Raw genomic sequence first — 288,358 nt, 5'->3', positions numbered from 1 at the left:
ACACACGTCCATGACCGAGGCAGGATTCGAACCTGCGACCGCGACCGCAGACTAGAACCGCTCGGGAACACCGGCCGGCTCCAAGGATGTCCTCTGTCCAGTCACAAATATTGTCCGATACTCGTTCACTGAACGACAGTGCGTATCGAGCGCCGTCCAAAAATCAAGGAACACGGTATATACGCTGGTGCCTGATGGCCGTCACAGGTTGAGAACAAAATGTAGGGAACATGTTGAAACTGAGGTGTCGGAATCAAAGCTAATTTCAGTGCCCCATTGGGAGCTATTTTTAGGCCGCTACTTTAAACAGAAGAGAGATCTGATAGGTGGAAAGAGTACGCTGTGATCCTCTATGAGGGGGAGTATTTGTCTGGTGACATGTTAGAAGAAGAAGTAATAGAATCAGAATTTAAAAGACTTTGAAAGACTGGATATCAAATGAGTCAGAAGAGATAGATAACATTCCATCGAAATTTCCAAAATCATTGAGGGAAGTGGCAACCAAATTACTATTCGGTTGGTGTGTAGAATATATGAGACTGGCGACGCACTGTTAGACTTTCGGGAAAATATCATCCACACAATTCCGGAAATAATTAGGGCAGATATGTACGAAAACTATCCCATAATCAGATTTACAGCTGATACATGCAAGCTGCTGACTATAATAATATACAGAGGAACGGAAAGGAAAGCTGAGTATGATTTACATGACCATCATTTTGCTTTTAGGAAAGCTAAAGGCACGTGAGCGGCAGTTCCCTTTCCACTTGATGATGGAAGCAAGACTGAAGAAAAATGAAGGCATGCTCAAAGCATTCGTCGACCTAGAAAAAGTGTTCGACAGTGTAAAATGGTACAAGATATTCGAAATTCTGAGAAAAAATGGAGTGAACCAGAGTTAATTTTTTTAAAATTTGTGGGAAGTTCCAATGGGACCAAAAAGCTGAGGTGATTGGTCCCTAGGCTTACCCACTACTTAAGTTAAACTAAATTACTCTAAGGACAACACACACTCTCATGTCCGAGGGATGACTCCAACCTCCACCGGGGAGATCCGCGAGAACCGTGTCAGGACACCCACAGACCGCGCGGTTACTTCGCGCTGCACTGAGGGAATGACGGGTAATATACAACACGTATAGGAAGCTAGAGAAAACAATAGTACTGGAAGACTAAGAACGAAGTGCTCTGTACGAGAACATCCAAGAAGCAGTGGGGAAGTGAAAGAAAGTTCCAGAACGGCATTAAAATTCAGGGTGAATGAATATCAATGAAAAGATTCGCTAATGACACTGCTATCATCAGTGAAGAAGAATTGCAACATGTGTTGAATGGAATGAAAAGTCTGCTGAGTTCAGAATATGGATTGAGAGTAAACCGAAAAAGACAAAATTAATTAGCTGTAGCAGAACATAGAATAGTGAGAAACTTAACATTAGAATTGATGATCACGTAGTGAATGACTTTAAGGAATTTTGTTACCTTGGAAGCAAAGTAACGCATGACGGACGAAGCAAGGGGAACATAAAAAGCAGACTGCCACAGACAAAGAAGGCAGACTCGGCCAAGAGAAGTCTACTGGTAAACAGTGGCCTTAATTTGAGGAAGATATTTTTGGGACTATACGACTGAAGCACAGCATTGTATGGTAGTGTAACAAGGACTGTGCGAAATCCGGAACAGAAGAAAATTGAAGCTTTTGGCATGTGGTGCTACAGAATGTTGAAAATGAAGTGGACTGATAAGGAATGAGGAGGTTCTCCACAAAATCGTCGAAAGAACGAAAAGATGGGAAACAATGATAAGAAGAGGGTAGGGTGATAGGACATATGTTAATGCATCAGGGAGTAACCTCCGTGGTATTAGACAGAACTGGAGAGGGTAAAAACTGCAAGGAAAGACAGAGATTTGAATACATCTGACAAGCAATTGAGAACGAAGGGTACAAGTAATACTCTGAGATGAAGGGGTTAGCGCAGGAGAGGAAGTGGTGGCGGGCAGCGTCAAATCCAGTCAGTTGACTGATTAATAATAGTAATAATAAAAACTGCAAGCTGTTGACGTTCCTACGATCAATGATGATCCCTTGAGTGCATTCTGATGTATAGCTACACATGCAAGCGGAGAATAAAGATAATGTGTGAAAGAACGGATGTTGCTGTGAGGGCTGGGCTTGCTGGGTAAGGTGTAGGCGGCCGGAAAACGTGTGGTGGCTGCGTCCACGCAGCATCTCGGCTAGACTATAACTGACTGCAGCCGTAGATTGGTAGTTTGCGAGCAGTAGTGCAGGATCTACACAGATGCTCCCTTCGTTTTCAATTTGTTCATTTTGGCCTACAAGTTTCCGACCCAACTACTGCGTTTGACACAGGATCAAAAGAAGCAGTGGTCATACGGCAATCGGAACAGCCGATATGAGATATGATAGTATGGGAGGCTCCTTTCATCCTGGAGATTGTTTCGAGTGTAAAGGTTGTAGCTGCTGAATTCACGGATCCCTACAAATTCCAGTGTATAGAGCTACCGTATTTAAGCGAATCTAGTGCGCCGTCGAATGTAATGCGCACGCAAATTTTAAAAATTAAATTAATAAAAAAAGGACTTTTGACACATCGCTGGTAGGGATTTTTTGCATTGTTCAAATTTATTTTACAATGTTAACTTTATTTCAAACAATAGTGAATGTATGCACGGACTATAAAAGACAACAATAATTTATTTTTAAGTTACTCGTTACAGTAATAAGTGACATTTTCATTATTAAAAAAGAAAGCCTAACTTGAATACCTGCTTGACATACAAAGAAACATACTGTAAAATATAGGCATTATTCATCATTATTCACTAATGTCACCATTAATGTAATCATCGGAAGAGTCCACATCAGAAATAGATTCATTTCGTCCTTCCCCTCCATCCTCGGTGTCGTTCCAATCACTTCATCTTCTCTGCCATCCAGAGTGTTTGAAATACAGCATTTCTTGAATGATTTTACCAGCACTGTTGCTTCGATGTGTTTCCAGGCAGCCGAAACCCAGTGTGCAATAATGTAGGGTCCAAGACGTTTAATTTTTCCTGTCGGAGTACTGTTCCAGAACGTAACTTTTGAAAGGTTTATGTATACTTAAGTCCAGGAATTGTAATACAGACGTCATTCCTCCAGGAAAAACAACAAGATCACGTTATCAGGGAACAGCTTTCCATTTTTTGGAGTCTTGGGGCTTGTTTTCCCCTTGAAGATGAAAAGAAAGGGGAAAGCTTGTTCCCATCTGCTGTGATTGCCAGCATTACTGTTACGCGCTGTTTTTCACTCCCGGATGCTTTGAAGGCAGCTGCTTTTGTACCCTTCTCGTCAATCGTGTAATTGCGTGGCACATCAAACAAAACTGGAGTCTCATCGGCAAGCTTGTTCCCATCTGCTGTGATTGCCAGCATTACTGTTACGCGCTGTTTTTCACTCCCGGATGCTTTGAAGGCAGCTGCTTTTGTACCCTTCTCGTCAATCGTGTAATTGCGTGGCACATCAAACAAAACTGGAGTCTCATCGGCGCTGCCTATTTGATCCATCGAAAAATTCTTATTATTCCGAAGTGTGATAACATACTGCCGAAATCGTTGAAGTTTCTTCTGAAAATCCTGTGGAAGCTTTTGGCATGTTGTTGCACGGGCGTCCCAGAGGTAAGTCCGCCATCAGCCCATCCCCGGCCAGCCTTGAACTCTTGTTTCGGTGTATTAAGAGCTGCAGTCTCGTGCTTTGCTTTTTTTAGTATGGTGTCACTGGGCACAGGTTGCCCATTCTTCCTCCTTTTTCGGAAGAATCCAAACCATTTGCTCAACGTCAGGATGACTTCCTCTGCAAGGTCCAGTGAATTTCTTTCTAGTAGCGCTAGTTGCGAATGATCCCAATTTCTGTTTCTTCCATGAGCGAACTTTACTTCGCTATCTTCCTGCCCTTCTGTTACCATATTTTTCAGCATAAAGAATTACTTTACACTTGAAAGTAGCTTCATACGATATTCTTCTCTGAGTGCCTTCCATTTCGTGACTACCTAATTCAAACACAATGCGAAGTACATTATTAGGCCAACAATAATGACACGAGGTTAAGAAGTACAACAATGCGTTGTGATGTACGGAACAGTACCTAAATTTCTAAGAGCAAATAAAAAAACACACGTTCTATTTGAACCGACGACTAAAGAAAATTTCCTCTCGTGGAAGTAATGAATTTGTTCTGATGCCTGTGAGCAGACTTCAGAACTGGAAATTCATAGCAGCTCTTTTAATTCAAAAACCTCTTACCCGATTTACGTCTTCCTTTCTTTAATTCACAGATACCGTACATATATTTTCTTGCTAAAGTTTGATAAATGTTTTGCTACTTCAGGTATACCAGTGAAGTTTGTAGTCGAATCTAATGCCCCATCGAATTTCATGCGCACCCCAGTTTCGAGTACTTCACATGATAAATAAAAGGGCGCACTAGATTCGCGTAAATACGGTGTTTACTGGGTCAACATTGTTGACGCACAAGAACAACACTGAGGTTATATCATGTTGTTCTGTCTACGGGGAAAATTATTGACTTGCCCTCATAGATAGTGTTTACAACAATCGATTCAAGAGCTATCACGACGGATCACTTTAGGAGCACGTGTGTACAATAGGACAGATGACGGTAACGAATTATGACACATGCTGAAAAAAATTGGCGTTTCTGAAATTAATATGGGATGAATTGTGGATTACTGAAGATACGGGTGGCGCCATCATTACCAAATATCTGGGTAAGTTGAAGATCTTTTCCCGATTCATGATGCAAAAATTGAGTAAGGAGTAGAAGGTAAAGTGGATTGACATGTGACCTAAGATACACCTTTTCTACAATATATATTCGCAGGAAACAAAACCATTTTTTAGCAGAGTAAACCATAATGATCGTGGCTCACAGCTATCTGCATCACAGGCTTACGAACATCAAAGTACACTGGTGTGCATGTCCGCCCCTGGTAGCTGAATGGTCAGTGGGACGGAATGTCATACCTAACGACCCTGGTTCGATTCCCGGCTGGGTCGGAGATTTTCTCCGCCCAGGAACTGGGTGCTGTGTTGTCCTTATCATCATCATTTCATCCCCATCGACACTCAAGTCGCCGAAGTGGCGTCAACTCGAAAGACTTGCACCAGGCGACCGGTCTACCCGACTGGAGGCCCTTGCCACACGGCATTTCCATTTACTGATATGCATAACTAAATGAAAAAAGTAACTTTCGCATGAAGTGTCACTTCCCTACACCTGCGTGGAAAGAGGTGCCAACACGTAGTGCAACCAGGAAAATGGTCGTCTTGGTGGTCTAGGTATTGTGTTGTTGGGAGAGGTGTACTGACCTCCAGATCTTTGAATACTTTACACTCACCGGTGAACGTTATTTTGATACTATAACCTTCGCCCATGTGCCCCTTTTAGTGGGTGCATTCAACCCTGACTTGATTATTATGGACGACAGTGCGCTAGCGCATCGAAGTGCGCAGGTGGACGAGTTCTTTCAACAGGACATTCTGCGAATGCACTGGCCTGCCCGTTCTCCCAACTTAAATCCCATCTATCACGTGTGGGAGGCGTAGGGAGATGTACTGCAATATATCTACATCTACTAAAGACCATCCAGCAGCTGTAAAACAACGTTCGTGGAGGAATGGTACGCCCTACCGCAAGAACTCCTTACCAACCCTGTACTCAGAATGGGGGCACGTTGTAGGGCATGTGCTCCCATTCGTGGTGATCACAAACCATGTTAAGAACCATTGCCCGCTTTCTGTAATGTTCAGAAGACCATCATCAATCTCGGCGACTACAGTGTATTTATTGCCTTTGAATAAAAGGGTCATTTTCACAAGCGTAGCAGCGGATTTGTTTCAGTACTACAGCAGCTTTGTATTATACAAGGTGGTGCATTGATAGTGACCGGGCCAAATATCTCACGAAATACAGGTAAGCATCAAACGAAAAAACTACACAGAACGAAACTCGTCTATCTTGAAGGGGGAAACCAGATGGCGCCTTGGTGGACTCGCTAGATGGCGGTCCCATAGGTTCAAAAATGGTTCAAATAGCTCTGAGCACTATGGGACTTAACTTATGAGGTCATCAGTCCCCTAGAATTTAGAACTACTTAAACCTAACTAAACGAAGGACATCACACACATCCATGCCCGAGGCACTATGGGACTTAACTTATGAGGTCATCAGTCCCCTAGAATTTAGAACTACTTAAACGTAACTAAACGAAGGACATCACACACATCCATGCCCGAGGCAGGATTCGAACCTGCGGTCGTAGCGGTCGCGCGGTTTAAGACTGTAGCGCCTAGAACCGCTCGGCCACCCCGGCCGACTGCTGCCATAGGTCAAATGGATATCAACTGCGTTTTTTCTAAATAGAAAGCCCCATTTTTATTACATATTCGCGTAGTACGTAAAGAAATATGAATGTTTTAGTTGTACCACATGTTTCGCTTTGTGATAGATGGCGCTGTAACAGTCACAAACGTATAAGTAAGTGGAATCACGTAACATTCCGCCACTTCGTGAAACATTACCCGTGTTAAAATGGACCGTTTACCAATTGCGGAAAAGGTCGATATCGTGTTGATGTATGGCTATTGTGATCAAAATGCCCAACGGGCGTGTGCTATGTATCCTGCTTGGTATCCTGGACGACATCATCCAAGTGTCCGGACCGTTCACCGGATAGTTACGTTATTTAAGGAAACAGGAAGTGTTCAACCATGTGTGAAACATCAACCACTACCTGCAACAAATGATGACGCCCAGGTAGGTGTTTTAGCTGCTGTCGCGGCTAATCCGCACATCAGTAGCAGACAAATTGCAGGAGGATCGGGAATCTCAAAAACGCCGGTGTTGAGAATGCTACATCAACATCGATTGCACCCGTACCATATTTCTTGCACCAGGAATTGCACGGCGACGACTTTGAACGTCGTGTACAGTTCTTCCACTGGGCACAAGATAAATTACGGGACGATGACAGATTTTTTGCACGCGTTCTATTTAGCAACGAAGCGTCATTCACCAACAGCGGTAACGTAAACCGGCATAATATGTACTATTGGGCAACGGAAAATCCACAATAGCTGCGACAAGTGGAACATCAGCGACCTTGGGGGGTTAATGTATGGTGCGGCATTATGGGAGGAAGGCTAATTGGCCTCCTTTTTATCGATGGAAATCTAAATGGTGCAATGTATGCTGAGTTCCTACGTAATGTTCTACCGATCTTACTACAAGATGCTTCAATGCATGACAGAATGGCGATGTACTTCCAACATGATGGATGTCCGGCACATAGCTCGCGTGCGGTTGAAGCGATATTGAGTAGCACATTTCATGACAGGTGGATTGGTCGTCGAAGCACCATACTATGGCTCGCAAGTACACCAGATCTGACGTCCCCGAATTTCTTTCTGTGGGGAAAGTTGAAGGATATTTGCTATCGTGATTCATCGACAACGCCTGAAAACATGCGTCAGCGCATTGTCAATACATGTGCGAACATTACGAAAGGCGAACTACTCGCTGTTGAGAGGAATGTCGTTACACGTATTGCCAAATGCATTGAGGTTGACGGACATCATTTTGAGCATTTATTGTATTAATGTGGTATTTACAAGTAATCACGCTGTAACAGCATGCGTCCCCAGAAATGATAAGTTCATAAAGGTACATGTATCACATTGGAACAACCGAAATAAAATGTTCAAACGTACCTACGTTCTGTATTTTAATTTAAAAAACCTACCTATTACCAACTGTTCGTCTAAAATTGTGAGCCATATGTTTGTGACTATTACAATGCCATCTATCAGAAAGCTAAAAAAGTGGTCCAACTAAAACATTCATATTTCTTTTCGTACTACACGAATATGTAATAAAAATGGGGATTCCTATTTTTAAAAAAACCACAGTTGATATCCATTTGACTTATGGCAGCAGCCCCATCTAGCGGGCCAACCATAGCGCCATCTGGTTTCCCCCTTCAAGCTAGACGAGTTACGTTCTTTGTAGTTTTTTTCGTTTGACGCTTATTTCGTGAGGTAGTAGCCCGGTCATGATCAATGTACCACCCTGTATACAGTCCAAGTTCCATCGAGCTATGTTTCTTGACAGTGACACGTCATGCGCGACTTACTTTCGTCGTTACGTTTTGCACACTGATGTCTTGGTGACTCCAATGCTACTGTCGACTCGAGAAGAAGCATTCGCACATAGTTTAGAGCAGTTTCGTAAATGGTGCCAAGGGAGCTTTAAGATCTACTGAGATTGTTTCAAACGCGAATAAAGAAATACATTTGTGGGTTTTATTTTCTGACTCCACTTATAGAAATTTGATAATATGAAATGGGCTAAAAGAGAAATTTTTTTGTTACATAACTGTATGATACATGGAACTGATGAAACACCAGTCGCCTCTTATTTATTTGTTTGTTAATGGAATGGACGCTGAAATACCAAATGCCTCAATTCCTCTTTTTTCTTATTTTTAAGTGGACCTTGAATACCACGTGGTCGATGAAGACGGACGTACAATAACGGACAGCAGTACTCAAACTTTCGTGTGGTCATGCTGACTTCGTGAATTAATACGACAGAGCCGGATTCATGATTATACTGCTACAATCACCGTCGGGGATGACTGTGTTTTTTCTTCTTTGTTTGTAGTGTTGCTGTCAGGTTCATACTATCAAAGCTCGAGTAATGCTAAGCGAAACGTGATACCAATGTATCTCCTCACAGACTGGGATGAATTTACCAGTGTTCTCAGTCTTGCCAACAATTAGAAGAACATGTTGAAAGAGGGTGTTGCTGTCAACAACAGCCGTACTTAAGGAAGTAATAATTGCAGTGTCACGAACAAAGTGAAACCTGTATCGCGAGACACTTGTGATAACGCTATATTTGACGCCCCACACTCACAGCTAAGGCAGGAAGCAAACCTGCGACTGATTAGGCAGCAACACTACACCGAGGCAATGGATGCTAGCAGGTATTGGGTTTCAACAGGAGAAACTCAGAACAGCACAGTGAGAGATCGATACATTTGAATTAAAAACTCTTTTTTATGTACTTGTTTTTCGTCTGTGTGACTCATGGTTAGTTACAACAGTTTCTGGAAATTACATCACATTTATAATCTATAGAGACTTGTAGCTCATCGCCATTGTCAGTTAAACAACATCAATACTTTCATTCTGGTTATCATGGTCCTATAGATTATTATATTATGTTGTTAGCAAATATCTTTAGCATGTTTTAATAAACTGTATACATAAGATGGCTCTGAAAACGGAAATCTGCCCGATACTAGTCCGGGAATAAAATAATAAAATATAAAAGGTATACTCTACTGGACCGTTTACTCCATTACACGTAAAACAACACATATTTTCAGTATTTGCAAGCTGCAGAATACCATAAGGGAAATCAGGGCAAATTATCTTCATGTCACAGGTTCTCACTCCATCAAAAAATGTGTGCAGATCTGGAAAAAATTCTGGTATGCACGAACTGAACTGTGTCACCCCCTCTCTTCCCGATGAGAGCCAAATACTTCTGATGAAAATTTCTTCGACCGGTATGTTTCAAACTGATTACCATTAAGTCGAGAGCTACCATTCTAATACTAGCGAAAGATCCAGGCTACCGATGTAGGTAAGGAATAAATAAACGAAACTGGATCGATGAAAAACAGCTGAAATCCGTATTGGAGGAAAATCTTCTACACCAAGTATATAGAATTTACCATCAACAACTTGCAGATCGCCACATACTGTACTTAAGTTGTTCGTTTACTACGACTAAACGTTGATACAGTGTCTGAACATTATTACGGTCAAATGAAACTATTTATTTTATTTTCATTATTTTTTATTTCCAACAAGCAGCACGTACTGCTTTTCACTAGTTTGCAATCGAGTTCGAAACACAAACTTTTTCTCAGTCTCATAGCGTGGTAATCGATGTATCATGGGAGATTGTTGTACCTTGGTACACTATTTTCAGTTTTCGCCTCTGGTCAAACCTTTAATGGGCTTTATTTTATTATACCATTCTGAAATTATGGCATTCACATTTTATGTGCTGTTTTTCCAAATGCGAAGACAAGTCCAGATGTGCAGAATGATCATTTATCTAGTAACAAAACATTCGACTGAAATTTAATATCAATCGAGAAAATCTTGTCAATGTTGTATTTAAGAGACTACCAGGTACTTTATTAGTCCACTACACACCAACAGGAAGTGAAATCAAACTAAGTAGTAGTATTATCAAAAACCAATTATAAGTGAAATAAATTTTGAAATTCAAGCTATATGTAACCAAACAAATTTTCATTTCAAAGACAGGTGTAATCGTTAAGATATTAAAGAAACTCAGTTATCAATTCATTTTCTAGACTCATATACTGCATGGTAAAAGACCTTCTGATTAAAGGTACAAGATAATGCAAGCTCGAATCCTGCCTCGGGCATGGATGTGTGTGCTGTCCTTAGGTTTAAGTAGTTCCAAGTCTAGAGGTCTGATGACCTCAGGTGTTAAGTCCCATAGTGCTCAGAGCCATTTTTTAAATCAAGGTGATGCACTACCAACGGGATACGCCTTATTTGTCGAGATATTACATAAATAGTTCTAAAAAGGTGTAGCACTTTGCGCAACACAAAATTCTGTACCTGAAGAATTAAAGATACATCCGAAACAGCTTTAATATATTATACAGCACTCAAATGTATACAAAGCGAAATACTTACAAATGCTGCGCAAAACACAGCCTCACGTCTAACACCAACAAAAACTGTATGAAATGGTGTAAAATTCTTATGGCGATCTCTAGTGCGCATACCTTCATGTGTTTTTATAATCAGTCACTAGGCTATAGTGCCGACCAAACAAACATTACGTGTTCCCTGGCTTGCTATACTCTGGGTACAACGCTGTCCCCTACACATCGCTAATTCTTTTCTTTGATTTTATTTCGATTTCCCCGTGGGGGAAGGGGACAAAAATGCTCTTCAGCAAAAGGTTTTACATTTTTAACAAAGGTTTTAATTTTATAAAACAGATAAAATTAATTCTGTTTCTAAAATATTCATTGCTGAAAATTTTCGTGATGTTGGGAGTTTGGTGGTGATGCATGAAAATGATCCGTGGACTTCTTCTGGGTAAGAGTCACAGAACTGATAAATTCAAAAAATTCAATAAACGGTCGCACTCTCTCCTCTGTTTCATGATAATACAAAAAAAAAATGGTTCAAATGGCTCTGAGCACTATGGGACTTAACATCTATGGTCATCAGTCCCCTAGAACCTAGAACTACTTAAACCTAAGTAACCTAAGGACAACACACAACACCCAGCCATCACGAGGCAGAGAAAATCCCTGACCCCGCCGGGAATCGAACCCGGGAACCCGGGCGCGGGAAGCGAGGACGCTACCACACGACCACAAGATGCGGGCGTGGTAATACAAAACGAGCTGTCCTCCTTGGAACTTTTTCGTTGTCTTCCGTCAATCCCGTGTGATGCGGGTTCCACACCGCACAGCAGTACTCCAAAAGAGGGTGCACAGGCGTAGTGTAAGCAGACTCATTAGTAGGCATATTTATTTTTCTTCCAATAGTTTAAAAGAGAACTTTATTAAGCTGCACTGGCCAGTGTCTTGAGTGTGTACTCATCTTCTAGTGCATAATTGTATGTGGACACATGGCCTTCGTAGGTTTGTAGCATAAATCACGTCACCCACTGATATAGTCACTTGCGTACCTGAATTTTCAGCGCGGCTGACCGCCATGCGGGGGATCCGAGTCCGATTCTTGGCACTTCCAGGGATTTTTCCTCGGCGGGAGGACCGGAAGGGGGTCCATTCAGCCTCTTGATGCCCATTGAGGAGCTACGTGGTCGACCGGTAATGGCTCCATGTCCCGAAAACTGACAAAAAAAGGCCTTGTTAATACATAACCAACACGGATTCAGAAAATATCGTTCTTGTGCAAGGCAGCTAGCTCTTTATTCCCATGAAGTATTGTGTGCTGTCGACTAGGGATTCAGATCGATTCCATATTCCTAGATTTCCAGAAGGCTTTTGCTACCGTTCCTCACAAGCGAAAATCAAATGGCTCTGAGAACTATGGGACTTAACATCTGAGGTCATCATTACCCTAAAACTTACAACTACGTAAACCTAACTAACCTAAGGGCATCACACACGTCCATGTCCGAGACTGGATTCGAACCTGCGACCGCAGCGGTGCATATGGAGTACCTGCGTGCATATGGAGCATCTTCTCAGTTGTGTGACGGGATTCGTGATTTCCTCTCAGAGAGGTCACAGTTCGTAGTGACAGGCGGTAAATAATCGAGCAGAACAGAAGCTATATCTGGCGTTCCGCAAGGTAGTGTCATTGCCCCTCTGTTGTTCCTGATTTACATAAAATGATCTAGGTGCTAATCTGAGCAGCCCACTTAGATTGTTTTGCAGATGACGCTGTAATTTACGTCTAGTAAACTCATCAGACGATCAATTGGTTCAAATGGCTCTGAGCACTATGGGACTTAACATCTGAGGTCATCAGTCCCATAGAACTTAGAACTATTTAAACCTAGCTAACCTAAGAACATCACACACATCCATGCCCGAGGCAAGATTCGAACTTGCGACCGTAGCGTTCGCGCAGTTCCAGACAGAAGCGCCTAGAACCGCTCGACCACACCGTCCGGTTAGACGATCAATTCCAATTACAAAATGATCTAGAGAGAACTTATTTATGGTGCGAAAAGTGGCAACTGGCACTAAACAAAGAAAAATGCGGGTTCATCTACATGAGTACTAAAAAAAAAAATCCGATAAAGTTTGGGTATACGATAAATCGCAGAAGTCCTAGAGCTGTCAATTCGACTAAATATCTAGGAATTACAATTACGAGCAACTTCAATTGGAAAGACCACATAGATAATATTGTAAGGAAGGCGAAACAAAGACTGCGCTTTGTTGGCAGAACACTTAGAAGATGCGAAAAACCTACTAAAGATACAGCCTACACTACACTTGTCCGTCCTCTGCTAGAATACTGCTGCTTGGTATGGGATCCTTACCAGGTAGGATTGACGGAGGACATCGAAAAAGTGCAAAGAAGGGCAGCTCGTTTCGTGTTATCGCGTAATATGGGTGAGTTTGTCACTGACATGATACGCGAGTTGGGATGGCAGTTACTGAAACAAATGCGGTTTTCTTTGCGGCGAGATTTATTTACGAAATTTCAATCACCAACTTTCTCTTCCGAATCCTAAAATATTTTGTTGAGACCCATCTACGTAGGGGGAAAGTATCATCATAATAAAATAAGAGAAACCAGAGTTCTAACGGAAAGATTTAGGTATTCCTTTTTCCCACGCGCCATACGAGAATGGAATGGTGGAGAGGTAGTATGAGAATGGTTCGATGAACCCTCTGCCAGGCACGTAAGTGTGAATTGCACGGAAATCATGTAATGTAGATGCTGACCACATGCTCTGCATATCTCATCGAACGACACCTTTGGCGGGAGGCTACACAGTAGACGGTCGATACCAATGGGGCCGCCAGTGGCTGTGGAACTAATTTAGGTTACCCACTAACATGCATGGCAACGCCGTCTTTGGGCACAACCTCGAAAAAGTACACAGAAACCACGCATACCCAACTGTTTACAGTCCAGGTACCCACAGGAGACTGTAACAGGACATCGCGTTGCGTTTATAGAGACAACTGTGAAGGCTGTGTTTTCGACTCAGTCTGCACACCATCAAATTGGCCACACTACGAAAAACAGTGCAAAAGCCGGAGTACCACACTGAGGGAAGACCGTGCACAAGAGGATATCTGGTTGTAAATTGTTTGAATAGAGGGGCCCCCTTCAGCGACACTATAGCACAGCTTGTCCGATGCTTAGTGATAATCGTAGAAAAGTACCGAAGCGTCCAGGTACCAGTGCATGTGTCAGGCAAGTAGGGTCGTACGCTCATCAGGGATGGGGGTCAGTCATGTTTAGTGCTGGTATTCTCTGCGGGCGTCGGGGACCTCTCATCGCTACAGATGGTAATTTGAGAGATGTGCAACATCGAGGCAGCATCTACCAATATTTCGTCCAGCCTTACAGACAATTTTCTGAATCTTTCTAGACGATACTCCATGAGCACACACTGCCCACCCCGGGAACCAATTTTTCCAGACTGCAGGAAACAACCGGATGGAATGGCTTTCAGTATCTGCTTAAACGCGCCCAAATGAGCATACTTGCGATTCGTTGAAACTTTAGTAATTCTCCTCTCTCACTGTATGACGTTAGGAGAACCAGTCACGACAAGTGGGACACGACTGAGAAGCAACAGCTCTTTCACCTTGGTAACAGTATGCCAAAGGGGATCCATACAGCTTACCATACGAAGGGTAGAAGCAACATGGTACTGATAATAATCGACAACAGATGCCACATTCGAAGAGACTGTCTTCTTCTGTTTATAGTTTCGTTTGTACTCTAAATTAAAGCTATTTTTAGCTGCATAAGTTTTATTCATTTATTCCATTCTTCCTAAACCATTCGCAGATACATAGCAAACCATTCGCATGTACATCGGTGGTATAAAACTTTTTTTGTCGGCAATTTAGTACTAAGCGAATGAATAAGTTCACAGGACATATCCGGAGGCACACGAATAATTGAGTTTGTAATGGAGGGAAGGGTGGGACATAAAAGTTGTCGAGGGAGACCAGTGCTTGACTACAGTACGCAATTTCAAGTGGATTAAGTTGAAATAGTTATGCGGAGACGAAGACGCGTGCACAAGTTGCACCAGCATGGAGAGCTCCAGCATACTATTATGCAGACTTTCCAACAAAACATCCTGACAATGAAAATTTTAAAAATTCCAATAATTTTCAAATGCGAAGCGATAATTGGAAATAAAATAAGTTACTGTAAATTCTAGTAACAAATAATGAAATAAAACGCTTATGAAGACACTAAAATCTGAGTAATTTATACATGAGTATAGTTTTACTTGAAAGGGCAGTCCTGTTGGAAAATTTCAATTTTTTATTATATTTGTTTTCTTTTTCTGTTCATATATTCTCTGGGACGTCTACTTCGTTCTAGTAGTGCCCATCCCAAGTTCTCCAGAAACTCAGTTACAGAGTTACAAGGCGATTTGTCAAAAAGTATCTCGAAAAAACATTCCCAGCAGGAACAAAATATGTGATTTCAATGAAATTATGAAAGTGACCAGCCTGCTACAACTTCTGGACAAATGGAGGCGAAAATAGTGTCGAACGAGCGGAGCAGCGAATGACAGAAGCTGCCAAGGAGGCATGCAGGATCAGCATGGTGACGAATGAGATGTAGGAGCACTTCCTTTTGGATCTCGAAGAATTTCTGTATCATCCAGGGATGGAGGTATGTTTAACTTACCTACAAAAACTATAACCCAAAATTTTAAATGCGTTTTTTTCGAAATATGTTTTTCAAATTGGCGGGAAACATAACTTAAGAACTTTACATACGACTTTGACTGGAATTTGATGGCGGCGTTCTAAATTTAATTGTCTGTCAACGTACATAGATGTTTTGCGATATCTTCAAAAGTCTATTTTCGGTGCGCACTTTTGTCTCCATTTTGTTTCAACACGTCGCCACTTTGTTGCAATTTAATAATTTTCAATTACGTTGTGTATGCTGACAGAAAATATATAGAAAAAAGACTCCCACAAAATTATTTTAGTACATGTCTAATAGAAAGCCTTCGTGAATTCCTAACAGTGACATGTTCCGGCTACAAGATGACTTTCCACCTGGCGCAGACGTTATAGGAAGCGTCTAATGTGAACACCAAAAAGATAAAAGTGGAAGGAATAAAACTATATTATTAGATATTGTATTACTTTTTATTTCACTTTTTAAAAAATCACAAAAATCGCCTATTTTTCATGCTTTCTGAGAGGGCTGCCACCTTAAGTTCTGATGTATGACGCAATTGTCAATATTTGCGAAAAAACAAGTAACGAACAGAGTTGTCATTCATCCAATGTGACACAGCTTCTAAAAGTATATAAAACCCAATGGTGCCAGTAGTATTACACATTTTCTGCCTTGGTAGTAGTTACATGTGTCCTAATGTGTTGCACGGATAGTTTAAAGTGAAATTTGAATTATATTAATACATCCAGGTGCTGACGGGCGTTGATATGTATCAACGGCGACAGGTGAATATGTGTGCTCCCAGCGGTACCCGAACCCGGGACCTACTGCTTACATGGAAAACGCTCGATACAGCTGAGCCGCCGAGGGCACAGAGGAAAGCGCGACTGCAGGGACTATCTCACGCACTCTTCCCGCGAGACGCACATTCTCACCTTGTATGTCCACACACATCAGTAGTGTCCCACCCCAACAGAGTCATTACTCGTGGAAGACATTCTTACGAAGTCCCGTAAGAGTTCGGGGAATATGTGTGCATCCGCACAGAAGAAGAAGGTCATGGCCGGTATTGCCAGAACTATATACTTACATGGATATGGTGTCTGTTCTTTCGGACGTGTCCGAAAGAACAGACACCATATCCATATAAGTAGATAGTTTAAAGTGTTACCTCTAAACAAATCAAGCAGCGAATATGAAACTTGCTGGTGGTCAGTTTTTACGCCGACCAGTGGGGTGTATTCCCACGTCTGGAACTTCTAAATAAAGGCGTCCTGAACTCCCAATCAAAATTTTCAGATCATCCCACATTGCAAGACAGAGAACTTCTCAATCGGTGTGAAGTGGTGTTCAGCTGTCACACTTCTTCCCCACAAGGGCAGAAAGAAGAAACATATAACAGTAAACAGCCGCCGAGCTTACCACGAGAAAGCGGAGATGAATATTTCCCAACTAGCCAAGCACCCTCTGGTCTTCTAGCAAGAGCATTACTGGCTAGAAACAATATACTAGCAAGCTGGTTTTTGAGCAACTTGTAAAAATAATTTATTTTGCATTGGCTGAGCGCGAGACTTGGCTCATTATATTGGCCCTTTTAAGCCAGAGTCTGGGACTGCGTTGCGCATGGCTGCAATCTTTGGAGTGTTGACTTTTCGCGCCCCATCGAAACCAGACACTACGGGGACTCCTAAACGACATCGTCAGTGTCCGGCTCAGTGTCCCTGATCCAGGCGACACAGCACTTAGAAACCAACTATTCTCCCGAGGGGCCGGCAAGAGTGGCCGAACGGTTCTAGGCGCTACAGTTTGGAACCGCGCGACCGCTACGGTCGCAGTTTCGAATCCTGCCTCGGGCATGGATGTGTGTGATGTCCTTAGGTTAGTTAGGTTTAAGTAGTTCTAAGTTATAGGGGACTGATGACCTCAGAAGTTAAGTCCCATAGTGCTCCGAGCCATTTGAACAATCTCCCGAGGGAACCCTGGGCGTTGAGCACCATTGGCACCTGCCCTCTCCTACCATGAGACCCATCCAAGACTCTATCAGATTCACACCACAACAAATACATTACGTGCAAATAAACTACAGAGATAGAGGGAAATAAAGTCATGTTTTAGCGGCTCGATCTTTGCAATCACCGATATCATCTGTATTATCAACGTCAGATATTCATCAATCAGTAGAGACATGATGCAAATAACGATAAAGTGAGTCTATAGCAATGTGTGAGTGCATCATTTCACTGAGGGATTTCAATTGGGGCAATTCGTTGGTTGTACATGTCTGCATATTGGCTGGTCAGCAAATATTCCACGTCGAAAATCAGTTAGTCGTCATTCAGAGAGTGTGTGCCTCACAATGGAAGCAGTCACCGGCAAGAGAATACAGGAATGTGACAAAATGTTATGACACGAAGAACCATTCTTGTGCAGAATGAGTTGGACCATTGTCGTGAGGCAAAATCACCTCCTTTGACAGCGTCGCGTATGGCATGTCTTGACAGCCTCCCGTAGTCTCTTCATGATGTTTTGATACTATCATCTAATGACAGTTTTCTCTTACGAGCGTAACCTGTAAGTACCAAACCAGGCACGTTGCCCGCTGATGGTTGGGTTGCTGTTTCTTTGGGTGGTGATGAGTCCACATGTTTCCACTGTTTGCTTTCTTCTCTAGTCTCCAGGTTATAGTTGTACATCTAACATTCGTCCATGATAATCAGATGGCTAGGGAAGTCATCTGGATTGGACTGACGCAGCCGCAACATTTCGGCAGCTGCCTCGGATCAATGGCCTTTCAGATTTGTTTTGAGGTTCATGTTCAAAATGTCGTGGAAGATTTTGAAAACTGATCGATGAATGATCTCCAATTTCCCAACTATCGTCTCGACTGTGATACATCTGTCTTCAAGCACAAGTGTCGCCACTTCTCTCGTGATTCCAGATTCTTCAGAGAGAGATGATCTATCGTCATTCAAGTTTCAGCGCCACCTGTCCTCTGTACCATACACCGCCCAGTCATATTAATGTGACCCTACTGTCAAAAGCCTGAATAACCACCTTTTGCAGCGCGGACACAATGAGACACGCAGGAAAAGCTTGAGTGAGGACCCGGAAGGTACCGACAGAGATGTGAAACCCCGCCACCTCCAATGCCGTGGCCAGCTGGGCCAGGTTTCTCGACTGAAGATTGATGGCCCGAACAGCTCGAGCGAAGTGGTCCCACAGACTCTCTATTCGGTTTAAATCTGGAGAGCTTGATAGCCAGAGGAGTACAGTAAACTCGTCCTTCATCCTGATGCACTTCGAATCACACACGTACGCTGCGAACTGTGTGAAACGTTACATTGTCCTGCAAGTAGATGCCAACGTGCCCAAAAGAAACAGATCGCATGTAGGGGTGGATGTGGTACCCAAGGATAGATGCATACTTGTGTCGATCTATTGTGCCCTCCAGAGTGACGAAATCACCCAGGGAATGCCGCAAATGCATTCTCCAGACTATAACACTCTCGCCTCCGTGTGGCACCCCTTTGGTTTCAGACGTTACACGTCGTACATGCCAGCAGACATCCGTACGATGCAGCATAAAATGTGGGCCATCTGAAAAGACCATCTGCCGCCACTCAGGGGACGTCCAATTGCGGCACTGTACGACAAGAAAAAGCAATATAAGTGAGATAGTGTTAATACTGTCATCCTTCTTTACCTCCTCCGCATTACTGCAGATGACGTGTCACTGGGCACATTTGTACTGTGCAAGCAGTACACGTGAGGTGCCTTGTTTCCACTGCCCTGTGCGTAATACATAAGTTCTTGTACACTTCACTAACCTGCTGTCTTCATGATGATCATGTGCCCAGCATAGGAAAAAGCACGCAGGTCGTGGATTCTTTTTCTTGAGGCTGAAATAAACTTCGCAAGGAACTGCTGCTACGAATAAAGCATAACTCATTTGGGATGCCACTCGCGTTTTTATTGATATAGACTCGAGAAACTATTCTTGATCACAAAGTATTGAACATATCTTTCCACAGTTATTACATCTGGCTAAAATAACATGAAATACATCCTGCCACCGACAACATGTCTGTCTACTGGAACCGTCAGAACTGGAGAATAAAATTACATGAATCAAATACTACTATTGCAGACAACATGTCTGTACCTGGCGACGGTCGGAATTATAGTAAATAAAATTGCATGAAACAAATACTGCTATAACAGACAACATGTCTGTCTACTCGAACAGTCAGAACTGGAGAGCCGGACTGCCCGAGACACTTCGCGCGCCGAGCCAGCAAGGCGTGACCCGAACGCCACCGAAGTGCATCGACAGTAATATCGTCAGTCTTTTGTTTTAGTAATACTTTGATTTTAATAATTTTGAAATGACTGATTGATAGCTGGCTGTTGCGAGATGTTTATTTTTTTTTAAATGAAGTAATTTGGATGACAAGTTTAATTAATAATAGCAACTAAAGTTTAACGTTTTGGCGCCCTACCGCCGAACACAGCAGCCAATCACAGAGCAGCAGCATCATTCAGGCGGTCTTTCTCACGGGAATGGTACGGAATCTAACATTGTCACCGGTACCTCATCCCACATTGCGTCATCTCTATGCTTCTTGCATCTCCACTGCCCTAGGAATAGCTTACTGGAGCCTAATATGATGGCTGAATAAGACAGAAATTTTACAACTGCAGTGCAAATTCCAGCCTTCGTCTCCCATGAGCAGTAGTCAACATGGGTGCATGAACCAGGCGCCTGCCGTGAAGGCTCATGCGCAGCGACGTTCTCTGAGGAGCCCATTGCTTCCTCTGGTAGGTCAGTTATTCAACAGTTGCAGGTCTGTTCGCATGCGTCGTTCACATCTGTCATCTATGGCCCATGCTGCACCTCAGTTCCCTCGGCTGCCGATTTTGGATAGCATCATTACACCGTGCACGTAACTCTTTAACCACGGCAGCAAGTGAACAGTTTACAAACTTAGCCGTTTCGGAAATGCTTCCATCCTTGGTCCGAAAGCCAATGATCATGCCCTATCTGGACGTCAGATAAATCACTCTGTTTCTGCATTACTGTTTTTCTGCATTGTTTTTCGCGTCTCCCCAACATGCTTTATGTATCCTCCACTGCTGGTTCTGCCACCTGTCGTCTGTGAGTGGTTATTGCACGTCGACGTGGAACATAGGCTGTGGTGATATTACTCGTAACGTGAGCGGGGCATTTTATGGCGGTAAACCGTTACCGTGCACTTCCACCAATTCATTGTGGTACGTTGCACCGTATTTTTTTTTATTTTTTTTATTTGGCCTTTGAGTGTGTACTCAATTTAGCCATCGGCAACACATATTGACAATGTACACATAATTGAATAAACAAATACAGAAATGCATATTTACAAGAATAAAAAGATTAACTGTTACAGGTTTGTACATACTGTTTTAAAAAATGAATTGAATTGACTTGGAAAATAATTAAAAGTGCCTTGGCTTACAATTCACATTAATTCTGAAATATCTTCATCAGCAAGACATATTTATAATTTACGTACACCATTAAAACCTACAGATTGTGGCCAGTACTCCTGCAGAAAACTAATTACTGCACGATCTGCAATTTATCGGTGGGCTGTGCTATTTGTTACAGCTCCCCTAGCGGCGTGCTAAGGTAATGTGGTGTATGGATTTTAGTGTGTTCCAGGCCCGCAGACGTATACTTGTAAATGTACTAAAAATTAATAACGAACCTTTACTTATTCGAGGCGAGAATCAAAACTGTATGACTACGACTCGTAATGTACAGATTAGTGTGTTGAGGCGTTTGACATGACGTGAAGTGCCGTGACACAAACGATCGTCTAGTCGCGTCAAGGGTGTTTGCTAATCAACACACTGCGTGACTACTCCCCACTGGTGACGCTGGTGCATCTGCGTAAATTGACTGTAGGACTGCGAAGACGTCAGGCGTCGGCCCCGTTCTGTTGTTTGCCGGAAACTTTCCACCGTTCCCCAACCGTCTGCGGCCTTCATCTTGTGTACCTGGGTTCGGCCTCTCAGGAGCGACGGAACATGTAGGACCAACATGAATATACTGCTTCCCCCTACTTATACCTCCCGTGGAAATCACGAATGTAAAATTAGAGAGATTCGAGCGCGCACGGAGGCTTTCAGACAGTCCTTCTTCCTGCGAACCATACGCGACTGGAACAGAAAAGGGAGGTAATGACAGTGGCACGTAAAGTGCCCTCCGCCACACACAGTTGGGTAGCTTGCGGAGTATGAATGTAGATGTAGATGTAGAACACACTACAGTAATTTATGGTACAAATCTGCGAAGCACCAACTTCAGGGAAAATAGTTAAGATGTGCGATACAACCGGTTCAATTTCTCTTTGCTCAGCAACAAGTACCGTTACGACAGTCCATTTGAAGAGAAGAGGATGTTTCAAAAAGATGAATCCGTAACAGTTTGAGTAAATTTTAACTTACGCACAGTACTATTTTTTTTAATTTCAGAGGAACAATTTGTTTTTACAAGAGTAATTCCAAACTCTTTGAATAGAATGTCTGGATAAGCAGTACTAGATGGCCCCTACCTCGGAAAAAGAAACTCGGTAACTCGGAGAAATATTATGTATTGTGATTCACTCGATACATCGAAGATGCTGTCATAACAGACGGCCCGCAAACACTTTATAATTCTAAGTCAGCAGCTATCTAACGCTCGATAGTTGGAATTCTTTCGTCAGTTGTTTTGAAACCTGTTTTATCATTCAATACCTCGTGTCACTTTTTTTGTTTACTGAACAATGCGTGACGTACTACATCGGATAACTCACCTGTAAAAATCACATCAAATAAGTAAAAGAACAGCACAAACACGTGTATAGAAACAGAACAGTGGAATGACTGCCTATTGACCGTGTAAAAAAATATGAAAAAAGAGAAGCAAAAAATTCTGCTTTGTCTGGCCAACTGCTCAGTTCACGCTAACCCATAACCTGTAGACAATGTGTAAATCCATTTTCCCCAGCGGAGCTTCGAGCCCTCGGGCTGGGTGTGTGTGTTTGTCCTTAGGATAATTTAGGTTAAATAGTGTGTAAGCTTAGGGACTGATGACCTTAGCAGTTAAGTTCCATAAGATTTCACATACATTTGAACTTTTTTTTCTGACATGAGAATAATTAAGATTTCTAAAACTTCGGACCGGAAAGAAATTGTGTCGATGGTATTGGACAACATAGTAGATGGCCAATTGCCCGACATAATAGTTATGCCCGTGTTAACTGCGCTGGTGAATCTACAGAGACGATGATCTCGAATCATTCCAGGAAAAGCGGATTCGTCAAGAAAACACAGAAAAGGGAGAAATGGATTTGGGTTTCCCGGGTAGCTGGAGCTTTCTTCCTGGCCGGCCGCTGTGGACGAACGGTTCTAGGCGCTTCAATACGGAACCGCGCTGCTGTTACGGTTGCAGGTTCGAACACTACCTCGGGCACGGATGTGTGTGATGTCCTTAGGTTAGTTAGGTTTAAGTAGTTCTAAGCCTAGGGTACTGATGACCTCAGGTCGCAGGTTCGAAACCTGCCTCGGGCATGGATGTGTGTGATGTCCTTAGGTTAGTTAGGTTTAAGTAGTTCTAAGCCTAGGGGACTGATGACCTCAGGTCGCAGGTTCGAAACCTGCCTCGGGCATGAATGTGTGTGATGTCCTTAGGTTAGTTAGGTTTAAGTAGTTCCAAGTTTAGAGGACTGATGACCTCAGATGTTAAGTCCCATTGTGCTTAGAGCCATCTGAACCTTTCTCCCTGACTTAGGGGAAAATGTGACATCTAACGATTTCGTACATTTCGCCGACGTGGAAGACTGCGTGCCCTTACTTCACAACTCTGGCTCTCTCGAGTGACAAGAACGAAAATTATACGAATCAGAAGAAAAAGAAGAAGAAGAACAACGAGAAGACTAAGAAAAAGGAAAAGAAAAGGGGAACCAGAGCCCATTCCGTCTGTGATTATTAAAGAGGCGTGGACGGAATTAGAAATGTTGTGCACGTACATTCCTAGAGTAGAAATACAAGATGAAGTATTTTCGGTTTTGATTTCTATAGCAAATATGTTACACCAAGAAAACTGGAGGTTTCTGACGTAACAAAAGATCCCTGACATCTTATCATAATAAAACTGAAGTTTCCTTGTGTATTTTCCAAGATTTGAACGTGGCTTTCGCTTGAAACGTTAATAACCGTGCCTTAGCTTCAAATATTAATGTAATGTAAAATTAGTAAAAAAATAGCTTTATCTTAATTTGAGCTCCAGCAATTACTTTCTGTTTCCCTTTGTAGGGAAAATGAATGTAATTATGGCAACAGTATTACTTCCTAATTTTATTCACTTACTCTGAGTTTTTCTTCATTATACCTTTTTCAGTCAAACTTTCGTCAAACAGAGCTCTCAATTGTTCGAATTTTTGCTGGGATCCCTTGAAAATCGAATTATCGCGAGCCAGCTGTATCTGTTACATACGTGCACATACAACGTACGGGTGATTTTCCTTTCCAATACTTCCATAAATTCTTTTTCCTTCTGTTCATGGATCACACATGAACGTTCCGTTTTAAATGAGATAGTCATCTCAGGGCACCCTAGCCATTTTGATTTTCTGTCAGAAAATTCTGCTGGATACGTCAAAATAAATGGAGACCTGTTAAAATACATGTCACAATATGTAATAGGTGGTCCATTAATAAATGCTATTTCTTCTCTTCCTGCTCTTATTCCATGTCGCGACAGAGTTGGCACGTTATTCTGTACTCGGCATCGTTAATGGTAGAAGATGTCTGAAGTCCTTCCTGTAACCGTCCTTCTCTCCCCTCCCCCATTTCCCGACGACATAGTTTGTGTGCCTCATCTGTTTGCGTCAAACGTTCTCGATTCAAAAGCACGAGAACGTTTTCAAAATGTTTGCAAATAGTATAACAGAGGTAGGAGGTGGGTACCAGTCCGGTATTCACCTAGTCGAATGTGGGAAACCGGTTAAACACCATATCCAGGCTGTACGGCACAAAGGCTCTCGTCGCGTCACACGGAATATCCGAGTTCAGCGTGCCTCCCTTAATCACGGAACTGGCATGTTAACGCCTGCGGCTATCCAGCCGGGTTGTTCATTAATAGATTTGCAAAAAGAATCTATACTATTGAAATGGGAACACAGTATTATATTTCCTACAAATAAAAATTAAAAAAAAATTATATGTCTGTGATAACTGTAGAGAAATTAGCCTGTTGAGTCACGGCTACAAACATACTCAAAAATTATGACATAAAAGCTTGTTGAGATAACTCAAGTCTTTATGTACATGTAGGTGTTAATAATATTTATATGTACATCTATATCCATACTATGCAAACCGCTGCGAAATTCGCGCTAGAGTGTACTTCCCAGCCTGCCTTCGTGGCCGAGCGGTTCTAGGCGCTACAGTCTGGAACCTCGCGACCACTACGGTCGCAGGTTCGAGTCCTACCTCGGGCATGGGTGTGTGTGATGTCCTTAGGTTGGTTAGGTTTAAGTAGTTCTAAGTCATAGGGAACTGATGACCTCAGATATTCAGTCTCATAGTGCTCATTGCCATTTGGACCATTTTTGTACTTACCATTGTCACAGGTTCTAGAGCTTCTTCCCGTTTCATCACGTATGGGGCGTGACCAGAACACGTGTTTAAACGTCTCTGTCCTCATCGTCATTCATGTAATCTCGTAATCGTGAGACCTACGGGAGCGATATGTAGGAGATTCTAGTATATTCCTGGATTCGTCATTTAAAGCCAGTTATTGAAACTTTGTAAGTAGGCTTCCTGTGGACAGGTTGCCTCAATCTTCAAGTAACTTCCAGTTTCAGGGACTCCCTGGCACTCTTCCGTGGGTGAAACAAACCTGTGACCATTCGTGCTGTCCTTCTCTGTATCCATTCGATACACACTGTTTGCCCTATTTGGTACTTGTTTCACACACTTGAGCAATATTCTACGATGGGTCGCATTAGTGTTTTCTAAGCAATTTTCTTTGCAGACTAACTGTATTTACCTGGAGGTTTGCCACCTACTTTCTCTGCCACCTTCTTTTTTTACGACGTTCCGTTTCATATGCCTACAAACAGTTACATACAGGTGTTTATATGAATTAACGGATTCCAGTCGTAACCCTGATGTTGTAGCCACAGGAGTCTACTTTTTTAAGTCTTCTGAAATGGAGATTTTTACATTTCTGGAAATTCAAAGAAAGTTTCCGATATTCGCAGTACTTTGAAATCTTATCAATATTGGATTGATTTTTTGCGCAGATTTTATCAAACTATATTTCATTACACATAATTGCTTCATCTGCGAAAAGTCTGAGGTTAATATTAATATTTTCTCCAAGGTCATTAATATACAATACGAACGTCTAGGGTTCCAATACACCTCTCTGGGGTAACACCTCTTTAGGGAATACCTGAAGTTCTTTTTACATCTGTCGATTACTCTCGATCCAAGAGAATATGCTGAATCTTCCGTACAAGGGAGTCCTCAATCCACTCACAAATTTTGCTTGACACCCCATACCATCACACTTTCGATAATACGTGTAGGTATGATACTGAGACAAATGATTTTCGGAAATCAAGAAATACTACATCTACCTGACTGTCTTCATGTAAGAAAAATCATGTACAAAAAGCTAGGAAGTTTCCGGAGAGGAAGGAGTTGCGTAGATAATACGTGCAGCGGCCGAAAGTAATGGTAAGACGAAGGGACACGATTAGGTGGTCGGCGGCGGAAGCCTGTAAGGTGCATTTGTCTCCGTACACTCGTTGTTCGGTTGGTTGGATGATTTGGGGGAGGGGACCAGACAGCGAGGTCATCGGTTCCATCGTACTAGGGAGGGAAGCGGAAGGAAGTCGACCGTGCCCTTTCGAAGGAACCATCCCGGCATTTGCCTGAAGCGATTTAGGGAAATCATGGAAAAGCCTAAATCAGGATGGACGGACGCCGGTTTGAGCCAGCGTACTCCCGAATGCGAGTCCAATGTGCTAAATACTGCGTCAGCTCGCTCCGTTACAGTAGTGCTTGATGAACTTGTGACACAAGGTCGCGCAGGAGGTCTGCTACCAGTGAACGATTAACAGAGCACATTCTTAACACTGCCTGAGAACACTAAATAACAAGAACGCACTTGTTATAAGAGCTTTATTGGCATGCTTCGAGAATGGTTCATCAACAGAGTATCAGAAACGAACTTGATATAAAGTATCGTGCAAAGTTTGTTCTCATGCCCATGTCTGAAATGCATGAAATTTTTTTTAATAACAAGTGGATTCTTCTCAAATATAACGACAAGGACCAATGTTAATGGCGTATGTCAACGACTGTAAGCAGCTAAGGGTGTTCATTTCATTGTAATATATATAGTACTTCAGTGCATGCCAATGAATTGTTCAATTAGAATAAAATAGACTAACAGTTTTAATATAATAATAACAATTATTATTACTTGTTTACATCAGTGCTCGGCAGACTTCCAAGCATTAGTCATCCAGAGACACCCAGCATTTGAAAAGAATTTCTCAGCAAATTTGAGAAATGCAAGTGTCATGTAACTGATTTAAAAAACAATAATATGAAAAACATCTCCAATCTTTGAAACAACATGACATACACAACGTAGAAGCATATGTACTGTCACCATAATGAGTATTTCACTTAGCCCTAGGAATGCGAACACAGGCCTGCAGATTATGATTGTTCAAGCGTGTAAACTAGAAGAATACTGTTTGTTTCTGGCGTTGCCACCTACGTTTGGGAAGTCAAGCTTCGTCTTATTTTGTTCATAGTGGAGAGATCTTTCGCTTTAAGTCTTCCTTTAGTCAACTTTTTCTGGTTTGCCGGATTAATGCTGGTATATGGTGAAACAACGCTTTGGTGGGCAGTTTGCGGGTTTAAATCATCTCAGGGTGTCATGCGGTCACATGCGGTGCATTTGACCTGTGGTCGTCGCACGGTGGCGCTGGCAGCAGTTCGCAATCGCAGAGGTGTCTTGGTGCATGTCGGAGTACGGTGCAGAGAGCAAGTGTGCAAACGTTTACAGACGTGCTAATGGTGACTGTGTGTTGAAAATGGCACAAACAACACATACTAATGACATCATGAGGGGTAGAATACTAGGGCGACTGGAGGCTGGTCCAACACAGCGCGCAGTAGCACGGGCCCTCCGTGTGCCACAAAATGTGATATCAAGATTATGGCAAAGATTCCTGCAGACAGGAAACGTGTCCAGGCGCTACAGTACTGGACGTCCACAGTGTACAACACCACAAGAAGACCGATATCTCACCATCAGTGCCCGCAGACGTCCATGGAGTACTGCAGGTAGCCTTTCCCGGGACCCTACCGCAACCACTGGAACAGTTGTCTCCAGACACACAGTCTACAGACGACTGAACAGACATGGTTTATTCGCCCTGAGACCTGCAAGGTGCATTCCACTGACTCCTGGCCACAGGAGATCCCGTAAAGCCTGGTGTCAAGAACACAGTACATGGTCATTGGATCAGTGGTCGCAAGTTATGTTCACGGACAAGTCCAGGTATAGTCTGAGCAGTGATTCTCACCGGGTTTTCAACTGCCGTGAACCAGGAGACAGATACCAAACCCTTAATGTCCTTGCCGGCCGGAGTGTCCGTGCAGTTCAAAGCGCTACAGTCTGAAGAAGAGCGACCGCTACGGTCGCAGGTTCGAATTCTGCCTTGGGAATGGATGTGTGTGATATACTTAGGTTAGTTAGGTTTAATTAGTTCTAAGTTCTAGGCGACTGATGACCTCAGACGCTAAGTCGCATAGTGCTCAGAGACATTTGAACCATTTGAACCTTAATGTCCTTGAAAGGGACATGTCTGGAGGTCGTGGTTTGATGGGTGGGATTATGAATGGTGCACGTACACCCCTGCATGTCTTTGGCAGAGGAACTGTAACAGGTCAGGTGTATAGAGACGTCATTTTGCACCAGTATGTCCGCCTTTTCAGGGGTGCAGTGGGTCCCACCTTCCTAATGATGGATGATAACGCACGGCCCCACCAAGGTGCCATCGCGGAGGAGTGCATTGAAACAGAAGATATTAGGCGGATGGAGTGGCCTGCCTGTTCTCCAGACCTAAACCCCATCGAGCACGTCTGGGATGCTCTCGGTCGACGTATCGGTGCACGTCTTCACACCCCTAGGACACTTCAGGAGCTCCGACAGGCACTGGTGCAAGAATGGGAGGTTATACCCCAGCACCTGATCCAGAGTATGCCAACCCGTTGTGCGGCCTGTGTACGTGTGCATGGTGATCAATCCCATATTGATGTCGGGGTACATGCGCAGAAAACAGTGGCGTTTTGTAGCACATGTGTTTCGGGACAGTTTCATCAAATTATCACCAATACCGTGGACTTACATTTCTGTGTCGTGTGTGTTCCTTTGTGCCGACGCTATTAGCGCGTTTTGTGTAGTGCCACTTTGTGTGGCACCGCATTCTGCAATTATCCTTAATTTCTGAGCATGAGTGTAGATAACAACAGATCCGTCTGTTGTAACTGTATGATTTATTTCATTCAAAAGGAAAATCACTGATGATACCTAGTATGAATAAATGCTACATAATTGTTGAAAGCAAAATAAACGTCAATTTGAAAAGACTGTTTTGTACTTTACCTGCTTGATAAGCGTATTTAAATAAACACTTCGTTAAAATCGCATATCGTGGCACTGAAGATCCACACTAGACACTGTTGAATTCAGGAACTACTGCTATTGCTAGTACTAGCATTCGACATGCGCCTAGCTTCGATTCGATTACGTCATCCCAGGTTCAAAGTCTGCTGACTCATTACGGTGCGCCATGTTCACTACACAATTTGTCTGAAGCAGACTGCTCAGATATCAGGTCTACAGTCGCGCCATAAGCTCTGAGCGTCATACATATCACATATTCGAGTGGGACAACTCTTCACGTGAGTTCTGGCGTCTTTGCATACAGGGTGAGTCACCTAACATTACCGCTGGATATATTTCGTAAACCACATCAAATACTGACGAATCGATTCCACAGACCGAACGTGAGGAGAGGGGCTAGTGTAATTGGTTAAAACAAACCATAAAAAAACGCACGGAAGTATGTTTTTTTTACACAAACCTACGTTTTTTTTTAAAAATGGAACCCCGTTAGTTTTGTTAGCACATATGAACATATAAACAAATACGTAATCAGTGACGTTTGTTGCATTGTGAAATGTTAATTACATCCGGAGATATTGTAACCTAAAGTTGACGCTTGAGCACCACTCCTCCGCTGTTCGATCGTGTGTATCGGAGAGCACCGAATTACGTAGGGATCCAAAGGGAACGGTGATGGACCTTAGGTACAGAAGAGACTGGAACAGCACATTACGTCCACATGCTAACACCTTTTTATTGGTCTTCACTGACACACATGTACATTACCATGAGGGGTGAGGTACACGTACACACGTGGTTTCCGTTTTCAATTACGGAGTGGAATAGAGTGTGTCCCGACATGTCACGCCAATAGATTTTCAATGTGGTGGACATCATTTGCTGCACACAATTGCAATCTCTGGCGTGATGAATGTCGTACACGCCGCAGTACATCTGATGTAATGTCGCCGCAGGCTGCCACAATACGTTGTTTCGTATCCTCTGGGGTTGTAGGCACATCACGGTACACATTCTCCTTTAACGTACCCCCCGGAAAGAAGCCCAGTGGTGTAAGATCAGGAGAACGGGCTGGCCAATTTATGCGTCCTCCACGTCCTATGAAACGCCCGTCGAACATCCTGTCAAGGGTCAGCCTAGTGTTAATTGCGGAATGTGCAGGTGCACCATCATGCTGATACCACATACGTGGACGCGTTTCCAGTGGGACATTTTCGAGCAACGTTGGCAGATCATTCTGTAGAAACGCGATGTATGTTGCAGCTGTATGGGCATGTCCCTGCAGATGCTGATGGCCGCCCGTGGCCCGTGTTTGTTACAACGCGCAACTGAACGTCGGAGGTTTCAAACGTCAACTGTAGGTTACAATATCTCCGGATGTAATTAACATTTTACAATGTAACAAACGGCACTGATTACGTATTTGTTTATATGTTCAGGTGTGCTAACAAAACTAACGTTGTTCCATTTGTGTTAAAAAACATACTTACGTGCATTTTTGTATGGTTTGTATTAAACAATTACACTAGCCCCTCTCCTCACGTTCGGTCTGAGGAATCGGTTCGTCAGTATTTGATGTGGTTTATGAAATATATCCAGCGGTAACGTTAGGTGACTCACTCCGTATAACGCTCCTGACGTTACTTTTTATTCATATACTGCGCAAAATATGTGAAGGTGCAACTTATATTGGCCGCCCATGCGCTATTTTTATTTCTGCTAATTATAAGTGACGATAAGACAGCTTCCTTGCGAAGACCGTACACTCAAGAATCGGTAAGCCCATCAGGCAAATTCGTCGTAAGTATTTCGGTGATAATCTCATCGATGCATCAGGTTGAAGATACTCATTATGTAAGACACCATGTCGTGAACTGCAGAAAAAACAAACTAAATTCAGGAGTATAGTAGAACATAAATGCTTGGCCATAGCAGCAGAGGCGCGTACGTGACCGGACGCAGCCACTATTTATTACACACATCAAAAAAAGTTTTGCATCACCATGGTTCCGAGAGCTCCGAGACCTGTACAGAAAATTGGAATAGAGATCAACATAAACATCCTTTCCACCATTTTTATTGCTTATGGAAACCTCAAATTGCTTATTGTACCATTATACAGCGATGTCTTCAGAGGTTGTGGTCCAAATTGCTGCACACGCCGGTACCTCTAATACCCAGTAGCACGTCCTCTTGCATTGATGCATGCCTATATTCGTCGTGGCATACTATCCACAATTTCATCAAGGCACTGTTGGTCCAGAGTGTCCCACTCCTCAACGACGATTGGTGGGTCACGTCGTCCATAAACAGCTCTTTTCAACCTATCACAGGCACGTGCGATAGGGTTCATTTCTGGAGAACATGCTGGCCACTCGATTCGAGTGACGTTGTTATCCTGAAGGAAATCATTCATAAGATGTGTACGATAGGGGAACGAATTGTTGTCCTTGAAAACAAATGCCTCGCCCATAAGCTGTCGGTATGGTTGCACTGTCGGTCGGAGGATGGCATTTACTATCGTACAGCCGCTGTGGCGCCTTCCAAGACCACCAGCGGCGTACGTCGGCCCCACTTAATGCCATCCCAAAACACAAGGGAACCTCCACCTTGCTGCGCTCGCTGGACAGTGTGTCTAAGGCGTTCATCCTGAACGGGTTACCCACAAACACGTCGCCGACGATTGCCTGGTTGAAGGCATATGCGACACTCATCGGTGAAGAGAACGTGATGCCAGTCCTGAGCGGTCCGTTCGGCATGTTGTTGGGCCCATCTGTACCGCGCTGCATGGTGTTGTATTTGCAAAAATGGACATCGCCATGGACTTCGGGAGTGAAGTTGCGCATCATGCAGCCTATTGTGCACAGTTTGAGTCGTAACATGACGTCCTGTGGCTGCACAAAAAGCATTATTCAACATGGTGGCGTTGATGTCGCAGTTCCTCTGAGCCATCCACTGCAGCAGTAGCCCTTGGGCCGCCTGAGCGAGGCATGTCATCGATAGTTGCTGTCTCTCTGTATCTCCTCCATGTCCGAACAACATCGCTTTGGTTCACTCCGAGAAGCCTGGACACTTCCGTCGTTGAGAGGCCTTCCTGGCACGAAGTAACAATGCGAACGCAATCGAACCGCGGTATTGACCGTCTGGGCGTGGTTGAACTACAGACAACACGAGCCGTGTACCTCCTTCCTGGTGGAATGACTGCTACTGATAGGCTGTCGGACCCACTCCGTCTAATAGGTGCTGCTCATGCATGGTTGTTAACATCTTTGGGCGGGTTTAGTGCCATCTCTGAACAGTCAAAGTAACTGTGTCTGTGATACAATATCCACAGTCAACGTCTATCTTCAAGAGTTGTGGGAAACGGGGTGATGGAAAACTTTTTTGATATGTGTATTTGTTCTGCCAACAAGGGCGGACTCTGTAACATCACGAGACTCGGAGTAAGCGAGGAAAAGTGACCTTTGAACACACATGATTGTACGCTATGCGTGTGTCACGCGCTCACGAGTGATCAGCCCCACCCGTATACGTAAGGGTAGAAACTTCCATGAAGATGGGGCCGTGCGCAAAGGCGCCAATAAAAGGGCTACCCAGCCTACTGGTAAGGTGTTTTGTTGCAAAGTCGTCGGGGGCAGGATTGCGAGTGTCACTGTGTGGCAGGGGCTAGACTTAGAAGAATCCAATGTAGCCGATACTTAGGCTGGTACGCTCGCCTCTGCACCATGAGACTTAGGCTCAGGGAAGAATAGGCAGTATTATAACCAAATGAAGACACTTTGTAGACAGACTTGTACATAGGGAATGTGCCAGGGGGTGCTTCCAGTAATAGTAACCTCCCGCTTTATGATCTCCTCCTCGGTCCCCAGAGATTCCTGCCGAGTTCCGTGCCCTAATCCACTCAGTAGCCTACTTTTCAGTCAAGCAGGTGAAGAGCAGGCGGCCCACTAGTAGAAGTAATTATCGACGTACCTTGTCTGTGAGTGCCATGACGCGCATTCGTGCAGATCTTTCTACTCTCTCTCAGGACTCGTCAGTAGCGCGCGACAACCATAACTACTTGCTGTACATCCTCGTCCGACAGGAGCAGGAATCGTCGAGCCTTCAAATCCTTTTATAAGGACTCGAATTCGTGATAATCGCATTGTAAGAGATCAGGACTATGGGGCGAGTGCTCCAGTGGAGTGCTCACAGTGGAGTTGTCCGAATTGTATGAGGCTAGTCTCGCAGACCGACCGGCGGCTTGTGTCGAATCGCGACTAGAAAGGAATTCGGCAAACCATTCCACAACGATGGTTTTCAACAGATATGATGCACATAGATAGTCTTCATTCTCCAATGGATGTCTACCGATGGTTTGCCCTACGGCAGCCAAGGAATAATAACAGCACGTTGCTCCTGTTTTGACGCATTTGGTAATGACGTCTCCATATGTACTTTGAGCAAGCAGTAAAGGAAACAAAAGAAAAATTCGGGGCAGGGACTAAAATCTGTGGAGAAGAAATAAGAACTTTGCGGTTCACCGATGACACTGTAATTCGATCAGAGACAGCAAAGGTCCTGGAAGAGCAGCTGAACGGAATGGACATTGTCTTGAAAGGAGGATATAAGGTGAACATCAACAAAAGCAAAACGAGGATCATGGAATGTAGTCGAATTACATCAAGTGACGCTGAGGGAATTAGATTAGGAAATGAGACGCTTAAAGCAGTAAACGTGTTTTGCTATTTGGGGAGCAAAGTAACTGATGATGGTCGGCCGGAGTGGCCGAGCGTTTCTAGGCGCTACAGTCTGGAACCGCACGACCGCTACGGTTGCAGGTTCGAATCATGCCTCGGTCATGGATGTGTGTGATATCCTTAGGTTAGTTAGGTTTAAGTAGTTCTAAGTTCTAGGGGACTGATGACCACAGCAGTCCCATAGTGCTCAGAGCCATTTGAACCATGTGAGGGATAGAATAAAGCTGCAAGTGGGGGATAGACCTGGAATTAATTAAAAAAACTCGTAGTAAAACGCCGTCTCGCTGGGGATGCAGCACCTCGCATTATCAGTGTGCGTGACGAGTACAGTGAACCTGCCGGCAAGAAACCGTCCGAGGCCAGCACCGTCTATTGAAGACCTCAGAGTGACTGTGAACCGCTATGTCTTAGTTTTGTATAAGTACCACGCTTGTGATTGATGTTACGCCAGTCCGGAATGATTAATGAACCGAATGTAAATATTGATTAAATTACTTAAAACGATAGACTGGGATTTACAGCATGCAGTGCTTGTAATATTATGTTCGTCTATAAGATCAAAAATGGTTCTGAGCACTATGGGACTTAACATCTTAGGTCATCAGTCCCCTAGAACTTAGAACTACTTAAACATAACTAACCTAAGGACATCACACACATCCATGTCCGAGGCAGGAATCTAACCTGCGACCGTAGCAGTCGCGCGGTTCCGGACTGAGCCCCTAGAACCGCTAGACCACCGTGGCCGGCGTCTATAAGTTCGTAACGTTTTGTTTTGCATTGCTATGCATTTACTTACCGATTTTCTTTTTTTATTTGTAGTTCACTGTTGCTATTTGAGTTTATACACTCCTGGAAATTGAAATAAGAACACCTTGAATTCATTGTCCCAGGAAGGGGAAACTTTATTGACACATTCCTGGGGTCAGATACATCACATGATCACACTGACAGAACCACAGGCACATAGACACAGGCAACAGAGCATGCACAATGTCGGCACTAGTACCTTTCGCAGCAATGCAGGCTGTTGTTCTCCCATGGAGACGATCGTAGATATGCTGGATGTAGTCCTGTGGAACGGCTTGCCATGCCATTTCCACCTGGCGCCTCAGTTGGACCAGCGTTAGTGCTGGACGTGCAGACCGCGTGAGACGACGCTTCATCCAGTCCCAAACATGCTCAATGGAGGACAGATCCGGAGATCTTGCTGGCCAGGGTAGTTGACTTACACCTTCTAGAGCACGTTGGGTGGCACGGGATACATGCAGACGTGCATTGTCCTGTTGGAACAGCAAGTTCCCTTGCCGGTCTAGGAATGGTAGAACGATGGGTTCGATGACGGTTTGGATGTACCGTGCACTATTCAGTGTCCCCTCGACGATCACCAGAGGTGTACGGCCAGTGTAGGAGATCGCTCCCCACACCATGATGCCGGGTGTTGGCCCTGTGTGCCTCGGTCGTATGTAGTCCTGATTTTGGCGCTCACCTGCACGGCGCCAAACACGCATACGACCATCATTGGCACCAAGGCAGAAGCGACTCTCATCGCTGAAGACGACACGTCCCCATTCGTCCCTCCATTCACGCCTGTCGCGACACCACTGGAGGCGGGCTGCACGATGTTGGCGCGTGAGCGGAAGACGGCCTAACGGTGTGCGGGACCGTAGCCCAGCTTCATGGAGACGGTTGCGAATGGTCCTCGCCGATACCCCAGGAGCAACAGTGTCCCTAATTTGCTGGGAAGTGGCGGTGCGGTCCCCTACGGCACTGCGTAGGATCCTACGGTCTTGGCGTGCATCCGTGCGTCGCTGCGGTCCGGTCCCAGGTCGACGGGCACGTGCACCTTCCGCCGACCACTGGCGACAACATCGATGTACTGTGGAGACGTCACGCCCCACGTGTTGAGCAATTCGGCGGTACGTCTACCCGGCCTCCCGCATGCCCACTATACGCCCTCGCTCAAAGTCCGTCAACTGCACATACGGTTCACGTCCACGCTGTCGCGGCATGCTACCAGTGTTAAAGACTGCGATGGAGCTCCGTATGCCACGGCAAACTGGCTGACACTGACGGCGGCGGTGCACAAATGCTGCGCAGCTAGCGCAATTCGACGGCCAACACCGCGGTTCCTGGTGTGTCCGCTGTGCCGTGCGTGTGATCATTGCTTGTACAGCCCTCTCGCAGTGTCCGGAGCAAGTATGATGGGTCTGACACACCGGTGTCAATGTGTTCTTTTTTCCATTTCCAGGAGTGTATATTGTGGTTTTGTCATTCGGAGATAGGGGTGGAGCTGTTCACGCTTGAAAATGGAGTGCCAAGTGGAGAAATCGGTGACCCGTTATGTATATGTGAGGGTTCGAATATCAGGCTCCTGGTGGAGAACGTTTACTTGAGTCAGAACTGAATTATTCTTCGATTGTTCATGAACGAGAGTATGGGCAGAGATAGAGTTAATTTTTAATTTTTCCATATCCCCCTCCCTTCCCTCTCCCCCCCCCCCCCCCCCCCCACCCCAAAGGGCAACAAAAGTCAGACTTTTGTGCAGGCAGAACTTGTTTGAATACGTAATTGGCTGCAAATTTAAGGCCATAACTATACAATTTAACCATTACTCGTTGCTCACATAGGGGATTTGTTTGTTCGGATTCTGTTGGCGGACGTTTTACCTCAGCCAGAACTTTATATATAAGTCAAGCGCTCAAGAACTGGAGGCTGAAACACACAGTAGTTAGACGAAAGTTGTAGCTACTCTTCCACAAAATAAGAGAAAAATCACCAACATTCGAGTGAATAAAGAGAAGAAAACATGTAAAAAATTTTGTTCACTGAGATGGAACTGTTGTTACTACGCTAGATTCAGATTTGGAAGGAACAGGGTTTAAATCTCTGGCAAATCAGATTTATGTTTCCGTAGTTTCCCTAAATCCTGTAAGTCAAACACCAGAATGATTCTTTTCAGGAAATGACAGCCGATTTCCGTCCCCACTCTCGCCCTCTGCAAGCTTGGGCTTTCTCTCCATTGAACACCAACACCAACTGATTCATTACTGCTTGGGTCACTGTACTCTTCATTGCATCTGCTTCGACGGTTCGTGGCTGTGGAGTTCTTGGTGAAACACATCAATCATTACTATTAACACACATCGTCTAAAAAATTACCGTCGGTTATTATACAGGCAGATACTGGATTAACAAAACGGCACTGCCTCTCGTCTTATATCAGTTTGATTTTTCAGATGTCCAAAATTATACTTTGCTGGGAGTATAAACTTGACCGAATGTTTGGGTGTTACTCAACAATGTAACAACACATGGGATTATGTTAACTGAGAGTTATAGTTCCTGTTATAAGCAGCTCCTCATTAAACGATACACAGTGCGACCCAAAGTAATGTATACACTCGTTGAAACTTAAATTTTTATTTATTTATTTTATTTTACTCGTCTAGTTTCGTAGGACCAAATTGAGGAGCAAATCTCCATGGCCATGGAGCGTGCCAGTACACGAAATTACGGTAGAAGAGTGATGCATAAAAGAAAATGTTCATGAATCCTGAAAAGACGAGAAGCTATAAATTTATATAAACATAATCAACAACATAACATAGGAAGTAGCTCTGTTTCTCAAGGAACTCTTTGGCAGAATTGAAGGACTAACGCATGGATTACTGCTAAGATTTTTGGACTCTTGTGTTAGCTTATTGAAAATGAATGCAGCATAATACTGCACGCCTGTCTGCACAAGCGTCGAGGAGGTGCGATCCAAATGCAGATTGGATTTCTTCCTAGTATTAACTGAGTGATAGCTGCTAATTCTTGGGAATAAGCTGATATTGTTAACGAAAAAAGACATTACAGAATATACATTCTGAGAGGCCTATGTCAGAATACCAAAACTAATGAACAGAAGTCGACAAGAGCTTCGCCACGTTTCCTCGACCTTTTCCTTTTCCTTGTACCATGTGTTTCATATGTGTATGTTTATATTCCTCATTGTTACCATAATCATGCTGTAAATAAAATAATAATACTTATTTGAATCGAAGCCCACGAAATGTATTCATAATCTCGTGCCATTGTTTAGAAATTCCATTATTTTCATGTCATTGCGTGCACTTTGCAATCCCACAGTGTAACCCGAATGTTTGCGTGGTAGAGTAATGATGGTGTACGCGTACGTGGAAACGGTGTTTGTTCAGCAACTGCCGAGACAGTGTAACTGAGGCGGAATAAGGCGAACCACCCCGAATTCGCCGAGGTAGGTGGAAAACCACCTGAAAAAGGATCCACAGGCTGGCCGGACACCGGACCTCGACACTAATCCGCCGGGCGGATTCGTGCGGGGACCGACACGCCTTCCCGCTCAGGAAGCAGCGCGTTTGACTTTTATTTTCATTAAATTATTTTGATCACGCGGTAAGCCTCTGAACGACAACTGGAACATAGTTTCTGAAGTAAGTATATTACATATAGTGGTGATATGAGACATCCCAAGCAGACTTCGAGAGAGCTAAGATATTTAGTTCTTTTTTTTTAAGTGCGTTTAAAATGCATCGTGTAATGCTGCTGAGTATGAGCGTAGCCCGATGTTAAGCCTGAAAACTAATAATAACAGATGGAATATTATTTACGAGTGATGGGATGAATCTTCCGATACGGGACGTTGGCTTTGACCAATGACGTAATTGACCAATGACGTAATGATGTGGCGTTTGCAAACAGAGATAGACAACAAAACTGACAATATTTGTTTAGGTTTCATGTTATTATTTGTAACGTTTGTTCTGGTGACATCGTGATCTGTAGCCAGGCGTATTCGTGCCGGGGACCGGCACGCCTTTCCTCCCGGAAAGCCGTAAGTGAGACCCTGCACGGCTAGCCGGGCGGGCTAGGCGGTGGTACATTAATGTGACAGAACAGTGTACATTCCGCGTTTCGTGACTTCCGTAAACCATATGACACAGGCTAACGAGGAAAATAAGAGCGTAGGGAATATCATACCAACTGTATGACTGAACTGAAGAGTTTCTAAGAAATAGAACACAACATGTCCATCTCAACCTAGAGGAGTCTTCAGACGTAACAGTAACTTCAGGCATACCCCAAGGGATTGTGTCACAACTACTGCTTTTTTGCAATATACGACTATAAATGACATGAAGACAACGTCAGAAGCTCTATGACGCCTTCGCGGTTGATGCTGTTGTGTACAGATAAATCACAACGAAAAAAAAAAATGTAGCTAATGGAGAAAGACCTGCATAAGATTGACACTTGGTGCGGGAAGTGGAAGTTAGCTCTCAACGTAAGCAAATTTAACGTACATCGCACAAGTAGGCAGAAAGATTTATTACTGTATGATTACACGACTCAAGAACACTCACTGAAAGCTGTTACTTTCGTAAAATATCTAGATGAATGCGTACAGAGCGATTTAAAGTGGAACTACCACATAAAACTAATCGCCCGAAAGGTAGATGCCAGACTGAGATTCATTGGAACAATCGCCAGAAAATGTAGTCCGTCAACAAAGGAGCTATCTTACAAAACACTTGTTCGACTACTACTTGAATATTGCTCATTGGTAGGGAGCCTGTACCAGACAGGATTGGTAAAGTAAATAGCTAATATCCAAAGAAGAGCAGCGTGTTTCCTTAGAGGTTCATTTAGTAATCACGAAAGCATCTCGGAGATAATCAACTATAATGGTAGCAACTGAAAGAGACGCAGGTCACCATATGGGCTACTGTTAATGTTCTGAGAGCGTATCTTCCTATAAATGTCAACCAATGTATTGCTTCCTCCTGCACATATCTTGCAAAAAATCATGAAGATAAAATGAGAGGCAATCGAGCCCACGCGGACGCTTACCGGCAGTCGCAACTGGAACGAGAGAGGGGAGAAGGGACAGTGGTACACAAAATGCCCTCCGCCACATACCGCAAGCTATCATGCGGAGAATAAATGTAGAAGTATATGTAGAAATATACATCGTAGAGTGTATGCAAAGAAGAGCAATGTCGGTGATCACAGGCTTTTTATATACGGCGAAGACTGTAACGGAGATGCTGAATAGAGACGTCATATCTCCCCCAAATGTCAACTTATAAAAGATGCAAAATCGCGTTTACGTTGAGCATTACATAAAAACCTTAAAGATAAAACAAGAGAGAACTTCTCAAAGAAGAACAAAAACAGTCGTTCTTCACACGCTCACTGAATCGGCTTTGTAGACTAAATTATGTGTGTTCACGAGATACGGAGGCATATGTGAGTCAGACAGTAAATGATGGAAAATTGTTTCTTTTTTTAAATATTGAGGACTGGTACAGACATTACGCAGCACATCTGCCCGTCTTTGAGCGCTACGGTGTTCGGTCAACGTAGTTAGCTGTAATGCAGTGGTGAAGGATGACTGAATTACTGCCTTCTCCGAAGCGCCGTTCATTGCATTCTCTGCAATTGGGGCCAGCTGCCAATCATTACACTGCAGTCTTGTCAAGGTGGCACTTTATGATTTCTTACGATTACCTCATCGTAGCAGGTGCATTCTGTACAGCCAGGTAACCTCGTATACTGAGGTTTCTGATGCTGACGTCACGCTACCTGTGACCCAACTTCTGCCTTTACTTTATGATTTCTTACGATTACCTCATCGTAGCAGGTGCATTCTGTACAGCCAGGTAACCTCGTATACTGAGGTTTCTGATGCTGACGTCACGCTACCTGTGACCCAACTTCTGCCTTTACTGATGCCTTCTCCCATCTCTCTGGTGTATTATCTTGTGCGTCATTGTTTCACTTCAGTACATGCAATGAGACGTCGGCTCGTTAACGGTGTTTCACGCCGATATTCAATGGTCAACTCAGCGAAAGGAAAAGGAGGGCAATTGCCGAACGCGCACCGCCCAACCATCCCAGCTCATCCAACCACATTCCTCATGCGTAACACCACCAGCACTGCACCACCCCAGTAGATAAAATAATATTATCTTTAAAAACCGAAATATCATCCTGCTCAACCCCACAATCAGAACTATTATTTCAGGAACAGTTAGAATAAAACCATAACAAGTAATTGATAGTGACTAGTAGCAAGTGACCCAGACACATTTGTCGTGAAAGAGCAAAACAATTTAAAAAACTTTATTGATACAATACAATGATAGTTATACAAAATAACCCACTACCTAAACTAATTAGTGGGCCTTAAATTAATACATAACAACAATTGCAGCTTATACTTTAGTTTGTGGCTATTACTGGTTCCTATGCACAAGGTTGACTCAAATATGTTAATCTACTCTACAAAATATTAAGTCTATTCTGCAACGTTACAGGTGTGCCAGAAATAACTAAAAACGTACTATTTCTGGCCTGCTCACCGAGTTAATTCCAATGGGCGTGCCCCTGGCACTGGGCTGGCCCAAATTACTCTAAGTCGCTGCAGTCGCTAATCATGTTAGTGTTGTTAGTTTATATCTACGTTCTAATTTAAACTACTTATACCTAATATCTAATTGGAAGTGCTGTATCGGTACTGGGCAGACGCACCTCGGTCTTAATCGGGTTTTTTTATCATTGACGATCATGGTCCCTAATGTATTCCCTCGGATCTTTTTGTGATACCTCGTTTTCCAAGGTGTTGAAGATGTGACAGGTATCAGCACGTCGTAGCAAGGAACATGTGTCTTGGCTTGGCGGCTGATGTCTCAGTTCAGTTGCCACGTCGTCTTATATTGGACATTCATAAATTACGTGGTCTAGTGTGCTGTCTTGAGCGCCACAGTCACATGCGGGTGTAACTCGTTTCCCAAATCGACATAAGTATGTCGGATATGGTCCATGCCTTTAAGAAAGTGCAGCGCTCAGATGGTGGGCTGGTCACCCAGTCGTTTGGGGGTCTGGACCCATCTAACCTAACCCGAGCTGTGTTACCACCTCCTGCACTCGGCGGAACACGCCTCGGAGACCAGAGGCGCGGCGAGGCACACTTGCCGACTTGGGACAAGATCCCATGACGGTAAACCAGGCCACCGGCAGCAGAGACACAGATGGTGGCGTGTCTCTGCGTTCTGAGGAGCAGCAGTGTCAGGCAGGCTCAGCATGTCGCAGCCGAGGCCAGCAACACGCCGCACCCACCCTACCTCCGCCGCTTGACCCAGAAAGGACAGATGTTGTGTCCCTTTTGCGCAGCTCCCCTGCTCCACGCACCCTTTGCTTTCGACTTGGGTTGGGAGACTTTTAACGTAGTCCAGGACATGAGAAGCGGCAGCTGCCAGACTGCAGGAGCCCAGGCTCGTCGTTAGACTTTCCCTCACCTCCCTGCTTAACCGCCACCGCTCAACTCAGGAGAGACAAGTGGTGTGTCTCTCGTAACGCAGCTTCCCCTGCGCCATGCACCCTTTGCTTTCGCCTCGGGTTGGGGGCGTTTAGCGTCCTACGATGATGGGAGTTTAACGTCCTTCCTTGACACACGACAACCCTCACCGTTCAAAGCAGACCCGAGATGAAGAAGGACGTTGGCTCGGGTCTTATATTGCGGAGTTTGACATCGACGAGACAGGGTGCGGCACTCAAATTCGAGTTACGTTCCTCGGAGGGCCTCCATACTTACTGGGGGATCATTACCGACCATGTATCACCCAACGCTTTTGATAATTCATGGTGGGCCAGTGCATACCAGTGATGATTGCACCCAGTTAAGGGCTAGCCTTTTAACGTGATGCATGGATGGCCCTTCCTGTGTTAGCTTCACCCAAACCAAGGGAGCTTTCGAGCGCCAGGTCCACGTCAAGGTCACCCCACTCAGGTTCCTCTGAGCCACAAGAGCATTTCGGGATAAGTCCGAAGATTTCCGGGAATCAGAGGGTTTCCTGGCGGTTTTAACCGAGTTACGGAAGGCAACACACCTCCCCCCGGTGGCGTAACGCAGACTGCAGCAAAACAGTTTGTCATTGTTCTACACGCCGTTGAAAATGGCAACTCTGTCTTTGGTGTGAATCGTAAAAGATTTTAGTAGCGTTGCGCCTTCAATTCGCAGTGGTTTTTTTCCTAGTGTTACAGTCAATAGCAAAAATTACCAAAAATGTGAATATTAGTTAGTTGTTTATTCATCTGTAGATCATTAACAAAATGGTATAAGACTGCCATCTTAACACAGAAAGGAGACATATTTTAAAAAATTTTCAGTCGGCATCTCACAACAATGAATGAGATGTTGAGTTCAAGAGGCCGGAAAGAGGTTAGAACTTTCCATCGAAGACCCTCAGTACAGGATTTTACGGTAAGAATCATTAAATGATGATATGGTACTGTAGTATGAAAGTTGCTTATTATTAATGTCATTTTTTACCATACCATATTCTGTGTTATCTAAACAATCCTTGACTACCTCGTATGAATTACGTAAGAGGAATGCCGTAACTGACTTTTTAAATATTTAGATTTTAGCTGTCTATTTCATCTCCTTTGACAATTTATTGTACAGCTTTATTCTCTTGTGGCAAATGCTTATTGTGTTTTATGATTGTGTACTCTTGGCAAATGTAAATTTTGTGTGGCTCTTCTTCCATGATGCTGAATCCTGCTGCTTGTGAGATAACAGCTGATGTTGTTCTTGACATGCACAATAGATTGGTACATGTACTCACATGGTGCAGTCGGATTCCTCAACTGTTTTAACAGACCATTACGGAGAGCTTGGTAACTATTTCTAGTTATTATTCTAATAGCCGTTTCTGTGGTTTGAAGTCTTTTTCCATGTTTTGTATATGGTACCCAAAAGAATGGTTGCATAGGTAAAGATGGAGTGTAACTTTCGACAGTATCTAACTATAAAGCATTGTCGATCACACAGTAATCACAAGACTCTAAGGGCTGATGCTTTTTCTTTGCTAATGCAATTGTGTTCATACCACTTCAAGTTGGAAATTAACACCAATTCATAAAAAAATTGTTAGTTTTGCAATGTACGAAGTTCTGATACACATTTGAATATGTAGAATCATTTTCCCTCTTTAAGTTGAAATTTATGCCGTTTGTTTGTTTTATGTTCAGTGCAGTTGCTTGATGACCAATTTCAAACATCCATTAGGATCTCATTTGCTTTCTTAATTGAGAGTTCAGCTGTTTTGCCTGTCATTACAATGTTACTTCCGCATTTCTAACATTGTCTGGAAAGTCATTGATATAGGAAGTAAATGCATGTATCTGACAGCAAACTAAAACGCACAAGTCTCCACACTTTGTCAGTTGCGTGCACTGTAGTTAGTAGGTACCTATTGTAAAGTTATGGCATTAGTATGTTGGGCGATTATTAAGCAAAGTTTTTCAATAGTCGCAGGTTCGAATCCTGCCTCGGGCATGGATGTGTGTGATTTCCTTAGGTTAGTTATGTTTAAGTAGTTCTAAGTTCTAGGGACTGATGACCTCAGATGTTAACTCCCATGGTGCTCACAGCCATTTGAACCCCTTTTCCAATCTGGAACAGCACGCAGAAAACACGACACCTATATTTTTGAGTGCGAGCTTTGCTTTCCCTTATTTTATTATGATCATCGTTTCTCCCTATGTAGGTCGGCGTCAATAAAATATTTTCACATTCCGTGGAGAAAGTTCGTGATTGAAATTTCGTGAGAAGATTTTGCCGCAACGAAAAACGCCTTTGTGTTAATGACGTCCACCCCAAATCGTATATCATGTCAGTGACATTCTCTCCCCTATTTCTCGATAATAAAAAGCGAGCTACTCTTCTTTGAGATTTCTGGATGTCCTCCGTTAATCCTATCTGGTAACGAACCATCGCTGCGTGTCGGTACTCCAAAAGAGGACGGATATGCGTAGTGTAGGTAGTTTCTATAGTGCATATGATGCATCTTCTAAAGTGTTCTGTCAATAAATTTCAGTCTTTGGTTTGCCTTCACCATAACATTTTCTATGTGTTCTTTCCAATTTAAGTTTTTCGTAATTGTAATTCCTAGCATGTAGCTGATTTTAGGGCTTTTAGATTTGACTGATTTATCGTGTCGCCCAAGTTTACCGGACTCCTTTTAGCATTCAAGTGGATGACCTCACACTTATTTAGGAGCAATTGCCAATTTTCGCACCATACAGATATCTTTACTAAATCGTTTTGCAATTTGCTTTAATATTCTGATGCCTTTACTAGACGATAAACGACAGCGTTATCTACCTAACCTACCTAAGATGGCTGCTCAGATTATCTCCTATATCGTTCACATAGATAATTAGCAGCAGAAGACCTAAATCGCTACCTTTGGGAAAGCCAGAAATCACTTCTGTTTTACTCGATGACTTCCTAGGAATGTGAACTCTCTGACAGGAAATCACGAGTCCAGTCACATAACTGGGTCGCTAGCCTACAAAGGGAGAAATAATGATCGTAATAAAATAAGACGAATCAGAACTCGTAAGGAAGACTGAAGCGTTCATTTTTCCCAGGTGCTATTAGAGAGTGGAACCATAGAGAAACAGTCTGAAGCTGGCTGTGTAGATGTAGGCAGATGTAGATCAGCAGTAGTTGGATTGCACCTAGCAACTGATTGAGTCACTGTTATAGCACTTGTTGTAGAGATGAACTAAGGTTAACGGTGACCAAGAACTGGGCCTATTGTGTATGGATACAGAGGGGCTGGCTGTGTAGATGTAGGCAGATGTAGATCAGCAGTAGTTGGATTGCATCTAGCAACTGATTGAGTCACTGTTATAGCACTTGTTGTAGAGATGAACTAAGGTTAACGGTGAGCAAGAACTGGGCCTATTGTGTATGGATACAGAGGGGCTGGCTGTGTAGATGTAGGCAGATGTAGATCAGCAGTAGTTGGATTGCATCTAGCAACTGATTGAGTCACTGTTATAGCACTTGTTGTAGAGATGAACTAAGGTTAACGGTGAGCAAGAACTGGGCCTATTGTGTATGGATACAGAGGGGCTGGCTGTGTAGATGTAGGCAGATGTAGATCAGCAGTAGTTGGATTGCATCTAGCAACTGATTGAGTCACTGTTATAGCACTTGTTGTAGAGATGAACTAAGGTTAACGGTGACCAAGAACTGGGACTATTGTGTATGGATACAGAGGGGCTGGCTGTGTAGATGTAGGCAGATGTAGATCAGCAGTAGTTGGATTGCATCTAGCAACTGATTGAGTCACTGTTATAGCACTTGTTGTAGAGATGAACTAAGGTTAAAGGTGAGCAAGAACTGGGCCTATTGTGTATGGATACAGAGGGGCTGGCTGTGTAGATGTAGGCAGATGTAGATCAGCAGTAGTTGGATTGCATCTAGCAACTGCTTGAGTCACTGTTATAGCACTTGTTGTAGAGATGAACTAAGGTTAAAGGTGAGCAAGAACTGGGCCTATTGTGTATGGATACAGAGGGGCTGGCTGTGTAGATGTAGGCAGATGTAGATCAGCAGTAGTTGGATTGCATCTAGCAACTGCTTGAGTCACTGTTATAGCACTTGTTGTAGAGATGAACTAAGGTTAAAGGTGAGCAAGAACTGGGCCTATTGTGTATGGATACAGAGGAGCTGGCTGTGTAGATGTAGGCAGATGTAGATCAGCAGTAGTTGGATTGCATCTAGCAACTGCTTGAGTCACTGTTATAGCACTTGTTGTAGAGACGAACTAAGGTTAAAGGTGAGCAAGAACTGGGCCTATTGTGTATGGATACAGAGGGAAATGGTCACTGTCCGGAACCAGTTGGGAGCCGCATTGGCACGGTCGATGGGTTTTAGGCTGCTGTACTTGACTGCGTTGGCGTTGAGGCACCTGAGACGAATGCCTTTTCACCTTTGGTCCCACAGCCTCGCCTGGGATCCCTGACGTCACATCGTATTCCGATTTGTCGTTCAACCTTTTCCTGAAGCTGAATTGCAAGCAGTAAAGGGGTCACGAATCTCAGGAGGTAGGCGACAGTGGGTACTGGTCGCACAGTTGTTTCCTTATATCTTAACACGAATAGCTGAGGAATTTCCAACTGTTTGAAGTGCATCAGACTCAGGACTGGACGCTTCGTTAGTTGGAACTGGAGCCGATCTTCCTAAAAGATTGGGAGAAGAGCAAAGGGCGCGTTTGGTTGTCACTGGAAGCCTCAGCGTTTGGGGGTTATGCGGGTTACGGCGGGAAGACGGGGAAGGAAAGCCAGTATCCATTCTGTTTGCTTCCGGTGAGTCTTGTGCAACATATGAAGGAGTCTCTGCCGGCGGCCAATGAGCGCACTGGGTGCACCCGGCTGCAAATCATGGCTCATGGCGGCACGAATGGCGCGTGCTACCTGGGTTCAGCGGCTCTTCTCCGTTCCTACAGGGGGCCGGCTGCTTTCCTGAAGACAGCTAGCCTCGCCCACAGTACAGAAGCAGAGTTGGCGTTTACCAGTATCTTCAGCAGAACTAATCGTGGTCGTCCTCAAGCTGAGTGGAACAATTCAACCAGAGGCTAAGACATTCTGTGATGATCTTGAGTGAGGGGTTTTTAGACCTCCGCTATCGGGTGAATAATTACAGAACCCCTAAAACTGGTAAGTCCTTCACTAAACTCAGGAAGTGGCTACTAGGGTAGCAGTGTGCGTCCATATGCGGGTCTTGTAACATAGAGAAATCCCTCCACGGGCCCGATAATATACATTCCATCAATCCTGTTAACCAAAGAGACTAGCATTTATCATGACAGAAGGGAGAAAGGAAATTCCAATATAGAAATTAGCTATCTACATGAACGCCCTCTAAAAAGTTCCACAACCCCTCTCACAAACAGTAATACTGCCTACATAGTACTGGGGAGAGATAGCAGGTTCAAATGCCTCTAAGCACTATGCGACTTAACATCTGAGGTCATTAGTCCCCTAGACTTAGAACTACTTAAACCTACCTAACCTAAGGACATCACACACATCCATGCCCGAGACAGGATTCGAACCTGCGACCGTAGCAGCAGCGTGGTTTCAGATTGAAGCGTCTAGAGCCGCTCGGCCACCGCGACCGGCGAGAAAGCATGTTGAATCAGGTGTTAACAGCAACGACGGTCTAAGTTCTGACTGGAATGTCTACGGCAAAGATACGCTGAAAGCCGGTGGTGTAAATTTGTTTATAGGCGCAAATAATACCACAATTTTTAGTAAGGTTAGTATAGATTTCGAATGCGGAATAATTTGTAAGAAGTGTTAAAGATGGATCAAGCATGGTGCTTTTATAGACTCCGAGCCTGAGGAGCAGTAGTGGTCGAACACAAGGGAAAACTTTGAGAAGGTTATGTGTACACTTCCTGGTCATTTTATAGTAACAAGTGGAGATCATTGTACAAGCTACAGATTATGGGACTCAAGCGATTATGTCGTGTAGCAGAGGCAGTGAATCGCGTGAAATTGTTCTTTATACCTTATTCGACAACTACATTGAGCAGTTGATTTGAGAACCAGCTCGTGACGGTAACATCTTAGATTTTCTGGTTACAAAGAGGCTCGAGCGTTTCGACTCAAATAACGTAGAACAGGGAATCAGTGATTTCATGGCCAAAATAGCATCTCTGAATGCGGCTGTAAATAGGGATCTTAAGAGAAAAAAAGGTTCAAATGGCTCTGAGCTCTATGGGACTTAACTTCTGAGGTTATCAGTCCCCTAGAACTTAGAACTACTTAAACGTAAGTAACCTAAGGACATCACAAACATCCATGCCCAAGGCAGGATTCGAACCTGCGACCGTAGCGGTCGCGCGGTTCCAGACTGAAGCGCTTAGAACCGTTCGGCCACCAGCAGCCGGCGATCTTAAGAAAGGTAAGAAAATATTTCTGTTTAGCAAATCTCACAAGAAATAGATTTCAAAATACCTGAGCGGTCAACGTGGAACATTCGTCTCTGAGATTGAAAATTTTGTGCCAAAATACACGGCGCCTTAGACAAATAAGTGCCGAGCAAAATTGCGAAATTAGGGAAAGATACGTCGAGGTCCGACAATAATGTTAGAAAGCTACCCCGAAAGCAAAGAGAGCTTCACTGCAAATTTCAACCTAGCCAAAGCTATAATGAAAAATAAAAAATGAACGAGTCCATAAGGACAACCATGTATGAAATGTTCAAGGAGTTTGGAAGTTAAATTGTATCCACCGATTTGACAGGAAATATTAAGATGTTGGATCTTATTTCTAATCAATAATTGGGTCAAAGTCAGCTGTATACACACTCTGTGACCATAATGGCATCCAAACGGAGTATGACAGAGGGAAGGCTGAAATATTGAATTTCTTTTTCCAAGAAAGAACGTATTGTGCTCGATCACACGTGTAAATGGCAGTTATGAAAACATCTGAAACCACTCAACAAACGGAAGGGGAATAAAGCTGACGGGAAACCTATGCGATTCTACATAGAGTATATGAAAGAACTTGATCCTCCACTAGCAACAATGCAACGCAGGTAGCTGGAAAAGCGAAGCGTTCCCAGTGATTAGAAGGAGATGCGCGAATCATTCACGTTTCTCAGAAGGATCGTCGAAGGAACGCTCAAAACCATAGGCCTCCTGCAGCAGGAAACGTGCTAGGCAGCGTTGTGTGTTTACCCGTCCAGTATCCCTTGCAAAAGTGCCAAGTTATATTCTGTTTAAAGAATAACTTATGTTACAAATGCCCAATAACTAACATACAGTGCACAAAGTACAATCGCAAAATCATGGGCAGTAAGGGTATTACATTTAAGTTGATGTAAAAATCTTTAAATAACTGTATAACCAGTTGGATAAATTTCTGTGGGGGAAGAAAGGTCACTGGCTCAAAGAGAGACGGAGATAGCAACAGGCTAGACAAAATGGCTGTAATCTCTGGTCTTTGTTTTGAGAAGAGAGAAGAATGTATTACTTTCGTACAAATAACTGGCAGTGAATGAAGTGATTGTTATGCTAAATACTTATATCGCCGTGTTGGCCTAAAGCAAAAGACACAATGGAAGTATCACGAAGGGGAAAGTTGCTGAGTTCACGCCGTGTTGTCACGGCTTCGATGACAAAGAATAGAGTCGAGGCTGTCAGCACAGCGATATATTAGAGGAGGAATAGCAGTGAATCAACGCTGGAAGGTAAGCACGGTCGTTCGAACACAAAAAAGAATACTGACCTGGCTGTTAATTCGTGTACACGTTCTCAGTATTGTCAGTTCTCTGCCATTAGCTGCTTCTGGATTGTAAAATCATCCATGGCATCAAATTCCAAGACTAATTCGTGTTCCATATCGCAAAAAATTAAACTGTGTGGAATGTATTTTTGCTCTCACATTTTATGTTGTTCTGACTTCTTTGTTTCATATGGTTCATTTTAGCGAGAGGAAAATTTTTCCTTAATGTGTACTGCTAACCGTCCTGAGGAGGGGGTAGGTAGTATCATAGGATTCCGTTCCATCAGCTGCAGTCACTATCGTTAGTGTTCCAAATTGTAGCGAAAGCACACTCCATTCTTGAATTGTTTCCCTGAACGCCAGCCCAAGATTCAATCCGCTCTTTTGTGTCTGTTCATTCTGTCCGTGAGTGTCAATCACACAGCCACCAAAAGAGCTAACGATATCATAGGCACGTGCCGCATCGGACAGCTAATTCGATTGAGACAACAGGGACACCATCTCTCTAACATGGTGGGTATCTCTACTTCAGTTACAGTTATGCCTAGATTCGATTAATCTGTTTTGTCGACTTTAACCTGCAAGTGTCCGACTGACTTATATTAGAGCACTGTTGCGACCTGGAGAACTGGGATCGAGTTGTGAGCAGGAGGCCGGACTCGGGATGACGGTGAGTTGTCCAGTTTACATCTGGACGCATCAGTGAGACAGGGGTATCTGTAATAACTATTATTTCTCGCGGTGAGTTTTACAGAGTTAAAAAGCGTCTTCAAGACGGCGTTCGGCGTCCAGACATAAGCGTGTGGCAAAAGAATTGCTGACGCCTCGGTAGTGGGAGGTTAGTGAGGCAGGCCGCGTGCTGTACTGGTGGAAGCAGGGGAACGAGAAGTCATCTTCTACCCAGATGTTCTACAATATAGTGTAACTCCCATCTCAGCACACTAGTAGACAGTCCATCGCACGTTCGAATGTCACTGTCATGATGACTAGGCCACGGTAATACATCATGGCTCGACCACGTCTGCAACAGATTCTCACGAGTTGAAAAGTGGGCTCCGCAAACGTATCAGGTCTGGTTGGTGCGGAGTTAACAATTTTCATATCATCTGCGATGACCAGTAGCAGAGAAGGGCTGGCCGCACACCTGTCTTTTCAACCGCACTGTCCCAGTGGACAACGATAGCAATGGTTGTGGTATGCCTCAGTTTCACTGCGTCCTGGTATTGATGTCAGCAAGCAGGTAGCAGGCAGAACACCATCGATCAGTTCGTCGTGGTTCCTCTGAATCTCACAAGACTATCGTTCTTTCTGGTGATAGTGACAAGGACAGAACAACACCACTACTGAATGTGACTTTGAGCTCCTAAAGCACGTTATTTAAAGGACTGAGCCTCCGCCTAGGACATGGTGGCTCTGGGTGTAAGACCGCACTTGTCCTCGTATATCGTCTCGTCAGCGCTCCTTGCCTCGCTGTGGTGATTCAGTAATTGTTCTGGGCCGCCGAGCTTGGGTCTTCCCTCCTGCTTTTGACTTTTCAGTGACGTTCTTGTGCTGAAGTTAGAAAATGTTACTTCACACTACCTCGTTCTGTAGCAATGGCGCAGAGCTAGCCTCCTCTGTTCTGAGCTCGCCTGGTACAACTTTAAAAATTTAAACGTGTTCAATAAAATAATCCTGCTGCACAGCAATATTACATCTCCAAAGTTAAAGAAAATCATAAAGTAACAATATAGGGATACAGGAAAAACTATTTATTATTTTCAAAAAGGATAATTGCAGATTAAAATTTAACGTTATCCCTCATTCATCCACATCACTGAAAACCATACTGATCTATCTTCAAAACAAATAGGAGGAATCTGCAGTAAGAAATATTTTAAAAAGTAAGAAAGAAGCGCAAAGAGCGATGAGCCATGCATATATCTACAGCTATATGAAATGCATGAAGCATGGCATCAACAAATCCTACAGAATCTGCTACAAGACATTTACACGAAGCATAGTTATAAAGGGCTGTTCTCCTACTCGTTGCTCAGCACCTGTGTTACAATAACTCAATGAAATCTACCGGACTTGCATCAGTCACACAGGTATTGACGGACGACCACCAACATCATATGACGTTTGTCCAGTAGATTGTTGTTTGGGACATTGGAAGAAAGAGGGAAGAAATATTAAGGCTAGGGCCAGTTGACAAGAAGGTCAATGGAGACATAGCACTAGCTCAGATTGGATGCGGAGGGAAATTGTTTTTCGAAACAACACTGTCAAAATTCGCGCTAAACTATTTAGAAAAGCCACACAAAACCTAACGCTGAATGGTGAGACGGGAATTTGAAATAGGGTCCTCTAAATGGCGAGAGTAGTGAATTATCCAAAGAGCCATAGAACTTTAGTGGTAACAGTTTAAATCTAAGAGCATTACCTTACATAAAAATTATTCATAAGTGCTAACAGTATCGTTTTCTGTTGAAGATCCCTTCGGAGCGCATTTCGTTGTCACTTTTTTTTTTCAGGTAAAGGTGCGTGTTTTGGAATCTTTCATAAATGTTCGTTGTCTGTTCGATCGTTGAAGTCTCCCATTATGTCAATGAAATTATATTTGATCATTCAGCTATTGGCCCGCCTTCTTCCCAACAGAACGTGATTTTATTACTGTAACATACCCTGATGATTCAAAACATTATGCTCCCGGCGTAGGTTCGAGTCCTCCCTCGCGCATGGGTGTGTGTTCAAAATGGTTCAAATGGCTTTGAGCACTATGGGACTTAACTTCTGAAGTCATCAGTCCCCTAGAACTTAGAACTACTTAAACCTACCTAACCTAAGGACATCACACACATCCATGCCCGAGGCAGGAGTCGAAGCTGCGACCGTAGCGGTCGCGCGGTTCCAGACTGTAGCGCCTAGAACCGCATGGGTGTGTGTGTTTGTCCTTAGGATAATTTAGGTTAAGTAGTGTGTAAGCTTAGGGACTGATGACCTCAGCAGTTGAGTCCCACAAGATTTCACTCACGTTTGAACATTTTTTCCCAAAACATTAGGACCACCGAGCACTGGGTCTTCACGATCAGTCACTAGAACGAGATGTGTAAGTCAAATACCTCCAGCAATAGTTTCAGTGTGATTTAAAGTGAAACGACAACAGAAATGTTACGCACTTATAAGGAAGACAGATTTATTTTTATTTAATCGTATGGTGATTTTATACACTATACAATTGATATATGGCAAATGATTTTATACAATATACATATGATATTAGACAAGATTAAACCTTGAACTCCGTGGTTTTCAACCAGTTAATTAAGCTCAGTGAACAAGTCATCGGGAATTCCAGGGTATGAATGAAGAGGACAGCCTTGGACTATATGTTCAATTGTCTACTCTTCTTGATTAAATTCACACATTGGAGAACTGATCCAGCCCCATTTGTACCTGAAGTAACTACAACAACGATGTCCAGTCCTTAACCTGTTGAGGCGGCACCGAAAGTGCCGCGGTAGGTCAAAACCTTCTGGCTTCTTTGTGGGATCAAGGTGATGGGCTCTTGTTCCCAATGTTTTTGTTGACCATTCATGCTTCCAGCTTTCGTTTAGATCAAAACCATCCGCGATGAATTGTCCTGCAGTAACACTTGCTGGTCTTCTTGATCGCAATCCTTGCTGTGGCGGATGACAGAATTCCTGGTGCAGTGGTAGAGAGGGTGATGCAGAGATTTCCTTGGTCTCCCTCAGTAGAGATTTTTTCCGCCTTAAGTGAGGTGGAGGGATGTGACTCAGTACAGGTAACCAGTGGCATGGGATTGATTTGATGGAACCAGATATGCAGCGCATTGTGTCATCAAGTTTTGTGTCTACCTTCTTCACATATACACTTACCAACCAGACAGGTACACAGTACTCGGCAGCAGAGTACACAAGACTGATGCCAGTTAAACGCAGACAGTCAGCAGGGGTTCCCCAGGTGGTACCACTGAGCTTATGTAGTATGTTGTTCCTTGCAGAAACTTTATGAGAGAGCTTGGTGATGTGCAGTTTGTAGCTCAGTGTTCTATCTAGAGTGTTCCGAGATATTTTGGGAAAGGATTGTACCTCAACGTCTTTTCATTGATCAGAACTCTTGGTTTGTAGTTCACAGCACGATTCGCTAGATGGAAACAGGAGACAGTTTTTGATGTGTTTGGGATCAATCTCTAGGTCTTAAAGAAAGTTGACATCTTCTCCAGATCCTCAGTAAGATTTCGTTCACCTTCTTCGAAATTACTGCTCTGTGCTACCTGTGCTATGTCATCAGCATAGATAACAGACTGGGATTTATTCGAAAAATCCTAGGAAAAATTAATGCGCACAAGAATGTTGTAACTGTAAGAAAAGTAGATGTCAGACTGAGATCCATTCGAAGACTACTAAAGAAATTTTATTCGCACGCGAATGCTGTAATTGTAAGGAAGATAGATATCAGAATGAGATTAATTATAAGAATCGTGAAAGAAGAAATGAGTACACGAATGATGCTGTGTACAAAAACCTCCATCTGATTGATTCTTGAGGGCTTGAGTCTGAAGCTCCTATTACCAAACTGCTTTAAGGAAGATCCAGAGAAGACCTCTGCGATATATCATGGCCTTGCTCAGTGCGAAATGTATTAGAAATGTTCAGAATATTCCAGAAGCTGACGGCAAGGGGCAGACATTTTCGACGAATGAAAGACTTTTTGTTTAAATTCTGACTGCGCGTTTCTAGTCCCTGATTCTCGTTGTGCTGCATAGTGTTGCATCCATTGCTTGGTTGGTTTTCCGAAGTTTCTTTTCCTTGCAGGCCGATGTTTGGAACTACGCTGGGGAGTCTGCTAGCGTTCATTCTCTGTACGTCGTTTTCCCAATTATTTCAATACATTTCAACTGTCTCCGGAATACATCTACGTCTACATGATCATTCGCCAAATCACAATCAGTTCCTGTGCAGGGGGTTCATCGAACCACCTTCCGACTATTTCTCTACAGTTCAACTCTCTAACAGCTCGCAGGAGAAACGAACACTAAATTTTACGATCTCTCATTTCTCTTATTTTATTACGATGATCATTCCTTCCTATTCTCCCTATATAGGAGGATGCCAAAAAACGTATTCGCATCCAGAAGAGAAGAAATGATAATAAGATGAAATACGATGCACTTTATAATTGTCTCTAACCCTTTCTTGCCTAGAGTACTTCCACCTTTTTTACCCCACTGGATACACACACAAACTCTTCTTTACGCTCATGATAGTCGATTACTTCTATGGAATGTTCGGAGCGAAGTTCATACTGATGCAGAAATCGTTTACAAACAGTGCAAGCCGGGAGATTTCACCCGTGAGTTGCAATCCGTTACATTTCAGAACGAATGCTAAGATAATCGTAAGCAGTAAACGTACTGTCCCAATCGCTTCCAGATCGAAATCCAAGTTCAGAGGAAAGTAGTCAACACAGAAATGGCGCTTGAAGCAGTGCTTCATGTGGGCAGGCAGACTGCTTTCCGGCAGCGGTGGGCACCGAAAACCAAAGAGTTTGCCTCTACTGCCGCGCGGCATAGTGACTATATTCTACTCAGTACCGAGGTGACTAATGGATAGTACTTCCACGTCACTGCCGCTATAGGACTTTCATCGTCGTTACCTGGCAGAGGTGCAATAGCACTTTTCTGATAAATCACTGTTCGGCTGTTTGAAGTCTTCCTCTGTCACGGACGATTTTTCGGTTCCACAGAGACCAGCTGATATTGCAGCGGTTTTGTAAAATTTTGTTTGTGTCTCCAAAACTATTCGTTATACAGATTACATCCTCTCACACACGTATAGCATATTGGTAATGATTTCAACAAATTGAGGTTCCTACCGACAGTCGTTCTGAGGAGTATCCTATGTGAGTGTAAGGGCGATGGTGAAATGGTATTAATAGTAGGCCGTCCACCGCACTTTGTGCGGCCAAATTTTCCGTGTGCTGAAGTGAGGCAGCCAAAGGATACAACATTCACCGGTTTTTAATTGCACAAACCTGTTTCATCTGTTTGTTTACATCCAGTGCTCATTTACCTACATTGCCTGACAGAGAAAGGGAAGCACTCACAAGGCATAGTCGGACGTCTACCAACCCTAGTACACGTCCGACGTCGGTGGGTATGAAAATGATTAAAGTCGCAGTTCTCTGTGACTGGTAGAACAGACGCCAGAGTGCACTAGTGGTGTTCGTGTTTAGCGTTGTTATCAGGTATGTCGGTATATATGAGGGGTGTGACCAGCGTCAGATGATGTAGATGACACGAAGATGCCGCATACTGTTGTGAAGTTTCACCTGGCAGAGTTTGAAGGCGGCCACATTCTGTGTCTCCGCAATACCGGCTGGTCGAATCATGTAATGCCCAGATTTGAGAGGCATTCGGATGTGACAGTAGCCAGATGACAGACTCCATGGGAACGTGAGGGTAAACATATTCGTCGACAAGTTTCCAGTCGATTATGATTGACTACGGCAACGATGAATCGACGTATTGTGTGAAAGGTCCTGAGTACCTGTATTGCAATAACTCAATGAAATGCACCAGAGTGTTGCATTACTGCATTGGTCTTACTGGACGACCCCAAAGCCCACATGACGTTTCTCCAGTAGATTATTCTTTCTGATGTCGGAAGAAAGAAGGATGGAAGATTAAGGATAGGTCGCCTCAAAGAGTTCATTGGAGAAAGAAAACAAGCTCACTTTGGATGTGTAAGGAAACTGCTTTTCAATAAACATTCTAAAATTAACGGTGAGTTATTTAGAAAAGCGACAGAAAACCTAAAGCTGAATGAGGAGACGGGAATTTGAAATCTAGTCCTCCGAAAGTCGAGTGTAGTTCATTAACCACAGAACCATAGATGTTTAGTAATAATAGTCTAAACCTAATATCATTACCGTATATAAAAATCAGTCATATGTGCTACAAAGTTTCGTGTTCTGATGAAGATTCCTTCAGCGGACTGCGTTTTTATTTTTATCTTGCATAGGAGTGTGTTTTCCAGTCGTTCATAAATGTTCGCTGTCTGTTCGCTCGTTGAAGTCTCCCGTTATGTCAGAATCGGTAAGTCTGCGATAGCAAGCGCTACTTACAGGGTGTTTCAAAAATGACCGGTATATTTGAAACGGCAATAAAAACTAAACGAGCAGCGATAGATATACACCGTTTGTTGCAATATGCTTGGGACAACAGTACATTTTCAGGCGGACAAACTTTCGAAATTACAGTAGTTACAATTTTCAACAACAGATGGCTCTGCAAGTGATGTGAAAGATATAGAAGTCTGTGGGTGCGCCATTCTGTACGTCGTCTTTCTGCTCTAAGCGTGTGCTGTTCACAATGTGCAAGTGTGCTGTGGACAACATGGTTTATTCCTTTCCATGGTTTATGGTTTATTCTGGTGTTGGAATTCCACCGCCTAGAACACAGTGTTGTTGCAACAAAAATGGTTCAAATGGCTCTGAGCACTATGGGACTCAACTGCTGTGGTCATTAGTCCCCTAGAACTTAGAACTACTTAAACCTAACTAACCTAAGGACAACACACACATCCATGCCCGAGGCAGGATTCGAACCTGCGACCGTAGCAGTCGCACGGTTCCGGACTGCGCGCCTAGAACCGCGAGACCACCGCGGCCGGCTGTTGCAACAAGACGAAGTTTTCAACGGAGGTTTAATGTAACCAAAGGACCGAAAACCTATACAATAAAAGATCTGTTTGAAAAATTTCAACGGACTGGGAACGTGACGGATGAACGTGCTGGATAGGTAGGGCGACCGCGTACGGCAACCACAGAGGGCAACGCGCAGCTGGTGCAGCAGGTGATCCAACAGCGGCCTCGGGTTTCCGTTCGCCGTGTTGCAGCTGCGGTCCAAATGACGCCAACGTCCACGTATCGTCTCATGCGCCAGAGTTTACACCTCTATCCATACAAAATTCAAACGCGGCAACCCCTCAGCGCCGCTTCCATTGCTGCACGAGAGACATTCGCTAACGATATAGTGCACAGGATTGATGACGGCGATATGCATGTGGGCAGCATTTGGTTTACTGACGAAGCTTATTTTTACCTGGACGGTTTCGTCAATAAACAGAACTGGCGCATATGGGGAACCGAAAAGCCCCGTGTTGCAGTCCCATCGTCCCTGAATCCTCAAAAAGTACTGGTCTGGGCCGCCATTTTTTCCAAAGGAATCATTGGCCCATTTTTCAGATCCGAAACGATTACTGCATCACGCTATCTGGACATTCTTCGTGAATTTGTGGCGGTACAAACTGCCTTAGACGACACTGCGAACACCTCGTGGTTTATGCAAGATGGTTCCCTGCCACATCGCACGGCCGACGTCTTTAATTTCCTGAATGAATATTTCGATGATCGTGTGATTGCTTTGGGCTATCCGAAACATACAGGAGGCGGCGTGGATTGGCCTCCCTATTCGCCAGACATGAACCCCTGTGACTTCTTTCTGTGGGGACACTTGAAAGACCAGGTGTACCGCCAGAATCCAGAAACAATTGAACAACTGAAGCAGTACATCTCATCTGCAAGTGAAGCCATTCCGCCAGACACGTTGTCAAAGGTTTCGGGTAATTTCATTCAGAGACTACGCCATATTATTGCTACGCATGGTGGATATGTGGAAAATATCGTGCTATAGAGTTTCCCAGACCGCAGCGCCATCTGTTGTTGACAATTATAACTACTGTAATTTCGAAAGTTTGTCTGCCTGAAAATGTACTGTTGTCCCAAGCATATTGCAACAAACGGTGTATTTCTATCGCTGCTCGTTTAGTTTTTATTGCCGTTTCAAATATACTGGTCATTTTTGAAACACCCACTGGGTTTTTATTTTTATCTTGCATAGGAGTGTGTTTTCCAGTCGTTCATAAATGTTCGCTGTCTGTTCGCTCGTTGAAGTCTCCCGTTATGTCAGAATCGGTAAGTCTGCGATAGCAAGCGCTACTTATGTTCTAGAACGCCGCACATAAAAACAGGATTCTTCTGGATCTCATACCTCCGGTTCTGTTGGTGTCAGTAAGGTAGTGTCAAGTGTTTTGGATAGCCCTTGAGCTTGGAACCATTTGTATACCCAGCAGAAGGATCGTCTTAATGTCACTATCACACAATACAGGGTCAAAGTGTGAATGTTATACAGTTCCTCCTGCTTAGAAAATGGGGCAAATCGGTTGGTTTTTTCTGCAGTTCATTTGGTCTACTGTGGGCGTTAAGGGGCTTATGAAGGCAGCATTAATTCATAGTCGGGTCCATAGAATCATTTTTTCGTGCCAAATTTTTTACGTTATATTCCTAAGATCTGGATGTCCAGCAGTCTTGAACATTTTCTTGGCATCTTTACCTGTTTCCGAGTTATAGAGATTCACCGTTAACCTACCTGTACACATAAAATACCCACGTAAAATCTGCTGTGAGGCGAACGCGTAGTCTATAATGTGATACAGCACGAAAAAATATGCTGTACACTGTCTCCGTTATCATCATAAGAATTCTAGGAACCCCCATCTTGTTGCAGTATTTAAGCACATGCAAAATTTTTGTGCATTTAAAATTCGGTCTGCGCTGTAAAAGTAGTTTTTCGTTATTTCAGTTTCACATAAGTGAACTATCAAAATTTTACTGACACACGAAGTTCATTTCATGTGAGTGGCATGATCTGCTGTAGCAGGGAAAAGAAAGGAACCAGTGGAAAAATACTCCTATCGGAGCACAAAACCGGTGGGTATGCTTCTGCGTAGAAGTCTCTGACTGTACCTGCCATCCGAGAGCAAGTAATGGACACTCTGTGCCGTCCCACACCATCGTTCGGAGACTAGTAGCAACCGGACTACATAATTACCGTCCCATTTTAGCCTGCAGTTAACGCTACAACACAAACAGCTGCGTCTGGAGTTGCTGTGACAGGGAATCATCGATTGTTGATGAATTGCTTCGCTTAGTGTTAACCGACAAATCGCGCATTTGTGGCACCTGAAGATAGCGAAACGAAATCTGAAGTTTTAAATTTCGCGTTCAAGAAATCGCTCACACAAGAGAATCGTGCAAACATACCTTCATTTAAACATCTGACAGACTCCCATGTGGGTGACATAGTAATATGCATGCCTGGCGTATAGAGACACATGAAAGATTTGACAGTAAATAAATCATCAGATCCGAATGGAATCCCAATTCGGTTTTACAAAGAGTGCTCTACAGTATTGGCCCCTTATCTAGCCTGGATTTGTCGTGAACCTCTCGCCCAGCACAAAGTGCAAAGCGCTTGGAAAAAAGGGCTGGCGACTCCAGTATACAAGAAGGGTAAAAGAGCGGACCCGCAAAATTACAGACCGATATGCTTAACTTGCTGCAGAAACCTTGAACATAGTCTCAGTTCGAATGTATTACATTTTCTTAAGACTGAGGAGCTTATGTCCACGAATCACCATGGTTTTAGAATGCAGCGCTCGTGCGAAACTTACCTTGCCCTTTTCTCGCGTGATATACTGCGAACTATGGACGAAGGGCAACGGGTAGATTCCACATTTCTAGATTTCCCGAAAGCATTCGACACTATGCCCCATTGCAGGCTGTTAACGAATGTATGAGCATATGGAATAAGTTCAAAGATATGTCAGTGGCTCTAAGACTTGTTAAGTATTAGAAGCCAGCATATTGTCCTTGACAACGACTGTTCATCAGAGACAAGGGTGTTGTCAGACGTGCCCCAGAGAAGTGTGATAGGAACGCTGTTGTTCTCTATATACACAACTAATCTGACAGACCGTTCCGCCTGCTTAGCTGAGTGGAAACATGTTTGCCTACCACGCAACAGGCCAGGGTTCAGTTCCTCGCCGTGTTGGAGATTTTCTCCGCTCGTGGACCGGGTGTTGTGTCGCCCTCATCCCCATTTCATCATCGTCGACACGCAATTAGCCCAATAAGGCGTCGCCTGAAATAAGACTTACAACTCATGTCATTTGGCGAACAGGGTAGGCAGCGATCTGCACCTGTTTGCTGATGATACTGTGGTGTACGGTAATGTGTTGAAGTTGAGTGGCTCTAGAAAGATACAAGATGACTTAGACAAAATTTGCAGTTGATCTGATGGATGGCAGTTAGCTCTAAATGTGGAAAAAATATAAGTGAATGCGGATGAATAGGAAGAACAAACCTTCAATGTTCGGACACAGCATTACTAGTGGCCTGCTTGACACAGCCAAATCGTTTCAATATCTGGGCGTAACTTTTCAAAGCGATAAGAAATGGAACAAGCATGTGAGAACTGTGATAGGGAAGGTGAATGGTAGAGTTCGATTTACTGGAGAATTTTAGGAAAGAGTAGTTCACCTGTAAACGAGACCGCATATAGGACGCTGATGCAACTTATTATTGAGTACTGTTCGAGTGTTTGGGATCCGTACCAGGTCAGATGGAAGGAAGACGTCGAAACCATTCAGAGACGGCCTGCTATATTTGTTTCCAGTAGATTCGAACAATACGTAAGTGATATGGGGACGTTTAGTAGGTTCAAATGGGAATCCCTGGAGAAAAGACGACGTTCCTTTCCAGAAACACTATAGAGAAAATTTACGAACCCGGAATTTGAAGGTGATTGCCACACGATTCTACTGGCGCGAACAAATATTGCCCCTAAGGACCACGAATATAGCATACGAGAAATCAGGGCTTATGCGGAGGCATATAGACTGCAAGTGGAACAGGAAAGGAAATGACTTTTCAGTGTACCCTTCGCCACGCGGCATACGGTGGCTTGTGGAGTATCTCTGTAGATGTAGATGTAGATGACACTCGTCGGCTAGTATGGCGGCAACCTAGGGAGAGATTCGATTCTTCCAATGTTTTGAAGAGGCGCAACAGCCTTACTCCTGGCTTCATTGTGTCTTAATACATTGAATAAGAATTCAGATTACGGCTGTTAGTGATCGAGGAAACTCTAGCAGCACAACGGTACGTCGCAGACTTCCTGCGTCCTCGTGTGTTACCCCTCATGCGACAGTATCGTGGTGCCATTTTACAAGAGGACAATCCTCGTCAAAATATTGCCTTTTTGTTTATGAACCGTCAGTGTGATGTTAAGGTACTCTCGTGGCCAGAAAGATCCCCAGAGTTGTGTCTGACAGGTCATGAGTAGACCAGCTCGGACGTCAACTTCGTCGCAGCACCAATATACAGTATATCAATCACATGTTACAACAGTTGGCACTCTTCCGAACCGAATCAGTGCATACATCCAAGCCAGAGGGAGTGCAACGACTCTGAAATGACGTCACACTCTCTCACAAACCTCAGTTATCACTTCGTTAACTCCTTCAGTTCTCGGACGTAAACTTATAAAGAGAATGAATGGGACGTATCATATTGATGGACATAACTTTTGCTACGTTTTTGTATAGCCAGTTTTTGTACTTCAGATTTGTTATTTGTATGTCGACAATTCTTGTTGACCACCTTGGATAGTACTCTTTCAAACTCCACAGTACTCCACCATATCATGGACGAACTAGTATTCAAAGTTTCATTCTGTTCTAAAAAGTTTAATTCGATCGTATATCCTACTACAAAGTAAAAGAATCACTATGGAAGCATCTCAATACAAATTATTTCTGGCGTTCCCCAAGGTAGTGTTGTAGGCCAACAGCTGTTCCCTATCTATATAAACGATTTAAGAGACAATCTGAGGAGCCGTGCCGGCCGTTGTGGCCGGGCGGTTCTAGGCGCTTCAGTCCGGAACCGCGCTGCTGCTACGGTCACAGGTTTGAATCCTGCCTCTCAGAAAGTATTTGAACTACGAAGTTGAAATTTTTACAGGTTATTTATCGGAGTATTGTCTACAAGTTTTCAAAGCGATTTTTAAAAACTTGAGTTCAGTTGTTAGAGATTAATTTTTTCTATTGTAATGAAAATTCACTACTTTTTGTGTCGTTTTTGTTTATAAATTCAATAATACACCGGTATTTTTAAATGGTATGTTACGTTACGCAGAACGGATTGTGTGACATTTCCTGAAAATTTTAAGCAAATTGGTTTGGTAGACCCTGAGAAACATGTAATTGTATAAAAAAATAAAACTTTTGGGTATCGAGCGACAAAGTTTATACTACCTTTTTAGTGTATTTCAGGCCTATAGGACCGATTATCTTCATCTTCCGCAAACTCCTCCTCCTGCTTCCTCTTTATTCTTCTCCTGTTTACTCTGGCTTGTATTACTAGGCTATTTACAGCCCTTCCAGCAGCCCGAAAACGTTCCTTGTCTAAAGCAAACATCGTTCATAGCATGTGAAACCTGCCTTCATTCCCACATTTCTAAATACTTTGCACCTTACAACGTTGCCATCATTAATAGTGTCAACAGCATCATACACATCAAAGTATCAGAGTGAAGTCTTTCTATACCAACAAACACAGTCTTAAGGTTTCTTAACCGTGTAACACTATTTACACTTTCAATAGGGTTTTGACTTTTTCCGTGTACACACTTTTTTAACAATTCAGGTGCTCCTAAGTCTCTGAAAATAGGTTTTATTACCTAAATTACAGCATCAGCCGAACTATGTTGTGATGGCGCAAAACATAGGTAGTTGAGTAAAATAATGGCAATCTTTCATCAGTATGGCCAGGCAACAGAAGAAGATTATGTAGGACGACCAGACAGTCCTCCTGCTGTGGCATTCAATACTGAAAACTACATGGGCATCCAGAGAGCTGTCGAACACTCCATAGTGAGCATACTCAGGACAAACACCGGCAAAGAAAACAATTCCTTTCAGTTTTCAGAAGAATAGGGCTTGCATACTCTCTGAACATTGTTTAAAAAACAGCCCATCCCATTTTATACTCAAGAACTAAATCCGGCAAAATACTCGTGTTGTCATCAAGAAACTTTTTAATTTGCGTAAATCCTTGAGTCATCAAAGAAAGCCTACTAATGCTACAGTTGTGAGTTGATAAAGTTGTGCAAATTCCACAATCTGGGGAAGATAGCTTTGAAAAGAAATTCCTAGAAAAAATTTCTCGCATAAAGTGCCCTCCGCCACACACCGTTGGGTGGTTTGCGGAGTATAAATGTAGGAGTAGGTGTAGATGAACTCCAACAGCCAGCTGAGGCCGAAACCAACCGGAGTACCTCAGGACTCAATTACGGAAGGAAAGCTCCGCTGTTCTGGTCACAGAAGAGCCAGTCGGAACCACCGGAAATCTGTATCTACATCAACACTCCGCAATACTCGTGTCATCATCAGCCAATGGCATCATCTGAATGCAGCATGGAGGGAGGGACATAAAGACAGCACAGCGCTCTCCCGACCGTTGTCCGGTTCGCAGACCTTGGAACGACTACTTCTCATTGACGTAGCTCCTCAGTTGGCATGACGAGGCTGTGTGGACTCCGATCCAGTCCTCCCACAAAGAAAAAATCCCTGGCAGTAGTGATAAGTGAACCCGACCCTCTGCATGGCAGTCAGCAGCGTGATCATATTTTTTTCCTTCCTATTTCTTCGTCGTTTTTCTTCTGCAGTTCTGTGCGGATGTCACATGAAATTCCTCAAAGTCCTTCGATGAACACTTAACTCAGTTCATTTTTTAAAAGAAATCATAGATGGTGCCCAATCCCTTGACAGAATACGCTGAGTTATGATGCCGGCACGTTTTGGGGTTGTTCCGTCTTTGTTTGCATCTGGCTTGCTGCGTCAGTTTGTGAACGCAGCATGATGCTCGGCTCGACGCTTCATCGGGGGCGAGGTCGTCGCTGGGAATGTCGGCGTCGGCGCCCGCAGTGACGCGTCGAGCCGAACACCACCCTGCGCTTGCGAGCTGATGCAGCACCATCGCTCAGCTTCGGTAGCGGACTTCCGTTTTGAACACCACCCTAGATTCTCTTGATAGAAACGACATCCCCTCGCGACATGGAGAGCAACTCTCGTTGTAGACGACACTGCTATAGGAGCAGGTCAAATCTCAAATTCAAGGCCCGCAAATTACAAAATAGCCTTGAAGAAATTCGGAACTGTGCTTGTTTGGAAAGTTACCAATGAAATCACTAAAACTTAAACCATCATATTTACAAACAGACACTTCAGGATAATTCAGTTATTACAAATGGAATAATCGTGCCGTGAAAGACCACTATCGACAAATCTTTTTTTCTCGCTATGGACACTTGTGGCTCTGAAGAATAGTCCTTCGAAGCTAATACCACATTGGAGAAAGTACAAGTTACGCAGATAAAATAACTAGGCGTAATCATCTATTGCAAGTTAGCATTTAAAAATCATTTCGACTACATATTCAACAAAGGAAATCACATCTTCTATCAGCTGCATCCGCTGATCGAAGGTAATTCATTCACCATCAGGACTAAATTACAAATGTTTTCTTCCCGCTATGAAGGCTTATGGCTCTGAAATATGATACTTAGAAAGAAAACTCCCCTTCGCACTCACCTCAGATTTAGTAGTAAGGTTTCCCATTGGATATCCCGTCAAAAACTGAACACAGATCAAGTATTAAAACGGGAAGAAGGTGTACTGAACTGTGGAAAAAAGAAGAAATACAGAGAGAGTGAACGGGCGAACTTATATATGTGCAATATCGAGGGATAGTAATGTGAGTCGTGTCGTGGTCAAGGTTTTAAGCTGCGATGGAACAGATCCGGGTTCGAATCTCCCTCGTGAACATTTTCAGTTATTTCACAAAATTACAAGCTATCCGTCCGGTCATTGACGTGTCTGTTCGCTGTGTTCAAATTTGCGAATGTGTCGTAGTGTTATGTCCGTTTGCATCAGCACGTGTAACGACGGGACCTCCAGAGGTACGTACCTCCCATTTATTCTACAGAGGTACCAGATATTATGCCTCTTTTGTTCCGTTTGGGAAGTTTTCACTCGTGAATGCTTTCGTTAAAACGTAGTTTATACTTGTTTATTTGTTGTTTTCATATCTGTGAGAAGTCTTTGCGGTATCTCGCCTGCTGTCACTAGTCATCACATTTACTTGTGACGGTAATACGCTTAAAGGCCAAAGAAACTGGTACGCCTCCCTAATACTGTGTATGGCCCCCGCGAGCATGCATACGTGCCGGAACATGACGTAATGTGGACTCGACTAATGTCTGAAGTAGTGCTGGAGGAAATTGACACCATGAATCCTGCAGGGATGTCCATAAATCCATAAGAGTACGAGGGGGTGGAGATCTCTTCTGAACAGCACTTTACAAGGCATCCCAGATATGCTCAATAATGTTCTTCTCTGGGGAGTTTGGTGGCCAGCCCAGCAGATGTGTTGAAACACAGAAAAGTATTCCTGGCGCTATTGTGTAGCAGTTCTGGGCGTTTAGGGAGTCCTGCTGGGATTGCCCAAGTCAATTGTAATGCACAATGGGCGTGAATGAATGCAGGTGATCAGACAGGATGCTTACGAACGTGTCACCTGTCAGAGTCGTATCTAGACGTATCACGGGTCCCATATCACTCCAACTGCACACGCCCCACACCATTACGCTGCCTCCACCAGCTAGAACAGTGCCCCGTTGACTTGCAGGGTCCATGGATTCATGAGGATGTCTCCGTACCCATACACGTCCATCCACTCGATACAATCTGAAACGAGATTCATATGACTAGAAAACATGTTTCTAGTCATTAACAGTCTAGTGACGGTGTTGGCGGGTCCAGGCGAGGCGTAAAGCTTTGTGTCGTGCAGTCATCAAGGGTACACGAGTGAGCCTTCGACACCGAAAGCCCATATCGATGATGTTTCGTTGAATGTTTCGCACGGTGGCAGTTCTTGATGGTCCAGCATTGAAATCTGTAGCACTATGCGGTAGGGTAGCACTTTTGTCACATTGAACGATTCTCTTCAATCGTCGTTGGTCCCGTTCTTGCAGGATTTTTTTCTGGCCACAGTGACGTCGGAGTTTTGATGTTTCATCGGATTCCTCATATTCACGACACACTCGTAAAATGGTTGTACGGGAAAATCCCCACTTCATCGCTACTTCGGAGATGCTGTGTTCCATCGCTCGTGCGCCGACTATAACACCACGTTCAAACTCACTTGATTCTTGATAACCCGTAACCAGTAACCGATCTAACAACTGCGCCATACACTTGTCTTATACAGGCGTTGCCGACCGCAGCACCTTATTCTACCTGATTACATACCACTCCATTTGAATACGCATGCTTCAGCGTACATTCTTACCACATGACTCATATTCTGTCATGAATAATGAGAGCAAGAAAGGTATCACACAGACTTCTCACGGAAATGGAAACAACAAATAAACAGGCGTGAACTTTATTACAAGGAAGGAATTCAAGAGTCTTAACATGTGGTAACTCTGCAGAACAAATGGGAGGTACGCATGTCTGGAGGTCCCTTCGTTACACGTCGCTGTTGCAAACGGACTTTACACCACGGCACATACAAAAATTTCAATACAGCGAACAGGCACGTCAACGACCGGGTGGATAGTTCGTAATTTTGTGGAAAAAAAAGTTTTGTTCAGGAGAGAGATTCCAACCTGGGTCTTCTCCATTGCAGAAGGACACCAAGACCACATGACGACGGCACGACTCACGCTAATCTCGCTCGATGCTGCAGACATTAAATCTGGGCCGTTTACTGTTTCTATTTTCCCTCTTTTTTCCGCAGTTCAGTACACATTCCTCCTGTTTTCATATTTGATCTGGGTTCAGTTTTTGACTGGTTATCCAATGGCCCAACTTACCACTAAATCTAAAGGGGTGCGGTGGGAAGTATCCTTTGGTAGAAGGCAATACTGAGATGGGGGAAGTACAAAATATGCAGATCAAATTCCTACGAATAACAATAGATGCACTCCGTTACTTACCAAACACATTCATACCGGGCTCAAAATCCCGAAAATTCATATATCAGTTCAGCAGCAAACCCAAAAGTTTTGCGCACATGACAAACTTAGCCCCATCTATTCCATAGGATAAATCCTTTCTGATCCCAGAAACAAATTCCAAAGACTGAGTCCTGAGCGTCAGTTCAACTTTTAAATTTCCATCAATCGCACACCGACATAAAAACAATAAAAACGCTTTAAAAACAACTCCGCACTCGTGATCACTTATAAATCCCCATTTTCGTAACGTTACGCTCAGATACAAGGAATGAGATCTTGCTGTCCCAGACCTTTGAAGAAACTGATCTTGAACACACTACCGTAGCCACCCCAGCGCTGCGTTTCTCACATCTGAATTGGAATATGATTATTTGTGAATGCCGTTACACTTAACATTCAACAAGCAGAATTGGTACTTTTCGCAGGCGATATTAATGTTATAAATATAGTTAGAGTGAAAGCAGCGGAAGAGATTGTCAATAATGTTTTTCAAAGAATTACTTAGTGGTTCTCTGATGATTAATTCTACCTAAATTTTGAGAAAACATACTATACTACGATAAACAAGGTCATACAAAACTTGAGGTAGCACATGAACCAGATTCAGTAAATAGGGTAGAATGCTATAAATTGTCGGATGTACTTGAACTAGAAGAAGCATATTATTAAGCTTTTCAAACAATTAAGTTCACCTGCTTTCGCTGTTCATGTAATTGCTAGCATTATAAACAAACGAACTAACTGCCTGACGTATTGTGTATATTTCCACTGAATAATGTGTAATGGAATCATTTTCTCGAGTAATTAACCACTTAGAAAGACAGTAATGATTGTACAAAGGCCAACAGTCGGAATAATATGTGGCGTTCACCCGCGGTCCTGATGTATACAGGGTGGTCCATTGATCGTGACCGGGCCAAATATCTCACGAAATAAGCGTCAAACGAAAAAACTGCAAAGAACGAAACTCGTCTAACTTGGAGGGGGAAACCAGATGGCTCTATGGTTGGCCCGCTAGATGGCGCTGCCATAGGTCAAACGTATATCAACTGCGTTTTTTTTTTAAAATAGGAACCCTCATTTTTATTACATATGCGTGTAGTATTTGAATGTTTTAGTTGGACCGCTCTTTTCGCTTTGTGTTAGATGGCTCTGTAATAGTCACAAACATATGGCTCACAATTTTAGACGAACTGTTGGTAACAGGTAGGTTTTTTAAATTAAAGTACAGAACCTAGGTACGTTTGAACATTTTATTTCGGTTGTTCCAATGTGATACATTTACGTTTGTAAACCTATCATTTCTGAGAACGCATGCTGTTACAGCGAGAATACCTGTAAATACCACATTAATGCAATAAATGCTCAAAACGATGACCGTCAACCTCAATGCATTTGGCAATACGTGTAACGACATTCCTCTCAACAGCGAGTAGTTCGCCTTCCGTTATGTTCGCTCATGAATTGACAATGCGCTGACGTATATTGTCAGACGTTGTCGGTGGATCACGATAGCAAATATCCTTCAACTTTCCTCACAGAAGGGGATCCGGGGACGTCAGATTCGGTGAACGTGCGGGCCATGGTATGGTGCTTTGACTACCAATCCACCTGTCATGAAATATGCTGTTCAATACCGCTTCAACCGCACGCGAGCTATGTGCCGGACATCCATCATGTTGGAAGTACATCGCCATTCTATCATGCAGTGAAACATCTTGTAGTAACTTCGGTGAAACATTACGTAGGAAATCAGCATACATTGCACCATTTAGACTGTCATCGATAAAATGGGGGCCAATTATTCTTCCTCCCATAATGCCGCACCATACATTAACCCTCGAAGGTCGCTGATGTTCCACTTGTCGCAGCCATCGTGGATTTTCCGTTGCCCAATAGCGCATATTATGCCGGTTTACGTTACCGCTGTTGGTGAATGACACTTAGTCGCTAAATAGAACGCGTGCAAAAAATCTGTCAACGTCCCGTAATTTCTCTTTTGATCAGTGGCAGAACTGTACACGACTTTCAAAGTCGTCGCCATGCTATTCCTGGTGCACAAAAATATGATACGGGTGCAATCGATGTTGATGAAGAATTCTCAACACCGACGTTTTCGAGATTCCCGATTCTCGCGGAATTTGTCCGCTACTGATGTGCGGATTAGCCTCGACAGCCGCTAAAACACCTATTTGGGCATCATAATTTGTTGCGGCGCCGGCCGCGGTGGTCTCGCGGTTCTAGGCGCGCAGTCCGGAACCGTGCGACTGCTACGGTCGCAGGTTCGAATCCTGCCTCGGGCATGGATGTGTGTGATGTCCTTAGGTTAGTTAGGTTTAAGTAGTTCTAAGTTCTAGGGGACTAATGACCACAGCAGTTGAGTCCCATAGTGCTCAGAGCCATTTTTTTTGTTGCAGTTCGTGGTTGACGTTTCACATGTGGTTGAACACTTCCTGTTTCCTTAAATAACGTAACTATCCGACGAACGGTCCGGACATTTGGATGATGTCGTCCAGGATACTGAGCAGCATACATAGCACACAGCACACGCCCCTTGGGAATTTTGATCACAATAGCCATACATCAAACACTGTCCGCACTGACGGAATTTTACGTGATACCACGTACTTATACGTTTGTGACTATCACAAAGCGAAAAAAGTGGTCCAACCAAAACACTCATATTTCTTTACGTACTACACAAATATGTAATAAAAATGGGGTTCCTATTTAAAAAAACGCAGTTGATATCCGTTTGACCTATGGGAGCGCCACCTAGCAGGCCCACCATAGCGCCGTCTGGTTTCCCGCTTCAAGCTAGACGAGTTTCGTTTTTTGTAGTTTTTTCGTTTGATGCTTATTTCGTGAGATATTTGGCCCGGCCACTATCAATGGACCACCCTGTATAGGCACCTCTTCAAGTTGGACATTTTAATTACACCATCACAATACATGTATTCGCTAATGAAATCCATCACAATTTGAGAAAAATAGCGATACCTATACTTACAACACTGGAGGAAAAATGGCGTTTATACCCCTTATCAAAGTCGTCAATGGCTGAGGTAGGAGTTCAATTATCAGCAACAAAAATTTTTGATCATTTCCCCAAGAACCTAAAATGTCTCATAGGTAGCAAAATAAGTTTCGAATCTAATCTAAGATCATTTCTCCTGGACAGTTCCTTCTACTCCATGGACGAATTTCTATTTAACGAAATGGTAGCCTATAAAATAAATTAAATTATTGAATAAAATAAATTAGTTTCAAGAGTGGATACATGAGTTGGGCTAAAAATTATATCCTCTAAACTGACTCGTTCCATTTCATTTCAAAGAAAGAATCGTTCAAGAAGCTAAGTACCTTTTGCAACATCGCATCACATTCAGATTTCGTCGAATGGTTTTGAATGGTCCCTAGCTGTTACAAGCTATGTTCTAGAGCAAAAACTGCGGTCACGCTGTCCTCTGAGGGGGTGCGATCACGTTCAACGGGGTTGGAGTCCCACAATGTATTGAAGGAAGAGTAGAAACGTCCGACGGTGTCAGCAGTGTCAAAGGTTGACTAGAATATCTTCCTGCGGCTCATAGCACTGCACAGTCTGTAGGAATCAACGCCCCAGGTAAAGGAGTGGTTTTATTGACGCCCTTTATGCCCTTGAGGCCTATTGGCGTCTATTCTGATAGGCCGTGTGTAAAATGTTTTCGTCGCCCACGCATAAGAAAACCACGTGATTTCAACGCTGGGTGTCGCCGTTCTGACCTCCATCACAGAGATGTCAAAAGAAGGAGTGAAACGTGGGTACGTGGTGCTGTGACTACCTTCTTATCCAGCTGGCCGCAGTCACCGAGCGGGTCTAGGCGCTTCAGTCTGGGACTGCGCGACCGCTACGGTCGCAGGTTCGAATCCTGCCTCGGGCATGGATGTGTGTGATGTCCTTAGGTTAGTTAGGTTTAAGTAGTTCTAAGTCTAGGGGATTGATGACCTCAGATGTTAAGTCCAATAGTGCTAAGAGCATTTGAACTATACCTTATACACATAAGGAGTGAAATTTCGTTATTTGGTATCCTTCCCTGTGTTATACGAGGGCTATTCGGAAAGTAAGATCCGATCGTTCACGAAATGTAAATCACTGTGAAAATCAAAAAGTGGTTCAAATGGCTCTGAGCACTATGGGACTTAACTGCTGAGGTCATCAGTTCCCTAGAACTTAGAACTACTTAAACCTAACTAACCTAAGGACATCACACACATCCATGCCCGAGGCAGGATTCGAACCTGCGACCATAGCGATCGCACGGTTCCAGACTGTAGCGCCTAGAACTCCTCGGCCACTCCGACCGGCGTGAAAATCAAAATGGCTTCTTTTGCAGTAGTTAGTTGCACCGTCCAGCTACTTCTCTGCATAGTCGCCGCTACAACTTAGACATTTGTAGTACCGTAGTACCAACTTTGCAGTACCTTCGTCATAGAAGGCAGCCACTGTGCTTGCCATCAATTCTCTACGCTGATCGACAGCTCATTCTCTGTGCCAAAATGTTGACTTCATAGCCAGCGGTTCAAGTAATCAGAAATGAAGCTCAGGGAGGGGGGGGGGCGGGGGGGGGGGGGCAGTTATGGGCTGTATTGTGAATGATCAAACATTTCCCATCGATCCCATCGAAAATACTGAAGGAGTGTCTTCATTGCCCCTGCAGCGCGCGGCAGAGATCTGCCATGAAGAAGGAAGCACGTGACAGCTATGTTATGTGGGCTGCATGACATCAGGCGCTCATACTTGGCGGGAGACGGTATTTATCTAGGCATCTTTACAAGCTCACTGTGCCCTCATAACTGAAAAGAGCAACGTAATGCGATCGACCGGCATACTAAAGACACCACCCAGCACACCTGTGCAAATGGTCATCGGATTGCCACTGTGGATGCCATTTCGCTCCCGACCGGACCTTGCTTTCGGAATATTCCTCACAATATTAATAGCCAGCAGCACAGCTTCCTACACACTAGCGCCTCGTTTGCAACAACCATCACAGCACCGCATCGAGCACAGGCACTGACTTCCGTAATACAGGTGTCTCCCCTGTTGATAGTGTACATTTTCCACGAAAGCACAGAAACACCAGCGGAGGCTCGTCTTCTGGACGCGAGGCACCTCTCGCCAAAAGACCGGGCTCGTTCATGGCAGGAGGCAGTGTACAGTCTGCGGCCGCGCGTTCGAGTCGTGTAGGCCTCGCGCCTGTGTGAAGAACTCTCGGGCTTCGAGATGACGCGCGGACAGACGGAGGCTGGAGTCTAGGTGTTGGAGGGGGGACTAGGAGGGGGAGGGGGAGAGAGGGGCGGCGTTATATAGTGGCAGCGCGCGTGGGCGGCCGCAGCCAGCATGAGGACCCCGGCGGAGACAGCGTCAGCAGCGGCAGCCCTTCTGGTGGCGGCGTGCGCGGTCGCAGCAGCGGCGGCACCCAACGAGCTCCGTGAGTACTCCAGCCGAGCAGCCGTCTAGAGGCTGCACCGCTACTATGTAGTTAGCCGTGTGGGGTGCTTCTGGCAGTGCGAGAAAGGTTAAACACATGTGCGTGCGAGCCCCTGAATCGACTATCAAAGTCAGAAACTGGACTTTTACATCGATACTCTGCAATCTATTTTACTGTGAGTGCTGGAGGGTATTTTTATAATCACTGCCTTTTCCTTCCTGTCCTGTCCCATACGCGCATCGCACGTGAGAAGAATGTCGGTATCAGGGCTGTTGCTACGCATTTTGCCGCACTAGTAGAGAATTTAAAAATGCGCCCCTCCCTTCTTTACTACCAACGGTCTCCCCAATATACCCCTCCCCCCCCACCACCACCACCACCGTCACCACCATCATCCAACGGCACAACAATGCAAATGTTCTATTATATTTTTAATCATTAAACTAAGGTGATCTGACGTTCTCATTTTCCGTGGAAATTTCTCAGTATTCACGCTTTGTCCTCATTTCCTTTAAACCGAGTGAGGAAATAAATGTCCTCAACTTCTTATTATTTTTCGTCCTCAGTTTTTGAGGTGTCTCAATTTCTCATCTTTTTCATTAGTTGTAGTCGTTTGCTCAGTTTTTTCGCTTTTTGATTTTAAATCAATTTTTTTCGCCCTTAGCCACCTAGTCTTGACTATTGAGGAAATAAATGTCCTCAATTTCTTATTATTTTTTGTCCTCAGCTTTTGAAGTCTGTTTATTTCTCCTCTTTTTCATTAGTTGTAGTCGTTCGCTCAGTTTTTTCGCTTTTTGATTTTAAATCAATTTTTTTCGCCCTTAGCCACCTAGTCTTGACTATTGAGGAAATAAATGTCCTCAATTTCTTATTATTTTTTGTCCTCAGCTTTTGAGGTGTGTTTATTTCTCCTCTTTTTCATTAGTTGTAGTCGTTCGCTCAGTTTTTTCCCTTTTTGATTTTAAATCAATTTTTTTCGCCCTTAGCCACCTAGTCTTGACTATTGAGGAAATAAATGTCCTCAATTTCTTCTTATTTTTTGTCCTCAGCTTTTGAGGTGTGTTTGTTTCCCCGCTTTTTCATTAGTTGTAGTCGTCTGCTCAGTTTTTTCGCTTTTTTATTTTAAATCAATTCTTTTCGCCCTTAGCCACCTAGTCTTGACTAGTGTTAGAAACGGCTCTGGTCGGCTATCTTCGTATCTACAAGGGGTGGAAATTTAATAGTGACAGTTATTTATTTACAATTTGTACATAATCGATACAAGATTCAAAGTTTTACTGACCTTCAAAATAGTCACCATCATCGGGTATATAACCCATTGTCAGCGGCGTTGAAGTCGTAGGTCACTCTTAGCAGCGACAGTTGTCTTGATGTTTCGAATGGATCTGTCTACTGCCCCACGAATCTGTGTAACAGTTCTGAAGCGAATGCTATGAAGTACTTCCTTAATCTTGGGAATCAAGTCCAAGTCACAAGGGTTCAAGTCCTAGTACTGTGGTGAGAAGTACAGCGACGATTTCTCCAGGACCTCTTCATCATTTCCCAGAACAATGCTTGGACTCATATGGCGCAAGATGTGACTGATTTGTTGGATCTATGAGGTTAGGAAGTGCTGTACCAGCCACCATACTACCCAGAATTGAGCTCTTGTGACTTAAACTTGATTCCTAAACTATCAACACAACTGGCGCTCCTAAGGATGTCCTACGATTTCCATATCGCTGACAACGCGCTATAAGTACTCTAATGCTGGTGAATATTTTGAAGGATAGTAAAACAATGAAACATGTATCCATTTTGTGTGAGCTGTAGATAAATAATTACCACTACTACAATTAACAACCCTTGTAAATTACTAAACGGCTTAGCAGGTCAATAGGACCCGTTTCAAGTTGTAGGCTGACAACTGTTGGCCTCCAGGAGGAACAAAAATTTGATTTTCAGTATTTTGTATTATAGTTATTGACCGATTTAAAAAATTTAAAATGTTGTAATTTAGAGGTAGGACGTAATGTTGAAGGTTAAACACGGTAAGGCAAGTATTACGGTTTAAAATGTGTATATGTTTGAGGCAGCATAACTCAAGGCGTGCAAATACTCAGATTATACCCATCTAGTATTTGAGGATGAGAGCACTTAGTGACTATCAGCAAACTTTACGACACTTTTCACTTTTTATGGTTGACCCTCCCCCTCCCCCCCCCTCCCCCGAAACAATGATTAAAGGGAAAAAGTTTATCTGCTTACTACATTGTAGCTTTTATTGCAGTAATACTTCAGTATTAGGTATGACGTTATAGTTTTTTCCTTCTTTATTACCGAGGCAGGATTCGAACCTGCGACAGTAGCGATCGCGTGGTTCTAGACTTTTATATATATATATATATATATATATATATATATATATATATATATATATATATATATATATATATAAGGATAAATCTCTCTATTATTCACTCACTACTCTTGTTTCCTTCTGTGAATTACTCTCCTAATCATTTATACACTCCTGGAAATTGAAATAAGAACACCGTGAATTCATTGTCCCAGGAAGAGGAAACTTTATTGACACATTCCTGGGGTCAGATACATCACATGATCACACTGACAGAACCACAGGCACATAGACACAGGCAACAGAGCATGCGCAATGTCGGCACTAGTACAGTGTATATCCACCTTTCGCAGCAATGCAGGCTGCTATTCTCCCATGGAGACGATCGTAGAGATACTGGATGTAGTCCTGTGGATCGGCTTGCCATGCCATTTCCACCTGGCGCCTCAGTTGGACCAGCGTTCGTGCTGGACGTGCAGACCGCGTGAGACGACGCTTCATCCAGTCCCAAACATGCTCAATGGGGGACAGATCCGGAGATCTTGCTGGCTAGGGTAGTTGACTTACACCTTCTAGAGCACGTTGGGTGGCACGGGATACATGCGGACGTGCATTGTCCTGTTGGAACAGCAAGTTCCCTTGCCGGTCTAGGAATGGTAGAACGATGGGTTCGATGATGGTTTGGATGTACCGTGCAGTATTCAGTGTCCCCTCGACGATCACCTGAGGTGTACGGACAGTGTAGGAGATCGCTCCCCACACCATAATGCCGGGTGTTGGCCCTATGTGCCTCGGTCGAATGCAGTCCTGATTGTGGCGCTTACCTGCACGGCGCCAAACACGCATACGACCATCATTGGCACCAAGGCAGAAGCGGCTCTCATCGCTGAAGACGACACGTCTCCATTCGTCCCTCCATTCACGCCTGTCGCGACACCACTGGAGGCGGGCTGCACAATGTTGGGGCGTGAGCGGAAGACGGCCTAACGCTGTGCGGGACCGTAGCCCAGCTTCATGGAGACGGTTGCGAATGTTCCTCTCCGATACCCCAGGAGCAACAGTGTCCCTAATTTTCTGGGAAGTGGCGGTGCGGTCCCCTACGGCACTGCGTAGGATTCTACGGTCTTGGCGTGCATCCGTGCGTCGCTGCGGTCCGGTCCCAGGTCGACGGGCACGTGTACCTTCCGCCGACCACTGGCGACAACATCGATGTACTGTGGAGACCTCACGGCCCACGTGTTGAGCAATTCGGCGGTACGTCCACCCGGCCTCCCGCATGCCCACTATACACCCTCGCTCAAAGTCCGTCAACTGCACATACGGTTCACGTCCACGCTGTCACGGCATGCTATCAGTGTTAAAGACTGCGATGGAGCTCCGTATGCCACGGCAGACTGGCTGACACTGACGGCGGCGGTGCACAAATGCTGCGCAGCTAGCGCCATTCGACGGCCAACACCGCGGTTCCTGGTGTGTCCGCTGTGCCGTGCGTGTGATCATTGCTTGTACAGCCCTCTCGCAGTGTCCGGAGCAAGTATGGTGGGTCTGACACACCGGTGTCAATGTGTTCTTTTTTCCATTTCCAGGAGTGTATTTGTCTAACTCTTTGACGCATCGAAACTAGGTAATCAAATAATGACTGATTCGAATATTTTAAATACTTAGGACAGATTAAAACCTGCCTTGGAAGTATCACATTCATAACTTTGTTAATGAACTCATTAGTGTTGTTTTACTAATGACACTAGTCTACCGTGCGTGTGTTGCTGAAACGCGAAGGCTTGCTCACTTCCAGTCTGTTACGTCTTAAGGTATCATATTTTGGAGCAAATCTGTATATTCAGAAAGAACATTCTTAACTCAGAAAAGTGCGGTCTGAACTACCTGATATATCAATTTGTAACTTCGTGGAGAATATTTCTCAATCGCTTCGAAGTCAAAATTTGGCCACCGCTTCAGATACGTTCCGTCACGCGATTTTTGATTAGTAATATGGATGTGATACCATGCTAACTGGCCCTTACCATGCACTTCTCAGTAGTTTGTAGAGTATGTGCGTAAACCTTGACGTAAACAAAGAATAATACAAAAGTAAGTGCCACAGTCACTGAGTGAACGCTGTACGGAAAAAAGATTTAAAGTCGGATGATATTTCATTAATCATCGTTCAGGAATATTTCTACACGTTTCACAATCAGCTGGATTCAAACTGAACTGAAAAGTCCGAGTGATAAATCCCAGATTTTCAGATCAAACTTGGAAACGTTTCTTGTGCCACACTCATTTTGCTCAGCAGAGGAGTTCCTCTCAATCATTGGCTGCAACGTGTTGTCAGGCAGTAGTAAGATGCCGCAGGGAAGACGGCAGTTTAAAACCCCGGCCGTCAACCCAGATTTAGATTTTCTGTGGATTCCCTAAATCGCTTATGGCGAATGCTGGCATGGTTGCTTCGAAAATGATACAACCTTTCTAGTTCGCCGTCCTTCCCTAACTTGAGCTTTTGCAACATCTCTAATCGCCTTTCTATCGACGGGACATTAAATCTTAATATTACAGTTTTCAACACCACCGTCAGCTGTAGTTCCATAATCAGTTTACTGGCAACCAGTTTCGACGATACAGTTCGTCATTATCAGGCCCGCTAAATACTCTACATAATGGTTGAATTTTCGCGAAAGACATCAGTCAAAAAGTACCACGGGAAAATAACCGGTTTCCGCGTCAGCTCTTGTAGCAAGCAACCACACTGGTGAGATCGCAAATAGGTTATTGGCAATAACGCCCACTAAATATATAGTGGCTGAACTTTCCCGAATGACGTCAGTCAGAAAGTCCCAAGTGAAAATAACAGGTATCCACGTCAGCTATACTTCTGTCTGCGGTCTCGCCGTGTGTGGTTGCTCACTACAAAAGCTAATGCGGATACTGGCTATTTTCACGCGGGGCTTTCTGATTAGAGTCTTCGGGGAAAATCAGCTACTATATATTTAGTCAGCCTGTTGATGACGGAGTGTATTGTCGAAATCGGTTGCCAATATATTGATAATGAAATTACAGCCGACGGTAGTGTTGAAAATTGTAATATTCCTACTGCTGTTGTCCTCTTCACCTACTTAACAAGGATGTATGTGCGGAAATTAAACGTTGATCTTTCTTCTTTCCGTTTGTGGGGTGTGACACCAGTCTGCATGATATCATATAATTGGGAATAAATATGTGGTTCTTACATAAGTTTTTAAGGTCATTACAAGAATGTTGTTAGTTTTCTTATTTCAGCGCAAATGGAATAAAGTTTATTTTATTTTTGTTTAAAAAAATTTTATCGTGACAGCAAGATGGATAGACGAAAATGATCTGCCTCTTCATTTGAATAGGGTAGTCGCTCAAAGCAAACGCGTTGGTGTGCAAAGGTGTGGCCAAATCGGAGAATTTTGTCTAGATATGAAAACACCTTGTATGAAACGCTTATAGATCACAAAAAAATATTGTTACCACAATCATATACCAAGCTGGGGTTGGTGTAAGACTTTGTAAGAGCACTTCCACAAGATGGGTGCCGCTCTAAGCACCTTTCTATGATCATTCTCCTCAACAGCCAAAAATTCACAAGTCAATGAAGGACCACGAATTTCAGAATAGAATGAAAGTTAGAGAAAAAGATGCAAAGCCGGGTAGAGGTGCACGGGCTGCCTCCAGGTATGTAATCGAAAAATATCTATGGAATAAAAATACATCCAAATAAAAAGAACATTGTCAAAAGCATGTTGGGACATTTAAAGAAATTGTCGTTACGACATGAATGAACAAGTCGGTTTCCTGCGCTCCCAAATTGACGGATTTACTGAAAATCTGAGACATTATAGTGAACATCAAGGAAACGCTTTCACCAATATACCAAAGTTATGTAGAAGAGGTACCAATGAAAACGGAATGAGAGTGTTACAGACTATTGTTTGATGTTGAAAGAGTAAAGCAAAAGTGAAGTTCCAGTGAGCAAATAAAAAAAGGGTTTGAAAATTGCATGTAACTGAATACTCACAATGTCCTTAAGAAAACTGTTTGCAGTGCTTTTGGTTCGTGCCAAAAAATTAGACAGTAAATATAAAAATACAGATCGCCAGGAGGAATGGTCAATGTTCAGAGATATGACAGGAATGATCACTAGAAGCAAATAAGTCCATTAAACGTCGGTCCTAAAACGCATATCTTAAAAGTTATGAGCACCTCTTCATCTTCCACACGGTGAAACAAATCTCTTCTACTGCAAGCTCTTTGACTTCCCTGTTTTGCAAGAAGTGGCCGTATGGACCAAGACAAGAAAGAAACGTTCTGTACACATGGACTCTTATAGCCGTAAGAGCTATGTGCTCTTGTTCAGTAGGAGAAATGTGTTTTACAGCAGCGAAGATGAACAAGTGCTCATAGCTCTTAAGGAATGCATTTTGAGCCCATGTATATTCAACTTTTTTTTCTTGTCTTCGTCCATACTACCTCTTTTCAAAGTAGGGAAAGCAAAGGACTTACTTAAGAAGAGATTTGTTCCACAATATCAAAGAAGGGGGACACCCTCTTAACTCTTAAGGTGTGCATTTTAGAGCCCATCCTCACTATACTTTTTTGCTTCAACTGTTCGTTCCTGTCACAACCCTGAATATAGCCGTCCCTCTTGAGACGCCCTGTATAGATCCAGTGTAGTTGAGGGGATACAGCTTTAAAATATGAGATCACATTCTGCGAAAAATCAAATTAAATTAATTTTCTAATAAGCATTATAAATATACTCTAGAATATCTATTTTTGGAAAATTAGGTGACAAAAATTTTAAAAATGCTGGCTTGTGTTGTTTTGCCTGCTGTCCGAAGGACCCGGTGTTGATTCCCGGTACTGCCTGGGGTTTTTCCTTCGTGGGAAGACTGGACTGTAGTGCACTCAACCTTCTGAGGCCAATTGAGGAACTTCTTGAGTACGCAGTAGCAGTTCCAACGTTAAGAAGCCCAACAACGCGACAACGGCAGGGAGAACGGTGTGACAACCCCACGCCCCTCCGTACCTCCGTACAACATCCAACGACGCCATTGGCAGAGGGTGACATGCCGGTCGATCGGTCCTGATTGGCTAGGGCCAGAACGCGGGGCTTTTCTTTGCTTTTTATTTATTGTATATGCTATTTATAATTTTTCTTTTGTGTTTTTAGTTTTCACATTCCTCTTTTTAAAATTTCTTATTGCCCTTCTGTGAATTATTTTGTGACACACTCGCTGAGTAACATGGTCCCACGGAGCTTGACGCATTAATTTTAACTGGAATTAAATAGTCTCTCCACAGCGTTCATTAGTGTTAATTGCAAGAAATTTCACTTTTTGTGTCACCCGCCTATGTAGCCGACGGCTACCAAAGCTACCTTGTTCCATGTCACTCGTCTTGGAAGTTATCGCTTCAAATCTTGCTGACCGAATTTTTTTTTTCTGAGTGTTTCTTGTTAGCCAATGACGAGTGATGGCCTATTAGTTGTGATCACCAGACGTCATACCAGTCTCCTAGCATAAATGATAAACACAGAGGTATGACACTGTTGATGATGATCCGAATATGTTACTGGGACGTTAAATTCGATCTTTTTTGTTGCTGTTCTACAACAGTAAACTGTGTGACAACGCGAGTTTTCACCTTCTCCCTTCTCCGGCGTCATTGCCAAAGCAAGCACAAGCACTACACTATATCCTCACAGACCTAGTGACGAGCGGGTGTGCCTTTTGTGTTCCTTGCACCTGATATCCACTGTTCTTATCGTCTGGCTAATAAGGACGTGCCACGCTGATAAGGTGTATTGTAAATGGCTGGAAGCAGATAAAGACAGATGACGAAATCAGCCATTGCAGAACACTGTCTAGAACTAGATCATGCCATGAATTATGATGAAACCAAGATTCTAGCACAAATACCCAGATGTTGGGAAATTGTTATAAGGGAATCGATATAAAAGTAACTGACAATCTCATGAACCGCGACATGGGGTACCAGCTAAGCAGAGCCTGGGATCTTGCTCTGAAATCGTTAAAGGAGCAGCGGGCCAGCTGCAGCACTCCATGAATAGGAGAACTGAAGGCGTGGATATAGAAAATGATGTCCAGACAAAATGCCAGGCTCTTCTGACCGAAGATGGAACGTTCGGGAGCGGGTCCGACGGGCGCGGACCGCAGAGGAAACGCCCAGTACAGGAGTGGACGGAAAACGGAACGACAGCGCTGCAGCAAGTCGCGGCGAGCAGGCACGTACCGCTGAGGGAACGCCTGCAACCGCCGGTGGAGGAGGAAGGCCACAGACATAAATACTGGACCAGGTCCACTCTATGAGCAGTCTCAGGTCGCACCTGAGGAAGGTTAAGAACTACGTTACCGAAATATCGCGCAAGAACGACGCTGATATCCGAGAACACCCGACAACCGAACATGTCGATGCATTTGATGTTATTCTGTAGGTTTGAGGCTGCTTTGATCCAAATCCATGTTCGAGTTTTTCCTGCTGCTAATCAGTTTCTGGCGACACGTCTGTCACAGAAAAAGTTACTGGGCTGTGTCTTGTTGGAATGTGGCGTCTGTTGTGTGTTCAAGGACGAGTACAGCTTTGGCGTCCACAGTCTCCAAGTAATGGCCCTTGGAATGATCCCTATTTCGAAGACCTCTTGTCATTATGACCCATGCTGACTCATGCGATGATGCCTGTGAGTCGAGCGTCGTAACGCATGAAACCTCTCGCTGTAATGCAACCATTAACCTTCGACAATTCATGCTACAAGGACACTTGTGAGTGTGCAACATGTGGTATTTTGAGAAAAGTCTCTTATAATTGACAAAAAAATAACGCTTGTCCAGGCGTTAGGTGACCACTATGATGCCACATTCTTTTTCGGAGAGTCAGGCAAATGGAGTGGCATAATGTCTACAGGAATCGTCATTTATGAAAAACTCACAAATTATGAGAGTTCCCAGGCCTGGCACCAAGACCTGGAATGCTGCAGACGACAGAGGGAGTCCCTTCCAGCAGAGCAGCCTGGGCAACAAGTCGAAGCTCCGTCAAATATTGTCAGTATTTTGGAAGACATTCTCATATCACAAGATACACTGTGCCTTTTCTTGCCTGTCTGTTCAACTCATATGTCAAGTATTGAAAACAAATGGTAGTGTGTGTGGTAGGTAAAAGACACGTAAATAGTTGATAATGTTCCGAGATTGTAGCCATTCGTCGTCAACTACAGCACTCTTTCTTCAGGCCACAAGTGCCCCATTGGGACCATCCGACTGCCGTGTCATCCTCAGGTGAGGAAGCAGGTAGGAGGGGCGTGTGGTCAGCATGCCGATCTCCCGGTCGTTATGATGGTTTTCTTTGACCGGAACCGCTACTATTCGGTCGAGTAGCTCAATTGGCATCACGAGGCTGAGTGCACCCAGAAAAATGGGAACAGCGTATTTCGGCCCAGACGGTCACCCATCCAAGAGCCGGCCACGCCCGACAGCGCTTAACTTAGTTGATCTGACGGGAACTGGCGTATCCACTGCGGCAAAGCCGTTGGCTTTTATGAAATCCAGCCTTCCGCAATAATAAATCGTGCTTCAAGTATATAAAAATGTCTGTTGTCTTGGTGGGCTGCACGGGGTAGCCATACTGTCTAGGGCGTCTTATCAGGGTACGCGCGGCTCCCCCCGTCGAAGGTTCGAGTTCAAATGGTTCAAATGGCTCTGAGCACTATGCGACTTAACATCTGTGGTCATCAGTCGCCTAGAACTTAGAACTAATTAAACATAACTAACCTAAGGACATCACACACATCCATGCCCGAGGCAGGATTCGAACCTGCGACCGTAGCAGTCGCACGGCTCCGGACTGAGCGCCTAGAACCGCGAGACCACCGCGTCCGGCGAAGGTTCGAGTGCTCTCTCGGGCATGGGTGGGTGTGTATTGTCCTTAGTGTAAGTTAGTTTAAGTTAGATTAATATATAAGAAACTATCAGCCTCGATTGCGGTAATGAAACCAACCTTCACCTAGATTTCAGCCCAAATAATTGAGCCTTCTTCAGAAGATATACCAGAATCTATAATTTTTCTAACAGGGCATGGTCTAGAAATAAGACTAAAACAGCCTAAATAGGCTTATTCACATTTTAAAACTGCGGCACATAAGTACTAAGTCAACACTAAGACTTAGATCTACCTGTCTTTAACTAAATGTTGTCATTGGCTCACCTGCAGATGCCTGACAAGTGCCTAGATGAACATCATGCGTGATAGTGAACGACTGGCTGCCATCATAGGATGTCGTCAAGTATTCAGTTCACAGGGAAAGGCACACAAAAAACAAATGTATTTCGTGAGTTAGTAACAACGAAATGTAAACAGGAAACCAAACTGCATGGCAAATAGAGCCTCAGCAGCTCACCGAGCATCTCTCTCATATGTCGTCATGCGTAAGTAAGGTTTCAGACGTGTGCCTTGCTACGGGTAGACGTTATAAGGTGCTAGTTTGCGTGTGCTTTTATTTTCTCAGTAATGTAGCTGCGTTGTTCAGAGCCTTTACCACTTATTTGCATCAACATTACTAACATACGGCATATATTAAACGATTTTCCTGTGATTCCCTCGTAATGATAGCAATGTTTTTTGATGTGTTATTCCTGTACAGACGGAGGGGCTGCTTATGCAACAATAGTGGTGTGGAAAACTTAAAGATAAATATAACATTCCCATGATTTACCACTGTCAAGTAACACAGCTCGATGAAACTGGGACTATACATAAAATGCAATGCTGCAGTATAGCACAGAAGGTAACAGACAGAAATACATAATAAGACGAATCTGAGTGACAGTTTTACTGAAAGACAATAATTTCAATGAATTCACCGCGGTTTATGATATTATAATCGGTGGGACATTGTTCATAACAGAGTGCGTGATCACTACAGACGGCAGCGTATGATATCCAACGCGCTCTCATGCTGGCCACAAGGTTGTTAATGAGTTCTTGTGCTAGGGCGTCCCATTTCTCCACCAGCGGTGTTGGCAACTGTTGGATGACGTATGGCCAGCTCACCTCTCTCCCGGTCGTTATGATGGTTTTCTTTGACCAGAGCCTCTACAATTAAGTCGAGTAGTTCCTCAATTGGCATCACGAGGCTGAGTGCAAGACGAAAAATGGCGACAGTGCATTTCGGCCCAGACGGTCACCCATCTAAGTGCGAGCCACGTCCGGCAGCGTTTAACTTCGGTGATGTGACCAACGGGTGCGTGTGGACGCACTGCAGTATGTCTGCCCAGCGCCTCCCACACATCCTCGGTGGGAATTAAGTCGAGGAAACGGGCAGGCCAATCCATTTGCCCAATACCCTCTCGTTCCAAGAACCAGCCCACCTGCGCTGTTCTATGCGGTCCATAAAAATGAAGTCAGGACTGAACTCAGCCGTAAAAAGACGCACGTTGGTAAGGAGTACAATGTCACAGTAACTTTGACCGGTTAGTGTACCGTGTTCAAAGATTTGGAGGTCAGTACACCCACATTATAACATCTGGATCACGAAAAAGATCGTGTTCGACAATGTCCGAATCGGTCTTCCGCCCTTCAGGTGCGAATGGAACGGGAAGTAGCCCTGACGACTGTTACACTGGGAATTACCCTTTGCCAAGCACTTCAGAGTGCTTTGCAGAGTGTAGGTGTAGATGTAGATGTACCGTTTCCATATTAACTCCACCCGGGCAACGCATTTCGTAAATCACAGTCTTTTTCGGCCAAAAGTGCTCTAAGCGACACGTGGAAATGGTGTGCGTGCTATCCGGAAATACGAAGTTTCGCAGAAAAACGTACCAGAGGGGTCAAAATGGTAGCAGTCTCAAAAAAAAGCAGATTTTATCGTCTGCCTTGTGCCTACGATGTAAGCTACGACGCCTGCGGAGCTCACTCTGACGGGGCCGCACCGCGTGACGTAATACGGGCGGTGGGGCGCGTAATAACTGAAAGCGACAAGGAACACCTACAGGCAGACTAGACTGGTGCAACAACGGGGTCACGGCGCCTGAGCGTTCCACAAAGACTAGCAGCCGCTTCTTCCAGCCGGCTCTCCTAACCTGCCACCTCTGAGACATGTACGGTGAAACCAAACCCATCGACAGAATTTCGAAGGTTTATCGTGGATATGTCCTGATTATTTCGCTATAAGGAGCCCATGGTCTCTGGTGTCTCGTTACAGAGTAATAATAGAAAGTTTTATTCCGATTTTTATTCTAGTTAGCTTTGTTTCCGTGAAAACACATCGACAACAGCGAGAAAGCCTATAAATGCAAAATACAGAGTAATATGAAGGCCGCCAGACGAAAAGGTACTATGATATGTGTGCGGCAGGAACGCTGCAGAACGGCATCGCCGTGCCCTCTTCCACAGCGTTCAGTAAACGCAAACACATCGGCCAACTCCTTATCAGTAAACCTATCCGTTCTGCCGTGTATCATAGCCAATGAGAAACTTACCCCCGGAAAAAATAAACCCGGGACAGAACTGAGCAGTCCTGATTGCAAGCTTGGGAGCTAAGAGTAAAGTGAACATTACTGTCGGCAACAGCAACTGAATGAAACACGTTGGTTTCCAAACAAGGCCAAGGCGCATACCGTCGATAACTGCACTGCTGTGGGGAAGGAGACCAAATAGCGAAGCCATCCATCTCACTGGATTAGGGAAGAAAGTCGGCCGTGTTCTTTTCAAAGGAACCATCCCGGCATTTGCCTGAAGAGATTTAGGAAAATCACGGAATACCTAAATCAGGATGGCCGGACGCGGGATTGAACCGTCGTCCTCCCGAATGCGAGTCCAGTGTGCTAACCTCGCTCGGTACAGCTGTGCAGGTGTTTTCACTGCAGTACAGGTACAAAGGTAAATGAGGACAAGAAATGAAACGAAAAGCAATGAATCTGTAACGAGCCACCAACGCGACGGACACGAATGTGTGTCATATTTGTTGAATGCTGAGCCAAAGCAAAAGCGAAAACAAACTTCTCAATAACGTTTGGATCGTTTTTAAATGCATCGAACAGATTGTGTGTGCCGCTTTATAACTGTAGATGAGACAGGGGTCAGTCACTTCATTCCAGATATGAAACAGTCCTCAAAACATTGGAGAGCACTAAAACAAGCGAAGCAATATTACAGCAGTTGAGATAAACGCCCCGTCGACGATGAATTCATTGAAGATGGAGCACAAGATCGTATTGGGAAAATACGAGTATATCGGCCATGCACTTTCAAATGAACGACTGTGACGTTCACCTTAAGTGATATAAGGATATCACGGCAAACCGATCTCTACGTGGCGGGTTGGGATTTAGAAACACTTTCCTCCCGAAAGTGAGACAATTGCCTTAGCTCTGAGCCACCTCGCTCGCTCAAAACAGGCGAAATCAACTTCATCAGGCAGAAAATTACGGACAATGTTCTTTTGGGATTCAAAAATTATCGACTACATTCAAAAAGACAAAAACTGAAGACTAGTGCTCATTTATAGTCCAACTGAATGAGAGAATCGTGAAACGATATTTGGAATGGAAAAGAAAATTCGCAGTGGCACCCCACCTGCCTGCAAAAGAGCATTGTAAATAATAAAACTGACCAATTCTAAATACAATTCGTTGCAATATCCGCCCTGTTCGCCACATTTTGCTCCCAAAACAAAATAAAATTTGTGAACGTAAAACATTTTGAGGTTAGGCATGAGGTTACATCAACTGTAGCTGGATAGCTCGCAGATCTCCCGAATTCACTCTTCATGGTTTAACCTGTTCACCACAGAAAGTCAGACGAAATGCATTTACCTGAAATAGGAAAGATTAAATAGGTAAGCGCATTTTTTACCCAATAGACCGGACCTCTCGTAACCAGACCCTAGAAGCGACCACCTAGGCGTCACGCCGTCCGTCTAATCGGAGTTTGTGAACGATTTCATGTTTACAACAGTGATTTTCGCCACGCGCACTATGTCGGCAATCAGCCGATCCAGGCGGCACACGGTGCGACTGTACGAACGCACTGTTCTTTCCTCTGTGGATTATTTTCCTCGCTTCCTCTGCAAATTCGAAGCGGTGCGTCAACGGTAATTGCGCTTTTGCAGCGCTCTACAGGTTTCTATCGATATCATATACGAAAATGTAACTGAGAAAGAAGTTCATAAAAATGTAAGTCCGGGGCACAGCATTGGATGAAAGTGGAATGTGTATCTTCTGAAATGTCAGATGTGGTGCTAAATAAGAATGTTAAAAGTGCAAGAAAGAATAGGTGAAGATAATAGTCCGTGGAATACATTTATCAGAAGAAAAGACAGATCAGCGAGGCGTCTGCTCCGGCGCAAAGGAACTTAGAACTTGGCGATGGTAGGACAGTATCAAACAAGTCCAAAGACTGATGATTTTAAAAAAATACCATCCTCTTTGTCTGTTGTGAATGAAAATTCTTCGTGCTCAGCTATTGCTTTCCAAAGAATTGCATTGATGAAATGATAATTAAATCGACACCCTAGCGGCGGCAACAGGCGTTAATATACATCATTGGGGACATGATGAAAATGTGTGCCCCGACCGGGACCCGAAGCCGAGATCTCCTGCTCACATGGCAGACGCTCTATCCATCTTCTTTTTTTCGATATTGTTCGTTGCATTTGTTCGGTGCGGATGTCCCATGACACCTGTTCTACATCTACATCTACATACATACTCCGCAATACACCATACGGTGCGTGGCGGAGGGTACCTCGTACCACAACTAGCATCTTCTCTCCCTGTTCCACTCCCAAACAGAACGAGGGAAAAATGACTGCCTATATGCCTCTGTACGAGCCCTAATCTGTCTTATCTTATCTTTGTGGTCTTTCCGCGAAATGTAAGTTGGCGGCAGTAAAATTGTTCTCCAGTAAGTCTCAAATGCTGGTTCTCTAGATTTTCTCAGTAGCGATTCACGAAAACAACGCCTCCTTTCCTCTAGAGACTCCCACCCGACTTCCTGAAGCATTTCCGTAACACGTGCGTGATGATCAAACCTACCAGTAACAAACCCAGCAGCCCGCCTCTGAATTGCTTCTATGTCCTACCTCAATCCGACCCAATAGGGATCCCAAACGCTCGATCAGTACTCAAGAATAGGTCGTATTAGTGTTTTATAAGCGGTCTCCTTTACAGATGAACCACATCTTCCCAAAATTCTACCAATGAATTGAAGACGACTATCCGCCTTCACAAGTGCCATTACATGCTTGTCCCACTTCATATAGGTCTGCAATGTTACGCCCAAATACACTCCTGGAAATGGAAAAAAGAACACATTGACACCGGTGCATCAGACCCACCATACTTGCTCCGGACACTGCGAGAGGGCTGTACAAGCAATGATCACACGCACGGCACAGCGGACACACCACGAACCGCAGTGTTGGCCGTCGAATGGCGCTAGCTGCGCAGCATTTGTGCACCGCCGCGGTCAGTGTCAGCCAGTTTGCCGTGGCATACGGAGCTCCATCGCAGTCTTTAACACTGGTAGCATGCCGCGACAGCGTGGACGTGAACCATATGTGCAGATGACGGACTTTGAGCGAGGGCGTATAGTGGGCATGCGGGATCCTACGTAGTGCCGTAGGGGACCGCACCGCCACTTCCCAGCAAATTAGAGACACTGTTGCTCCTGGGGTATCGGCGAGGACCATTCGCAACCGTCTCCATGAAGCTGGGCTACGGTCCCGCACACCGTTAGGCCGTCTTCCGCTCACGCCCCAACATCGTGCAGCCCGCCTCCAGTGTTGTCGCGACAGGCGTGAATGGAGGGACGAATGGAGACGTGTCGTCTTCAGCGATGAGAGTCGCTTCTGCCTTGGTGCCAATGATGGTCGTATGCGTGTTTGGCACCGTGCAGGTGAGCGCCACAATCAGGACTGCATACGACCGAGGCACACAGGGTCAACACCCGTCATCATGGTGTGGGGAGCGATCTCCTACACTGGCCGTACACCTCTGGTGATCGTCGAGGGGACACTGAATAGTGCACGGTACATCCAAACCGTCATCGAACCCATCGTTCTACCATTCCTAGACCGGCAAGGGAACTTGCTGTTCCAACAGGACAATGCACGTTCGCATGTATCCCGTGCCACCCAACGTGCTCTAGAAGGTTTAAGTCAACTACCCTGGCCAGCAAGATCTCCGGATCTGTCCTCCATTGAGCATGTTTGGGACTGGATGAAGCGTCATCTCACGCGGTCTGCACGTCCAGCACGAACGCTGGTCCAACTGAGGCGCCAGGTGGAAATGGCATGGCAAGCCGTTCCACAGGACTACATCCAGCGTCTCTACGATCGTCTCCATGGGAGAATAGCAGCCTGCATTGCTGCGAAAGGTGGATATACACTGTACTAGTGCCGACATTGTGCATGCTCTGTTGCCTGTGTCTATGTGCCTGTGGTTCTGTCAGTTTGATCATGGACCCCCAGGAATGTGTCAATAAAGTTTCCCCTTCCTGCCACAATGAATTCACGGTGTTCTTATTTCAATTTCCAGGAGTGTATTTAATCGACGTGACTGTGTCAAGCGCTACACTACTAATGGAGTATTCAAACATTACAGGATTCTTTTTCCTATTCATCTGCATTAATTTGCATTGATCTATATTTAGAGTTAGCTGCCATTCCTTACACCAATCACTTCATATAGGTCTGCAATGTTACGCCCAAGTATTTAATCGACGTGACTGTGTCAAGCGCTACACTACTAATGGAGTATTCAAACATTACAGGATTCTTTTTCCTATTCATCTGCATTAATTTGCATTGATCTATATTTAGAGTTAGCTGCCATTCTTTACACCAGTCACGAATCGACGGATATGTAAATTATTTAGAGTTGCAATTCTCTGCGACAGATGGAACGGTCACCTGAGGACGTTTGTGTTGTCCGTGTTTAGTATTGCGCCCAGGTTTAAATAGGGTCTATAAGAAGCGCAAACAGCGCCCGATATTGAGTGATCACTATGAACGAACGGTAATAGTGCGTATTTCTGTGAGAAAGCGTCATCAGCACCTGAGTTTGAAACGGGTCTCGTTGTTGTCCTCCATTTGACAGGCTCGTCGAATCGCGCAATATTCAAATCTGTGGGACGTTCGGATGTGACAATAGCCCGATGCTGGACTGCATCGCAACTTGGCAGATATACTCATCTACAAGGTTCCGGTCGACCACCACAAGGGAGGACCGCCGTACTGTGGACCAATCATACCGTAACTACACTCATGCTCATAAATTAAGGATAATGTTGATACATGGTGAAACAACGGTCTGGTGGGCAGTCTGCGGGTTTAAATCACCTCGGGGTAGGACCATGCGGTGCATATGACCTGCAGTCGTTGCACTATGGTACTGGCAGCAGTCCACAGACGCAGAGGTGTGTTGGTGCATGTCAGAGTACGGTGCAGCGAGTAAGTGTGCAGACGTTCATACATGCTAAAGGTGACTGTGTGTTGAAAATGGCTCAAATAACATAAATTGATGACGTTATGAGGGGTAGAATACTAGGGCGGCTGGAGGCTGGTCAAGCACAGCAGGTCGTAGCATGAGCCCCCCGTGCGACACAAAGTGTGATCTCAAGATTATGGCAACGATTCCAGCATACAGGAAGCGTGTCCAGGCGCTACAGTACGGGACGTACACAGAGTACAACACAACAAGAAGACCGATATCTCACCATCAGTGCCCACAGGCGGCCACGGAGTACTGCAGGTAGCCTTGCTCGGGACCTTAACGCAACCACTGGAACAGTTGTCTCCAGATGCACAGTCTACAGGCGACTGAACAGACATGGTTTATTCGCCTGGAGACCTGCAAGGTGCATTCCACTGACCCCTGGTCACAGGAGAGCCCGTAAAGCCTGGTGTCAAGAATACAGTATTTGGTCATTGGAACAGTGGGCCCAGGGTTCACGGACGAGTCCAGGTATAGTCTGAACAGTTATTTCAGGGGTGCAATGGTTCCCACCTTCCTCCTGATGGAAGATAACGCACGGCCCCACCGAGCTGCCTTCGTGGAGGGGTACCTTGAAACAGAAGATAGCAGACGAATGGAGTGGCCTGCCGCTTCTCCAGACCTAAACCCCATCGAACACGTCTGGGATGCTCTCGATCGACGTATCGCTGCACGTCTTCAAACCCCTACGACACTTCAAGAGCTCCGATAGGCAGTGGTGTAAGAATGGGAGGCTATACCCCAGCAGCTGCTCGACAACCTGATCCAGAGTATGCCAACCCGTTGTGCGGCCTGTGTATGTGCGCATGGTGATCATATCCCATACTATTGTCGGGGTACATGCGCAGGAAACGGTGGCGTTATACCGTGGAGTTACAGATCTGTGTCGTTTGCGTTTCCTATGTGCCAATGCTATTAGCCCCAGTTTTGTGTGGTACCACGTTGTGTGGCACCACATTCTGCAGTTATCCTTAATTTATGAGCATGAGTGTACTTCACAACTGCGCCTATCATCACAGAAAAAGTAACGCACGCCCTGCAACGTTCTGCGTCAACCTGAGTCACTGGTCCGAGGGCAGTAGCAGCCGGACTAGTGAATTACCGTCCTCTGTGTGGCCTGCCGTTAACACCAGAAAAACGGCCGCCTTTGGAGTGGTGCCGTGACCGCAGCGCACGGATTGTTGATGTATGGCGATGCACTGTGTTCAGGGATGAAAATCCGGCGGTGACCGGGGGAGAGATCTCACTCAACCAGTGTTTGGGAGAGGCACAGCGGCGTTCTTCCTGGCGTCATGATATGGGGAACCTTTGGGTATGACTTCCGATGATGACTGTTAGCGACTGAGGGAAGACTGACAGCACAACGGTACGTCACGAGCATCCTGCGCCTTCATGTGGTATCTCTCATTAGACAGTATAGTGGTGCCATTTTTCAACAGGGCAATGCTCGTTTCTCAGTGAACCGTCCGCGTGATGTTCAGTTACTCCCGTGGCCAGAAAGGGCCCCTATAACAAATGCGTCGGACCAGCTCGGATGTTAACTCCGCCCCAGTGCCAATGATCAGGACATTAAAGACCAGTTACAACAGCTGTGGATCCAGTTGCTTCAGGAGAGGATACACCGGCTTTATGACAAAAATCAGGAATCTGGTAAAACATCACATCTCTGACATCGCTGCAGCCGGAAATAGATCTACGGGACCAACGACGACTGAAAAGAATCGTTCGACGTGACAGAAGTGCCAGTTTCCGCAGATTTCAATGCTGGGCCACCAACAAGTGTCACTATGCGAACCACTCAAGGAAACATCATCGATATGGGCTTTCGAAATCGAAGGCCCACTCATGTACCCTTGATGACTGCCCGACACGAAGCTTTACGCCTCGCCTGGGCCGGTCAAGATCGATATTGGACTGTTGATGACTGGAAGCATATTGCCTGATCGGACCAATCTCGTTTTAAATTGTATCGAGCGGCTGGACGAGTACGGGTATGGAGACAACCTCATTAATCCATGGACCCTGCACGTCAGCAGGGGACTGTTCAAGCTAATGGAAGCTCTGTAATGGTGTGGGGCTTGTGCAGTTGGAGTGATATGGGACCCCTGATACCTCTAGGTACGACTCTACCAGGTAACACGTGCGTAAGCATCTTGTCTGGTCAGCTGCATCCATTCATGTCGGTTGCGCATTCCAACGGACTTGGACAATTCCAGCAGGACAATGCGACACCTCACACGTGCAGAGTCGCTTCAGAATGGCTCCCGGAACACTCTTCTGAGGTTAAACACTTCGGTTGGCCACCAAACTCCCCACACATGAATATTATTGAGCGTATCTGGAATGCCTTGCAACGTGCTGTTCGGAAGAGATCTACACCCGCTGGTATTTATGGACAGCCCTGCAGCATTCATGGTGTCAGTTCTCCCCACTACTACTTCAGACATTAGTAGAGTCCATGTCACGTCTTGTCTCGGTACTTCTGCGTGCTCGTTGGGAGACCTACATGATATCAAGCAGATGTACCAGTTTCTCTGGCTCTTTTGTGTATATGTTACTGCACATCAGATAAGCTCACTGGAGAAATAATAAGTCGCTTACCCCCTGATAAAGTGTAAAAGCAGTTAGCAGAGATAATGAACGGAGTCTATGTTCTAACAGAAAAATTATCCAACTCGGACGACTAAAACCGGATAAAAACGACTGTGAATTACGATGATGTGCGTTCCACCGCCCCAATGAGGTCATCAACCTGTAAAACTCTGCATTTTTTCCACCAATATTTTAAGACTAACAAATTTAAAAACTACAGAGCCAGAATTCACCGAATAAACAATACCGGCAACAGGTATTTAAAGTTATGAAGCATCAAAAGTGCCAGTGGTCAGGTTATCCAGATCTTTGCTACAGACTGTTCCATTCTACTCTGAAAACACCGGTAATATAAAGCCTTTTCCCAACCTGGACTTCATGTTAGAAAATGCACACCTCGAATAAGAATGCTGCACATAAAGATTTAATGGCACTATTTTAGTCCAAATACATGTCCATTATTCAGGAGCGACCATTTTCAGTAACTTGCCAGCTATCATACGAAATTCGTCTGGTAACAAAATACAGTTTAAGAGATACCAGGAGGACTTATTGATGGCCTACTTCTCCTACTCTATCGTAGAGATTCGTAGTAGGTGCCCGTATCATTACTTTAAGGAGTCTGTGGTCAAGGAGGGAGAGTAAGAAATATCCTTACGTAATTCAAAGCTGCAGTGTAGAAAATGTCGATATTTATAAAAATATAAGGGATACTACTTGATAATTAGTAATTAGGTAATTAGTACCATAGTGTATAATGTGCTAGTTACTTCAAAACTCAAACTTTTGCAATATTCGACTTCCTTATTCAGATAAGATACAAAAAAGAACAAATGCTGTGGCAGATAATAAGCACTGATTTTGAAATTTAGTATTGAATGTTAGACGCTGCACAAAAGCTACACTCGGAATTAATTAACATTTTGTGACAAATTTCTTTGGTAATGCGGTAATGCTGATGCATCAACTGAACGATAAAATTAAAAGTGCCGCCAAAGTTTGTACAGTTCCGTAATGAGAAATTATAAGTACACCAACACAGCTAGTACTCTTTACGAAAAGAAAACTGAATCTTCTGCTTGTTTTTATAAAACTTAACAGTTGTCAAATCTTCCAAATTCATCTCTCATCTTTTCTCTCCGTTCACACAAACGCACACAACCAAACAAGATAGACAGATAGAGGTGGGCGGAGGGCAACTGAAACAAGGTAGTCAGAGAAGCTAAGATTGGAAGCGAAGATTGTTAGCGATTGGAAACAAATGAATATCAGTCAGCAACCATACACAAAAACTTCTGTCAATCACTGTCCTGAGGGTCTTCTCAGAGTGAGTGATTAATACTTGTCCTGTTAGATGGATGGAGGCGGGGGGACATGGGGGTGAAGGGGTGGGGGGGGGGGGGGGGAAGAGAGTTACAGACCACGGCGTAAGAGGTCATGTACGAGTGATGTCACTGCTACAAATTACCTTTCACCGAAATGAAGCACTGCATTAAACAATGATGACAATTTCGGGTCTATTGGGCATAGTATCATTTGATCGCCAATGTTGGCAGCGAAAAGAATCAACATACTACCAGTTCGAATTCCAGCGATCTTTACCGAATCGGTTCTATAGTTACGAGAGGCCAGAAAAATGTGGGCGCACTGTACTGGGATTGAGGACACGGACTGCGCTAACACAAAGACGAGGTATATGACCCACCTTATTTAACCAAGCAGAAACAAAGACTTCTACTCACTTTTTATTCGGTTTATAAGATACCTACGATTTTAAATTCAAATTAGTTTTCTGGCAAAAGTACAGCTCAGTGTTTTAAAATCGTCTATAATCGTTACAAATTCTTAAAAAAATGTATAATTTTTTATGATACGTGCATAGAAAACGTGTGTTTCAAGACATCACGGTGACACACAAGACTTGTCAAACAATGTCTATACAAGAGAAATCTTGCACGAGAACGTGTAATTTGTAGTATGCCGATTTTCTTGTAATTGCAGGATTTATAATATGCGTGCTAGTCCAAGACAAACAGCGACAGAAAAATCTTGTTAAACAGTCTGGATGACTGGTTCGCAAAATTGGGTTACTCTGTATATGACTAGAGATTCATTAAATATGCATCTCTCAGAAAATTTGTTATGCATCCGCGAAGAGGTGCATTCGATTTGGTGTCTGTGCTTTGGGTGTCACGGATTGGCAGAACTCAGACGTTTGTTGATCGCTTACCTTCTAATTGTTATCGCTGCTCCATTCTCTTACATCATTTCACGATTTTCTTATGATTTTGCTGGTCGGGGACGCGTAATCCATGTCGCGTGTCAATGACCTCGTCTCAAACTACTGCCAAGCAACGGCGAGAGCCGCTGCTGAGACCCCCCTGTGTTGTTGAGAACTGCATCACGTCGCGATATGTTGTTTAAGAAGATTGCGGCAAACAATCACCGTTCAGTTAAAGAAACTGGCCAGCTACAAAAGCGGACGCGTAACTACGTTGAAACGACAAGAGCCATGAAACCTAGGATGCCGAGCTTCTGGGTTCAAAAATAAATAGGAAAAAATGTGAGAAACTTAAAATGGGAAGGAAACTGGGAAAATTTAATAAACTCGCAGTGTCAAAATAATGACTGATTGTTTCGGAAATCATTCTGACATGCGATTCATTTATCTCCTGCCAAAGATCAGTCTGCATTAGGATACGAACATCAGTTAATTGTATGTATAGAACGGAAGGGACAATATGTGAGCAACTATCTCGTCCAAAGTCATTACAGAGCAGCTGTTATGAGTGGTGTATACAACAGAATGCAAAAAAAGCCACAATTTAAATTTATTCCTTAAATGGATAGTCCTCTTTGTACATACGAGAATTAGGTGAATTTTCAAGTAAAACTAAAAGTAACTGTAGATCTGATGATATAGTTTTATTCTTTACACTTTTGTCTTTAACAATTCATTTATTAAGTTCACAACGGACGTTGCCTGTAACCGCTGCACAAGGTAGAAGGACCCCTTGCAAATAGAACAATGGTTACAATGAAATGAACACCCTTAGCTAGTCACAGGCGTTGACATACGTCAACGGGGACAGGTGAAAATGTGTGCCCCGAACAGTTCTCGTACCCGGGAACTCCTGCTTACATGGCAGACGCTCTACCCAACTGAGCCACCGAGGACACAGAGGATAGCGCGACTGCAGGGATTTATCTCTGGCACGCCTCCCGCGAAACCCACATCCTCAACGTTTTGTCCCGCACTACATTTTTAGTGCCCCTGCCCATTATACTCATTACTCGCGGCGCGTTGTCGATTCCCGTAAGAGTTCGGGCACTGTTTGTGCATTCGGACAGAAGAAGATAGTCAAGTAGCCGGTGAGCCTTAACTGTATATCAGAACAGATACCATCTTAGTATAGATATGGAACAATGGTTATCGGTGGGAATTTCCGAAGCCCTGCTATTAGACCTGTAACAAAATAATTTTGTATACGTCATTTTCAATATATTTTCTACAAGATAACACAGACAAATTGATAAATATTTAAGTTCTAATAAAATGACGACTTGATGAACAAAATGTCATTTTCTTCGCCCAAAAAAATCGAGTCAAAAGGGTGTTCCGAAAATAGACTTTTGAAGATATAGCAAATCGGCTACGTATTCTGATATAGAATTCAGTTCAGCATGTCGGCATCAAATTCCGATCAAAATTGTATGTACCGTTCCCAAGTTATTTTTCCCAATAATTTGAAAAATACAGCTCCGAGGAAGACGTGTTTATGGTTTGGGTTGCATTTTTTGCAATTAAACGTATCTCCAGTCAGCGATGCCTGTACCATACAGCAATACTTCCCGAACCAAAAGAATGTTCTCCTCCATCTTCTTCGTCGCCATGGTGGCCTCTTTGACAGCATCTGGTCTCCGCCACTCTGCTCGCTCGATACCCTTTTCGTCCTCTTTTGTGAAGAATTTGTAACAGGCTGTTCCGATCTCGATAATTTCCGCAATGCGTGTAAGGCCACCGTTGAAATTACGTACTGTAAAAATGGCCGCATTATAGACTTTTTCTTTCGTTGTGAATGGTTTTCGGGTGCCCGTTATCACTAATTGCCCTGCAACTCTATAACAGAATTTCTGGCGAATGTGGGATGCACACGACAAAAAGATGAGATCGCAGAGAACATTTTAAGCTAAACTAAAATGATTTTTTTGAAATTTTCAGAGAGTACTGCCCCCTTACAGGCGTTGTAGAGACTAAAAGACTAAACAAGAAATAATCCTGTATTTCGAAACAACTGAAAATGCCTGCAGATTTTCAAGCCACAGCATGCTACGGAGGTAGGAGGTATAAACTCAGTGAGCTGTTCCAAGGCAAAAAGTACTAAATACAACGCGTTAGGTTTGCTTATAAGAAACCATATATACAGTTAGAGATTCATTGACATTCTTAAGACTCTGCTACACAATTCGTAAGAATGGAAAATGTAACGAACGAGGTGTATCAGTAAATCTTTAAAACGTAATCTTTCACTTTTCAGATTCAGTTATCCACTAGAAGATATTATTATACTACTTAAGCCTTGCTGTTTGAGAGTGTCGACATTACAGCTGCATATGACTTCTTAGGAACGGTGCCGTCAGAAACGACTATGGAAGATTAGGATTTAACGTCCCGTCGGCGGGGAGGTCATCAGAGATGGAGTGCAAAACCAGGAAGGGTGGTTAAGGAAATCGGCCATAGAGTTTTCAAATGAACCATCCTGAGACTTATCTCAAGCAATTTTGAGGGAAATCACGGGAAAGCATAATCTAAATTGGCGGATGTGGATCTGAACTGCTGTTCTCCTGAATGCAAGGCCAGTACCCTACACTGCGACACGCTACATGGTTCTCAGAAAGAGCTACCATCAAGTATCATGCGACAAATTACTTCACGAAGCTTTTAACTTCTGTGTAAGATGCCTAACAAACAGTAGGGAAGCACTTTGACGAGCTTTGTAGGAACGAGAGCCTGAAGGAACCCGTAATTGGGTTGAAAGTAACACATTTTTATCCAGTGAGTGGCAACATTTATTCGCAACTAAATTCATGGTTTTAAGGAATGAGGTATATTATAGACGCATGCGTAGCATTACAACATTTTACTATATACCCACTGTTTTTCTTAGGTTATATTCAACAGAATATTTTCAGTGTCTCACTTTGGGCTCCAGTTATGTTCTGTAAGCTCTTCACAATGACACCTGAACCAATGTCCGAGCCAAACACTTTTCCACGCTACACTATTTTGTAACTTTATGACGTCACAGGCAAAACAATTACTGTCCGACAAATACGTAGAGACATACTCTTATCTGTTGTGGCCTCAACCATTGTTAATGCACTGTTAGTTTCATAGCTATTAGCGATTCAAATCTGACAGTATTTTGCAACACAAGAAAGTTCAGCCAACGAGCAAAAGGACGTTTTCAAGCCAAAAAATATTTACATTTTACGATGCTGTAAGTCTGTATCATCGACTTGGAAACAGTGCCGAAATTTCAATACACCATACTATTCCCCACTCTTTTGGCTAGAAAACTCTATTTTGCAACGCAATCACCGTTCAATGCGTCGTCTTTATGCCGCCTTACTGGTAAGGGCCTGTATGGTACCACTCTACTGGTCGACGTCGGAGCAAACGGGTTCCTATATCAGTAATCTCGTCATCATCCAGATACTGTGTCCCAAGGAGTGCATCCTTCTTTGAGCCAAAGAGATGGAAGTTCGCCGGTGTGAGAGCCGGGTACACAACTTTGAGTACTCTCACTGGCGGACGAGTGTGTCAGCACTACCAACAGTTGAGCAACGAGGTGCTTGATTGTCATCTGTCGATCTCTTCGAATGACAGTGTCTGCACGTTCCAACAGTACTGGAGTCACAGCTTGTGCACCCGACTAAAACGCAGGAGATCGGATAGGTTTGGGCGACCTTGTCACAATGATGGCAAATACCTCGTCCAATGACTCTCCATGCTTTAGTTCACTGGCAGGTGTCCGTAGACATTCTCAAGCACCTACGAATATCCACGATACTCTGGTTTTGCGCCAAAAGAAACTCAATGAGAGCTCTCTGCTTGGAAAGCACCTGTCTGTTACAGGCGCCATTTATGAACGCTACACATAGAGCCGCTACCTATCAGAACTTTAAACTATACGGGCTGTAGCGGGAATTTCACGTCCCACGACAAATTCCGCAATTTTTGAACCGAATTTCGCCAAGAAAACATTATTTATTGAACGCCGCACAGAGATGCAGAAGCATTCTGTTTGCTCACATTCCATCCGCTAATGGAAGAGGGACAGAATTTAAAATATGGACCAATAAAGAATTATCTTCTGCCACGCAGTTTACAGTGGTTTGCAGAGTCCAGATAAAATTCTGTGCTCGTAAGTTGTGTAGAAAATGAAACTACACGAAATACCGAATTTTCTAATATAATAGACCGTTTTTGATTTACAAGAATGAGGAAAACCTCACTTACGTAAGACAAGAATTTAGATCACTAAGCCATTACTTTCACAGTTCATTTTTACGTCAATATTCAAAGTAATGTACAACTTTGAAATTATCTATTTGTTCTTGTTTTGTTTTGCAGTTAAGTATCAGATATTATTTCACTTTTTGTGACAGTCTTCTTACGTTCAGAATAAAACCATAAAAATTGATTCATTAAGAAACGGAATAATGTCAATTCTTTATTTAATTGGGAGGAGAGCGACCAGGGTAGAGATGTGATACAGTGTGTGTATGTGAAGGGAAAAAGGAGGTGGGCTGGCTGTGAAAGATTATGTATGGCAGCATTCCCTGTGTGTGGGCAACATTTTGTTGATTAGGGAATGAGGTGGGGTTGAGGGTAGCCATTTAGGAGAGGAAAGGCCCCCACATTACGTAATTTCTCTATGTTTAAGACCCTAGTGTAATGGATGTGTGTATAGAGTGTTGTATGATGAGAAGAGGGAGCGGGTAAAAGCCAGTGCTAAAACATAATTTACTCCTCTCACGTAGTACCAAATGGATGGCGAATAGAAATGTCTTTCACCACCAGGATTCGAACTAGATGCCAATGCATTCTGTCCTATGTTTATGTGATGTATTGCACATCTATGAGGCTCTCTCTATTATGGATGCATTAAAAGAATAATTTATATAAGCTAAGAGAAGTGATTTTTTGCCATGTATTGAGAATATGCCTGGCTTTCCAGTCTGTCATGACCACCCTTTGGTCTAATTGTGACATGATTTTCCTGTCGCCAGGGACAATATTCTCATGCACCTGTACAATAACTTTGTACACATTAAGTCTTAAGACAATGAATACTTGGATGGAGCTAATATCATCTATGCTGTTAAACTGCGCTGTTTTCCTTTGCAAATTTCTTCTTACACAATTGATGTTTTGACCCTTCTACTGATACCTTCTGTAGGATTTCCTGATTTTCCCAATTAGTTGAACATTATAAATAAAACAGCATCTTGTTCATGTATTGTAGGAAGTTTCGTTCTGTGCCAGTGGGACAACTGGGTGACGTTTTCTGGCTACTACAACATTGGTGTGCCTTCATCACTGGATAAGTGACGAAAACAGTAAAGAAAGAAACGGGGAATATTTACCGAAATATTGTTGACGCGGTATAGAGATGGCTTCCTGTTAGTTGTTTGTATTCCTCTGTGCCTGGATATTTACTTCCTCGATTGTGGGAACCCACAAAGCTCGAAGATGTGATAACTCTAGAAATTATTTTCATTCTTAGAAATCTCAATTACTCCTCAGACTTTCTTTCTACAAATGTTGCATTCTTTGCGAGCACTTGTTGTTGAAATCTATATCTTGGTTCTCCTGATGTTCCACCACTGCAAATTTAAAACTTTGTTTCAAATGTGAATGCCAACACTTTGACAGTAAACCTAGGGTAAGTGATACTTACTTTTTCGTTATTAAAGTTATACTCTGCCTGACAAAAAAAAGTGAAGCACCCTGCAGACATGGTCAGAAGTCAATGTAACTTCATAAACATGTAGCCTACAGCCCTACACCCTAGGTGAGTGAGGGAACAGTTAGAGTTGCAACTCCCTGCAACAGGTAGAATGGCCAACAGAGTGCATTAGTGTTGTTTGTGTTTTAGTGTTGCTACCATGTCTGAAAGAATAAACAAGAGTTGTAAATAGTGTCAGATGTTGAGTGATCACTATTAAGAACAAGGAGAGTCCATGTCCTGATAGGAGACTATGTTACCAGTACCTGACAGATTTGGAAAGGGGCCTCACTGTGGTTCTCCATTTGGGCGGCTGGTCAAATTGTGCAACATCCAGTTTTTTGAGCCTTTGGATATGACACTGGTCTTATTTTGGATTGCATGGGAACATGAGGGAGACATACCAGTTGTCAAGGTTCTGGTCAACCATATCTAACTACTGTAATGGGGATCAATCATGTCATAACTCCTTCACAGTTATGCTTGCCATCAGAGAACAAGTAATGAACTTCCTGCATTGTACTGCGTCATCCCACAAGATTGATCAGAGGGCAGTAGCAGCAGCCAGACAAGAGAATTACTGTTCCATGTATAGGCAACCAGTAACACAATAATACAAACAGCTGCATTTGGAGTGATGCCATCACTGGGAAGCATTGACTGCTGATGAATGGTGTCATATTTTGTTCGGCGATGAATTATAATTCCACATTACCCTGGATGAATCCTGTCAGTAAGTATGGTGGCTACCTGTGGGGGGTTCCATTCTTCCAGTGTTTTGAAGAGGCACAAGGGTAATACTCCTGGCATCATGGTGTGGGGAGCTGTCAGGTATGACTTCAGGTCACAATTGGTACTAATTGAAGGAACCCTAATGACACAACAGTGTGCCACAGGCATTCTGAATGCACTCATGCAACAATATTGTGATGCAATTTTTAAACAGGCGATGCTCAATGACATACATCACGTCTATCTATAAACCACATGCACAGTGTTTCGGTAATCCTTTGACCAGCATGATCCTCAGATCTGTTCCTGATGTTGGATGTTGGATGTCAACTTCATCCCATTGTCAGTATACATGATATCAAGGACCATTTGCAATAGTTGCAGGCCTGCTTGCCTCAGGAGAGGCTTAATGACACCCTTCCCAACTGAGTCAGTGCACGCATCCAGAGAAGAGAGGGTGCAGCAGCATCCGGATAAGTAGACTCATACTGCCAAGTTCTTTGTAAATTTGTGTTGATTTCATAATCACTTAAATAACATGACATACCCTCTCAACCCATGAAGTTTCAATTCATTTCCTACTCCTGAGTGCTTGGTTTCTTTGTCAGGCTATCTCTATTGCTATCATTAGAGTGGACTTTTTGAGTTCTGATCCATTGTAGAATCAGCCTTTTCAAATAGCAGGTGATAGTTACTGGGGCAGAGAGAGACTCATTTGGTAGTATTTGGGAGAATATTTCCAGGCCAGCTTTGCTCTTACACCCAAGAAAACCATTTGAAAATCTTAGTCATAACCATGAAATTGGGGACAGAAACTGCTTTTAATTTAATTCTGGGACAATATGTTCCAGACAAAAATTAAAAAGCATACTGTATGTGTAGCTGTGTATACAGAGTAAACTCTATGACTTGCTCAGTATGTACAGTGCTGGTTTGTCGGTGATGCAACCTAACGTGACTCGTGTGCTAAATGTTAGCCCTCTTTTGGAAATAACTAAGTAAGATGGCTCTGTTGTCAGCAGAATAAACTCACATCAGAAGGAAGAGGCTTAAAAGCATTGCTCAGCCATCCAAATTTACCTAACTTGCTCAAGACAAATGCTGGGATAGTTCCCTTGAAATGGGTACAGCTGATTTCCTTCCCTAGCAATCCATAATCTGAGCTCGTGCTCTGTCTCTGATGACCTCATTGTTGACAGGACATTAAAGTCTAACCTCCTTCCCTTCTACTGGAAATAAATATATACCAGTAATGCAGTAGGTGGATTGACCAGTTTGTACCTCATTACTGAAGTGCTTGTTACACCAACTCTTGAATACAATTACAATATCAGCATACGGACCAAAACTTTGATTTTAGAATTCTGTTGAGCTGCATGTTGTGGAAGATTATTGAGGACTTTGACCATTAGGTACTGATTCAGTTTCAAATAACTTTTAATCATAAAATTCTCAATGCATTTTTGCCTATAAGCATAGTGTCAGTCTTAGTTTCCACATACTGTGCAGTTCGCAAAGTGAGTTGCTTGGTTTAGTGTCACATAACACCAAACTTTCATCAGACCATATATTGCAATAAGAACAGAAGCATCTGATTGATGAGGACTAGGCACACTGGTGCTGCACATGCAAGGGACTGAAAATAATCACAAAAAATGGTTTTAAAATAAACCTACGAGATCAGAGCAGGTAGCCGGGGAAAAAAATGTAGGGATGTGTGAAATCAGTAGAGCGAGCAGTAAAAGATTGCTGCAGGTGTTTCTATCATCTCTTTCCACATCACTACCTGAGCTCAGTTTGGGGCCAAAATATTCAACCAGTTCAACAACAACAACATTCTGCAAAGAACCTGACAGATCATTTTTCACTTTGTATTGCCCAATCTGGCAGCCGAACTTGCCTCCTACCCATTACACTGGACAAATTAATGCAGTGTTAAACTAATTAATGGAAAATCTCATATAAAGATGTGAAACAATTACTACAAAGAGATAGAGGGGCTGGCCAGTACTTACCTCAGCTCAGTACAGCCGATAGAGACACAAAAAACAACCGAAAATTTAAGCTCCTAGCTTTCGGAATAAATGTTCCTTCATCAGGGAGGAGAGAGGGGAAAGAAAGGGAAGAAGGGAAAGTGGATTTAGTTACTCACAACCCAGGTTATGAAGCAACAGGGAAAGGAAAACAGGGAAGGTAGCAAGGATGGAGGCATGGTTGTCAGAGGGAAGCCAAAGATATTCTACTGCAGGTACTGTGCCAGCTTCAAACCAAAGAGGATGCATACAGAAGTAAAGAGGTGTATAGTATAAAGATGTAGGATGGAAAGATGCATGAATGGCTAAAGAGGAAAGGGAAAGAGGAGAAGACTGAAAAGTAAATGGGAGTGAGGTTGTTTAACGTAGGTTTAGTCCAGGGGGATGGCGGGATGAAAGGATGTGCTGGAGTGCAAGTTCCCATCTCCGCAGTTCAGAGGGACTGGTGTTGGGTGGGAGAAGCCAAATGGCACGTACAGTGTAGCAGGTTCCTAGGTCCCTAGAATTATGCTGGAGGGCATGCTCCGCTACTGGGTATTGGACATCTCCTAGGCGGACAGTTCGTCTGTGTCCGTTCATGCGCTCAGCCAGTTTAGTTGTTGTCATACCGATGTAAAAGGCTGTGCAGTGCAGGCATGTCAGCTGATAAATGACATGTGTAGTCTCACACGTGGCCCTTCCTTGAATTGTGTATGTTTTCCTAGTAGCGGGGCTGGAGTAGGTGGTTGTGGGGGGATGCATGGTTCAAAACCATGATCAGCCATTTGGGCATGCCTTTCATGATTTTCCTGCATCAAATTCAAGGACGGTCCCTAACACTACAATGAAAAAAATTTTTTTTTTACTATTTTACGTATTATTGTCTTATTTTATGGCAACACTCTACATTTACATACAATATTGTCAGACCATAAAAGGGCAATCAGAATGATGTGCACTGTCAAGCAGTTATTTAAGCATCTAACTTGCCATTTATGTATATATACATTCTGTTGGGATTTGTTATTACTAATGTGGCTCATTCAAAAGGAATTTCAGCAGTCGTTCAGCAAATAATAGCCATAAAAACAATGTTCAATTGGGTGAAACCTACTTGATTATGGACAAAAAATTAATGGAAACTCCTGTTTTAGTAACTGTTCTGCAGTTCAGAAAGTTTGAGTGGTTAACTCATTTCAAAATCTAAACTGCAATGGCTCCTAGGGACATACTTCTTTTATTCTTGATAGGAGGTCCTCAAAGTAATTTCTCTGTATTGTATTACTTGTTTGTGTATACCATCATAAATCTCATGGTTTTAAGAAAATATTTCTATCAGAATTATGTGAATTATATTAGTAGTGGCTAATTTCAAAGTCAAGAGGCAGCAAAGTAAATAAATAGGCCACAATTATTTTACTTTTCCACCTTTATCCAACTGATCAAATTCTTCATCTCTAGTGATGTTCCATTTCTTCCCTTCCAGTTACCAATGTGTCCTGTGGCTGGGTGTACTAACTGAGAGCAGATTGGAGTATTATACTGAATGATATAGATTAAGTGTTTTCTTGGAAATCTTGCAGTATTATATCTTGTAGTACACTTCATTAGTGGAGAATTCATTTCTCACAAGGACACACTTACAGCATGTTGGCTGTTGCTTGCATGTAAAGCACTTAGAAATCCACATTAACTCAGAGCCCTTAGTTCAACACAACAAGAAAAGACTGAAAGTAATGGGCACAGTCAGTTGCTGTACACAAATTTAGTGGCTACTTACAGTCATTTTATGTTTGTATAGAAAAACAAGGAACTTGTCCAGATGTCATTTTTGCTGGTAATGTCAATAAAGGGAAGCTGTGACAGTGTTGTGGATGACAAAGTGCAGTTACAATGTCGAATTATCCACTCTGAAACCACAATGAAGTCCTGGCAGAAGAAGTTTACTGTTTGTTGCGTATCCTGAGCTGTATGTAGTGAGTTCAGTAAATTTAGTAATCATGAACTTCAATTTGTGCTGCTTTGGAAAGTGATCAGAATGGAAGTAAGTGTATACTGAAACATGGTATCAGTGCATGCTGAGCTGTGTCACAGTCATTGCTTATCAACTTATATATTCAACACATTCATTTATCATCCCTCATTTTCACAAAAACATGACCTTAAAGTTTCAGTCAGCTAAGCTAGCACTTTCATAAATTGTCCAAATTGATTCACTGAGTAGAGCTTTATTTATTTTTATTTAGAAACATTTTAATTTGGTAACAGTTCATAGCTTGTCCATTACTTCTTTCAAAGTGTTGGCACCCTTACTTTACATGGAGCCGTCCTTAATCTAGTTCCTTACGAGTGTATTTATGTATTTATTTGTCCACATAAATCTCTTTTTCAGTATGTATACCATACACAGGATATCGGACAGAGAACCTTTTTAGCTATTGGTTTTATAAACATCAGATATACATGATTTAAATTTTTATAACAAATTGGATCTGTACAGTTACAGTAATAATTGCAAATTTTATTAAGTACTGTCTTGGATAGTAAACTGTGAGACTGAATAATAACAGTTTTTGAGAAAGTAGGCTGTCACAAACTTTTTAAAGCTCTGTAGTTCAAGAAGAGAATTTATATTTCTTGGTAATCTGCTGTATAGTTTTGTTCCTGCATGATATACACCTTTTTGGCCTAATGTGCCGTTACAATGATTAACATGAATGTCAATCTTACCAGGAACTGCAATCAGGGACACTTTTGTTTTGAGGAAAACTTTTTTTTTCTTAGAGTACTTTTTTTGATGCGCATGACCACATCCAGAACATAAATGCAGGAAAGGGGTAAGATCTCTAGATCTTTAAAGAAAGATTTGCATGGTTTTCTGTTGGTCCCATGATTCATTATTCTTATTGTTTCCTCAAAACTGTTATGGTCTGGTGTACATTTCCCCAAAAAATAGTACTGTACTTCAGTATTGAATGTACATGAGCAAAGTATATAGCCCTAACTGTTTCTGCACTAGTACTGTTGCAAATAATTCTTACTACATAGCTCATTTTTGCTAGTTTTGAATTTAGAGATGTGATATGAGAGCTCCATTTAAGATTTTCCTGAATATGAATCCCAAGAAATTTAGTTTCAGTGGTAGCATTAGTGTTTTGGTTATCTGTACCTATTACTGGTTGGGTTGCTTTTTTGTTTTGATCTGTGTGGAAATTCATGAATACTGTTTTTTGGGTATTAACTTTTAGCCTGTTTCTGGTAAACCATTCAGACACTTCTTTCATAATATATTTTGCAGATGAAGTAAGATTTTCTTCTTTATTTCCTTCAATCAATAGACTGGTGTCATCTGTAAACAGTACTGGTTCAGAATCCCTGACATGTAATGGGACATCATTAATGTATACCAAAAAATGAAAGGGACCTAAAATAGAGCCCTGTGGAGCACAATGACTTAGTCCACATGGTTTTGAAAGGTGTATCTGGAGTTCATTGACGTCCATGTGCTCAATTTCAGTTACCTGAGAGTGATATTCCAAATATGATTTAATCTACCGATTTGGCATATCCCTTACACCGTACCGTTCAAGCTTTCTCAGAAGCACAGAATGATCAATCACGTCAAAAGCTTTTGTTAGGTCCAAGAATAAACCTGAGATTTTGCTGTGGTTGTCCACTACATTTAACAGATTGTTTATCATGTTGAAAGTGGCTGTTTCAGTTGACTGCTAAGGTATGAAGTCACACTGACATCCAGAAATAATATTATTCTTGTTGAAGAATGCAGTTAGTTGTGAAAGTAACACTTTTTCCATAATTTCTGAAAACCTTGACAATAGTGACACAGGTCTATAGTTACCTGTGCATTGCTGATCACCTTTTTTATATAGGGGTATTACTTTTGCCATTTTCAATTGATGTGGGAAGAAACCATATGACAAGGATGAGTTTCATATATGTAATAAAGGAGAGAATATGGGTCTTGCTGTTATTTTTATAATATAATCTGGAATATCATCACTGCCAGATGAATAATTACTCTTCAGTGAATTAATGGTATTTAGGAGTTCTGTTGGGCCTGTGGGACTGAGGAACATGAATATATTATTTGTTTCAACACATGAAAATTCTTTCTATGCTGTATTGGCCATTACCGAATTTTCCTTCACTAATTTTCCAGCAACAGTTGCACAATAAGAATTGAAGTTGTTTGCAAATGCCCAAGGGTCAGTGACATTCTTGCCATCATGCAACATCACTATATTTTTGTGAGTTGCCTTCTTCCCTGTAAGGTCCTGCACAGGTTTCCACATGGACCTAGTGTTATTGGATGACTTGATAATATATTTGTCATTTTTCTTAGATTTTGCCTCTTATATTTAAAGGCTATGCAGCACATCAAGTTACCTATGTATATTGCGATATATTCCATGTTAACTTTACAGTCCTATGTCTACATCTAAATACATACGTTACAAGCCACCATATGGTGCATGATGGACTGTACCTTGTATCACTACTAGCCATTCCCTTTCCTGTTGACTCACATATGGAGTGAGAGAAAAACAACCATCTGCATGCCTCCATGCAAGCCCTGATTTATCTTGTCTATATGGCCCTTACACAGTATGTATGTTGGTGGCAGTAGAATCATTCTCTAGTCTGTAGCAACTGCTGTTTCTCTAAAGTTTCTTAACAGTGTTCCACTAAAAGAATGCCTCCTTCCCTCCAAGAATTTCCTTCCGTGGACACACAGCATTTTTGTAATACTTGCTTGTTGTTCAAACCTATCAGCACAGAACCTAGCAGCAATTCTCTGAATTGTTTCCAAGTCTTCCTTTAATCTGACTTTCCCAAAAATTTGAACAGCACACAAGAATGAATCACAAATTGTTTTGTACATTGTCTCCCTTTTAAAAGAAGTACACTTCCCTAGAATTCCTCCAGTAAACCAAATTCAAGCACTCATCTTTCCTATAACAGACCTTATGTACTTCTTCCTCTTCATATCACTTTGCAGAGTTCCACCAGATACAGTTTTCAATTGATATGAATGTGTCAAGCACCACGTCACTAATGTGTATTTGAACATTACGGAATTGTTTTTCTTACTCATACGTATTAAACATTTTTTTTTTTCATATTTACAGTAAGTGTATGGAGAACACGCATGGCAACAGCACAGTTTGACTCCACGTACATTCTTAAAATGGGAACTTTGCTATGAAGTGAGCATTCTATGTGGAAGTATGATCATGAACTTTGATTTGGGAGGAAGAGGAGTGAAATCTACATTCTGGCATACAAATTTAAGTCTTCTTTTGTTTCTCTGCAGAGCATAAGGAGAAAGCTGAATTGTTTTCCAGAAAGAGGAATATTACTATTTCTGTCCCTCCCCCCCCCCCCCCCCCCCCCCACACACACACACACCGTCTACATTTATTTGGTTGAAATATCACTCTATTTCTAATAACCTAAAGCATCTCACTATAGAAATCTCTTGAAGTCTAGAAAGACAGTCTTGGTTATTTTCTAATGTCTTACAAGTCTGTTCTATCAGTCAATATCAATGTGATTTTGCAAGGTCAATCACATTCATGCAAAACTGGTACGGCATTAGGATACCCTTTTGAACAAATTACCCAAAAATGTGCTCAGTTTACTTAAATCAAACACCACCACAAGTAAAACAAATGAAAATACACTCCTGGAAATGGAAAAAAGAACACATTGACACCGGTGTGTCAGACCCACCATACTTGCTCCGGACACTGCAAGAAGGCTGTACAAGCAATGATCACACGCACAGCACAGCGGACACACCAGGAACGGTGGTGTTGGCCGTCGAATGGCACTAGCTGCGCAGCATTTGTGCACCGCCACCGTCAGTGTCAGCCAGTTAGCCGTGGCATACGGAGCTCCATCGCAGTCTTTAACACTGGTAGCATGCCGCAACAGCGTGGACATGAACCGTATGTGCAGTCGACGGACTTTGAGCGAGGGTGTATAGTGGGCATGCGGGAGGCCGGGTGGACGTACCGCTGAATTGCTCAACACGTGGGGCATGAGGTCTCCACAGTACATCTATGTTGTCGCCAGTGGTCGGCGGAAGGTGCGCGTGCTCGTCGACCTGGGACCGGACCGCAGCGACGCACGGATGCACGCCAAGACCGTAGGATCCTACGCAGTGCTGTAGGAGACCGCACTGCCACTTCCCAGCAAATTAGGGACACTGTTGCTCCTGGGGTATCGGCGAGGACCATTCGCAACCGTCTCCATGAAGCTGGGCTACGGTCCCGCACACCGTTAGGCCGTCTTCCGCTCACGCCCCAACATCGTGCAGCCCGCATCCAGTGGTGTCACGACAGACGTGAATGGAGGGACGAATGGAGACGTGTCATCTTCAGCGATGAGAGTCGCTTCTGCCTTGGTGCCAATAATGGTCGTATGCGTGTTTGGCACCGTGCAGGTGAGCGCCACAATCAGGACTGCATACGACCGAGGCACACAGGGCCAACACCCGTCATCATGGTGTGGGGAGCGATCTCCTACACTGGCCGTACACCTCTGGTGATCGTCGAGGGGACACTGAATAGTGCACGGTACATCCAAACCGTCATCGAACCCATCGTTCTACCATTCCTAGACCGGCAAGGGAACTTGCTGTTCCAACAGGACAATGCATGTCCGCATGTATCCCGTGCCACCCAACGTGCTCTAGAAGGTGTAAGTCAACTACCCTGGCCAGCAAGATCTCCGGACCTGTCCCCCATTGAGCATGTTTGGGACTGGATGAAGCGTCGTCTCACGCGGTCTGCACGTCCAGCACGAACGCTGGTCCAACTGAGGCGCCAGGTGGAAATGGCATGGCAAGCCGTTCCACAGGACTACATCCAGCATCTCTATGATCGTCTCCATGGGAGAATAGCAGCCTGCATTGCTGCGAAAGGTGGATATACACCGTACTAGTGCCGACATTGTGCATGCTCTGTTGCCTGTGTCTATGTGCCTGTGGTTCTGTCAGTGTGATCATGTGATGTATCTGACCCCAGGAATGTGTCAATAAAGTTTCCCCTTCCTGGGACAATGAATTCACGGCGTTCTTATTTCAATTTCCAGGAGTGTAGCAAAATTTGTTGATGAACATAAAAAATGTACACTTTCATTATCATATAGGTGGTTTCGAGTTGTATGGTCTGCTTTATTAATTTTCCTCCACATTCGATATATTTGAGGGGTGTTAGTTAGCTGTTCTTTTTGAACTGTTATTTTTGTTGACATATTATTGGATTTTCTCAGATGTTCTACATTTTTTTTCAGTGTAAATACAACATTATTGGCTTGTGAATAAACATATTCTGGTTCAGTTTTCTAAGTTTTTGAACATTTTTTTGCTTATGTGCTGGATTTAACAAAGAGCATATAATTTTAGATAACTAAGATAAAAATGTCATCTATAATCATTTCATAACATAGAATTATGTACTTAGTAAATACTTATAAAATTAAGCTGACTGTTTGGCTATGAGTGTAATCTGCCAACAGCAAATATTTAGTAGATACCTATTACTCTTTTGGGATTTTGTGTGATCTTATGTCATTTATTTTGAACCATGATTAGGCAAATGGGACTGTTTATAATATAAAAGGCAAATTAAAACAATTAAATATATTAGTCGCTGATGGTTGTCCTAACGCGTCTTTTGCACATTTTGTGTGTTCCCTGTATAAGTTATGTCTTAGGACATGATGCAGCTTCAGACTCAAAGTCGGAGTTACATTAAAACTCTCCCACAAATCAAACGGACTTGTGACCATTTCTTCTGCTCTTCTTTATACAGATCAATGTCTCATGTCAGTCACATATGGTACAAGCCCCACACAGTTGAGTAATATTCTAAGATAGGACGCACAAGTGATTTTTAAGTAAACTCCTTTGCAGATTGACAGCATTTTCCCAACATGCTGCTGATGCACTGCATGATTGTTTAAAGATTTGAAGGGGTTTTAAAACATAATGTACTGTTCTATACAATTTCTTTATTGTTCGATATGGCAAACATATACATCTTACAATAACAGCAATCATAGTGCAATGTTGAACAGCCGTTGAGTTTAACAGAAATGGTTATTTTGCAAATACCACATAACACGCATGGTGCCACAGTAATTAGTACACTAGATTTCCAACTGTGTGGATCAAGTTTTCAGATCCTTGTTAGGACTTCTTGATTAAGTTTTTCTGTTTTTCTGTTAAGTCATGGGGAAAAATCCAGTCTGTAAAGGATAACAGCTGATGTATGTTCAAATCATATGGCCAAAAATTAAGAAGCAGCTCACTGTACTGCAAGAATACTGGAAGGAAGCAGCATGTGAAATTTTACATGAGGTAGCTTAGAGAGTAAGAAGTAATTTAAAATAAAAAAACTGCTAATAATTTTATTAATTAAACAAACAACGAAACAGTATCAGTTCTTGTATCTAGAAACTACCAATCAGTACTGTGTAACATATTTGTTATAAAGCTAGTAACATAAAAGAAAAATAATTCACAATGTTATGTTTTCAGCAAGCACTTTCAAATTGTGCCACCGAAGCCAGCCAGATATTGCTCAGTGCATTACAGATGCATTCCAATCAGCTATACCAGAACTTAAGAAAGGTAAGGCATTTTAATCTGTGTGTTTACATGAGATCCATCCTCAACTTTACTTAAGAGAAAATCCATTCTATATGTTACATTTGTGATGTGTCCTATGCCGTAGTACACACTCAATAACTGGCTGTCCCACATCTTATGTAATCAACATTTATTTCTTCATCCAAAATGCAGGATACAACTAAGTTGTGTCACACAACTACAAACATACTTTAGCAATAGTTAATGTTTGATAAAAAATAATATTATTTAGTCTTTGTCCATACAAAATAACTTGAAAGATAATATCTTCCACAGAAGGAATCCCAACAACTAGAGTCACTGAACCCATTTCCGACCAGAAAAATAAATCCTAAGTTCATTTAGTACTGACACTTATTTATGAATAGTCAAAGTCCTTTCAGTCATATGATGACAGTGATTACGGGGCACAGTTGATAGTCTAGGTCCACACAAGAATACCAATCTTGGAACACTGGTCCCACTGAAGGCCAGTTCAGACAAGGAGAAATTCCCTTGATAATGTCTGGCTGCTTGTAGTGGCTGTGGTGAGGTATCTTCCAGACTGGATGGCTGCTGGAACCATGAGGTGTAGATCTTGGTGGTCATTCTGTGTCATAACCACTTCCACTGACTCAGTAAACTGAAATGGCAGACAGCGACAAAGGCACTGTCCTAACTACAAGGCTGGCAGAGTAATACCTACTTGTTGCTGGGATAGCAAGTGATTTATGGAAGTGAAGTAGGGCTCCTGACTGGCGCACTGTTGCCAGGGATGCATCCCGCAATGGTTCTGTGGCTGATGCTTTTTGTGGTGAAGCTAGTGCTGCATGTTTCTGGCCTTCGAACCAGACCAGTTTATTCTTGACACAGTCCAGCTGCTTGTGATTGACACACTGAGCCTGCAGTACTGTTGACATCTAGGTCTGCCAAGGGAATGGGTAATTGGAGCATAGGCAACTGGTCGACCATGTCTATAATGCGGGGAGGCCTTGGTTGTAGGTAACTGCAGTTTGTGCTACAGTTACATGGATGAATACAACATAATGCATCATGGATTTTATGACAATTGATACAATTTCCTACATTATTCTGTTTTGCCACAAAATATGGGACAACTGGCTTTATCCCACCAATGAAAACAAGTTACTAGATAATATTGGAAGAGGAAACACTCAAGACCATGTACAACGCACAACAAAAATTTAAGTAGTAAAGCAAAACCACGCTGAAGCATTGTTAAACAATAAAGAAATAAAAACAGCAAGTAAATGAAATTTAATTCTCAGATAATTGTTGTGACAGAAATAGTCATGTGTTTAAATTCTTGGGCACTAATTTCAATCATTACTTCCACACTTTGGTAGCAAAAACAGAAACAGGATCTACAGAACATGATAGATGAAGTAATAAATGAATTTCAAATATCATATGTTTCATGAAAAGTATTTGCACTAAAGAAAGCCAAAAATTATGCTGCCAAAATATCTGTTAGTATAAACAACTTTATTGTGAAGGAATTTTCTTAGATTAAACTGTACACTCAATGGGGACTCAAATCTCAGTCCTTGACTTTTGTGGGTAATTCTATTACTGACTGAGCTTAGCAGGGATGAATCATGAACCCTACTCACATCTTCAGTTCTACCAATTTCTCTCCTCATTTTTCAAACCTCACAGGCCATTTCTCCATGAAAATCCAAACTTCCAGGAGTTGTTATACAGGAACAGTTCTATGAAGTTTCAATAGTATGAGAGAAGTGTGAGCAGAATTGAAGTTGTGACAGTTGTTTGTTGGTTGTACTTGGATGGCTCAGTCAGTTAAGTGCACAGCCTGTGAAAGGTATGCCTCTAGGATGAAACCATATGACTGAACTATGAAAACATTTTGAGATTGTAGCAGTTGATACTAAATTCAATAAGCCTTTAGTTATATGCCACTACTGGTCACCTAATGGTAGCATACCAAAATTCATTTTTAAATTAGATACAGTACTACAACTCTAGAGCTCAAAGTACCCTAATATTTTGTTATGTGGTAACCTTAACATAAATGTTTTTAAAGAGTTTTCAGCTTGGCAAAAACTAGTGAATGTGTTAACATGCTGCAACATGGAAAAAATGAACCACAGACGCACAACAATAACAGCCACTAGCTCCTCTGCTAAAGACATATTGATTGTTAATGCCAATAATGCACATACAACAGTTTTAATGGTATATCTAATTGTAACTGATTGATATTGAATATAGTTATGTCCAATGCTGACAAGCAGACAGAAACATCCCAACACATATACAAATGAGCATCAGTGGGCAACAGTAAGGGAGTAGCAACTTTCACACATTTACTCCACAAAGCTAACTGTAAGGGTGTTTATAGCACCTATGATGTTGTCAGTAAAGTAGATGAATGGATAAGTACTCTGTAGTACTGTTATGATGTAGCATTTCCAATGAATTTAGATGTGCACTGCACCATTGTAAAACATCTAGTAAGAAAGATTAACTTTACGAATATAAATCATTTGCAAAAACCAAAACAAGTTGCTGAAATATTGCAGAACTAAAAACAATAATTTATATGACTATTTCAGACATAATAGAAAAAAATTCTCAAAAAGGTTATTCATGAATGCAAGAAACCACACAACCAGCCATTTATAGACAACTCAAGAAATAAATCTAAAGCTATTGGGCATTAACAATGATACAATTGGTAATTAAAACAAGGGCTGATCAATAACATAGTGGTACATTAAGAATAAAGACAGATTATCTCTGGCTCTAGAGAAATATCTAAAGTATTCAAATATCTACAGTATTCGACAACCGCTTCATAAACATTGGATACAACCTTTCCCTTCAAATTACTACTTTTTTGCCCTTTCTCTGTTCAAACCTAGACTTATTCTCCCAAACTTATTCCCCATACAGGTGAAATCTGCTGTTTTATAAAACAGAAACCTACCTCACACGCACAGGGTTTTGACGGCAAATCTGATTTACCTGATTTGCCTTATCCCCTATCAGATTCAATAATCTGCACCTTGCTCTCATATCATTTCTGTAAAATGTCCAAGGCAGAAAAAGTGGTTTCTCTCTTTAAAGAAGATGAAAAGACTGGTCATCGGCCTATATAAAATATACAAGGTCCTTGGAAAAGCAGTATATGAGCATGTTATTAAGTTCCTGGAAGGCAAGTATTTATTGGGCCCTCATTAGTCTGATTTTTGAAAAGGGGGATCAATAATGGGGCTCTATATTCATTTCTAAGTAAAGTTTATGGGGCATTCAGTGACAGAAAGCATATGACAGGATTATTGCCTGATCACATGAAAGTCAGTCGTGAATAAGAATAAACTGCTGTAGTATGGAACAACAGGAAAATGCATGAATTCTTTAGATTGTATCTCTGAGACAGAAAACAAAAAGTCACAATTACTTAAAATATATGGAAGCACACCAACAAAGAAGCAAGACATAAGACAAGATATTCCTCAAGGTTCAACACTTGGTCCAGTTATATTTATCAGTGATCTGCTCTGAAGCATTCAAACAAGCCAACAAGTAATGACACCAAAATACTGTATTCAAACCACTGTCCTTATGAAATCTGTAACACGATTTCTGATAACAAGCTGAAACTAGCAGATTGGTTAAACTAAAACAAATTGTTACTAAATAAGACAAAACTGTGCATATACATTTTCGCCCTAACATATAGGTTTACCAATTGCATATAATGTCATATTTGGAAATGTACCTACAAAGTAAGAGGTAATCAGTAAATTCCTTGGAATATGAATAGGTGACATTCTATGGTGAGATGTATATTTAAAAAAAAAAAAATTGTAGGTAGACTGAGCAATTTTTGCTACCCATTTAATGTCCTGAGTAAAGTTTGTGACACTGAAACACAGGAATGTGCACATTTTGCATTTGTACACTCAGTGCTCATATATTGTATTCAATTTCAGGGCAGTCACAGAAGAGATGTTTATTATGCAGAAGAGAATAATTACGTTCATCACATAAGTGCCTCTCTCCTCCACCAGTAAACATTTCTGGGGCTCAAGATCCTACCTGTGTCTTGTGTCTATATTCATGATAAAGTGTGTTTTATTCATAAAAAATTGCATGTTTACATCTGCCAACACCAGACCCATCATTCCAAAGATATATCTACAGTTAGCCAACAGAACACTGTAGTCCAAGGTACATGTGAGTTGTTCTATACAAATGGCTACCTAAAACCTTTAAGTTAGATAGAAAAGGATTCAAAACAAAACTAAAGTGTTACTTCAGAAGAACTGCAACTATGCAGTAGAATTTATGAATGTCTCTCTAAAATAACCAAGTTAAATATTTTCTTATGGTTTTGACCAACTAGGATCACATTAACAACTTCTGTTCCTCTTCTTCCTTTGTTGTTGTTTCCTATTTTTCCAGTTTTCCCTCATTTTCTCCCCATGAAGTCTCTTCCTTTCTTCTGTCCATGTTGTTCCCGATTTTTTATTTCTTCTGCTTTGAAAGCCTTCCATATTTAGTATTTTGTTTTTAAAATGGTTTCTTTCTTCTATTTCTGATTCTTTGATGTTGTTTCTTTCAAGATCTTTTCTTACTTCTGTAATCCATGCTATTGTCGATTTCTTTTTCCAGAAATATAGGAGTATTTGTTCTGTTAGTCTACTTCCATCCATTCGGTAGAGATGTCCAAAAAAGATTAATCTTCGTTTGGCCATTACTTCAGATATTTTCTCCGTATTTTTGTAGATCTTCTCATTACTTCTTATTTTCCAACCATCTGCAGTTTTCATTGCACCCATTATTTTTCTAATAATCCTTCTTTCCAGTATCTCTAGTTTGTCCATCTTATAGTTCATCGTTAGGCAATCAGATCCCTATAAACATTCTGGTCATACCACTGTGGTGTAGTGTTTTAGTATTGTTTTTCTAGATATACATTTCTTGTTGTAAATATTTTTGGTCAAACCATATGCTCTTTCCATTTTATTAATTCTTACATCTATTGCAGATTTTTCTAGTCCATTCTGTTGTATAGTTTCTCCAAGCTATTTAAATTTATTTACTCACTCTATTTTACCTATTTGTGTTTCTGTGTATTTTGGTGCATTTTTTTTATATTTGTCATGAATTTTGTTTTTTCAGCTGAAATTTGAGACCAGTTCCATTTGCTAATGTTTCCAGAATGTTTATCTGAGTAACTGCTTCTGTCAGGTTTTCTGAAAGTATTATGAAATCATCTGTAAAAGCCAAGCAGTTTAGCTTAATTCCATTTGTTTTCCTTCCCAGAGTTATTGGTTCAATTTTGTGATTTTTTAGCTCCGAATTCCCGATCCCTACAATTTTTTCTAGAACACAGTTAAACAGTAAAGGTGATAAACCATCACCTTGTCTAACACCAGTTTTTATTTCAAAAGGCTGAGATACTTCTCCCATAAATTTGACCTTAGATTCTATACCTGTTAGTGTTTCACGAATTATGTTTGCTAGTTTTGATTTAACACCAAATTCTCAATTGACCTTATCTATTGTTTCTCTGTCTATACAATCAAATGATTTCTTGAAATCTATAAATGACACTAGTATTGGTTTGCTGGTTAGCATTCTATGGCCAATTATTGACTTTAAGTTAAAAATTTGTTCTGCACAGGATCTTCCCTTTCGAAAACCACCCTGATATTCTCCTAGTTGTTTGTCTAAAGTATCTACCACTCTGTTGAGGAGAATTTTTGGTAATATTTTGTATGCTACTGGCAGAAGTGACACTCCTCTGTAATTATTCTCATTTTGTTTGTCTCCCTTTTTATGTAGTGGGTGGATTAATGCTGTTTTCCATACCACTGGAATCTTTTCAGTTTTCCAAATGTTCTCAAAAAGCAGCTGTAGATCCTTTATAATTTTTGGTTCTGACCACTTCAATAATTCTGCTGTAATGTAATCTTCACCACTTGCTTTATTGTTTTTGAGTGTTTTGATGGCTTCATGAATTTCTAGCACTGTTGGTGGGAAATCTTCCTCTAGATTTTGAGGTGTCACTGGAAATTCTAATTTATCTGTTGGAACTGGACAGTTTAACAACTTTTCAAAAAAATTTGCTAAAATTTCACCTTTTTCTTTATTATTTAATCCTATTTTGCCATTCTCATATTTAAAACAAATACCTGGTGCCTCATTTCCTTTAAGTATGTGTTTGAAGGTTTGGTAAAAATTTCTAGAACTATTTTTGGTGAAATTTTCTTCTATTTTAATAAGCTGACAATTTCCACAGTTCCTTTTGATTTTCTGGATTATTTTTGATGTTTCTTTTCTTTGTTGTCTGAATTGTTCAAGGTCTTCCTCTTTTGTTTTTGAACATCTCCATTTTTCAGCTCTTTGTATTAGTGCTTCATTCCACCATGTCTTCTTTCTATTCTTGGTTGATCGTAAAGTTTCCTCTGCTGCTTGAGTTATTTTCATCTGGAGTTCATGCCAATCACCTTCTTTACTTGTCTCAGTTTCTTCTCTAAATTTTTCTATATTTTCTTTTGTAATATTAGCTGTAGTGATGTTGTATCTGATCACTTTCTTGGTCGCCTTTTTTGGTTTATATGGGAGAAATTTTATTTTAATCTTAGAGAGACAATGATCGGAATCGAATTCCCCATTTCTGATTATTTTAATATTCATAATTTCCGTTATGTACCTTTTAGATATGGCTACGCGATCCAGTTGAAATTCGCCTAGGTTTGGATTTGGATGTCTCCAGCTTTTTGGCTTTTCTTGGTAGTTTGCGGAAATGTGTGGACATGAGTTTTAATTGGAACATCTTACACATGTTGATCAGTCTTTCACCATTTCTGTTTGTTCTTGAGTGTGCTGGATATTCACCTACAATAGTTCTAAATTTCTTTTCTCTCCCAATTTGTGCATATAAGTCACGAAGAAGTATTTTAACGTTCTTTTTAGGTATGATAGACATTTAAGATCCTAAAAGATCCCAGAATTTATTTACTATCTCCAGATTTCTTCTGTTGTCAGCATTTATAGGTGCATGACAGTTTATGAGGGTGTAACTTTTATTCTTGCACTTCGTTGTTAACATGGATATCTTTTCTCAATTTGATATAAATTCTGTTACACTATCTACGATATTTTTGTTTACATAAAATGCTGTTCCAAACATAGGCATGTTCTGTGTTATTCTCACTGCTGGTTTCCCTTTATAAATTCTATAATGTTGTGTATCAACTACATCCTCATCTAAGAATCGTGTTTTCTGAACTGCTATAATCTATATATCGTTCTTCTGCTGAAATAATTCTAATTCCTTTTCTTTCCCAGTTTTCAATAGAGAATTTACATTTAATATTCCAAAGTAGTACTTCTTCTTGAACTGAAACTTGGAAGGCTTTTCTATATATTTCATCTTTTCTTCACAGCAAATGTTGGGACTCCCCAGAATCCTAGGTCCCATTGCATTACATGATGTAATGGTGTATTCCTCATAAGAGTTACCACCTGGGGTAGAGCATCCATTGTGCAAACTTTCCATATTGCGACTTGAAGCTGTAAATTGTAAAGAATAAGGAATCCAAGGTCATCCCTGAATTCCCAAAGTAAGACCAGGTTGTTAGTCTGGAATATTATTTATTCAGCCGCCACTAATATGTGGAACAGACGCTGTCGGGGTGCCGCCGCTAACATGTGGAACTGTTGTGCCCTCTGTCCATTTGGCCTTGGTTATGGTTTATAGCTTATTAGTTCATTGTACAAATGTTACTGTTATTTTTCTTGATATAAGTCTAAAATAACTGATATAAATATTATCTTAATTACCCTAGGTTTTTACCTGATTTACTTCATTATATAAATGTAATTGTTAATTTTTCTCATTGTGAGTTAATTATAACAATACCAGGGAGGGAAATTTGCTATTCACCATATAGCAGAGATGCTGAGTTGCAATAGGCACTACAAAGAGATTCACACAATAAAACCTTTTGGCCATTAAGGCCTTTGTCAGCAGTAGACACACATACATACACGCACACACATACACACACACGCACACACTCACGTAAATGCAACTTGCTGACATATCTGCAGTCTCAGAGAGCTAAAACCACACTGGGAACAGCAGTACCAATGCATGATGGGAGTGGCGACTGGGTGGGGGTAAGGAGTAGGTGAGGGCAGGTATGGGGAGGGATAGTATGGTTGGAGTGGCGGACAGTGAAGTGTTGCAGTTTAGACTGAGGGCAGGAGAGAAGGTGCAGAGGGGGGAGAGGGTAAGTAGTGGAAAGGAGAGAAATAAAAAGAAATTAAAAGACTGGGTGTGGCGGTGAAATGACGGCTGTGTAGTGTTGGAATGGGAACAGAGAGGGGGCTGGATGGGTGAAGACAGTGACTAATGAAGGTTGAGACCAGGAGGGTTACAGGAATGTAAGATGTATTGCAGGGAAAGCGCACACCTGCACAATTCAGAAAAGCTGGTGTTGGTGGGAAGGATCCATATGGCACAGGCTGTGAATCAGTCATTGAGATGAGGGATATCATGTTTGGCAGCGTGTTCAGCAATAGGATGGTCCACTTGTTTTTTGCCACATTTTGTCAGTGGCTGTTCATGCGAACAGACACCTTGTTTGTTGTCATGCCTACATAGAATGCAGCATAATGGTTGCATATTAGCTTGTAAATCACGACTGGTTTCACAAGTAGCAACTGAATTACATTCTCCGACAGGGTTTTGATCACCTCTCGTTGCGCCCTGAAATGAGAAATGTCCTGCCCACTATCCTTCCCACCCCTCCTACCATGGTATTCTGTCGTCCACTGAACCTACATAACATACTCGTCTATCCTTACGCAACCCCTGCTTCCAATCCCTTACCTCATGGCTCATACCCTGCAATAGACCTAGATGCAAGACCTGTCCCATACATCCTCCTGCCACCACCAAAGGCAGGGCTACCTGTGAAACCAGTCATGTGATTTACAAGCTAAGCTGCAACCACTGTGATGCATTCTATATAGGCATGACAACGAGCAAGCTGTCTGTCCACATGAATGGCCACCGACAAACTGTGGCAAAAAAACAAGTGGACCACCCTATTGCTGAACATGCTGTCAAACATTATATCCCTCATATCAATGACTGCTTCACAGCCTATGCCATATGGATCCTTCCCACCAACACCAGATTTTCTGAATTGTGCAGGTGGGAGCTTTCCCTGTAATACATCCTACATTCTTGTAACACTCCTGGTCTCAACCTTCATTAGTCACTGTCCTTACCCATCCAGCCCACTCCCTGTTTCCATTCCAACACTACACAGCTGTTATTTCGCCACCACACCCAGTCTTTTAATTTCTTTTTATTTCTCTCCTTTCCACTACTTACCCCCTCCTCCCTCCGCACCTTCTCTCCTGCCCTCCGTCTAAACTGCAACACTTCACTGTCCGCCACTCCCACCATACTATCCCTCCCCATAGCCACCCTCACCTCCTCCTTACCCCCACCGAGTTGCCCCTCCCATCATGCATTGGTGCTGCTATTTGCAATGTGGTTTCAGCTCTCTGAGACTGCAGACGTGTGTGCAGGTTGAGCTCACACGAGTGCGTGCGTGTGTATATGTGTGTCTACTGCTGACAAAGGCCTTAATGGCCGGAAGATGTAATTGTGTGAATTTTTGTGTTGTGCCTATTGTGACTCAGCATCTCCACTATATAGTGAGTAACAACTTTCCTACTCTGGTATTGTTACATTCCATACTAGATTTTCCTCTGTTTGAGTTAATTATAACATTTACACAAAATGCAATTGCAATTTGTTCCACACCCATTGGTTTTTCTTGTTATGAATTAATTATGATATTCATACAAATTGCAACTGTGAATTGCCTTATATCCCTGTGTAATAACACACAACAGAATTTCTGGAATCAATAAAAATCAGATCAAATACTAGTTTGGCACACTGTTTTATTACATAAGGAAGTTATGATATAATTCTTATATCTTATTTATTTAACTTAAAGGACAACACTGCTACTTTATATACAAAAAGTTATTTAAAATATTAGTGAGCAACTAATATTCTCAGTTTCAACCCTCTCATAAAGTTCTCAGCTTGACAGCTGTCCATCTAATATTAATTTAACCATTATTCTAATTTATTTATTTATTTATTGAAGAATCATTTTAGTACATTGTTTTACACATGAAATAGGACAGTGGTAAATCTAGTTAATTTACAATACAGTAATCATTTTGACTAAATTGTTGACATAATCAAAATGCATAATAATGTAGGTTGGTATACTACATTGCATCTATATATGATAATAGCAGTTATTAAGTGAGATGACATAAGAATAATAACAATGTAAACTATATCATGAATTGACAATTAATAAAATTAGGTAAATGAATTTCACTTATTACGATGTTCCATAAATTCAGACAGAGAATAGAAGCAGTGGTCAAGCAATAACTGTTTTAACTTTATTTTAAATGCATTTAATGTTGGTATGCATTTTAGGTAAGAAGATGAATGATTATATAACATAGCTCCAGTAAGATACACTCCTCCTGTGCGTAAGTTTGTATTTACTGTGTTCATGTGTAGGCTCATCTTCTGCCTAGTTTCATACTTGTGTATATCATAGTTGTGTCTTAAGAGATTTTCCTTTTTTAAGATGCTCCCTTTTGTAAAAATTTGTATTTCATGTTTATACAAGCAATGCAGCAGCAATATTTTGAGGGTTTTAAAAAGGAGTCTACAGGAATCCTTGCATTAAGCTTTTTTTATCACCCTGATAATCCTTTACTGTATTTTAAATGTTTTTGTAGGAATTCCCCCCAAAAATTACTCCATACATAAGTAGCTACTGAATACTGCAATGTTACACTGTCACCACTGATAAGCAACGTGTATTCTGAGCGAGGATCCTAATGGCATATGCTGGTGAATTCCCTCTCTTATTTAAATTGTTTAGGAGCACCTCCCACTTCAGATCTGTCTGAACATGAATACCTAGAAATTGTGTTTGGCTGACCTTCAACACATTTTTTTTCCCTTTGATAGTGAAAACAGGGTTTGCAGGATGGAGGTTTTGTGTGGTTTGGAAGTTCACTGCCGCAGTTTTTTCAGAATTTATGATGAGCTTACTGGTCCTGAGCCAGCGCATTAAGGAATGCATAAATGATGTTGCAGGCTCCTGCAGATTTTTCTCATTCTGTGATTTAATTAGAATATTAGTGTCATCTGCAAAGAGCACAGTGGTTCCACCATGTATTGTACTAGCCAAGTCATTTATATACAGCAGAAATAGGGCAGGCCTCGTAACTGGTCCGTGAGGGAGTCCATACTTGATTTTTTCCTCATCACTGTAAGAATTAGAATTTTTTGTGTTTCATTATATTTGTGTTTTATTTCTGTAGTCTGCTGACAATTAGTGAAGTACAACTGGAGCCACATTTCAGACTGGCCTCTAGATCCATAATTACTTAATTTATGCAAGAGAATTCCATGATCAATAACATCAAAGGCTTTACTTAGATACAGAAATATCCCAGATAAATGTTGCTTACTATCCATTGCTTTTAATGCTTTATTTAAGAAGACAAAATTTGCTCTCTGAGTTGACTTTCCATCTCTGAACCCATGTTGGGAGTCACTTATCAGCCTCTCTTTATTTAAGAAAACTGTTAACCTTCTAAGGAACATTTTTTTCCATAATTTTGCTTTGGCCTGACAATATTGAAACCAGCCTATAATTATCAATATCACTTTTTGCACCCTTCTTATGCAAAGGTGTAAATTTTGCATTTTTTAGATTATTTGGAAATACACCACTCTCTAGAGATGAATTTACTATGTCTGTTAATGGTTCCACAATAAATGTTGCGCTAATTTTGCTAATAGCATCTGGTAACTTATCAACAACCGCTGAATATTTATTAGGAAATTCCTTTAGGATTCTTGACAAATCCTCAGGTGTTGCTGGATACATGAATAATGTGTTTGGATGAATTTTTTGATCTGAGTGACTGGCTGGCTGTTTGACAAGGCTTTTATTTATTAACTGCTGTGCTAGATTAGAGAAATAATTGTTGAAAGCACTTGCCACATATTTGGGGGCAGTTAGTTTCTTTTTATTCAAAATCTGCTTTATATTACTGTGATTAACTGGCCTGGTGCCCATTTCTTTTTTTATAACTTGCCAGGTTGCTTCAGTTTTATTTTGTCATTTTTTTAAATAACTCAGTATTCTTATGTATCTTTTGAAATATGTAATAAAGTTAGAATTAGTATTTTGCTTGGAGTACTCATGCAAACACCTTTTATTTTGACATCCCTTTTGTAATCCACTTGTTTGTTTCTTGAGTAGAATTAAAGTTATTTTCTTGGGTAAAGCCATTTAAAAAAATGTTTGAATGTAGCCATAAACTTACCAATTTCTCACTTGTGTCATTACAGTCATATACATCTTTCCAATTTCCACCTTTAAGGAGAGAACAGAAATATTCCACAGTTTTTGTATTGAAATTCCTTACAGTGTGTTGTATTATACTGGGAATTGAGTGTCCTGAAATATTCATGGCAAGAATTTGAGCATTGTGATCGCTAAACCCCATGTTTACAACTTGTATGTTACAGGCATATTTGTATGTATTTATCAAGATCTGTCCAATAACAGATGCAGAAGTTGGTGTTTCTCGAGTTGGTTCAGTTACCATTGCACTGACATTGAACGAAAGTAGTAGATTTATAATGTCATCTCTGAATTTATTGGATTTCAAGAAATCAATATTAAAGTCACCACATATAATTATATTTTTCTTGGGAGAGTGAATTTCTTCCAAGAGGTCCTCCATGCAACTGTAAAACACTTTTTTGTCCCAATCTGGTGACTTGTATACACAAATAATAACTGTATTTTGCCTTAGTAGTTCAGCTATAAAGAGTTCTGTATCTTTTTCACAGGACAGTTAATGGTGTGTAGTTACACTTTTGAATTCAATATTTTCTCTAACATATACACTGGTACCACCAGACTCGATATTTTCCTACAAAACATGCTTGCAAGTTTGAACTGAAGAATGTACATTTGCTCTAACGTATCTTGTTTGAGCCTGTGTTCTGTAAAGTGTAGTACAGAAATATCATTTAGTCATTTAACATTATTTCTATTTCATTTAGTTTATTTGAGAGTGATTGAAATTTTGATGCAGTAATTTAAAATTAGGTACAGGGAGTAAATCATTTCTTGCTTGACCACTTACCTCACTATTTGAGCAAGTGTGCTTAGTAGGAAAAAATCCTCATGTTTTTCAGGAATGGCAGCCATGGTGTTTGATGTATGGCTTTCTGGTTCACAATATGTGGGTTCCTGCCTTTCTTCTATTTAAATGTTCCCAATTTCCACTTTTTTTTCGTCCTTTTTTCACCCATCTGCCCATTAATGACTACCTTGTTGTTGCATTTGATGGCTTGAAATTTAACCTATGATATGTTTTAGGGCTTCCAGCATTTGGAGTCTACTCAATAGATCCACTGAAGGTAACACAAATGTTGATTGATCAGGGAGATGGACCAGTTAATATCAAATTGGATTTCACTGATCAGACATTCACAGGATTTGGAGACATCACTGTGAAAGATATAAAGTAAGTGAACACTGAGAAAGTAAGACTTTTTACAGCTCAACAAAGTGTCATATAATTATGTTTATAATGTTTCAATCTGTGTGTGGGTGGAGGGGGGGGGGGGGGGGGGGAAGCATGAGGGGGTTACACACTTGTATGTATGGACATACATACATTGTCAGTGTTGTACAGCTTGAATTGTTACATAAAATAATTCTAAATCTTTTTTCTCCCCAGGGTTAATCTGGACCCAGACAACTTCCATATTGATGCTAAGGTATCAATTCCCAATTTGGACCTAAAAGGAAAATATCAAATTGATGGGAAAGTCCTTGTGCTACCAATACAAGGGAAAGGAAACAGTGACCTCACATTAAGTAAGTTTGGATATTTATCAGTCACAAAGCCAATTCAAAAGCATCAGTGATTTCATCACACATTTTTTCTAAAGAATTCACATTCTTATAATATTAGTATTAGAGCTTTCAATGTTCTCTGTGGTTTCATTCTTCCATTACATATTTCTACACAAAAATACATTAGCTAACAATAATGATAACACACATAATAAGTGCACCTGATATGCTACATAACATACTGCCCTCATTTTAAGTTCAAGAATGTAGACACATGATGATGGCTTTGAAACAGAGGATGACACGCGTAAAGCTGAAATACTAAACACCTTTTTTGAAAGCTGTTTCACAGAGGAAGACCGCACTGCAGTTCCTTCTCTAAATCGTCGCTCAAATCAAAAAATGGCTGACATTGAAATAAGTGTCCAAGGAATAGAAAAGCAACTGAAATCACTCAACAGAGGAAAGTCCACTGGACCTGACGGAATACCAGTTCGATTCTAGACAGAGTACGCGAAAGAACTTGACCCCCTTCTAACAGCCATGTACCACAAGTCTCTAGAGGAACGGAAGGTTCCAAATGATTGGAAAAGAGCACAGGTAGTCCCAGTCTTCAAAAAGGGTCGTCGAGCAGATGCGCAAAACTATAGACCTATATCTCTGACGACGATCTGTTGTAGAATTTTAGAACATGTTTTTTGCTCAAGTATCATGTCGTTTTTGGAAACCCAGAATCTACTCTGTAGGAATCAACATGGATTCCGGAAACAGCGAACGTGTGAGACCCAACTCGCTTTATTTGTTCATGAGACCCAGAAATTATTAGATACAGGCTCCCAGGTAGATGCTATTTTCCTAGACTTCCAGAAGGTGTTCGATACAGTTCCGCACTGTCGCCTGATAAACAAAGTAAGAGCTTACGGAATATCAGACCAGCTGTGTGGCTGGATTGAAAAGTTTTTAGCAAACAGAACACAGCATGTTGTTATCAATGGAGAGACGTCTACAGACGTTAAAGTAACCTCTGGCGTGCCACAGGGGAGTGTTATGGGACCATTGCTTTTCACAATATATATAAATGACCTAGTAGATAGTGTCGGAAGTTCCATGCGGCTTTTCGCGGATGATGCTGTAGTATACAGAGAAGTTGCAGCATTAGAAAATTGTAGTGAAATGCAGGAAGATCTGCAGTGGATAGGCACTTGGTGTAGGGAGTGGCAACTGACCCTTAACATAGACAAATGTAATTATTGCAAATACATAGAAAGAAGGATCCTTTATTGTATGATTATATGATAGCAGAACAAACACTGGTAGCAGTTACTTCTGTTAAATATCTGGGAGTATGCGTGTGGAATGATTTGAAATGGAATGATCATATAAAATTAGTGGTTGGTAAGGCGGGTACCAGGTTGAGATTCATTGGGAGAGTCCTTAGAAAATGTAGTTCATCAACAAAGGAGGTGGTTTATGAAACACTCGTCCGACCTATACTTGAGTATTGCTCATCAGTGTGGGATCCGTACCAGATCGGGTTGACTCAGGAGATAGAGAAGATACAAAGAAGAGCGGCGCATTTCGTCACAGGGTTATTTGGTAACCGTGATAGCATTACGGAGATGTTTAGCAAACTCAAGTGGCAGACTCTGCAAGAGAGGTGCTCTGCATTGCGGTGTAGCTTGCTTGCCAGGTTTCGAGATGGTGCATTTCTGGATGAGGTATCGAATATATTGCTTCCCCCTACTTACCCCTCCCGAGGAGATCACGAATGTAAAATTAGAGAGATTCGAGCGCGCATGGAGGCTTTCAGACAGTCGTTCTTCCCACGAACCATACGCGACTGGAACAGAAAAGGGAGGTAATGACAGTGGCACGTAAAGTGCCCTCCGCCACACACCGTTGGGTGGCTTGCGGAGTATGAATGTAGATGTAGATGTGTTCATCCTGGCAATCTGGGCACATCTCATCAGCCATGAGTCATGCAAAAATGTCTGGGGTTCTAGTATTTGACTAGCAAGGGCTTTTTTTTTTTTTTTTTTTTTAACCTGGCAGGTGTGGCTAACAGTCCTGCCACAACTTTTCACCTAAACATTTGGCAACATAAAAGGGATACTGCATTATGTTGTTATCCTGTATGAAGTAAATCATGCACAGGTTCTTGATTATTTTGTCTCTATTCATTTTTTGTCTTACTGTTTAGAAATGGTCAAAAGAAAGTGTTTGTTTAATGTTGACCTGCAACAAGAATACAAATTTTTGAAACCGTGTAATCACAGTAACAATGAAGGACTTTATTGCACACTATGGACTGGAGAATTTTCTGTTGCATGTAAAAAAAGAGAGATTTATTATTTATTTTATTTATCCATGTATTAACAATAAATATGGTATGGTTGTCGTCCAAATACACATGTAAATTGATGGGAAACCATTTCAAGGAAATGGAACATGCAAATATGTAAATAAAAAAGTATATACAAAACAATTGTCATAGAGTAGATGATGATTTTAAAGTGATTTATTACATAAAATTTTTAAAGCAAAAAACTTTGAATGCCTAGACCACAATTTTCCTATAACAATTAAAGTACGATAATTAGTTTTGATTGCTATCTGCAACCATCTTCATCCTTCAAAATGTGAAAAGGTGGCGAATAAGCATTGTAAAGCATTGTTAGGTGTAGTCATGCAATAACGTGCATTCATAAATAACAAAACAATAACAGTACATAGTTTAAAAAGATCACCACAAGCAAGCCAAGTTGTAAACCATAATCTACTGCAGTATTTTCCTATTATCCTGCACTTGTACACATTTCATAAAGACAACTACTTCATATGCCATGCAGGATCATTCTTGTGTAAGCCAGACTATGGAACAGCTGACAGTTTTTGAAACCATTGCACATCTGTTCTCACAATAATATCTTTCTTTCTTTCTTTTACTACCATCATCATCCCACATTGTGCGCAGGGTTGGCAGGAACAAGGATGGAGTTGGCATGGTCAGTTTTAAGGGGTGGCTGGATGCCCTTCCTGCCGCCATCCCATACCCCCCGGGATGGAATTACTGTACCCCAGCTGTCCGCATCCAGCGTAAATCGTGAAATAGTGTGCATGCATTTTAAATGTCTGCAAGTCATGTAACTGAGGCGGGACATGGGGACCAGTCCAGTATCCACCTAGTAGGATGTGGAAAACCGCCTAAAAACCACATCCAGGCTGGCCGGCACACCAGCTGTCATCGTTAATCTGCTGGGCGGATTCGATCGGGGCCGGCGCACCTACCTGAGTCCAGGAAACAGCGTGTTAGCGCTCTTGGCTACCCTGGCGGGTTGTTCTCACAATAATATCTGCTATTCTATTGCAAGTAACACACATTTGATCCAACTTTTACTCAAGCAGCTGTACATTTTCCTATATTAGTGTCATCCTGCGAGATTACAGTATACAACCTGGCTTGCTCACAGTGAGGATTTTAAACTAAGTACTTTTACTGTTTTGGTATTTAAAAATGCATGTTATTGCATGACTACAGCTAATGATGCTTTCCTATGCTTATTCAACACACTTTCACATTTTGGACGATCTGAAGGTGGTTGCAGATAGCAACCGAAACTTGTTATCATAATTTAATTGTGATAGGAAAATTGTGGTCTAGCCATTAAAAGTATGTTTTTACTTTAAGAAATTTTTATTTCATAAAATAATACAAGCTCATACAATACATAGTAACACAGAATAATACAAGATCATACAGCACAGAGCAACAGAGAATAACACAAAATCATAGAATACATAGTAACACAAGTTTAGATACATGTTTGCTTGTGGTATTATAATTGCACAGTCTGTTTCCCATAGGGCTTTGCTTTTGTCCTCCCTAGACAGAAAGTCCTTATATACACTACAATAATTAATGATATTATGAAAAGATGGTTGCTACTCACCGTATAGTGGAGATGCTGAGTCACAGATAGGCATAACAAAAAGACTGTCAGAAAGTGAGCTTTTGGCCAACAAGGCCTTCTTCAAAATTAGACAAAAAACACACACACATACACACAGCAAATGCAATTCACACACACATAACCACAGTCTCTGGCAGCTGAAGAGATTTTACATCATGCAACAGCTGTCCATTAGATATGCAAATACAGCAAAAGAATAATCACACTTGGAACTCACAGAACAAAGAAAGATAAGCCAAAAAATAATGAGAAATGTTAAACACCAATATCACAAAGATGTAATTCTAATTATAGAAACAAATAGCAAGAAAACAAGTTCAAGGGTTTACCACAAAATATTTAGCAGACAACTACAAAGATATGACCCTTCAACATTAATGCTAAAGGATAACAGTAATAAGATGGCCATAGCAATAGAAAGAAAACAAAGAAATTTTAGCAGAAACATTTAACAAATTACTAAATTGCCAAGACTGCCCAGAATTACTTCAAATACACACAGATACCCTATTAAAATAACAGCAGAAAATATAAACCCACTCACAATCCATGATGTCTACAATTCTCCGAAAAAGCTCAAAACTACAATGCAAGTGAGAAGATCAAACATCTGTGCAAGTTTGGAAATATGCAGCAGACCGAATGTGATATCATTACACCCAAGCAGAGAGAAAATCTGGAACAAAGAAGAACTTTCAAAACAATGAACTACAGCTATAATTTATCCATTAAACAAAAAAGAGAGAGAAATCAAATTCAGACAACTATGGAGGAATTTTCTTTTGGATATCACATATTAAGTAATGTCATGAATTCTATACAATTGTTGTAAAGATTCACTTGAACTTGAACTAGGAGAATACCAAGTAGGATTTAGACTGTGTAGAAAATGCCCAGAACAGACAATTACCTTGAAGCTGGTGATGAATTACTACAAAAGAAGGAAAAACAGCAAGTCAACTTTTCTAGACCTCCAAAAAGCTCGTGATTGATCTTCAATGATGAAGATACTCTAAGAAACACCGAATGTAAAGTAAAGTTCAGAGGTGAAATATCTGAGCCATTTATTATTAAAACAGGGTTAAGATTGGGAGGGGGTTTATCACCATTCCTTTTCAACTCAGTTTTGGAGTATGTGACGAGAGAATACAATGGTACAACGAAAATCCTAAAAACGTAAGGATTGGAACCAAGAAAGATCAAATAAACTTAAACTGCTTGGGATTTGCAGGTGACCTAGAGTTAGTAGCTAAAACATTTAACAAGCCAGGAGTCAAATAACAAGCCTAGAAAATATTGCACAAAAGATAGGACTACAGATATCATTAAAATGACTGAGATAGTGGTAGCAAATTCACTAATAATCAACCATATAATAGTAAATAACAGGAAAGTAAAAACAGTGAAGTAATTTAAATACTTAGGAGAAATTATGACCTACAACTTGAACAAGAAAACTGTGTGGCAAGAAAGAACTAACAAAATGATACAAGCTCAAACATTTACATGGTCAAACATACTACAAAAATGTCTAGCTATCAAAACTAAATTAAAACATTACAAGATAGTAGTTTAATCTGAAGTGGCTTATGGAAGTCAAACTCATTTCAAAGTCACCCAGAAAAACAGAATTGATAAAATCCTAAAAGTATAGAGTGGAATAGCTACAACATGCATAAATAAGAAATGTCAAATAGATGGACAATGGTGGATAGTGTCAAATGAAGTGGTGTACAGTGAACTGGAGGACATTACATATACTACACAGAAAAGAAGGATCTCTTTTTTGATCACATTATGAGGACACCATATTACCAAGAAAAATTATAGAGAAACTTTGGAACATGAAGCAATAAGTAAGATGGATGAAGGAAATCAGGAAGGATGTGAAAGTGCTATAATTAACCCGGGAAGCTTTGCAAAACAAAACCGAAAATTTAAAGAAAATGAAAAACGTAAAAATAAGATATTAATGAAAAATAGACAAGCAACAAACAATAAAATGGGTATTTTCAGATGAGGAACAACAAAAAAGATCAGAATGAATGAAAAGATACTGAAAAGTTCAAAATAAAACTTATTGAAGAAGATTCCGAGAAAATGAATGACTGAAGAGGTCCAATGAGGCTATAAAACCAGAAGGAGAAGGAGAAGAAGAAGAAGAAGAAGAAAAGGTTTTCAGACCAAAGACAGTATTTTAAGTTCTGCATTAATACCGGGTGATCAAAAAGTCAGTATTAATTTGAAAACTGAATAAATCACGGAATAATGTAGCTAGAGAGGTACAAATTGACACACATGCTTGGAATGACATGGAGTTTTATTAGAACCAAAAAAATACAAAAGTTCAAAAAATGTCCGACAGATGGTGCTCCATCCGATCAGAATAGCAATAATTAGCACAACAAAGTAAGACAAAGCAAAAATGGTATTCTTTACTGGAAATGCTCAATATGTCCACCATCATTCCTCAACAGTAGCTGTAGTCGAGGAATAATGTTGTGAACAGCACTGTAAAGCATATCCAGAGTTATGGTGAGACATTGGCGTCAGACGTCTTTCAGCATCCCTAGATATGTCCGTCAATCATGATACACTTGCGCCTTCAAGTACCTCCAGAGCCTATAACCGCACGGACTGAGGTCTGGGGACCTGGGAGGCCAAGCATGATGAAAGTGTCAGCTGAGCACACGATCATCACCAAACAACGCGCAGAAGAGATCATTCATGCATCTAGCAATATCGGGTTGAGCGCCATCCTGCATAAACATCGTACGTTCCAGCAGGTGTCTATCAGCCAGTCTTGGGATGATGTGATGCTGTAACATATCGGCGTACCTCTCACCCATCTCGGTAGCAGTTACAAAACCAGAATCACGCATTTCCTTGAAGAAAAAAGGCTCGATAATGGTAGACATGGTAAATCCAACCCATTCTGTGATGTTCTTGCGGTGCAGTGGAGTTTCCACGACAGTTCTAGGATTTTCGGTAGCCCAAATTCTGCAGTGGTGTGCGTTGACAGACCCTCAGAGTATGAAATGAGCTTCATCAGTCCTCAACATGTTTCTCAACCAATTGTCATCTTCCGCCATCTTTTGAAATGCCCACACCGCAAATGCCCTCCGCTTCACTAAATCACCAGGTAACAGTTCATGATGCTGATGGATTTTGTACAGATAGCATCAGAGGGTACGCCTAAGTGCCAACCAAACAGTAGTGAATGGAATGCCGGTGCGAAGTGCAACTGCATGAGCGCTGACTTCGCCGTGTATAGACGAACCCACTACAGCCTCCATTTCTTCCTGAACTGTCTCAGCAGCATTACGCCTTGTGCTTGGTCGGCCACTACGGGGTCTATTGTCTAAACAACCCATGGCTTCGAACTTTGAAATCATTCTCACCACAGCTGCATTTGTCAACGGATCTTTACCCGTTCAGATCCCCTTCCTATGGCGATAGGATCATAATGCTGAACTAGCACATTCCCCATTCTGATAATACAGCTTCAGTAAAAGCACCTCTTCAGGTAATGTCAACATGCTGCGACTGGTGGCGCATCTGATTCTCTCTCTCATTACAGCTCCTTTTATACATGATTGTCATGCGCAGTCACTGACGTTTTGCTGTCCAGCGCCATCTGTCTGTCATTTTGTGAACGTGTTTTTTTTCCTTTTTTTTTAAAAAAAAAAAACCTGTTATTCCAAGCATGTGTGTCAATTTTATCTACATTATTCTGTGGTTTGTTAAGTTTTCAAATTTATACTGACTTTTTGATCACCCAGTATAAACATTATCAGAAAATGTTTATTTGTCTACATAGTCATTTAACAAGTAGAAACACTGTTCAAGTTGACATTTTTTAAATTCTGCTTTAAATCTGTTTTCATCTTCTAACTTTTTGATGTTGACTAGCAGTCTGTTGCAAAGTTGTATACCTATATGTTTCACATGCCTTTGAGTGTTTGTTCTTTTTGTTCACTGAGTATAGAGCGCTGTGCTATTTCAGGTACTGAAGTTATGGAAGACAGCATTTGTTTGAAAACTGTAAGATGGGCACTGGCACATAAGACACATTTTTATGTGTGTATGTAATGAAGGTGTTGTTAGTATTTTAAACTTTTTTGAATATGGGTTTCCAGTGTGCCTGTGGGTGACAGTATTGTTATTCACATATCCCTATTAAAGATCATGTGAAAACATCTAAACATAGGAATCCCTAGTAATGCCGCTGCTTCACCAAATGTCAGATTTATTTAAAGCCAAAGATGGTAATAATGCAGATCTGGAGTGCACTGCTAAAGAGGCTGCATTTTCATACCACACAGCTAGACACAAACACCATTTGGTTGGTGAAAAATGTGCCTGAATAAATAAAGATAATGCTTCAGTAAACTGCTTTGACTAATTTCAAAAACATGTCATGTGCTGGATCCAAAAAAAAAAAATATGGTAAGCCCAATCATAGATTAGTCCTAAAATTGTGCAGTTGAAGTAACGGATAGCACATGCTCTCTCAACTTCGCTCATGGAGCAAGGTGCTGTACAATTTGCAAGTAAACACTACTACTCGGGTTTATGTAGTGACACCATTTGCCCATTTTCATTATCCAACTGTCAAGTTTTACAACAGCACAATCTAGTCTAGGGTAAGTGTTCTGGACACAGATTTCATGGTAGAGGAGTTTCAGTATGAAATTGTACATCATCACATGCAAAGAGGCATCAAGCATGACTGCAATAAGGTATCTGTGTCAGGTAAATGCTGCCAAGATACCAGTTATTAATATTACATAAGTTGGGTGCTAGACAGTAAGCAGTTGTACTCCAGTCACCATTCCAGTTCTGTTTTCTCAGTCCATTCTAGAGTTTTCCTGCTGTAAAAGCTTACTGCAGTTGGTCTAAAAAACATGACTAATTTCTTCATTATAGGCACAAAGGTCTGGATGATTCACAGAAAGAGAATGCATAGACCACATTTCATCGTGGATGTGTAACGTATATTGTAATGACTGCCAGTCTCAGGAGTTATGTAAGATGTTTGCATGATTGTGATAGGAAGTTCCCTCATCACAACAAGGAAATACGGAAAGCAATACTCCACCATAAGATCATATTCAGCTATATGAAATTTAACAGGCAACAGTGTGATTCTATCTGCAAGGTCTTCTATGTAGCCTGTGACTTATCTTTGCTGTGACCAAAATTCTGTTTCTAAATCTCTTAAATTTCCACATTCTTTCCATCATGTTTTAACTGCAATTGATTGAGCCATTACCATTGCATTGCTTCCAGAATCACTTGACTTTAGTATTTTTTTTTACTTTTAAAAACAAATATAATATATCAGTGGATTTGCTCTGCACATCAACTTATATATAGCATACACTGAAGGGAAAAAGAAACTGGTACAGGCGCACATAATCAAATAAAGAGATATGTAAACAGGCAGATATGGCACTGCGGTTGGCAATGTCTATATCAGGCAACAAGTGTCTGGCACAATTGTTAGATTAGTTACTGCTGCTACAATGGCAGATTATCAAGATTTGAGTGAGTTTGAACATGGTGTTATAGTTGGCGCATGAGCAGTGGGCCACAGCATCTCTGAGTGTATATTATGAATTACTTGAATGTAGGAATCTGGTAAAACATCAAATCACTGTAGCCAGAAACACATCCGCAAAGAAGTGACCAAAGACAATGTGAATCATTCAGTGTGACAGAAGTGCAACCATTCCACAAATTGCTGTACATTTCAATACTGGTCCATCAACAAGTGTCAGCATGCAAACCATTTAACGAAACATCACTGACATCTGCAAGTAAGAGTCAACGGAATATCAGACCAGCTGTGTGGCTGGATTGAAGAGTTTTTAGCAAACAGAACACAGCATGTTGTTATCAATGGAGAGACGTCTACAGACGTTAAGGTAACCTCTGACGTGCCACAGGGGAGTGTTATAGGACCATTGCTTTTCACAATAAATATAAATGACCTAGTAGATAGTGTCGGAAGATCCATGCGGCTTTTTGTGGATGATGCTGTAGTATACAGAGAAGTTGCAGCATTAGAAAATTGTATCAAAATTCAGGAAGATCTACAGTGGATAGGAACTTGGTGTAGGGAGTGGCAACTGACCCTTAACATAGATAAATGTAATGTATTGCGAATACATAGAAAGAAGGCTTCTTTATTGTATGATTATATGATAGCGGAACAAACACTGGTAGCAGTTACTTCTGTAAAATATCTGAGAGTATGCGTGCGGAACGATTTGAAGTGGAATGATCACATAAAATTAATTGTTGGTAAGGCGGGTACCAGGTTGAGATTCATTGGGAGAGTTCTTAGAAAATTTAGTCCATCAACAAAGGAGGTGGTTTACAAAACACTCGTTCAACCTATACTTGAGTATTGCTCATCAGTGTGGGAACCATACCAGATCGGGTTGACGGAGGAGATAGAGAAGATCCAAAGAAGAGCGGCGCGTTTCATCACAAGGTTATTTGGTAAGTGTGATAGTGTTACGGAGATGTTTAGCAAACTCAAGTGACAGACTCTGCAAGAGAGGCGCTCTGCATTGCGGTGTAGCTTGCTTGCCAGGTTTCGACATGCTGCGTTTCTGGATGAGGTATTGAATATATTGCTTCCCCCTACTTACCCCTCCTGAGGAGATCACGAATGTAAAATTAGAGAGATTCGAGCATGCACGGAGGCTTTCCGACAGTCGTTCTTCCCGCGTACCATACGTGACTGGAACAGAAAAGGGAGGTAATGACAGTGGCACGTAAAGTGCCCTCCGCCACACACCATTGGGTGGCTTGCGGAGTATAAATGTAGATGTAAATGTAGATATGGGCTTTCGGAGACAAAGGTCCACTTGTGTACCCTTGATGACTGCATGACACAAAGCTTTACACTGCACCAGGACTTGTCAACAACAACACTGAGCTGCCGGTGACTGGAAATGTGTTGCCTGCTCAGACAAGTCTCATTTCAAATTGTATTGAGTGGAAGGACGTGTACAGGTATGGTGACAACCTCGTGAATCCATTGGCCCTGCATGTCAGCAGAGGACTGTTCAAGCTGGTGGAGGCTCTGTAATGGTGTGGGGTATGTGCAGTTGCAGTGATATGGGACCCCAGATACATCTAGATATGACTCGGACAGCTGACACATATGTAAGCATCCTGTCTGACTACTTGCATCCATTGAAGTCCATTCTGCATTCCGAAGGACTTGGGCAATTCCAGCAGGACAATGTGACACCCCACACATCCAGAACTGCTCCGGGAACACTCTTCTGTGTTTAAACACTTCTGCTGGCCATCAAACTCCTCACACATGCACATTATTGAGCATAGCTGGGATGCCTGGCAATGTGCTATTCAGACGAGGTCTCCACCCCCTCGTACTCTTAAGGATTTATGGACAGCCCTGCAGGCTCATGGTGTCAGTTCCCTCCAGCACTACTTCAGACATTAGTTGATTCTGTACCATGCCAGGTTGCGGCACTTCTGTGTGCTAACAGGCGCCCTACGCAATATTAATCAGGTGTACCAGTTTCTTTGGCTCTTCAGTGTAATTACCTATTTTCATGTGTACTTTTCAAAGCGTGTCACAGCAAATAATGTTTTATTCTGTATTTACTTCTTTGCGACATTCTGTACCTTTGGAGGCTCATCTTCTTGATTTCTAGGAGTTGGATGGTCACTTTGAATCCCCATTTAGCTGCAAAATGCACTAAAGAAATCAAAAGTAACGCTGTTACATGTGTAGTGACTTTTCTTCTGTCCAGAACTCGGATATTTGTCTGTAATTTTACATGTTTAGCAGCCACCTCTTTCTTCCAACAAAGCAAATGTTTTAAAAGTGTCTAAAGATTAAGATTTAATTTCTGTTTTCTTCATTTCTGTGTCTCTCTGCCTATTCCAGTTGTACCTGTTTCAACAATCAGTGTATGTACAATTCTCCCCTTCTTCAAATTTTGAAAAATCATTCAAAATTCAAAGACAAAGATTTGATAGAATCTTAGTATTTCATCTTAACACCCTTTCTGCCTAAGTTAAATTGTAAATGTCTTCTGATGTCATGTCTTGATAGACATTAGTGAAACCACATCCTTGATTAAGCATTAATAAGGACACACCAGGGGGGGGGGGGGGGGGGGAGGATTGTTGAAGTGGTCTGAATGAAATTAACTTTTAAATTAAATGTTTAAAGTTACTGTGCAATACACAAGAATATATGATTTTATGACATTTATTTATGAACATCGAGGTCTATTTGACCATCATTTCTGTCATGTGGTAACATATATGTGGGACACTTTTTTACCTACAACTCAGTATTACATAATAGAGAACTAAATTGAATATATAAACAATTTGAGTTAGAAAGGAATTCTATTTAATGAATATTTAAGCAGAGGCCACAGGAGCAGAGCTAGTGGAAGCACAAGTGATGGCACACCAAGACCTGAAATATCTTTCCTTCTTTTCTACCATCCTTCACTTATTTCCTCCTGTTTTCAACTTTTGTCCACATGCTACAGAAATTGCTTTAAACATTCTTGTAACTGAAGAGTTAATGCTTCAGTTATATGATAACGACCTGTCAGAGGCAATACATACATTTACAGACCACGTTATGCTCTATACTAATAAAGATTCACAACAGAAAATTATTTTACAAACTATACAGGCTCCAGGAAATGAAAGATTCATATTTTATCAAAAGTGATACTGGAAATGAACTGGAGGCATTTACAAACATTGTGCTATGCGATGATGGTGATAAATCCTCTGAAGCTGCAGAAATGTGTGACTTTGTAACACCATTCATAAAATATCGAAGAAAATGCTTTTCTTCTATTTGTTTTTAAAAAGTGTTGAGAAAGAATGACTCAACAAAGTAGTTGTTTTCAATTTATCCTTAACAATGACGTCATTAATATCAGTTTCAAACACAAAGAATTCAGTAAAGATCATAGTTATAAGAAAGCAGTGATACTAACTTACAGCTGCAGTAAGTACAACAATTGGAGCTTTCTCATCATTCAGAATTTTACTGGCTACATCAGCGTTGCTCAGCACCACCTTCTTAAGATTTTTCATTTCTGACACAAAGTTTCTTATGCTGAACCATGTTCTGTTCTAGCATAGTCTTCTGCAATGAAATAAGCTATGCTTCATTCAGTCTTCCATTAAGTAATTAGACCTAAAGAGCACCCTAACCAGTCACCCAGTCATACAGCCAAAGTATTCATATAACTTGTACCCCTGAGAACATTTCCAAGTATCCAGCCAATGAAGTAAAATTTGGCATCTGTCTTACAAATGATTGAGCCTAGTTTTAATTTCATTTCACATCCTAACAAACTGTTACACCCAAGTATTTGTAGAGTTGACAAATACTAATTGTGATTGATTGATATTGTTATCATAGAATACTAGGTTTTTTGCATTTTGTGAAGTGGAAGTTTTACATTTCTGAACATTTAAAACAAACAAGTTGACAGCTTCTGCACCATTTTGAAATTTTATCAAGATCTGACTGAATATTTATGCAATTTTTTTCAGATAGTTCTTCAATTTAGGTAACTGAAAAAAAAGGAGAGAGAGAGAGAGAGAGAGAGAGAGAGAGATAAGCCTGAAGTTACTACTAATATTGACTATCAGATCATTAACAATACTTAGCAAAGGACCCAACACACCTCTCTGAGGTACAAATGAAGTTATTTCTATATGTGTCAATGACTCCTCTCTCAAGTCAGTATGCTGCATCCTCCACACAAAAAAGATTTTCAATTCTGTAACAAATTGTGTTTTATAATGCATATAAGCACATTTTCATGAATAAGCATTAGTGTGGTAGTGAGTCAAAAGTTTTTGGAAGTCCGAAAATAATAAACCTGTCCAACTGCCTTGGTCTACGGCTTTCAGGATGTCATGTGAACAAAATGGGTGTTGGATTTCATCTGACCAATGTTTCTGAAATCTCTGCAGGTTGGCATGGTGGGGATCATTCTGTTCCAAATACCTCATTATGCTTCAGCTCAGAATATATTTTAAGATTTTTCAATAGATGGATGGCAGTCATATTGACTGATAGTTTTGTGTGACTTTGATACCCTATCTGTAGATGGGTGCAACCTGTGATATTTTTCCTAATGAATTAATTATATTTATCTGATTAATATTCTATGAAAGCAATGTATCCTATATTTTCTCCTACAAGACACTTAGCAATTTGTGGAATTTGAACCATGATTGGTTTGCAGTTGGTTTATCCTATCATAGAGTGTATAACTCTATTGTTTTACAAAATGGGTGATAATGATGTACAATTAAAACTGTGTGTCAATATAATTTTTTTTAATTTGTACTATTTTAAAAATACAAAAACTTTAGAATTTTATAACTTATTTGAATTGAATGTGTTCACTTGATTTTATATTTACATCTACATACCAGTTCATACTCTGCAAACCACTTTGAAGTACATGCAGAGGGTACATTGTGAAGTACCCTATGGTATGGTTTCTTCCCATTCCAATTGGGTACGGGATGAATGACTTTTTTGTGACAGAATGCATGCTCACGCATCTCTAAATGCCACAGAGATAGTAACAGCAATTGGTGCAGTTCCAAAATAGGGTTGGAAAATGATTATTGTAACTTATTGATGGAAACCACAAACAGTTGACCTTACAGTTATATCACCCCTGTTGACAGTCAGTGAACTCATAAAAATTTTAAGACAACTTTTAGACAATAATGGTTGAATGTTGGTGTATGCTATGCATTTATAAAGATTTGTTACATATTTTTTCTTGAAATTGTGCATTTTGAGTGCTGTACGCCATAGCTTTGACTTGAGCCAATAAATTGTCAAGGAAAGCAATAGCTACCAATCTGTTGCAACATTATTAGGTGAATGTGGAAAAGATTTTGTTGAATAATGCAATATGGTCTACAGCTCGTGGTCTTGCAGTAGCGTTCTTGCTTCCTGTGCATGGGGTCCCTGGTTCAATTCCTAGCAGGGTCAGGGATTTTCCCTGCCTCGAGATGACTGGGTGTTGTTGTGCCATCTTCATCATCATCATTCATCACCATTATGGTTGGAGGAAACATTCCACATGGGAAAAATATATCTAAAAACAAAGATGTGACTTACCAAACAAAAGCGCTGGTAGGTTGATAGACACACAAACAAACACAAACATACACACAAAATTCAAGCTTTCGCAACCAATAGTTCCCTTTACAAATGTCTGCTTGTGTCTGTGTATGTGCGGATGGATATGTGTGTGTGTCCTTTTTCCCCCTAAGGTAAGTCTTTCCGCTCCCGATATTGGAGTGACTCTTTACCCTCTCCCTTAAAACCCACATCCTTTCGCTTTCCCTCTCCTTCCCTCTTTCCTGAAGAAGCAACCGTTGGTTGCGAAAGCTTGAATTTTGTGTGTATGTTTGTGTTTGTTTGTGTGTCTATCGACCTGCCAGTGCTTTTGTTTGGTAAGTCACATCATCTTTGTTTTTATATATAAAAAAACAGGAAATCTGCAATTATGGCTTATCAGCTCACGATTAGAATTACTGTGAAATCTGGCTTTTTTTGAAACTTTGTAATCCTACAGATTCACAGATTGAAACTAAGTGAAATAGTGCCATTGAAGCTACTACCCTCACAGATAAAGCAGTTTAAGGTATCTCTTGTATCCCATATATCAATGATTTACCTATTCACTTTAAGCAACTTCTATTCCCATTCAAGTTTTCTTTCACAATAACAATACATACCCCCCATCCCATGATCCATGGACCTTCCCGTTGGTGGGGAGGCTTGCGTGACTCAGCGAAACAGATAGCTGTACCATACATGCAAGCACAATGGAGGGGTATCTGTTGAGAGGCCAGACAAATGTGTGGTTCCTGAAGTGGCGCAGCAGCCTTTTCAGTAGTTGCAGGGGCAACAGTCTGGATGATTGACTGATCTGGCCTTGTAACACTTACCAAAACAGCCTTGCTGTGCTGGTACTGTGAACAGCTGAAAGCAAGCAGAAACTACAGCCGTAATTTTTCCCGAGGGAATGCAGCTTTACTGTATGGTTAAATGATGATGGTGTCCTCTTCGGTAAAACATGCCGGAGGTAAAATAGTCCCCCATATGGATCTACGGGCGGGGACTACTCAGGAGGATGTTGTTATCAGGAGGAAGAAAACTGGCTGGTGTTCTATGGATCGGAGTGTGGAGTGTCAGATCCCTTAATCGGGCAGGTTAGAAAATTTAAAAAGGGAAATGGATAGGTTAAAGTTAGATATAGTAGGAATCAGTGAAGTTTGGTGGCAGGAGGAACAAGACTTCTGGTCAGACGAATACAAGGTTATAAGTAAAAAATCAAACAGGGGTAATGCAGGAGTAGGTTTAATAATGAACAGGAAAATAGGAATGCAGGTAAGCTGCTATAAATAGCATAGTGAAAACATTATTGTGGCCAAGATAGATACAAAGCCCAAGCCTACCACAAGTTTATATGCCAACTAGCTCCACAGATGATGAAGAGATTGATTAAATGTATGATGAGATAAAAGAAATTATTCAGATAGTGAAGGGAGACGAAAATTTAATAGTCATGGGTGACTGGAACTCAGTAGTAGGAAAAGGAAGAGAAGGGAACGTAGTAAGTGAATATGGAATGGGGGTAAGGAATGAAAGAGGAAGCCACCTGGTAGAATTTTGCACAGAGCATAACTTAAATCATAGCTAACACTAGTTTCAAGAATCATGAAAAAAGGTTGTATACATGGAAGATGCCTGGAGTTACTGGAAGGTCTCAGATAGATTATATAATGGTAAGACAGAGATTCAGGAACCAGGTTTCAAATTGTAAGACATTTCCAGGGGCAGATGTGGACTCTGACCACAATCTATTGGTTATGAGCTGTAGATTAAAACTGAAGAAACTGCAAAAAGGTGGGAATTTTAGGAGATGGGGCCTGGATAAACTGAAAGAACCAGAGGTTGTAGAGAGCTTCAAGGAGAGCATTAGGGAACAAGTGACAAGAATGGAGGAAAGAAATACGGTAGAAGAAGAATGGGTAGCTTTGAGAGATGAAATAGTGAAGGTAGAAGAGGATCAAGTAGGTAAAAAGACGAGGGCTAATAGAAATCCTTGGGTAACACAAGAGATATTAAATTTAATTGATGAAAGGAGAAAATACAAAAATGCAGTAAATGAAGCAAGCAAAAAGGAATACAAATGTCTCAAAAATGATATCGACAGGAAGTGCAAAATGGCTAAGCAGGGATGGCTAGAGGGCAGATGTAGATGTGGAGGCTTATCTTACTAGGGGTAAGATAGATTATGCCTACAGGAAAATTAAAGAGAGCTTTGGAGAAAAGAGAACCACTTGCATGAATATCAAGAGCTCACATGGGAACCCAGTTCTAAGCAAAGAAGGGAAAGAAGAAAGTTGGAAGGAGTATATAGAAGGTCTATACAAGGGCAATGTTCTTGAAGAGAATATTATAGATAGCGAAGAGAATGTAGATGAAGATGAAATAGGAGATATGATACTGCATGAAGAGCTCACAGAGCACTGAAAGACCTAAGTCAAAACAAGGCCCCAGGAGTAGACAACATTCCATTAGAACTACTGACAGCCTTGGGAGAGCCAGGCCTAACAAAACTCTACCATCTAGTGAGCAATATGTATGAGACAGGTGAAATACCCTCAGACTTCAAGAAGAATATAATAATTCTAATCCCAAAGAAAGCAGGTGTTGACAGATGTGAAAATTACTGAACTATCAGCTTAATAAGCCATACTAACATTCTTTACAGACAAATGCAAAAACTGGTAGAAGCCGACCTCGAGGAAGGTCAGTTTGGATTCCGCAGAAATATTGGAACACGTGAGGCAATACTGACTCTACGACTTATCTTAGAAAATAGATTAAGGAAAGGCAAACCTATGTTTCTAGCATTTGTAGACTTAGAGAAGGCTTTTGACAATGTTGATTGGAATACTCTCTTTCAAATTCTGAAAGCAGCAGGGGTAAATTACGGGAAGCGAAAGGCTATTTACAATTTGTGCAGAACCAGATGGCAGTTATAAGAGTCAAGGGGCATGAAAGGGAAGCTGTGGTTGGGAAGGGCACGAGATAGGGTTGTAGCCTATCCCCAATGTTATTCAATCTGTATATTGAGCAAGCAGTAAAGGAAACAAAAGAAAAACTCAGAGTAAGAATTAAAATCCATGGAAAAGAAATAAAAATTTTGAGGTTCACCGATGACATCATAATTCTATCAGAGACAGCAAAGGACCTGGAAGAGCTGCTGAATGGAATGGACAGTGTCTTGAAAGGAGGATATAAGATGAACATCAACAAAAACAAAATGAGGATAGTGGAATGTAGTCGAATTAAATCAGGCAAAGCCGCAGAAATTAGATTAGGAAATGAGACACTTAAAGTAGTAAATGAGTTTTGCTATTTGGGGAGCAAAATAACTGATGATGGTCGAAGTAGAGAGGACTTAAAATGTAGACTGGCAATGGCAAGGAAAGCGTTTCTGAAGAAGAGAAATTTGTTAACATTGAGCATAGATTTAAGTGTCAGGAAGTTGTTTCTGAAAGTATTTGCATGGAGTGTAGCCACGTATGGAAGTGAAACATTGATGATAAATAGTTTAGACAAGAAGAGAATAGAAGCTTTCAAAATGTGGTGCTACAGAAGAATGCTGAAGATTAGATGGGTAGATCACATAACTAATGAGGAGGTATTAATAGAATTGGAGATAAGAGAAATTTGTGGCACAACTTGACTAGAAGATGGGATCGGTTGGTAGGGCATATTCTGAGGCATCAAGGGATCACCAATTTAGTATTGGAGGGCAGTGTGGAGGGTAAAAATTGTAGAGGGATACCAAGAGATGAATACACTAAGCAGATTCAGAAGGATGTAGGTTGCAGTAGGTACAGGGAGATGAAGAAGCTTGCACAGGATTGAGTAGCATGGAGAGTTGCATCAAACAAGCCTCTGGACTGAAGACCACAACAACAAACAACAATAAACAAGGCTCAGGTCAAAGAGAGGAGCGGAGGTGATGGACAGGCAAGGGAAAAGTACATAAAAGGGGGAAGAAGGACATAGACAGAGAGGGGCGGGAGGGAGGGGGGAGTGAATGCACAGAGAAGGGAAGGGAAGGAGGAGGAGGAGGAGATGGACAAAGAGGGGTGTTGGAAGAGAGGGGCAGAGAGAGAGGGCAGATGTTTAGGAGGTACATCCAATTCCCATACAAATTTAGCAGCTGCGAAGTATTGCCAGGTTCACTGGTTAAACATAAGATCAAAAGACATTTACTATACCAGCCAAAGCTGCAAGTAATTCAAAAATTTTATGATAGAAATAACAAATAAGATTGTGCAAAGACAAAAAATCACCTGCAGCAGATTGACGAGTGGCACATTCTACCCAAACGCAATATTATTACACTTAGCCTCTCACGGCCATCATCAGAAACATGAATTGATTTTACAGTAAACAAATACAGTGGTGACCAAGCAAAATGAATCCCTGTGAATGATCTCATGACAGCTGCACATTCACTATCAAGTGGTTCATCATGTCATCATGAAATATCATGATGAAAACTCACAATAAGCCAACTGGAGCACCCTTGCTCCCAGGTGCAAAAATATTGCGGTCACCTAATACATTGTTACTTGGATAAGCCAACAGGTTGAACCGGGCGGGGTGGCCAAGTGGTCCTAGACACTACAGTCTGGAACCGCGCAACTGCTATGGTCGCAGGTTAGAATCCTGCCTCGGGCATGGATGTGTGTGGTGTCCTTAGGTTAGTTAGGTTTAAGTAGTTATAAATTATAGGGGAATGATGACCTCAGAAGTTAAGTCTCATAGTGCTCAGAGCCATTTGAACCATTTTTTGAGCCAACAAGTTGGGACAACAAATACTTTATCTTATGTGTGAGCATAGGCAATCATGGCAGTCACCATCTTCAACATATTCTTGCAATGAATCAAACTATACAGCTTTGAGAAAATAAAAATAACCTGCTTATTTAAGAAATAGATGTCATAAACATAGTGAGACACTATGTGTAAAATTCCCTGGGGATAAGCTGAATAACAGCTGACTAGTACACTAATTAAGCAGTTCAGTTCAACATGTTCCTGCAGAGTGTCTCTGTGAACAAATATATTCACCAAGTAATTTCTCTTAGTCACCGTAAAAGGCACTTTCAGCCCTGAAACACTAAGAGTGGGTAGCAGTTCTTTATTTTTCATTTTTCTTCTTTTTCTATATTTTCCTATGCCAAGCAATGACAACTTTTTCTATTTTCTATGTTATCTTTATTATCAAGATTTTGCTCCTTCAAAGTTAATCAATCACTGGAAACATCATAAGTTCTCTACACAGTTGTGAACAGTTTGCAAATATAAGTTGCAGTAATTTACTCGAACAGAAATTCCGAGATGAACTATCAACAATATGGAGAGAATAAATTGCTACTAGCTGCACAGAGGAGCTGCTTAATCACAGACAGGCACAATGAAGGTGAATATTTTGGTTTTTGGACAGAAGTCCTTTTCTGAAGTAGGTAACACACACACATTCTCATAAGCACAGTTTACATGCTCACGTGCCCTGTCTCCAGGCATCTGGAGACAGAGGTCATGAGCATGTGAGTTTTCTGCTTCTGAAAAAGGACTTCGTCTGAAAACCAAAATATTTCTAACATTCTTTTTCATTGTGCTTGTCTGCACCTCAACATCTCTTCTATATGGTGAGCAGGGATCTATCCTTCCAATATCTTTGTAGCTTACTCAATTTACATGTAACAATAAGACTTGCAAATATTCTGAATATTTGAAAGAATGAAATAAATATGAAGACACAGCTCACCATACCTTATGGAAGGTGCCGAGCTGTGGATGAGTATAAAAACAAGAACGTCACAAAAAGAACACACACACACACACACACACACACACACACACACACAGAGAGAGAGAGAGAGAGAGAGAGAGAGAGAGAGAGAGAGAGAGAGAGAGAGAGAGAGCAAATTTCCTTTTAAAACGGTATGTTTCAGTAACATAATGTAATAAGATAAGAGATGAACATTTTTATGAATACTATTCCACAAAAAGGAGTATTTTTATTGTTGGGTGTTCAAAATGTGCATATTAATGCTGTAACTCCTCTTTTGATTTTCAGAGGATGTAATCTGCGATGTAGCCATGACAGGAGAACCGGTGGAAAAGTCTGGTGAAAAGTACGTCAACATCAAAGACTTCAAGATTAATTTTGAAACCAGCCGCCTTTATCTTACTTTTGAAAATCTTTTCAATGGTGATAAAGCGTTAGGGGACAACATGAACAATTTCATCAATGAGAACTGGGATGTAATCTTAAAAGAACTGAAACCAGGCATATCTGATGTTCTTGGAGCCATTTTCCAGGATATATCAAATAGAATATTTTCAAAGGTTCCCTATGACAAAATCTTCCTGCCTTAAAAATTCTTCTGCTGTTATTCATTCTACAAATCTAGACAAACTGGTGCTGCACCTTTGCTGATATAAAAAGACAGAGTTCCGCTATTGTGAAATTTATTCTATAAAGAGGCATCTGATCATTGTGCATGATTTGAATATTACTAGTCAAATAGAGCATCATTTTGTAACCTTACTATGTATGCATCATGTAACACAAAAGAACAATGTATTACAAATACTTACTACAGTGTAATGACCTATGTAATCCAAGTAAGAGATGTGAGTTAATGAATGAATGAAAAGCAACAAATAAATAAATAAGCTGTATAATACAATTCTTGGTATTCGATGTAGTTCATTTTTGTCAGCTGCCCATCATTCATGCATAGACATTGCCTCAAGTTAAAAATCGTCCTCACTGTAGCAACTTTACTCATCCTAGAATGCTAAATTCGTTCCCAATCCAGTTTCCAGTCTTCATTTGCATTTCCACACACTTGAATACCTTGGGTTCCATCTGAAAATGTGTCATTCTGTGCTGAAGATTAAACACCTTGTATGGAGTATCAGAAAATGACTAATGAACATCTAATAATAGCTACAGTAACTATAAGTAGACAGAAAAAATCAGTATACACATACATACAGGTACATAACTGATTCATTTTTATTAGTCATCATCCTTTCCATTATGTGTGTACAAAAATTGTAAGGAGTGAATTGGCACTTCTATTATCAACACAGGAACTGGCATCTTCTCTGAACATATTGATATCTTAATATGTTTTTTACTAAGACATCTGTTTTATGGAAAACAATGACACTATGTAATAAGGTGAACTAAATGTACCACAAGACATGTTGCAACCCATATCTGTTAAATATTGTGTCTAATTAGTCTAGTTTTTTTAAATATATATATATATCTGCTAAGAGGCAGAAATGTTAGCATAAAAATAAAATTCATAAAATATTTATAATCTTTTTCTGTCACTAATGTTGTTATTCCAACTAACAAGTCTATGTATAATCATAAATATGATGATGATGATGATTATTATTATTATTATTATTATGAACAATATGTAAATGATGGATTGCTACTCATCACATAGAGGAGGCACTGATTCTAAGGCAGCCACAATGATAGGAATACTAGAAATATAAAGCTTTTAGACAAAGTCCTTAATCAGAAAACACACACACACACACACACACACACACACACACACACAGCTACTGTATCCATGTGCTGACACCTGACCACTGCACCACCCAAAGAGAGTAGTCACATTTACATGAGATGTTGGTCAGTAAACATCTGTGAGTTCTACTTTTGAGGAACCACTTTGGCTGGAAGCTTAGTTTTTCTAGTATTCTTTTCAATGTGCCTGTCTTCAACTCTACACCTCCCCTATGTAGTGAGTAGGAAAATGTTCTTTCCATATTGTTATTCCATCCTGGACTTTTCATTGTATGATGATGATAATTATGCAGCAAGAGTCCCTAAAGTTCTCTATATTGAATATTACAGGTAAATGATAGCACCATGTGAAAGATACAGTCCTTGGCAAATACAAGTTATTCAATTTTGGCATGCGAAAAAGCATAATGTTATGACACACAGCCAGTACTACTACTTTATACAGAAATATGTAAATTTTAAACAATAACCTGAGATTCTATTGCCACCACAGTATGTGTACTTGGGGCTTTGCAGGAACCAAACTGCACTAGCCGCCATTCGGAGAGACAAGCTGAGAGGGCATCAGAGGCACAACAACATAAAAATTCTATAATGGACTTATGCCAATTAGTAGCAGCCACTTGGGGGACAAAGCTGAGAGAGGAACCCACATGCACAATTTGTATACTGTGTGTATCATAGCAGCAAAAACTGACAAGTGAAAAAAGTGTGTGTGTGTGTGTGTGTGTGTGTGTGTGTGTGTGGTGGAAGGGGGAGGGGGTTAGGTGTGGTGTTGCTTGTGTGGAAAAATCTTCTCAAACTAGCCCTGTGGGTACCGAAGACATTGCTTTTTTGGTAAATAATTTTACACACAATACGAGATTTGGCAAATCTCAAACATTTGTATAACTACATGAAATTATTGGTGTATGCTAGAGACATCATCCTAATATGCCAGTAAAAATCATAGTAATCACTGGCACAATTTGGTTTATACTTTACTGGAACATTTATAAATCATGATGCATTTCTACACACGCAAAAAAAAATTATCTTATGGTACAAAGCCAAGGGGCACTGAAGTCTATACAGCATTCTACCACATCAGCAAAGCAAATCTCTAACATCTATGTGTCTTCTGGGAATTACAGCCACTGGCTACAGTACAATAAACCAGATACAGCCAAATGACGAGAAAATTAAGCTTCATAGAAAGTAATTCATAGATGCATCCTAGGAGCATCCTTGCTTAGTAATTTTATAATTAAAGGAAAAAAGTGTCATGGGCAGAGAAATCACACATTTCATAACCACTACATCCTAAACACTAGCTTTTCCAAATTATTCCACAATACTGGGAAGTGCCAGCTTATAATAAGAAAATACATAAAAATCAAATGCAAATTGCACTGAAAAAATGTAAAGGATACAGAAATATACACAAAACAAATGCAAGAAACCTACAGAGGTTGTTAGCAAATGTGCACAGGAAATTAATTACTAATTACTGACTATAATGTTTCATTTAAATAAGACCTACATAGTTCACAGCATTAAAAAAAAAAAAAAAAAAATTAAATTGATGCAGTAGTAACAATCACAGCTGCTATGTTCGATAAGTGATTTACTTTTATCAGAAACTTGATGAGTCAATGAAAATACCTCATTGTTATGCTAGCAGTTTTACAGTTCAGTTCGTATTCTGATACTGAAGTCAGCATACTCGTACTGATAATAAAATCAAGCATTTTTGCAATTTACCAACACAGTACATCAGGCCATGGATAAGAAAATTTGCACTTGCACCACAGTCATAATTATGAGTATCAGAGGATAACTACCTTCCTTATTTTTTTATATTAAAGAAGCCACCATAAACAAAACTGATCATTAAATAAACCAACCACCCTTTCGGAAATAGCACTAGCAATATTTAACTTGAATTTCTAGTAGATGTTACTGACCTTTTCTCAATTAATGCCCTGGAAGAAACAGTATTTTGGAATGCTGAGCTATATACAGCATCATAATTGTGCTATAACAACAAATGGTATGTTTGTGAACATGGCAGTTGTGAAAGGAATTACCTGAGTAGTTATTTCATTAATAAACTGACACCTCAATCTGTGATACAAAGGTAAGTACACTGTCATGTGAAACAGGAAGCCAGTAACAATAGTCATGGGCTCGAGATTGAAAACTACATTGTGGTACATTAAGTAACAGCAGTAAAGGACTAGCATTGCAGAATGGTTAATACTTAGAAAATATACTCGACAAAAGAAAGCTGCACTTGGGAAGGCACAAAGTTGCATGTATATTACATTTTCTTGTTCCTTTCAAGGTAAACAGTAAATGCAATAATGATTAACATAGTTATATATTTAAATTCACTTTTTACTCTCAAAATAAGTAAAAAAAAATTACACAACAAAAATTTAAAACAATTTTTAATAAATACAATTATAGAGTTGATGCATCCTGAATGTTAATATGCATGTTGACCAATAACCTTAATATATACATGACACACAAAGTGAAACAAAGACACTTGCCACATTTCATTTGTATCTCTGATTCTATAACATCTGTCTGGTTTCTTCCATTTGAGTTTGTAAGACATTAAAAAAATTCTCGATTTACAAAAAATGACCAAGTTCAGTAACAGATATATTTAACTGTTGGAGAATTGTATTCTTTAACGGTGACCATCACACCAGTGCACTCCCATATGGCATATAGCCAGCAACTGATTTATAGATATCCATAGCCTGACACAATTCAGTATAAGTTCTTATTTGCTACATTTAACTACAAGATATATTCATGATACTAATGGCTGTCATGGAATACGATGTTTCATAGTTTGCCTAAGAAAGAATGAAGACAATACAGATTAGTGTTACTCGTTTCTGATTGTTAGCAATGGAAACAACATGTTTTACCCAGGTAAACATTCCACACAGATACTAACACCAATCACTGTTAAATCAAGTCTACAATTAAATATTAAAGTGGAGTGAAGTGCCAATTTTCAAGCACAGTCCGATTTTTTTTGGGGGGGGGGGGGGAGGGAGGGGGGTTGGGGGGGGGGGGGACAGGTAACATTTGTTAAAAGCATATCCACTGACTAGTCAAACAACATGTAGTCACACACAATGTAACAAAGGGTAACAAAACAGACAGAGAGAGAGAGAGAGAGAGAGAGAGAGAGAGAGAGAGAGAGAGAGAGAGAGAACAAAAGTAACACTGAATCAGTGCAACTTGTATCTGATTCTCATTTTCTGGAACTTAAAATGCATGACTCTATAGAATAATTGCCAATTATGATTTGCATTTTATAACTGCAAATTTTCAAAAAGGAGTGAGGCAAAACAATTTATCCACAACTGTTTTAAAAATGACGAAAAATACCTTCAAAAATCAACAGAGGAGTAGGAAGTTTTGATATTCATTTCAAACAGCATCTGAGGATGAATTTCCCCAGTTTCAACATGCTGCTAAGCACGGTGATCCCTGGTATCAATTTGTTATTCATACCAAACATCAGATCAGTTTTTATTGGAAAACCACAACTCTGTGAAATGCCTTCAATTGAATCTACCAATACTGGATGTCAGTTTCATCATGTGTGTTTTGGGATGCAGGTTGTAGTGACAAACTGATCTGTAACATAGCCCAAGGTATAGGTTATGCTGAAAGATAATATTTTGGTTGCTACTTGGAAAAGCAATATCAAAGGCTTCAGTTAATCTGTGAAATGTAACAATACTTCGACTCCAACATAAAAATAAATAATCGCAAGCTTATATTTTTCCAATACTGGATGAGAATAAAACTTCTTACAGGTTATGAGCCTTTTTAACACTCAGGTACATCAACACTATTTCTGGTATGAAACAGGTAAAAGTAATACTTTTTCATATTTCACTAAAATCATTATAATATCCACTTACAAAAATTGTAAAAATATTCAGAAAATGTATACCACTACAGTTTCGTTAATCTTTTCATACTCTAGCTAGATATATCTTGTTCAAGACAGCAAAAATACACTATGCAGTTCTTCAGGTTCTCAATACAGGATATAGTGTTGAACATCTCTAAAATTAATAAATCACAGTTATGAACCATAGGAATACAAAAGTAAGACAGAGCATAAGACTTTGAGGCTTTACACACCATAAATATGGTTCAGTAGATGTATCTTTGGTGACCCATGCAAAAGAAAAATGGAAAAAATGAAGCACAACTACCAGTTGTCTAGGAAATCAAAACCTGTTTTTGGAACATCCTTTGATGGACTGTTCAGATTAATATGGAAATCATCTAAGTCAATTGAATCAATGGAAGTAGTAGATTTCACTACCAAATGTTCCTTAGTTTCTCTAGAGTTCTGACCACTAGAAGGAGCACCTGGCAATAAAGCTTTTCTTTCAGGATCTTCCTCTAGCTTGGTTTCTGACATAGGTTTCTGTTTTGTGGGAGGTGGTGGAGGAGGAGTCTTTGGTTTAGACACCAGTGGTTTATTACCCAAATTCTTTGTATTCTTCAAATTGTTTGTAGTACTGCGAATTGTCTTTGTGTGAACAAGGGCTTGTTTGTCATTATCAGACTGACAAGGAACTCTCTCTGGTTCTGGTTTGCCTATTGTAGATTTCAAAGTTGTCTGTATTTTTAATACTGCCGTCTTATTTTTAAGTTTTGTTAGTAAGTTATCTTCTCCACAGGGATTTTTTGTTGCTAAGTTGATTTTTGGACTAAGACTAGATGCCAATCGAGATGACGATCCACCCAACACTACATCTGGTGGGTCAACAAAACCGTCAGAGGTGTTGAAAGGTTTCTTTGATGGTGTAAATAAAGTGTCAGAAGACTGTAATGGAGGTTTCCTGCTATCTTTTTCAGTGGAGTCCATAATGCTGAGATTCAGTTGGCTTTGGGTCATCCATGTAAATGGTGCAGAGTGTTCATCCCTCCATTTCACGACCTGTGAACAAACAAGTCTGTTAAAGAACTGAATGCCTATATTCATGGTTTAGCAATGAAGGGGGGAGGTGATAGAAGAAAAAGTCACTTGCTTGTTCCTTTCCTCCGTCGTCATCTGTCACATATTTATAACCCGTTTCTAATCGTAGCCGTGGAAAACATTCAATTTCTATTTCATTTTGTTGACAAAGAGAATATTTCAGTACAGCCTCGGGATGTATAATGGTATCGTCTAGAACCTGATTTTGGTCTTCAGGACTTAATGTATGCCACAAATCTTCATACGCAGTTACGGCTGTATTGACGTCTGCCCGAATTCTTTCAGCTATTGAATTAATGGAGCTGAAATATTCTTGGGCGTACGCCCTTAACGCTGCTGAACTCATATTTAACAATACTAATGACGATTTTTGTAATTTTCCAGCCGATCGCCCGGCGTATGCAGAAGTACATAAAAATAATAGCAATAATTCACCATGCGTAGCCTACACTAATCCTTGATGCATCTACGCAGCTATAGTACTTATTACTTCGCATTTTATTCATTCACGTTGATTCACATCACCTCGTAAATAAACTAACTGTTTATGCATTGACGACCCGTTATCGACTTCAGATCCTCAGACGCCGCCCAATGTCACTTTTTTATTGTATGCTCTAATAATGTTTTAGTGTAGCAGCTGAAATTATTAGTTCGTGAATCGAGTGCTGTTTTGGAAGATTTCCACAATCGTAAGAATGAATCAAATGATTTACAAACAAAAAAGTAAATTCAGTGACAGCTATTAATTTTATGATGTTGGCAATAGTTTTGAAACAGAAGACAAGCGAATGCTGTGCTTGTGCTTGTAAACACGGATTTCATGTCATTGTATTTATGTACTTGATAAATGTGTAATGTGTCCGGCGTGTGTACTGTAGTTTTCTCGTGATAATGGCAGGCAATAAGGATTACAAACAGATCTCTAGCTTGATAGGTTCTATAAAGATCGAACCTGGGACTTCTGCGTCTCCTGGGCGATTACCATCTTTCAGGGGCGCACGGGATCTAACACTTGGTGCTTTAACAGCAGGAAAGGCTAACATTGGCGATTCTAAGCAGCGTAAAGTGTACAGACCCAACGTAAATGTGCAGCGAAATAAAAATAAAGAGTGTGTTCTACAATTAGTATATGTTTTCTTTTACGTATATGTGCCTACGTATTTTATAAGCAAAGCAACTTATTTACAATTTTATTGTTTTTGTCAGTGATGGAAAGGGAACGGAACAGCACCCTAGATGGAGAGATAATAAAAAAGAAAGGGACCCGAGACCGAACAGGGCAAGGAACGCCAACTATGTGCAGGTTGGGAATCGTCTAATAATTGTTTTGCTTGTGACTGACTCCTCCTGTTTGGTACTTGATACAGTAGGTGCTGCACTAAGTAGCATTGAGTGTTTGTGTCGCTTGTGTTATCTTATAACGTTGCAATACTTAACGATTCGTAAATGTGAGCGGCCCTTTTTAAATACCCTGAGCAAATATCGCCACAAGATCGTTTTCATGGTCTTGCTAGGAGAACTGTGTAACTGAAGAACAGGAGAATTTTGCTAAAATCCCATTTGATCCTATGTTCATCTTGAAAAGTGTATTTATAGCCAAATATCATTATCCAGTTTGTCATAGGATTAGTTCTACTAGTGCAGTTTCTCAGTGTAGATTAGTAGTTTTACTGTCACAGAGTAAAACCACGTCAGATGATTGTCTACGTCCATACTGTTAGTAAACTGTGTGTGCACACTTAAGTTAAAACAGACTAAGGTTACGAATTGGGCAGATGCCAGTCCTCATGCTTTGCTGTTATTTGTTGTTGTCAAAGATTCAAACTGTTTTGTCACTAGAAAGATAACTGAGATAAACAGTGAAAGATGAGAAAATAAGCACTATGTTCTTTATGCTTTTTTCTTACCCAGGGATTAGTTTGGTGCATTGTTAAGGATTTAACTAGTGTGGATAATTTTAATGGAAACAATGGTGACAGGCAGATCCCTAGTGGGGCCATGTTTTGTTATAGTTTGGCACGCGATATTTTGGTTGTGAGTTATTAATTCCAACATATGTGACAGAAAATGCTTGGCTACTGTACTGAATGATTGAATTTGTGATTTATAAAACAGTGTTAACGAGAATATATTTTATTAGATAAGTCTTTTACATCCTTAAACGTTTCTGCATAAGTTGCCGCATGTTGCTTGTCACTATATTCTCAAATTGTCATCAGAATGTTGCTGTTACTCTGTGACATGACATGGCAGGTTAACAAAATCAGCCACTAAAATAGCCTCTTTGTTTCACATTTCTGCACCAGTTGCAGTTGGTTCCAAGGGACATAGAGATTCCTGATGAGACATCATATTTTCTGTTTTCTGTCTTTCCTTAGTTGCTTCAAAATTCGTGGAGACATTGTTCCGTGTATGCAACTAATTGAAGGGAGTTTGTTTACTGCCGTTCACATTGCGCTGCTTTTATTTGTGAAGCACCTTCAGTCGCGATTTCCAAAGCTCATGCATGAGGTCCTGGAGATGTGTTCATTAGTTTTCTTGTGATATCAGGCATTCTGTCACCCTCATTTGGTTCAACACATTGCATACATTACTTGCACTTTGCATTTTGTGTCCAAAATATGTGTATTTATGGTGTGTAGTATTGAGTTGGCAACACTACACTCTGTAAACATATGTTGAGCACAAAATGCAAACTGCAAGTAATGTATGCGATGTTTCTAATCAAATAGTGCTGAAAGAATGCCGTAAATCAGCCAGCTAGAGCATGGAGACTAATGAACACATCTCTGGGACCACAATCACTCTTGAGCTAACAGTGCTGAAAACCGCCACTGAAGAAGTAAAATGCATGTAGCATTAAAGAAACAGCCTTCAATTAGTTGCATATATGGAACATATCTCCCCAAATTTCTAATGAAGTATGATATTAAAGTCTAGCTTCAGTTTATGTGTCACTGTTATATTGTCATTGGCTTCATAAAAAGCAGCTGTCCGTATAGCACACTCCTCCTCAAAATACATAAATAACAACCTTATTCTTAACTTGTACTACAAAACTACAGACACTTGAAAGTTGGCGCTGATTTGTTTACGCATGCCTATGTCTAGGGACTCGACGTTTCAAGAAAGGTGGCAATTCACCACAATTTTCTGAAAAACTCTCATTTATTCAAAGTTCTCTTTTCCTTAACACCATGGACATTTGATTTCTTTTTTCTGATCACTTATTCTTCCTCATACTGAAGATTCTTTCAGTAAATGAGTTAAACTTACTGGTAGGAACGGAAAGTATGTATGCTATGAGTCAAAGCAGTTGGGAATGGTAGGTGTCAGTTGTGGACTCCTACTTATTGAGATCTATACAATCTGGTGTTCTGTGTCACTTTCATCAAGTCCAGCCTTTGCATCCTGGAAATCAGAGGTTGAAATTCAGTTTTTTGGTAACCTTTAAAACATACTGCCATTGCAGGTGAAAATCTTCTTGCTCTTGAAGTGAACAATTTGTAAGCTGGTGGAACACATTGTCCTCAGAAAAGTCATAGATTTAGGACAAATAGTCAATGCAATATAACAAGAAAAACTGTGCATCATTTTCAAAACTCAATCTATGTGATTTTGGTATTTCTTCCAGGATTTCATGAACTTTCTTTCCTAATAATTTATCTTTTTTCCTGCTTTCTAGCTTGCTCTTAAGATTCCAGTAAGTAACTGAGTTTTTACCAGTTTTCTGACAGTAGTTTCATTCAGGGACACAATATGCTGCACAAAACATAGATAGCACTGAGGAAGTGAATGTTCAGTTTCTTCAGTGTTATGCTCCCCATTCGAGGTCATAAACTGTCAAATCAGTCTTGCATAATATTATTCGGCATTTGAAATAAAATGTGGCTTGATGGTAGGCCAGCAGTACACAGTTTTGTCAGTTGCAAGAAGTAGCAAGAGCCATCTTGTATGGATGTGTTGTAATATTTCTATAAACTCATATTTCCACACACTCAGAATTCTATTAGTGACTAAACATTTGATGCAGAGGAACCAGATACACTGTAAATTTTGAAAACTACTGCATTTATATCATAACGAAATATTTTAATGTCATGTTTTACAATATTATTTATGGCCTGACAGTTGCAGTTACCACTCAAAATGGATGGATTGTCATTTTTCAGTAAGACAAAAACTGAATTGTTTTTGCCATAGCTCACTGGAGCTGTGTCAGCACTGTACGCACTTCCTTGATTCAGATGGAAGCCATTAAATTATGTATTGTTCTTTATTGCTATAAAATGTCTTTGTGGCGTTCTTTGGAGTCTTCATAAAATCTAGCAGTCCGTGACATATCCTGCAGATAACATCAAAGTACTGAGTTGCATAAGGAAAATTTTTGTATTTCCTTAGTTTGAAGCATCAGAAGACAAAAATAAAAGGCTTTATGAAGCTCATCTATGACTACATCTTCACTGTATGGACCGAGAAAATTTTTTGAGGCAGCCTTGCCTTAGTTCGTCCACATGAAATTTTAGATGCAGTATTACCCTCTGGAACAAGAAAAGATGTAATTTCATGTGGCAATCCAATGACTTGTAGCTAAGGCTGTGTTTTACACTGTGATAAACAGGTGCAACTGCAGCACATTTCACAGCATCATCTTCAGACGTATGTTTCTTCACAAAGAGAGTTATAACTGTTTTATTTTTATAACACCGTTGTTATGCCAGAATTTTTATTATTATTATTATTATTCTGATGATATACTATAGTGTTTTTCCTTTCAGATTTTATTGAAAACATGGTGATGTTAAAAAAAAAAACAACCAATTTGTTGTGAAGTCATTTTTTTTCATCAGTCATATGGAGAAACAAACCTTTATTGAAAGCCATATATCTTTTAACTTTAAGAACAGATGAAACTGATAAATTATCTTCATCATTCGAGGAAGAAAAAAATGTCTTTTCTGGATGCCAATCTTTTTTGTTTCCAAAATGTTCAAATAGGATTCGAAACTTGCAACCAACTCTAATTTGACAGGCAGATGTGTATTTCAAATCATGTATAGTGTCTGGGGCAGGAAATTTACATGTAATTCTTTCTCTTTGTTCACGTGATTCATAAATTTGGCACAAGGCAAAATAAAAGTGTGCCCAGAGTCTCTCTACCAGGGATCCTGGACAGTACTTTAAATTTGGGGACAGTCCCACCAGAAGCTGAACTGGTGCACTGCTGCCTATGTCACCACCCACCATTCATCCCCAGCTGAATTGTTTTCAATTTTTAAATTATTTCTAGTTTATCAGCTCCTTTAGACATCACCAGGCATGTCCAAAGATTGTGTTCCATTTTTATTAATTTGTTCCACCTCTTATAATAATATTGTGCAGATCAGTTTGCCTTTAGATTTACAGATATTCACCTCCAAACAAATTTGTACTTGTGATACTGAACTTAATACGCATTATATACACTACCCACACTTTCTTCACCCATCTTATCATATTGTATATGTATACCAAAGAGTTAAGATTTTTCATTGTCCCTAGCAGTGCTTCACCATGTGATTGTCTAATGTTAGTCATATACTGCTCTTTTAGCAGTGCTTCACCACTTGATTGTCTAATGTTAGTCATATACTGCTCTTTCAAGATTTTGTACAAAGAATACAGGGTGATTCAAAAAGAATACCACAACTTTAAAAATGTTTATTTAATGAAAGAAACATAATATAACCTTCTGTTGTACGTCATTACAAAGAGTATTTAAAAAGGTTTTTTTTCACTCAAAAAAAGTTCAGAGATGTTCAATATGGCCCCCTCCAGACACTCGAGCAATATCAACCCGCTACTCCAACTCGTTCCACACTCTCTGTAGTATATCAGGCGTAACAGTTTGGATAGCTGCTGTTATTTCTTGTTTCAAATCATCAATGGTGGCTGGGAGAGGTGGCTGAAACACCATATCCTTAACATACCCCATAAGAAAAAATCGCAGGGGGTAAGATCAGGGCTTCTTGGAGGCCAGTGATGAAGTGCTCTGTCACGGGCTGCCTGGCGGCCGATCCATTGCCTCGGTTAGTTACGGACAGATAAGTGCCAATGTGGTGGCACTCCATCCTGCTGAAATATGAATTGTTGTGCTTCTTGTTCGAGCTGAGGGAACAGCCAATTCTCTAACATCTCCAGATACTGTAGTCCAGTTACAGTAGCACCTTTGAAGAAAAAGGGACCAAAAACTTTATAGGCTGAAATGGCACAGGAAACGTTCACCTTAGGCGAGTCACGTTCATACTGAGTTGTTTCCCGCGGATTCTCAGTGCCCCATATACAGACATTGTGACGGTTGACTTTCCCGTTAGTGTGGAAAGTTGCTTCATCACTAAACACAATCTTTGAAACGAAAGATTCATCTGTTTCCATTTGAGCAAGGATAAAATCACAGAAATTGATTCTTTTAATCTTGTCAGCTGCAGACAGTGCTTGAACCAATTTAAGACGATAAGGTTTCATAACTAACCTTTTTCGTAGGACTCTCCATACAGTTGATTGTGGAATTTGCAGCTCTCTGCTAACTCTGTGAGTCGATTTTTCTGGGCTGCGAACAAATGCTTGCTGGATGCATGCTACATTTTCATCACTCGTTCTTGGCCGTCCAGAACTTTTCCCTTTGCACAAACACCCATTCTCTGTAAACTGTTTATACCAACGTTTAATACACCACCCCCACCATACTTCGTAGAAATGCACGCTGAACAACTGTCGTCGATTCACTTCAGCCGTACTCAATAACACAAAAAGCTTTCTGTTGAGCGGTCGCCATCTTGCCATCAACTGACGCTGACGCCTAGTCAACAGCACCTCAAGCGAACAAATGTACAACTAAATGAAACTTTATAGCTCCCTTAATTCGCCGACAGATAGTGCTTAGCTCTGCCTTTTGTCGTTGCAGAGTTTTAAATTCCTAAAGTTGTGGTTTTCTTTTTGAATCACCCTGTATTTTATAATAGGGAACAGTATAAGTCACATGGTACTCAAGCCCTTAATAATTTTCAATTTCAGCATTGTTGCATATTTGTTGCACATGAACTTGTGTTATGTGGGGCTTTCACTATATTTAATGTAAGTTAAGATGATGTACCTTCAGCTTCTGAAAACCACTCAGAAGTGCATGGTTGATGGCATTTCCCATTGTGCCATATGTAAGGGTTTCTTCCTGCTCTAATCGCACACAGAGTGTAGGAAGAATAGCTGCTTAAATACCTCTGTAATTAATATGGTCTTGTCTTTGTGGTCCCTAGATTCCTCACATAAGGGAAAGCAGGTGCAAAGCAATTCGTCTATGCTGACAGTGCTAAATTTTGAGATTTTTTTGTTACCATTTCTGAACAAGGTAGTAAAGACACAACCTTGAAACATGGAAAGGGCATTCATTGCTTTAAACTAGGTGAAACACAAACACATTGAAGTTTCAGGTACCTGTTAACATTTGCTTAAGAAGTTACCTTAGTGGTATAGGTGTATGAGGTGTTCTCAGTTTTCAAGCTGTGTCAGTTGAGGTAAAATTTCTCATCTTTTGACAGCACTCTCCACCAGATTTCTTAACAGATAAAACTTCTGACTGCCAAGATAAGAAAGGCGAACACCACTAAGGCAGCAATGTCCAGAATTCTCGAGAGATGGGTGAATTAATACATGTATAGGAAGTTGAGTTAAGCATCCTTCACAGTGATTACATCAGCAAGAGTGAGGGGCCAATGCAATATTCAAAACTGCATTCCAGCCTTCCTGCATTCTCAGACATTTTTTGTTGTTGTTTGTTTTCATCCAATGTCCAAAGCCCGCGTCCATGGTTTGCTAAGTGTGTACCCATCTTCTCTTTTGAATTTATTATGATGCAATCAAAATCGCAGTTTTTTTTTTTTTTTTTTTTTTTTTTTTTTTTTTTTTTTTTTTTTTTAAATTGAATCACATTACGTTGTCACCTGGGATAAGGTCCTTGTCTCGTCAAACAGTATCTGTGCCCATTCTCTAGGCAATGGTCTGCCATGCCTGGTTGTTCCATTTTCTCCATTTTGTATGGTGCTTGTGTTTGGCATTGACATTATCGACGGTGCAGATAATTTGTGCTACGAAAGTATTGCCACATTCCCAGGGATCAGCCAGGAAAGGAACCCTGAACTTGAGCCTGGCACTTACCTAGCTGATCTGTCTGACCATGTAGAAGGAAAACATGAAATTAGTGCATTTCATGCTAATAGTGACAGAAATTATGCTTACTAAAATAGGTGAAAATAATATGAGAAAGACATTTGACCAAACAAATTATCTTATGAAAGAGATTTAGTTGGGCTTAGTATTGTTGCTATTGTGTTGTTCTCAACTGAAGATATTATTTTGCTTCCTCCCCCTCATACTCCCCATGCTTAATCTTGCCCCTTCCTCCCCCCTTCACCCCAACTCCCCCATCATCCCACACACCCAGTTTTATTTCACTTCCTTCTGTCGAACGTCTGCTAAATCCTTCATATCAATTAATTTTACTCTGACTTGCACATTAAAATGGTTGTATTTGGTTTAGTTGCAGTCTTATTGTGTTGTTTACTTAGACAAGTGTATTTTTAGTCAACAGGTATATTTTCAGAAGGTTTAGCAGCTGGAGAGAAGAAACGTGGTACTCGAGTAAGCTATGGCAGCGAGAGAGATAATGAAGCCACCTTCATACCAAAGCCAAAGCTCAACCTAACGGTAAGATAAAAATTTGAAATAATTGTTTCTGGTCATAGTTTGATTTAATATTTGTTCATTTAAGTGGCATAAAATATGAGTGACAAATTCCTGTTCATGATGCAGGGGCAGAACAATACAAGACAAAATGTCAACATATTGTGAGATTACTTAATTTAAAACAGTTCACTGCACAGTGTATTAACTTTAAGTTGGCCAATTTGCTCCCTAGTCCTCAATCAGCAGAACCTGGTAAAAGTCAGAAGGCTTTAGCCAGTAATCATTAGTTTTCGACTGCAGCCAACATTAAATAATTGAGAGCATTGTGTGTCTGCTGTGTTACTTTGTTGTACTTCACTGTATTTCATACTGTTTCTCTTCTGTGATGTAAGTTGTTTGGTATAAGTTTACATAATAATCCTTATTGAACATGTCAGCACATTTCAGTTTCATTTACAAACAATATTTAAGTAATTTTTACTTCTGTGTGTGACTTCTTCTTTTGTAAGACCTTTAAGTACAGTTTCTGGGGCCAGCACTATGGGGGGCAGGTGTGGCATGTTCCCCCCTGCCACACAGCTCCTCACCCAGTGGTGGTCAATTAGGGGGCCAGGCTTGCACCCTTTTGAAATTGGCCAACTTACAGTTAACACACTGTATAGATGCAGGTTGAACCGTTATCTTTCTCCTCGTGGTCGTTCGGCAGTTGAACGTTGCTTCTGGTTGGAGTAGGTCGTGTTTAAAATGGCTGCGCCATTTCAGAATCCTGCCAAATGCCAGATGTGCTCCATCATACATTTTCTTCATGCGAAAGGTCAGCAACCAGCAGATATTCACAAAGAAATTGTTTCTGCTTATGGGAACATTATGAATCGACAAAATGTAACAAAATGGTGTCGTCATTTCTCTGAAGGTAGGACCGATCTTCATAACGAACAAAGAACAGGTTGGCCATCTGTGATCTTTGATGCCCTTCTTTGGAGATCGGAGGAAGCAATTTGTGCCAATAGACGTCTCACATTGAAAGAATTGTATCAGATCACACCGGACGTGTCAATGACAACTCTTTATGGTGTTGTGACTGTCAAGTTAGTGTACAGGAAATTGTGTGCATGCTGGGCTCCAAAACTATTAACGGAAGAACACAAAAAGAAAAGGATGGGCTTTGCACTCGACTTCCTCACATGCTAAGCTGAAGCAGGTGATGAGTTCCTTGATCTCATTGTGACAGGTGACGAGACATGGGTTTATCACCATACACCTGAATCCAAGCAACAATCAATGCAATGGCGCCATTCAAATTCACAAAAAGCCAAGAAATGCAAAATGTCAATTTGAGCGAAGAAGATCGTGGCTTCTGTTTTTTGGGACAGACAGGGCATTCTTCTGTTGGAATTTATGCCTCCTGGAACGACAATTAATGCTGAAGCATATTGCCAGACTTTGAAATGTCTTCGAAGGGGAATTCAAAACAAACACAGGGGAATGCTGACAAGTGGAGTCTGTTTGCTTTCAGACAACGCTCAGCCTCACACAGCGCTCATAACCAAAACACTGCTCAAACAATTCAAACGAGACGTATTGGACCATCCACCATACAGCCCGGAACTTCCATGTCTTCCGTTACCTGAAGTCACATCTTGGTGGAAAATCATTCCATGATGATGAAGAGATCAAAGTTGACATTGAAATGTGGTTCCGACAACAGGCGGCAACCTTCTATGACTATGGGATACAAAAGCTTGTGCACCGACTTAACAAATGTTTGGATAATGGGGGTGGTTACGTCGAAAAATAACAAATAATCCAGTTAATAAGATGTAACAAAACTGACGTTACGTAAATAAATTTTCTATTTAAAGACTGTGAGCCATTGTATCTTTACTTTTTGAAAGATCATTGTATATAGGTGAAAGATGTCTTTTTGCAAGTAAGGCATGGGATGTGTCACACAGCTTAATGAAGAAGCAGCTGTGGATGTTTTAATTCTTGGCAACTAAATTTATATGGCAGTAATTCTCATAGTTAAGGCACTTGATAATTAGGGATGCATGGTATGTAGTTCAGTGACTGTATTGCCACTTGACAAATGTCAGATAACAATTTTGATAGTGAACCTTCATTGTCAAGAGACTTTCAGCAGATGTTAACCACTTGCACAGGTGCTCTGTTTTGTTTCAACAGGCACTTCTCTATGGATACAATCTGAAACTTGCTATCAAGAATGTGTACTTTTTCTCCTGGTGTTGGGTGATGTGCTCTTAGAAGTTTAATTTGAATCAGAATGTACTCTTTGCACATGATGATTTATACCAAATTGGTGTGGCATATGTTCTACTAAGTACACAATGGACCTGTTGTTCACTTTATATTAATTTTGGACCTCAAGCTGGATTATGAAAGCTGCTTTTGGATGATGAGCCTGGTATTGATTTATTGTTTGGTATCCTGGCAGTAGTGGAATCAATCTCAGTTATACACACATTTTGTAATGTGTGTGAATTCTATGAAAGATTTTATGTTCTTGAGATTAAATGAATAATACTGCATTTTCTTTGATCTAGAGGTCAATTAGTTGTGTGTTTTATGTGCTTGAGTTAATTTAGCATGCTACTTTTGGTTTCTTCCACTTTTTTGGGAGGTTTTACCTGACCATTGAGAGCCAGACATGTGCCTGTACAAAGTTAGTACTATAAGCCAGCAGTTGGTCACTAATGTGGTTGCTATAGAGGATGTTGTTGATTGTGTGGCACTAGGACTTTCTTTAGTATCTTAATGTGTTTTCCAGTATGAGAGAAAGTTTGATAAAGAAGAGGATGAACAAAAACTCAAGGAGCTCCTGCGTGACGATTTTGTAGATGATCCTGCTGCCCTGGACAAATCATTTGCACCTGTTGAGCTGCCAATGATTAAAAGAGGTATGAATTTTCATTTAGTAATAACATAATTATTCCAATCTCTGTATAAAATTCCATTACTGTCAAACACTGATGAGGTAATCTCAAAGCTCCTTAGAATTACAGAGGAATATAGAAAGGAATTTCTTAGTATACTGCATCTTGTACCAAGTACAAAGTCCTTCCTCAGAAGTAGAACTCACACATGTTCACTCATGAACTACTCACATATACATGGTCACTGTCTTAGGGTGGTAAGGCGGTCTGGTGTTAGCACTTGTATACAGTTTCTCTCTCTCTCTCTCTCTCTCTCTCTCTCTCTCTCTCTCTCTCTGTGTGTGTGTGGGGGGGGGGGGGGGGGCGCGCGCGCACCTGTGTGTCTTTTATGATGAAGGCTGTGGTCAAAAGCTATATGTGACTTTTAATTGGGCCTGTGTACAACCTGACATGTCTTCTTTACAGTAAGTAGCAATTGTGTATCTTCCTACAGTGGTGATATTCGTACCTAGAGTTCCTGCTGTTTGATTGGTAACTATAATTTTCACCACATTGCCTAAGGCGAAGCAGCCAGCTAGCTAGTTGTGCAATTTAAGCTATTCTCAGTGAGTTCTGTGCTCTAATAATTCATGAGAAAATGGCCAGATAAATTTATAAGAAATTTTGGTGTTTGTACAGGTATCACCTGTCAGTTTCAAGCCACAAATTGGAAAATGCCTTAAAATTACCAGTGTAGATATCGGTGGTTTTTAGTTATGTTATGGGGGGGGGGGGGGGGCATTCAAAGATGATGGTAATCACTTGCTTGTTTCATGGATCATAAATGTGGTTTTGAAATGTGATGTTGAATGATGGTGTACACTCATAATGGTCATTGATTGAAAAAATATAATTACATATCCACCTTTTACACAGTAGTGTAATTACTTTTTATGGCCAATAATTCTAATTTGTTTAGTAGTCTTTTTGTTGTACTGTCTGCAACTCACCATCTCCACTATATGGTGAGTAGCAATCGATCCTTATCATAATACTGTCACTACTTCATCCTGGATTTTCCATTGTTTAGTTTAAATTTAACTACAGTGCCCCCCCCCCCCCCAAAAAAAAATACCTCTCTCTCTCTCTCTCTCTCTCTCTCTCTCTCTCTCTCTCTCTCTCTCTCTGTCTCTCTCTCTCGCTCGCTCTCTCTCGCTCTCTCTCTCTCGCTCGCTCTCTCTCGCTCTCTCTCTCTCGCTCGCTCTCTCCCCCCCCCTCCCTCCCTCCCTCCCTCCCTCCCTCCCTCTCTCCCTCTCTCCCTCCCCACTCCACCCCCCTTCTCTCCCCCTCTCCGTATTTAAAGAAATTCATTGGAGTAGAAGCAGTTGTTAAACAAATATAATGATTTTGGTTTGTGCTTGAAGTGTTAATTATGTTGTAAAATGACAATTATTGCAAATAGTTTCGATGGTCTTGTTGTTAGACAGTTGTCATTTTGAGAAAAATTGTGCGAGACTTCTTCACAAAGGCTGTTCTCACCTTGCCACATGGACTGTAGCTGTAGAGCAGCAGACACAATGTCATCAAGATTTGAAATAAGATTTCTCTCATGTGGATGATTGATCTTAATAGGTTTTAAAATTTATTATTCCCTCATAGTGTGAACGTATAATACAGTGTACCATAGGCAAATGAACCTAGCAACACAGACTTTTGTACTCTCTATATCACCATGCTTATGCAGACATTACCCCCTCCACACTTCCCTATTGCTCTGCCTCTCTGCGCAGAAGCATCTTCCTATGTAATGCAAACTACAGTTACACAGTACTTTGGCCAGCACTTCAAAATTCCTGGCATTACTCATTGGTTATAGTGTCCACTCACAATCGCAGCAGGATTATCGTGGAGAGTACAGGCTCTATCCCGTGGTACTCGAAGCAGCTGCTGTTGGTGGTGTCAAGTGTTGAGAAGTCACTCCAAGGTCAGGGAACATCCTATGCCTGGGCCATTTATTTTACTCAGATACTTGTGTGTAGCTTTTGCTGGGTCGGGCAGTGTTTGGGGAAACATTACGGTGGCAATATACAACATTCAGTGCACTTTGGCAGTGATCTTCTGACTACATATTGTGTTACAACAGCCACTTTGGTCGACCCACTACCACAACCCACTGTGACACCCAGGTTGCAGGCATCTGTGGCTATTACAGCTCACCAAATCATGAAAGCCAGAAGATGACTATCACAACAGGATGACATATCAGTCCCATGTTATGTCACGGAAGACTGTATTGGCTGGTGCTAGGGACCTGCCACGTGACAAGTGGGACGTCATTGGCACCAAATGCAGAGTGCATAGGCTGTGACAGGATTATTGCAACTGAGCTGACCACCACCTGCTGCAGAGTCTAGAGGACCATGTGAAATGATCATTACAGAGACACAGGAGTCACTGCTGGGACAAAATCTTGCCTCCCCAGGGCGCTCCCAGTTCTTTCACGAGTTCGCGCATGGTACATACAGGCTCCCTAGCTATTGGAGCCCATTCTTCCTTCCTGGACTGCATTTCCTTCCTCACGCCCTTCCCTCCCTCCCGTCCTTGCCCCTTCCCCTCTGCCCCCCTCCTCCCCCATTCTCGGTGTTTTTACTTATGTCACCTGGGCTATCGACCTTGTCTCCTGTCTTCCTTCCATTTTGTTCTCCTTGCCTCTCTGTAGTGTGAGTCATTTGATGAGAAACTCCCTTCCTAGCATTTATTGCATCAATAACCCCCCCCCCCCCCCCCCCCCCCCGCTTCCCCTCTTCCTTTCCCTCTGTAGTTCCCCTGCGCCCTGCTAGGTCACCAGCACATGTAGCCAGTCCAAGTGGTGGGGCTGTTATGTACCCATATGGCTGAGTCCCCTGACAACACAGATACCACACTTCTGATACATGTACAGCTGCCTCCCTATGTATGCATAGGAGTGGTTGCTCGTACTGATGGACATCAGAAATCCCAGCAATGGCTGCTGAGCCACATGGCCCTTGATGTGGCTGGATTGCACAAATAGGGAAAACTCCTGATCAGGTTAGGTGCTTTGTGTATGAAATGTATCATGCTCCAAAAGACTGACCATTCTTCTGCGGTCATCTCTTCATTTGGTAATGAATCATTTAATTCTTATGATCCTTCTCAGAGCCTCATTTGCTTTCTAGTCAAGTCACCATGTTGGTAGACATTACTACTTGAATTTAATCATTATCACAGATGGCAGTTTGTGTTTGGAGTTGGTTGTTTACTGCGCAGGAATCGGTCTTTTGTGTGTAGTGTCAACATGAACTTTGTTGAATATACTTTAAGTGCTAATATAATAGTAAATTACCAAGACTTCACCTTGATGGGAGAGCCAGACTCTCCAACTTGGGGTGAAACACTTTCCCCACACTGGGATTGACGGGGATACATTCACTGCCACAAGTCATTATTTTTTGTGGAAAATATTGAAGACAAACTTGGTGAGGTGAAGTCCCTCAGTAAGATGCGATCTGGTTCGCTGTTGATCAAAACTTCTTCTGCTACCCAGTCTGCAGCCCTTCATGTTTCTGATCATCTTGGGAATGTCGCAGTGTCTGTTACTCCCTACCAGTCTTTGAATATGGTTCAGGGAATAATTTTTCATAGGGACCTCATCCTTCAAACCAATGAGGAACTCTGGACTAATCTGGGACGATGGGGCACTCATGTTGTTTGGCATGCTCAGGAAGGTTGTAAGCAGTGATGATTCATGAGTTAGTATTCTGGGTGATCACAAATTTTTACATTCAGATAAATGTGAGAAGGCGAAATTAATAGCATCTGTTGTATAACAGTTATGATTATGAACAAATTTTTACACCTACAGCCAAGGCCAATAGTAATGATGATAAATATAATAATAATAATAATAATAATAATTATTATTATTATTATTATTATTATTATTATTATTATTATTATTATAGTAATAATAATATGCATTACTCGTCTGACAAAAGAAAGAATTATTTCTGTGCAATTTTGTTGTTTTGTATATAATTAATTATAGCTTAAGGCAAGAAAGAAATAAAGTGTAACCTTTCATTGCTCTCCGTTTGGTGTTGTTGTGTAAGTGGGAGTTTTCATGCTTGTGTATTCTTTGGACAAATTTATAAGATCCATAACATTTGTATTAGTTCACAAATTAAATTCCAGGCTGAAAACCAGACATTTTCAGTTGCAGCCACACAGCAATTATGCTTATTGTACACTTCTTCGTTAAATCTTTACTTGTAGTCATGCTTATTTGATTTCACCACTTTCTCAATCAACAGATCTGGTCTCGGAGGCCTTAGTTCCGTTGCAGCTAACGTTTCTTGGTAAATTACTTTTCTCTTAGTGCTTAAAATATATTCAACAGAGTTCATGTTGACACTACACACAAAAGCCAATTCCCGCGTAGTAAACAACCAACTCCAAACACAAACTGCCATCTGTGATAATGATTATAAATTCAAGTAGTAATGTCTGCCAACATGGCGACTTGACTAGAAACCAAATGAGGTGCTGAGAAGCATAAAGACCCAAAGTTAACCTTTTTTGATCCCATATTTCAGTGAATATCAGAGTAACTGAGACAGTTTTCATGAATGTTTATACTTGTGTACACGGGGTGTTCCATAAAGTCTCTCCACAGTACCGTATGATTGTTAGGCGCACGTGCCGTATGATTGTTCACCTGCTTGGGTTACTTCCCTTCAAGTGGACTCTCTCAACATTCCACTGTCTCATTTCTCTCAGCCAGCATCAGTAGTATCATTGGTGTGTGTCGTTATGTGTTGACATGAACATTTAAGTTTAGCTCCTTTGTTTATTTTTGTTACTGTTCAAAGCTGGTGAAAAATACACAGTTTCAGTTTGTCACACATTTAATTCATTTTTCCTGGAGATAACACCCCCACATCGTGATACTGTACAAGATTTGATTAACAAATTTCAAAGTACGGGTTCAGTGACATATGCACCGAGAAGTTGTCGTCCTAGCATTTTGTCTGTGAATAAACTCGATATTTCCAATAAAATGTCCATGATTCGCCCAGGAAATTGATGTTAGTGTCGGAATGGCCCACAAAGCTGTAAGGAAAAAATTAGAACTTTTCCCATACAAAGTGACAGTCATGCAAGAACTGAAAAATACTGATTGTAGCAAGAGACTGCATTATTTTCAATGGTTCAAACTTTTCGTTCAACAAAATGGAAGGGCTATTCTTAATGAAACGTTTTTCACTGATGAGATGTGGTTTCATTTATCCGGGTACGTGAACTCGCAAATTTCTCGTATGTGGAGTACTGCAAATCCATTGTGTATTTGTGAGGAACAACTTCATTCTGTGAAAATAGGAGTTTGGATTGCAATTTCTAGATGTCGGATTGTGGGTCCCACATTTTTCAATGAAACAATAAACATACAACGATAGTGCAGTGATATTCTGTACCCATTCGTAGGAGAACTTGTGTTAAGTGAAATACTAAATGGTTATTTTCATCAAGATGGTGCAACCGCTCATACAGCTTGCGTTTCAATGTCACTGCTTGCTGATGTTTTTGGTGATCTCATAATTTCACAGGGGCTTTGGCCTCCACGATCACCTGACCTAACATCTGACTTTTTCTTCTGGGGTGCAGTGAAAGCAACTGTCTTATAAAAACCATCCAAAATCCATCAGTGAATTGAAAACTGCAATATCCACTTTCACTGCTTCTGTTACAAAAGAAATGTTACAGCTTGTGTTTGGAAACATGATTAGACGAATTGAATTGTGTATTCAACAACAGGGGGGACACTTTCAACATTTAATGTGGAAATTTGTAAGTAAAAATGAATATTAAACAAATTAATAACTTGTATTTCACTGAGTTTCATTCTGGTATATTCACTGCGGCATATGCCACGCGCGGTTAACAATCATACAGCACTGCGGAGAGACTTTTTGAACACCCCGTACAATGTGGACCTATAGCACCAATAAATCTGACTACCATAAGATCAACAGATGTCAGAAGCATGAATAAATGCTGTAACTTACAATCAAATGTGATGTTTCAGGCCCTTATGGTTCTCAGTGCCTCAAGTGCCTTACTGAATGATAAAATGCAAAACTTAATATACTCTAACGCATTCAGAAATCCATAAAATAGGTTTTTTTATCATTATAACTATCACATATTCTGACATCTGATCTAACTTTACTAAATAGTGAGTGAACTGGCATATCTGAGGAATGTGCTGCTGCCTAGCAGGATTTATGCCAAGCAAATGGGGATGTCTGGTGCAATATGCTACCACCTGGTGGCACTGATGTAAACTTATGGTTCAGTGGTAGGGACTAGCTGTGCACCTGGTGAAACGTGCACATTGTTCATCGAATCTGTAAGCATTTGATCCATAAGGCAGTTACATCATTGCACAAAACCTCCTTCAAACGTGCACAAATGAAGCTGTGCTCATGGCCCTGCTGACAAGTTTCACGGGGTCTGTAGGAGTATCAGTGAGGCATAGCACTGTAGATTTGGTGCAGTATATTTCAGATTACTGCATCTGTGTTACATTTCAAAGCATTCAAAGAAAAATAACCAATAAATCTGCTAGGTGTCAAAAGTATGTGTGCTCACTTGCTCTTGTGCTCTGATGTAGCAGCCGCCACTGGTCGTAAGGGCAATCATACCGATTCCAATGCCTTTATTCTGGCATTTGAGGGAGACACCCTCTAAGAGGAGGTCAGGGTTATGTGTTATTGGTGTGATGTGAAACCATACATTCCATCACCAATGACGTATTTTCGGTGCTTGTGTTTTGGGCATGTGTTCCCACTGTATGGCGGACTCTCTGTGAGGTGAATTTTGACACTCACTCCATGAAGGAAGCCCCTGTGTTCTGCCGCCCACGTGTGTGTTAATTGTCACAACCATCACCCTCCATGCCCACCAGATCATCCAGTTTATAAGAAGGTAAAGGAGTATAAGTTCCTTGATCATTTATCAGATATTGCATCTCCTTAGGAATATGACCAGCTTCACCCAGTCTCAATGACTTTTAACTTTGCCTCTGTTACATCCCTTCCCCCTCCCTCCTCCCTCTTCCTCACTTGGGTCCTGCCCCCCCCCCCCCCCCCTCCAGTTCCAACACCCTCCTGTCCAAGTGCCGCTTACCCTCCCCAGCTGGAGAAGTGCCCCCCTTCTTCAAGACCTGCAGATGCTGGAGCCCCCTCCTGGGACCACTCACCCCAACATCTCCCAGTCTGAGGGTCTGCCCCCACAGCTTGGCTTCAGGACACATGGTCTGTGCACCCCAAGATCGCCACTCAGTTCCAGACCTTGCAGAAGCCTGCTCTCCCTGCATGGGCTGTCTTTCACTATCTGTGAAAGAGAAGAAGAAGAAGAACAAGAACAAGAACCATGCCCCTCACCCCCAACCTCGGTGCTCCCAGAGATGCCATCTCCCCCCAGTACAACCTCAATCTGATCTCTTATTTATGGATTTCACCCTGCCCTCATTGGTGATGGACAGTGACCCTGCACATGATTGTCTCCAGCCCATTTACCTCCCTTTTGGATCCCCTCTCCATGATTATTCATTGGAACTGTAATGGATACCATCATCATCTTCCAAAATTGCAAACTGTTATTTCCTTTTACTCGGCAGCTTGTGTCATTCTCCAGGAATATCATTTTACTGATGCTTATTCACTGGCCCTTCATGGGTTCCATGTTTTCTGTCAAATCTGGTTAACCCTGTGAGGGCTTCCGGTGGCATTTGCACATTGGTCCGGATGGACGTTGGTAGCACATGGATCCCCCTTCGTACCACATTGGAAGGAGTACCATCCGTGTACAGTTGGACTCTGTGGTCATGGTTTGCAATCTCTATCTACCATCTGATGGGCCACCAACACCTCTCCTTCTAATTGCTCTCTTTCAGCAAGTCTCCGCCTACCTTTCTCCTCATTGGGGATTTTAACATGCATCACCCTTTCTGGGACAGCATTTTTTTTTGTCTATTTGGGGGCTCCTCATTGACCAGTTTCTAGTGGACCACGACCTGTGCCGCCTTAATGACGGTTTCTTGCATATTCAAAATTTCTAAGTGGGGGAACAGAAGCCACAATGAGTTAGTTTTATTGAGAATACAAAGGCAATGCTGCAGGATGGGTGTTGACCGGAAATGTGACGTAGACTCATGAGGTATCATGTGAGGTCACATGGCAAAGCACAACTCAAGTGATGGCAGTAACCTTATATGGTAACGTATGAGGACTGGAAGGGCAGTGGCCAGACACCAACGTAGAAGGGGTTGACGCTGCCTATAAAGGCGGTAATGGTGGGCTCGGAGTGACAGTTCAGTTTAGAAAGCAGTCCAGGAGGACCTCTGTCCAGCTCAGGCCTGGGGCTTGCACTTGTGTAGTTTTGCTCTGGCTCTGTTTGTGTCTCTGAATAGCTATGTACCTCTCACCATAGGTGTAGGATCCTGTTAGCCTTCTCCATGTAGCAAACTGTGTGGACTATCCCCCCCCTTCCTTACATCATTAGGTGTCTAGACCGCTTGCTGGCCATGACATATATATTTTGAAATATCAAACCTGCTCAGATTAATGCCACGCAAAACAACGGAACAGCTTTGTGAATCCCCTTTTGCATTACTTGGATAGCCCATACGCAGGCCAGCGACAGAGCCAGGAGAGCAAAGAAGCTCTCAAGAAGAAGGAGAAGAAAAAGCCACGGTACAGATGGCACCAGAAGAAAAAAGAAGAGGAGGCTGGGACCAAGGGATTCAGCCTCAGTAGCAACAGATAGACGGCACCCGGCGTCGAAGCGGAATCCCGGAAGGTGGTAAAGGGCTGCCGACAGTGGCACGAGGTCACAGATGGTGCGCAGAGGCAATGCAGGAGCACTGTCAATTGCCGAAGGTCGCAGACATCTGTACGAGAGCAACCAGCAGCAGCCGCAGTGGGCAGTGTGGGGTAGCTGGCGACACAGAGCCAGTGCAGCGGCACTGGCAATGATAGACAATGGCTTGGATAACACATGGCACAGGGCAGGCCTCAGCAGTGGCAGCACAGGCAGATGCCTGAGGTTGCAGATGGTGGTGCTGAACAGTGGAAGGCACACATTTGACAGCAATGGCAGTGGCAACAATGGCCAGCAGCACAAGATCAATGCTTCATAACGGATGACGTACCGAAGGGACAGATGGCAGCAGTGAGAAATTGTGTGATGAGTTGAACAAAAATAACCCGGCATGTCACAGCGATAATGTTTCAAGTGCAGGCACTGACGGAAATGAGTAACCCATTAGACAACTGTCAATTTGTCAGATGTGCTAAAGTTAATACCCTAGTCTTTCAACACCACTAAAGAAACACTAAATGACTTTCTCAATGAATGTGACTTAGCAGCTGTACTTGTTGACCCAGAGCTGCATGGCACTCTTTCGAAATTTGTTGAAACTAACAAGGGAGCCTCCCCATCACCCCCCCCCCCCCTCCCCCCCCCAGATTTAGTTATAAGTTGGCACTCTAGATAGGCCTTGAAGAACTGAACATGGATCAATGGAGAAAACAGGAAGAAGTTGTGTGGAACTATGAAAAAAATAAGCAAAATATACAAACTGAGTAGTCCATGCGCAAGATATGCAACATCAAGGATAGTGTGAGCGCAGGAGCGCCATGGTCCCATGGTTGGCGTGAGCAGCTGCGGAAGAACAGGTCATTGATTCAAGTCTTCCCTCGAGTGAGAAATTTAATTTTTTATTTTCAGACAATTTGAAACCATTAAAAACATGTTTTGACAGAGCACTGTGTGACTGTGAAACTGTTGCATTCATTTGTTGCAGTTCATGTGACAAACTCTTATGTTTTCATCACTTTTTTGGGAGTGATTATCACATCCACAAGAAAACCTAAATCTGGCAAGGTAGAAGAATCTTTTTGCCCATTCCCCAAGTTTACAAGTTAGGTGGGTCGACAACATATTCCTGTCATGTGACGCACATGCCGTCACCAGTGTCATATAGAATATATCAGACGTGTTTTCCTGTGGAGGAATCGTTTGACCTATGACCTTGCGATGAAATGTTTTTGGTTCCCATTCGAGAGGCACGTCCTTTCCTCTACTAATCGCATGGTTTTGCAGTGCGGTCACAAAACACAGACACTAAACTTATTACAGTGAACAGGGACATCAATGAAGGAACGGACAGATCATAACTTTGCGAAAATAAAGAAAGTAAATTTTTCACTCGAAGGAAGATTCGAACCAAGAACCTCTCGCTTAGCAGTTCCTCACACTAACCACGGGACCACAGCGCTCCTGAGCTCACACTATCCTTGATGTTGCATAACTTGCACATGGACTACTCAGTTTGTATATTTTGCTTATTTTTTTCCATAGTTCCACGCAACTTCTTCCTGTCACCTCGATTGATCTGTGTTCAGTTTTTCAAGGCCTATCCAATGTGCCAACTTATAACTAAATCGGCGGGGGGTGGGATGGGGAGGTTCCATTGTAAGATAGTGGACTCAGCACACAGTAAGTTGTTAGAGACCTAAGCACCACTTAGCGAGATGTGCGAGCCATATTAGTAGAAAACTATGGTAGCAAAAGGACACTTGATTACTACGCGTGCCAATTGTTTTCAAGTTTAGCACAGTGGGGCTCATGGATGGATGCAATGGAACACTACCTCAGGGAAGCTATTAGGGGTACCATTAGACAATCAGAATTAGAAAGTAGCCTTGCTCTCATCTGAAAATTAAGCTGAGTTATGTTTACCCATGGTATTTTTGACAATAATATAAAGACCATAATATGAGCATGTGGTGAACAGTTAATGCTAGCAGAGGCTATAGAGATCGCTCTGACAGAGGAGAACGCAGTGACCTCTTCCTGAGAAAAGATGATCATCTGAGGTGGTGGTGCTGTGCCCTGAAATGAAAAGAAGGGGTCAAAGGACTTCAAGTGAGGGAAGCCAGGCCACATGATGCGAAATTTTCATAGCGATAAAGTAATATGAAAAGTATGAATGGTTGCACCAGGAAATTTCAAGGAAACTGACAGAATGCAAGTAGTGAAACACACACAATGTAATTTGCCAGGTTGGAGGGGCCCATGTGTGCAGAATAAATCTATAATGTGCTGTAAATGCTAAAGGAAAAGTTATTATGTGAGTCTGCCCAGAGAGCGCTTGACATGCACAGAATGCGTATAGGAAAGGTAAAAGCCAGGAAGACTAAGTAAGGGCATAAGAAAGCAGTCGCCTTACGTCCTGCCTGGGAAGATACGAGGGCTATCCACAAAATACATAAAGTTTTGGAATTAAAAATAAATAAATTATTGGAATTTTTTTTAATTTTATACAGATGAAAGCCACACTTAAATACTACTTTTCTACATAGTTGCCATTTAAATTAGCAATAGACGAGCTTGGAAATTCCTTCGTCGTAAAATTCGGCCACCTGCACCTTCAACCACGTGGTTACCTCTTCTTGAAGCTGTGCGTCGTCATCAAAACGCTGCATAGCCAACCACTTCTTCATTGCTGGGAATAAGTGGAAGTCACTCGGTGCCAGGTCGGGACTGTACGGCTGATGAGGAAACAACTCCCACTTAAGAGATTCGAGAACTTCAAGAGTGGCATTTGCCGTGTGGGCCCGGGCACTGTCATGAATCAGCAAGATCTTTGAGCCAAACTTTCCCCTGCACTTGTTTTGTATTGCTCTTCTGAGGTTGTGCAGAGTTTGGCAATTCTTTTGAGAGTTTATTGTAGTGCCTCTTTGTAGGAAATCCACAAAAATCACACCTTTTCTGTCCCAAAAGACAGTCACCATCACCTTCCTTGCCGACATTGTCTGCATGCATTTCTTGGGGTTTTGGGGGGAATTTGTGGGCCCCCACTTCATTGACTGCAATTCACATGATTAACCCATGTTTCGTCACCAGTAACAATGCGATCGAGTAATGGGTCGCCATCTTTCTCGTAAGCATCCAAAAACATCACGCTGAAGCCATTCGCAGATATTTGTGAATCTCTGTCAAGATTTTTGGTATCCATCTTGCACGAAACTTGTGGTAACCAAGCTTTTCGGTAATGATTCATGCAACAAACTTCGTGAAATTTGTGGAAAACTCATAGAGAGTTCTGTTATTGTGAAATTATGGTTTTCACGGACCACGGCATTGACTTTTTCGACAAGTTCGACAGTCACTATGCTGGGTCTTCCACTTCGCTCTTCGTTGTGAACATTAGTTTGGCCATTTTTAAATTTTATGACCCATTGACGCACTCCACCTTCAGTGATTATGTTGTACTGTTTTTTGCAGTCAGAAACCTTATTACAGCACACACTTCACACTTCGCAGCATTTTCAATTAACACTGACATTTCAAACTGTCACAGTAACTCAACGGAGTACAGCACGAACCTCTCACTAGCACGGCAGGATGCCGACTGAGCGGCGGAATGCCATGACACCAAGATTGGCGCGCTAGCCCCACCCCTAATGGACACAAACGAAAACGTAATGTACTTTGTGGATAGCCCTTGTATTAGAGTGGAGAGCAGTTACAAAGGTGGGTAAGGATCAGATGCGTAGAAGCATGCGAAAGTGCACCACATGACTCACAGCCAATCACACACCAGTGACATTCTTGTTTTTGTTCTGTGCAGATTGTGCTGTGTTAAGAAGTTCTAACTGTTTATTTCAGTCATAGTGTTCTGTGCTGAGTGCTGACTGCCTCCATAGTGTTCATTATGAATTACGGTAAGCAATCACACCAAGTCCTTCACAAACGGGCAAGAGGAATAGTGTTATGTGTGTACCAATACTTTAAGCGAGGATCTTCCACTGAATCCATGACAGCACAAGCAGGGTGTATATGACCCGAGTCAATTGGGAGAGCCGGGAAAAACCCAGGAATTTTATCATCCGGGAGAAAACTGGGAAAAACTCATTTTTCATTGTTTTATTTTTCAGTTAAGTTTTTGTGATTTTGAATGGTAAGAACCAATACTCTAACAACGGATATTACTGTACCCCGCTACTGCAAAATAACACCGCAGCAATGAAACATGAACGAGAGAGGGGGAAAAAAACGTAAAATAAACTTAAGTTGCAAATGAAATGCACCGTATACAACAACAAAACACAGTGCTCACTCAAGCGTCTGCCAACAGCAAAATGTGTCAAAGGATTTTGGATGACTATGCAATGCTTCATAACAACAAATTGCCTCCGATGAGCGTAACGTGATAACTGTTTAAATTAAATTCCTTTGAGCAGTTGCGGGCAGGCTCTTGTACATGCGTAGTTGAGTCTCATATGAGTAGTACCTTCTCCTGCTTCTTGTTACAGAAGTGTGGCTTGGCCCCACTACCTAATATTGCCCCGACTCGGAAATATAGTAAATCCGGGCTTGATGCACAGAGCAGTCTGAGTTGTGGTGGGGAGGTACGTCATCTCCACGTGACCTGTGTTTACGTTCAGTGATTTTGTTGTTTCCTTTTCTTTTATTGCCCTCATGTCAAATGATAAAACGGATTTCGTGACCGGGAGATATCAAATGAATTAAAATACGTTCACAGAATTACGGATGGCCAAAATATGTCATTAGTTTCAGATTTTATTTCCAGCTTTCTGACAGTCAAGCATTAATCGCCTTGCAGAACAATGAAGTTATCTTCATCGGTTTGCTAAAGAGATTTGGCTTTTATTAATGTTTTCTGCTGAAGTAGTCAGTTTATTTGAAAAGAACTGTTTAATTTCACATTGTTGGCTGGTTTCAACTGTTCACTGATTTCAAGAGCACGTATGACATTATGCCATAATAAAGAACGAAACATGAGATAATACAGTACTTGCACTCCAAGAAAATTTACATTCGAATCTGGACATACGAATGTGCACTGTAAGCCGAATTATGCATTTTAGTATGATTCACGAAATTCTGATGCTCTTGAAGTATCCTTTGATGTCTTGTTTCTATTATGACATAACGTAAAATTAATGTTTTACACGTATGAACGTATGGCCTTCCTGCGTCATCACGCGGTGACGACTGTTATCTGGCACTCTCTAGCAACTGCTGAGATGAACCTATTTCTAACAGGTAGCGGGAAAATATTGCGAACGGTGATTTGAAAAGCGTTACATACATTAAAAGCAAATTTCCTTTTACATGAGATGAACTATGTGCGAGAATGTATGATGAATTTCTTATATAACAAAGCGCTTGGCTCTCATTTAAAAATCATTTCTTTGAGGATGGCCATTTAGAAGAATTTTGAGCTCAGGTGATCACACATTTACGTCGTTATTAAAAATTTTACTGGCACATTTGTGTGATGTATTTTAAAGTGTATCATGCACAGAAAAGATCAGTGTTATATGTGGAAGCTTAGCTTCTCTTCTAGTTTATTAATCTTGGAGACCAATATTATATGTGAATGCTATGTATATTAATTTAAACCATTAACTTTTCTTATTTGTGTTTTCGCGCTACTTAAGCATGATCATGCTATTGGCTGGCTACATTACGAGCCCTATACTGTCATCAGCTGGTGATATCATGTGACATGAGTTATGAGTGGCTTACAAAAGCGCATCGCAATCTCGATTTCAGTGCTTCGAAAAGTAACATGTGGTATTTGGTGGAATTCGAATTTATACCTCCGTAATATGAAAATATGTAGCCTACATATTGCTGCACATTAAAGGTGTTTCAAAATGTGTTTTTCCCCTTTCGCTTTCTTAAGTGGCGGGAAATTCTACGTTGGTATATAAAACCATAAACATTCAAAGGATTGATGAGTTTTACAGTGCCAAGGAATAGTATAAGGTCACTTAACATGGAAAAAGTGTATTTTCGCCCGGGAGAAATTGTGTTTCTAACCGGGAAATCCAGAAAAAATCTGGGAATTTTTTTTCCTTGACCACGTACACACTCTGACAAGGGGCGGGTCGCGCCATTGCCAAATGCCAGGAGCATACAGTTGAAGCATGTGATGTTGGTTTGAGGACAGTTCAGAGAATATCCAGCGAAGCTAAGACATCTCTCCAAGCCTGCAGCTCAGCTGTTTTCAAATCACCAGGGAAGCAACACAGCTGCAAAAAACAAGTGGGTGAGGTACATGATTTAATGAAAAATGTTTTGTGGCAAATAGTGTTCAGCATGTTCGCTGAAGGCAAGTATCCAACTGCAGAGAAACTAGTTTCATGTGTGAAAGAAGCTGAAAATTTTAATGGAAGCAAATGGGCCATGTTGAGGATAATGAGACACATGTGGTTCATGTATCAGAAAACAACGTTGGTAGGAAATTATTAATGGAATGAAGTGGAATTGTAGCTGCAAGGATTCAATTTTTGAGAACAATGCAGGAGACCAGAGAAGCTGCCACACCTCGAATTTATTACTTAGATGAAACTTTCATTAATCAGAACCACACAAGGGCTATGTGCTGGCAAGTGAGCGATGGGTACGGTGGATTAAAAGTTCCCTTTTGGTAAGGGTAACAGAATTATAGTGCTTCATGTTGGATCAGTAGACACTGGCTTTATTCCCCAGGGTAATCTGATTTTTAAGGCATCAAAAGCTAAGAATTCTGAAGATTACCACTCTGAAATGATGTACAGCATCTTCAAAAGGCAGTTTACACAACAATTATTGCTGCATATTCCTGCGTCTTCAGCTATAGCCATGGACAATGTGAGCATCCACTCAGTGCAAGTGAACAAAGCTCCAAATATGAACTCCAAAAACACAAACATTATGACATGGCTGTCATCTAACCGAATACTTTGTAACTTGTTGCATGCCAGAGCAGAATTGCTTGTTCTTGTCAGTTGACACAAACATGCATACAGAGTTTATGAAATAGATGAAATTGCAAAGCAGTATGGAGACCGTATCATTAGATTACCTCTATACAATTGCCATTACAACCCAATCGAGATGGTATGGGCTCAGGTGAAAGCATATATTGCAGATGTTGCGAGACTTACACATGAGGCAGTAGACAGCATCTCAGCATCTGCATGGGCAGCTTGAGTGAGACACACAGAAAAACTGCAAGATGAAGATTACAACAGGGTAATTGGCAGGGACTTTTTTAGGGAACCATTCATCATAAATCTTGCTGAGTCTGATTTATCTACATTGGACAACGAAGATGATGACTTGGATTTATTGCTGTGAAGTATGTAAGTACCAATTACTGCTACTTATGACTTTGCGTGACTGTGCCTGAAAAAATTATTCGTAGCTCAAGTTTCATCTTTGACCTCGTAACAATGCCGTTTTTACCATAAAACTTATTTCGTTCCATGAAATACACATACTGTAACACCATAGTAGGTAGCACAATGAAAGAAAATTAGGTTTTAGTAACACATTAAACAATCTGTTATTGATATCCTTATGGTGACAAATTATTAAAACTTGAAAATGCTTTAAATGTGTTCAATCACTGTAGGTGCATAATGTAAGCAATCCAAAAATTCATTTGATTAAGAAAACAAATCATTGTTGTTCAAAAGGTGAAACATTGACAGTATTTAAAGAAAGAATGAAGCTGCATCATGATTACTGACAAAATAGATTGTAGCTCTTCTATCTCTATTTGCTTTACAAATAAACTGGTCTTTTGGAAGGGATCCACCTTGAGCTATATATTGGAGCGTTTAAGAAAGTTTTTACAAATCTAAAAGCGGCATAAAGTTTTATATACCTTCTTACCACATGCAGTGGTTTCCGTGCATCCCCCCCACCCCCCCTCCCAGAACCCAGAATCTGTCATCTTCAACCATATAGAACTTAATGTAGAGAAATTATTTATCTCAATATTTTATGTGATTGAGGTCAACATGAGGATTCTCGTTACTAAGAATGCAGTTCATAAAGTGTGTGAACTGATGGAAGGAAATTGGGAGCATTGCAAGGTATCTTCTCTCTCTCTCTCTCTCTCTCTCTCTCTCTCTCTCTCTCTCTCTCTGCGAAGAATGCATGACACACTTGCCTTCGTGGCTGCTCTCCACTCCAACAGTCGATTGCAAAAGCAAAAATGAGTTTGTAAAACTAGACTGTGAGGGAGGTATTAATGATCGCCAGAGGTTTCTCATTGATAGCAGGGCACAGAGAAGCCTGGTTGGGAAACGTAGTCTGAAAAATGGCGGAAAATGTAATGCAGCTGAACATATTAGGATTCAGGGAATCACTAATATGGTTGCAAGTGGGAAGCGGAACGCAACTGGGGCATTGCTTCCATGTAATCGGAGAAGGGCTGGTGCACTGAGACTTTCTCAAGGAAAATAGAGTTGTACTCAATTATGCCACTGGAAGCCAATGGATCCACAGGGTATGGGGTGGAATGAAGGCGGAGCAAGAGTGTAAGCTCCACATAGTTCAATTAGGTATTAGAAGTCCGGTACTTGCTAATATGATCGTGGAAGTGCAGGAATGACAAGGATCTTTCAGGAAAATCTCAGATGCCGAGCGAAAGGCACATCACAAGATGAAGATGGAGTCACTAGGTGAGCTATGCACAGTAACTTCAAAAGGGAGAGAAGGCTCTTTTGACAAAGGCTTAAGTGAGGAACATTTGGAAAGGCAAGAGTGAGTACTGACAGAAAGTCATTAGTGGTTGAAACACAACAGTGGTGGGCAAAAGGGATTGCCAGAGACTAGCAATAAGGGTAGAAACCAAATGTTAGTGCCGGCCGATATGGCCGAGCGGTTCTAGGCGCTTCAGACTTCAACCATGCGACCAATACGGTCGCAGGTTCAAATCCTGCCTCGGGCATGGATGTGTGTGATGTCCTTCGGTTAGTTAGGTTTAAGTAGTTCTAAATTATAGGGGAATGATGACCTCAGAAGTTAAGTCTCATAGTGCTCAGAGCCATTTGAACCATTTTTGAACCAAATGTTAGTAGTGTTTCACCGATAACAATTGGAGCCCAAGAGGAACAGGTGTTTCGGATAAAAATAGAGGCGAATGGAATGGGAGAGGCTATCATTCCAAAACAGGAGATCACAAAGGGCATGTATCTTCCAGAGGCATTGATAAAAGTAGAATCGGGAGAAGGTCTAATAAGTGTGCTGAACATTACTGAGAAGTGAATGCCAGTAGAATGCCCGTAGGTAGTAGCTGAAGCCGTTCCAAAGTGGGAATTGTTGAAAGAATCCTTCAGAGTGAATCGTGTCAGTATAAGTAAGCCACAGTTGAAGGTGAGAATAAGTATTCTAAAGAAAAAATATTGGAGTGAGCCACTTGAATGCCAAAGAGAGGGCAGCAATTATAGAGTTATGCACCATGTAAAGTGATATTTTGCATTTGCCGGGAGACAGGTTGTCGTACACAGATATTATCAGGCAAGATGTTAAACTGCTGCCAGAAGTGGAAGGTTTGGTGATATGCTTGCGACTCTACAGAATACTGCAAGCACAAGAGGAGATACTCCAGCAAGATATTTTAGAAAATGTTAGAGGATGACATAATAGTACTAAGGAAGAGTGGGTGGAGCTTCCCGTTAATAATTTTGCCTAAAAAGTAAGATGCTAGTGGAAAGCAAAAGTGGCGAATAATTGCAGACTATGACAACTGAATGAGATCTCCTTAAATTCAGTTTCATCATCAAGAATAGACAAAATTTTTGATGGTCTTGGAAAGGCGAAGTACTTCTCAAACCCGGATTTAGCGAAGGGCCAATACCAGGTTTCATTAGACTAATAGGATTGAGACAAGATGGCTTTCAGCATGCTGTATGGACATTATGAGTACAAAAAATGCCCATGGAACTCGAAAACAGCTCAAGTACATTCTAGGAACTGATGAACTCCATAATGACAGGGATGCAAGGTGATAAGCTGTTCATCTACCTGGATGACGTCATCATATTCATATACTCCTTAGAAGAACACAGTGTGTGGCTGGGAGAGGTATTTGAAAGACTGGGACACCAAAATTTAAAATTACAGGTGGGGTAGTGTGAATTTTTGCAAAAATAAGTGTGCTATATTTGTCATATTGGCTGAGGGCTTGAGGCTAGATCCACAGAAAGTCAAGATAATAAAGGAGAATCCACAGCGCTGAACAAGAAAGCAATTAAAGGTGTTTCTATGCCTTGTGGGATACTACCGACATTTTATAAGCAACTTCAGCAAAATCGAAAAACTGCTACACAAATTACTAAAGAAAGAAGTGCATTATACGTGAGGTGTTGAGCAAGAGATGCTTTTCAGTGTTTGAAGGAGAAGCTGATACGCCCACCTGTACTGCAGTGTCTAGAGTGTGAAAAGGACTTCATAATTACAACTGGTGCTAGCCAATCGAGCCTCAAAGTGCTGATGAGTCAGGGAAAAATTGGAAGTGACTTACCTGTTGCTTATGCCTTGAGAACGCTAAACAAGGTGGAAAAAGGGTACAGTACACTTGAAAGGGAGATGTTGGCCATATGTTGGGTTGTGAAATATTTTAGACTGTACATAATTGGCAGAACGTTCTTGATATGTACTGACCACAAACCTCTTAGCATGGATAGGTAGTATATCAGATATTCAATCCAGATTGATGAAGTTTATGTTGGTGAGGAGTATGATTATCAAATCGTGTACAAGAGTGGCCAGTGGAACCAAGTTGCCGATGCACTCTCACAATGTAAAAGAGGTCTGGGTGGCAGGTGCATGATCAGTAGGAAACAGTAGCCAAGGTCAGGATACAGCAAACACAGAAACTGTAGTGCAGATCAGGGATCCACAGGCAGGCAAAGACAGCGGGGCAGTTGATGCGCACAAATATGCAGCAGGTGGGGCCAACAAGGACACAGGACATGAAACAGCTGAGCTGAGGACTGTGAAAGATTGTATTTGGAAGTGTGAAAACTGTATCAGCGATATAGAAAAGTATATCAGGAAATGAGAGACAGCTGAGTTGATGATGCAGAATAAATAAGTGAAGGTGAAAAAGCTGCAATATTACAACAGTTTCATGATTCTGCCATTGGAGGACACCAGGGCACAGTGATGAATGAATAAAGAAATACTGTGTGTGGAATGGTATAAAAAAGATTTAGTGGAATATATACAAAAGTTGTCTAAAGAACAACCTCACGAAATAACAAAAGCACCTGAACACGTTTTCAAAAGGTGTGATATTGATATAGTAGGACCATTAAATCAGACGGACAGTGGAAACAAGTATGCAGTTTATGTTAGCTGAAGCGATTGACAGACAAATGCTGATACCGTGTCACGCATGCTAGTTGAGAACATTATACTGAGATATGGGATACCGTCAGTATTGTTAAGTGATACGGGAAATAATTTCATGAGTGAAACCATGAAAAAACTGTGTAAACTGCCGCGTATTGAAAAGATTCAGACTACCAGGACCCTCCCCCAAACAAACAAACAAACAAACAAAGTGTTAGAAAGGTTGCACCAAATTTTAATGAAAATGTTGTGGCATTATGTCAATAAAGCACAGACAAATTGGGACAGTTGGATTCCATTTGCAGTTTTTGTATATAATACGATGCCACACAATGTGACAGGATGTATGCCATGTGAGTTATTCTGGAAGAACATATGATATTACAAGGATACTGCAGAAAGATCTGGCTGGAATGAGGTATAGTTTTGACGACTGTGTGACAGAGCTAAAGGAGCACATGCAAGAAATGCACTGGTGTGCAAGAGAGCATAATGTGCAATGTAAAATAAAGAATGAGGAATAAAATGCAGAACACAATCCCAAGGAATTTCGTTGTGGGAATAAGGTTCTGTTGTTTGATGAGAGCGTACGAAGAGACAGATCACGTAAGTTAGATATGCAATGGTTAGGTCTATACACAGTAGTACGAACAAAGTGGCGTAATGTGGTAACCTGCCTGAAACGAAACAACCATCTTACGGTTCATGCCAATAGACAGAAGGAGTTTTTCTAATTCCGGATATTGGTGTCATATTGCATCACCGTCATTATCCTCCTGCTCACAGGAATTGAGCGCACCAGACAAGAACTGTGTACACAAGTAATGAAGTTCCAGATGTCACTCCCTTACGATACCATGGGGCAAGTCAAAATTTACTGTGTAACTTGGAAAATTGTGAGTTATTTCAATTTGATGGAATTGAAAGAAAAATTTGCTCTTACCAAGGTTCTTGATTTTGTAAGGTTAGGTTAGAGTTACAGAACATCAGTGCAGCAGAGTATAAAAGTGCAGAATTTGCATTAAATTGGCACATAGGGAAATTTGAGAAAGTGCCAGTACTGATTGGACAATTAGCATGACATGAAACCCGTATAAAGTAACAAGGGATCTGAAATTTTGTGGGCAAGGTTAGTAAAATTTTGTTCGGAATCCTAGACGAAGATGACACTATGTACTTCAAGGCAAAGATAGGCATTTTAGAAGGAAAACATAAACAGCTGTCAGACTTTTGAAGGAGCAAGTGACTATAGTTAAAGCTACCTTGACTAGTTTTAATCAAACGGTAAACTCCATAGCAAAAGAAAAGAAGAGATTATCACATGTGGAATGAAACAGTTAAGCTGACACATTGTAGAATTTGAGAACAGTACTGACAAATGGTTGCAGAAAGTAGTCATTTTGATTTTAGTGAACAATTAATACAACACACAGGTATACTTGATGAGCTACAGCGAGAATATGATATGTTTATATCAGCAATTATTAACACTCAGAAAGGCATTCTGATGCCGCATCTGTTCAATCCTGTACAGATCATGACCTATCTATAGCTGATAAAAGATGAAATCAAGGATAAGCAGCTTAACGAGTGACAGCGGTTATGAATTGATCAGAATTATTGATCTGGATGTTTTCATAGCTGAAACATCTTAAGTTATGTGCTGAATACCTCACTATTAGAAGACAATGTGTACAACCTGTACCAATTACTACCGTTACCATTATAGGTGGACAGAACGAGGCATTTATTTATGTATATTGCCCCTGAGAAAGAGCTACAGCTAATTTATGATGAAAGATGGAGGTATGTGAAATGAAATAAGGAGAGGTTACAATGTAAAACAGATCAGAGCCTCAAAATATGCAAACAACTTTTCTTTCTCTTATTTACATATGATAATATGAGATGTGAGGCGAAGATGCTGCAACCAGTGCAAGAAGTTCTGAATGATTGCGTGCAAAAGTTAATAGTATTAAATGAAAGTTTGTGGACACCACTAAGTAATAATGAATGGCTCTTTGTTGCCCCAGTGAATGAGGGCATTTCCCTCATCTGTCATGAAGGACAGGGAAATAGAAATTTTTAGGTAAATGTCATGGATATACAGCTCAAATGATGAAACAATCCTGATATGCAATACGAACAAATGTCCATAGTGGTGACATTGTACCAAACTTGAGTATGCAAATAGATTGTTGAGAAGTAAACAACAAGAGACAAAATATAATTGAACTGAAGTTAGGTTTGCTGATACAGCCTCTAGTTAGGTAGCTAGATGTCCTAACTCCTGCAGGACATAAGTTGGATGAGTTGCAGAGTGAAATTGTATATCAGGAGAGAAGTGCATTCAGCAATTTCTTGTGAAGTCAGTTCTCTTTCCAGAGTTTCATGGGCTCTAATGTGATGATAATAGTAATTCTTTGTTGTCTATGCAACTATTGTAACTGGTGTAAGGGCTGCTTTAAGTTGTATTCAAAATAATGAGTGATGACTGTTGCAGAGAAATATGTATTAAAAACAATATCATAAATCAATGGGCAGATAGAGATGTAGTAAGGTGTTGTCCTACAAGGAGGACATCAGAAGACAGCGAAGAGATAATTTTTGAGAGACTTGTAGTGCCTACTAGAAATGTGCGAAGTGATGTTTGACGAAGTATCTGTCAAACTGTTAAAACGGACAAGTGCTGAAAGTATTGACGTAGTGTCTATCAAACTGTTAAAGTGAAGGAAACTGAAAAAAAGTGTTTCCTTTGTCATAAAATTAAATTGTGATCATGTTACAGAGTGCGCAATAATGCATAAAGTTTAATTGACAATGAAGTTGATAGTGAAAGTGACTGTAAAATAGAAGTATATACTCATCCAACCAGAAAAGTCAATTGTAAAATGATAACGAATATTTATATAATGAGAGATGAAAAATGTAATCATGATATGCAACGTCCCCTGTTGTAAAGTGAAATGTATGCATAAGAATGTAACATTGATGGGAAGTGTGAAACGTAAATTTGTCCTTTTACAGGAGAAGGTGGATTTATATGTATTGCTGTGGAAAACTATAAACATTTATGCATGTGAGAGTAATATTGTAAAACAAATGTGTATTTTTCACATTATAAGGAATGAATGAAACATGCAAGAATGTTGTACAAAAATTTGTGGTCATTGAGGACAGCACCTACAAATTTTTCCCTGAGGAGGGAGGGAGGTGTCACATATTCCAAATATGCAACACCTAACAGTAGAGCAGAAGCCAGAATGAGTGAGTTTTATTGAGAATACAAAGGCAACGTTGCAGAAAGGGCGTTAACCAGAAAAGTGATGTAGACTCACGAGGTATCACGCGACGTTACCTGACAAAGCACAATGTGGGCTATGGCGATAACCTTATATGGTAACATACGAGGGCCAGAAGGGCGGTGGCCAGACACCAAAGTGGAAGGGGTCAATGCTGCCTATAAAGGCAGTAGCGGCATTGCCCGGAGTGAGAGTTCAGTTCAGAAAGTGGTCCTCCTTGTAGGTCAGGCTGGGGCTGGGACTTGTGTAGTTTTGCTGTGGCTCTGTTTGCATCTCTGAATTAGCTGCGCACCTCTTTCTATGGGTCTAAGACAATCAGGAAGAGTGTACATTCATAGAGGTTACTTATTCAGTTTTGCTCCAATTAGCAATTAAAGATTGTAGTTATCCAAATCTTGCCTATTTGTTCCAACAGAGTTCCATAACTCCTTCAAAATATCCTGTTAACCTTCTCTATGTAGCTAAATGAATGGGCCATCCTCCCCTCCGTAAGTCATTAGGTGTCTAGACTGCTCGCTGGATGTGACTGGTTCCCCTTCTGATTTTAAAGCCACATATGGCACTTTCTTTGCCATTGATCCCTTCTCCCTTCCTTACACTCATCATGTGACAACCTCTGTGATAGTGATCACTTCCCGTTGATTTCCTTCCCGCTTCCCAATGGCCAGTTTACCCATCATGCTGATTGGCTTCTATATATATTCCAGGTCGTGTTTCCACCTCCTTTGTCAGAATGTGTTGACAAAATTGCTCATGATCTGTTCAGTAACATAATTTGCGCTGCCAGCATCGTCATTCCCCACTCAACGGGCCCTGTTCACAATCAGCCAGTTCCATGATGGAGCACGACCATTGCCACCGTCATCTGTGATCATCATCATGCCTTTCAACTTTTTAAGTGCCATGCATTCTCCACCAGTCTTATTATCTTTAAATATCTTCATGCCAAAACCTGTTACTTAATGAAACAGAGCAAGCAGGAATGCTGGGAACACTTTGTATCCTCCAAAGGTTCTTCTGACCCTTCATCATGGCCATGGGCTACACTCTGCACCCTCCAAGTTATCAGTGGCAGTTTTCCATTCTAGGTCTTGCCCTTCCAGGTGGCCTTTTTACAGATCCACCAGTTCTCACAGAACACCTTGATTTTGTGACAGCATCAGCCTCCAAACCAGCTGCCTTCCTCTCCCAGAAACCGTATTTGGCTCCAAGGCATTTTTGCCTTTCAGTGGAGTGATAGTATTGCAGATGCTGTCCTGAAGCCTGTCAAGGATCTGTTACCTTGGATAGTTACCTTGGATAGTTATCACCCAATCAGCCTGAACACTTGAACAAATGATGCTGGTCTGCTCAGTTGAGTCCTTGAATCTGGGGACCTTTAATCTCCTTATCAGTATGGCTTTCAGAAGGGAAAATCTCATATTGATCATCTGTTTTGACTGGAAACTGCACCGCCATCTTCTCACAGTTTTCTTCAATCTTAGTAAGGTTTATAACACAGCTTGGCACTATCAAATCCTACTTACACTCAATAACAAGGGTTTTCAGATCCCCCTACCAATTTTTATTCACCAGTCATTTAGAATTACGGTTGGCATCATTCTCAGTTTTCAGTGGACCCAGAGAATGGCATTCCACAGGGCTCAGTATTGTCTCCCTTTTTCTCATTGCTAATTAATGGACTTGTGGCCTCCGCAAGACCATTGGTCATCCCTGCTCTGCATGTGTGTTATTTCTGTATTTGGATTATCTCCCTTTCAGTGGCCTCTGCGGAGCAACAGCTCCAGGTTGCCATCTGGCGTGCTTCGACGTGAACACACTCGCACAGTTTTCAGTTCTCTCCACTTAAGTCAAGGGTGCTCTTTTTGACAACAGGCTTACTTTGTTGCCCCATATCCTTCATCTGATGTTGGCTGTTTTCATAAACTCAATGTTCTTCGCGTCCTTGCCCACACCTCTTGGGGCAGATCGTTTCATCATTCTCTTCCTTTTTTGGGCTTTAGTACTGTCTCATCTGGACTATGGTTGTGAAGTGTATGGATCAGCTGCCCCTTCCACACTGCTTCTGTTGGACGTGGTTCACCATTGTGATATCCATTTAGTCGCCATTCCCTTTCACACTGTCAATAGTCATCTGGTTGGCACTGGGATCCCTCCCCTTTCAGTTCAGTGATCCCACCTCCTGATTTCCTGTGCCGTCACTACCCACTCTTCCTCTGCTCACACTTCTTATTTGGTTCTTTTCGTGGCTTATTGATTTTGCCTGCCTGCAGCCTGCCCCCCCTCGCCAGTTCCCCTCCCTTGGGTGGGTTTACCAGTTGGGCTTTGCACCACCCCTTCTTGGTTAGTTCCTTGGCCACAGATTCAAATGGAACTTTTGTAGCATCCAAAAGTGTCCATTGCTCCAGTAGTGCTCCGTTGTTTGTAGTGAACGCTTTTATGGGAGTTGCAGGATGCCATTGTTTTCTACACTGATGGTTATAAATCCACTGATCACATGAGATATGCCTTCACATCTTCTCAACAGAACATCATCTATTGTCTGCCATGTGTGTTTACTGTGGAACTGATGGCCATCTATCAGGCGCTCTGCTTTATTAAATGACCTCAGCCATCTACGACTTTATCGCCAGTCTTGGTGATGCTTGTTGTTGTTGTTGTTGTTGTTGTTGTCTTCAGAGACTGGTTTGATGCAGCTCTCCATGCTATGCTATCCTGCGCAAATCTCATCATCTCCGAATAATTACTGCAACCTACCTGCTTAGTACATTAATCTCTTGGTGTCCCTCTACAATTTTTACCCTCCACGCTTCCCTGCAATACTAAACTGGTGATCCCTTGATGCCTCAGAACATGCCTTACCAACTGATCCCGTCTTCTAGTCAAGTGGCACCAAAAATTCCTCTTTTCCCCAATTCTGTTCAATACATCCTCAATAGTTATATGATCTACCCATCTAATCTTCAGCATTCTCCTGCAGCACCACATTCTGAAAGCTTCTATTCTCTTCTTCTCTTTTGTTTATTGATCATGTTTCACTTCCATATGTGGCTACACTCCATACAAATACTTTCAGAAAAGACTTCCTGACACTTAAATCTATACTTGATGCTAACAGATTTCTCTTTTTCAGAAACGCTTTCCTTCCCATAGCCAGTCTACATTTTATATGCTCTTGACTTCAACCATCAACAGTTATTTTGCTTCCCAAATAGCAAAACTCACCTACTACTTGAAGTGTCTCATTTCCTAATCTAATTCCCTCAACATCACCTGATTTAATTCGATTACCTTTCGTTATCCTCGTTTTTCTTTTCTTGATGTTCAGCTTATATCCTCCTTTCAAGCCACTGTCCGTTCCGTTAAGTTGCTCTTCCAGGTTCTTTGCTGTGTCTGACAGAATTACAATGTCATTGGCAAAGATCAAAGTTTTTACTTCTTCTCCATGGATTTTAATTCCTACACCAAATTTATCTTTTGTTTCCTTTACTGCTTGCTTGATACACAAACAAAAATTTTAGATTTGACTGAAGTCAACAGGTGTTGAGAGCTTGCAAAATAATCAAGCAGTGATAATGTCCCACCAGAGAAAACAAGTCACTTCACAATGGAAATGGTCTTGTCTATGATGGGCAGGAACAAGCAGAAGTAACACCTTCTTCACTAGAGTCTCAGTTCTAAACTTATGTCATTGACAGTGGTAATGGCAGACAGTAAATTATAGTTATTAGATGAATGGCTCAGATAAGACATACGTGGACGTCAACAGAATTCAGGTACAGCAATGAGCCGACTATATGTGGGCTACTCAAGCACCACAGGAATCACACATCTGCTGGTCTCAACCACATCCGCACCTTTTCTCTTAAACACAATCCACCGCCCACTGTAACCAACCTGACAAGCATATGCAATGCTTGTTTGAAACTAACCTACTTCACCTCAGCATGGAATGCTGATAAAGACAAAGACAGTTGGTATGGAGTCCAACTCCAAATTGAGGTGAATTGTATTGTAAGAATGTAAAAGTTTAATCAAGCTATAGTCATAACCTAGTCATTGAAACACTGTTCCCATTTCTTCGATAAATGGGAATGGGCTGTGTTAAGGAAACATGATCTTTGCAAAATGATTGTGTCCATCGTTAATAGAGGATAGTAATTTGACACAGTAAAGTACTAAGCTGCTCATAGTAGCTCATCAGCTGCTTATTTATTAATTTCTTTCACCCTAGTAATGGGAGTTATGTTGTCAATGATGTGAAATGACAGTTGGAAGTGTGTGTGGTACGCTAATTAAATTATTCAAAATTTTGGGGCTCTCTTCTACCAGCATATTTAATAAATATGAAAATGTTTTTAAAAGACATCATCTCTCACTTGTGCAACTTGAGTACTTAATGTTATCTGCATCTATAAACATACTCAGCTAACAACTGTGAAGTGCATGGCAAAGGATACTTTCCATTGTAGCACATTTTATCTTCTTGTTCCATTCACTTTCAGAGTGGGGAAAGTATGACTCTTTTAATGGTTCCCTACAAGCTTTAATTAATTTAAACTTCTCTGCAGTTCCTGAGAGAGTGATATGTAGGGCAGTGTACAATATTCCTAGATTTTATATTTGCTACATGTTTTGAAACTTTATAAGTAAGCTTTGGCAAGATGGTTGATATCTGTCTTCAAGTGCTGTGAATTCATATCTGTGATGCACCTATTTCACTTTACTGTTTGACCTTTACAATATCAGTATTATGAGATAGTTAATTTCAGAATTAGTACTTACTAATGGCTATGTAAATTTAAGAAAATGTATTTCCTGCTTCCAGAAAAAAATGTGAAGCAAGAAATAAAGACTGAAGTGAAACCTGAAATTAAGAAGGAGAAAGATGTGGATGAAATAGAAAGTAAGTGAATTGTTTCTTTTTTTTTAAAAAAAAAAAATTTAGACTTATTAGTTACTCATGTTTCATTATTTTTGTTGTTCAGGAGTCTTACTTTAATCTTATGATGTTTTCATTAACAGAAACAGTTATTTCAGTTAAGCAGGAGAAACCTGATAAAAATGATGTTGAAAGTATGCAGACAGATTTTGGAGGACACAGTGCCCAAACTGATGCTGAAAATGAAATGCATAGGATTTTTAATAGTACGGAACCACAACTTATTTTCTTTCAGGTCAGTTTACTACACATTATTTTTATTTTACTCAATATGTTTGAACTAAATGTTTGCAAAAAGAACAGAGGAATAGAAACATCAGATTTGTAACTACTTTATTTGTAAACAATAAATAAGTGAAGTTATCGAAATGGTAAAAAGAGGGTTAAGCATGTAATTACTCTGAAATGAAAGAGAGGTGTGAGAAAATGATGAGAATGAATTTCATGTATTGGTATGTATTATATGGAATCTTATTGTGATGATGTTAGTTGAATATTGTTATAGTGAAAGCACAGAGGATTATGTGAAATCGAAGTATGGACTGCAGGGAAATAGCAATTTGTGTGATGATACAGTAGGATATTAAAAATTACATAATGATGGTGTATTAGGAAGAATAGCTTTTGGAGGAATTTCATGTGAAACCTGTACGAGGGAAAGTGCAGAATGGTGATGATACTGTTAAGGGATTTAAGTTGGTTGGTTGGTTTTTGGGGGAGTAGACCAAACAGCGAGGTCATCTGTCGGATCAGGGTAGAAAAGGATCAGGAAGGAAATCGGCCATGCACTTTAAGAAGAACCATCCTGGCATTGGCCTAAACAGTTTAGGGAAATTGCAAAAAAACCTAAATCAGGATGGCCGGATGCGGTATGAACCATCATCCTCTCCAGTGCGATTCCAGTGTCCTAACCACTGTGCCACTTCACTTGGTAGGGATTTAGGAATAATGAACTTATAGGAATTTGACAGTATTATGAAAAGGTTGGTTTTATCAACAATAATATTCAATTAATAAAAATCTAATATAATTTAACAGATAAAAAAACCTACTCACCAAGCAGGTGCAGGAGAACACACGTACAAAGGTATTAAAGTTTACAAGCTTTTGAAGCCCGTGGCTCCTTCTGGTGGAAAGGTTGAAGGGAACGGAAGAGGGGTGAAGGAAAAGGATTGGTGAGGTTTAGGAAAAGGGGTGGGGTTAGGAAAATTCATTCAGAATCCCAGGTCAGGGGAGACATAATGGGCTGGATGAGAAGGAAAGACTTATTGTTGGGAACTGCACCGAACGAGATTTGAAAATCTGGGAGCTTAAAGGTGGAAGATAGGGTAATACACAGCACGGAGATTATTGCCAAAACATCGTGTACAAGCTAATAAGAGTGGAAAGCTAAGTTCATTGTATGTGATAGACATGGAAGAGGATGACAAAAAATTTGCAGGTCAAAACATGAAAGATATGGAAAACGAAAAGGGAATGAAGAAAGGAATAGTTACTATGAAGAAATTAATGTAAATTAAGGCCAGGTGGATGGCTTGAACCAAGGACATGGTGTAGTGCCAGTCTCCATCTGCAGAGTTCTGAGAAATGGTGTCTGGGGGAGGAATCCAGGTGGCAGGTGTGAGGAAATAGGCACCATGGTCACGACTGTCATGTTGCAGAACATGCTCTAAATAGAATATTGCGTGTTGCCAGTGTACACCATCTGCCTATGCCCATTCATCCTAACTGATAACTTGGTGATAGTCAAGCCAATATAAAAGGCTAAACAGTCTTCACATAATAACTGGTACACAATACATGTCTCTTCACACGTGGTTCTCCCTGTGATAGTGTATGCTCTGCCAGTTACAGGGCTGGCATAAGTGGTGGTAAGAGGGTGCATAGGGCAAGCATTACAATGGGGACGGTCACAGGAGTAGGAGCCATAGTGTAGAGGGATGGGTGCAGAAGGAGCATAGGGTCTTACAAGGATGTTGCATAGGTTGGGGGTGACAAAAAGCTATTCTGGGTGTGGTGGACAAAATGTTAGACCGAAGTACCACATTTTAGGGCATGATTTTAAAAAGTCATACCCTTTTTGAAGTGCTGATTAATACATTCAAGACCAGAATAGTGCTGAGTGATAAGTGGTGTACCCCTAAGTTTTTTTAAGGGGTGAACATTACTAGGATTTGATGTGATGGCCCACGACATCTGCTTTTGAAGTAGATTGGTGGAGTAATTATGTCCACTGAAGGCTGAGGTGAGAACGATGGGGTATTGCTATAAACAGACTGCATATGGACAAATATGTTTGCCTTGAATGCAAAAACTGTACGGAGGGAATGTTTGACATGGAAAGAAGGGCAGCTGTCACAGTGTAAGTACTGTTGTTTTTTTGTGTGTGTTTTTGTGTGTGTGTGTGTGTGTGTGTGTGTGTGTGTGTGTGTGTAGCTGAGCCCTATGCACCCCCCTACCACCACATATACCAGCCCTGTAATTGGCAAAACACATAATATCAAAGGGAGATCCACCTGTGAAAATGATAAATTGCTACTCACCACATGGATGATGAGATATTAGTTCATAGACAGGTGCAACAGAAAGATTACTAAACATGTTAGCTTTCAGCTAGACATAGATAGTAGTCCTGTGTGTGTGTGTGTGTGTGTGTGTGTGTGTGTGTGTGTGTGTGTGTGTGTGTTTTGTGCTTGCACAAATGTCTATGTTTTTTACTTTAGAATAAGGCCATTTGGCCCAGAGCTCACATGTTTAACAGTCATTTTGTTTTGTCTGTCTGTACTCTGCTCTATATGGTGAGTAGGGATCTATCCTATTCTTAATATTGTCATTATTCCAACCTGGAGTTTCCATTGCACTGGGATTAGGGTTTTTGAAGTCTGCCTTCTGCAAAACCCCATTTATTTGGGTAAGTAGGAAAAGAAATGCACTGTTTTCTGGAAGGTGGAGTTTAAGACCCCAAATTTAATTTGAAAACATGGAAAAAATACAATCAGCAGGAGCATCTGATGCCAGCAAAATTATTAGTATGGGAAGCATCAGTAAAGTAAGATGAAAAAGAGACAGAACAGATGACATTTGGAATAGGTATCACAGGGACTGGGTGCAGCAAGTGTCCTAACATGATCACCAGCGCAGAATGAAGCAAATCCGAAAAATACAGGAGGGGGCAAAAAATGAGGAGCAATAGGTGGACCAGGGGAAGGCCTGGAGTTGAGGAAAATATGGTAATTCAAGACAATGTAGTAAGTTGGGATCAGACAGTCGTTTGGAAGTAGTTATGTGCTGAAGAACAATATTCACCTTATAAAGTTCTGTATGAACAGTTTTAGAACAACCTGTTCAGAGAATATGAATTTTTGTATTTATCCTGCATGACATATTTTTACCGTGGAATATTTTGTTGTTATTGTAAGTGACTGACTGGTTTGGCATTTTGAAGAAAAATGATTTTGAAGTTCTCCCATTGCAGGATATTAAAGAGAGCTTGTGGCATAAGTCTGGATAAGATGTCAGTGAACTAGCAAGGGATTCTCATGCAAATGTATTTTTTATCAGTAGTGAAGGGGCTGAGATACGTACAGACATGTGCTTGCAAGCTTTATTGTTGAGTACAAGGGTATCAACTGTATTATGAACAAACAAGTGTAGAAGTTATATAATCCATAAAAAAGTTTTCAAGGCCTGAGCATCCTAAAGAAAGCATAGCTTAGGTGAGAAGCCATTTAAGAAAGTATGAAACAATAGGAGAAGTTGGAAAATGTAAGAGAGAACTACAAAAGTCATGAAAAATTAATAATAATGTGAAAAGAAAATCAGAACAGAGTATGGAGTAATAATGAGTGCTAGCATCTCCAAGGATTGTACTAAGAGCTAGTGGGGTAAGAGATAAATGGGGTTCATGTGAAACCCAGAAACGGTTATTTGCTACAGTCTACTATTGGTTTTGGTACCAAGTACTGTCATCAGGCCATCCTCTGGAGCACAGCCCTCAAGCTCACTTCCCAAATAGGTGTGCCTGATGAAACAGTAGGATCATTACCATACCAGAGAGCAGATCAGCCTTTCAACAAATTCTGACAGCAAAGAGCAGATCACTTTTTTGATTTTTGGTTGATGCTTGATAAATTAGAAAAAAGCTAGAAGCCAGAATTATTTCCAAGCACACACCTTAACAGAATCTTTTGTACAAATAGACAACGTAACAATTTCTCAGTCTGTCACTATTTTATTGCAAACTTAAAGAGCAACAAACATTTGCAGCATGCTGTTTTCAGGTGCCTATATATGTATTCTGTACTGTATTAAATGAAGCTATCTCCTGCATTATCTTTTTAGTGATAATGTTTCTGGTAACTGTAATTTTGCTTACGTGACAATGTAATGTCATCCCTGGTCAAAAGAAATATAAAATATAATTTTGTGTGTCAAGCCACTGCCTTCTTATATAATTGATATTAAATAAAATCATTAACTACCAATAGATGTAAGTATACAAAAATCAGATATTTGCCAGTCATTATCCAAAGCAGCACTTAATAACAATTATATTCATATTAATGATGAAAATAAGGTAGTATGTAAGTTAAGTTATATCTCCAGGACATCCAAGAGTTTCATTATTAATTCCTGTTAATAATAAAAGTATTAGCACTGCCTTCTCTCCTTGCAGTTTCCCGATTGTCTACCTGGTTTGAAACCTGAGCAGTCATCTGGTCCTGCCAGGCCATCGACAGCTAGACCTTCAACTGCAGCAAGGCCTTCAACCTCGGCAAAGCCACCAGCTCCAGCTGAGCATTCGGTAAAAATATTTCCATTTTCCCTGTATTAAGCACCTTAGCTGAACTTACTTGGAGTTTGGTAATTTCTAATTACATTGCACTGCTCACCTCTTTTTCCATCATGTAGGATAATTCATGTGAGTCAAAAATCATATTTGTGTCTGCTTCAGATTCATTTGATATGCTTTCCATCTTTATAGTTGTATTTATGTGATGCATACGAGAACAAGATGAAAAGAGTAGCTTAGGTGTATACAGTATACTGTTATCAGTGAACTTTCGTCATATGAGGCAATATAACATACGGTGTCCCACAAAGATTGAAATTGGACCCACTCTTTTTCTTATCTATGTAAGTGATCTGCAGTGACTTCAAATGGGAGTTCAGAAACTGTAGGATTTGCTGATGACAAGCATACTAGTGAAACATACCCATTCATTCTTACCAGACACAGACCGAGCAATGTGGAGCAGTGATTAACAAACCCTTTGGACTCACATTTGGGAGATGGCAGTTTGAATCCACATCTGATCATCTGGATACAGGTCTTCTTTTTTCTTTAAATTGCTGCAGGCAAAAGCTGGGATGATTCCTTTGAAAGGGCATGGCTGATTTCCTCTCTATCCTTTAAACATTCCATGTGTGTGTGTTCCATTTCTAATGACCTTGATTTCGATTGGATGCTAAACCCTGATCTTCCTTTGTTCCTTCTTACAGGGTATAGTCAGAGGATAAATGAACAGACCTACTAACAAAGACTCATATTATGCAGTTTTGAACAAGCAAAAATTTCTGTACTGGCTGGCACCAGAAGTAGACATTAATCTTCACACACTAAATTAAACACCCTTTCTAAAATTCCTGGGGATCCAGTTAGATTACTATTAAAATGATGTCAACACACAGATCAATTAATCAAACAGTTCAGTTTCTCATGTTTTGTTCTCAGAAGACCCTATCACTGTGTTGAACTGAAGACAAGTGTATTGACTTACTTTGCATTTCATTCATTCTTGTCCCATGAAATTATCTTCTTGGGCAGTGCAGCCAAACAAAATTGTTTATTTGCAGAAGTGAGCAGTAAGAATATTGTGCAAACTTAAGAGAACTGAACATTTTTCAGGAACCTTTTTAAGTATTTTTAAATTCTTACATTCAGTTCCCAGTACATTTTTCTTAATGGATTAAGCTGAATTGTGATGCACACAAATGTAGCACAAAGCAGAAAAATAATTTTCATGTAGATTTTGTCTCATAGTATAGGATTCTGAATAAGATTAAGTACTCTGGTGCAGATATATTGGACAAGCTATAATCTAACATATTAGGGTTGTCATAAAGTTTGAATTATACATCCAAAAATACTGATGTAATAAATTTTTTGTTTGTTTGTGGTTACATGTTTGTAGTTCTGGTGCACACAGAACTTCACACATCACAATATTGTAGCAGCCCCTAGAGAAGGCAAAATAAACTTGTGCAACCCAGTGATAAAGTGGAGTATCTGTGTAGTAATTTGTTTTTGGCAGCAGTGGAAATGTTGCTGCCAAAAATGAATTGCAATACGACTCTCTATTTTGTCTATGGCTTTTTAATCATATTTTTGTGTTCATAATTAAAATGTCCCTATCATTTTACCCTTTTAGTGCAAGAAGAAGGTGCAAATTTCTTGTCTGGAGTTCATTTTAGAACTAATTGTTCATAACAGTGTGTGTAAATTGCAGCATGTTCTGAATAGTTTCCTGGAAATTACTTGACCTAATGGAACAGCCTTACATTCTGCAGCAGCTTTATTGAGTCAGCCACAATGTTTTCTAGTATGTTTTTTTTAGTATTTAATGATCAGTTTGTTTTTGCATAAAGTACCTTTAATGCAGTTACCTTTTGCAGGCAAATGAAACGGATAGTGATAATAGCAACAGATGCACTCTAAAAGATCTGTCAGAAGGTCTGATTGGTAAGGTGCAGCTGCTGAAGTCTGGGCGTGCAAGGCTTGTGCTGGGTGATACAGTGCTTAATTTAGAAATGGGCACCCAGCTTGGCTTCCGACAGGTCAGTACTGTCTGTGTAATTCTGAGTTTCTTATTAAGGAAAACCATCCAGGTTCTGGAAGACTCCCATACTTTTAATGTAATTTGTTCTTCTACTGATACATGTGACACAGAGCAGGTTCATTGAAACTTATATTTATTTTTCATTTTTGTATACTACTGTGTGCTTGTACAAGAGTGTGCCCAAAATTAAGACGAATACTCTAGCTAGAATTGTAAAATTTGTTTAGGTTTTGCATTTCAAATTATCTTTACTTTAAACTGTAGAGCATTAGAGGAAGAGAGAGAAATGTCAAAGAACTGGAAAATGAATGGAGAAACAAGCAAAACATTACTCTTTTTAGAATCTCAGTACAAAAACATATACTCACCCCCATGAGAACACTCCCCTGGCAGACAAATGTGGGGACTGAGAAATACCTGTAAATTTCCAGTTCTTTAAAGAATCAGACTTTATGTGTAAAACATCTTCACACCATATGATGACAATTGAGAATTTGATAAATATTTAATGTGAAGCATGCAAGCGAGAAAAATTTAGAACAGTTTAATTTCCATTTTGCAGACTCATTGACTGGTATACATGGATATTGTGTGCAAAAGTGTTGCTAATAGATTTAGTAGGAAAGATCTTCTCATCATTTTTGGGGGGCTGTCAGTGAGAAAAAGTTTTCAGAGGTTTGAAATTATGTGTAAACTGTGTTATAAGTCACTGAGTGCTCTCATTCTCAAACACTGTTAGAATATAATCTGGATATTTGCATGCCTTGAATTATGCCACCTCAAGACATATACTGTTTCTAGCTGTAATACTTGCCTTATTGCACTAAACCATTGACTTAAGATTATACCTCTTAATGACTAGATTGTGACAGCATTTTAAATTTTTAAATTCAGTCAATTTTTTGTTGCTCCAAGGAGGCATTAGGCAGGAGGTATCCTGCAACAACTGGGTCTGTGAACCATGAATGAAGACAGTGGGATAGTAACAAAAGTAGCAGATTTTGTGTGTGTAGGGGGGGGGGGGGAGTGGATGTTGAGTGTTAAGATGCATGAGGGAAAGAGCAGGTAGATTAATATTTGAAGGGAGGACAAGGGGAGACTAGTGGCTCACTGTATCTCCCTGAGGGAGACACCAAGAGAAAGAAAGAGAGAGAGAGAGAGAGAGATAGGGGGAGGGTGGATGCTGAGCCTTGGTAAAGAGTAACTGTTAGTTCAACTTCCGTGAGTTGTTATGTTCATGTACACACCACCCATCAATCAGCTACATACAAGTTGTCTTTCTTGGTTATTGATTGTTTTTCTGTTCATGGTTCTTGTATATTTTCTATTCAAGAGAAGTCTCACCATGAAAATATTAGGTGCCGGTTCCATTACTTTCTCATAGTTTTGTTCATTACAGTTCCCATTGTTCATATCAGCTAATTTAGGTATCCGCTTTCTGAGTGCTAACTTTTAGTTTTGTTTCAGGATGTTATATGTGTTAACTTGGACCCTTCAACACACGGTGGAGAAATGATAAATCTTGGGCCTGTCAACAATCGTATAATCTGTTCACCTGATCTGGAAACTATGCTGGCAATAACAAAAGCTTGAGTCATACAATAATCATCAAATTGTTGCAATTCTTCATGCTTGCTGCACACGGTTAATCTGTTCAGCTGATCTGGAAACTATGCATTCAACCACAAAGGCTTGAGTAATACAATAATCATCAACCTTTCTGGATCAGTGTGGAGTATTCTTTATGCTTTCTGCATTGTGACACACTTTCACTTTCTGTGTGTATGTGGGAGGATTGGATAATGTCATCTACAGCAGGTGCAGAAAGATTAATGTGAAAATATCTGTTTATTGTCTCCAGTATGTATTTGCCAAGCCAACCAAATTGAATCAGGTGTTGTACATAGTGAGTGTTGTATAATCATAATATATTTGTATTTAATGAAAAATGTCTCTTTTTTTATTTACACCTTACATCACATGTCTGATTCATGGATTTAAATATATTGTATTACATTACTTATTTGGGTAAATTATCCTGTACTCTTTAATTTGGGTTAGAATAATTAAAAGTAAAACTGAAATCAAATAAATACAAATGAAAAAGTTCTTTGTTAGTCTGAAATGTAGCAGCAGTTTAATAGACCAAATGACAGGTCTCAAGCAGATGGCGTGGCAGTTTTTGGATGGAGCATAAATGACTGGCACCTTAACTGACTCCAAGAAATGACTGTTCACGTAACCAAACAATGTAAATTCCAGGTTGGAAGATCAACAATGTAGGAAAAGATAGATCGCTGCTTATCAAAAAGATGATGCATTAAATATCAGACAAGAACAGTTAGAAGACACTTACGCGTAAGCCTTTGGTCACAGTCTTCATCAGAATAAGGAAGAGAAACACACACCATTTGGCCACAGAAGCAAGCAAGCACATCTGACGTACACATGACCACCAGCCAATATGGTTATGGCGGTCATCTGCTTGCTCGTGTGAAAGAGTGGTAGGTGTTTCTCCTTGTTGTCCTCAGGAAGGCTGTGGCTGAAGGGTTGTGTGTAAGTGTCTTTTAATTGTGCCTGTTTGTAACTTAACATGTCTTTGTGGTAAATAGCACTCTGTCTTTTCCTACATTGTTGTTCACATAACTATGTGGGTTTTACATTGCGATCAAAACATTTATTTCATCACTTTATAGAGAGAATACAGAAAGATGGCTGTCAAATATAGCACTAGAACACAAAGAAAAGAAGACAAAACCAAAGAGCATAGTCAACAAATTATCACTTCACATCAGAAACACCACAGAGACCCCCATCCCTGGCACTGCGGAACACATTGGGGCAGAGCTAGCGTATGTCCACAAAAGAATCTTCGTGCCAGTGCGGCGGACGATGGCGGCATCCGACATGCGAAGTATATGGTTCAGGCGAGTCATCGTCAGAGTCCTGTGCATCGGACTACTGCGCAGGCGGTGGCGAGTCGATGGGGGCTGTAGCGGGCGAGACGTCGGCAGAGGCAGGTCAGCAGGGTGCAGCAAGAAGTGGCTCCAGGAGGGACCACACAGGCTTTAAAAGTTGTACAAAAACTGTACTTGGGTGGCCATTGAGCAGAATCACGAATGTATTGACCATGTGGCATAATATGTTGTGTGGGCCAGAGTATGGTGGTTGCAGAGCTGCACAACATGACGAAATCACATGATTTCAAGTCCTTATGAACAAATATCTGTGGCGTGGTGTGAGCATGAGGTAGAGGCAGGCGACATGAACACGCACTTGTTTGTCAAGGGCCGGCAGGTCAGTAGCAGCCGGTGGAGAGGTGTCCTCGACAAATTCGGCAGGCAGGATGAACAGTTCACCATACAGGATCTCCACCAACAAAGCACTGAGGTCCTCCTTGTGCACTGAGTGGATTCGCAGCAATACCCATGGCGGAGCCTCAGACAAAAGCCTGCTGTGGCACATGAGTGCAGCTTTTAGCATTCTGTGCCATCGCTCCACTAGTGCATTGGCCTGCGGATAATATGCAGTCGTGTGAAATTTTGCACAACTCACACATGTGAGCAAAAAGTGATGACTTGAACTGGTGGCCCTGGTTTGTGGTAAGTGACGGGGGCAACCAAATCTAACCACCCAAGCCGAAATTAATGCTCGAGCGATTGTCTCAGCTGTAATGTCCACCAGGGGTACCGCATCCACCCAATGGGTGACGCGCTCAATCATGGAAAGGATGTATTTGTATCCCTCTGACGGGGCAAGAGGACAATCCACATCAATGTGCACGTGGCACAGGCAGCATCTGGGGGCATCAAAATGTTCTAACAGCGGTTGCGCATGTCTGCTCACCTTGCTCCATTGACAAGGAACGCACGTGCGTGACCATGAGTGGCAAACGTGCCGCATTCCCGGCCAGACAAAACATTCGCTTACGAGTTATTGTTGCCTGCATTCCAGGGTGGCCAAGATTATGTAATGAGTCGAAAATCCCATGCCAAAAGGGGAAGGCACCAAGGAGTGAGGTGAACCAGTAGAAACGTCACAGATGATAGGAGTTGACGACCTGTACAGGGAAATGGGTGTCATGACAAGCGAAGATCCATTGTCCAACAGCAGACATTATGTGCCCATGTCTTCAACCTGGATCCAGGCCAGTTCCTCTAAGTTCAATGGGGCGGAGATCATCAAAATGCGGGAGACATATTCAGCAACTACATTTTCCTCACCGCAGATGTAACAAGCATCCAAAGAGTGTTGGCAAGTAAAGTCCATGTGCTGGAAGCGACACGGTGGGAGATCTTTTGCTGGGCTGTGGATCGCATAAACAAGAGGATTATGGTCTGAATAGATGGCGAAAACGCATCCTTCAATGTCGCACCTGAAATGTTTGACTGCCTCCCTCATAAACCAGGAGGAGCTCGCACTCGAAGGCCAACCATTTACAGTGACTCCTTGTTAGCTTTTTTGAGAAGAAATGGAGTGGCTGCATTGAGTCTGCCATGTGCTGTTGGAGGACAGCAACTATCGCCGACTCGCTAGTGTCAGTAGTGACAGTAATCTGCGCCTCAGGGTCGGGGTGGGCGAGAGTAATAGCCTGTGCAATGGCCAATTTTAAATTGTCAAAATCATCCAGTGTACGCCTAGTCTAGTCCTGTTTACGCTTTCCTGTTGTATTTTTACAGGAGAGGACGTCAGTTAGAGCCGACTGGACAGAGGCACCCTGAGGTATATGTCACGGATAAAAGTTCATCATCCCTAAGAAACAGTGCAGTTGTGCGTAATCCTCAGGGAGAAGCAGAGCAAGGATATCTGCAATTCGTGAATTAGTAGGGTGGATGCCATCGGCAGAGACCGTATGGCCAAGGAAAGTAACAGATGTGGAACAGAGCTGCGATTTGTTGTGGTTGATAACCACGCCGTAGGCCACAAGAGCTGCACGAACTGCATCAAGGTGAAATTGATGTTCCTTCACAGATGAGGAAAAGATAAGTGTGTCATCCAAATAGGCAAAATCGAAAGGAAGTGGTAGCAAAATTGAATCAACTGGTGATCAAAAGTGGGCCTCATGCCAATGTCGCTATCACTGGTGCCAGTTTTTAACATTGCTGTCATTATCACAACAGCTTTGCTCATCTTGCAACCAATTTTTTGTACAATACAGGGCAGCATGTGAGAAACATTTTGTTTATCTTGTAATTCATCATTTTTATTGTGTAATTCATTGACCATGGTGGAGAGTAGGGACATTAATGTCAGTGTGAAGGTCACTCTTGTTCGACTACATGAACCTCCTGACTTGTCTCCTGCTAAGGGTAACTGTCTTTAGTCACATTTAACACCTGTTATGTGTGCACTTTGCAGTCTTTCTGGGCAAGGGTTGCCATACATGAAGGCTGTGCCAGACATATGTTTCACTCATCTATGGTGTAGTATTTTGGCATGAGATTGTAGTGAATTTAGGTGGGCTTTGATACGCTGGAAGAACTAGACTAAGTCATTGTGTATTGTGCACTCTGTAGCCTGAACCTGGTGTCATTCCCTTTTGTACTATATATTCCTTAATTGTCTGGGCAGTAGTAGAATACACAAGATGCCAGTAGAAATACTCACCACTAGTCTGAATAATTCTCTTGCCACAATGACAGAGCAGATCATTAGGTTACAAGCAATGCTTAAACAGAAAGCTGGTGAATTAGAACATTTCAAGGACCAGGCAGAGTTACTGCATGCCAAGAAGCAGCAAGTACTAGGGCAAGTTGAAGATATTAAGACTGTAATGAGTGTACCCTCTCCTTCTATTGATCCTCCAGTAATAAGCTTGATATTGCCTTTTTCTGGCAAGGCAACAGAGGACGTGACTGCATTTCTCAATGACAGCTCAGCTGCAGTTGAGTTGGGCAGCTGGTCCGATGAAATTTGCCTTTTTACAACCAATTTGTGGTGGATTTGAGAGGCTAAGGCATATGTTACTTCCATGAGTCCTTGTAGGATGTGCAGATATTCAAACATTTATCAGAGGAATAATGACAAAAGTGTTGTTGTTGTTGTCTTCAGTCCTGAGACTGGTTTGATGCAGCTCTCCATGCTACCCTATCCTGTGCAACCTGATTCACCTCCCAGTATCTACTGCAACCTACATCCTTCTGAATCTGCTTAGTGTATTCATCTCTTGGTCTCCCTCTATGATTTTTACCCTCCGCGATGCCCTCCAGTACTAAATTGGTGATCCCTTAATGCCTCAGAACATGTCCTACCAACCGATCCCTTCTTCTGGTCAAGTTGTGCCACAAACTTTTCTTCTCCCCAATCCTATTCAATACTCCCTCATTAGTTATGTGATCTACCCATCTAATCTTCAGCATTCTTCTGTAGCACCACATTTCCAAAGCTTCTATTCGCTTCTTTTCCAAACTATTTATCATCCATGTTTCACTTCCATACATGGCTACATTCCATACAACAGTATCATATGCAAAACAGCATTCATTTCATCAGGGAGAAATCAAATATGTTGACGCAATGGAACCGTTCTCAAATGGGATTTGAAAGATCAATGTCCAAACCTATGAGCTAATGCAGAATAAGGAAGTCAGTACAGTGCTACACTGAGAGTAAGACTCTCAGTGTATTCTCATCAGCTGGAATGCTAGAAGTGTGGACAAGTGGGTCACAGTATCTGGGAGTGTAGAAATAAGAAATGGGAAAATCAGTATGAGCAAAAGTGTGTGTTAAACATGAATGGGAATGTATCAGCTGCCAGAAAATGTTCTCAATAAAGTGTAGTAGTGCAAGAGCAAATTCACAGATTGAATGCTACTATTGGTGGCAGGGATCACAGGCTTTTAGTAGATAGAAGGGCACATGTTTCATCCACTACATTAAATCTCTTGGGTAGTAAGAGACTAGGGTCTCTGAATTACAGGTTATGTGGAGTTGGTATTAATGATATAAGTTCATTGGGTAAAGTTTAGCATTCAGGTAGAGAGTTTTCCAACCATGTGGAAGTGTTGTCCCATGTTGGTGGAGGGTATTAGCACTTCTTGTGCTTGATTTCCTTACTAAACATCATGACGTACCATAGATCTTGGAGGGCCTTGTTTCCACTGGGTGATACTGCTGCAAGCAAGGCTATGTCGCAAGGTGCACCAACCATAAAGGTATTGCCATCTGCACAGTGTACACATAAGCTTAAAATGGGTTCCCATGATAATGTACCATCAGGTACTGGGAAATAACTTTTGATCTCTGAAAGCATAGTTTACCACAGGAGATGTTATGTGTGAATTGCTTTGTATGCAGAAGCGTAGCACACATAAATAAGGTGAATGGTGATTTTATGATTCGGGTTAACTTGTACAATTTCAGTTTCAACTATGCAAGTCACCTGAAGGGCTTCATCATCACACTGCTGGATATTTTGAATGAAGGAGATATAGATGGGTCATACACTGACCACAGCCTCAAACATACCCTCAGTGATTCTTCATTACATGATGAAGTGTGTCATCTGCAGGGCAGTGACTAGAGAACTATGAAAGCACTACTGTTATAATTTAAAGATTTTTTTAATGCATCAGGTCCATTACCTGTGACTCCTGTTACACAACACAACATACTGTCAGAAAATAATGCTCTGGTTTATAGGAAGCCATATCACATACCAAAGCCAACAGATTGCACCAAGTAATGTCACTTTTGTTGCACCCATAGATACCTGAATGCATGAACTATCACTGATGCCTATCTGATACGTAATATCATGGAGATGTTTGATAATGTAGGCAGATGCAAATTTTTCTCAACAATGGATCTGTGGAGTGTTCACCCCCAGAACGACATGGTGTCTGAGGAAAGACCTGAAACAGCTTTTGTGGTTTTCTGGGGGCACTTTAAATATTGCAGGATGCCACTTAGGCTAAAAAAATAGACTAGCCACATTCCAAAGGTTGCTAGACAGAGTTTTTGTGTGGCCTAAAATCTAGAAAATGATGATGATGTTGCTTTTTTGGACATGAACATGTAAAATGGTAGTAGGAAGTATCCAGTAGACTAAAGGCAGCATGTCTTATGCTAAGTATTGAAAAATGTAATTTTCCACAGACTCAAGTGAAGTACAAGGCCATGTTATTAGTGAAGAAGGTGTATGAACTGATCACTGTTTGATGCCAGCAGTCTATGAGTTCTCAACCCCTCAAACAATGAAACAGCAACAATCTTTCTTGAGCCTCTGTGACTGTTACCTAAAATTTGTCAGAAACTTGGTACAAATTGCTCAACCATTAAATCATTTGCTGAAGAAAGGTGTTTAATTTAAATCATCACAGAAATGTGAGTATGTCTTTCAGGTGCTGAAAAATGCATTAACTGAAGAACCAGTACTGGTGTTTTCTGATTTTGACAAAGAATTAATCCTTTCCTGTGATGCTAGCAATAGTGCCACTGGTTGCATTCTCATTCAGAATATAGGTCCTATAGCACACACATCTTAACAGTTAAACAGGGTGGAATGCCATTACTCTTCCACATAGAAGAAAATATTGGCAGTGATCTATAGGATCACTTACTTTCAATTTTAACCTGTTTGGGCAGGAAGTGAAAGTTATAATACATCACACTTCACTGAAATGCCTACTGCATTTAAAAGATCCCTCTAGAAGATTGACAAGGTGGGTTTTTAGAGTGAATTTGACTATGAAATCGTTCATAAACATCAGCACACCTTCCACAACCTGGAGAACACAATCCATACTGTAAAACAACAAGCAACAAATATGTTTCAATGCTGTATCACTAACACCTTAGCGCATACAACAGCCACCCTCACCAACTCCTGACCTTGGCCTTCTGTACCAGTAGTGTCACCATTTCACATACTCAGCTACCACACCCAGAAAAATTCTGACCCACTATGGTTATGATTATAATGAAACATATGCTCGTGTTGCATGTTTGGCTATCTTCAGAATGCTTGTGTCAATCATCATTGAAACGGATTGATATACATGTCAAATGGATGTCAAGAATGATTTTCTACCTGGGGAACTACTTGAAGATCTCTGAAAGTATCACACGTCAAAAGAATCAAACCTTAAAGCTTAGAAAGGCCTCGTATGGATAGAAATTAATTCCTTGGATGTGGAATGCAACATTTGATAGCTTTGTCAATAGTATTGGACATAGTCAAGTGTTGACAAATGCTTGTATGTGGGTGATTCTGACGACAGTGTAATGTATCTTCTATTACATGAAGATGATGACACAATTGTTACAAGTAACTTTGCTGAGAGCAGCTTGGTTAAAGGGGCTTTGGAAAGTCAGAGTTTCATGTGAGATATGTGAGAATTCTATTACTGTCTTTTTCAGTACTGATTTTAAAATGTTTATGAGTCAACATAAAACTTGTAAAAACTACTGTAATGCTTTGACATGAGCAACTGTAACCCAGTTGAGAGACCAATGGAGAGCAAATCCACAGTGAAAAGCAAACTGGAGCTTAATAATCATCAATAGCCAAATCCAAACCATTTTGCAAGTTGATAGGTTGTTTGATGTGTGCTACACTTACAAGACTGAATCTGAGTGTCGCACTAAATTATTTCAACAGATACCAAAGCAAACGTATGGAGTACTGTTGGAGGAGGCTTAAAATAGTACCATGGTCCAATCCATGAATAGTGGTGGTGCTACAGGGTGAGAAACAGAGAGGGATTGCATTGTCATCAGTTCCGAGCAATGGCTGCTATGGGCTTGATGAAAGCGTGTATCCTGCAAATTATGCCTGTCAGTTCCTTGTGTAGAATACATCACTTACCACCACCATCAGCCATGAAAACCTGCAACCAATGGAATAAAAATTCACTAAATGACATTCTATGATCACGTTTAATGCTCACACTGGCTACGACATTCACAGCAGAGCACTCACAACACTGCTGAACGCTTATTGGCTGTTGGAGACTGTGTGACAAAGGTGTGCAGAACAAGCCTAAACTCAACCACCATCATTTGTGACTCCAGCTATAGAACACGTTAAAGGAATGTTGGATTTTGGTTTTGTTATGGAAGGGGAGGAGTGGAGATGGTTTTCTGTTACACAGATGCAGATTTTGGCAGATGGAAAGATAGGAAGTCTGTGAGTACATCAGGAGTCCTTTTGCAACTGCATGTAAATACTTTTTGTTGGATTACAAAGTTGTGTTTCCTTATTTCCAACTGAAACTGAATATGTAGGCTTCGCCACAACGACAGGTGAACTTCTGCAGTTAATTCAGCTGTTGACTGACACAGGTCTCGAGGCCAACTACCTAGCGAGAATTCTTGAAAGTAACATTCTCGCATTCATATACTTGGAAACAGGGAGCATCAAAGAATGTAACACATTGATGTTAGATATAGTTCTTTTGGAGATTATGCAAGCAAGGTAATTGTTGAAGTTTGTTACATAAATATTAAGGAACAACTGACTGATTTGTTAACCAAGTCATTACCCATGAACAATTTAAAAAGTTACAGGACAATTTAAATGTTTTCAAAGTAGATTGAGAGATATTTTAATTGAGGAGAATTTTTGATAATTGCAATTCAGACCTCCGAAATTTTTGACGTAACAGAAACTACCAAGTGTAATTTGTTCAGTAAACAAATAGTTGTAATAACAACATTACATTATTATAATTTATGTGCCTGAGGAATGCCCACCAATTCCACCAATCCTTTCATGCTCCAGTATCGAAATGAGAATTTCACCTATTTCATTAATGAGGTTGCTGCTGTCTTGATGGAAGACACTAAATGTGTTTTTTTTAACATCCATAGTTTTGTCTAAGCTGCAGTATTTTGTATTCTTAGCAGCTGTTTTAATTGTAACTATATTTATCCTATAGTGCTGTCTTGCAGATGAATTTATCCTCTTTAAAAAAAAAAATAAAGAAGAAGAAGAAGAAGAGAAATTAAAAAAAAAAGGAACATGCTGAGAATCACTGGCATAGGATGCATTATGCTTTGTTAGGTTTGGATGCTTCTGGCAATTAGCCATGCTGCAGCCTTATGCCAGGAGCATTCAGATGCTAACTGTGTTGTGTATGATGTGACCATGTGAGGGATAGGGCATCAGTAGATCTCATGTTTGGACACCTATCTCCCCTGAGCAATTTCCCAAGCTCTACATTAACAATTTCAACATAACACTTCATCCAGGGCTTATTGTACTGATCGAAGAGTGGTGCGATCTTCACACTAGTATAAGGAGCATTCTCAACAATGTGCCTGATGTCATCCTCTGTCAAAGATTTACTTGAGTACTTTACTAAACTCCTTTGGAAGTGCAATGATTTATGCAGGATGGAGTTCAGCACCACAGATTTCATGCTGCTCCAGACTTCACACTAGTGACATTGGCAGCTGAACAAATTTCTGTAGTCTTTGGGTGCAGTAATACATCATTCACTACAGGATTTTAAAGAAAATTTTGTTTATTAATTAATGCTAAACTAAGAATAAGACATAATGAATAAAGGAGAGAAACAAGTAGTAGGTTGCATGAATGAAGAACTAGAAGCTGCTATATTTTAAAATTTTTATTGGACCAAGGCAATTTTTAGTAAAATTCTTCTTTTATTTCTATATTTGTAACGTTATTTCTATGTTTGTACATTTCATATTGTCACCTTTTGTGTACTGGCTGTGTCTCTTGCTGTTGCTTCACAAATGTCAATTATGTGCCAGGTGTGCTGGAACAAACAGAATAAGAAATTAAATTGCAACAACAAAAACAGAGAAAATTAGTACATGTTCTTGTTTGAAGGATTTCTGTACAAGTATAAAGACATAAAATTATGAAAAAATAATACATACAAAATGACTAAGAGTACCTCAATATCATCCTAAACATGTGGGCAAAATTGTTCCTGGCTATAATAACTCTTAACAGGTACCTGGCTTTAGTTATTTCTCCACTTTTTCAGACACACAAGTGATGGAGAGGTAAAGGTTGTTGGTTAAGAGCTACATTGTTTTGGTTTGGCAAAATGGCACATTTTTGACGGAAACCTTAATTATTCAGGGCAGGAATATGGCAACAGAGAAAACTTACCCTGGCACAGGCAGGTGAAGTTACATGTTGCACACTGGGACACAGAACATTTTGGGGAGGAATGTGACAGATATGGAGACATAAGGAAGATGGTAGTTGGTGGGAGGGGGAGGACAGAATACAGTGAGACTACTGAGAAAACAATCTGCATTAGTGCCCATACAAGGGCAAGCAGAATATTTTTCAAATTAGCACTACTGGCACCAAAAATTTTTTTGTGTTGGCACACACTGCAGAATAGCATGTGCCAAGTGTAATCTTGATCTGTTGAATAATTTTGTTTCTACATACATTCTGTAACTGTTTATATGGCTTTTGAAACTTATGATGTTGGGCATGTTTCAAGAAATCTGATCCTCTATTGCCAAAGAGTTTAAAAATTGTGTGCTGAATTCAAACATGCCTTGCTTCTGCTGAATATGATTCACATTATTGATGTCCCATACTTGCAACCACAAATGAAAATATGAAAAAGTGCTCAATATGGTAATTGATGATCAAGTTGTATGAAATTTAGTGTATATGTAAAGAGAGAATATTGTACGAGGGTCAGTCAAAAAGTAATGCCTCCTATTTTTTGTTCTACATTTAATTGTCAGGAAATTTAAATGCAATTACATAGGTTGAAAACCACAACATTGAGGATCATTTTGTCATTTTTCAATGTAATCTCCGCCCATCTGTACAGTTTTGGTCCATCTTTGAACAAGGGCATGTATCCCAGCACGGTAAAAATCACTGCTCTGCTTCCTAAGCCATTGACGCACGGATGTTTTGACGGCCTCCTCATCTTCAAAATGAATCCCACGATGAGCTTCTTTTAGTGGCCCGAACAGATGGAAGTCTGATGGTGCCAGGTCAGGGCTGTATGGGGGATGAGGCAAAACTTCCCATCCAATTTTGACAATCTCGTCAGAGGTGTGACGACTGGTGTGTGGTCTTGCATTGTCATGCAAAAGAAGAACATCTGCCATTGATTTTGTTGGGCGAACTCGCTGAAGACGTGCTTTAAGTTTTTTGAGGGTTGTGACGTATTGAACAGAATTTATTGTGCATCCCTGCTCCAAAAAATCAACCAGAATCACACCCTCTGTATCCCAGAAAACTGTTGCCATAACTTTCCCTGCCGATCGCACAGTTTTGAATTTTTTCTTCCTCGGCGATCTTGTGTGACGCCACTCCATTGACTGCCTCTTTGATTCGGGTTCAAAAAATGCACCCATGTTTCGTCCCCGGTCACAATTTTTTTCAGAAACTCATCTCCCTCGAAACGGAAGCACTGCAAGTGTTGGGAGGCTATTGTTTTCCTTGCCTCTTTATTCTGATCGGTTAACATTCTTGGAACCCACCGTGCACAAACTTTTGAGTACCCCAATTGTTTAATAATCGTGATCACACTGCCTTTACTAAGAGAAATAATGCGACACACTTCATCTGCAGTCACCCGACGGTCACCATGAATGATGTCATCAACTTGCTGAATGTTGTGTGGAGTCACTGCACTCACCGGCTTGTCGCTCCGCTTTTCGTCAGTCAACGGTGTTTGCCCTTCAGCTTCCTTACAACGACGAACCCATCGTCTAACAGTGCTGACATCCACTGTCACAACACCATACACCTTCTTCAGTCTTTCATGAATGCGTATGGGCATTTCACCTTCTGCATTCAAGAATTCAATCACACAACGCTGTCTCAAACGAACATCGATGTCGGCCATCTTACAAACTTCTGCTGTGCTGCCACCTGTTGACACAGAAAGTTACTACTGCAGTGGATTGCAGAAGAAGGTTTGAGGAATGGCGCCAAATTCAAATGTTTCACTTAACTTAATTTTTTTAAGTAGAAAAAAAATGGGAGGCATTACTTTTTGACCGACCCTCGTACATTTTACATTAAGTAATAAAAATAAGAAAATTTTGAGGTAAGTAGGTGTCACACATACCAGATATTGATGGAAAACCAGTGTGTAAAATTATTTCTCAACAATATTAAGGCTATCCAACTAATTTTGTGCATTGACTTATTATTGTGGATAACCTGATACTGGAAGCAAAATAGTAATCAAAGCAGTGGATGGAAGTTGCTGGCCTTGTATGAAAGTCGATTTGCTGTGCCAGGAAGCTTATGCCTGCTGTTTTCTGAGGTGCAAATAATATTCTTGTTGTTGATTACATCACAAAGACTGAAACAATAACTGTCAAACACTGTGTAACTCTTCTGTGCCAAGTGAATGAAGAAATTCAGAAGAAGACATCTGGATTGTAGAAGGAAAAACAAAAAAAAAAAAATATTCAGAGCAATGCACATAGCTGCAAATACACTTTGATAATGGAAAACCTAATTGATCTGAAGAATGAATTGTCAGAACAGCAGTGATATTAATATTTCACAGTAAAGAACTTGTATTCATTACTTTGTATAGGGTGTTTGGATAGACCCATTATATACTTCTAGGATTTGTAGAGGGGAGTGAGTACATAGTATTTTGAATAGGAAGGGCAATTTGTCAACACTGTAATCTCATGTTTGACAAGTATCTCCATTTAATTTGTATTCAGAATTTTGTTTCAGAGGTCATGGGGTTCTGTCTCTATTTTAGGACACAATTTTTACTATTCAATTGCAGCTCAAATAACTGTCAATATAACAGAAACTGTCTAACATATGACAGCTGTTAGCACTCCACATTAGCAGGTTGTTATCTGTTGTGATAATTTGGAGAAGTGATTCATTACTACCTCTGGACCAACTGGAATGTATCATTGCTATGATACTTGAATTGTGCAGGCAATCATTAAAACAAAGGTGTTTTTTGTTATGGCTTCATTTTTTCCACAAAATTTCAATCACCAATTTTCTCCTCCAAATATGAAAATATTTTGATGGCATCCATCCATGTAGGGAAGAATGATAATCATAATAAAAGTAAGAGAAATTGGAGCTAACATGGAAAAATTTAAGTGTTTGTTTTTCCCATGTGCTGTTGGAGAGTAGAACAGTTGAGGAATAGTCCAGAAATTGTACAATGAACCCTTTGCCCAGCACTTAATTGTAAATTGCAATGCAGTCATGAAGGTGTAGACTAAAAAGAGATTTTTGAATTCTCTGTCACTGTCCCATACCTCTTATTCTAAGACACTGGACCCATTGACATCATACACTAATCAGTCATAACATTATGACCACCTACATAATAGCAGGTATGTCCACTTTTGGCACTGATAACAGCAGTAATGTGTCATGATATGAAAGCAATGAGGCCCTGGTAGATAGTTGGAGGGAGTTGGCACCATATTTGCACACACAGGTTACCTAATTTCCATAAATTCTGGGGCAAGTTGGGAGGCAAGCACATCAATTGGAACTTGCCACTGTGTTCCTCTAATCACTCTGTAAAACTCCTGGCCTTGTGACAGGCACATTACCTTACTGAAAAATGCCACTGCCATTGGGAAATTTGATCGTCATGAAAGGGTGTACATGGTCTGCAACCAGTGTATGATGCTCCTTGGACATCATGATATCTTGCACAAGCTCCACTCAACCCATGTATGCCCAATTGAATGTTCCCAAGGGCATGATGAAGCAGCCACCATCTTGTCTCTGTCCCACAGTACAGGTGTCAAGGATCTGTTTCCCTGGAAAATAACAGATTCATGCCCTCCCACTGTCATGATGAAGAAGGTATTGGGATTCATCATACCATGCAATGCTCTGTCACTGTATCAACATGTAGTGCCGATGGTCGTGTGCCCATTTCAGTTGACACACTTGTACTCTGCTCAGCTTAAAGTCTGATGATAGTTCTGCACAGTTCCCCACCTGTCTATTTTTACCAATCTGCCCAGTGTATGACATCTGACATCAGTAATGAAGGGTGGCCGCACAACTCCATGACATCGGGGCATTGTTTCAACTTAGTTTCGGCATGAGTTGAAGACACTGATTACACCACTCCTTGAACAACCAGTAAGTTGTGCACTTTCTGAAATGCTCAAGCCAAGCACAATCTGCCCTCAGACAAACTCAGATAGATTGTGCACCTTCCTCATTCTACACACGAACAGCACACTCACCAATACTACAAGCACTGTGCATGAGTCTGATTAGCAGTCATTTCTTGCAAGATGACACTACTATTATGTAGATGGGTTTATATTGATAGTAGGTCAGTGTACATAATGTTCTGGCTGATCAATGAATTTTAATGGAGCAACAAGATCACAGTAAACACCATGAAGCATTCTCCAAAAAGAGAATTGTTTGAAGAGAAGATTACTTCTACTTGTACAGGAAAAACAATGAACCAGCTATAAGTGCCTCCATGTGACAACTGGTATGCTCAAGATCCATTAAAATTTTTTTTTGGACAGTTTCTTTGTTAGCACACGATTCTAAGACTGCAGAGATTGCACTGTGTGCCAACTGTGTCAACATTCATTAAAAGTTATCCATGGTCGGTACAAAATTCAGCTGCACCAACCTCTGATAAAGTTAAACATGGGAGCTGATTGTGGCTGAAGTTGACCGAGGTCGAGGGCTCATTTATCTTGAATTGATGGCTGTTAAAATAAAGTAAACATGTATCATATTAAGATAGTTGTGCATTTTGACATTTTAGACAGCATATAAGATGACGAAATGTTATTTCTTGGTTGGCCGGGGTGGCCGACGGTTCTAGGCGCTACAGTCTGGAACCGTGCGACCACTACAGTCGCAGGTTCGAATCCTGCCTCGGGCATGGATGTGTGTGATGTCCTTAGGTTAGTTAGGTTTAAGTAGTTCTAAGTTTTAGGGGACTGATGACCTCAGATGTTACGTCCAATAGTGCTCAGGGCCATTTGAGCCATTTGTTGTTTCTTGACCATACAAACTGTCACTGCAACCGTATTGGTATACTTGTGACACAAGGAAGTCCTTTTGAAGAGTATGGGACAGGAAATCTGAAGAGAGATTCCGTCTTTCAGAAGAAAAGTGTGGGGGTTATTAGGTCAGATCAACCAGAGACTGGAATTTCCCACTTATCAGAGTAACCCTGTCTCACACAAGAACAGACTGCTAATGACAATAAAGGCATGTGCAGCTGGTGCATTAAATTTAGTTATTAATGGCACAGCTAATGTACATAGCAGAACAGTGCAAAGAATTATCAGTGATGTGTCAGAGAACATAGCAGCAACATCTCCTCAAAACATAAAGTTTCCTTCTCGAGCAGAATTATGCCCCTTTATAGGTGATTTCTGCATACTTGATGGGTTCTGTGGAGTCATTGGTACAGTAGATTTTACTCGCCTAAGGATTCATTCTTTTGGGGGATGTAATGCAGAACGTCCCTGCAAGCGAAATCCATACTTTTAATTTAGCTGCCAAACCATCAGTTACCACAATTTAATGAAATGGGATATCTACATCCATAGTGTGCAAGCTACCTGACTGTGTGTGGCGAAGGCTCAGGTGGCCTTGCTCTGTGAACCACACTACAATATTTCAAAACAGTTTGAAAATGGCTAAATACCAATAGGTCATTTACTAGGGTATAGTGGCTACATATGCAGACCATACCTATTGACACCACTTTCAAATCCACAAAGTGAATCACAACACCAACACAACAGTTATCATGTTAGAACAAGGGACACTGTGGAGAGACACTATGGTTTGTGAAAGAGGAGGTATCCCATTTTACCCATGTGAATGAGGTGCAGTCCATAAAAAATAATGGCAATTATAGTGAGTATAGCTATCTTGCATAATATTGCAAGAAATATGACCAAAGAAGAACACCAGAAGATCCACAAATTGCGCAGCTGCTGAGGCTGTTATGAAGTGAGAGAGGTCCCAACATTGACGATAATGAACCAATATCTTACTGTCAAAAAATGTATTGTGAGGACACCTTGTCAGGATGAGTAGTTCATCACACTATAATTAATGAACATCTTCACTGAGGTACCTATTACTTAATCCATATAAAAGACATAATTATTTTTTATTATTATTATCATGCACAAATAACAAAATACTGAAGCAGAAGCTGACTGCAAGTGTAAATTTCACAGTCAATAAATTTATTTATAATAATATAGGAAAAACTATTGAATAATTAAATTAGTCATAGTGATGAGAGATAAAAAGATGCTACATATTAACTGCATTTTTTTTCATTTCTAGAATTTGATTTTTTCTTTTAGTACAAAAGTTCATATTTTTTTAAATTCACATTTCATTCCAATGTTGTGATCTCAACGTGTGATGTTTTGATCTCATCATGTGTAGCTGCTGCTGGAGTATCTCTATTCCTTTTTGCAACACATTTTGCAGTGAAGATTATGATGATGATGATGATGATGATGATGATCCTTTCGGTTTGCGGGCATTCTTCACTGATTTCATCTGGATGGTGTTGCTTGTGGGAGGGGTTGTTCAGGGACTTCCATAACAGTATCTAGTGGATGAACATTTATCTGCTGCTTGAATTGATTTCTGTACCTGGATTGGGGATACTGCTGGCATTGACAACTGCTTTGTCTTCAAGCACATCTACATTCAAATACAGACAACACTGTATTGTGCATCTAAATCAAATGGGTTATAAAGCAGCTTCAATGAGGACCCAGCTATTTATAGCAGCTTTGACTTGTGTGGAATGTTTTCAATACTGCCTTCACCCCTTACTGCCTTGTACACTTCTACTGTCTCCTCCACAAGTCCTGCCGCAGCCTTCTCTTCATGTTTTTGTAACAGGTTTGTAGCATTTCTGGAGTTCTTTTCATTACACCTGAAATGAATTCATTTTGTAGCTGTTTTTATCATTTTTGTGATTTCTATATCTTGAATTGTTTTTTCAACCTGAATCTAAGCACATTTGAACATAGTGTTTTCATTTAGTTTAGTAACAGAAGATTATTACTTTAGGGATCAAAAAAAATGTAGAATGAAATATTCTCGGACTTCTTGCCGTGTCAAATCTTGGTAAAACCTCAAGCTTTCGACGATATTCACCACCATCGTCATCGTCAGGAAACTGACTGGCTAAACAGCAGCTGTGGTGGATCTTATGTAGCCCCATGACGGCTTGTGATTGGACGGCTCCTGATTGGACGGTGAATACGTCACGGTGTCGCAGATGTTGTCGACGCCTCCACTGGTGGCGCCATCGCTCCTGGAGTATCAAAGACCCGCGGCGAATCTCTCTGACGCTTCTCCATATCGATCGCTCGCTTCCATGCACCACTAAGATTATAACCATTGTCACGATTAAAATTGTTATCGCACATTCTAATTTCTATCGCCTCTTTAATTACCGAGTCCCAGTATGTGGAGGCCTGAGACAGAACTTTTGTTTCACCGAACAAAATTTTATGTTTGCTAGTGAGGCTATGCTCCGCAATTGCCGATTTTTCCAGCTCCCTATTTTTAATGTGACGTCGATGTTCTGTACAGCGATTGGAAATGGTCTGGACTGACTGACCGATGTAACTACTTCCACATTCACAAGGAATTTTGTAAATACCAGGAATCCTGAGACCGAGGCAGTCCTCCACAGGACGCAACATCCCCTTGATTTTTCCTTGGAAGTCGAAAGATCGGTCTTAAACCTCGTCTACGAAGGATCCTACCTATTTGAAATAGAACCGAAGAAAGGAAGAAACACGCTAGGTTGTTCATCATGCGAATAATTATTATTTTCACGTTTCTTTCTCTTGCAGAACGCTGACTTTACATCCCGTGAACCATAGCCGTTCCTACGAAACACGTATTTAAGGTGATTAATTTCAGAATTTAGATGGTCTTTGTCAGACACAGTTCTTGCTCTATATATCAATGTAGTTAGAGCGGCTTTCTTCTGAGCTGGATGATGGAAACTCTTTGCATCGAGATATAGATCTGTGTGCGTTGGTTTGCGGGGCACAGAGTGACCAAGCCGCCCATCTGCTTTTCTTTGCACCAGTACATCTAGAAACGGCAGTTTTCCCTCTCTCTCTATCTCGGCAGTGAACTGAATATTCGGGTGCACGCTATTCACATGTTCCAGAAAACTCTCGAGGGCTCCTGCGCCATGCGGCCAAACCAAAAACGTATCATCCACATAACGATAAAAAATAGATGGACGGAGTGGAGCCGAATTTAGTGCACGTTCCTGAAACTGTTCCTGGAAATAGTTAGCCAATACAGGGGATAACGGAGAACCCATGGCCATTCCATCCCTCATTTCATAAAATTTCCCGCCATGCAGAAAGTAGGTGGTCGTCATGACATGCCGAAACAACTGTACAGTTTCCGGAGGAAAGTGTTCTGTCAGAAGTTGCAATGTGTCCTCAATAGGAACCTTGGTAAAAAGCGAGAACACATCTAGGCTAACTAAAATATCATTTGGACCAACTCTAATCTGTTTGATTTTCTCAATAAACATTTGAGAGTTTTTGATGTGGTGTTCACAATGGCCAACTATGGGAGTCATTAAATTAGCCAAGAATTTCGCTATCCTGTATGTAGAAAATCCAATGGCACTAATGATGGATCTTAAAGAGACATTATCTTTATGGATCTTAGGTAATCTGTAAAGCCTTGGAGGCCTAGGGGCTCGAACTTTAAGATTTTTTATGACATCTTCTGGAAGACCAGAATTTTTCAAGAGCTCCGTTGTTTTTCTGCTATATGACAGAGTTGGGTCCCGTTTCAAACATTTATAAGTGCTATCCTCCAATAAAGATGCTATTTTGCTATGATAATCTTTAGCATCAAGAACCACTGTGGCCTTACTCTTATCTGCTGGCAGAACAACAAGATCTTCATCCCTCTGTAACGCACGGAGACCCTCTCTTTCTTCTCTACTAATATTAGATTTGGGAGGCTTGGCTGAGGCTAAAATGCGACTGGTGGTAAGACTTACCTCGTCAGCGTCGTCCTGTGAAAGATGTCGAACAACCTGTTCCACTCCACTAATAAAATCCACGATAGGAACAGTGCATGGTGTAGGAGCAAAATTCAGTCCTTTATTAAGGGCCGAAATAGTTCCTTCGTTCTTCGTTGGAATTCAGTGTTGTGTTGGCCCACCCTTAGCCTTGATGAAAGCTTCCAATCGCGCAAGCATACGTTCAATCAGGTGCTGGAAGGTTTCTTGGGGAATGGTAGCCCATTCGTCACGGAGTGCTGCACTGAGGAGAGCTATCGATGTCGGTCGGTGAGGACTGGTACGAAGTCGGCGTTCCAAAACATCCCAAAGGAGTTCTATAGGATTCAGGTCACGAAACTGTGCAGGCCAGTCCATTACAGGAATGTTATTGTCGTGTAACCACTCGGCCACAGGCCGCGCATTATGAGCAGGTGCTCCATTATGTTGAAATATGCAATCGCCAACCCCGAATTGCTCTTCAACAGTGGGAAGCAAGAAGGTGCTTAAAACATCAATTTAGGCCTGTACTGTGATAGTGCCTCGCAAAACAACGATAGGTGCAAGCCCCCTCCATGAAAAACACGACCACACCGTAACACCAGCTATTCCGAATTTTACTGTTAACATTACACATGCTGGCAGCTGACGTTCACCGGGAATTCGCCATACCCACACCCTGCCACCGGATCGCCACATTTTGTACCGAGATTCGTCACTCCACACAATTTTTTTTCCACTGTTCAATTCTCCAATGTTTACGCTCATTACACCAAGCGAGGCGCCATTTGGCATTTACCGGCGTGATGTGTGGCTTATGAGCAGCCGCTCGACCACGAAACCCTTCTCACCTCCCTCCTAACTGTCACAGTACTTGCAGTGGATCCTGATGCAGCCTGGAATTCCAGTGAGATGGTCTGGATAGATGCCTGCCTATTACACATTATGACCCTATTCAACTGTCGGCGGTCTCTGTCAGTCAACAGACGAGGTCGGCCTGTACGCTTTTGTGCTGTACGTGTCCCTTCACGTTTCCACTTCACTATCACATCGGAAACAGTTGACCTAGGGATGTTTAGGAGTGTGGAAATCTCACATACAGACGTATGACACAAGTGACACCCAATCACCTGACCACATTCAAAGTCCGTAAGTTCCGTGGAGCGCCCCATTCTGTTTTCTTGCGATGTCTAATGACTACTGGTGTCGCTCATATGGAGTACCTGGCAATAGGTGGCAGCACAATGCACCTAATATGGAAAACGTATGTTTTTGGGGGTGTCCCGATACTTTTGATCACATAGTGTATTTTGGTACTCGAAACTCACTCACTGAAACCTATGGATGAACAATGTATAGTCTACACATGATTAAGTTTCTCCGGAACCCTGAGAGCGTAAGGACTATCCTCATTTGTCCGGCTTTTTTCTTTACTGTCACTTCATTTCCAGAACAAATGGGAAACCGGCAGCAGAATGTAACTGCTCTTCTGCCATAGTTTTTTCAAAGTACATTGTAGTTAACAACAAATTTTAAAAGGATTAAGAGTACAATTTTTGATGAAGAATTTTAATGCACTCATTTGCTCTGTTAGATTTTTTTAGTCCGGTGAAGCTGCATTGTTTTGAGTATCCGAAATTGTGATCCCTGCTGTCCTAGTCTCTCCGTAAAAATAATTATTAAATAATAGCGTGTCTTTCCCAAACTTATATGCGAAAATTATTGGAGAGAGCATATCTGTATACTGATGGTTGGCTCTAGAGCGCGAAGTGATATTACACGAACTTCATGTTCAGTCTCGAAGTTTTGGCGTTTCGTCTATCGTAACGTGATCAAGAATGTTTTTAAACTATTTGCTCACACACTTTCGGTCCTGAATGCTTCTACAATTATTAAATTCTCTGGCTCAGGTGCCTAATATTAAATCTATATAGTAGGCGCAATGTATATTTACTTATAATTGTCCATATTTGAGCCTTATATTCATCTGACTGCGTTTTAAGGTCGTCTTCCTCCCTATGTGGAATCAGAAGTCATAGTCTCTTCAAATGGTTCAAATCACTCTGAGTACTATGCGACTTAACTTCTGAGGTCATCAGTCGCCTAGAACTTAGAACTAATTAAACCTAACTAACCTAATGACATTACACACATCCATGCCCGAAGCAGGATTCGAACCTGAGACCGTAGCGGTCGCTCGGTTCCAGACTGTAGCGCCTAGAACCGCACGGCCACTCCGTGCGGCCCTAGTTTTCTCACAGTATTTATAAATTCCAAAACTATGACTTTCAGTTACGCAAATATTAAAAATAAATAAAAGATTGCACTGTAAATTAGTCTTCAAGCCAATGTTCAGACTTCCTTACTTCCATATAACCAACTAAAACCTACGAATAAAAACGAATGTAGCTGATGTAATGAGTTTCAGATATATGCTTCAAATAAATATTACACTCATTAAGCCTCGTATTTCCCTACTTATCTTTTAAGCATTTCAATCAGTGTTAACTTTGCTTCGCGCAACAAAAACGTATTACGTCAGTCGTTCAGCTATACAAAGGCAAGACTGGCGTTACAGAGTTTCATTTTGTATCATGAATAGCAGCAATGACGTCCGGAGTCTCCATGGCGGCCGTCCAATAATGTCGCCACACATGCAGTCTGGTCGGGGTACTTTATCTCCCCCAGTGCCTCTGGATTCTGGATGGCGTCGCAAATATTCTCCCTAAAACATTTTTATGGCACAAGACAGGCCCCCTACTTGGGTGACTTCATCCGGTCGCTCAGCAGTGTTTTCCACACGTTCTCCTATCCTCATTGATTACACATAGGTGACAAAAGTCATCGGATAGCGAGGGATTTGCACTTATACAGATGGCGTCAGTATAGCTTACACAGGGTATAAAAGGGCATTGCATTGGCGAAGCTGTCATTTGTACTCACGTGATTCATGTGAAAAAGTTTCCGACGTCATTATGGCCGCTCGACGGGAATTAACAGTCTTTGAACGCGGAATCGTAGTTGGAGCTAGACACATAGGACATTATATTGACATTCGCAGTGTCAAGAGTGTGCCGAGAACACCAAATTTCAGGCATTATCGCTCACCTCGCACAACGCAGTGCCGACGGCCTTCACTTAACGACCGAGAGCAGCGGCGTTTGCGTTGAGTTGTCCGTGGTAACAGACAAGCAACACCACGCGAAATCACCGCAGAAATCAATGTGATACGTACGGCGAACGTATCCATTAAGACAGTGCGGCGAAATTTGGCATTAATGGGCTACGGCAGCGACGATCGACGCGAGTGCCTTTGCTAACAGCTCGACATCGCCTGCAGCACTTCTCCTGGACTCGTGACCGTATCAGTTGGCCCCTAGACGACTGGAAAACCAGGGCCTTGGCAGATGAAGTTTCATTTGGTAAGAAGTGATTATAGTGTTCGACTGTGGGGTTCGAGTGTGGTGCAAACCCCACGAAGCCATGGACCCATGTTGGCAACAAGGCACTGTGCAGTCTCGTGGTGGCTACATGACATGTGTTTATATGGATCATTTACTGGAAATGGTTATATTCGGCTACTTGGGGACCATATGCAGCCATTCTTAGACTTCATGTTTCCAGACAGCTATGGAATTTTTATGGCTGACAATGCACACAGTTGTTCACTATTGATTTGAAGAACATTCTGGACATTTCCAGTGAATATATTGGCCATTCAGATTGCCCGACATGAATCCCATCGAACATTTACGGACATAATCCGAGGAGTCAGTTGGTACACAATCCTGCACCGGCGATACTTTCGCAATTATGGACCACTATAGAGACCGCATGGCTCAATGTTTCTGCAGGGGACTTGTAATAACTTGTTAAGTTCATGCCACGTCGAGTTGCCGCACTTGTCGCAGATATACCATGACTTTTGTCACCTCAGTGTGTAAGACGAGTAGAATTAACGTACAAGGTGCAACGTGTTGGGTATGGACGCCAGCGGTTATTAGGGGTGGCACTGAGATCGCTGAAATAAAAGAGAAAGCGTAAATTGATGAAGGAGCGATTATAAGAAGAGAGGAAGACAGACATATCAAATTAACTAACAAGAAAACATCACCAATTTGACCTCTTATTTTAAGAAGAAAAGAGGCACACTTACAATATATCAGCCCCAGCTCTCGTTCCCTCTCGAAAATTTGGGCCAAAATTGTGGTAGTAAGCAGTTATGACCTTCTAAAAAGTACAGCTTTTAAACGGTGGTTGTCTGTCACTAGCTCTGGCCCACTGCAACCGCCTAATGCCTGTGCGCGTAGTACCACACAGTGGAATGTGTAAGAGCTTTGTGAAACACAGCTTAACGTTGGTAATATGCTTTGTTCACTAACCTGTAGCTACTGCCTGAAACTTCCTTAGTTTGGACACTTTCATTGTGCGACTCACAAATGCAGTGTAAGCGAATGAAACGAATTAGTGTGTCGTTAAAAAAGCAACATAACTCTATTTCAGTTAACATCGCTGCTGTGCCTTATTTTCTTTGGATTTTAAAGCTGGCACCGCTAAAGTGAAGTACGCTTACAGGAGATGTGCTATGCTACAGTGTCATTGGCATAGTTAAATTGTGAATCGAAAATAATCAACTTCATTTCTTAATAATTTTTCAGTTACTTAAGTTTATGAGAGGCAACCGGTGCGAGCGAATGTTAAAAAGGTGTACTTTCAGCTAATCACTGCGTGGTTTGAGAATTATGGCCCAAATTCCCGCTCGGCATCGATTACTGGGGTTGATATCTTGGAAGAGTACTTTTCTCTCCTTAAAATATCAGGACAATTTGGTGAGGTTTCCTTGCAAGTGACTTGAGGATTAGTGATCCAAATGATTATCGGAACTTTCTCAGTACAGGCGCTTGCTTATTTGATGTACTTTCGCAAGCAGTTTCATCAATAATTAAGAAAAACTACACTCATTTGCGAGACGTTATCCTTGCAGCTCAACATCTTCCTATAATTCGTCCTTAATGGATCAAACTTCTTTACTGTTTCCAGATATATTTATCTATCTGTGGATAATGACTGATCTTATTACTCGGTTTTCTTCTAACGGTTATTATGTTCATTTGGTTTTCCATACGATAAGTCTGGAAAATCTCTATACACTTCCAATAATTCTAAAATGAACGTGCGCTTATCCGAATTCAAAGCCATTCCACAATTCGATTTCCACAACGCAAGAAATCGCGGAAAACAAACTGTTTGGGATACGGAACTGTGCCGACAAAGATATACAGAATTAGGCAAAGAGTATAGGGTGCAGACAGTTTGTACAATAAAAATCTAATTTCGGCAGATTCGTTAACATACCGAGTGAAAAGGAACTCCACCGACAATCTCTTAGAGGTTGTCCTGGGGTACCTTCCGAGTATTTCAGTGTAAGTGATTCACGGCCTGCAGCACTAATAATGTAACTATGATTTACTCAGTTTGTTACCCAAATTACCATTTTTTGAGAAAATACTTTCACAACACTGAAAAAGTCTGTAATGTGTAAGCGCCGAAACGTACAGCACAAAACACAGGATTGGCATTTCTTTGTAAACAGCAGGTACCGTGAGCGAATGGAAACAATGCGGACAGCGCATACCGACGACATTCGCACTGCTGTGCACGGGTTTCAGTGCAATACACATACAAAGCTAAAAAGCATTTGCTGTTGGTTGTCATATTGCCATGCTACGACGCAATCCAGAGTTTGTCCTATACTTTTACCAATAGCCTGTATATGTAATCTCCAAAACGAACGACAAAAAACACAGGATTTGGTTTCCCGTGAGTGACTATGTACTGCTGAGGTGGTTAGCATCACTGAATTACTCTGTAACAAGCTGCCGGAGACCGTGGGTCTCTTATACGAGGATGCGTCAGTAAATAACTCGCAAACGCCAGAATACGGCAAATGATTTTAAATTTTGCGCTTATACCTATCTAGAAGGTGGCAGCACATGTAAAGTGGAAGACAGCCGCGGCCAACGATCAATGATCTGCAATTAGATCAAGGTAGCAGGTGCGCTGTGAGTTTGTTACCGGGAAGAACAACGCGACTTTTGTGAGCGGAGGGACTGTCCACAGAGCATGTCGGTAGCTAAATTCGTCCGGTGTACTATTACAACAGCATCTCTCAATTTTATTCAGCTGGATACAGGAATTCAACAAAGGAAAAAAAAAAATTACACACGAGGAGAGTCTAGGTAGCCCTGGTTATTCAGTGACGGCACATTGTTTCCCCGTCTGAGGGTATTTTGCTACTCCCACGACACATGGGTGTTGTGGGTTGCAGCAGTCTCAGGAACCAAATAAACTTGTTATATCACGACGGGTCACTCGTTAGAGGCGAACTCTGTGCTGCAGGCTTTTAACGCTTTGTCGAGCGATTGAATAAGTATTTAAGTTTACAAGGAGAGTGTGCTGAAAAAAAAAGATAAATTTCAGGCTGGTACAAGATGCTCTGACGTCTCCATCCCAATTTGCGACTTATTTATTGGTTGGTTCAAATGACTCTGAGCACTATGGGACTCAACTTCTGAGGTCGTTAGTCCCCTAGAACTTAGAACTAGTTAAACCTAACTAACCTAAGAACATCAAAGACATCCATGCCCGAGGCAGGATTCGAACCTTCGACCGTAGCGGTCTCGCGGCTCCGGACTGCAGCGCCGAGAATCGCACGGCCACTTTGGCCGGCACTTATTTATTGTCTCACCGCCGGACTAATGCAGGGTCAACCAGAAGTCCACAGACAAACTTTCAGAGATTGTTCAGGGATACTTCCGAAGTATTTTGGAATAAGGAATCCACGATCTCTGGTGGATCGTTACCGAGTTATAATATAATTATGATTTATTTGGTTTTGTTGCAGCAATCACCAATGTCTCTGTGAAAATACCTTCACGAGAATGAAACGTACATCACATAACACACGATACACAGCACTGAAATAACTTTCATATGCAAAAGTACTGCAGTGTGGTTGCCGTCGGAGCAGAAACAGCTCGGCGTAGGGTCGTTGTGCCGCTCTTCCAATACGTTCAGTGGATTCCTACAATATTTGCATATCGGACAACTCTTTATCGGCAAACATATCCACAGTACTGCTGTGTATAATTTTTAATAAGCAACCAACACTACCGAAAAACAAACCGAACGGTACTGAATGGAAACTTGAGCACAATGAGTTAAAGAGGGCATTACTGTTATAGACAACAGATACCGTGAGCGGATTACCAGCGCATACGTCGACATTTTCACTGTTGTTCACTATTTCAGTGCAATACAGTTACAAAGCTAACTGACGCAATGCAATAGCTCTGTAACGAGGTGCCAGAGACGGTGTAACCCTTATGTCAAAATACTTAGAAGATATATGGTGTCTTCTGTCGCAAATGTTCGACAGACCAGACACCCGTCAGACGTACACATTCTTGTAAGAGCGCTACGGCTCCTTGACCTTTATTTCAGTGCGGCTGCACTAATATCGTCCGAAGCCCTAGGGAAATTAGTAATTTGCTAGAAGAGATTAATGGACGAGGGACGCTGAATTGCAGCGTGCGATAAGTTAGAAATTTGAGTCGGTCATGGACCGCGTCCGGATGGCTGAAGCGGTTGAGACAACCGCTCTTGAGAAGCGGTAAATCCAGGTACAAGTCCTGGCTTAGCACAAATTTTCAACTCTCGCACGGCATTACCACAATGCCCTGTGTGGCTGAAAGTCACGAATTCCCACCCATCCTTCTCTTTCTTTCCCCATTCTCTGTTTTATACAAATGTAATCAGAAAGTGGAGTTGTGGTCCACCCTGCATATTGCACAGCATTCAGTCTAATCCACACACGGTCAGTAACTTCGCACAATACTAAATACTGCACAACGTTATCGTTAGTGTAGGGACAGCCTTAGCCTGAGCAGATACTCACCACTAGGGTTGTAAATCATCCTCAGATTCCTCAGACCGAGCTTCATGTATATAGCTCCGTCTGTCGGGGTTGGTTAACCACCACTCTGGTATGGAGGCACGCCTCGACGTGTCTGAGATGTCCGCATCATCAGGAGGTACCGGATACTCGCCGTCGGCGGGCTGTTCCAGTGGTGGCTCCGCTGGACGGATGTTGTCCTCATGATCGGGGCCGTAGACGAAATTCGTCTTCTTCAACAGCGGCTCCTCCACTTCATCCTTCGGATTTCCTGCAGCCTCTTGGTACGCCGCGAACTTGGCGCCTTCTGACCTGTCTGGTATGCCGACGTAGACGATTTCTCTGTTCACGCTCACGGGATCTCCGAGTTGGGAGAGGCCTGTCTCCCTCTCAAAGTCCTCGAAGGACCCTTGTCGGCTCTTGGTCCAAGGCAGGCGGAACTGATCGCTGGGGCCGATCGCACTAAGGCAGAGAGCGCAGACGAGTGCTACAGCCAGCTGCATGTCTAACACGTTGGCGAGTCTCGACTCACGGCAGAGGAGGAAACGCCTGGAACGGTGCCTCGCTGCAATCGACAGGGGAAGCTGCGGTTTCCTGGCCACAACCCACGCCGCCGATTGCGCACCATTTCCATGTCGACTTCTCTCCTCGAGAATTGATGTGGAAGGTTTCCTTTTTCTTGGTACCACGGCTAAATCACGATACACATTTCGTCATTAAAGAAACCGTACTGCATAAGTAACAAAGCACGAATTTACGGGACGGACTAAACACTGTCTGCGATGCGTGAAACATCTTGCATAGAAATTCTTCCAATCCATATGTGGCATACAGCAAACCAGTGCTTAACAGTATTGGTTAAAAACAGTCTTGGTTGATATTTTAGTTTTTTTTATTTTTCGACTACGCGTTTCACCTTGTTTAGGCATCTTCGGGTTATCTTAATTTGCTATTTCTTAGAAGGACCATTTAAGTCAGTGTAGCCAAAAGGCATCGTCGAATATATCAGGCCAACATCGCCTTCGTTAAACTCAGTAAAAACTGTTCTAGATGGATGCGAGTGACACCAAGACCTGCATAACGCGTTCCGGAGGAGCTCCTGTGAACGGGAGTACGTTATACAGGCCTTGGTATCACTCGCGCCTATGTAGAAAAGTTTTTACTGAGTTGAACGAAGGCGATGTTGGCCTGATATATTCGACGATGCCCTTTGGCTGTACGGACTAAAGGATCCTTCTAAGAAATATCAAATTAAGATAACCTGAAGATGCCTAAACAAGGTGAAACGCGTAGTTGAAAAATAAAAAAAACTAAAATTGCAACCAAGACTGTTTTTAACCATTACAAATCTTGCATAGACGCAAGATTTACGTTGTACCACTAAAGCAAAATTTCAGATCAACGTTAAAAAAACGAAGAAAGAGAAGTCTCTTCAGAAATCTTATGCTTGTCAGGTCAGTGGCTGATATAGAAAGACCTCAAGGAGGCGGCGCTAAAGATATCTTGAGCTACCTTTACTTTTATCATAATACAAAATAATCAAATCACATGCAAAGTTTAAGAAAGTTTAATTTAAACTGATTATACACATATACAAGACAATGCCATCTTATGATATAAAATAGTTACAATTATGGTTCTCTTCCTTAAATGCGGAATTCTATGCGTCCGTTCTTCCTGACAAATTGGTTAATTACATCGTCAATGCGACAATCAATTTCATGGTGAGTGTTCAACAGAGCTAAGCCATGAAGTTGATCCTCCTTCACTGCCAACCTCAGTCATGACTTTGTACGCCGCAATGTTGAAAAATTTCTTTCTACTCTAGCAATAGATGAAGGTAGACAAGCAAATATTTTGTACAGCGTGTGCAAAGTAGGATAGTCAGATCTAGGACAGATAACGCTTGCATAAGAGAATCACGATCATTAAGGGCGTTTATGGTCGTTTGCTTGTATTGAAGAATCTCTCCCATTAGTATATTTTTAATCACAAAGAGTGATTCTTCTTCAAAGAACGGCAGTTCAGTTAAGCACTGATTCAGTTTATGTGCCAGATGATTACCGTCGTGTTTCAGTAGTTGTGAGGGCAAAAGTATGTTAAATTTTAAATGATAAATATTTTCTTCACCAGAACGTTCTCTCATGCCATTCTTAACATGATCCAGCGTTAGAATAAAAACAGTTCTTTTCCAATACGTCATAGCAGCATTCTCGTAGATATATGTTAGCTATTTATGTGCCAGGTAGAAACGTGTAAAATACGATGACGCGGACGCGCGTGCTACATAAGAAATTTACAACTACTCGATAAGTCGATTCAGTCGAGTCGACTGACGAAAGAAACGAACGAATAGCGTGTGGGGTGACTGCCAGGGGTGGAGCGGGTGGCAATGGGGGTGGCACCGCAAAGGGGGGGGAGGGGGGGGGAGGGGCGGCACACGTTTCCGCCACTGGGTCAGGCACACATTCTTATCTTGGTCTTCGTGGCAGGATATACGCTATCTGATCAAAAGTATCCGGACACATAGTAGTGGTCATTAACATGAAATGTCCCCAGCCCTCGCCTTTATGACGGCTTGAACTCTGCTGGGGACAGTTTCAATGAGGTATCTGAACGCCTGTGGAGGAATGGTAGCCTATTCTTCCTCAAGAGGCGAAACCGGGGAAGTTGGTGATATTATACTTTGTAGTCTGGGGCGAAGTCGATGTCCCAACTCATCACAGACGTGTTTCATTAGGTTCAGATCGAGGCTGGGCAGTTGAGGCCATGTGAGGAATGTTATCTTCCACAAACCATTGCCTCACAGATGCTGTTTTATGACAGGGTGCGTTGTCACGCTGGTATCGTCGTCTCTAAAATGTTCCTCTGCTGTACGCAGTGCACAGTGCTGTAAAATGTATCTATACCGTCCGCATTTAGCGTTTCCTTAAGTGCAATAAGTGAACCGTGGGGTAAACACGAAAATAATTCCTAAGCTGTAACACAGTCTTCTCCATGCTTCACTGATGCAGCTAAACATATTGACATCGAACGTCCTGCAGGCATTCTTCAAACTTAAATGTTGTGACTGACAATTCGCAATTTTTCTCAAACACAACTGTTGTTGATGTAAGTTCACAAGGTTGATAAAAGAACAGCGAACGAAAGTTAACAATAACGATTCCAGTAAAAGTCTCCTAATTTAGGCAAACTAAAGTTCACTTCTAATTTTCCACTAAGGTTCGTGGTAACACACACACACACTAGTAACAGTACAATTCAGAGAAGAAGACGTAATCCTCAACGGTCGCAGTACACGAAGTCAGCATCTGGCGTGAACTGAACTTCTGGGCTGGTTACAGCCAGTCAGGTTTTGACGTAGTGATACTTCCTGCAGGCTGTGGCTCGAACTCCCCCTGCAGGAAGTAGTGCTCGGAATGTCTGTTTCCATTATGTTGTATGTAAATAGCCGGTGTTTACCATGGTGCTTTTGGTACGCCTTCGTCACAGACAACCTTGTCATCTGTGGTGTTAAGTGGGTTACCGGCTCTCAGGGGCTATCTTGGCTCCCGTATAACACTAAACACTTCCATGGGAAGTCTACAGGGTAACCACTCCAAATCACTCGTTATCAGTTATGAACTGTCCAGTAGCTCCGCTCTTTACATCACTTCAAGCGGCGCTTAGCATCGACTACAGAAAATGTGTGGCTTCTTTTTAACTACCTATAGACAGTCATTGTGCTAGCTGGACTACTGGCAGCACTTTGCAACTCATGGGTGCTTCCTGTCGCTAGTTTAATGCGAGTTTTTACAATCTTCATCTGCAATGCTCTATGGTTTCTGACTGACAGTACATGAGATTTGCCTTGTCTTTGTTTAGTTATGGTTGTTCCCTCGCGTGTCCACTTCACAATCTCATCACCAGCAGTCGACTTAGGCGACTTTAGAAGGGTTGAAATCTATATCATGGATCTGTTACTTAGGTCCACGCCCAAAGTCGACGGGCCCCCCTGGCCGACCTGTTTTGCTGTTACGCTTCCCTACTGATCACCTAATATTCCTCGCCGTCTTTTATACTCGGAGGTCACCATCTCCTGGCATCTAGTGGTCAGACCCGCATTACGTAGGGGTGCCTGAATACTTTTGATCAGATAGCTTATTATTGATGGTGCGTTTTCACGGCCCTTATTTTATGTCAATGCGTGACTGCAATAATGTTGCAGATGTGGACTATGACCACAATCTGTTGATTATGAACTGTAGATTTAAACTGAAGAAACAGCAAAAGGGTGGGAATTTAAGGAGATGGGACCTGGATAAACTGACGGAACCAAAGGTTGTACAGAGTTTCAGGGAGAGCATAAGGGGACAATTGACAGGAATGGGGGAAAGAAATACAGTAGAAGAAGAATGGGAAGCTTTGAGGGATGAAGTAGTAAAGGCAGCAGAGTATCAAGTAGGTAAAAAGACGAGGGCTAGTAGAAATCCTTGGGTAACAAGAAATATTGAATTTAATTGATGAAAGGAGAAAATATAAAAATGCAGAAAATGAAGCAGACAAAAGGGAATACAAACGTCTCAAAAATGAGATCGACAAGAAGTGCAAAATGGCTAAGCAGCGATGGCTAGAGGACTAATGTACGGATGTAGAGGCTTATCTCACAAGTGCTAAGATAGATACTGCCTACAGGATAATTAAAGAGACCTTTGGAGAAAAGAGAACCACTTGCATGAATATCAAGAGCTCAGATGGACACCCAGTTTTAAGCAGAGGAGGGAAAGCAGTAAGGTGGAAGGAGTATATAGAGGGTCTATACAAGGGCGATGTACTTCAGGACAATATTATGGAAATGGAAGAGGATGTAGATGAAGATGAAATGGGAGATACGATACTGCGTGAAGAGTTTGACAGAGCACTGAAAGATCTGAGTCGAAACAAGGCCCCCGGAGTAGACAACATTCCATTAGAACTACTGACAGCCATGGGAGAGCCAGCCCTGACAAAACTCTACCATCTGGTGAACAAGATGGATGAGACAGGCGAAATACCCTCAGACTTCAAGAAGAATATAATAATTCCAATCCCAAAGAAAGCAGGTGTTGACAGATGTGAAATTACCGAACTATCAGTTTAATAGGTGACGCTTACAAAATACTCACGTGAATTCTTTACAGATGAATGGAAAAACTGGTAGACGCCCACTTCGGAGAAGATCAGTTTGGATTCCGTAGAAATGTTGGAACATGTGAGGCAATACTGACCCTACGATTTATCTTAGAAGAAAGATTAAGAAAAGGCAAACCTATGTTTCTAGCATGTCTAGACTTAGAGAAAGCTTTTGAGAATGTTGACTGGAATACTCTCTTTCAAATTCTGAAGGTGGCAGGGGTAAAATACAGGGAGCGAAAGGCTATTTTCAATTTGTACCGAAACCAGATGGCAGGTAAAGGAGCCGAGGGGCATGAAATAGAAGCAGTGGTTGGGAAGGGAGTGAGACAGGGTTGTAGCCTATCCCCGATGTTATTCAATCTGTATATTGAACAAGCAGTAAAGGAAACAAAAGCAAAATTCAGAGTAGGAATTAAAATCCATGGAGAAACTTTGAGGTTCGCGGATGTCATTGTAATTCTGGCAGAGAGCAAAGGACCTGGAAGAGCAGTTGAACGGAATGGACAGTGTCTTTAAAGGAGAATATAAGATGAACATCAAAAAAAGCAAAACGAGGATAATGGAATGTAGTCGAATTAAATCACCAAGTATGGAGAATATTTCGTATCGCTGGCCATACCTACGTCTGGCATTACAAATTATTCCCTCTCTCTCTCTTCCTCTTTCCGACAACACTGCAATGTCAAGCCATGTAAGCCTGAGCAATGGAACAACATTATTTCGCTTCAGTTCGAAAGATGGCCCCCATTCGTGAGACACTCGATTTCTTTGTTGTCTGCATAGACTTACAAAAAATAAGTAGACCGCTTGCTGGAGCTAGTGCAGCGATCCCATATAGAAGCCCCATTTGCATGCTGACACTGTGTTATCACTTCGTAAGTTACGTGAAATGTCTGATAAAATTTTGCCCACCCAATGGTTTAACAGATGCAAGTGATGTTCATGAGGACTCTGTATGCCCGTTAGAAAAAAAATTGAAAATGAAATGGATAATTCGAGTTGTATTGGGGACTACAACTATTCAAGTCCAAAAACCGATAGAACTGTGGAAAGGAAGGGAGATAAAATTTAGTCATACAAAAATAAATTAAAGACTGAAAAATAAGCGTAAAAGCAGACGCAGAGGTTATGTCACAAAATGTTGTACAAGAACCGAGAGTGAAAATTTAGTGAACCATAAAAAATCGCATTATCTGCTACTTTGTAAGTTTCATGCAACTATCTTGCTCCATTTTCGCTCCTCATTGTCAGAAATTAACCCTACATTCTTGAATAAATATTTGTAAGCTCCAAACTTTTGATGCAGTCTTAATACAGAAGATTAGGAAACTACTCCCGTTTAAGACAGACTTAATTAGCCAGTGAGAGTTGTACAGTAAACATCAATTTACTTTGTTATTAAGTTTGCTCTTGTTGTCTCTCATTCCCTTCAAATCACAAGGCCACTGATCATATTCGTCCCTGGAAAACAACGGCTTCAATTGGGAAACAGCAGGCTGACTCCTCCGCTACGTCGTGGTAGGTTCTTGGTTGTCTACGGAAATGTAGAAGTGGTCACACAAGAAATCATGAATTTCATGGATATGATACGTACATCTACGACCATACATGTGTAGCATAGAAAGTAATACAAGGCTGAAATTTTCGCTGCTACTGTTGTAGCACATCTGCTGTAGTGAGGCACAATCATATTCTGTATAGGTTCTAAAGACTTGTTAACTTTTCTGATGCTCCAACACGTGTGTTTTCGTGTTCATGAGTAAAAACTTGCCAGTCGTTCTTTTTTTACCTTCCGTCCCCTCCCTCTCTGTGTACGGTACTTTTCAAGTCCCATAACCCTTTCACTCTACTGACGAAGCTTAAAAATATTTACATAAACACTTGATTGTTATTTCCTCTTACCTTAATGAATTCCACCAAAGTGCTGAAAATGACTAGTGCCAAGTGACATGTAGATGAGAAGTGCACTTTAAAGAGGTGCATCTAACTTATATGTGGACCGCCAGTAGCCAAAAACTGAAGAGGATCCCCAAGCTAGTTGTAACTGGTATACATTCGTTCATGTTGGTATTGATCTTACTATTTCCCGGGCGAAATGCATTTGCGATATATTCAAAATCGTCTTTCAACATTCTGGGAAAGTTACGTATCCATCATCAGTTCACGAGCTAAAGTTTCGTAAGCAGCGCTTCCTGAAAAAAGCCCCATTTCTGTTTTCCGCTCTTTCTTTCTAACATTTTTCCTTGTGGTCCGCAAAGGTGGAAGAGTCGCACACTGCCGCTAACTAACTTGCCTCTTTTTCGTAAACATACTGTGGTCCACTGTAGACACTTCTGGCAAGGAACTGTATTTCCACAACCATTCCAAGGCAATAGTGGCCCGCAGTGTTGCCGAACATGCGGTTGCAGTTCGTGTTGCTGTATAAGTGGCTAAATGCTATTTCCACGGCGCGTGTAAACGTATTTTTCACACGGGGGCGTCAAAGAGAATACTAGTATATCCAAAACAGGGCAAGATTAAAAAACTACAGATTTTATACAAGTGATTTGGTAAATTAGAAGGTATGCAATGCCCCAAAAATTAAGCACAGATTAGCATATCTACAAGATAATATTTTCTGTTTTTTCATAACTGCTACAGTTCCTCTACAGTATAAAATTTAATGTACTCGCAGCAGTCCGTCACGAGCATCTCTGGTCCGTAGACAAAAGGTGAACAGTTGTTGTGGTTAAATTATATAGCAGGAAGCAGGGGCTCCTTGTGAAATTTGATGATGTATGTATCTCGGTCAGGTATATTACGGCCATTTCCATACAGGGTGTTACAAAAAGGTACGGCCAAACTTTCAGGAAACATTCCTCACACACAAAGAAAGAAAATATGTTATGTGAACATGTGTCCGGAAACGCTTACTTTCCATGTTAGAGCTCATTTTATTACTTCTCTTCAAATCACATTAATCATGGAATGGAACGTACCAGCGTGACTTCAGACACTTTGTTACAGGAAATGTTCAAAATTTCCTCCGTTAGCGAGGATACATGCATCCACCCTCCGTCGCATGGAATCCCTGATACGCTGATGCAGCCCTGGGGAATGGTGTACTATATCACAGCCGTTCGCAATACGAGCACGAAGAGTCTTTACATATGGTACCGGGGTTGCGTAGACAAGAGCTTTCAAATGCTCCCATAAATGGGGGTCAGGAGAGCGTGGAGGCCATGGAATTGGTCCGCCTCTACCAATCCATCGGTCACCGAATCTGTTGTTGAGAAGCGAACGAACACTTCGACTGAAATATGCAGGAGCTCCATTGTGCATGAACCACATGTTGTGTCGTACTTGTAAAGGCACATGTTCAAGCAGCACAGGTAGAGTATCCCGTATGAAATCATGATAACGTGCTCCATTGAGCGTAGGTGGAAGAACATGGGCCCCAATCAAGACATCACCAACAATGCCTGCCCAAACGTTCACAGAAAATCTGTATTGATGACGTGATTGCACAATTGCGTGCGGATTCTCGTCAGCCCACATATGTTGATTGTGAAAATTTACAATTTGATCACGTTGGAATGAAACCTCATCCGAAAAGAGAACATTTGCACTGAAATGAGGATTGACACATTGTAGTGTACCCGTGGAGGCCAATCAGCTGCTGATAGTGCCTGCACACGCTGTACATGGTACGGAAACAACTGGTTCCCCCGTAGCACTCTCCATACAGTGGCGTGGTCAACGTTACCTTGTACAGGAGCAACTTCTCTGACGCTGACATTAGGGTTATCGTCAACTGCACGAAGAATTGCCTCGTCCACTGCAGGTGTCCTCGTCGTTCTAGGTCTTCCCCAGTCGCGAGTCATAGGCTGGAATGTTCCGTTCTCCTTAAGACGCCGATCAATTGCATCGAACTTCTTCCTGTCGGGACACCTTCGTTCTGGAAATCTGTCTCGATACAAACGTACCGCGCCACGGCTATTGCCCCGTTCTAAACCATACATCAAATGGGCATCTGCCAATTCCGCATTTGTAAACATTGCACTGACTGCAAAACCACGTTCATGATGAACACTAACCTGTAAATGCTACGTACTGATGTGCTGTAGAGCAATGAGTCGCATGTCAACACAAGCAGCGAAGTCAACATTACCTTCCTTCAATTGGGCCAACTGGCGGTGAATCGAGGAAGTACAGTACACACTGACGAAACTAAAATGAGCTCTAACATGGAAATTAAGCGTTTCCGGACACATATCTACATAACATCTTTTCTTTATTTGTGTGTGAGGAATGTTTCCTGAAAGTTTGACCGTACCTTTTCGTAACACCCTGTATATCGCTGGTGAGGAAGGAGTGACGTCTCCTGGCAACTGACGAACTTATCTCTTTCTGCAGCTTGATAAGAGCTGTCCGGGGAAACAACAGAGACAAGATTGGGGCTTCTGTTCTGATGATGTTACGCGTCCTCCTTGACTGCAAGGCACGCCGAAACTACCGCAGCTCAAGAAAACAGCATAATTTGCTGTGAACAGCAGGACTTTCGAATACAAAGGCCCTCGCAAAAACATGCATACAACTTTTTTGATGGTTGTAACACTAATATTAATTAAGGTACAGAAAAATTTCAAAATTCAATATAATATGAACAAATATTGAAAACATTCATATGTCAAAATGTTCAAATTGTTGGCTTTTGTGGTCTAGACTCTGACCGATGGAATTCAACAGGTTCCAAATCGTAGCAACTGTTAGTTTGGCACATTCGTTTTCAATGGCTGCTTTCAAGTCATTGATTGTAGCTGGTACTGCTGTGCAAACATTGTGCTTCACATGCCCCCATAGAAAAAAATCCATAGGGCTCAAATCTGGCGAGCGTGCAGGGTACTTGGCACTGCCTCTTCGTCCCATACATCTGTTCGATAGGTGTTCGTCAAGGTATGCCGTTACACCTGGATGGTAGTGAGGTTGTGCTCCGCGCTGGTGGAAATACGATGTTCAACCTCCAAACACCTCTTCGATACGTGGATGGCGCTAGTGTAGTAAGTCCAGGTAACGTTCAGCAATCGTTGTATGCTCAAGGTCCGATCAAGCCAAATGCTGAAAATCATTCCACAATGTAACTGCTGGTAGGTTCACACACAGTTCCACTCTCACGTGAGAATTTTCGGCTGCCCAGAAGCTACAGTTGTGACGGTTAGTTGAACCATTTAACATAAGAGTCGCCTCGTCACTCCAAACAACCTTGTACAGAATCTGTTTGTCTTGTAGGCATCTTGCTTGATGCCAGTCACAAAATTTAGTTCTCCAGTCATGATCATCCTCATTACAGCGTGAAATAATCTAAGCATAAAACTTTGCCACTGTACACGCTTCAGAATGCAATAGATGCTTGTTTTTGGAACTTCTGTCTCACGAGCCACTTGCCGCACGGACTTCCTAGAAGATTGCTGACACCTTTGGATGACTGTCTCTCTCTCTTGTGAGGCCAGTGGATGGATGTGGTCTTCCGGAATGGTTCTTGTGGTTTACTCTGGACAGTTTATTCTTCCTCAAAATTATCTCACAGACGAGTAATTGTCATTCTGAAATATCTTTCCACTTCACTTACTTTCCCAGTCTTCCAGTAGCACTCCAGAGTGAACTTTCCTTGCTCAGGGTCCAGCCTTCCTTCTGCCTTTTGTCATGCCGTCACACATGAAAAAGGAAAAACAAAGTATTGTAGTTACTAGCTGCAACAAAGCGTATACATTTTTTTGAGACGCCTTGTATTTTGCTATGTGGTGACTGAATTTCCCTTCGCGCTCAGCAATCTTAAAACTGTTGTTTTGTAAAATCACAAACAATCATGCCAACGGCGTTGTCTCGTTGATTATACCGGTTCCCATCAGATCATTGAAGTTAAGCAACGTCAGGCGTAACCGGTACTTGGTTGACGGGCAACCGCCCTCTCTCTCTTTTCCTGCAAAGGGGAAAATGGGTGGTGGCGTAGTATTACTGATTACCAGACTTTGCGCCAATGTCTTGGAATGATTTGAAAATCTCTTCTCTGCGTCTCACTGAGAGGGCATGAGTCACTGCTGATGGTGATCCGTCCGTCGGATGGGGACATTCAGCTCATCGGCGACCACACTCCCTACCTTCTCTCATCACCATGTTACGCAAACATGACACCACACTACAGACGCCATGGAGATAAAAAAAATGGGAGGTGGCATTACGTCACAAACTTGACGCCGATGTGCGTCACCCTAACTAGCCCAAAACAGTAGGTTCACCGCGTTCATACATCCATAGTTCACCTCAGTGACACTTCTAAGTGACGTCATTCTGACTGTGTCATATTGCTAGAGCAAATACGCAGTCGGGAACAGAAAAACGTTCGAAAATATCTTCCTGGCACTATGTTATTAGCCGGCCGCGGTAGTCTAGTGGTTCCAGGAGCGCAGTCCGGAACCGCGTGACTGCTACGGTCGCAGGTTCGAATCCTGCCTCGGGCATGGATGTGTGTGATGTCCTTAGGTTAGTTAGGTTTAAGTAGTTCTAAGTTCTAGGGGACTGATGACCACAGCAGTTAAGTCCCATAGTGCTCAGAGCCAGCCACTATGTTATTCAAGTAAGCTCTATAACTTTAAGCATTTAAAGCAGTTATTGCGCGCACACTGCAGAGATAATAACCAAGCACTCGTAAATAATAGTCTGCTAATGTTTTGGGCTACTTAAAATGCCGGCAGTTCCGCTCACTCTAGCCTCAATACAACGTTCAGCGTAAGTCTGTAGTGTCACCTCCGTTCTTTTTTTTAACTCCATTACAAACACACGTACACACACACACGTCACAGTCATCTACACGTATCAGATACACGTTTCACAAAAATTTCACTTTTCGTGAAGGAAAGGTACTAGTGTGCACGTAGGATAGAGAAAACTTTTCCAATTAGGTGCCTGAAACTGCGCTTCGGGGTCTTCCAGTCAACCATGCCTCCGGCTATACTTTTTTCACAGAAAATCGTTTCTAGAAATGCGTCACAATTCTGAGGTAAATAAAAGTCCATACCCGAGATTTACTTCTTGTCCCCCCCCTGCACCCCCCCCCCCCGCCGCCTCCCCCCCTCCCCCCCGCTTATCCTTGCGTAGTCCAGTGCTTATACGCTATTCCTTTGTGAAAGTGTAATGCATGACCTACGAGAAATTTATACCTACTTTCTTTCGTGCTCGATCTACTGAGTATTGTTTCAGCGTCATTTTCTGTGTAAAGAATTAAAAATTAGTCACTCTCGCGGTTACACCAGGGTACAAACTTACGAAAAAAGGAAAAACAAAAAAATTCTGTATTGTTTCTTCAACAATATGTGTGTGTGTGTGTGTGTGTGTGTGTGTGTGTGTGTGTGTGTGTGTGTGCTGATCACTTTGGCGCACGTGGTCTTAACTAAAAATCTCTGAATTTAATATAACACTATCACCTTAATGCAGGCCTTACGCAGTAACTGAACGTTAATGTCAGAAAAGCTGTATTTTTTCGAAATTTTTCTCTACTTCTTTGTGGCTCAGTTCTATTTTAAGAGTGATTGTAATTTTCCATTCAAAAGCGTCCGAACTATTCCGTTTCAGCGATAGTGAAGGCTAATCCTGATCGTATTTCTTCTTTCTCACACCTGTCTGTGTGCGTGACAAAAATCTGTCATATCAACCATTTCTGCGCTGTCTTCAATCGTACATGCGCCTTGAAGGAAATAATCCTTATAAGTGAAATAAACTTTAGCTCCTGAAGGCTAATTCGATAAGAGACGTAAAAAAGGCTACGTTTCATAACAGAATGGGTCCTTTACACACTTTGACAATGGTATTAGGTACAATTACCAGAATCGTTGGATTCAGAATCGCAGGTCATTTCCTTGGTTCAAAAATGGTTCAAATGGCTCTGAGCACTATGGGACTTAACATCTGAGGTCATCAGACCCCTAGAGCTTAGAACTACTTAAACCTAACTAACCTAAGGACATCACACACATCCATGCCCGAGGCAGGATTCGAACCTGCGACCGTAGCGGTCGCGCGGTTCCAGACTGAAGAGCCTAGAACCACTCGGCCACTCCGGCCGGCCATTGCCTTTTAACCACGTTATCCCGACCAATCCAGCTTATGGACTTTTTCGATTTAAAACAATTAAAATAATTGTTGTGTGCACAGAACACCGATAGACACTCCAATGGCGCGTTTTACATGTATTGTCGAACAGTATTGATGAGCTTACTGGCAATTTTAATTAATTAACTGGTTTACAAGTTTTTTGATTTGCGGCTGAGTTGCCATTTTCTCTTTATCCCACATTTGGACAACTTCCCTAGCTGTGTTTGTCAGGTTTCAAGCGCAGACTTTGTTGCTCGCCGTCTGTACTCAAATCAAAATGTGAAACTTTTGTACTGGATAGCAACCAGTCTGAAATATTTTAGGGAAATGTTTTAAAAATTTTTATTTCCGAAGTTCCCCAGCCGCATCTTTCAGACAACTTAACGTGAGTTCTGGCGGTAGCATATGTACTTGGTTGAACCTAAGTGCAAGCATCGTACCACTCTTTCCGTTGTTGGCGAATAAATTAACATCACACCATCTTTTCCGTTTTTGCTGACAAAAGTAACTACATGCGCTACCCGAACGACCTATAAGGAACGTGAGTGCTGAGTCACATGGAGAGTGTTGGTTCTCCGCCCCTTTTGTTGCCCTTCATGGTATAATATCCCTCGGTCCATAGCGGTTAGGAGTCGTGAAGAGGACGGCGCGCAGCGTAGACATTCTATTGTTCTTCAGCTTTCAGCCGGCTCCCGCCTCAGCCTGTTCACCAAGACCGATCGCCAGCCACACGAACGTGAACCACCGCCCGCCACGCTCGCTATACCTTTATTTTATTCAACCACCTATACTGGCAGTCGACCTGTGCTTCCGACCCCAGGCGACTCCTGTATTCCGAGTACCGCGAGTATACCACAGTTCAATTAAGTTCACTCTTTAATTCCGAAAACCTCCCTTCCGACGCCCACCTCTTCCGTCATGGCCATCTTCCTTTTCTTGTACGCCTTCACACTTTGTCCCAAACAGCGAGAAACGATATCTGCGATCGACAGCTGACGAAGACAAGTATGTAAGTTGTCGAAATATCGTACAAAGAAAAAAATTGCTACTCACTGCAAGCTCAAAAACTTGCACACCAGCAGTTTCACCAAAAAAGCCAGAAGGATCTTAATGAATTAATGATTTAGTGAAAATACGAGTTGCTGCTCGTTTTAGTTCCTGGCTGGTATCATAGGAAAAAATGAGTAACGCCTCTCAAACATACTGTGGACGGATGACATTCACGTAAAGGAACTGCGAATTACACTGTACCGAGGACTGCACTACACCACTTAATACAAACTACAGAGTCAAGAGAAACATCGTATGTAGGTGTAGAATGTATAATTATCCTAAAATACACTGCTCTCCAAGTTGCCAGAGGTCTCACACTCGCGCACAGAAAGTTGGACGTCACAAGGGTCGAGGTAAGCGAGACAATTGCCAAATGGGACTGGCCCCGTAACACGAGGCAAATGAAGGAACAGGAAAAAGATAGTGTGTGCCAACCAGCGAGCAGTTATGGTGCAGCGTGGTGATATTCTTTATTAGAACGTGTGTCGCGTCCCAAGCGTGGGTTTTGCGAGGGATTGAGCGACACGGTTCGTAAACGAGAATTAGCCGGTTGACCTAATTGAGAGGGAGACTTTTGATCTGGCTAAGATGTTAAATTCCCTGGTGTGAAGGTACAAGGCTAGGATGTTGGTAGAAGTAAACTCGTATGGACGTTATAAAAGTTCTAATTTATTCATAAAGAATACAGATCACCCTAACTGCGTAGTGATTGTACCTACAGAATAGCCAAGCCCATTACAGAGACGGTGACTGACTTCCACCGTTCTGGCTGCCTGATAGAACTTTCCAGCACTTTGCTGCCCACACTAGCACCCTACGTCAGAGTCCCGCGGTCGCTGCCTAAACGCTCATCGGCGACTATCTCCAACTGTCTGCCTGCAGCCCGCCCTCAGCCCAAGTCGGCTGCTACTCACGCTGACTACCGTCGCTGCCTAAACCCGAGAGAGAGAGAGAGCTCCCCGGAGCGGCGTGCCTCCGAGTTTTGTTAGCTCTTCCCCTTCGACCCCGCCAGCGCTTGGCATGACGTAGCGTCGAGTGCAACTTTTCCTTATTAGGGATTGTTTTAGTATTAACTTCAGTACTTTTCTTCAGAAGCTGGGTGGAGGGGTAGAGGGGCCTCTCCCTATATGGTCACGCACTGCGTCCTGAGCCCTTCATTGGCTCCTCATGACGTAGTGCGGTCCCCACCTAGGGCCCTCTTTCTTTCTCTCTCCGCTCCCAGACTTCTCCCTCTAGCCAAGAGTGTTGATACTGTAAGTTATTGCTTATTAAGGGACCTGCCCAGTGCGCCCTTTTTATCTTAATAGCTGAGTCTGCTTCCTTGCTTATCACGCGCAGCTGCCTGGCCGCTTGGACCGCCGCCTCGGCTATCTGGCTGCGTCGTTATCTTTTATGACCCCTCTGACACGCCTGACGTCCCCTGTTAACTCTATCTCCCCGTATGATTTCTGGTGTATCGTCTGAGAACAACTGCATTTAGACTTGGCTTTTCTGCGGTTACAACACCTCCCCCGCCAGGGAAATTGGCGTTACTCCTCAGAGTAGCGTCAATTGTGACTCTTTTATTTTTTTTCCATTACATGCTTTACAGATTTGTTTATTACATTAGCATCTGATATGTTATATTTTTCATTTTCATTTAGTAAAGTCAAATTCATTAAATACACAATAATACAATTACATTATACATGCCTAACATTCAGTTATGTCAAAAGCATTTGCATTAAAATCAAAAGACACTTTCATTGATACATACATTCACATTTCAATTAGAATTACATTTCAAATACAGTTACATTTCGATTACACATTTCAAATACAGTTACATTTCAATTACATATTTCAAATACAGTTACATTTCAATTACACATTTCAAATACAGTTATTTAACGTCTGTTTCTGAAAGCGACCGTATCACCTTGGTCTTTTCCACATCTTTCATAAATTACTATCTCTTCAGTTTCTTTATTACTGTGTCTTCTAGCTGAACTAGTCTCTGGGTATTGGTTCACTATGGTATTTCTTATACATACTTTTCCACAACAATCACTGTCTTCAAAATATTTCCATATACTTTTAAAACAGTCTTTACAACATTTACAGTTTTTACAACAGTATGTTATTATGATTAGAATAACTATTGATATGGCTACATACGTAGTTATGGAGTAATGTGTGAAGTACCTGGAGTACTTCATTTCCCCCTCTTGTCTCTCTACCATCTTCTGGACATCATCCAGTCTTTTTCCTGCGACTTTCAAGTCGTCTAACTGTGTTATTACCTGGTCCAATGGCAAATCTAATGCTAACGTTGAGACATTCCTTTTTTCCTTGTTTACCACGCAACAATCGAATTCTAGATTGATCTGCGGAACTATGTCTTTCTTCGTCACATTACTCTGAATCACTCTATCTGTTTGTATGAACACTCTAGTGCCATACCCCTCACATTTACTGTAAAAACTAATTTTTCCTACCCCTTTTATTACTAGGTCCTTTGGTGGTTCCCTTCCACACAATACTGTTAAGCCTTCTTCCTTCGGTGCTACATATAGCCATTCGTTACTGTTTAGATGAGTCCAAAGGCTCTGATTCAGTGCGACTATTTTTCGCACACAATCTTCCGGAATTTCTCTTACCGGTTGCAACAATTTGGCTTCGCACTCTTCGTGGTCGAATGTTGACAGCAAGGCGAATGCTTGTTTGCACAGTCTCCTATTTTTACTTAGCTCCTTGCATTTTAGTTCCTCCGCAGAAAGTTTCGCGTACTGCCTTTTGGATTCATCTATTAGTAAGAATTCTTTCTCTGGCTGTATGTACACATATTTACCTTTCATGTTTGGAATTTCTTTTGGTAGTGGGAGTACTCTATACAAATTGAAATTGTTATTATTTATTAATGGAATATTAATTACATATCCTAGTATGCTACCCGAGATGAAAACATCTAAATCAATTATTCTTAACAATAGATAACCTGAGGACTCCGTAAGAGGAACAGGAAACTTTACATCTTTTAGTTCTTCCCGTATTAAACTTAGGTATTTTACAATTTGGACTGGATTAATTATATGAGGCTGTAGTATTCCCTTCTGAGCATTTACAATGGCATTTATCATTTGTTCGTATTCCTCTTCGATCTGACCAAACACTGCCGATAGTTGTAATACTTGCTCTGTTACTGTGGCGAAGGACGCTACACGTTTAAACCCTATATCGGTTTCCTTCACGTATTCCTTCATGAATCGTTCTAGTCTTTGCATACCTGTCTTCAGAACGTGCTCATTTGACTCTAGTGTATATACCGTCCTGTTTACTCCCGCCAATGTGGCTCTTACCACTGCCACCTGTTCCTTTGTTAGCCTCAACAACCCTTCTGAGTTTTTCTCCATAGCGTCTATTCTTTCCTTATAGTATGCTGCATCTGCTTCGTCCAACGTCCCGAACAGTATTTTACTTACCTGCCCGACGAAGTTGAATACTCCTCTCTTCCTTCTGGTCTCGTGTTTCGTTAGCTGCTGTACTAAAAGTTGCAATCCTGTGATTTTTTCCACATGATGGGTTACTTGTTGGTCTAGTACCCTGCATTCTATTAATCCTACATTTAATTGTGTTAGTGTTTCTCGGCACCTTTGTACCGCTGCCCTACCATACCTCTCTGCATTCTGAAACCTTTCTGTTATTATATCTAGATTTACGTATGTGACTATTCTCCATGTGGTACTGTATATTTCTACCTGTCCTCTATTATCGTAATATAGTCCTGATGAACTCGGAAATGGCGTCACTTGGTACTCATTTGTTGCATGCTCTGATGCAGTGATGTAGTATGCTGTTATCACTATGACGAATTTCACGACCTGCCACTTGAGTGCCATACCTGAAATTTAAAAGAATTGTTTCAGCCTGTTGGCATGTACTTTTGTTTCCTTATTTCTTTTAACTTTTATTACTACGTTACGACCTTCCACTTTTACTACTTCAAATGGACCTCTCCATTGTGAATCTAATTTCCGAGATCTACCCCGTCTCACCGACTCATCGTGCAGTAATACTTTATCTCCTACCTTGAAGTTTTTTGGATTTTGTTTCATGTCATACTGTTCCTTACTGATTTTCTTACTTCTTATAATCGAGTCTCTGGCCACTCTGTGGGCTTCCTGCATTCTCGCTCTTAGTTTATTTACATACATTTCATAATTGTAACTTACCTGCTGTGTTTCTTGCTGCAGTACTCCTGGTATGTTAACCTTTCTTCCGTATAGTAATTCAAATGGTGTGTATCCTGTGCTGCTGTGTGGTGTAGTGTTGAACACAAAAATTGCATACGGTACCCATTTGTCCCAAGAACTTTGATCTCCTGTTACAAAGTGTCTGAGATACTCTACAATAGTTCTATGACTTCTTTCTAGTGCACCATTTGATTCAGGGTGGTACGCTGTAGTATTTATACGCTTTACCTTCAACAATTTACATACACTTTTAAATACATCACTCAGAAAGTTAGACCCTTGATCTGTTAATAATACTGATGGAATTCCATACCTTAATACTACGTTTTCCACAAATGCCTCAGCTACTGTTTCGGCATCTTGTTTGTCAATTGGGATTGCTAAGGTAAATTTACTCAGATCGTCTTGGAATGTTAACATGTACCTTTCTCCTGTATTAGATACATCTAGTGGACCCACTATATCCATCGCACACTTTCCGAATACTGTTTCTGCTGTGTCTGTAATTTCTAAGGGCATCCTAGTTTTCATTTGCGTGTTTTTATTCTTTTGACACGATGGGCATTTCCTAATGTAATTTTCAATGTCACGCTTCATTCCGCGCCACTGCTTGTATGCTTTAATTCTTTCGAGTGTCCTGTGCATTCCTTGGTGACCTCCCAAGGGATTGTCATGCATTTCCTTTAGTATATTTTCTTTTTCTTCGGGACTAATTTCCTCACCACTATCCGTTTCCTGTTCTATTTCACTCGACACTTGTGCTTGCCGCACGTTTACGGAACTTTCTTCCCCATTTGCTTTTGCTGCCGAGATCTCTGTCTCCACCTTCTGCTTCGCATCTATCTCTTCCTTCCCTTCATGCCTTATTCTACTCAGCGCATCCGCATTACTATTTAACTTTCCTGGCTTGTATATTACTTCATAATCATACTCCTCGAGTTTCAGTCTCCACTTCAGGAGTCTCGAACTCGGATCTTTGACACTAAATATCCACGTTAGTGGCATATGGTCTGTCACTACAGTGAACTTTCTGCCATATACATATGGTCTGAACTGTTTTACTGCGTAAACTATAGCCAACAACTCTTTTTCCGTTGTGCTATAATTTAGTTCGGCTTTGTTCAATGCTCTGGATGCATATGCGATGGGCAAGTCTTCGCCAATCTTCTTACCTTGCGATAACACTGCACCCAAGGCTGCGTTACTCGCATCCGTTGTAATGATGAACGGTTTCGTAAAGTCAGGGTACTGAAGTAACGGAGGGTTTATTAATTTCTCTTTTAGTTCTTCGAACGCATTGTTCTGACGTTCGCTCCATCGGTACTCCACTCCCTTTTTTAAGAGCTCATGGAGAGGTTTCGCAATCTTGCTGAAGTTAGCAATGAAACGGCGGTAGTAACCTATCAATCCGAGAAACCCTTTTAGTTCCTTAGTTGTCTTTGGCTGTGGGAAGAACTTCACCTTCTCCACCTTCGCCATATCTGGTGATATTCCTTTGTCAGTGATGCAATGACCTAGGAAGATTACTTCCTTCCTCAGGAATTCACACTTGTCTGGTTGCAGCTTCAAATTGTGCTCTCGCAACCTGTCAAATATTTCCCGGAGCTTTTCGTTATGCTCCTGCAGGTTTTTCCCATAGCATACTATGTCGTCTAGATATACAAAGCATTTCACTCCTTGTAAACCTGCCAAGACTGTATTCATCAGTCTCTGAAAACATCCTGGGGCTCCCTTCAGTCCCATCGGCATTCGTTTGTATTCTTAATGCTGATAGTTTGAGCTAAATGCCGTTTTCTCTCTGTCCTTCTCGTCCGTTAATATTTGATGGTACCCGCTTGCGAGGTCAAGCGTCGAGAAGTACTTAGCTTGCCCTAACTGATCCAGTATCTCGGAGATATTCGGTAGTGGAAATGCATCGCCTACAGTGATATCATTTAATCGTCTGTAGTCCACTACGATTCTCCATTTCTGTTTGCCACTAGCGTCTAGCTTCTTTGGAACTAACAGTAACGGTGCGTTCCAAGCGCTCTTACTCTCGACAATTATGTCATCTCTTAGCATCTGCTCTATTTGCTCCCTTAGCACTTCCTTTTGCGCTTCCGGGATCCTGTACGGTCTAGCGTTTACTACCTTTCCCGCGTGTTCCGGTGCAATCGGTATTCTGTGCTTCACTGCGGAAGTATAGGACAGGTTGTCCCCTGGTAGATGAAATACATCTCCGTATTCCGCGCAAACCTCTGCTAGAGCGCTTTTCTCTTCAGCGTTCAAATGATCCATTCTTAATTGCCTTCGCAACACACTAGTACGACTTTCTGTCTTTCCTATGACATTAGTACAACATTTTACTTCGCGTATTTTCCCTACTTTTTCTAATTCTTCCGTCATTAACCTGACGTTTCCTAACTGCACTCTGTCTTCTGACAAGTTTAATGCACTTACTATGCATTTCCCATTTCGCACTTTTACTAACGCTTCAGGTACATGTACCCCTTGTGCACTCTCCTGCCTAGGAATAATCATTTCCTTTTCGATTCCCCTTTTTACATTTCCTTCCACCTTTAATAACATTATTTTTTCCTCTCGGGGCCCTATTTCCCCGCCTACTTCTGAATCTTGTTCGTTCTCATGTCCCTTTGGCTCTTCCTCTACTACTAAGGGTATATCTCGCCCTTTTAGTCTCACTATTTTACCTGCATAGTCTAACTTCACTCTATGCTCTGTCAAGAAATTTCTGCCTATCAGTCCGTCGTACGGAATATCTAATCCTCTCCCGTACACGTGAAATTTTTGCCCTACTTGCTCAGAACCGTCCACACTTAAGTGTACCTGTACCGTACCTATTGTGCTGACGGCCTCACTGGTTACACCTTTTAGCCGAAGCCTTTCCGCTTCATTAATTGCAAGTGTACTATTTATCGGAATACTCGTTCTCTTGAGCAGACACAACTGTGCTCCAGTATCTATTAGCAACTTCAAATATCTTTTTAATTCTATGCAGTATAAAACCAAAACGTCATTTTCTGTTGCACAGTCGATTACCCTAACTGAGGGTTTACCTATCGCAACAAGGCCCGACTGTGCGGCCTTGCCGCCTCTTAGTTTCCCTGCACCACTTTACCGGTTTTGCTCGATACTGGCACCCTGCCTTTTCTCGATGCGTGCCAGGGCCCTGCGTGACAATCTTTCGCGTAATGTCCCGGCCGCTTACACTTGAAACAAGCAACGTCTTTTACCCTCCTACACGGAACTCCACAGTTCCCTGGTAGATTACATTGTGGGCACCTCCACTCTCGTAAACCTCCATCAGCTTCCCTATGATTTCCTCTAAAGTCTCTTGTATCTATCGGCTGAATTTTTCTTAATCTTACCCGGCATTCCGCGTCTGTATGTCCTGGCTTGTCGCACCCGTAACAAAAATTCGTAAACTCTTTGCCCGTCATTATCCGTACTGTTCCCTCTGGCCTATTCTTTCTACACTTGCTTGCCATGTGCCCTCTCAATCCACAATTGAAACATTTCAAATCTCTAATATCTCTGGTATTCTTCACCGTTTCCTTTCCCCGGTTGAAAGTTACTCTTGGGGCTAGTCCCCGCTCTTTCATTGACAGTATTGCACTTTCTTCTTGCAATGCTAGTTCCACGGCCGCTGCTAGCGTGATTTCATCGCCTCTACTTCTTACTATCGTCTGTATTCTATCATTGCTTAACCCTTGTATAAAGCATGCTCTTCCTAGTGAATCAACCAGTTCTATTGCGCCCTTTAAGTTCTCCCTAGCCGTAACTCTGCTTACTGCTTCCCTGAAATCCCTTTGCATTTAATCTATTCGGCTTGCCCATGTCGCAATTGGCTCTCCTTGTCCCTGTCTCGATTGAAATATCTTGCACGCGTAGTAGTCAATGGTACGCTTACTCGCGTAATTTTCCTCTAGAACATGTTTTACTTCCTGCCATGTCCCCGTGCGTTCCCTTACTTGCAGCCTCGATCTGGCCTCTCCGGTTATTTTGGCTTTAACAAACTTCAGTAACGTTTCGTGTTCCTCCGGTTTCACAAGTTCAAATGCAGCGTCTACATTTTCAATAAACTCCCTAAGATCTCTCTTATTTCCTTCGAACACTTTTGGAACTATACACAAGGCTTCTTTCACTGATATCTTACCGCTACTGGAGGATGACGGAACTTCGTTAGTTTGGGCCATCTTACCAACTTAACTATGTTAGCACTTTACAATACAAGATACAAAATTCTTAATATAATTTTATATGTACCGCTTCTCTTGTGGTGCGCCGTCTGTTCCGCTGATCCGCGTTGTCCCGCGTTGTGCCGCGCTGCTCCGCGCTGTCTCTGTGCTCTCTATGCCCGCGCTGTTCCGCGCTGCCGCGATGCGTCGGCCGCCGCTCTGCTGGGCTGTGCCGACCCCGTCGCTCGCCTCGGCTGCCGCTGCTACGGCTGCTGCCGCTGCTCGGCCCGGACCCCCGGTCTCGAACGCTGGCTGCTTAGGCACCTCTGTGCCTCGTCGCTCCGCGTCGTGCTGCCGCTATCCTGCGTTGCCCTGCACCCGCGAGGACTACTTCTCTGGACTCTGTCGTAGTGGGGCTACTAATGCTGAAAGTTGCGAGTCGCCACAACTTCCTGCTAATTGCCACAGTCGCTGTAGCAAAATCTACTGGCTCCTATCTCCTTTTTGCCTATATGCCTTTGTGGTACCCCACACCTGGCACCAAAACTTTTATTTATGTCGCGTCCCAAGCGTGGGTTTTGCGAGGGATTGAGCGACACGGTTCGTAAACGGGAATTAGCCGGTTGACCTAATTGAGAGGGAGACTTTTGATCTGGCTAAGATGTTAAATTCCCTGGTGTGAAGGTACAAGGCTAGGATGTTGGTAGAAGTAAACTCGTATGGACGTTATAAAAGTTCTAATTTATTCATAAAGAATACAGATCACCCTAACTGCGTAGTGATTGTACCTACAGAATAGCCAAGCCCATTACAGAGACGGTGACTGACTTCCACCGTTCTGGCTGCCTGATAGAACTTTCCAGCACTTTGCTGCCCACACTAGCACCCTACGTCAGAGTCCCGCGGTCGCTGCCTAAACGCTCATCGGCGACTATCTCCAACTGTCTGCCTGCAGCCCGCCCTCAGCCCAAGTCGGCTGCTACTCACGCTGACTACCGTCGCTGCCTAAACCCGAGAGAGAGAGAGAGCTCCCCGGAGCGGCGTGCCTCCGAGTTTTGTTAGCTCTTCCCCTTCGACCCCGCCAGCGCTTGGCATGACGTAGCGTCGAGTGCAACTTTTCCTTATTAGGGATTGTTTTAGTATTAACTTCAGTACTTTTCTTCAGAAGCTGGGTGGAGGGGTAGAGGGGCCTCTCCCTATATGGTCACGCACTGCGTCCTGAGCCCTTCATTGGCTCCTCATGACGTAGTGCGGTCCCCACCTAGGGCCCTCTTTCTTTCTCTCTCCGCTCCCAGACTTCTCCCTCTAGCCAAGAGTGTTGATACTGTAAGTTATTGCTTATTAAGGGACCTGCCCAGTGCGCCCTTTTTATCTTAATAGCTGAGTCTGCTTCCTTGCTTATCACGCGCAGCTGCCTGGCCGCTTGGACCGCCGCCTCGGCTATCTGGCTGCGTCGTTATCTTTTGTGACCCCTCTGACACGCCTGACGTCCCCTGTTAACTCTATCTCCCCGTAAGATTTCTGGTGTATCGTCTGAGAACAACTGCATTTAGACTTGGCTTTTCTGCGGTTACAACACGTGGCCCGGAAACAACATCTGGATGACTTCATACAGGGAAAAATCATCGGGAAACTGGGAGAGGGACGAAGTGTGACGAATGTAGCCCAGGAGTTTAATATTGCTCCCGGTACTGTTTGACGTGCACGGAGAGCATTCCGAAATACAGGCTCGGCCGCTCGAAGGAAAGGAGGTCATCGACCAGCGTCAATTACAGCAGCAAATAACTGTTTTATTGTGCAACAGGCGAAAAATGATCCACGTCAGACAGCGGGTGCAATGGCAACAACATTCAACAGGAGAGCGAGGCAGCAGTCTCGCGCTCCACAGTGACACGGGGCCTGCATGGTGATGCCCGACGACCAATATTTTGTGTTCCGTTGACACCCGCACATCCGCAGCACCGTCTGCTATGGCACAAAGAGCATGAGGAGTGGAGAAACGAGGACTGGGATCGTCTGCTGTTCTCGAATGAGAGAAGAGTCAATCTGCGCAATGATTCTGGAAAATGTTCAAATGTGTGTGAAATCTACCGGGACTTAACTGCTAAGGTCATCAGTCCCTAAGCTTACACACTACTTAACCTAAATTATCCTAAGGACAAACACACACACCCATGCCCGAGGGAGGACTCGAACCTCCGCCGGGACCAGCCGTACAGTCCATGACTGCAGCGCCTGAGACCGCTCGGCTAATCCCGGGCGGCAATGATTCTGGACGTACCGTTATATGGCGAGAAGCAGGAACACGTACTGCTCCTAGGAACGTTATCTAACATGATCGTTTTGGTGTAGGGAGGCACACTGTTGCAGGGAGTACTAACCTCGAAATCTCCGAACACAGTACATTCAGCGGTTAATGTTATTGTGACACTATACAGGGCCCTTAAATCTGGACAAATTTCAATTTGAATTTCCAGTCGTATAATAGTTCCGCCGGAGGTCGCGGTTGGCGCTCTTGAAAGTAAACAGTCAGAACTTAAACGGCCGGAATGTTACGGGCAAGTGCGGAATATAACCGAAGAGCCGCGATTATGGGAAGTCTTCGCGATGGGCGTTTGCCCACTGAAATAGTTCAGTTCTTCGGGTACCCTAGATCATGTGTTTACGATATTGTGACCAAGTATAATGCTTCAGAGAAGTCTGGGGAAGGTTCCGCTAACCCGGCGAGGGAACCTCTTTCGAGGAAACCCCTTTCATAAACTGCGGCAGTCATCGAAAAGGCTCAAGCTCTGATTTCGAAGGACGCGAGGCAGTTTCTGAGGATCTTGGCGTCAGTATTGAATGTTAGCGAGCGAACAATGCCTCGGATGGCACAGGAGGACCTCATACGAGCCATTTAGTCAAAACGTTGCTCACGGATGACATTGACATGCACTGGTCAATGGAGTCCTGGGCCCCGAGTGGCCCAGATTTAACCCCCCTCGACTGCTATGCTTGGAGAGAAATTGGAAGTCATTAATAAGGCGAGGCACCCTAATGCCGCATCTCAATGGACCGCTATCGAAGCAGCATTCGTGAATATTGACAGCGCTGTTTTAAAGAGTGCATGCGATCGTTTCAGGACAAGATTGGAGGCGTTCGTTGCGGCTGAAGGAGCTTAAATCGACTAACGTTATTCTTGAAAGATACCACTATTTATATCTAAAAGAATTTTCGTTTTCATTTGTATTTTGTATTAATAAATTTGCTTTTAAAAAAGGTTTCGTTTCTCCGGATGTAAGCGCCGCACCCTGTACTCCTTCCCCATATGTGTTTTCCCCGGGGTTCCTTCGGTCCTGACTTCATTTTTTTATGGAAGACAACTCCCGATCCCGTGGAACAGCTCCGATGGGGAACTCTTGCAACGAGAGGGCATTCGGCGAATAGACTGGCCCGTCAGTCCCCTCAACTTAAATTCTATCCACCACATCCTATCCTATCCAGCACATCCACATGCACCAACGATCACCTGGCAGTTGTCAACCACGCTAGTGGGAGATTGTAAAGACCTACCATGAATAAATAACTCCTTACGAACCTTGTGGACAGCATGGGAGAACGTTGCAGTGCAGGCGTTCTCGTCCGTGAATATGACATATTCTATTAAGAACTATGTCACGTTTTTCATAATGTCCAAGGGATCAGCATAAATTGCGGTGGCTTCAGTGTAATTATTGTCTTTGTATAAAAGTATCATTTCTGTTCGTTTCATTGCGTATTTCTTTCAGTCGCCTTCTGCAATGTACTGTACTACACTGTAGCAGTTCTTTTTTTGTTTAGTCCAAGTTTCATCGAGCTGTGTTACTTGGCAGTGACACATTTTGCGAGAGGTACTTTCGTCCTTAAGTTTTGCACGCTAGTGTAGACCCAGAACGAGGTCATTTCGGTTCACTTGTTTTACAGTGCACTTGGGACCCATCAGTCTGTGCTCTTCTCTTGCAGCGACCAAACAGCTTGCTATTCATACGTTCACAACATATAAGACAGTCGAAAACATAGATGTGATTTTCGTTGATAGCGAAATCTCCGGGCTGTTAGAGCAGTGATTCTGTTGTAGATACAGAGTGATTATAATTAAACTTTCAAACCACTGTTGAAATAACACCACTGGTCAGAATGACGTCAAATTGCAACGGAATATTATCGGAGAAGGAGGAAACGTATGGCAGAAGAAAAATAAATAGTTGCAAAATGTAGCAATAGATGGCGCTGTAAGCATCATAATTTAATCATGGTCGACTACTAATGACAAATAAATCGTACAACAATACCTAAGGTGTACGTTTGACGTTAAACAAACTGTACTACTCAGTGTGCTTGGGTGTACAGGTGTGATACTGTTAGTTAGGTAAGCCCATCCACCACGGCAAGGTCATATCACATCGGATGAGAAAAATCAGTTTTTAATTGTCCTGAGGCCAAAAACCACATAAAAATCATCACTAAAATCGGGTTTTAATTGTCCTGAGGCCAAAAACCGCATGAAAAGCACGAATCATATCAGTGTTTAATCGTCCTGAGGCCAAAGACCGCATAAAAAGCTTGAATCAAAATAAAATCGGATTATTAATTTCCGTGTGACCGGCGCAAAACATCTTCAATATGCTGTCCACCATTTTTTGCAACAAGTTGAAATCGAGAAATAGCATGTTCCACAGCTCACTGAGGTGTTTCCAGGGTCACATTCAGCATGTGTTGCGCAATGCATGCCTTCAATGCAGCTAAGTTTGCAATCGGAACACTGAACACAACGTCTTTCAGACAGCCCCACAGCCAGAAGTCACACGGATTAAGATCAGGTGATTGCGGGTGATAATTCCAGAATTTCTGAAATGGCGCTTCAGCAACCGCTTAACTGTATTTGCAATGTGCGAAGGTCCGCCACCTTGCATACAAGTGATCCCATCCACACATCCACGCTGTTGGAGAGCTGGAATGACGTGGTTACGCTAAAGACATTCATGGCGCTTACCGCTGGCGATACAGGCACCAGGACTGGAAGCACCTGTCTCTTCGAAAAAATATGGCCCTATGATAAATGATGCTGTAAACCAGCACCACACACTGACCTTTTCAGGATGAAGTGGTATTAGTAGATTTGCGTGCGGATTTTTCGTTGCCCGTATTCGACACTTCTGTGTGCTGACATACCCTATCCCACAGCCAATCGTAGTCCACTTCCACGCGAGCAATAAATTCTAAAGCAAAAGTCTCTTTTGCTGGCAGGTCAACGGGAAGTAACTCGTGCATAGAGCGACGTGTGCACAGTCATCATTCTTGTAATACAGCTTGACAAGCAGAGCGCGATCCTGCATTGAGACAAGTCATGACAAACGTCGCGAAAGGAGGAAAGCTGTGTACCCAGTGTGTTTATACCAACTTCAATGGGTCATTCGCATGACAGGTGTTTTCACTTGCGTATTCTGATGCATACAGCGCCATCTATTGATCAATTTTCATAATATTTTTTTTCTTCTGCCATACGTTTTCACCCTTCACCGATAATATTCCGTTGCAGTTTGACGTCATTCTGACCAGTGGAGTTATTTCTATAGCGTTTTGAAAGTTTATCATTCTTTAAAATCACACTGTACATTCGCATTTATCTTGATTGAGTACGAAGACATTTTTATCGTATCCTTATGCCTTCTTATGACTTTAACAAATAAACAAAAACCTAAAAGTGACGTTAGGTTGAGAGAGTGGAAGAATTTAGCCTAAGGTTATGTCATTAGAAAGAAAGAAAATAGAGAAGGTAGACTAGAATGTGTAAGACATCACTATCTCATTACAGACGCAAGGGCGTCGGTAGTACACATCGAGCTGCTCGCCTCTGCTTGGCACACTGCTATCTAAATCTAAAGATTGACTGACAGTAGGGAAGTAATTCCCAATTAACATGGAGTCCCTGCCTTTCATCTGCATCTACACCAGTACTCCGAACGCCACCACACGGTGTGTGGCGGAGGGTACTTCTGGTACTACTAACTGATCCTCTTTCCCTGTTCCACACATGAATGGCGATTGGCAATAGCGATTGTCTGTATTAGTTCTAATTTCTAGAATTTTTTCACTGTAGAACTTTCGCGAGATACACGAGGTGCGAAAATAAAGTAATGAGACTGATTTTCTTTGCAAAATGTGGCAACCCTGCAGGCTTGTGTAGGCACAATATCTTTGACCTTGGTCTATGAGCTGCTTCTAGTCCCATAGAGTAAATATCTCTGGAGTGAGCATTGCGTTCTGCGCATGTTGTCAACATTAAACCAGGATAGTCACGTGTTTTCGGGACTTCGCTGTGCGTGTGTGCTTTCAGCAGCGTTTGAAGTTTATAATATCAAGAGTTTTTGTTGTGTTTCATCGTTTGTTGATAGTGTAATAGCGAGGGTGTATTACTGTTGTTGCTAGGGATGCAAAGAAAAATATGTGAAAGGAGGGATAGTAACTTTTCATGGGTACATACCATGTAGCTCTAATTAAAAATGGCGCTGAGCACTATGGGACTTAACATCTGAGGTCATCAGTCCCCTAGAACTTAGAACTACTTAAACCTAACTAACCTAAGGACATCACACACGTCCATGCCCGAGGCAGGATTCGAACCTGCGACCATAGCGGTCACGCGGTTCCAGACTGTAGCGCCTAGAACTGCATGGCCACACCGGCCGGCGGCTCTAATTATAGTTATCATATTAGTAAGAGACACTGTATATGTTTAAAAATTTCGAGACGCCTTATAATTAAGGCTTGATTCTGTAGACCTATTTTTCTACAATTTTATGATTATATAACAGATATTACGGCTCACACAAAAGCTTACAAACGATCGATTCCTCTCGTAAATTTGCTAGTGGAACACGAAAGGGAATGGTTAGGTGTTTCAGTAAATACTATCCTCCATGCATTTATCAGAGACTTGTCGATTATGTATATAGATTACTCAGTCTACTATTTATTTAATAAACTGGGAGCAAGTACTTAAAATGCGTTAAATAAATACCTCAAAGTGCCACCAGTAAGAAAAATTGTGCTTTAGGTCGCAAAAACGAGAAAATAAATACGCAGAAATACAAGAAAAAAAGGACGAATTAGCAGGGATATAATCGCTAATGTGTGGCAAATTCGGTGTTTTTCAGACACTTGCAAAAGTACTAGCGTACTGTCAAGTCGTTTTCCAGGACTATCACTGCGAAAATGTACGTCAGGTTCTGTAATACTATAAAGTGCCGAACCACACCGAAAATTACCAAAAATCGAGTGCATCGGAACTGTGACTCCTATCGCAAAGAAGCAGAATGCAGTATCATTTGCGTTAAAAGGTACGTAGCTGGTTTATTCCCGGTATCAAATGGATACTCTTAAAATGTCTGCCCAACATATATAAATAATCCACGACACGTACGAAAAGAATCCGTCTGTACTATGGATGTGGTGACATTCTAAATATACAGGGCTCTATACGGACAAACACACGACGTCCCGAGATCACGTGACCAGGCCGGAATGTATGTTGACAACACAAAATCTGTTCTGCGCATGTAAATGCTCACTCCAGAAATATTTACTCTATGTCTAGTCCAAGTGTCACACTGATGCACTGCTCAGTCGTGAGTTGTGCTGTAATAAGTTAACACGTGTTTCGTCTCTCGTCACGGAAATGGAACCGCATAATATTGCACATTGGTATGCCTTTTCTTTTGTGTTAAATTGGATGAAAACGCGATGACAACTTACGGTAAGCTTCAGAAAGCTTTTGGAGAGGGGTTTATGTCAAGAGCTCAAGTTTTTCGTTGGCATAAAAGGTTTAGTGAAGGCAGAACGAATGTTGAACATGAAGACCATAGTGGACGATCAACCTCGCGGACGGATGTCAACTTGACAAGGGTGTGTGAACTCGTACGATCTGATCGAAGATTATATATGAAAATGATTGCAGAAGAACTGAACATCAATCGTGAAACTGTTTGTCTAATAATAACTGAAGATTTGGGTATGAGAAAGATTTGTACAAAAATTGTCCCCAAAAATCACACACCACAACAGCGAGAAACACGGAATTTTTAACCTCAAAAGAAATTTCAGTACTACCACAACCACCTTATTCACCAGATAACGCTCCGTGCGACTTTTTTCTATTTCCAAGAGTCAAAACGGCAGTCAAGCCACACCATTTTCAAACAAAACAAGATGTCCAAAAATTTGTGACGAGGGTCTTGGAGGATATTACAGAAGACAAGTTCCAGAAATGTTACCGTCAATGGCAGAAGCGCTGGAAAAAGTGTATGGCTTTGAAGGAGACAACACTAAACTTGACTAAAACGGTAACCAATTTTATTTCCACATCAGTCTCATTACTTTATTTTCGCACCTCGTATGTGGCTGTATGGCCGTGATCCAAGAAATTTCTTTGTTCCTGATGTTTTGTCCGGAGTTACAGTGAACATCTCCCCAGGTGCTCCTGTCGATACTGAGTCTTACAGACTGATGAGTCAGTTGGCTGTTCACTGAAGTTGATATGCCTATCCTGGGCTCATCTGTTGCGAAAGCTAGCGTTTGGTACGCTATTTCTGCGACATTTCTCATTCTCACTATTGTTTTGCCTGTCTTTGCGGGTTTTCCTCTTGTTTGATTGGCTTCTGTGTCGTCCTGTTGAAGGTGTCTTCTCCCACAGCAACTCAGGTCAACGGGTGGTTGGCCTGTGATGTATTTGGTGGCCCAAGTCCTGAACGATCCTGCTCCAGGAATGATCCGCCTTGTTGTAGAATTGGCGTGCTGTCTGCTTGAATCTCTCAAGCTGCCAGTGGCTTGGTGCAGCAGCTGCGAGCTACATCTCTTCAGAAGGCGCAGATATAGCTTGAACACTTGGTTCTACAGCTCCTGCAGCATTCCGATGTTGGTGCCACATTTCCCAACACTACTGCTGCGTATTGTAACACTGGTTTGATCACGCTATGGCGTGGAGGCAGCGACGACGACGGTCTGGGTAGAGGAGATAGGGCGCGAACTCGCCCACCCTATTGCCCTACTCTTTATGTCTCGGATGTGTGGCATCCATGTCAACTGCTGGTCGAGGGTAGCCCTGAGGTAGAGGTTGGTTTTGCCCCATGGCTTGGGGCCTCCCATTACGGTGACTGGCGGCAGATCTGCTGGCAGCAGCTTCCTCGTGAACACCACTGCCTGGCTCTTGGTGGCGTTGTACTTCAACCGTCATTAGGTTGACCAAGCTCCAAGAGCGTCGCAGCCAAGTTGCAGAATCGCCTGATTTCTGCTGCTTTCATACTGCGCGCAAGTAGCACCGTATCGTCGGCATGTAGCGCTAACTTCACTCGTTGGCGGTGTAAAGGGAGTACAGGGATGATCGACTCTTCTTTGACGTGGCGCAGACGCCTCTTGATGCAGCGCCTCTCGAACACCTGAGAGATGGGTGGAACCAGATTGATGGGTCTGTAACCGGTGGCCAGACGAGCATCCTTGTTTGTCTTCGGTACTGCTATGACTTCCACATGCTTCCACATGGATGGGAAGATTCCAGACCGAGAGATGCTGTTCAGTATACTTGTAAGGGCTTGTGGACTGCCTGGCAGGTTTCGCAGGAGGAGACTGTCGACTCCATCTGCTCCTCCCACCATCCTTGTGTACAGTGACCGCAGCTCTTCCGCCACGACTTCTTCAGCGACGAGTGTGATTTCATCGTTGCTTTCCCTTACTGCCACATACGTTGGTAGCTCGTCTTCCACAGAGCAGATGTGATCCAAGTAGATGACGTCGTCAACAGCTGTAAGATTTTCAGCAAAGGTGTCTGCCTCTACACTGGGCTTCTCATCTGGGCTGCTGACGACCTTCTGGCCAACCTGTGGTGGCAGGAGGGATTGCAGTCCGGCGAAGGAAACTCTTCATGACCCGCCAGGCGGTGCGGTATTGTAGATTGTATGTGGCCATCAGGCCAGCCCAATCCCGATTTCTGAGTTCCTCGACTGCCACCTTGATGTCTCGCTTCATACGGTTCAGGTGACGTTTGATGTCCGGCTGGTATTTGAGCTGCCACTCGGAGAAGGTCCTGTTCTTTTCTTGATCGCCTCCACAATGTGAGGCGGGAGTTCCCAGGAGTGGTCCTGCTGCTCAGGTGGACGTTCTGGGGTGGCTATTTTGGCCACATGTGATAGCTGATGCTGTGCGGACTGACAAGTCAAAGTCGGAGGGAGACATAAATATTGTGTATAGAGGCGTGGCCGAGTTTATAAGTGATCAACAGAGACAAACTTTGTCAGAGATGGAACTTTAACTATCGATTGTTGTCTGTAGAAGATAAAAATTTATCTATCGTGTCTGTGGAGACACTGTCAATATATCATTGAGTTTCATGGCTTCTTTTCTGCCAAAATTACTATGTGTATATATTTTGTTGGCTTCTCTATAGTCGTGGATGGTAGTTTGTCATTGTAGATAAAATTTTGTTTTCGGAAAACATCACTTAATGATTTCTTCACTGAAGAGCGGGCTCTGCTACACCTGATTTTTCTGTTTTGGCAAAGACTTTTATGTTCTTTCAGTCTTCTATTCACACTTCTGTTGGTAGTACCAATGTAGAGCTTTCTACAAGTACACTGACTCTTATATTTTCCGCAGCTGACAGAAAAGGGCGTTTGTCCTTTATAGATTGGACTGCCTGACACTTTTCCTTCATTGGTCTAATCATCAGTCTGATGTCATATTTCTGTAAAATCTTCCACCCCTGATCAATTAATGTTTTGATAAAAGGGAAAGAAACAGTGTTCTACCACAGCTGTGTTTTATCGTTGTCCTTTTTCCTGGGGTTATTTGCTCGCAGAAACATATTTACTTCTTTACTTGAACAGCCATTCTTCTCGAAAGTCTGCTTCATATATTTCAATTCGGCGAACATGGGTTCTAGTGTGTAACGTCTTTTGGCTCTGTCAACAAGACTTTAAATGACACCTCTCTTTTGTTGGAGATGTTGGTTGGAGTTTTTATGCAACTATCTATTCTTATGTGTGAATTTCCAAAAAACCTTACGTTTCAACCTTCCATCAGCCTGCCTCATAACTAAAACGTCCAAGAAGGATATTGTGTTACCTTTTTCCATCTCCATGGTAAACAGGATTTTTAGATTTATACCTTTCAAATAACAAAAGAATTCTTGTAAAGCTTTTTACCACATCATCAAACCACAAATGTATCATCGACAAACCGGAACCATCAACATGGTTTCTAATTTGCATTTTATAGAGCTGACTGTTTCTTTTGTCAAAAATGTAACTGATTACATCAGCAAGGTTTGCAGGACCATGACATGAGACTGGTTTTTAGGCAAACTAAGAAAACATGTCAAGCACTGCGATGTGTAAAATACACATGTCCTCCTCTGCCAGCAAGTGAAATATGTAAGATTCCGTGTACTTGTGGGAAGGTCTACGTTGGAACTACCAAGAGAAGTGTGAATACAAGACTGAAACAACATAAAAACAGAAAAATCAGTTGAAGCAGAGCATGCCCGTAATTCAGGAAATCGAGAGGTGAAGTTTTCCAAAACCAAAATTTTATCTACTATGACAAACTGTTTTCGACGACTATATAGAAACGCCATTGAAAGATATAAGTATAGTGATAATTTTGACAGCGACAATCTATAGTTAAGGTCTTATCTCTGACAAATATTATCTCTGCTGATCACGTGTAAACATGATCAATCCACTTTATACAGTATTTTTGTAGCTCTCTGACGTCCGGCTAGATTCAGTGTCGCCCGGAGCACCTTCGAAGATGTCCAGCGCAACTCTGGACGAAACGTCAGGAACCAAGAAGTTTCTTTGACAGTGGCCATACAGCCCGGAAGGCTCATCAACAACTGTGACATCCGGTCGTGACAGCCTTCATTGTCTGATGAAAAAGCTATATGTTGTCCGACGCTTCCTGGAAAATGCTCTCTCGAAATTTCAGTAGTGGACCTCTCTCGCAGCGCCTACCACTGGAGATTGTTGAGCATTTCGGTAAAAAGCTCTCGCGTAGACTAAACGATTTCCTGACGAAGCGCCACTCTTCGTTGGACCTTCTCTTATCTCTTCTATCAGTTCTGCCTGGCAAAGCTCCCAGATTGATGACAATACTCAAGAATCGGCCGTACAAGTGCCTTGTAAGCCACTTCTTTCGTGGTTGATTTACATTTCATTAAGATTCGTCCTGTGAATTTCAGTTCAGCGTCTGATTTTGCTACTATTTGTTTTATGTTGTCATTCCACTTACGGTCCCTCTGGATAGTTATCCTTACATATTTTATGGTATACAGGGTGGTCCATTGATAATGACCGGGCCAAATATCTCACGAAATAAGTATCAAACGAAAAAACTACAAAGAACGAAACTCATCTAGCTTGAAGGGGAAACCAGATGGCGCTATGGTTGGCCCGATAGATGGCGCTGCCATAGGTCAAACGGATATCAACTGCGTTTTTTAAATTGGAACCCCTATTTTTTATTACATATTCGTGATAGTACGTAAAGAAATATGAATGCTTTAGATGGACTACTTTTTTCGGTTTGTGATAGATGGCGCTTTAATGGTCACAAGCGTATAAGTAGGTGGTATCACGTAACATTCCACCTTTGCGGACAGTATTTGCTTCGTGATACATTACCCGTGTTAAAATGGACCATTTACCAATTGCGGAAAATGCCGATATCGTGTTGATGTATGGCTATTGTGATCAAAATGCCCAACGGGCGTGTGCTATGTATGCTGCTTGGTATCCTGGACGACATCATCCAAGTGTCCAGACCGTTCCCTAGAGGGTTAAGTTATTTAAGGAAACAGGAAGTGTTCAGCCACATGTGAAACGTCAACCACGATCTGCAAAAAATGATGATGGCCAAGTAGGTGTTTTAGCTGCTGTAGCGGCCAATTCGCACATCAGTAGCAGACAAATTGCGCTAGAATCTGTAATCTCAAAAACGTTGGTGTTGAGAATGCTACATCAACATCGATTGTACCCCTAGCATATTTATATGCACCAGAATTGCATGGCGACAACTTTGAAAGTTGTGTACTGTTCTGCCACTGGGCTCAAGAGAAATTACGAGATGACGACATATTTTTTGCACGTGTTCATTTAACGAGGAAGCATCATTCACCAACAGCTGTAACAGAAACCAGCATAATATGCACTATTGGGCAACGGAAAATCCACGATGGCGGCTATAAGAGGAACATCAGCGACCTTGGCGGGTTAATGTATGGTGCGGCATTATGGGAGAAAGGATAATTGGCCCCCATTTTAACAGTGGCAATCTAAATGGTGCAATGTGCTCTGATTTCCTACGTAATGTTCTACCGATGTTACTACAAGATGTTTCACTGCATGAGAGAATGGCGATGTACTTCCAACATGGTGTATGTCCGGCACATAACTCACATGGAGTTGAAGCGGTATTGAATAGCGTATTTCATGACAGGTGGATTGGTCGTCGAAGCACCATACCATGGCCTACATTTTCACCAGATTTGACGTCCCTGGATTTCTTTCTGAGGGAAAGTTGAAGGATATTTGCTATCGTGATCCACCGACAACGCCTGACAACATGCGCCAGCGCATTGTCAATGCATGTGTGAACATTATGGAAGGCGAACCACTCACTATTAAGAGGAATGTCGTTACATGTATTGCCCAATGCATTGAGGTTGATGGACATCATTTTGAGCATTTATTGCATTAATGTGGTATTTACAGGTAATCACGCTCTAACAGCATGCATTCTCAGAAATGATAAGTTCACAAAGGTACATGTATCACATTGGAACAACCGAAATAAAATGTTCAAACGTACCTACGTTCTGCATTTTAGTTTAAAAAACCTACCTATTACCAAATGTTCGTCTAAAATTGCGAGTCATATGTCTGTGACTATTACAGCGCCATCCATCACAAAGCAAAAAAAAGTGGTCCAACTAAAACATTCATATTTCTTTGCGTACTACACGAATATGTAATAAAAAATGGGGGTTCCTATTTTTTAAAAACGCAGTTGATATCCGTTTGACCTATCGCAGCGCCATCTAGCAGGCCAATCATAGCAGGCCAATCTCTTCAAGCTAGACAACTTTCGTTCTTTGTAGTTTTTTCGTTTGACGCTTATTTCGTGAGATATTTGGCCCGGTCATGATCAATGGACCACCCTGTATATGGTTTCCAGCAATTTGTCATCAATAGAGCAGTTGGACGGTAATGGAGTTCTTTTTCCATGTATGCACAATATGTTACATTTATTTATGTTCATCCTGCACCATTCACCAATCTTCCATAGACCATTTTGCAATTCGATACTGTCTTCGGTATTGTTCCTTTCATATAGACAACAGCATTATCTGCGAAAAATTTAAAGAGCTTCTGACACTTTCGATCAGATATTTTCATACATTGTTAATAGTAAAGGTCCGTATAGTTTGAGGCGCTTCAGTCTGAAACCGCTTGACCGCTACGGTCGCAGGTTTGAATCCTGTCTCGGGCATGGATGTGTGTGATGTCCTTAGGTTAGTTAGGTTTAAGTAGTTCTAAGTTCTAGGGGACTGATGACTACAGATGTTAAGCGCCATAGTGCTCAGAACCACTTGAACAATTTTTTCCTATCAAACGTAAGGTGCACCGTAAGTTACCTTTACATCTGTAGTTTTTGTTGTGTTAAGAGTTGGAAGGAAGTCCTGAATTCAGTTGCAAATCTGGCCCGATACCTGGTAAGCTTGTTTTTTGCACTAGACGCCAGTACGGGACGATGTGAAATTCCTTCCTGAAGTCAAAGATCACGGCATCAACCAGAGCGCTGCTGTCTACAGCGCTATGGTTCTCATGGCCGAACAGAGCGAACTGAGTTTCGCAAGATCTCTGTTCGTGGAATCTATGTTGATTTTTATAGAGGAGATTTTCGTTCTCCAAAAACGTTGTAACTCGTGAGCGTAAGACATGTTCCATAATTTTACATCAGATTGACGTCAACCATATAAGACTATAATTAACTGCATCTGTTCTGCGACACTTCTTGAAAACGCTAATGACGTGCACTTTTTCCAGTCGCTGGGTATCCTTCTTTGCTCCAGCGAACTACGATAAACTGCCGCTCGGAAGGGAGCAAGTCATTTCGCATAAAGTTTGTAATAACTTACAGTTATTTCATATCGTTTAGATGCATTTCCACTGCTAAACAATTTCAGTTACGTTTCTGTCCCGCGATTGGTAATCTCAGTATCTGCCATTTCGATGTTCGTACTTTGACTGAATGGAGGAGCCGTACTACGATTTTGCACAGTATAAAAATTTCGGCCTTCTCTCTGCTATCTTCCGTTTTGATGCCTGTATAACCACTTTGAGTGACTGAAAATATGTTTTCGACTCGCTTACTGATTTTACAACCAAAACTTCTCAGGGTTTTCAATCAGATCGGTTTACTAAATTTTACTTTCGAAGCCATTGAACACTTCTCTCATTACTATCGGCATACTCATTTTCGATTTTCCAGCTTAAGTCCGTCTGCTGTTCTATTCGAATGTAATGTAGAGCAAATCCTCGTATTATTCTTCGTGTGTGGTTTCATTTCTACCTGTACACGGTTTAACATGTGTATTATAGTGGAAGCCAGGCACAGATATAACTTCTGCATCTATGACATAGTTAACGTAAGTAGAGATTTGGTGCTACACTCCTGGAAATTGAAATAACAACACCGTGAATTCATTGTCCCAGGAAGGGGAAACTTTATTGACACATTCCTGGGGTCAGATACATCACATGATCACACTGACAGAACCACAGGCACATAGACACAGGCAACAGAGCATGCACAATTTCGGCACTAGTACAGTGTATATCCACCTTTCGCAGCAATGAAGACTGCTATTCTCCCATGGAGACGATCGTAGAGATGCTGGATGTAGTCCTGTGGAACGGCTTGCCATGCCATTTCCACCTGGCGCCTCAGTTGGACCAGCGTTCGTGCTGGACGTGCAGACCGCGTGAGACGACGCTTCATCCAGTCCCAAACATGCTCAATGGGGCACAGATCCGGAGATCTTGCTGGGCACGGTAGTTAACTTACACCTTCTAGAGCACGTTGGGTGGCACGGGATACATGCGGACGTGCATTGTTCCCTTGCCGGTCTAGGAATGGTAGAACGATGGGTTCGATGACGGTTTGGATGTACCGTGCACTATTCAGTGTCCCCTCGACGATCACCAGAGGTGTACGGCCAGTGTAGGAGATCGCTCCCCACACCATGATGCCGGGTGTTGGCCCTGTGTGCCTCGGTCGTATGCAGTACTGATTGTGGCGCTCACCTGCACGGCGCCAAACACGCATACGACCATCATTGGCACCAAGGCAGAAGCGACTCTCATCGCTGAAGACGACACGTCTCCATTCGTCCCTCCATTCACGCCTGTCGCGACACCACTGGAGGTGGGCTGCACGATGTTGGGGCGTGAGCGGAAGACGGCCTAACGGTGTGCGGGACCGTAGCCCAGCTTCATGGAGACGGTTGCGAATGTTCCTCTCCGATACCCCAGGAGCAACAGTGTCCCTAATTTGCTGGGAAGTGGCGGTGCGGTCCCCTACGGCACTGCGTAGGATTCTACGGTCTTGGCGTGCATCCGTGCGTCGCTGCGGTCCGGTCCCAGGTCGACGGGCACGTGTACCTTCCGCCGACCACTGGCGACAACATCGATGTACTGTGGAGACCTCACACCCCACGTGTTGAGCAATTCGGCGGTACGTCCACCCGGCCTCCCGCATGCCCACTATACGCCCTCGCTCAAAGTCCGTCAACTGCACATACGGTTCACGTCCACGCTGTCGCGGCATGCTACCAGTGTTAAAGACTGCGATGGAGCTCCGTATGCCACGGCAAACTGGCTGACACTGACGGCGGAGGTGCACAAATGCTGCGCAGCTAGCGCCATTCGACGGCCAACACCGCGGTTCCTGGTGTGTCCGCTGTGCCGTGCGTGTGATCATTGCTTGTACAGCCCTCCCGCAGTGTCCGGTGTCAATGTGTTCTTTTTTCCATTTCCAGGAGTGTATTACTTCTACACTGTATCTATTACAGGCTGTACATGTCTATTTAGGGCACAGTCTGGAAGGATTACATCTAGCTGTTTTCACAAATATTACCTCTTCATGTCATCTACTTGTGGACAGTTAGTCGTCAATATGTCAGCTATCAATGTGGTGTTGTGTGTTCTGTTTTTCTTCCACTACGTCGCTCGCTAATTATGAATTGTCATTATTAGCATCTCATTTTACATTCTGTTCTGTGTCGGATACTTCCCATGGGTCAGTTTCACCTCGGGTAATTACCTGTCTGGTCCGCTGTAATGTCTTGTTTCAATGTAGGCTTGTCTGCGTATAGCGTACGTGACGTAGTGACAACGACTCTGTTTCAGGTCTTGCCTTTAGTCTAAGCCTCTTATTGATTCGTCTATCATCATGAGTGAAATTTCTTTGTCGAATCTACATATATCTAGAGTGCAATATAGAAATACAGGAGTAAGCAAAAATATGCAAACACCAGAAACATAACACATTACTATGCCTAATGCGATGGAGAAAATCCGTTGACATTCAAAACAGCTTTCAGTCGTCTCGGAACGGATAAATACAGTTCCTGTATGGTTTTCAACGGAATTTTATACCTTATTCATGCGTTATAGTGGCAAGTTCAGGTAATGGTGATGTGCGTGGGTAGTGATCACCCACCTTCCTCTCCAAAGTAGACCACAAAGATTCAACAAAATTGAAATCTGGTGACTGTGGCGGCAGGGGAGATGCGACAATTCATCACTGTGTTCACGAAGTCAGTCATGGACGTCACAGGCTATGTGAACAGCAGTCCTGTCGTCTTGGAATACAGCATCACCATTGCAGAACAAACATTGCACCATACGAGGGATCTGATGAGCCAATATGGTCATAGAAGCCTTGACTGTTAAGTGATATTGCAGAGTAACAATTGTGTCCATGGAGTACCACGATATGGCTACGCGAATCATCGCGTACCCCCCGCCATGTTTAACTCTTAGGGCGTAAAATGGACCAAAAGTTACGAACACGTGAAACTAGACTCATCCAACAAAATGACTTTCTCTCATTGGTCCATAGTCCAGGTTTTATGGCAGGGCGTTTTCCTGTTATGGGCACTTGCATAACTGATTAGTGTTTTTGGATTTCCAGAACGCCCTGCAAATCCATGCTTGTGGGTCTCCTGTCGTGTTGTTTTGCTGCTGACAGGGTTCACGAGTAGTTCTGCAGTGCCTTTTCCAGCTGTCGTCCACTTATGTTTTTTCACAGTCCTCTTGAATCACCGTCTTCCACGATCATGCAACAAGCACTTTCGTCCATGCTATGACTTGGCGGATGATGTTTCTTCGCTTTCTCTTTGTGCCTTAAAATTTTCGATACGATGCCTCTTGAAAACAGCAAACACTTTGGCTACCTTGATTGCGGAACCACCCACTACACAAGCACCAAAAATTTCCCACGTTTGAAGTCTCTTAGCTCTGACATGAGACACTCGCACCTACATGAAATTCTGTTCCGACCATGACTGACACTTGACACATACTGAGGAAATTGAACAGATGTCGTTCGTGGTAAAACACAACAGCACAGCCAATTAGCTTGGCTAGCATCTGAAGTTATGTTGAAACATGCTTTTTTCGCAATGTTTCCATACTTTCGTCCAATCATTGTGTATTCTCAGGGGTGCCTGGTTCCCCACAGGAACGGCTTATTCCCTAATTGAGGTGCAATGGATGAAGGTGCATTGGGTAAGGAACGTGTTGGTCAAAATTGTGTGCATAACTCATTACGGGTATACGTGACACATTTTCAAATGTTCCCGCATCTCAGGAAAAAGAAGTAACTCTATGGCTGCAGCACTAGTTTCCCATACTTACTGCCACTCACTCACTAGTTGATGCTCGTCCCTTAAATCTTCCTCTGTAATTTCGATTAGTATAGCCTATCCATCTTCAGATAGTATGTTGCAGCTCGCTGTTGGATTAATATGTCAGCCAGGTATAGTCCAAGCACCATGCACGGTGATTCTTCTGATATGGTGCTGAAAGCCATTGATCATCTCAGTACAACACTTTTTGATTGTGCCTGAGAACGTTTCAGGTTATTGTGAGATTCTGCGTGTTTATTATTTAACTTAGTGGCCAGATGCACTTCTTAATGCCACAGGCATCAAGGCAGTTTGGGTTTCATTTATTATCTCAGTTTAAAATGGCGTAATCTGTGGTGCTGCTCGTGTAAGGGTCTCAGAAAAAACGCTGTCAGAGACTGGTGTTATTTTAATTTTTAATTTTGCTCTGTCTTGTGTCACTTCGAAACTAGTTCGACCAGGGTATTTTCTCCTTGCTCTGACATATTACTGTTGCAACTGCTTTGTCTAGTGCCTCTTTCAAAATCTCAATCAGTCTTTGTACTGTATCTTATTGTCAATGCTATCTTCAGTCTGGGGAAGGTTGTGTGTAACTACAAACTCCTGTAATTTCAGTCAATGTGTGGTTGGTCCTCCCTGTTAACAATGTATATGTTGTCCTTGTTATTTGTCTGTGTTGAATATGCTTCGATATCTGCCATGATCATTAACTTTTAAGTAATGCCTGTTTTCTGTTCTTTGTAGCGACTGAACCTCATCAGAGAACTGTGCATGAATTGACGAAATTACCCATTCATAATTATCTTTACTCATTTCCACTGTAACTGCGTATTTGTGACATGGCTGTCAAAGTCCACTGACTGTTGATTAATATAATCACAGCTTTTGGGTTGGTACCCCCTGATATCACTGTTATGGTGTCTCCAAGACCAATTACCCATCCTTTCCTTGTGTATGGCTCCTGCAAGCACGCAAATTACACATATACGTCTTCCATGACCTTTACAAAATCCACATTTATGACAGTACTCCATGTAGTGTTTAGTTAGAACAGCCTCATGAGTCCTTAGTCCGATGAATCCTCCGGCAGGCACTTAAATGTGATTTGCAGAGTATCCATGTTGATGTAGAGGAAAAATAGCATTTCATGCTTGTTCTGATCAAGTTGAATACTACATGCCTGTGTACCCTTAAAACGTCCCTATACAGTTGGTCCAGGCTCACCCCTTCTATTCCCTGCTCTCCCTACAAGTTCAAGAAGTCAAAAAGGATCAAAGATTTTTACCCTTTGAGATCACTCAGTCTGATTGTTAGCTAGAGTAGAAGCATATTGTGGTCCCTTTTGAATGCATCTGGTATGTTCTGAAACACTAGGCGGTTTGAAAGGTATTTTGGTGTCTCAGTTCGTTAAGCACATTTTCTTCAGATTCTTTATTGGTCATTCAGCATTATTACATGCAATAGACTTCGTCAGTTCACTTAACCTAATATTTTTTATTAAATATATTTAACACATTTAACTTAAGTTGATATTGGGTATTTCTAAAAATTCTTCTATTGAATAGAATGGGTTCATTAACAAGAAGCTGTGTAGCTTTTCCTTAAATAATTTGATTGGCATGCTTGTGGCATATTTGTACAATTTGTTATATATTTTAATTGACATGTACTTATGGCTATTGTTTGTTTTTGTTAATCTATTCTGTGGCAAGATCAGAGAAGTACAGTTTCTTGTATTGTAGTCATGTCTTTGATTCATTACACTTAAATTAGGTAGTTCCGCAAGTATGAAGTTAACACTATCAAGAATATATAGATTAATAACTGTTAAAATTCTATATTTAATGAACAATGGTTTACAATGTGTCCTATTATCTACCTTTGCTATTACTCTGATTGCTTTCTTCTGGATCACCAAAATTTCATTTATTTTTTTGCTATTTCCCCAGAGCGTTAGCCCATACCTTAAAACAGACTGAAAAAAAGCAAAGTACGCTGTCCTTACATATTCCGATGTCACACAGAACATCAGCCTCTTCAACAGGTATATAACTCTTGACAGCCTAACTGCTATGTGTTCTGCATGAGAGTCCCATGTTAGTTTGTTGCCAGGATTATACCTAAAAATTTTGCACTTTGTTTTTCTATTTTTGTAGTCTTTGATAGACTGAACCACATGTTCTGGGTCTTTGTCTCATTTAATAGTAGCCCATTTGCATTAAACCATGATGTTGCATTTTCTTTTGCCAAATTCATACTGCTTACAAGTTTATCAAAATCATGGTTTACAGACAGCAGAGTTGTATCATCTGCATACATATATGTCTTTACATTAATATTTGCCGGTAGGTCATTTATATGTATGAGGAATAGAAGTGGTCCTAATTTAGATCCCTGTGGCACTCCGTGTTGAACCTCAAGTGTGTTTGACACATTACTTCCTGAGCTTACCACTTGCTTCCTATTATTGAGGTATGATTTGACGAGTTTTAAACTTTTGCCACATATTCCATAATATTCGAGTTTAGAGAGTAAAACAGAGTGGTCAACACAGTCAAAGGCCTTGCTCAGGTCACATAAGGTTACCTGTATGTGAGCCTGGTCCTCAAATGCTGCTAAAATGTCACTCACTAAGAGTTCTATGGCATGTATGGTTGACCTTTCTTTCCTGTAACCAAACTGTGATGTACTCAGCATATCATTTAGTTCTAGGTACTCATAGATCTGCTGATACATTATGCCTTCAAAGACTTTGGCTAGTGTTGGAATTAGTGAAATTGGCCTGTAGTTAGCAGGCTCAGCTTTGCTTCCATTCTTAAAGATTGGAGACACCTTGGATAGTTTGAGAGAATCAGGAAAGACCCCTTCTCTAAGACACAAGTTTATAGAATATGTTAATGGTGCTGCAATGTAAGGTATTACTTCTTTCAGTAAATTGTTTGACATATCATAAATATCTGTACTATGTGAATTTTTCATTTCTTTGACAATTTTGATAACTTCGTCTTGACATACCTCTTTAAGGTGTTTCAATGAAGGTCTGGCCTGATTATGATTTCGGTTTGCAGTCTTAAGATAATCTATATGTGTCACATTGGGTTTACTAATCAAGTTTTTTATTTCATCTGCACAGCCTACAAAATATTTGTTGAATGTATCTACTGGTATTGGGACTGTCTCATCAAAGTTTCTTATTTGACCTTTAACAGTCTTAATTATTGTCCAGGCAGTTTCGCACTGGTTTCTACTACTTTTTATGAGATTAGTGTTGTATCTTTGTTTAGCCAATTGTCGCTCTTTCTTATACAATTTTTTTGTGTTGATTTCAAGATCCTTAATTTCTTTAGAATTAATTACTTTGCCTAGGCGCTTTAACAGCATTAGCTTATTTTTTAGATTCTCCAACTCTTTCGTGTACCACATTTTAGCCTTTCTTGTTTTGTGATATTTCTTTGGTACAAGATGAGCTTTTAAAACCCCTATTAAGTAATTGTGGAATGTTTCATACACTAACTGCGCATTAGAACCACATGTTTGAAATAATTTGTCCCAGTTAGTTATGTTTAGTTGGTGTGTTAGTTTTCCGAGATTGTTTTTTGTTAGTATAAAGGTATTGCATTTTGATATTTTTTGTGTGGCCTTGTTCCCATTTCTTTTCATAATATGTCTTAATTCTACTGTTAGGATAGAGTGGTCAGAGAAAGCAAATTCCTTTACATTGGTGGAGTAAATATCACGAGTACAGTTGACAAAAGCATTGTCCAGGCACGCTTTTAGTCTTGTCTTTTCTCCTCTAGTGACTCATAGTTACAGAATCATTTCTGTAGGTGTTCACTTGTTCTCTTTCTGTGGTTACCGGTAGAGGTTTTTAGTCAATTTCTTTTTTGTTTGTGTTTGGTAAAAGTTTGGTTGAGTGTGTTGTGTCATTTGTAATTTTCTGCACCTACCTTGGTGCTTCTCTTTGTATGCCTTCATCCTTGTCATGTGGTTATTTATCACATGTTTTGTTGGTTGCTGTTTCTGTGCTGCAGTTAGTGTTGTGTTGTGGGAATTGATGTCCTGTGAGTCGCCCAAAGAATAAGGTCCCATGTTAAAGTTGGTACCTCACAATGACAGCATCATACAGTTGTGATGTAACAGAACTATTAGTCAGATTGTCTAGCAAAGTTTATAGTTAATTACTCAATACTATGAGATTATAATTCTGTATTGTATAAAGTGACAACAGTTATTGAGTGACAGTAACAAATACAGATTGTCATTCTTATGGAAAAGGATTCTTTGTCAGTTAGGTATTTTATATTGTTCAAATAATAATATGAGGGGGGGGCAAAAGTTTTTAGCCTAACAAATAAAGAATGGCAGAAATTTACCAATTTATTTTTCAATACAATACCTGTGTACACTAATACACTTGCGGACATGCACAAATAACTCCTACAAACCATTCAAATAACAGGTCTTCGATATCGAGTCCAACCAAGCTTTCACAGCATCAGTCACTGCATCATTACTGTCAAATCGTCATCCTTTGAGGTCTTTTTTTTAGGTTTGGGGAAAGAAGAAAGTCTGATGGAGTCAAATCTGGAGTATATGGCAGATGACGTACTAATTTGAACACACTGTTATGCATCGTTGCGAGGGCTTTGTGCGGTGGTGCGTTGTCCTGATGCAAGGGAACTCTGAGGGCCAATTTTCCATGCCTTTTTTTCTTTATCTCTTCTCTCAAATGGTGCAAGATGGTGCCACAATATGATCCATTGATGGTTATGCCCTTTTGTAAGTAATCCACCAGCATCCCAGAAGACCAATAGTATCACCTTACCGGCTGATTTTTGCACCCGGAAGTTTTTTGAATAGGAGATGAAAGATGTTTCCATTGTTGACTCTTGTTTTGTCTCAGGATCAAAGTAGTGGATTCACATTTTGTCCATTGCCACATACCTTGCAGAAAGGTCATATTCATCCACTTCAGATTGGTGGACGATTTCTTCACAACACTGCACAATCTCCCATCTCTAATCTGCATTCAAGTCTTTCGGGATGCCCTGAGATGAAACTTTCTGCATTCACAAAAATATCCACAACAATGTCACGAGCACACCCATGGGAGATTCCAAATGTGGTTTCAATGTGCTGCAATGTTATTCGACGCTCCTGCAACATCGTATTGTGAACTGAAGTCACTGTTTCATCAGTTGCAACACTCCTTGGCCCATCTTCCAAACTCATTCTTCCACATTTGAAGTCAAACACCCAGTTTTTCACTGTTGTATAAGACAGAGCCCTGTCCTTAAGTGTATTCCGCATGTCCTCCACAATTTCCTTGGGTGTCATTCCCTTCAAATGAAGATATTCAATCACACCATGGTTATTGATTCTCTTGATATTCACCATTTAGCTTACACTATGGTATACAACATGTCCTAGCAGCAAAACTAGCGAAGCTGGAGCCGCAAAATTTGACTTGCATACCCACAAAGGGTCGCCATAAAAGTAAGTGGTGTTGTTTGTGCGAGGCATTATGGTAACCTTTATTACTTTATTACTATTAATAAAGTAATTTATTATTAATAAAGTAATTAAAAAGTAATTTATTATTAATAAAGTGATAAAGGTTACCATAATGTCTCCCACAAACAACACCACCTACTTTTATGGCGACCCTTTATGGGTATGCAAGTCTCTTGGCATACAAACTTTTCGACCAACCCTCTATTTTTGTGTGTGTTTTATCCACTCAACCTCCTCCATAAGTACACCTAGGCTTGCTATGACAGTCTACAGTGTCAACAAGGATGTATTATGTTTTTTTGTCCATTACTACACAGCCTAGGGCTCTGTTACGTACTGGCTTGATGTAACAACAACATTTTGTCATGTTATATTCATTTTTTCTAGTGTGTCTCATGTTATGTTTGCAGTCTGCCTTCTCCCACTGGTCATGCACATTGTGCATGTTCGTCTGTCTGTCTGGTCTCTGTCTGAGTCAGAACGATCTGAGCGATATGTGTCTCTAGCAGAAGGGACTGTTTCAGTCAATTTGTCAGTGTTCTTGTGGATGTTGTAATGTAGCATGTATTGGTAGCGTGCTTGCACATGTCATTTCTCCAAGTTATGCCTGCCTGTTTTCTTTTTGACTTACATGTTTCCTTTTGACAGCATCATACTCTAACTTGTTGATGTGAAAAGTGAACTATAAGTGTACAGTGGTACAGTTCTTGCTTCAGTTGCTTACCTACATTGTAGTCTATTAGACTTTGCATTACAGTGTTGTCTATGTAGCTTGTCAAAGTAATGTGCCTATTATGTACCTCATTTGAAGTATACAAGTCAGAGAGAGAGTTTGCTTATCAACAGCGACTATGAAGCCCATTTATCATCACCATGCAACAATCATATGACTCCAGTAATCTGTTCTGGCCATGTCAAATTTGTACTTCTTCATCACTGTGTATAAATCAAAGTTTCTGTTGTGAGCAGTGAGGATATCTTCTCTTTCAATATACAAATGAACACATCATGCTCATGTTCCATTTTAGTGTACATGCAGTTGGTAGCATTTGGTGTGTGCAATCTGTCCATCATGTATCTGTCTGTATATCACATGCTCTAGTTTCTCAGCCTTGTTGTAGTCTCACCTTCACCATTTACAAGATTTTCTGCTTCCCTAAAACCATACTGGGAGATAACCTGACCATGCTGATCATGCCATGCCCTGACAATCTCCATCTGCAAATGTTATTTTAAATAATCAATAAACTGAAAGTGTGAAGAATAAAATGCATCAACAAAATGGACATCAGTCAGTGAGAGATATGAAACAAACATTTTAGCAGCTGTAACATAAAATTCACATGTGTCTATGAGACAACATCAATGTTGGATTGTGATCAGCCAAAGAACTATTTTTCCAATACTACATTCCGGCACATTTCAGCCTTTGCATACTGTGCTTCATCAACAGCTTCATGACAATCACTTTCAAAATTGTGTACAGGTAACCAAATGACATCCACAAAAATTAAAAATGATGTGGGAAGAAATCCTGATTGCTGGTACAATGGCATGTACCCTCTGTGATGCACTTCACAGTGGCTTGCAAAGCATAGATGTAGATATAAATGTAGATGTAATAGTCAATGCTGGCTGAAAGGAGTGGCTAAACAGCACACTGGTCTGTAAATGTACGAGGGTTGAATGAAAAGGGATGCCTCCACCTTTGTTAATTGGGTTTGGATGGGAATATTTTAATAAATAAAATGCAGAAATAATCCTTAGAATGTGATCTTTAATTTCCAATATTCACTTTTCCACATAATCACCACCCATTTCTGCCAATGATGAACAAGTTTTCTGAAGTTGTCACGGAAGAAGTCAACACTGTTTCCATAACCACAGTCTCACAGTCCTCTCAACATCTTAATCAGAAGCACAATGATGTCGCTGCAGATCATCTTTCATTATCGGGAACAGATGAAAGTCAGACGGTGCTAAATCTGGACTGTATGGGGGATGCCATACGGTGGTGAGATTCAGTCGCTGAAGTTCTGCTGTACCCATTATGCACAGATATTCTGATAGCCAAGCAAAGCAATAATGTCACTCACATGCTCTTGTGAAATGCCAATTGTGCTTGCAGTTTCTCTCTGAGTGATACGATGATCATCCTGAATCAATCTGTCAACATTTTTTTGTGAAACTCAGTGGTTGCTGTCACAGGACGTCCAACTCTCTATTTGTCATGCAGGTTGGATGTTTCTGCCTCATCGTCTTTAAACTTACTTGCCCAACAATGCACAGTACTCACTTCAATACAATCACCATACACTGCTTTCATTCTCTGATGAACCTCCTTCAGGGTGACACCTTCTGCTATCAAGAATTCAATGACTGCACGTTGCTTAAATCGCATTGACCGACTGTCTGCGTAGGGTTCCATACTTTACACTGTAACAACACAACTGTTCGATGCTAAGGCTTCCTGCCAATTGGATCTGTAGAGAAGAGGCTATGGAACAAGCCAGTACTGCCATATACCAATGCTGACAACTACTGAAGAATTACGAAGGTGGAGGCATTACTTTTCAGTCAACCCTCGTATGATGTGGGCTTTTCAGGAATCACATCATTGATCATAGAGATCAATGTTCATGGGACTGTAAATAGCCACAACTATTCACAGTTCTTAACAAACATGCCAGCTGTCAGCAGACATCCCATTGGACATAAGGCATGATGAATGTCCTGCCCATTCCTCACATATAGTTACAGATTTTTTCAACAGAACATTTGGAGATCATTGGATAGGTCATTTAGGAAACTCAAAATAGTCCACAATCTCACCAGATGAAGTACCTTTGGAGTTTTATCTGTAGGGAAAATTAAAAAAAAAGTATTCAAAGGAACAATGGACATCTCCAGAAGACATGAGTTGCCAAATATCCTGTGTCTATGCTGTGATAAATCCAGATGAAAATCAGCATGCAGTATTGCAAGACTGTAATTGCTTCATAGTACCTATATGTGCTCAAGATCAAGATTATGAGCATGTGATATGAAACTCAGAATAGTAAACACATGAAACATATCTGAGCTACATTTGCTTACAATTGGTGTAGTGGGTCAGATTTTTATATTACTTCTTCTGGTGGTGGGACATATGTTTGTAGCAGTAATATTTTGTTCCACATATGTTAAGTCATTGATAAAAGTTTATAGTTCCATTAAGAACAAAGTCAGTATCACAATTCGATAGCTATAAATGTCAAAAATGACTACCATTTCAAAAAATCACAACCTGTAAATTACTAAAGGTAGAACATGATAGTTTGTTGTAAACCAATTATCAGCTCTCAAAGTTTTTTTTCCTACCATCCTAGAACGTCAATGTGTGCCCCGCTCATTTCTCAGAGAACATCAAGGTGATATTAGAGTTCTGCCCATGTACAGATTAGCACAGCAGCATCAAAGGTTCTGATTGCTTCATTGACACATGCACAAATGGTAGCAACATCATGACTGGTGTTGTGCACATGTCATCTTTAATGTAATTCCACAAAAGGAAGGGTAATGATGTGACATCAGGAGAGGTGAGGGCCATGCTATGGAACCATCATAACCCAGCCATCTCTCAGTAAATGTGTCACTCAGCATGTCCTGTATGTTCAAACTCCACAGTAGTGGTGCACCATCATCATGTAAGATAATGGGTGGCTGCAACTCCTTGATCTGTGGTAGCACTAATTGTTTGAGTATGTCCAGGTAAAAATTCCTCATCATGATTTTCTTCACAAAGAAAAATGAGCCTGTAACACTATTGTGTATTAGGACACACCAAACATGAAGCTTAGAGCTGTCACAGATGTGTTCACATGTGTTGTGTGGATTTTCAGAGCCTCAAATCCTCATGTTGTCACAATTTACATGTCCAGAAATGAGGAATGTTGCTTCGTTTGGAAATAGGCACTTTTTTAAAATAGTCGTTGCCAGCACTTGTGGAGGCCAACAAAGAACATATGAGTGCACACCGTAGAGGATCATTATTTGGCAGCAATGCTTGGACAAATTGCATTTTATATGCAAAAAGCTGTAACCACTTATGTAGCACTTTATGAACAGTTGATCTTACTTCATGTAATTCCCATGATGCATCATGAACTGACATCTAGGGGCTGTGTTGACATGTAGCTTGCACTCTACCAACAAATGTGCTTCAGAAACAGGTGGTCAGCCACTTTGAGGAAGGTCTTTGACACTGCCTGTCTCTTTAATGTTTTTGAACCAACACATCATAACTGTTTCTGCCAGTGGTCGATTCCCATACTTACATCGATAACTCTGTACTGTTGCCACAGATTTGGATTCCACATAGCACATGACACATTGTGCCTCCTCCTGGTCTGTCTGCATTTTTATACACTCCAAGTCAAGTCTGCCACAAAAAAACAAAGGAAGAAAAACAACCATTGAGAGCTTCTAGACACTTTACAACAAACCATGATTCTCTGTCCTTAATAATTTGAAACTTACAATTTTTTGAAATGATAGTGTGACTTTATAGATACCCTGTGTATACACACTCCACAAGGCACTGTGCAGGGCAGAAGCTATTTTGTACCAATTTTAGTGATTTCCTGTCCTGTTCCATTTTCATATTCAGCACGTCTCTGCACACACTGTAATGTTTCTTATCTACTGTTATGATCTGTATGTGAGGAATATAGCAGTGAAAGCTGAAATTTCACAGTTTTCCTTAAATATTCATTCTCTAAATCTGCCCAATGGATTTCACAAGAACCAAGTTGTCTTTCTTCCAAAGATGCTCATTTAAGTTACCTACTACATTTCTGTGTGGGCTACACAGACCTCTTACAATACAATCAGCTCATCTCTGTGTTTGTCTGATGTCTGTTGCCTTGCTTGCTTGATAAAGACTCCAACGATTGGAACAGCACTCTACAATTGGATGCCCTAGGGTCTTGTATGCAATTTTTCATTACACTGCACTGCAATTTCTCAGAAATCTGTCTTTCATTTGCCAAGCTATTAAGGAGTTATTTACATGTCCAGAAATGATCTCCTCATAATTTCTCTCTCTCTCTCTCTCTCTCTCTCTCTCTCTCTCTCTCACTCACTCACACACACACACACACACACACACACACACACACACACACACACACACACACACACACACACACAACCACAAATGGGTAGTATTTCAATATGAAAAGTCCATTAAATGTCATAATATACCAAGTGCTAAGTAGGTTTCATTGCTTTAGCAAACCTGCAAGAAATTCTAATTTGGAAAAGTATATTTCAAAAGCACTCATACAAAAATATGAGAAATGCCTGTGATGTGGAAGTCATTTAAGAACTGTAGTGGCAACAACCCTTCACAATTTCAACAATGTCATAATTTACACAGTAGAAATTGGAAGTATGAACTCATCATTATCAGCATTTCACTTAGTACCAGAGCTATGAACATGCATCTCCAGGCTGTTGTTATTGCACATTGTTGTGAAAATGTGATGGATGCTGTTTCTTTCAGTATTTTGTGCAGCATTCGGGAAAGGTCAATCTCCATTATTCACCCTTCTCTGTTGACTTATGAACATTACCAAATTTTCTTCAATAAGGATAAAGGCTGAGGAATGAATTAAAATTTGTGCCACAGCTGGGACTTGAGTTTGGGTCTCCTGCTTATTAGGCAGATGTTTTACTAACCATTACACTACCACAGAATTGGGGCCACCACAACTACATTGACTACCTTTGTCTAATGTCCTCCCTAACACAAAGACACATATCTCCGGCAAAATGTAATGCTATCAGATCAATCAATCACCTACGCTTGAGGTACAGGTAGTGTTTCCCCATTATATACAAACCTGGAATGCTATTCTAATATTGGAGAGCCCCAGCAATGCTGTCGACTTAAAAAGGAGAAAATTGGCTGAAGGCATGAATTGAAGTTTGCTTTAGGGAATGCACTGGAGTAAAGTAATCCATGCAGCTGTGAGAACCACATTGATACAGTGATAATGGTTAGCACATCTGCGTAGTAAGCAGGAGACCCACCTGTGGCACAAATTTTAATTCATTCCTTCAGCTTCTATCCGTATTGAAGATGAGGTTGAGACTCTTATGTTTCCAGGAAAATGTAGTTCCATCAGATCAGTTGTCAGATTTGTTGTTGGCAGCATCTGATCATCTGCCACAAGGGATACCTTTGCCCAGTTGAAATGTTTTTTGTAGAAATACCTTGGAAACTGACTTAACTATGAATAGAAATGTTTTAAGTATGACATTGTCCAATATTAGACAACCTTCTGAAATCCCCTTCATTAAGAGTTATCTACAAATAGCCTCCACTATCATGAGGCCTTAACACCTTTTGCAACAATCATCACCTGAATATGTGGATATCATTCACATGAAAAGAGGGACAACACTGAGAATGTGACTAAGGTTGCGTATCACATTGATTCTGATCTTCTTGGGGCACTAAGAGTTTTATGGCTCTGACCTCTTTAGTCCCACTACAGTCGCTCTGCAATGTGACTGTTGCAGTTCATTAGAGGCTTTAATTTGCAGTAATGGCTGCAGCACATCAGCATCACAGCATCAGCATTGAAAATGTATTAACAAGAGAAAATGATATCCATTTTGCTCTGATAGCAATTACAATATTGTGATAACTTCAGTCAAATTAGTATGTCCTCTATCTGATGTATGACTGATGAAAAATGTGTAATGTAATAGATATTTACAGCTTATTCCATACAGCTAGACTGTACTGCATCGAAGCAATCAAACAGAATAAAGAAACTTCTTCTTAAAACTAACCTCTTTCCCCAATTTAAATTTAAATGCATTAGGCAACACATAAATCTTGCTTCCATAGGCAAAAAACTTACATGCTTTAAATGTCAGTTTCCTTTCACTTTCCATTCAGGTAACAAAACTGAATATTGATTTGTTCCTCTTATGAAATAAACATAGGTAAATCACTTCCATATTTATTAACAGTTCATAAGATCACACCAAGCTATTACTCTTAATTACCTTATACACTTATGAGTCAAGACTTTATGAGCATTGCCTACTGCGGAACTAGATGTAGCCTGGTGTTATTGCGGGCATGTGACATGGTAAGGAAAGTATACAAGCAGAGCAGGGATGAGGGGGAAATCAATTTGGTGATGATACTGGCTGCAAATGGGGAAATTCACTGACATAAGTGTGTTTGATGAAAGGCATATTAGTGGCTGGAAATGAGTAACTCAGAAATGGCAAAGCTGACCAGTTGTTCACACGCTACTGTTATGAGCATCTATGGAAAGCAGTTGAAGGAGGGTGAAACTATGTGTAGGCAACAAGGTTTTAGACGTCAACAGTTTATCATAATTACGTCACTTGTGCATAGACATCTAATGCCATAAACTACTGGAAACCTAGCAGCAACTTGTCAAACCCAAATCACTGTTGTATTTCATTCCAAAGAGTGACCAATGTGGTATTATGCAGGGGTCATAATGTTTTAGCTTGTCAATGTATAAAAAAGGGTCATAATGTTTTGGCTTGTCAGTGTATAAAAAATAAATAATAATAAAAAAAAACACAGTGACTTAAATTTCAGATATGTAAAATTATTACTTCATATTCAGGTCAACACTATTAACTTAAAAAAATCTTTAAATCTGAACATGACTGATTAGGTTCTACACATTGTTCCTCTTTACCTCCATAAACAACATTTTACATGTTTTCATATACCTACCTGCGACAAAACATAAAACTGGAGTTATTCAAATTCCAATTATAGTCCGTTTATTATGTACAATAGTGACACAGCTCTTAGCTATGTTATTTTCTATGCTCATTGCCATTGGTATATCACCAAAATTTTATTGTGAAGGGAGTGATTTTCTTTAAAGTTGTAAAATTCCCATTGATCGAGCTGCAAATTCCTTGTGCTAAAAACAGCAGTTACCATCACTGTTACTGCAAATTTTTCTGCATACCCTAATCAATATCTATTTAACTATATGGACTTGGATGATGACTACTAAACTTTGTTGCTTAAACAGTGAATAATCATTTATCGTGTTAGTCATGGCAATTTAATAGACGATGACATTTCAGTAAAAGCTATTTTCTAATGAAACAAGATTTATTTATTTATTTATCCAGTCTTAGACAGTATACATTGTATGGATGTCATCAGTGAATGTACAAATTATGGTTTGAAGTCTAAATATTTTCTTAACAAATCCTATTTTACATTGTTTAATAAGCATAGGTATTTTCATATGGAACTAACATACATAAATACGAAGCCCTGCATACATATTACATTAATGGAAAAAGATAATTTATATTGTTTAAATAATTCTTTGCAATGAGCCCAATTATTGCACTTTATCATTATTCTTACCACTTTCTTTTTGTAATCTGAAAACTGTTTGTAGATTCTAGGTACTATTTCCCCAAAAGATTATTCCATAGCTAAGGATGGCATGCACATAACCAAAGTAAGCTGACCTTACACAGGTGTCACTCAATACTGATGCAAGAACTCTAAGCACACAGCATGCTGTGGAGACCCTCTCTGAGATAATCATGACATGTTCATTCCATTTTAGTTGGCACTCAATGTACAGTCCTAGGCATTTAGTGTTAGTTACATCTATTATTGAAGTGTTGTACAGTTTTAAATTTATGGACTTGTACTTCTTGTTTATTCTAAAGTACATGCTGTTTGTTTTCTTAAGGTCGAGAGTTACTCCATTCTCTGTAGACCATTTGTAAACATCTGCTACTGCTTCATTGGCTTTTTCCAATAGCAGGTCAGGTGTCTTGCTAGTAATCAGTATATTGTAAAATTTGAAATTTTCCTGGCAAATCAATTGTTCAAATAGATTTTGGGCTTACAGCCGGTCGTCGTAAACTTCTTCGCACGATATTTCAGCTGGACAACTGCCAGCCATCTTCAGGTTTCCCGAACGAGGACTGACGAAGACGTTCTCCGTTCCATCTTATATAGTGCGCTGATAGTACTGTGCCGCACATGCATTGCAGTCACAGAGACAGAAGGACCACACCACCCAGCAACAGCGCCCTCGCTCGTGGAACTGCGAAACTCAGGTGCAGTCGGTATTGTCGCTGGCCGCAGGTATCGATGTCTTCTGGCGTCTTCGTCTCGAGAAAATTTCTGTGATGACGGGATTCCATGCATTATTTAATTGGTAACCACTGTCCCGGTTCATTAAATTTCCAGCAATGCGTATTTCAATGGATTCTTTAATAATGGAGTCCCAAAAAGTTGTTGCTGTGGCCAAAATCAAAGTTTTGTCATACTCCATTGAATGTCCGTTAGAAATACAATGTTCCGCAACTGCAGATTTACTGTGTTGCAGTAGACGAGTGCAACGTTGATGTTCTGTACAACACTCTTCCACAGTACGTGTTGTCTGTCCTATGTAGGCCATACCACATTGACATGGTATTTTGTAAATTCCCGCCTTCCGCAGCAACAGATCATCCTTCACCGAACCCAGCAAATGTGAAATCTTAGAAGGCGGACGAAAAACAACTTTCACATGAAAAGTATTAAGAATCCTTGCTATTTTAAAAGAGATATTACCAACGAAGGGAAGAAAAGCTAGAGACTTGGCTGGCGCACTCTCTTCTTTATCCACTTCCCGGTTCCTGGCACTAGTTGAGAAGGCCCTGTTAATTTGCCGGGTCGAGTAACCATTGTCCCTGAACACCGTTCTTAAATGTGCAAGTTCCTTAGGCAAATTCTCTGCATCCGAAACCGTGTGTGTCCTGTGCACAAGGATTTTAAGTACACTCATGGTTTGGGATGGGTGATGGCAACTGGAAGAATGCAGGTACAAATCAGTGTGAGTCGGCTTACGGTAAACAGAATGTCCCAACGAGCCATCACTCTTCCATTTAACCAGAACATCCAGGAATGGAAGGACACCATCTTTCTCTAGTTCCATGGTAAATTGAATATTCTGATGGATGGAGTTAAGATGATGAAAAAACTCCATTAACGTTTCTTCTCTGTGGGGCCAGACTATGAAAGTATCATCGACGTACCTCCAAA

The 288,358-nt window shown here is 41.5% G+C and overlaps 4 protein-coding genes across 6 annotated transcripts; 2 read left to right on the top strand and 2 right to left on the bottom strand.

Moving 5' to 3' along the window:
* Positions 1–73,256: 73,256 nt before the first annotated feature.
* On the top strand, positions 73,257–149,259 carry LOC126284023 (protein takeout-like). Its single transcript, XM_049982573.1, has 5 exons — positions 73,257–73,539; positions 113,328–113,420; positions 126,947–127,094; positions 127,311–127,450; positions 148,644–149,259. The coding sequence occupies exons 1-5, from the start codon at positions 73,449–73,451 to the stop codon at positions 148,943–148,945; spliced, it is 774 nt and encodes a 257-aa protein (XP_049838530.1). The 5' UTR covers positions 73,257–73,448; the 3' UTR covers positions 148,946–149,259.
* A 1,891-nt stretch (positions 149,260–151,150) lies between these two features.
* LOC126284022 (uncharacterized protein C1orf198 homolog) lies at positions 151,151–155,849 on the bottom strand. Of its 2 annotated transcripts, none has more exons than XM_049982572.1 (2): positions 155,188–155,849; positions 151,151–155,100 (listed from the first exon to the last, which is right to left on the bottom strand). In XM_049982572.1, the coding sequence occupies exons 1-2, from the start codon at positions 155,212–155,214 to the stop codon at positions 154,363–154,365; spliced, it is 765 nt and encodes a 254-aa protein (XP_049838529.1). In that variant the 5' UTR covers positions 155,215–155,849; the 3' UTR covers positions 151,151–154,362. The 2 variants fall into 2 exon arrangements, with proteins under 2 accessions (XP_049838529.1, XP_049838528.1); XM_049982571.1 differs by having other exon boundaries at positions 153,333–155,100; positions 155,192–155,848.
* A 55-nt stretch (positions 155,850–155,904) lies between these two features.
* Positions 155,905–204,178, top strand: LOC126284021 (DNA-directed RNA polymerase III subunit RPC4). 2 transcript variants are annotated; one of them, XM_049982570.1, is made up of 9 exons: positions 155,905–156,251; positions 156,349–156,445; positions 163,759–163,881; positions 166,649–166,778; positions 195,117–195,194; positions 195,329–195,465; positions 199,906–200,034; positions 201,906–202,067; positions 203,537–204,178. In XM_049982570.1, exons 1-9 carry the CDS (start codon positions 156,034–156,036, stop codon positions 203,660–203,662), a joined length of 1,200 nt encoding a protein of 399 aa, XP_049838527.1. In that variant the 5' UTR covers positions 155,905–156,033; the 3' UTR covers positions 203,663–204,178. The 2 variants fall into 2 exon arrangements, with proteins under 2 accessions (XP_049838527.1, XP_049838526.1); XM_049982569.1 differs by having other exon boundaries at positions 195,314–195,465.
* A 9,449-nt stretch (positions 204,179–213,627) lies between these two features.
* Positions 213,628–231,544, bottom strand: LOC126284364 (uncharacterized). Its single transcript, XM_049983236.1, has 2 exons — positions 231,008–231,544; positions 213,628–213,795 (listed from the first exon to the last, which is right to left on the bottom strand). The coding sequence occupies exon 1, from the start codon at positions 231,505–231,507 to the stop codon at positions 231,010–231,012; it is 498 nt and encodes a 165-aa protein (XP_049839193.1). The 5' UTR covers positions 231,508–231,544; the 3' UTR covers positions 213,628–213,795; positions 231,008–231,009.
* Positions 231,545–288,358: the final 56,814 nt, after the last annotated feature.

This window comes from Schistocerca gregaria, chromosome 8, assembly GCF_023897955.1.
Source record: "Schistocerca gregaria isolate iqSchGreg1 chromosome 8, iqSchGreg1.2, whole genome shotgun sequence".
NCBI classification, from domain to species: Eukaryota; Metazoa; Arthropoda; class Insecta; order Orthoptera; family Acrididae; genus Schistocerca; species Schistocerca gregaria.
This window is presented reverse-complemented; position numbering and strand designations above follow the sequence as displayed.

Bases quoted from the DNA above. Each gene is read 5' to 3' on its own strand.
- LOC126284021 (XM_049982569.1), top strand. From the start codon at position 156,034: ATGGCAGGCAATAAGGATTACAAACAGATCTCTAGCTTGATAGGTTCT. The intron at 156,446-163,758 runs GTTGGGAATCGT...GTGTATTTTTAG, and splicing joins GGAACGCCAACTATGTGCAG to TCAACAGGTATATTTTCAGA. The intron at 202,068-203,536 runs GTCAGTACTGTC...GTTTTGTTTCAG, and splicing joins CCCAGCTTGGCTTCCGACAG to GATGTTATATGTGTTAACTT.
- LOC126284022 (XM_049982571.1), bottom strand. From the start codon at position 155,485: ATGAGTTCAGCAGCGTTAAGGGCGTACGCCCAAGAATATTTCAGCTCC. The intron at 155,101-155,191 runs GCAAGTGACTTT...GTTTGTTCACAG, and splicing joins ACGACGGAGGAAAGGAACAA to GTCGTGAAATGGAGGGATGA.
- LOC126284023 (XM_049982573.1), top strand. From the start codon at position 73,449: ATGAGGACCCCGGCGGAGACAGCGTCAGCAGCGGCAGCCCTTCTGGTG. The intron at 113,421-126,946 runs GTAAGGCATTTT...GATATGTTTTAG, and splicing joins TATACCAGAACTTAAGAAAG to GGCTTCCAGCATTTGGAGTC. The intron at 127,451-148,643 runs GTAAGTTTGGAT...TTTGATTTTCAG, and splicing joins AAACAGTGACCTCACATTAA to AGGATGTAATCTGCGATGTA.
- LOC126284364 (XM_049983236.1), bottom strand. From the start codon at position 231,507: ATGCAGCTGGCTGTAGCACTCGTCTGCGCTCTCTGCCTTAGTGCGATC.